Source organism: Styela clava, chromosome 13, assembly GCF_964204865.1.
Source record: "Styela clava chromosome 13, kaStyClav1.hap1.2, whole genome shotgun sequence".
NCBI classification, from domain to species: Eukaryota; Metazoa; Chordata; class Ascidiacea; order Stolidobranchia; family Styelidae; genus Styela; species Styela clava.
The window spans coordinates 10,488,215-10,776,572 of NC_135262.1; the positions used below are offsets into that span (position 1 = coordinate 10,488,215).

Consider the following 288,358-nt stretch of genomic DNA (forward strand, 5'->3'; position numbering starts at 1 on the left):
TTCGGACGAACGTCCTGTTTGTACAAATATTTTTGTTCTAGTTATAAAGTAGTTGTGTAGATTTGCCAATCCACACATTATCTTTCATTTACTTTTTTGACTTGCCTAGCTTCCAATTTGTTTGACAGGAATAAAGAAGATAATATTGTAATTACTCTATTAACATTCAAAGTTTTATCAGATATCAGAATAAACAATATCTTTATTAAAGTAAACTATCAATTTTATTTTTATATTTAGACTGGATCCTCAAGTAAATATACGTTTTAGTGGAGAATTCGTCTGAAATTGCACATAACCCTACACAATAGCGGTTCCATTAATACTTGCATATTACAAACTATATTTCTATTTTACAAATACGTCTCTCAACGCATCACGTCATAAATTCTCATGGGAACCTAATAAGATTTATGTTGCGGTTGGAAGCTAAATTGAATCAAGTGTCTACCAGTGGGTCGAAAAAAGGTTAGGTTGTGGCATGGGGTTACTTACTTGACTAATGCTCATGTATGCGTACATTTCTGCGACTGTAATTTTCACCCAGTGGGTACATTTATAGCGGAATGGACAATTACAAATAACCACGTTTAGGAAAATTCAACAATGATTTTAGGATTATTTATAAATATATCAAACAAAAATAAAATTAATCATTTTGTCAAAATTTTATAGAAAAAAATCTGACAGAAATAAATAATCATGTAACTACTTCATCATCGTCGTGGAAATCCTTTATCTTCTATGCTTTCGTAATGGTGGATCCGTATACATTTAAGCCAGGATGCTTTAACCATAGTGAATATTACTATTTTGAGTGATTAAAGCGTCGTGCTTCATATTTAAACAAACAGATTTCTGTAACGTTTCGTCTAACCAAGGTCAGACTTCCTCAGACATATACATAGTTTGACTACAGAAATACAACGTTACAGAAATATATTTGTGTTAGTGTGCAGCAAGACTCCTAAATCACTTAGAATATTATTATTATTACATTGATTTGGAAGTTGCTCTATTTTATGGCAAATTTACGCCAAATTAGACAAAAAATGATATGTTGACATTCCGATGAAGCCTACCGTACTTATGTTTTATCTCGTACGCGATATGAACCGAAAATATCGAGGAAAAGCCGTTACCCTTTGTATAGATTGATAAAAAGGTATGTGGCAAGTAGAAACAAGGTCAATCGCCCAATCGTCAACGAAAATACTTCTATCGCGACTGTTGGAATTCATGATAAAATTAGAAAAAATAGAGTGGTGAAACGGGTATGCCGTTTTATCTGAACAATTCACGTTAGCTTTAACCTCTTTCCAGAAATGATATTTCGGCATCCTTAAACGAGTACTTCCTCGACCGACTAATGATTAGTAACAAATTAAAATTGTTTATTATGGTGTTATAGTTCTTTTCGTATATATTCAAAACTATGAAAGTCATTTTATAATAGGATTTTCAAAAAGTAGGGCTAATGATCCAAAATAAATAGTTAGGTGCGGTCCAAATCCAATACTCGAAAGGTCCGGATTCGGACCGCCAGTTGAGTAGCTCTGCTTTAGCGTACAAAATATAGATAATTCACTTTGGAAGCAAAATATTCTATTTGATGATAGTTGACAAACTAGAATTTTACGGTTGATTTGAATGGTATGAAAACATTGATTTTGAAGCGTCTGTAGAAAATATGCAAAAAACAAAAAAGTGGACATGATATACAAATATTTACGCCTTCACAAAAGTATATAAAATATAAATACTAAAATATAGTATACAGGGTGTCTCAAAAGTAAGTATACACTTTTAATTTTGATTTTCTTTCCAGGTAGTCATCATAGAGTGTTCATTTCTTCAGAAAACATAGTATGTATAAGTAGTAAAATTTAGGTATTGTTTGCATTTCCATCAACCCACAGAATGACAAGGAGATTAATCCAAGAAATGAGGTGCAAAATTTCTATTTGGCAATAAGCATGTAAACCAGTAAGGCGAACTCAGCGCCTCTTTAACAGAGAATTTGGAATTAATTCGGCTCTGAATGTTTTCCTTTGAACATCCGCTTCTTGGTCTTCGTGATTTTTGTGCATCAACTACAGATCCAGTTTCCATAAATTTACGATGAATTGCATAAATTGTTCGTCGTGTAGGAGCCGAATTAATTCCAATATCTCTGTTAAAAATGCGCTGTGTTTGCCTTACTGGTTTTGCACCTCATTTCTTGGATTAATCTCCGTGTCATTCTGTCGGTTGATGAAAAATGCAAACAATACCTGAATTTTACTGCTTATACATGCCATGTTTTCTGAAGAAATGAACACTCTATGATGAGTACCTGAGAAGCAAATCAAAATTAAAAGTGTATACTTACTTTTTGAGACACCCTGTGTAAGAAAATACCTTCATCAGCTAAAAGGAATGTTTTGTGAATTGAGCCAATTACTAACAATCAATTAATATAATGGTGTTGTTGAAGTGAAATACTCTCATGCATCAATCTCAGTGGCATATTCGTATCAAATCCATTAAAATTAAAAAAAAAATCTCGTCATTTCACATTGAAATATTCTTGTTTTTTCAAACATTGAGGTGTTTGAGCTTTTGAATTTGTTGAAGTTATCACAATGGTGTTGAATTGTAATTAGATTGTTATGATCGATGAATTAGGTTTTGGAAATACCTTGTTTTAATTCACTTTCGCTTATGTATGTATTCATCACCGAATTAATATCTCGTTTGTAGTTCCATAAGGTTTGGAGGATTTGGAGTAATATTAAAATGAACAATAATAAAATAAAATAATAGCCGTCTAGCAAAAATTTTTAATCACTAAAAATTTCAAAGCAATTGGTGCAGTAGTGAACGAGAACAAGGATAAGAAAACAAAATGACAAAACGATGCATAGGCTCACTCCGTGTCCGAAAAATAAATTCATTTGAGAGGATCTAATTACCAAAATGTTTTTCATGTTTATCGGACATTGAAGTGTTGCTTCCCACAATGAAAGAGTGAACTTCCAGTGATATATGCACTTCAGCTATTATATCATAAGATCAAATCCCAAGAGAAACAATCACACATTAGTGGGAAAACGATAATTGAGTTAACTTGTGTTTTTGCTTCTAGTTGAACTTGCGCCAATTTCGTCTTTTGTGGGACATGATGACAGTTCCGCCAGTTCTATTCACGTCTTGGACAAATACAAATATACCTATTATATTCACACCTGCGTAATTTACAACGAACGACGGAACAGTGATTTTCAATGAATGCAAAACTATCAAATCCCTCTAATCAAATTAATGTTTTTATTTTATGAGGCATAATACATCGTGTTCGATATTATCGTCTGTTAGGTTATACTTATGCTATGTCAGCAAAAGTGTGTCGTGAAACATGGCCCTTTTCATTTCTAAGTTCAAGTGAGGTTGAGTGTATGAAAACACATACTCGTGGTATATTTATATCGATCTCCTTGCAAGATTCGAAGTATGGCATGTAGCGGTATAACACATATAGGCCCTGCTATGGATGTTTCCCAACGCGTCCATTTCCTCGATTATTTCCGTACCAATGACCAATAAGTCAACTACAATTGAAATTTGTGTAGCCGTTCAGACACAACTTACGCTCCGATATTCAAGCACAATTGTGAACATTATTTGTCAGTTTCAGTTGTATTTCCACAAATTAGTTTGAAATTAAATAACTTAATCGTCATTTTGTCTTCTGTGAAGCTTCAGTTTTGTTTCACTAATCGAAAATTAGTCCCGAAAAAGCTGCGGGTTATTCACGTATCCAAGGAATTAAAATGGACCTACATTTTCATTTCTCGACAGCTGTTCATGTGGGCGTCAATGTTTTACGGTCGATTAACGACTAAAGCAGATAACCGGATTTAAACATTTATAATACAACCAAGTGGCTTCTGTTTACTTTGCAGTCGACACCAGGATTCATGAAGAAAAAGATTTTCGTGATGTAAAATAAACTGTCGTGTCGATAGCACCTGTTCAAGACTTCGTTTATTTTACTTCATACCACAGTGCCCACAAAAGGCCAAAAATGACAAACCGTTGAAATTGTGTAAACAATACATGCTGAAGGTGAGAGTTAATGTCTCTAGATTAAACGTCTTTCTTATACTATGGGATAAACAACAAAAGAGCGATGCTCAAATATATGAAAACGAAGACCAAATGGAAGCAGTAGTCTACTTTACCTTTTACATCACCGGTACCGTCAAAAATCTTCCGACTTTCGCGTAGCAAGAGAGAGTAGCACGTGAGAGGTCGAAGAACCGCTACAAATAATTTGCATTAATTTTCAAGAGGTCATCCCCACAAAATTTCGATTTTAAAAAACGAATCTCAACGAAATTTTCAAGGCGATTGATCCAGTAGTTAATAAGAAAAGCGATTCGTTTCATGCGGTAACAACAAGAAAAAAATAACAACAAGAACAACAACATACTAACAAAACGATCAATAGGCCCATTTCGTGTCCAATAAACCAATCCAATAGCAAGTCGTGTAACACTGCACAGCATTTAAAATGAAAAAGAATGAACTGTACCTCACATTCAAGTATTACATTTATATATAACGAGGCACGCATTACACATTATTATTATTATACCCCGTCAAGTGTAGAACCGATGATTAATAAACCTTGGGAGGTTATCGATTATCGTTCCAGGATTGCGGGTAAACGTGCCTTTCCCATCGGCACCCTGGTAACACGGAGCTTCTTTTTTATTATTTATTTCCTAGTATTGTGTGCGGTCGGTAGTTTTTATTGATTTTCCGTCATTTTTTCAGACCGTCTTCAACGCGACCCGAACTCACTCTGCTTCAAGCCAGTTGATTCACTGTTTCTTTGATTCATGTACCACTCCTAAACTTCTTTTGTCTTTCCTGACCGCCTTTCGCACTTTCTTTCGATTTTTATCGACGTTGTGATATGTCCATATATTTCATCGCCCGTATAAATAAAAATAGATCATTAATCACTCGATTAGCTACTGAATTCTTTTGGTGATATATTTAAACGAGTGAATTGTGAGCAAATAGATCTTGTCGGGGCGATGAAATACGCTTTTGATGTTTGATAAGAACGACACACAAGTAAGTAAATTAAGCTCGCCAAAATTTGACATTTAGTTCATCAAATATTTGTCTTTGATATTGAATGTATTGCTTAGATTATTCTATAAAAATAGGTGGGACGAAATAAAGCAAGGTACCGTATTTAATTGCATAAATTATAAGTATAAGTTTTTAAAACATTAAAGTAGTAATGGTTTTATTTTCTACGCCATGTTTATTTATCCATATCATTTTTTGTCCATTAAATTGTACTTTTGGCAATTATCTAAAAATTATTTTACTTAGTTTTCTCTAATTAGTGAGTATCTCAAAATAAATATGGATCCCAATTTAGTACCATAAATGGTTTTACAAAATAAAGTAGTTATCGCCAATCAGTACTCCGTTTAGAATGTAAAGAAAATACTTGCTTGTCATGTCTATTTAGTTACATGCAAGATATTGACCAGTTTTTGTATGAATCCTAAACGTGGTCCGGTTTAAACCGGTTCTGGACGGGCCTTATTCCCGATGAGAATCTCCATGATATCAAAAACTGTTGCAATATCGTCGTATTTCTGAAATAGTTCCATCACCATCACACCTGTCGTCTATTCCTAGACTCTATTTGCATCGATCTCACCAAGAGATGCTAAATATTTTATTTTAAAATATTGAAAATAGGATTAAATACCTAAGTAAGCATACATTTAAATTGTAAGGCTTATCAACATATGTCTTGGATTACCAGCTACACAACCCATTTTATTTTAAATGGGCGATCGCCCGAAATGGACATCAGTACAGGAAACCAGTCCTCGTTAATTAAAAAATCGAAGACATAAGAATGTTCACAGTGTAAAATTCTAGAAGCATTGTTTAAATAAAATTATCTCACGGTCCGATAAAAACACGGTGACGCAATTATGTTTTTATTGCTGCCACCAGGCGAATCAAAGATAAAGAGATATCCAATGATGCGATTTATATACGAGACATACTTGCTAAATGATCTGGCTAAAAAGCAAGCGAGTTGATCTCTAAACAATAACTCAATATATTCATGTTTTTACGGATGAAAGAACTCAACTTGAGATTTGTAGCAGATTTAAAACCTTGAAATCTTCTAAAACAACAACGTACTTTGTCCAGTCGTAGTGACGAAGCATTTTCAGATTTGTTATTCAAATTTCGGTACTCCCAAAGTATGTGAACCAAGATGGCGGACACCGGAACGTAGTATGTGTACCAAGTTAGGGTTAGACCATAATTTCAGTTACAAATACTACGGAAGTCACTTGGCTAGTCCCCGAACACGTAATAGAACTAAAATAAGGAAAACTGGAATAAAAGTATGGCTTAATCCTAACCTGGTATACATACTACGTCCCGGTGTTCCGCCATCTTGATTCACATACTTTGAGAGTACCAAAATTTCTGCTTGTGTGAATAATTTTATTAAATGGTTGTTCATTCTAAATTTGATTCGTTACGACGTAAGAAACTACTCCATGAATACCACCTACGTCATCCGTACGATCCTTCCTGTCACAAAATTCAATTCCTAACGCTATGCAAATTCTATAAATTCTCTGGTTTTACTATCATGTTTACCGACCTTAAATAACATGACTATTAAAAGCTCATTAATGGTACTTTGGCTTTAAAATGGGGCATTTTATCCACGCAGGGTGACTATTAGTACATAAGTAGAACTTTAATACAATACAGAACCGCCGTAGTTTTATGAGTAATAAAAATAAATTTGACGGTAACGTGGTAAAAGCCAAGTTCTGGATTGTTAAGTCATAGCCCATATTTGGTTTTATTCGTTGTGCTTTGTCTAATTACAAAGTAGTGTTAACACATAAATTCAGGAGCTATCAAATTTTATACTATCATTCTAGTATAATGTCTTTCATTCTTGGTATGTCTTGGAACCGTGAAAAAGTTCATTGACTTTTCTAGTTTGTGTCAATTTCTGCCAAACCTAAATTATCATTTACTGGCATAATGCGCATTTATTTTCTAATTAATACAATATAATTGGTGTGTTTTGCGGTTAATGGGCAATGTCAAGAAGTTGGTATGTCATGACAATTTTCCGGTTTCGATTCCTGAATATAGATTTTTTTTTAACACTTCGGTATGCGATATCAGCGTCATAAAACTATTTTGGTAAGTTTTAACCTTATCATCGTTGTGTTAGGGTCATTTTAATACTAAAATCATAAAGATTTCACAACCGTTGAAATCGCATTTATTCTCATTTTCTCGCAATCTATTGAGGAAAGTATATTTGAAATCATTTAATCATTGCACCAACTTTACTATTTACAAATAATCTACGTACATACAGCGTTATCGTAAATTCTGTCAAATTGTTATTTGCCAATGTCGTTAACAAGGCACAGATTCTTCCGGCATAGTCAAATGGGCGCCCGTGGTAGGATATCCGCACCGGCACATAAATCGTTTTCATATAATGTATGTTGCTTATGGCACCATATCTGAGTAGGGGATAAACTTAGTAAACAAACTAATGTTCAAAACATAAGATTTAATACACGAGTTCGTTATAAAGTAAAGTCTATAATGCATGTATGTCTGTTATGTATAGGCACCATTTGTTTGGTCTTCAAATCAATATAAAATATCAAAAGGGTAAAGGTGTTTATTTTACAGTTTTCATCGTCGAAATATGCGATCAACAAGGGTATATTTATTTAGTAAATATACAGTATATATGAACTTTTTATTTTTGATATCTAAGAATTGTCAAGTATAATGTATATATTAAAAAACTTACCAAATATCTTAAATAAAAATGTATGTGTTATGGAGCAAAATTAATGTATTCTTTTTTTTCTCGTTGTGTGGTCGAGTTATACTTGGTCAAGTAATATTTTTCACACGCCACTTTTATGGTGTTTTTTTATTTTTTAGATCAATGGCAAAGTCATTGCTTTATATAGGATTTAATAAACCTACATTCCGACATTTATTGCCGCGTTTACACTTAGTACACTATTTAATAAAGTTGTTTCGTTCAGATGGCCGTGGAAGCACGATTCTGCCTAACTTGGAAATAATGCAGCATAAATAATTGCCCAATCTTCTTGCGAGTATTGATAAGTCAGATAAAGGTACAATCAGTGACCGCTTACAAAATTTATGCATTACGTGTGATTTCGAGTCGTCGGCGATATAATCTACACATGGCGTATTATAAAATATGCATTTGATAATTTAGATAAAGTGTGACGACGAATACAGAGTTACAGACCATTTGAAGAGGATGTTGGACCTAATTAACTATTCCGCCGTCGAAATAGACAAACCAAAAGGGCCACCGGGGACTGACTATCTTCAATAATGTTATCCGAACACAGTATTCAAACAATTTTAATCCATATAATTTTAACAATTCCGCTCTTTTCTGGCGTCAGTTTGTCTCATAATTATCGTATTTTGAATATGAACGTTTCATCGAAGACATTCCATACTTTATGTCACATTTCAGATGCTTTCTTATGCAGTATTTATAGTAAACAAAGTTTTTCATAGATCTTTTAGTCACCCATTCATAAAAAATTGATGGATTTCAACGCTTTAGTAACCGTTCCGAGATAATATGATGCCGTGGGCTGAGTTTCATTATGACGTAACAATTGACTTGTCGCTAATGTTATGATAACCGCAAACTTACTGAATTAAGTTGTATACATAGCCACTTAGTACAGTTACATCGAGAATCGAGGCAAATAAAATAAATGCTAAACAGAAAGAAAATTACCTCGAAATAGTGGGATATAGTGAATACTTCAATCATTTGAACTGAAACTGAATAAGAAATCGATTCATAGGTTTTGATATGAAATTGTTTTACTGTCGTCCGCATGTCTTATAAAAATTGCTTGAACGTTGTAGTATTTGGAAAAATAGGAATCGGATAAGCATTACACGTGCTAATGCTGACTGATTTGTTTTAGTGTTCCTTGCTATCGAATATTATAAATCGGCATGGTTTCCTTTTCGGCTATTCAAGCTCGCGGAACCCTAACGAGAGTTATTTTCATTATCTGAGTTATTTTCTTTGTGCCTCGTATTTATTAATCGTATGAAATACAATGAATATGGCCGGTCGAATTCATAAACACGATACATATTCATTTTTTCCGCTTAGGTTGGTTTAAATGACGCGGCTAGGCTTTCAAGATTGCCAAAAGTCCTTTGAGCGTAAATACCGTAACCTTCCACATTTGCAAAATATGTTTTCAACTAATGTTTTGAGGTTCCAGTGGTCCACGCCTTTTTAAATTCCATGTGTAGTTTTCTAGATTACGCCCCGCCATATACGACAACAGTAAATATACTTGTTTATTTGGAAATTAGGAAATCAAAACATCGCCTCGTGACATTTTTTAAATTCTTTGACGCGGAATAGCTTTCGTATTATGACTCGTAATTTTTTTTTTAAATATTTTGACTAAGCGTCAAAGGGTTTTCCTATTACTATCAAAAGACTACAACTTAGAGTCGCATCCTTGTAGCATATCAACAAACTAGTTGAACTAATATGATTGTGTTACAAGGGATTCAATTTAGCATTCTAAACAACTTTATTAAAACTCCATTTAGTCCGCGAAGCGTTGTATTGGTAGCCAAACGGCCACAGTTCACAACACGAAAAACCGGCGCTCCAGACGTATGTGTACCAATATGGAGGTAACTAATTTTGTTCGTCTACTTTACATCAAGTTGTGTAAAGAGACGGAAACCTATGGGCAGGGGGTATATTCACTTAGCTAACACAAACAGTCCCCGAACTCGTAGTAGAACTAGATTAAGAAAAATCGGAATAAAATTATGGCCTAACCCTAACCTGGTACACATACTACGGGAGTACCGAAAAACCGATATGCTTCATAATCACAACACGAAAACCCGATATTTTTCCTAATACTGGCAGAGGGTATTTGTTAAAATATCCAAGTTCTATAATATGAAGTCCATAATTTACGAGCTTAGTGGATGGTCAGACTTATTCGTTTAATCATTGAATACATAATGCCGCTAGCGAATTTCTTGGAATAGGGATGGATACGTGGTTCCAATCGCTTTTTAAACGTATACCTACTTATTAATTAATCCAGAATATAGAATACACACAAGCTATTACGCAATGAAGAATATCGGCGCAAGTCAGTGAAATCGAATGCCGGTCCTTAGAAATTGAAACCTCTTTGGGCGGTGTTTTAAGATTCAACAAAAGAGTATGTTCAATCATGTACTGCGCAGATGATAATCTGAGTTTGTATTTGTATGTGATCATATCTGATTGAGCATGGTTTGAAAAAAAGGCGGTATTTTGGAAATAACAAGTGACATCAACACCCGCCATTGTATAGTTATCAACCGATGAAAGGCTCCTGTACGAGTTAGATTTTTCTTTCGTCGCTCGTTATTCATTTCTTAAGAACTATGATTTCAAATGACGTCAAAAGTTCTAAGCAGAAGAAAATGGACGAGAATTTTATATTGGTAATTTAAATCAACAATAGATAAGAAGAAATAACATTTGCGTCATTTCCGGTTTTCAGCCAATGAAAATGTGGCAACTTGTTAATTATTGGTTTTCATCCAAAAGACAAGGGTAGCTTAAACATCTTTAAAATAACTTTTAGTAATACTGCCCTCTCAAATTTTACTTTGTCCGGGTCGAGTAATATGCTAAAACAAATATACGGTATTAGCATAGTTTTTCTTTGTTCTAGATAGATTTGAAAAAAATAATATAAAAAAAATGATGGCGATTGATGTATAACTTTTCTTGGCAGGGCTTATAATTCCATAACATTGCTTTGAAAAAAATATATTGGACCTCCTGAAGTATGCGCACCCAGATTGCGCACAGCCTGAACTCGGGTTGTGTATCAGGTTAGGGTTCAGGTTATGCGACATCTTGGTGCGCATACTTCAGGAGCACCAAAATATTGAAAATATTGTTCATCTCACATAATTCAAACTACATTCTGTATAGTAATCAGTAAGCAAATCAACCTGACCATTCAACACAAATATCTATAACTTACAGGATACTATTTTCCCAGAAAATCAACGTTATAATTTCCATCATTGTTGTTTGTGGCTACAAAACGGAGTGTCGTTATCTTAAATATCACCCGAAACCGGACAATAGTATAGGAAAGGTCATAGAGTACACAACCGTAATCTCGTACCGGCGGTTAGCGATACGCCTAGACTGGCGGGCCATGTAAGTGTGGCGTAAAAAGTTACATAATATGAACAATATTTACTGTGTTACAAAAGCAAATGTGGAAAACAATAAGCCCCTGGCCAAATATGAATTTATTCGCAATCCCAACAAATTCCTTGAGCTATTTTTAGCAAAACATCCAAATTTGATTTTAGTTTGTTTGCGCAGCATCAGGTGGGCCAGATTGAATTACCCAACTGGCCGGATTTGGCCCGCGGGCCGTAATTTGCTCATGTCAATGATACATCGTTTTATCTCGTTCATAAATTGGAATACATTTTCTACAAAAGAGTATTTCTGTAACATGAGATATAAATACTTTGGATTTGAAAGTGAGTATGAAACTACGTTAATAATCTACTTCTTGGATATTGAACAAATTTAAGCTTTATCACATGAGCATTATTCGTCGTCAATGATAATTTGTTTATCTATTTTTATTTACCTACTTTGATTGATTTGATATTTATACTTGCTAGTACATACATTGGTGATTCATTCCTTAAGTTTGCACGCAGGCATATAGTTATAAACACCCAAATGACTAAATTTACATTGAATTTCTCCCCACCTCAACAACGGTTTACGATCGGCTCTTCGTATTACACGATATCCAGCAGCTCTGCGCGTTTACAAGACGCCATTATAATTTACGCAAATCGTTTTGTTTGCGTTTCCATTGACGGTATTGTTTGCCTTCGAAGAACGACATCGCGTACTATATTTCCACAAAGGCGCCCGAGTTCTTCAGGCTCGCAATGTTGTTGTTGCGCAAATAAAATATCGCTCGTCAGTTCGTCGAAATAAGCCTCGATTGCGATAAACCTGCTTGTCCAAAAGTATTAGTTTTCCTGAGATAATATGCCTGTATACCCCAGACTTTTGTCAATGGACGTCACAAATTAGCTGGGATGAATAGGAGTATTCATAGCGTACCGTACCCATAAAAAGGTCAGATAGTATTGTTGCATGCAGATGTCCCTACAAACAAAATTGAAAGAGAAATTACAAAAATATTGTAAAATTTCAACACCATTACCCACACATTTGGGGATTAAAATTTCTAATTAATCTGAAAAATGCTTGATTGGCATGCAATCCCCTTCTGTGGTTAACCTCAAAGCAATCTCTTGTAACTAACTGACAGTTAGCAATGTCGCTAATTGACTGAGGAATGCAACCACAAATCCCAAGGGATGATAATTTCCCGCGCCGCACGCGAGTTTGTGTGACTTCCGTATATTAGATTAGATTTTTTTTTCGAGCTCGGTGTTGTCACATGGGTCATTTCGATGGTTTGACAAGGGTCAAATTGTGGCGCCAAGGAGGTAAGGTTAGTTATTCCTGATTGGTCTCGACTTGTGACCAAATTCCGACTTGATGACACGCGTACTCGTTTTGGATATATCATGGATATGGAATTGGATAAAGAAGATTGTATTATTAAAATACAGATGTATAGATTTAAATACAGAAGCCCCAAACAATTGAAAAATTACTGTATAATATAGCTTTTGGCACCCCAGAAAAAAAAACAAAAAACATCCATATCAGATTTGTGCCTATCGTGACGGGACTGTTTTGCACTTGCATTATAAATATTCATTGTCTACGCCGCCAATAGATAGCTCCCGACTATATTTCCAACCAAAAAAGGTTTTCCTATACTATACTATACTGATACTATTCCCAAATAACCATTTTGAGTTTTCGCAGTTGTGCTGCCAATTGTTATGCTACTGTTCACATCTTGCTGATTCGCTAATGTTACGGAAGAGATCAAGGAAGTAGATGTTCGAGGAGATATCCATTGAATACAACCCATACTCGTGTACCACCTAATCGTATTTGCAAGATATTTAATTTATTGATTCAAACGTGCAAAATTACAGTAACTGCACTGCGAAGAGCGCTTATAAAATATAGAATAAAAACAAGTGGTCATCTTAAAGAAATATGAAATAGAAAATTCGGAAATTCAAAATAACATTTGGCAAAAAGAACATGCCGTAATATTCAAGTTTGAGAAAAAATTATAAAAAAAATGGAAATTTACAGAAAATATGTATTTTTGCTATATTATGATTTCGATCCATCTTATAACGACGAATAGGGAATCAGAAATAAAAATCCATGCTTAAACGCAGGCATATTGTAAGGTACAGTGTACACAAGCATTGCATTTATCGGGATATTTCATCCAATATATAATGAAGAACCTTTTAGTTAAAATACTATGGTAAATCATTCGTTCATGCAATTACTGTCGGTAAATACAACGCATTCGAAATTTTAGGCCCAAGAGAACGTTAAAAATAAGAAATTCTGGCAAATGTATAAAATACATATTGCAGTTGACGGTAGACCAAAAATCCTACTAGGTTATATATATAAAAAGAACGTTTTACCGTTTTTAACCTGCTGAAGTACAAGCATAAAGACCTGGGCATAGCGCCAAATTGAATGGGGTAGCGGTACAGAAATGTCAGACAATATTTCAACGAGGAATCAGAATTGCTGTCAGATATTGACAGAAAGTTGATAAAAAGTTGATTAAAACTTTCACTTAGGCAATTTTTAGAAGCACTTCAGTATTATCATAGACATAAACTCGTCCATGCTTGGGACTAATTATAAATAAGAACGAATAGTTTTGTTTTATATACACCCCATGCATGATGAAGATGTTAAAATAATGAAGATTAATTATTTGACAGACAGTAAAATTTTGTTGAAGGCAACTTTTTGAAATATTAATAATAGAAAAGGTTCCTGAGAAAATAATCAAGATGCTGTTATATTGGCACAAATTTTAATTGACGAAAGTTATATGTAAGCTGAATAGTGTAAGAAAAAGAATGGCGTCTATATCCTCGCAAGATAGTGTTTGATTCAGAATCCTGTGTAAAGAGGCCCATATCTAGAATTCTGTGTCATTAATTAGGATTTCATACTATTACTAGCAAATTCATGGTAAATTTACCATATAAAATTGCAAAATGTGATAATTATTTTAAAAAAGATGGTACATTTAATCATTTGGATTATTAAAAACACCTTGAAATATTATTTAAATTTTTCTAAAATTAAATTTTCTCAACACCATTAAATATGACACCTATACCCGACAACAATAAAAAAGATTGCTCTTGAGAATAAATGAACTCCATACAGGCGAATGGTGAACATCAATAAAAAATGATGCTTTAGGAAAAAGCACATACATAAAGCACATACACATATATAACAATGTGAGCTTCAGATTATAAAATGATGGTGGCACATTAAACTATATGAAGAATTGAAGATACAACAAATCAAAAATATGCAATGAAAAATATACTTTAAACCTAGTTATAGATATAATGAAGGCTTTATCATTTGCAACCACAAATATATTTTAGCAATGGGGAGATGAGGTACTGACGGTATCTGCATAACTTTTTCATCACATATTAAACCAATAATATAAGAAGCACCAAATTGTAATTAATTAATGAAACATATTATAAAGATAACATATATGGCTTGTATTTATTTTAATATGACTGGGATCGACTAAAAATAGCTCAATGGTGTGTGTGAGACGATTGAGGTATTAGATGACCAGGCATGGTTTGGATAACAACAAGGACAAAAAAATGGAAATTAATTTTTGACTCGGTTGTGGTAGATAGTCAAACACTATCGTGAAAAAAAGCAAAAATATTACTGCAGTGAGACTTATAGTAACAACCCAAAAATTCAGGTAAAAAAATTTAATATAATTTACCAAGTGTGATGGATAGAGGCAGTTAATAAGATATACTTTACCAGAACCTTACAATTCTCTGAAAGAGAACTCAATAATAATCCTGATAATACGATTTCAGATTATTTCATCTAAAAAAAATTCCACAAACGTGTTTTTTAAGTGGCATTTTAACCTTACACAGATTAGCTTTTAAACTCCAAAGTTACATGACAAAATTAGCTAATCTTGCAGATTGTTATTGACTTGCTTAAGAAGTGGGAAACATAATCAAGGAACCCAATTATATCTTCCATTTACCTGTTGCATATCACCTTCATTAACAGGTATGGGGAATGCCAAACATGGGAGTCAATTACTGCTAACAATGGCCACACGTTTGGCATAGAAAAACTAACTAACATATATACCATTCTTTCTCCACACATGAAATAATGATACACCATATATAAAATGTATCAAAGAATAACGATAAAAGGTTTGAACGAATTAGACAGAACTTGAAAGGCAAATACAAGTTGACATACATCAAAATGAAATGAAGATATAATAGGTCACTTTGGAACAATTGCATAACATTGTTATTTTCAATTTACAGCTATAACGCTGCATTATTATACAAAGTATATTATATTAGAAAAACATAAATGAGGTTTTCGTTGTTTCTTATAAATGATGAAAAAATCTAGGTGTAATCGTTAGATCCTATCTTATAGCACTACTACCCATTATAATTAAAATTTAGGGCAAATTCCAATCTGTAAATTTACTATCAGATAAGTGTTGATCAACTATGAATTGCTCATATAATAAGCCAATCCTTGGCCCTGTTTAATTTTATGCACAATGAATCTGCAACTGGTCCCAGTAGGAAATAATGCATTCAATTCGTGGGTAAAATAATTAGCAGAAGCACATCGTTAATAAACTAACAGTATTTTTATTTGAAGATTCGGAAGAACATAATACACAATAAAACTTGGGCTGTGAAAAATTGGTTCAGAATTAACTTAACATGCAAGGATACTTCATACTTGGCCAGAATAGATAAGAATGAACAGAATGGAAATATGCCTAGATTATCTGTGGGCCATGCTTTCGTGAATATAAAAAAAATAAGCGTCATGTATATATGAAAGACTTTTCACCTGTTTTCTTTGTACAAAACTGGTTCATTTTTTTCCCAGTTAAAATTAATGCCAGTCATTTTATAAAGCTCTGTATTGGAAGGTCTATAAAAATCATATAACATTGATGATGCTTGTGTTGGTATAACAGGATGGGGTCGACCCTTCTTTATACCCAAGCAATGTGGTGTCCCGCTTGCCTCTCGCTTTTTCAAACAAGGAAACCCTTTTGATGAATTAAAATAAAAATGCTCTTCATTGATAACTTGCTTGATTTCAAGAAAGTCTTGTAATTTTTTCATTTCAACTGCAGGTTGAGTGACCTAAAATTGACGATTTTTATACAATAAATATATAAATACAAAACATCAAGAATACATGGCCAAAAAAGTACAGGATAAATATCAGAGTAATGAGGATTGAAAATTTAAGTAAAAGTATCACATTGTTTATCTGAAATTATTAAAAAGAGATTTGATAATTCGAGGGATTCAATCCAAAATCCACTCTGAATATGATTTTAACTTGATATAAAATAACTATATAATGGCAGTTGGGAATATAATGTTGGAAATTTATTTTCAACACATCTATTTTCTGGTGACCAGATCTAACATAAAACCTAAGAATAAAAACGAAATATCTTACTTACCATAGTTTCACCATTTATGAAGCAAAACTGCCGCAGAGGAAAATATTCCAGCCACATTTTTAAATGTTTGCTGTATAATCCTGTTTTAATATTTGGTTTTGAACTGTTTACGATCAGTGTATGATTGGCCTCCATAAAAACTGAATCTTCAAATGAGTGACGCCTTCGATGCTGTCAAAAAGTTGTAAAAGTAAAATACCTATTACAAACTTATAAAATAAGCATGTTTACACATCTGCAAAATTTTTGAATTGAAAGATTTAAATAATAAGATTGAAAATAGAGATATCCAATAAATTACTTTTGAAATTTGATAGTTATACAACACATACAATAGCTTTAGATTTTTATTTTTATTAATAGTTTGTTTATCTGAAGCATAGGCCTAATGAAAGTAGAAAAAATAAGTTGCATGATAAAAATTACGAAACCGGCTGAAACAATAATATACTTTGCATATCCATTTTTGTAGGGGGTTATAATTTTCAAATTTAAGACACAACTTCAAGCTTAGAGATTCAAGGTTATCGCATAGTTTCATCCAGACCACATTTCCTAAAATTGCCATATTTTTTAAATTGAGCTTCTTATTCAAATTATAAAAAATTTTCCGCACAACAATAATCCTCGACGTACATACCTTCATGAACGATTGTGTAAAATCTGATACGGCTCGATCGACAGGATCTTTCAATACTACTATCAATTTCATTGATGGATTCATATCGTAAACACGTTTAGGAGCCTCAGGAGTGACAAGATAACTTGGTGTTTTCTCTATGGTGATTTGACTCTTTATTGAGGTAGGCATCATATCTCTGTATGTTAAGGAAAAAATAATTGTAGACAATTTATCAAAATTTCATCATAAAGGCGGACTTTAAATATCAAACAAGAATAACAGCTTCTAAAAAAAAAACTTCAAATTTTTGTGCATGTTACATTAAGTTAGTGAGGCTAGCCTATAGATTCGTATTTATACTTTGTAAAAAGTTAATAATATGTCACCATTTGACAATAGCTGCCATTCGTCCTGGCTCCAACACCATCAGACCATAATCAACTAATTGCAATCACTTTTTTATTTCAAACATTGTACAAGTACAATACGACATTGCCTCAATCGTCATGGTCATTTAATTATGGAACAAATTGGACTTTTTATTTACAAAAACTACACAAATGCGACTCTCTTTATCATATCAAGTATGGAAAATAAAATCTATCTATATGTCTCACCTATACCAGTCCAATCCCTCTGAAAAATTCTTATCGAAGTAATGTATCTCGGACCCCGCGGCACGAACATTCGGGTGCACCCGTATAAACTCCAGTAAAGCCCGCGTACCAGCTTTTTTAGCGCCGATGATCAATGCAGTCGGCAACTTTTTTGTTCCCTTATATTTTACATCGTTCATTATACCAGGTGGATCATCACTTCCTGAGTTACTTGCATACCATGAAATTGAGCCGAAACGATCAAAAATCCTAAGGTGACCTTTTCCAGTGGTCGACGAAATTATGCTTCGACAAAAATGTGAGTGCGACGATAATGTTACAAAAATGAGAAATCCTGTCAAACTCAAGACAAATAAAATCAAACACCGACGCCGAAATTTCCTTCGAGATTTTGACAACATATTTTCCAAGTTGTGATCTTGTACGGCAACATTTAGTTGATATCGCGGTAACTTTGTCGTGTTTGATGCAAACATTCGGGTATTAAGGTATATAATATACTGATCCAAAAATTACCAATCATAAAAACAGTCGCCTGTGAAAATACAATAATCATTTAATATATCACGACAATCATGAATAATATTAGGATATGCAGCGGTGCCGATGAATAAAACAAGCTTAAACTAGTCGATTTTTATAAAACTGTATTTGGCGAGGATGGGCTCTCATTGCTTCATGAACAAAATCCCAACACAACACGAAGGTGTGGGTGGACACAAGAACTAACCTGCATAGTATCGTACCGAATCCCATCCAAAGTACCGTAACTAAGATAATTTGTTTCAAACTTCGAACCATGGCACAAAAAAATACAATACACAAATTAAGGAAAGTTTATAATAAAAACGTACGTAGTCTTTGGGGAAGACGACTAATATCCCAGGACGCATCGTAATAATCTGTAATAGTATTTGTTAGATACCCGCTAAAGGTACGACCTAAAATGTCGACCTCGAGCTAATATCCCACGAATTTAAAGTCGAACGAGTGCCGCCAACTGCTTTCACGCTCGAAAACCGACTATAATTGTCCGCCGATCGTACGAGAGTCGCGAGAAAAACAAAAACAGAATTTGCGCTTTCACCAAAATAACAATAAAATTCAATCGTGCTTACGTCTCTCGCTCAATCATTATGCACGTGCACAACCACAACAAACAATAACACGCAGTTGGTGTGGCTCCATACTCCCAGCTGGCGATCATTCTGTTGAGTGCTTGGGAGGGAGATCTAATTCTAACATTTGACGACAATTACATTTTCGATAGAACCACGAAAGTTGATTTTTGATAAACTTTTATATCAACTGTAAACGGCACATATGTATAGTAGGCTACGCGATGAACCCAAAAACAGAACTCATAAATTTTTTAATTACTCCTGCGAAAGGGGGAAATATATATTTAATTTTGTTTGCACTTATTACTCTTATTTCATAAAATTTCAGAAATTTGGGGACACTTTGAACAACAGTTATGTCTCTCTAGACTCTAAAGCTGGGGTCTCAAACTCGCGGCCCGCGGGCCAATTGCGGCCCGCGAGATGATATTTTGTGGCCCCTGCCTTGGTATTAAAGTTAGTGCGGCCCGCAAGTCACTTAGATCAGTTAGCATGATTAATGCTTTCATTATAACAGCGTTTCCCAAACTGTGTTCCGCGGAACACTAATGTTACGCGAGCATCTCCCGAGTGTTGCGTGGAAAAGGAATCAAAAAAACATCTAAATTGGTCGCCATGGCGATCTGAGAATCATGAAGTTGTTGCCCAACTGACCGCTTAAGATCGCGTCACCGTCGACCTAGAGTGGACTAACTAAGTTAGGGTGGTGGCATTTTTGTTAACTGTCGGTTTAGCTTTTTGGCTGTCAATTTCATTATCAAATTTACAGTACGTCTTTTGGTTTTGTCAAAGACAAACAAGTAAGTCTAAAGAATAAAGGCAGAAGGTCAACCGTTCTTCCTCCATCTCTACCTGGTTTTACTTTCAAATGCTGAAAGTTTGTCAATCAATTTCACCCTTTCATATTTTGGTGTTCCGCGAGGAGATATAAAAAGTGTAAGTGCTCCGTGGCCGAAAAGGGGGAAACTCTCACGTAGGGCAAAACAAAATATTTTATCATCTATCTACTGAAAGGAATATGGGGTGCGGTAACCTACCTGTACCATACCTGTAGGCCTGGTATTCGATTCGGGACCGTCTGAAATAATTTAAAAACAGTGTTCCATGATTTTTGACGTCACAATCACTACCTTGATACATTGTAACCATGTTTCTCATGTGGCGAAACATCACTGTCCATCGACTAAATGCTTGATTGAAACATCAGCGCAACAGTTATTACAAGATGGAATTTTATAATTTTGCACATCCTCAAACGTGTCGTTGGAAGTGAAGTTTCAGTAAACAGGATGAGCACAGACAATTTCAAATAACTGGGAAATGCAATATTTCTTTGTTGAGCATAGGAGCCTCCCGACATGTTTTATCTGCACAGGTAAAGTTGCAGTGCACAAGGAATACAATTTAAACGAGTTGCTTTTATTGTGAAAAACCTGATGCGGCCCGGACTCATCCAGTCTGCCCCAGCGGCCCCCAAGTAAACTGAGTTTGAGACCCCTTCTCTAGAGTCTAGACTAGAGAGTTTACTCTAGAATAGGTTCAAATTGGCCCTCTCGGGGTTGGAGACAGACTTGCATCCGTTCAGCAAAATTGTCAATCACTCGCACGTAGAGGCGTAGCCAGGATTTTTAAAAATGAGGAGGGGTTGGGGGCAGTGGTGAGCTGGAAAAATCGTAGCAACCGGAACGCACTTAATTCGCAGAAATATAATATATTTACAACACGACGCGGACGTTTACAGGATGTTTTGACTGTCCTAAGATAATGTCGAAGAACTACAATGAAATATGAAGAAATTATCTAAAATATGTCCATGTAGAATTACAAGAATATTCGTAGCAATTCAATGCAAATGTTGTTTTTAAAAAGGTATAGGATGAATTTCCATTGGGTCAAAGGTCGGGAAAATATCTATTACACGTTATTCTGTACTGTACTAAATATTTTCGTGATGTGATATAAAAAGAATTATGAATTATAATGTAACAAAACATAAATTAATCACTATTTTAACCAGAGAAACTGGCCTTTTTTTTATCATAATTATATTTTAACAACCGGAACGCAAAAGCAATAAAATATCCAACAACCGGAATGCTGTTCCGGTGCGTTCCGACTACAGCTCACCACTGGGTGGGGGTACAAGAATCGCAATCGAAAATTCTCGTGCAACGCCTCCGAAAACAGTCCCGCGATGCGAGCATTTAAAATGTCTTGCCATATAATTTAATTGTGTTCATCGTAACTCGCCTTTGTACCGACTAACGATAAAATAAAGCACTACTATTCTAAATTTTTAAAATACTGTATTTGCTGTCCAAGTTTGCAGATGTTATTGTAATCTTTGATTAGACTGAAAGTACGATAGCCTACTACCTTCTGTACTATTATTGTACGTGGATCTTACTGGATATACTATCTGCATACCTACCTAATTTCACCTTGCAATCAATCACACTACTGCACTAACGTTACTTCAAGATGAACAAGGAAGTCCAAACCCAGATTCTGGCAGCTATCTCATCTCTCCAGGCCAAGCAAGAGGAGCTAATGTCACATGCAACTCTATTATCTGCCTCTAAAGACCATGGCAACCAGTCCCAGGACATCATTAAGTTCCAGAATGACGTGGCTCAAATCTCCTCCAAGATCCAGGAGATTATTAGCAGGCTGGAGACTTGTGAAAAGCAACAGGACGATTTAGAACAATACAGCCGAAGAAACTGTGTGATTCTCCATGGCTGTAGTTCTGTGCCAGAAACTGAATACCATAAGTTCGAAGACTTTGTAGTGAAAACTCTCAACGACAGCCTTAAACCCAACCATCCTATTGTGAACACTGACATTGATATTACTCACAAATTAAAATCAAGATCTCCGAAGAACCCCATCATCATCAAATTCGTCAGAAGATCAACGAAGAATATGGTGTATGGTAGAAAAAAAGAACTCAAAGGCAGCGGATTGTCCATCACTGAGTCCTTGACCCGTAGCAGGCTCAAGCTACTCAGCGCTGCCAAGGAAGCCTTCGGAAAACAAAAAGTGAGCACAATGAATGGGATTATCTACGCTTACCTAGATAAAAGGCGAGTAATATCTTCCTCAAATGATATCACTACTCTCTCTCGTCCCCTCTACTCCAAGGCTGCTGCCCGTTCAGTGGGACCAACCTCAAGACGTAGCGGTAGCCTATGAGCGGAGGGGAACGATTAACTCATTCATAATCTCCATTTTTCTTATTTGAATAGGCTAGTGCTGTCTAATCAATGGTTCTCCATCTTTTAAACATCTGGAAACCTATATAGCCAGACTAGATATTTAACTTATTTTTTTTCATTTTTATTTTTTACTTTTATTTTGTTGTGCCACTGCCATGAAAACTAATTTAAAATACCCATGTAGAAATTGCCACAAATCAGTTCGAATCAATCAAAAAGCTCTTTATTGTGACATTTGTTCTTCTTGGATACATTTAAAATGTACCAATATTTCTGGACAAAAATATGAAAATCTTGAATCTGAAGCTGATGAAATACCTTGGTGCTGTTTCCTTTGTGAAATAGACTGTATGCCATTCTCTTGTCTCTCTGATTCTGAAATATCTGAGTTATTTGTTCCCCTTCATACAGAAAAAGCTGAAGCCCAGGCACTTGCCAAAATTCTTGATCCTGAATACCTTAACAAAATGTTTCTTGAATCAGCAAATACTGATACTGATGAATTCAACAACATTGATAGTGTTTTCTTGTACAATTGCTCAAATCAATATATCTGCTCCAGTGATGTCAATGCCCTTAAATTCAACGACAGCCTTAATCTAAGTGGTTTCATGACTCTCTCCATCAATATCAGATCTTTAGCCTCTTTCAAAAACTTCACAAAATTTGAAGCACTAGTTAATTCACTGAATTGTAAGCCTCATGTAATTGCTGTAAATGAAACATGGATTGTATCTGGTACAAATGGCCATTTCAATGCACTGGATGGCTATGTTTTTATCTCTAATAGTAGATCTCATCACCGAGGTGGTGGTGTTGGTCTCTACATTCGAAATGATTTGAAATACATTGTCCGCAAGGATATTACTATAATGTGTGAAAAGGTTTTTGAATCTATATTCATTGACATATCATTGGAAAATAAAACAATAACCTGCGGTACTATTTATAGATCACCACTAACTGATGAATTGAACAATGCTAACTTTCGGAATCTCTTGTCCCAAGTTCTCTCAAAGATGAACAGGTTGAATTATAATTATATAATGGGTGACTTCAACTATAATCTTATTGATGAGTCCAATATGAATACCAGCCTATTTGTTGATATTATGCACAACCTGGCCTATTATTCTTTGATAAACTGCCCCACCAGGATAACTTCAAGTTCTGCTACCTGTATAGACCATATCTGGACAAACGTATATGATAAAAAAATTAACAGTGCTGTTTTAGCAGAATGTGTTTCTGATCATCTGCCGATTGTACAATGCTCTCTTCTAGAAAAGCAAATTCAGACCAGAATTGAAACGCTTTATCGCCAGTTTACTTCGTCCAACTTGAATACGTTTAAGAATGAACTGAATTCTATTGATATTGATGACTTCAGCAGCATCCAGGATCCCAACACTTGCTTTGAAAATTTTTTTGAAAAATTCTCCACTGCTTACTCTCAATCTTTTCCTTACAAAAAACAGACAAACAGATCAAACAAACCTTGGTATGATACTGAGTTACGCAAACTCAACAAAGTCAAACAAAAACTTTATAAGAAATTAATAAACAATAAAAACATAAATGACAAGCACAAATTACAGTTCAATGAATGCAGGAACCTTTATACTCGATTGCTCCACAAAAAGAAATCGAATTATTACAAATCTAAATTTGCTTCTCACAAAGGCAACATCAAGGCGGTGTGGAAAACAATTAATGAGCTTATTGGTAAAAATAAAACAAATTCTTGTCCTTTGATTGGACTTGATTGCAGTAATACACAAACTGCAAATAAATTTAATGAACACTTTTCCCAAGTGGCACAAAGCCTGCTTGACTGTATGCCACAACCAGCTGGCTGTGACAAAAATTACATTTCATATCTTGGGAAGCAAGAATCCTCATCCATGTTCTTAAGGCCAGCTACATCATTAGAAATAAAAAATATTATACGCGATATGAAGCCCAAGTCAAGTTTTGGAATCGATGGTATTCCATTTAAAATATTGAAATATGTTCCAGAACATATTATTGATATCCTGACATATATATTTAATCTTTCACTATCTAGTGGATTATTCATTGAAAGCTTCAAGACATCCAAAGTTCTTCCTCTGTTTAAAAAAGGTAGTGTTTCAGATCTTGGAAACTATAGACCTATTAGTCTTTTACCATCATTTTCTAAGATTCTTGAAAAAATAATGTATAGTAGAATGTCAAACTACTTTGAAACTAACAATGTTTTCCACTCGCTTCAATTTGGTTTCCGCAAGCATCACTCCACTGCTATGGCTGCTAATGTTTTGGTACACAAACTGACCAATGCGTTTGAATGCAAACAACATGCAATTGGAATATTTCTTGATATCTCAAAAGCTTTTGACACCATTGACCATTCCATCCTCTTAAGTAAGCTCTATCACTATGGAATTAGAGGCGTTCCATTCAATTGGATCAAGAGCTACCTTCAAGACAGGAAGCAAATTGTGCAATATGACAACTCATTCTCTACAAATATTTGTGTCATGAAGCACGGAGTTCCACAAGGATCTTTACTTGGCCCATTATTTTTTCTAGCTTACATTAATGACATGTCCAGGTGTCTGAAATCCTCTGAGTCGATCATGTTTGCTGATGACACTAACTTGATTCTTCATGGGGAAAACCTTGAAGATCTATTCACAGTTGCAAACCAAGAACTAACGAACATTCATAGCTGGATGTTAGTTAATAAATTATCTCTGAATGCTAACAAAACTAAATTTGTATTATTCCATCCAAGCAAGCATAAAAGTGTGAGTTGTTCAAAAAAACTACTGCTCAATGGCAATGAAATTGAAAGAGTGGAAGAAATAAAATTTCTAGGAGTTATCTTTGATGAAAATCTGTCATGGAAATCACAAATAATGCATGTTATTGGTAAAACAAAAAGAAACCTAGCAGTTTCTGCCAAAGTATCCCAGTGTGTTGACCAATCAGCTCTACTAGCAATGTTTCAATCATTACTACTTAGCCATATTCGATATTGTTGTTCAGTCTGGCTTCATGGTAATAAAACACTTGTCTCAAAACTGCAGAGTATTTGTAATAATTTTTTAAGAATAGTTTTTGGTAAAAGAAAACGTGAAAGTGTAGACTCTTACTTCAAATCACTAAATATTCTTAAGGTTGAAGATATGATGAAATTTGAAATACTATCTCTAGCTCACGACTTCCATAATAATGCGCTGCCCAATTGCTTTAATGACATACTTGTCAAAAATACCTCCAACCGAAGAAGTAGTTCTGATTTATTCGTACCTTTCATGAGTAAATCCGTGAGTCAGCATTCCTTGTCTTTTACTGGACCCAAACTTTGGAATTCTCTTCCCTTAAATTTGAAGACGTTAAAGTCCAAAAAATCTTTTCAAAAACAAGTCAAGTCTCATTTAGTTTCCAAATATTAAATATTAAAAATTACTACTGGTGGTATTCGATGACAAAAACTTGGGACACTCCACACTTGCACATTATTGTTTTAATGAAAATGTTGAACAGCTATAATAATATTGTGCCACGACTATAATAATATCTTGCCACGACTTGGCCAGAACTAGTCCAGCACCAAAGAAACGGTATTGTGACATGCATGAGTATATATATATTTTTTTAAATATATAGGTAGCTAACGTACTCGGATGATATTTTCTTTACATAACTGCACACATTCTATCACTTCACGCTCGTGTTTTTATCTTTTTCTAGCTGTGATGTCCCTATCATACACGCTTGGTCTTATGTTTGAGTGGTGGTATAAGGGTTGTAGATAGTACAATATTGTTCCTGCAAGGTTACTAATTATTGCAACTAGGCGAGCAGTAGAGCTATGTTGGATTCTCCCCTTCAGATTTTAATTTGCTGTGGGTCATTGTAATTGGATGTGGTTTTTATATCATTTATGTATGCATGCGTTTTATGTTAAGGCATGGTGTTTGAGTTGACTTGTTGGCCAAGGTATAGATAGTAAAATTTTGTGTGTTTTTTGCATGGTGTGATAAATTTTTCTCTGTCCCAAGCAGAATGTCATCATAGATCATCTATCCATCGCTATATAATGACAATACATCCCATTTAATTAAACAATTATTTTTTGCCTGTAATAAATAGTTCAGAGCGTTCCCCTTCACCCAATCATTGAAACATCTACTCGCAGTTTTATTTTTTGTTTTTCAGGTTACTTCAAAGTGATTAAATGAAGTAAAACACATAAGGAAAAAACAAAAAAAGACTCCCGATATCCTGTGAAATAACAACCTCATTCCCATATCCTTGTCTGAAATCAATACCCAAGAATGAAAAACCTCACTTAGACCCTTTGTAACCAATTTATTTCCACATCCTACTTTACTTAATTATAGTAATTTTACTGTTACCGGTAACTTAATTACTTATTACAATCTGGACTATAATTTGGCAATAATAGGCTCTAATTTGGGGAATGAAATGGTCTCGCCCACCTCTTCATGCACCCAATTCTGGCAACTTTGGTTGGGCAACTTGGCATTTGACTCCAACTATAATCAGCTTGGCAATATGTTTTCAATAGAATCTTCCTTTTATATACATAATTAACGATTAGAAGATCGATCAATTTGGCAATGGCAACCATTACAAAAATATCAATATGGTGTGGCAGATAATTTTCTTTTCTAGTATTTATTTATTTATTTTTTTGTTTACTGTATAGTATACCCTAAATTTATCGCGTTTCATTCTTACTTAAATAACTTCTCAGTGGTTGTGTGTGTGTGTGGCTGGTGGGTGCATGTGAGCGTGTGTGAAATAACTTGATAATTTTAGGTGAGTAAACACGTACCACTTCCTCTTGACAAAACCTTTCATCTTATATTTTGTACGTTATAAACCTTATCTAAGGTTTTGTTTGCTCCCCTGATTTCATAATCAGATTTTATTTATTTGTTTTTATCTGTCAAATGTATTGTTATGCTGATTATGGAGTCGAAATAAACTTATACTTATATACTGCGTCTATCTGCGAACATAAAATACGCAATAGAGTGTTCGATTATAAATATATTGAATTCGGATTTTTACGACCTTGGGATTTGTCAACTCTGAGCTATTCTTTCGAAACTGACTTCCACTTCAGATTATTTTTCATTTATTCATTGCTGTTAGAAAAAATTCCAAGGTCTGCGTTTAAATTCCGAAGAGTACAATTTGCAATTGCGTCGACTAAAAATATAAAAGCATTACATCTCCGAAATGCCGCGGCCATAAAAATGTCTGGCAATGTGTACAATTATATCTTGTTTCGATTCGTATTTCCCGTGAATGGTAAAATTTTCAAAGTCAATATGGCTTCGATTAGGCAATGTTTGAAAAAGGTTACCCATACCGTGCACTTCACTGAGTGCAATGGGCACTGTACGACCATCTTCGGAGGTGCTGTGACCTAGTAAGCATCTTGTGCTATCTTGGCAGCAGAATGTGCGCTTCGGCAAACATCAAGTAGGCTACTGGAAACGTCGTAGATACCTGAAACTTTTGGGTGCAATCATCGGCACTCCAGAAGTGTGTGTACCAATGTGGGTTGGCTACCCGAACTCGTAACAGAACTAAAATGAGGAAAATCGTAATAAAATGATGGCCTAACCCTAACCTGGTACACACACTACGGGAGTACCCAATCATACACAAACAGAAGTTCAAGTATAAAAAATAAAAAAAATGACTCCATTTTCATAAAAGTAATAAAAATTAATGCGCTCTGTTTCATTTGGGTCACCCTGTATTATATCTTTGTTTGTTTTGTGCCCAATATGGTCGCCTGTAAATTCGCCAATTAGGGCAATGAGTGGCCTATATAAATATATATTCTCATTTCTGTTTTGTACCACCCAGTCACAAAAAAATTCCCTCTGAAGGCAGTTCTTTGTTGAAACGCATTTTTATATTAAGTTTATTGTGCACAAATTGTTTGTATTTTAAAATTGATACCGGGCTTTGTTTTCTTTTTATTTGTCACGCGGATCTTCAAAATAAACTATATCTATCGACTGGAAAATCATTTTGTAAATATACCTAAGACAATTCATATAGTATCCAGTAGATAGCGTGCAAGTGCGTATTATTTATAGATAAAACCGTATTTTGCAATCCTCGCGTTCTGTCATTTACAATTGTAATTATATACTATTTTACTATTTGTATTTTTAAACATTCATCGACGGTGGGAACACAGCAATAATCCGCTTATGAAATTTCAAGTTGCCCACAAATAACTGATAATCATTGCCACAATCCCAAACAAAATAATATCCAGAACCAGGTAAAATTTTGTGTGGCTTCCTATTGATTTTGTCATTCTTTTCTTTAGAGGAAATAGGATTCGATCATCTACTGTCATAATCGTCTTTCTTGCTTCCGACCATCTTCCAGGGCCTTCCAATCTGTACATCGAAGGTACGGCGGGTCCGAAATATACCTGCTTATGTAAAGTTTAAAATTATGAATTTTAAACGTGCCCTGTGGAAAAAAAAAAAACTTTTCAAATTGCATTTCCAATAAATCCTGATTGTTTGAATATGGAATTACAAGCAACGTCATTGAAAGGGGTCGGACACGGTTAATAAATCGTGTGTGAAAGTATGACAAAAGTTGAAAAGATTCCGATATTGTGTATGGTAACAAAGTTACATAAGTTTGGTTATACATAAGTTTGGTTATATATATGTTGTTGTATCGAAAATTTTAGCAAACAAAATTTATGTATATAAGTATAGCTACTCTTCACATATTACCTTGAATGCAAGGTAAGGATCCGTAATAAAGTATTTTAGATATTTTGGTTTACATGATATAATATCAGCGATTTCATCCATGTACGGTTGATAGTTGACCTGAAATACATATATAGTAAAATTATTACTAAATTAAGTCGAACGATATATTTACATCCACGAATACAAAGATTTCATTTGTTTTTATATTAGAAACATATATAAATACCAATGTTTCGTGTCGTTTGCTTTTGACATAATTGTTAGCTAATGCTTCCCTTATTTTTCGAATATCTTTTTTCATTTCTTCTTCACTTGGCAAGCCAAGCTCCCCTGCAAATAAGAAGTACCACAATATGTTAATAGATTACTCATTTAAATCTTTCCAAGGCCACGAACATTCAATGACACGATATATGAAGTTTTTGAATGCAATAAGTTCAAATTAATGATTAGATGATACATTTTCCATTGTACCTAATAAATCACGTTTAGACAGTTATAATGTCCAAAACCTAACCGTGCTACAACAAAACACACTTCAAACATAGGTCGTATGATTTGTATGATTGATCGAATGTGACGATATCAAGTTCGCATTCAGCGTCGAAGTTCATAGAGCAAGTTTGAGTTTATTTTTTGTATCCAAGTTCACGTACAATACATTCACCTTTAAAAACTTTTGTTGTCCACCGACATTGAATTTCAGAGATTGGATTAACGGCACCAAGCGGTTGAATGGCACCAATAATTGCTAACGTATGCTTCTTAAGGTGTGGTGGCCAAACGTATTTGAACAAATCGCATCGATTTTCTTCGACCTGAAATAATTGGAAAAGCATTTGCAATTGGAAGATACTTAATTAGCAACAAATTTCGACTTGCTAATTGACAACTTTTCTTTATTTATTGAAAAATAGCCGACTTCTGAAGTGTTAACGTACCATCAGTAATATTTCAGGCCACATATTATATATACTTGAAAGTCATCAAAATTCATGGGTATAAGTATTATCTATTAATCGGCAGTCTTTTTGCAAATGCCTTTATATATAGAAGGAAAGACAAATAGGTTTTCACAAATTAATTATATGTGTTGATTAAATTATGTAAAGATTTTTTTTTAAAATACTCAAATGCAATTTTACATAGATCATCACAACACCTATCCCGCACTCATCTTCTTTGTGCATTACCTGTAAAATTGATTTCAGAAATGGATACTCAACAGAGTAACCAGTAGCAAATATTGCAGCATCGATATTTTCTTCTGTTCCATCTTCGAAAATTACACTGACTTGTATGCTTCCCGTGCTCATACGGTCAGCAATATCGTCGTTGATGCAGCAACACTATAAACAAGAAGTTGACACCAGTTCAAAACGGTGTAAACAGAAAACTATAATTCATGAAATGCAGTATTTTTGACAGTATGAATATTATTATTAATATTATACGCCATATAAGTTGTACTACATATAGAAATTGAATAATATATATGATTTAACCTGTGCAAACACGGGATGATCGGGCAATAATCCGTATTTTTCATGATCAAAATGATTAGCGACAACTTTTTTGCCGATGTATTGAAACAATACTCTGGGAATTATTTTCCTCACATCGGTTACGAATCTGGAAAAAATGAATATTATAATATTAACAACAAAAACGATAATGGGATCTTTCGGATCCACCCCAATATTCAAGTTTTTGTCAAATATGTTGAAAACACTGAATATTCTTACTTTCTTGCAAATTGTAGCTCACTTGGCAAACCATGATTGTCAATTCTTCTAAATATCCACGCTCCGCGACGTGTGCTTAGATACACCTTTATTACAAATACGTATCATAAGGAAAAATAATATTGAAATGAAAAAAATGCATACTAGTTTATGATTCTGATTTAATAAGTAACTGTAAAATTAGCGTTGACAAAATGCAAGAGTATTTTGCATCTTTAACAGCCAACATAACAGTGGTGCAATTATATCAAAAACATACATATATATTATAAGCTACTCATTATTATCTACTCAGTAAATCAATCAATGTGATTCATCATACTCCAACGGAGCACAAATCACGGGCCTACCGTTACAGTAAAGCTTGCCAGTTTTATTTGTATACAATTCGTGTGAGACTACTTTAAATTTGATTAAACTTCCGTTACTTTAATATTTGAGAACCTGTTTAGATTGTCGACAGAGATCAACCGCGATATCCACCCCAGAATTTCCAATTCCCACGACGACAACGTTTAAATTTTCGTATCCAGTAGGGTCTCGATAATCTCGACTATGAATATATTTTCCTTCAAAGTTTTCCATTCCTGTCAGATATGAATGTAACTTAACCGTTTAACGGAGAATGAAAAACGCTAATTCGTTGATTGTTACCATTAATGAGGATTAGCGATGAGTTATTGTTCTATTTACATTGACCGCTTCTCACATATGCATTACTGCCGGTTGATATAACTCACCTTTAAAATCTTCAAGTGGAAAGTATGGAACAGCATGTCTTCCAACACATACTAAAACTCCGTCATATATTTCAATCGTTTTTTTACCAGTTTTAACATCTTCCTGGGTTACTTTCCTATGTTGAATGCAAGCAAAAATTTCTCAGTTGTCTGTAAACTAAGATTTCATTAGTTGGCCTGTTTTTTTTACAGGACAGTGTTAAAGATGTTGATAGAAATCTACACAAAGACTTTACCACAGCACTTGGCTGACAGAAATGAAAGTTACGCATATCCGATATTACGGACGGCATTCAAATTTATAATATGAGTTGTTTTGCAGGTGCAGAAACGTATTTTGAAAAAATTTACTCGACCACGATCGATATATTTTGAATTTGACAAAGTTACAGTAATTAAATTGAGAGAAAATCATCTTGTAATACATTAACCTTTTGTTACCATTGGCCATTGTTATCAAATCCACTTGAAGTTGTGCATGATACCACCCTTGTAAAAAATCTTATATGTTGACGCAGCTGGAACCTGCCGATTGACAATGGTAAACACATAAATGAAAAAGGGAGTTGTTATATTCGATATGCTCAGGACTTGTCAATAATAGGTCGTATGGAATCATTGGAACAAAGGAGAACGACAGCATTTAGGGTGTTCAAGAATAATGATATGAAATATTATTTCTATTATAATTACCTTTCCGCGTACAAATTAAAGTATTCCTGTATTTTGGAATGATGCATAAAATTTGGAAATTCTTTCGGCACGGGAAAATCAGAGAAGCCCATCATTTCCTTGCTTGAATTTGCCACGGTAGACTTGTATATAGATCCGGAGTTTTTGGTTGTATGGACGTAATTCCAGACACCTGTGTTCAAAGGAATGAGGCAATGTCTAATATCTTTCTGAATCGACTCACTCACTACTCTCCCTCACATTACCCGTGGCGTGCTCGTCAATAAAGGAAAATTTGTATATGTTAAATTGTATGTCAGTGTATCGAGGCATTTTCAAAATTTAGTCAGCTATTGTAACTGCTTTTCTGTGTAATATTTCTTATCAAACTGTTTGCGTCGTGTTTGTATTAAACAAATTCCATATATATATTATACGTATATATATGGGTATACGTGTAAGGGAAATACAAATACGATCCTGACGATATATCCGATGAAGAATACACCCACCTCCGATATTATCGTGTTCTTCAAAGCAAACTGGAGTTATGCCTTCGTCTAGACATGTTTTTATAGCAGTTAGTCCACTAGCCCCAGATCCAATGACGGCAACCTTCATTCTTATTTTCCGTTAGTTTTATATACAGTATTTTGTACAAATTAAAATTGCTCAAATATGCATCCAAATGACAAAACATGAGTAAAATCAAAAGCGGGAAGCCTGGGTATCTTCTGCTTTATATATATTTTTTGCTGTCAATAGCCTTGACACATGGAAACGCATCTGTTCGAGTAATTGACCATCAAATATTCTAAATGTCATAATTTTTAGAAGATTAATGTTTTATCGTTCCTTTGTAATTTGAAAATAGCTCATCAACGTCAGGCTCAAGAAATTTCAACTGAAATAAAATTTAAACTTTTGTCGCCGAGGTATGATCACAATTTACGTGCTTGTTTCAGTGCCAGTTTGAATGAATTCATATTTCATGGACGTTCAAAGTCCAAAGACGTTCATGAATATTCTGACTCTTTGTAACTGCGTATGAAAAGTACATCTGCGTTGCAATGCTTCATCAACGTGACAAAGGAATTGACTGACAATCCAGAGCCTCTTACTTGCTCCTGCTCGGCATCACACATTTTCTTTTGCGTACGTGTATGCGCAAGTGGTGGGATGGTTCTAATTACGGGATGTTTCAAAGATACATAAAACTTCGTTTGTATATATTTGAGCTCTCTTGGTATTTTTCTTTGATTTTACGTCCGTTCATGGGTATTGCATAGGGCGCAACCGTCATGGCTCATTTTTTGTTTTGCAGAATTGTACTAACAAAATTCACGACGTATACATGAAAGATTTTCGAGCGTTCTGCGTGGAATTGTCGAAAGCCATTTGTACATTACAGCAGGGCCGATGTGGATGATAACAACATAGTTCCTATCTCATAAGTTGTTTCGATAAAACAATTGAAGCGCAGCCAGCGCAGCACGGGCCCTGCGCTCTGGAAATAAACAGGGCTAAGGAATCTGAGAGTTGGCTGCAATATAATTCGAAATATTCAAGAATCGATTTTCGGTTCACTAAAATTTCAACTCACGATTTACGATATCGGACTTAAAAAATTCGACTCTGACAATACAAAATGTTCCAAAGGCAGTCGAGCAGTTATTAATAACCCTTTTGAACAAGATTCTTGCTTTCCACGTATGTTACATGTAGAAAAAAATTAGGGCATATTGGTCTCATAAACAGTACCGGTTGACATATAGGATAGGATTTACATATCTATCCCGGGGGAGAGGAAAGCCGATAAAACATCTTAACCATATGGCGAACCACGGCCTCTCGTCCGGTTACCATTCCTTGTCGGGTATGGGATTCGTTAGGTATTTGTTTTCGGAAGCATGGACTTGATGGTGGAGGAAGGCGTAACCGACCAGCGGTTATGTAAACCACCCTACGGCGAGTCCACCAGAGTGGTGAGCGTATTCTTAACGCTTAGCACGATGAGCCACACCGCCGCGCCTATATAAAATACCCGATTAGTCTAGAAATGCATATAGAACAATTTGAGGGTACTTATAATTCTTATTATAAGTATATTACTTATACAGAATATTACTTATTATTTCCTCATAATCATTAGATTAGAGGACATAAGATTTTGTATGGATAGATAAATTTCTAACATGATTTCATTACCAGTATGTGATGACGTAACACATATTTTTGATAAATGACCGGTGGGTGTACTACACGAGTGTCTTTCGAAAAATAACACTAGTGCTTACTTTCAGGGGATGTCTTATATTTTCATTTATCAAAAACAAAATTACAAAGTAGAGAATTACGAGAATTTCAAATCACAAATTTTGAAAACTGATATCCATTTACTTATAAATAACACGTTTTTATTCAAAATAGCTGCAAAACATAGATTATCAATCTTTCAAAACCATTAGTAGAGATTTCTTGCTATCGACTAGGTCATAAAAAATTTCACGCTATTGACTAGGTCTTATTTCAAGGGGAAGGCTTATATTGAAATCATTTTTAAAATTCAGGCTGGGTCCTATTTTATATACAACTTAATGTATATAACATCAAATTTTCAAATTATTTTGTACTAAATGGTAGCATGTACATTTTCATAAGGAGACAATTTTTTTTTTCTTCAAGAATGAAAAGAATTTATGGACTCTATAATGATAACCATATTTTCAATCCTTTTTAAAAGCTTCCAAATATCTATCTTGATAAAATATTCCATGACTGTATTTCTTTTCAAATGGATCTGGCCATCTCCATGGATAAGGTTTATGTAAACGTTTCTGACCCCTTCTGCCCCATTGCATTTGATTATGCCTGGGATGAGTCTCACATGTGACAATTAATCGTCCATTTGGTCTCGATATTCTACAGTCAGGACAGCGTCTGTGTACGGCAACATGGCGCTTTAATCCTCTTGTAATGATACAGTTATTTATTCCATTTGGTGCAGCTGTGAAAGCAGAAAGCAATGAATTTTTTCCAATTGGTTGTGTATGTTGAACTATATTGAAAAAGTTATTCTTCTTCACAAATATATTGTTCAGTAAGATTCGTAAAGAAAACATTGTTATTAAATTAAAGATATTTCATCATAATCTGTAAAAAAGAGAAGTATAATTTGAAATACTTCGAGTTTGAATACCAATGATTGTGCTGAAATACACTTTTTCTTACTTTTGGTTGTAGTTTAATATTCTTAATTCTCCATATTCATTTTCAACCCAGCACTATTTAGTGAGTTAAAAAGAAACCAAGAGAATACTTAACTTTTTGTCAAACATATTTAAACAAAATGTATCACCAGGACCAAGAGCTACATGATAATTTTGAAAAAATTTCTGCATGAAAATGTAGGAAATTGATTTGAGGCAGATGGGAGTCATAGTCATATTACATATAGCTGGTATAGAAGTCATATTATGAAAATCCACAAAAATAGAGCTAATTTTTTCAACTACCTTAGAGCAGGATTAGGCAAGGTTTTCAGACAAGGACAAGGCGCCAAAAATTTTCCCACCTAAACTGGAAGGCCAGGTAAAAGTGACGTAAACAGTTACATATCATGAACAATATTTACAGTGTTAAAAAGCAAAATTTAAAAATAGTGAGCCTCGTGCCAAAACTAAAGTTAATCGCAATCTCAACAAATTCCTTAGTTATTTTTTTGCTAAAACATCAAAATTTGGTTTTAGATTGGCTGTGGCGGCATCAGGCGGGCCAGATTGAAGTACCCAGTAGGCCGGATTTGGCCCACGGGCCGTAATTTTCCCATATCATAAATAGAGTCATCAAATTTCTGAACAAGTCAATTGAAAACATTGGGAGTAAGCATTTGCAATCTCAAAAGTTCATGTAGTCAAAATTTTGCTATCAACAAATTTGGGGGTTGAACTTTTAAATCTAATATTTGAGAAATAGAGACTGTAAAGTGTAAATTACTGTCACATCAAAGTCAGAAGTCTCAAGAAGGTTAAGTATCGAATTGCTAATCAGTTGTAATTTTCAAATGCACAGCCATTGGAATAATCAAAATATATCATAGTATTATTCGACAATTCAAATATTTCTGAATAATATTGTTTCATTTCTTAACTTAAATTAAACTGGGTTTTTGAATGGCAAAAAAAATATATAGCAAAGCAGTACGAAATCATCACTGTGAATTCATGATAATTTCATTTTCTTTTTCAACTCCAGTTCTTTCTGTAACTTTTCTTCTTGGTATTCTGCTTCTTTTTCATCTACAGTTTGTAAATAACGATCATAGACTTCAGGATCAAGTTTTTCAACAATATCAATATGACTCCTATAACAAGATTGAGCAATTTCTTCACACATTTGCTGCATAGTATAATCGCGAATAGTGTAGTATTCGTCTTGTATTTTCACTTTCGCAATCTCGTATATATGTTTATGAGTAATTTTTCCAATGAAGTCCTGACCTAAATTTAATGGCCTTTCTCCCTTTTTTGCACCAGCTGCTTGAAATATCATATACCCCTTGGTGGGTGATGAAATATTAATTTTGAAATTTTTCCCATCAAGGTATATCCGAGTATCAAGTGGAATTCCAGTTTTTATATGTTTTGTTTGTTGATTGAATTCTGACGCGAATTTCGCAATAGGAATTCCTCTTTGGCCGAGAACGGGACCCAATGGAGGACCCGTTGAAGCACGATTGGCTGCTATAACTGTGTCTATTATGTTTGGCAGCTTTTTTTCCACAACCTGGTTTTGCAGGGACTTTCCAACTCGGGATAGCTTTGACATATTTTTGTATTATCACTTAAACCTTTATACTTTAATCTGTCAGAATTAGCTGATCTCCAAACAGAAACAGCTGAAAACAGAAAATATGAAGATAGTATGACAAAGGAATGTCTGATACAGGCACAAAGTACATGGAAATGGTTTGGACAGAGCAACAACAAATGAAAAATGGCCACTAAACCAGCAGTTTTCGATACAAGTCTCTAAACTGCTATTCGCGAGTCACAGAGTCAGGTACGGTATTAATTATCGTAGGTCATCAGAGTCTCGACTCAAGTCCAAGTTTGAGTCCCTGCACTCCCTGACTCCTGAGTCTGTGAGTCATAAGTCTCAAAGTCTGTAAGCCAAGTGTAGTACGAGTAACCGCCTAGCGCTGGTGTATTTAATGAACCAGTGAACAGTGCTTGATTGGATAAATATGATTCACATTGCAGCACTGTCACCCACTACTGGCACTAGGCTCACAGACTTAACATACTCATCTTGCTATCTCGCATAAACCAAACTTAAGCATACAGATAAAACGAGTTCGGTCTTATTTGGTAGGTAGTGTGCCCCACTAGTGGCGGAGTTAATCATTCATTGAATGAAAAATGTGGCAGTTCCAGTTGTGTTTCCAAAATTTACGTGTGAATCGAATATCTCCATATTCATTTCGCTTTTTTTTGGAGCATAAATCCTTCTTTACGGAGTTGTAAAGATACAAATGACAACATCATTATTTAATAGAATTTTTAAAGTGGAAGGCCCAAACTCTCTAGGTCTAGATCACTTTGAAAAACAATGTATTAAGAGTCAGCAATTCTCTGATACCGACGCATGAAGCATCGAAACAGTGAGAATTGGCGGTCCAGAATTCTCCCAACGTCCATTCGTTTTGCAGACGGAAATAATCAAAACGATATGATCTAAACTGTAGACCTTAAATTCAATGTTCTATATCTTTACTTTAAAGAGTTGATGTTGTTTGTTGAACAAAATTACACCGTACTCTTTCTCTGTCTTTCAGGCATTTTATATACGGAAACAGCGCAAAGTGAAGTGAAAATGTGAGCAGTGAAGCTAAGTTCAATTGATTTTAAGGAGTCGAAATTATGTTAAGGTTTCCATACAAAAAATCCTCTGTATGCATTAGTCATTACCACCGTTCTGTTGCTGCTTTTGGAACCGATTTTGCCAGTGGCTAACTAGCAATGCAACGATTCGAAGTGAATTGAGTCATCTGAACTAAGTATGTCTAGAGAGAAAGAGATTTATTACAATCACCAATACAATAAAAATGTATTAGAAATAAAATTGTTATGGCACGGACAGCATGGTGCGATGCGGCTATCGAGGTCATCACCATATTTGCTGGTGTTATTAAGGTTCACATCGAAGATGACTGGTAGAGAACGTTATTAAATAATATGTTTACAATTTGTTTGAACAAAATCAATGTATTATCAAATAACTTCATATTGCTGGGTTACACAATTCATTTCTACCGGCGTTAGACAATGAATAATAATAATATATAAAACATTTAATGTATGCAAAAAACGACGACTCTAACTTGACACAAGTTACATCTAGATGGGACTGGGACTGCTAACTGATATTTAGCAATAAATTAAACGACAAAAAATCAGTCAGATACAATTTACCGTGTGGGATGGATAATTGTTGTAACGATATAGAAAAAAAAAGAGATTTGTTTGCATCTTTCAGTTCACTTGCAGCCATAACTCGAAATTTGCGGTATTAATGTCGAGGTAAATTGTCAATTGTAGTAGGGTACAGAAATAAATTAGTGAGTCCTTGTGTGATTATCGCACATATTTTCGTTGTACCATTTTCTTCTAGTAACACATAGCCGTTCTAAACTGTTGTTAAATTTGTGATAAATGTTCGTCCGTTAGTCCTTCCTCTCATTCATATATAATCTTTATTTGTTAGGCATATACTGTTACAATTTTTTCTTTATATTCGGTTGAAATCTGTACATATGTATGATATTTAAATATACCTCTAAATAGGAGAAGTTAGCAAACCCAAACGTATAAATCTATATATATGTTATATAACATCATTCAATAATGCAAGACGTCGGGGGTTTGGAAAAGATTTGATTGGAGGTGGTTTATAATTATTGTTTTTATGTATTTATATTATTTGTTTGTGTTTGTGATATGGACGTTATTGGTCTGGAGTAAAAAAACGAATTGAATTACAATATATTTATCATTTTATCATCGCTTTATCATTTGTTAGATAATCTGAACTAGCATTTGAGAATGCCAAACCAAAATATCTGAACAAATTCTTGGGATCATTCCTTCATGACGATTTTACAACTATTACATTGAATTAATTTTTCCAAATGTACCAATGACGACTCAATCTATATATTTTAAAAATGCAAAAACAAATTATAAAATGAAAAGCTGTTGTGTTTCGCCGCTCCAAGAGAAAATATGAAGGTGGACATTTCGTTGTAAATGATTGATCAAAGTCATGTTGAAAGTATTTTTATACATATACAGTAAATTTCTATACTACATATTTTATTGATTCCGCCAACAAATTTGTGTTTTTATATCTGTACAAAATTTTGTTTTATCCAATGACGCTAACTATTGAATATTGAAATGCATTGGCGTGGATGTCGGAGGTTACTTGACGACAGGAATCGGCCAGTTGATACATGAACCACCCAGCACCGAAAAGAAGCCAGCTATTATTTTCTCACATATTCACCGTTGATTCAACACGATGTTATCAATTTCAAAGTTGAAATGTAGGTCTGCCTAGTCACACCAATATTTTGTTTTTTTGTAAATCGACAGCTGTTTTGCTATACATACGTTGAAAGATGTCAATTTTTTTCTCTAGCACTTCCTATTTGTAGAATTTCCTTCTTTTAGTTTCCATTATTACGTTGATTTGGACTGCAATATATATTGAGATCTTGCACTCGGAAAAGTATGAATAAGTGGTTTTTGCACTTTAAGTTGGGGGTTCGAGACCTGTCTTCGAGAAAAGTATTTTATATATTTATACACAAAAGACAACCCTTTTGTAAGACTTACAGAAATATTTGTCAGTTTGAATCTAAGTTCACGAATAATGAGGACTTTCAAAGTAAAGAGTTTATTTTCTCACAATGCAACATTTAAAACATTAAATAGAACATAAAGAGAAAATGGTATGAAGCACAGGTTTAAATGAAAAATAACGTTCATCAGTAAATGATATATAAATATTTACACATAATCAGTATATGTTTGATAATAGTTGTTGAAAATCTCGACAACCCGGTTTTCGAATACATTTTAGTCAACTTCTTCAATTGTGGGTCCATCACCGTTCGACTGGTTGAATTTGTCTTGTTGTGGGACCCCGCCAGGCGCAGAGCTGCCATTTTGATGGAGTTTGGTCAAAACAGGATTCACAACACCCTCTAATTCCTTCTGCTGATACTCGAACTCGTCTTTTTCTGCGGTCTGATTGTTGTCAAGCCAGTCAATAACTTCTTTACATTTATCAAGAATTGTTTGCTTGTTTTCGCTGGAAAGCTTGTCTTTAATTTTCTCATCGTCGACAGAAGATTTAACATGATAAGTGTAGGATTCCAAGCTATTTTTAGCGTGGATTCGGTCTTTTTCTTTGTCGTCTTCTTCTCTGTACTTTTCGGCTTCGTTCACCATTTTCTCGATTTCTTCTTTGCTTAGACGACCTTTGTCATTCGTAATTGTAATTTTGTTCTCTCGTTTTGTACTTTTATCAACAGCGGATACATTCATTATGCCATTTACATCAACATCAAATGTAACGTCGATTTGTGGAATACCCCTCGGTGCGGGCGGAATGCCAGTGAGGTCAAATTTTCCTAAAAGATTGTTATCTTTTGTCAAAGCTCTCTCACCTTCGTAAACTTGAATTAAAACGCCTGGTTGATTGTCAGCGTAAGTTGTGAACGTTTGGGTCTGCTTCGACGGTATCGTAGTGTTGCGTTTAATCAGCGCTGTCATTACTCCACCAGCCGTTTCAATTCCGAGAGATAAAGGCGCAACATCCAGTAGAAGAAGATCTTTGACCTCATCAGATTTGTCACCAGACAGGATCGCTGCCTGTACTGCAGCTCCGTATGCAACGGCTTCGTCAGGATTTATGGATTTGTTGAGTTCTTTTCCATTGAAAAAATCTTGAAGAAGTTTTTGAATCTTTGGTATTCTGGTCGATCCTCCAACAAGAACAATTTCATCGATTTTGCTTTTATCTATTTTCGCATCTCGCAAGGCCTGTTCGACCGGATCCAATGTTCCTCGGAAAAGATCAGAACAAAGTTCTTCAAATCTTGCTCTGGTAACTGAACTGTAAAAATCAACACCTTCGAAGAGTGAATCGATTTCGATATTTGCCTGTGTTGAAGATGAGAGTGTACGCTTTGCTCGTTCACAAGCAGTGCGAAGTCGACGCAATGCTCGTTTGTTGGCAGAAAGGTCTTTTTTATATTTTCTTTTGAACTCTTGCATAAAATGATTAACCATGCGGTTGTCGAAATCTTCTCCACCCAAATGAGTATCACCTCTAGTGGATTTTACTTCAAAGATTCCATCGTCGATGGATAAAACGCTGACATCGAATGTACCACCACCCAAATCAAAGATTAAAACATTCCTTTCTGATCCAGATTTCTTGTCCAGTCCATAAGCAATGGCAGCAGCAGTCGGCTCGTTGATAATTCTCAACACATTCAATCCAGCAATTGTGCCGGCATCCTTTGTGGCTTGGCGTTGTGAATCGTTGAAATACGCTGGAACGGTGATAACAACGTCTTTTATTGGTGATCCAAGATATGCTTCAGCTGTTTCCTTCATCTTAGTTAAAACCATGGAGCTTATTTCTTCCGGAAAAAAATTCTTCTGTTCGCCTTTGTGTTCGACATTGATTTTCGGTTTTCCTCCTTCGTTGATAACTTTGAAAGGCCAGTGTTTCATATCACTTTGTACTGTTGAATCATTGAATTTTCGCCCGATCAATCTCTTTGCGTCGAAAACACTGTTTGTTGGATTTAAAGCCACTTGATTTTTTGCCGCATCTCCTATGAGTCGCTCCGTATCGTTGAAAGCAACATAGCTTGGTGTTGTTCGATTACCTTGGTCGTTTGCAATAATTTCTACTTTTCCGTGCTGAAAAACTCCAACACAAGAATATGTTGTCCCGAGATCAATTCCTATCGCAGGCATTTTTGAAAACGATAAATCAGCGTAGTTATATTGAAATACACGTTCGCTAGAGCTTCCGTTGAAGAACACTATGTTGGAAATATTGATATGCCGTTTCCGCCATCGCCCTCGGCTTTTATAAAGCGAGAGAAGTCACGAGACCATACGCGCTATTTCGAGAGAGTTTAGTCAGGCACGTGGGAATGTTCGAGAAAGTCGCCATCGCGGAGACACGTACAGTCCACAGACGGCCTCAGCTACAATTCTTTGTTATGGCAAGTTTCGACAAGACCAAATATTCGTTTTGAACATTACGTATTCCACTACCTAATATATTTACGAACGCATGATGTAAAGTCGAAGGTATGAAAGATGCCATTCATATTACGAAAGTGTTACTTGATTTTCAAATATTTTCCTAGAAGCTTCTAGAAAAGACTTCTTGTTTTGTTTTTGCAACCATGGTTTTGAAAATAATTATGCAATGATGTGTTTTTGCACAAAAATATCAGATTGCGTAATGCCAACCAAACGAATTTCAACTTGTAAAGTTTCTAGAAGACATCCGAAAAACTCAAGTCTAATACTCATTTGCAAATGACGTTTTTATTAAATAGAGCAGCAGATTGCAATAAAGCATATCATGCGTAGACGTAAAATTAGTACATGAATTTAGTTGGTGTCGACGTTTATGCATCTAAATTGCGAATAAATATTTATAAATTGTTGTGCTTTTATGACAATTTCAATAAAAGTAACGCATAGTATTAACTAGCAGAAGCATATTTATTTGCAAATAAGTATACATTGTTAAGAGGTTTTGTTCGAGACAAACGATTTTTAAAAAGTTTTTGGGTATACACTATACAGTGTTCATTCTTAGAAAATAAACTCCAATTAAGTCCAATATTCGCCTACACGTTACTGCGGGACCCATACGGTAGAAATTGCTTTCTCATTCTGGAATGCCTGAACCGAATTAATTGATTGTATGACTGTTCTTGAAGGTTTGTTCTAATTTCATTATAATCGCTGGCCTGCATTGATTTCTCTCGAATTCAAGTCGCCTACGTCGATCGATAACAAGAATGTTCTCGAAGGGTATTTAAAGGATTAGGCTTCTCTCGAATTACCGCGCGTGGTCTCGACAGTTCTATCGTGTTATAAAACAGCGGAGTGTTTGACTGGGGAAATCATAAGCTAATAAATACGAAGCTGTGACAGCGCGAGCTTGCTGAAGGCGACCAAAGCTATATCTGTAAATTGTATATACTGAATTATTATATATATTCTTCAAAATGCCTGCTGTTGGAATTGACCTCGGGACCACATATTCGTGTGTCGGAGTTTTTCAACATGGAAAAGTCGAAATTATTGCAAACGATCAAGGAAATCGAACTACGCCAAGTTATGTTGCTTTCAACGATACGGAAAGACTCATTGGGGATGCAGCGAAAAACCAAGTGGCGATGAATCCAGCGAACAGTGTTTTCGACGCCAAGAGACTCATTGGACGAAAATTCACCGATTCAACAGTACAAAGTGACATGAAACACTGGCCTTTCGAAGTCATCAATGAAGGAGGAAAACCGAAAATCAATGTGGAATACAAAGGCGAACAGAAGAAATTTTTCCCAGAAGAAATCAGTTCTATGGTACTGACCAAAATGAAAGAAACTGCTGAGGCATATTTGGGTACACCGATAAAGGACGTGGTAGTTACGGTGCCTGCCTATTTCAACGATTCTCAACGCCAAGCCACAAAAGACGCCGGTACTATTGCTGGTTTAAATGTCTTGAGAATTATCAACGAGCCAACAGCTGCAGCGATCGCTTACGGTCTAGACAAGAAATCGGGTTCTGAGAGAAGCGTATTGATATTCGATCTGGGAGGTGGCACGTTTGACGTCAGCGTTTTATCTATCGATGACGGAATCTTTGAAGTAAAATCAACTAGAGGCGATACTCATCTTGGCGGTGAAGATTTTGATAACCGAATGGTAAATCACTTCATTCAAGAATTCAAGCGAAAATATAAGAAAGACCCTTCTGGCAACAAACGAGCATTGCGTCGACTTCGCACTGCTTGTGAAAGAGCAAAGCGTACACTCTCATCTTCAACACAAGCAAATATCGAAATCGATTCACTCTTCGAAGGTGTTGATTTCTACAGTTCAATTACCAGAGCGAGATTTGAAGAACTTTGTTCTGATCTTTTCCGAGGAACATTGGATCCGGTCGAACAAGCCTTGCGAGATGCGAAAATAGATAAAAGCAAAATCGATGAAATTGTTCTTGTTGGAGGATCGACCAGAATACCGAAGATTCAAAAACTTCTTCAAGATTTCTTCAACGGAAAAGAACTCAACAAATCCATAAATCCGGACGAAGCTGTTGCATATGGAGCCGCAGTACAGGCAGCCATCCTGTCTGGTGACAAATCTGATGAGGTCAAAGATCTTCTTTTGTTGGATGTTGCGCCATTGTCACTTGGAATTGAAACGGCTGGTGGAGTAATGACAGCGTTAGTGAAACGCAACACAACTATCCCGTCGAAACAAACACAGGTCTTCACCACGTACGCAGATAACCAACCTGGCGTTCTCATCCAAGTTTATGAAGGTGAACGTGCGATGACGAAAGACAACAACCTGTTGGGAAAGTTTGATCTAACTGGCATTCCTCCGGCTCCGAGGGGAGTTCCACAAATTGAAGTGACCTTCGATATCGACGCAAACGGGATTATGAACGTATCTGCAGTTGACAAGAGCACCGGACGTGAAAACAAAATCACAATCACAAATGACAAAGGCCGTTTGAGCAAAGAAGAAATCGAGAAAATGGTGAACGATGCCGAAAAGTACAAGGAAGCAGACGACAAAGAGAAAGATCGTATTCAAGCGAAGAATGGTCTTGAATCGTACACTTATCATGTCAAAGCTTCAGTTGAAGACGAAAAAATCAAAGAGAAAATTTCCGAAGAGGACAAAAAGACAATTCTCGACAAATGTGGGGAAATTATTACGTGGCTCGACAATAATCAAACAGCTGAGAAAGACGAGTATGATTACCAACAAAAAGAACTCGAGAAAGTTACGAATCCTATTCTGACAAAACTGCACCAGGCCGGAGGGCCTGCGCCCGGAGGGGTTCCACCACAAGGGGCTTCGGATCAGCCTGGTGCTGGCGGTCCAACAATCGAAGAAGTTGATTAATCGTTATCTTTTGTTATATAAAAATATCTTTGATTGGCATAAATACTTTAACACTGCGTTTTCTTCTTATACTGCTTCAATTATATTTAGAGTTTGTCTTGTTTTTTTGCTGTTTTGTTAAATTTGTGCTCGATAAATATTGACATGTTGCCTTTTCATGTTTGCACGATTGAGTATTAAAAGTTATAATGAAAATTGTGAAATTGCTGGTCTATGTCAGAATATTTGTATAAAAAAAATGCAGCGACGGGTGATAATTTATTTGAATAGTATTTAGTTACAGCCAGTATAGTAAGTACTGAAACACTCACATTACAGGCCAGCTTTTGCGATTCCGTTCAAAAATGATACCTCGTAAGATTCCAATATATTTGTGCCGTTCTGAAATTATTACTTGAACCAGATTTTAATTCATTATTAACTCATTATGATTATGTTGAAAATTATTTAATGGGAAGCTGAGAATAAAAAATTTGGCGTACGTAATTTAGTTTGAGAAAAAGTACAAAGAAATATTTTTGATGGAAATTCTAACATCTCTAAAATTCAATGTAGGGTACATTTGGTATATCTGTTTAATCTTTGGTGTTAAAGGGGCTAGCTATGTTCATTTGGAGTAAAACGTCATTTGTTATTCTAGGTATTTATTTTCTTTGAACGCAATCGCCATTTGTGACAAGACATTACACAATTAGAACAATCTGCTCACTGAGGGAATCCAGCAATAAAATATTCGGAATGCATTTTAAAACTATTGCAAAACAAGCTTTCCGTCTGGAATTACATAAAAAGTCGAGCGCCTCAATTATTTCAACATGTCTTTCCCGCTAACCTGACTTGCTTCGGATTGAGAATGGAGTAAGTAGGTCGCTTTTTGACCGTGAAATAAATAAAATTGTGAGGGATTATTTAATTTTTAATATAAATTGATTCATTCCATTGATTTACCCTCAAACAGCGCTTTTCGTCTTGCAATTAAAATCACATTCAATGCCACATATATCGATAATATATATTTCGGGGTGTCAAATCAGATTTTTAAGCGAGTTTACGCCATTTAACCCACTGAGTTTACCTGCATGTATACTCGACTATTTAATACTTGAGACTCACTTAAGATATATAGGGATTTATTGAGGAATATTCGTTGATAAAGTAAAAAATATACTTTCTATATATATGAATATACTTATACACCAAATATCGATGCCACGCTGTTGAGTGTATTCAAAACGAAAAGGTAATGAGATGCACAATCGTGTCTTCACATATCACGTTCTCTCGATAGATTATACAATGAGAAAAGAACACTATTTATCCCCCACCAACATGGATAGTGTGGTACTAGAGCGGATGGGCAATATTCCGTGCGATTGTAATAGTATTGCATTTCGATTGGTAAGCCTTGATGAATGTCTTTGAAAATGCCAAGTGAGGTTTATTTCAGGTTTGACAAAATGATATAAGATTTAATATTTCAGCCAAAGGGGTTAACATACAACCTCTACCGCGGGCCAAAATTAGAATCGGGAGGATGTTCGCGGGCCGGAAGAGTGTAGTGCCCGAAAGTGCGCGTCGTATTAGCATGGGTTCAGTGGAACACATTTTCCATTTTTTGAAACATGTTTGTTTCACTCGTAATAGCGCTGTATGTCGCATTTCTTCAGAACTGAAACAGTTTAATGGCGAAGTGAACAAATTGCTGAGGTTTGATTCTTTTCAATACAGAAATACGAACGCTGACATTTATCCAAGAAACGTCTATTTTCAGAGCCTAGTTAATGTTTGTTATTTGACATCTATAAGGTTTCTAATACGGCTGATAACTAATTACTGCCCGATAACAATTGGCGGTATCTAGATTGCAAAACAGCAGAAACAAAATCTGTTGAACACTTTCACTCAAGTTTGGTGGGCCATTTTAAATCGTTACGCGGGCCGTATTCGGCCCGCGGGCCGCGGTTTGGGAACCCCTGCCTTAGTCTAATACCTTCCCCGCCTTCCATTGAAGATCAATTTCTAGTGATTTATAAGGAAGCGTTAAGTCGTAACGCTAAAGTAGCAAAAAGAGGTCAATGGCCGGGTACATACGGTGGGTTCTCCATTTGGAGCAGTTATTTCCCGCTATGGGGTTCTTCATGTTTTCGATAATGTTCAATCCTTAGTTTACACGTAGTATTTTAGGTGTAGAGCTGCGTATGAAACCCATCGGACCTCGGGGGAGGGATGCTTCACTATTGATTTATATGGTGAGAAATATAAAGTAACCTCCCATCTGTGGTGGTCGCAGACCAGTGTTTCATCGAACCCTGGGATCGACGGAGCTCTTCTGGAGGTTCGACTAAGGTCCCCTGGAAGAGTTGTTTATTACGAAACCCTCCTATAACATAGAAAAAAATAACCACAGTTCGTCGTAGATATACAAACTTACACGTTTAAACAACTCATAATACTGTGTGTGGATCCGCGCAGATTTTTAATGGATTTTATAGGACTGTTGCAACCTAAATTTTAGTGCACTTCATTTAAAACTCATATCGCCACAGATGTTGTACGCTTGGGTGTACTTGGGTCCATTATCGCGCTCTTAGGCGCTTTCTGCTTTGGGTCACGAAATATCAGGTTAATATGACTTGGGGTTTGAAGCTGAATATTTGCGTGACGGAAACATGAGGATTGTTTCGGCGTTTTACATTTTTCTTCTAGTTGTGAGAAAATCGCTTTCTTATTATTAACTATACTGAACCAATTGGGATTTTCAGTCTTTAAAGATTGTTGTTGTTGCTAGAAAGCTATTATTTTTATTCATTTTTAAATTTCCTTTGGGCTCTGTTCCATTCCTTTTTCCGTATGATGTTTTTCGTGTTGACGTCAACAAAATTAAAAATTAATTGTAACTGTTCTCGTGTTTTTGAGAAAGTTTTTTTAAAACTTAACAAAGAATACCTAATTTGAAAATGCAAGGTTAATTTTATTTCAGGTAAAGGGGTGGCAGCTGACTTAGTTTTCTGGTTAACATACAACATGTCTCTCTCTCCCTCTTTCCCACTTGCATACGCAATAAAGCAGGCATCTGGTCCAAGATGAAAAAATATCCAAAATAAAATTATTCGAATGAATTCGAGTTAAAAAGCTGAATGTTGTCATTTTTAGTTCTTTGAAATTGACGATGCCAAATTTAGTGTCAGTAGCATTTATGAATGTTAGCCACTTAAAGATTCTGAAAAAAAAATCATAATAATTTTTTGGTCGTTGTTGTCCCATGGTCGTTGCATATCCTATTATGTGATAAGTCTATATTTAACTTGAGAATGTGGATAAGATGATAAACTGGACATTATTGTTTAATGAATGAATGTTCTCAATTGGATATTTATGCTGAACTTGTTGTTAAAAGATGCTTTCCGTTTAAGATTATTCCTATTATTCAAAATAGACAAGGAAGCGTTGGGCCGTAACGTTTTAAAGAGTAAAAGGAGGTCAATGGTCGGGCACACACGGTGGGTTCTCCCTTATGGAGCAGTTACTTTCCCGCTATGGGGTTCTTTGTATTCGAACATGTTTATCTTTTATACGTAGTATTTTCGGTGTAGAGCTGCGTATGAAACCCATCGGACCTCCGCGGCAGACATGGACCAACATTGATTCATATGGTAAGCAATATGAGGTAACCTCCCGTTTGTGGTGGTCGTAGATAATAATCTGCGACTACGTCGAGTTTTGGATATTTCATGCCACGATTCATGTCATTACCATGCTTAGCATGGTGAAGGCGGGGAAACAATTACAAGTTACTGTTAGTGTCAATATTGAATTTTCTGATTTTTTGAACCGTAAAATGAATGACCGCAGCTGTCGCGTATCGTCTCGGAAACGTTTCGGTTGCAATAACATGAGCCTGAACGCAGTACGGCAGGATTTCCTTGTCAGGTCGACTAATATAGTTCAGTCAGTATCTGCTTCTGCCAAACCTGTACGTCACTTTACAAAACAAAATGTGTTTGCCGACGAATAAACAAAGGCAATCTTTGCTTCGAATTCAGTAATGTTATCCGTTTATTGTTTTATGAAATAATCGATAATACTCTCATAAATTAAAATATACAGTATCATATTACACACTGTCAATTAGTCAAATCATATTTTCGGATTAGTGCAACAATACGTAAATAATATTATAACATTAAAATAATATACGATACACTAAAATAAATAAACTATACCAAATAATCAACTGGTTCATAATGGAGAAATCGTTTAAAAGTTTCACATCCCAGATAACGATAAGCATGGACTGTATTACTCCACTGGGGTGCAGTCAATTTTTATTCCACTGACTGCAACAAATCGGGCGTCGGAGCAAATTCGCTGGTAAATTGTAGTAAAAGTGCCTCTACTTGTATACAGGTGTATTCATTGCGACGGTGCCATGAAAATAAAACAATTAAATAACAGTGTAATATTTTTTCGGTGAAAAAGCATCAATCAAATTTACCTGACTTATAAAAGGAAATAACCTCAGTCTCCAATCCTCAAACAGACCAATAATACAAAGTGTTGCTATCAACAGTATAAAATCCATAATAATGGAGTCGAAAATAGAAATCACCCACCCCGAAGTTAAAAAAGCTATAAATTAGCCCAAACCAAGAACAACAATTGTAGTAATTGCCGATGTCAACGTACGCTTGATGGATTTCTTCATAGTTCTAAAATTTGCATTTCTATTTTTGCATTTCAGCATAGGATGGATAAATGAACTTACCAAAATGACTTGATAAACAATGGTGAGAACAAAAAAAAGCGCCAGTGGTTTTTCAACCAAACTAGAACAGACCACCACGCAACCGACAGGGGAATTTTTAAAAACCCTACTGTTCATGAATAACAAAGAACCGACTATACTAAATGCAATTATAAACAAAACAAATATGTTTAGATATCGTGCAGTTTTTCCAAACAGATAAGATAAATGTGAAGTGTAAAGCTTTCGTTGCCGTAACCACAACACTAAGAAAAGAGGCAAGACGCACAATAAATACAAAACGTATTTTGCCATACTGACGCTGTTACATATGTCGTAACCATATAGAAGAAGTACAATTTTAAAGCTTCTGCGTTTGTCGAAATAACGGATATCATTACCATATATATACCCCTTTGCTTGCTCCAAATAAAACAATTGGTCGTTGTTGGCCTATAGGCATTGCATATCTTATTATGAGATAATTCCATATTTAACTTGAGAATGTAAATAAGATAATAAAGTTGGCGTGAGTTGTTCAATGGACGGACGAATGTCTGCCATTGGACATTCATGGACTCGTTATTGAAGGCCTTTTGTTTAATTAAGATCAATTTTTGTCGATTTAGAATAGATAAGGCAGAGTGAGCCGTGACGCTTTAAAGTAGCAAAGGGAAGTCAATGGTCGGGTACATACGGTGGGTTCTCCTGTTGGAGCAGTTAATTCCCGCTACGGGGTTTTTCGATTCCCGCTGTGGGGTTCTTTGTATTCAATCATGTTTATCTTTTACACGTAGTATTTACGGTGTAGAGCTGCGTATGAACCCATCGGACCTCCGCGACAGACACACTACATCATTGATATATATGATGAGCAATATAAAGTAACCTCCCGTTTGTGGTGGATTGTATATTTTATGACACGATTCATATCAGTGCCTTGCTTGACGTGGTGAAAATAGGTAAACAATACCAAGTTACTATTACTGTCAATATTCAATTTTCTGATATTTTTAACCGCCAAATAAATGACCGCAGCTGTCGCATATCGTTTCGCAAACGTTTCGGGCGCAATAATAACATAAGCTTGAATTCAGTACAGAAGGATTTTCTTGTCAGGTCGACTAACAGAGTTCGATATCCGCTGCTGCCAAACCTGTATGTCGCTTTACATAACGAAATGTGTTTGTCGATGAATAGACAAAGACAATCTTTGCTTCGAATTCAGTAATGTTATTCATTTATTGTTTTATAAAATAATCAAATATACCCTCATAAATCAAAATATACAGTATCATATTTCATACACACTGTCATATTTTCGGATTGGAGCAACAATATGGGAATATGATTATAACATTTACATAATATACGATATATACACTAAAATAAATCAACTATACAAAAGAATCAACTGGATCATATTCCATAATGAAGAAGAAATCGTTAAATAGTTTCATATCCCAGATAACGATAAGCATGGACTGTAAACATCACTGGGGTACAGTCAATTTTTATTCCACTGACAGCGAAAATTCGGGCAAGGAGCAAATTCGCTGGTAAATTGTAGTAAAATTGTTTCTACAGGTGTATTCATTGCTTGCAACGGTGCCATGAAAAAAAAAAAAAATTGAATAACGGCGTAATATTGTTTGGGTAATGAAAAGTCCATATCAGCGGGGTTAAATATAAATGCTTCATCAATATTGCGGAATTGTAGCATGGGATTCGCACTTATCCAGAATGGTAGCATTAATCAAATTTACCTGACTTATGAAAGGAAATAACCTAAGTCTCCAATCTTCAAACAGACCAATAATACAGAGTGTTGCTATCAACAGTATGAAATCCATAATAATGGAATCGAAAATAGAAATCACCCATCCCGAAGTTAAAAAAGCTATAAATGAGCCTAAACCAAGAACAGCAATTGTTGTAATTGCCGATGTCAACGTACGCTTGATGGATTTCTTCATAATTCTAAAATTTGCATTTCTATTTTTGAATTTCAGCAAAGGATGGATAAATAAACTTACCAAAATGACTTGATAAGCAATGGTGAGAACAAAAAAGAAAACACCGAGTGGTTTTTCAACCAAACTAGAACAGACCACCACGCAACCGACAGGGGAATTTTTAAAAACCCTACTGTTCATGAATAACAAGGAACCGACTATACTGAATGCAATTATAAACAAAACAAATATGTTCAGAGATCGTGCAGTTTTTCCAAACAGATAAGATAAATGTGAAGTGTAAAGCTTTCGTTGCCGCAGCCACAACACCAAGAAAAGAGGCAAGACGCACAATAAGTACAAAACGTATTTTGCCATACGGACGCTGTTGCATATGTCGTCACCATAGAAAAAGTACAATTCCAAAGCTTCTATGCCTTGCGAAACGACGGATAAGATGACTGATATCATTACCATATACCTCATTGCTTGCTCCAGGGGATTCCAACGTATTCTATCATAGGTTCCCTTTTGCATTGCTCTTTCTTCAATTTCTATATTCGCTTGTCTCACTTTCCACGCATGATATAATGTCACGATCAATAAGAATATTTTGATAAGTGCTAAAATGGCTGTTAAAATCACAGCGGTCAACCACTGCGAATAAATCCCATCTTCATCTATTTGGTAATATCTTGAATAATTCTTCGCTGTCGCGTTGCTACAATCGACCAGCGCCATTTTGATATTAGAAACTACGTAAAAAGCAACAGTGGGAAAACTTGATATAACTACAAAAATATATAAGATAATTTGTAGATAATCGTGAGATAGTATAGTAATAGATAGTTATAGATAATCACAAACAAACAACCTCGGGAACATCGTGTTCTCTTCTTCCGTTATTCTATGTTATTGCCAAATCAATGTATTCCAGCGAAATAACTCCGGTTTACGCAGACGATGGAGTGGCGAGTTCTATGATATCATGCGTGGATTGGATCCAGGAATTTTCTCCAATTCGAAACAAGAGAGCAATGCTCAAATATATACAGACACGGAGGCCAAAACGATGTAGTATTAAATCTTTCACAGTACCGGTAGTCTGGCAACCAGATCACCGAGATGTGATCACGGAACCACGGCACGGTGCCCAATTTTTAATTTTGAGGATGTCATCACGCTAAACTTCGAAGTGGGAAACGAATCCCATAGAGCCAACAGATATTTTTATAAATAAAAATAATGGCCTTCTCGCGACAACAACATGCTTTAACTACTGGAATATAAGGCAATTGGTCCAGTAGCGATTTTCACAAATCAGCAACATATTACCAAAACTATCCTTAGATCCAATTCGTGCGCAACAAGTATTTTTACGAGTTTTTTTTTAATATACGATTTTTGATTCGAGTTATTTTAGAAATGGTAACGAAATATGATTACTCGTGCAAGAATCGCTATGGCGTCGAGCCAGCAACGGCTTTTCATTCTTGCGTATGGCTGTACACCCACTTATGTTGGCTTTGTTCGCATTCGTAGGTAGGTGTGTGGTATGCTTTCCGTGTTTCAACATAAACGAAAGCCTAATTAACTGAATCACAACACTAGAACTCGAATGTCTAACGAAAAAAAAACTGAAAATGCCAGCCGATTAATTCAAATACTTCATTATGGAATATTTTGGCCGTTTTTCTTAAATTTAATTCTTTAATAATCTGTAATACAAAGTCGTCTAATAGTGTAAACCGACCACCGTAATGTAAAAAAATCGATGAATTCAATTCGCCCGAACATTGTGATCAAATAACATATATATACCCTATTGTTCAACTATATACTTCCAACTTATTCTAAACTTATATGAAGGCAGACTACATGCAGCAGTGCACAGCTAGCAATATTTGACTATTTAGCATTGGCACTCAATTCCTATATATGCATTTTTCTTAGTGTCACTTTTTTTGGATCTGTCTGCATCGGTAGCTAAATATAAAGTTTGACTAACGTTTAGTTTTGCATCAGTGTGTTCTAAATCTGGTTAGCATAAACACAAAAACTATATTTGGAGACTGCAACAAACGGGGAAATTGCATGACTCGTTCTTACATCCTGTTCCAGCACTTTCGTAAATAGCCAGTTTCATAATACGTTGTGCAATTTATGGAAAGATTCCTTTGTTACGTCACAGCGAGACATGAATTCAAAGTGAAATGACGATCTTATCAAACTGCTTACTTCGGAAAATAAGTAGTCAAAGCCAGTCAACTCATTTTGTGAGGTGTTTTCCCACTTTCACTCCGGACATATCTCTCTCTATACAAGCTATTTATTCGTGATTTGCAACAGTTACAGTTTTTAGAAGAAAAAAATTTCTGCTTCGGCATTGCTCACCAAATTTTATTGCGTGCCCGAATAGAGTGTTGGGGAGGCTCTAATTATTATCTCGAGTCGAGTGACCATTTAGCAAAAACTCGAAAAGATTAATCCCAATGTTTCAACCACTATTCCACCATAACACGACTTCCGTGCCTATATATTTTAGCATTGCTCTCTTTTTATTATTATTACCAAAGCCATCATCCGCGAAATCGAGAATATGCGGCAGCGAGTTGTTTCAATGACCAGTATCACTATCGAATGTATAAAATCTCAGGTTATACCCTCTCGTGTAGCTTTCTTCCGTGTAACAAGAAATAGTCATGCAGATATCCGTATATTTCAAGAGTATGGTGTGAAGCAAAGGCCGGTTACCAACCGATCGTTGGATTTACGAAATACATTATCATAAATCATTCATTCCACTGCGTTAATCATCGCCTCAAAATATGCGGGAGTTTATGAAGCACGTTAGCACATAACCTTCACCGTAATCTAACGTTACCAATGCAAGATGTGGAAAACAACATGTCCTTCTGGAAAAAAAATTCCCCTTCCTCAGTTTCGAAGAATAATGTAACAGTAAAAGTGCAATCATGCAAAGCAAAAGCATTCAAAGACATTTTGGTGTACATTTATGGTCAAATATGACTCACGTTTATTGAGAATGATGATAAGTATATTTGTTATTTTCTGTATCTACCATATTTTATTCGATTCATTTTGTATTATAACGAACAAGGAACAATAATATTAATTTGTTTTTGTTAGAGAAAGAGAGAGAAATTTATTTCCTCAACCAGAATACAAGCACGAAACAATAAAAATTATAAACAAAATACACAGTTATATGTTTTCGACCGGGGGGAGCGATACGACCATACGATAGGTTGTATGTTTGTGACATTATAAGCAACATATATAAAATAATTCAAACATAATACGTCATGACAAACATTATACTATGGACATTGATAATTAATCATCAAATTACTTTATACCAGAGAAAACACAATGTTCAGATCAGGATTGATTATGTTACGGATATACTACGAGGCATATCGTATTTAAATAGGTTATGTTATAGTAATCATTACCGAATAGATATCTATCTATATATTGCATTATATATTAAGATTTCAGTCTAATTCTTCAATGGTAGGCCCAGCAGATGACTCTGATTTTGAGCTCGGTCCCGCATCGCCGGCTCCGTGAAAATCGGCACCACCAGCTTCTTGGTGAAGTTTAGTCAGGATTGGTGACGAGATATTTTCAAGTTCCTTTTGTTGATCTTCATACTGTTCTTTTGAAGCTGCTTGATTGTTTTCAATCCATTCAATGGTTTCTTTGCATTTTTGCAAAACCGCTGATCTGTCGTTTTCTGTAAGTTTATTTTTCGAGCTGTCGTTTTCTACAGCGGCTTTTACGTTGTACACAAGTGATTCCAAGCTGTTTTTAGCTTGGATGCGACTTTTTTCTCTCTCGTCCTCCTCTTTATATTTATTTGCGTCATTGATCATTTGCTGGATTTCTTCTTTCCTGAGTCGGCCTCTGTCGTTTGTGATAGTAATTTTGTTTTCTCTGCCGGTACTTTCGTCTAGCGCTGAGACGTTGAGAATCCCGTTTGCATCAATGTCAAAGCATACATTGATTTGAGGTATTCCCCTCGGCGCCGGTGGAATACCTGAAAGTTCGAATTTTCCCAAAAGATGATTATCCTTTGTCATTGCCCGTTCTCCTTCGAAAACTTGTATAAGAACACCAGGCTGATTGTCGGCATACGTTGAAAATTTTTGGGTAATTTTTGAAGGAATCGTCGTGTTTCGTTTCACTAATGCAGTCATAACTCCACCCGCTGTCTCAATACCAAGAGACAAAGGTGCCACATCAAGAAGTAGCACATCTTGGATTTCTTCTGCCTTGTCGCCAGATAAAATAGCCGCCTGTACTGCGGCCCCATAAGCAACAGCCTCGTCTGGATTGATGGAGTTGTTTAATTCTTTTCCATTGAAAAAATCTTGCAGCAATTGCTTAATTTTAGGAATCCGGGTTGACCCACCGACCAAAACAACTTCATCAATGTTACTTTTATCTAGCTTGGCATCACGTAAAGCTTGCTCAACCGGCACTAAAGTGCTGCGAAAAAGATCAGAACAAGTGTCTTCAAATTTTGCTTTAGTAATGGTGGTGGAATAATCAACCCCTTCGAATAGAGAATCAAGCTCAATGCTCGCTTGCGACGAAGATGAAAGTGTTCGTTTTGCTCGTTCACAAGCTGTATGTAGTCTTCGTAGTGCTCTCTTGTTCTGAGATAAATCCTTTTTGTGTTTTCTTTGAATCTCAATCAAAATTTTGCTTACCATACGATTGTCGAAGTCTTCACCACCAAGATGAGTATCACCTCTTGTGGATTTAACTTCAAATATTCCATCGTCGATGGATAAAACGCTAACATCAAAAGTGCCACCACCCAAATCAAAGATTAGTACGTTGTGTTCTCCGCCACCTTTTTTATCGAGTCCGTATGCAATCGCGGCGGCGGTCGGCTCATTGATAATTCGTAAAACGTTCAGTCCAGCTATAGCTCCAGCATCTTTGGTCGCCTGTCTCTGCGAATCGTTAAAATAGGCTGGAACTGTCACAACCGCGTCTTTCACCTTTGAACCCAAATAAGATTCGGCGGTTTCTTTCATTTTTACCAAGACCATCGAGCTTATTTCTTCAGGATAAAATGATTTAGTTTCATTCTTATAATTAACTTCAATTTTTGGTCTACCGTCGACTTCTAAAACTTTGAAAGGCCAGTGTTTCATATCGCTACGCACAGTCTGGTCTTCGAATTTTCTACCAATCAATCGTTTTGCATCGAAAACGCTGTTTGTAGGATTCATTGCAACTTGATTTTTCGCCGCATCTCCTATGAGTCTCTCTGTATCGTTGAAAGCAACATAGCTCGGCGTTGTTCTATTGCCTTGATCATTCGCTATAATTTCAATTTTCCCGTGCTGAAAAACACCTACGCAAGAATAGGTAGTACCAAGATCAATTCCTATCGCAGGCATAATACTATTATGTACTGTTCAAAACGTTCGCGAAAAATCGAACTATTCTGGTGATCGGTTGTTCACGTTTGCGACAAATTCGACAGACGACGCTCTTTTTCATCGAGCCTTACCGGAACCAGATGATTTATATCGATCGTGAACGGACATCTGTCATCATTGATTAGCAGGCGAATCTGATTAATCACATTCAAGATTATACCAAGACCTCATAATACACTAACAACGCGTTTTTTTTACAGAGTGGTTCCAATTATCTTGCATCGCACTTTCGCAAATTTAGTTCTGTAACGTTACACCTGGCCAACGTCAGATTTCCCCAAACGAGTAGTTTACAACGATAGTTGTATAATGTTTAATGAATAAATATTGTAAAAGGGGGGAAGAAAGCGCCATTTGTAACACGCTACTCAACCATACAACACATTTATTTAGTAATTTTTCCATTTTAATAAACTTTCGTGTCAGATATTGGGGCCTTATCCTACAAGGGAAAAATATCCCGAAGACAGAAGGCACATATTCAAAGAAATCGATTAAAATGAATTGATTATGGCGTTCCAATATTGATGTGGAGATAACTCATCAAAAGACTGGCACTGTATAAACGATTTCAACAGACATTATCTCTACCTCTTAAGTCGCCGATTGCTTTGCTCTCACCGTTTTTTTTTCAACTTTAAAAAACCCTGGCATCGCAGCGTTCCCTCAAGCGAGTAACGAATTTTCAAGTTATACTTTCCAAGTATTCACTTTTATGTAAGAGTGTTTCGTCTTCTATCATACTTTAGAACTTACCGCGTAGTTGTATTGTCTTCAATGTTCACTATATTTTAATGAGAAAAAAGTGGAAGAATGCATTCTGTGCAGACTGTGCATTGTGTATTTCGGAATGTGGTAAATTGAAAAAGATAAATAAAATTTAGAGAAATAATGAACAAGCAATATTATATAATATTAAAATGAATTCATTGACGCATTAGATTCCAGTGTTTATCAACTTCAATTAGTAAATGGTCATCCTGCATTATTACTCTCAAAAGATTTATCTTCCGACAAACTTTCATCTTTTTGGTTTCCATCAATAGTTATGTTTGTTTTCACTTTTGGTATAACAGATAAGTCCAGTGATTTGGAAGGCCGAGATTCTGAATTGAAAATTGCAAACAATGATCCACATTTCATTATTGCGTCCTTTTTAAACTTAAAAAGTGCAGCATTTTTTGGCACTATCTATATAACATTATGTGGGGTGACCCGAAGAAAAAACAGGACTATGAATTTCTTCCTTACTTCTGATAAAATGAAGAAAATATATTGACACTTGAACTTCTGTTTGTGTATGGTTGTGAAAGTTTCAGTAATCTACAACGCAACAATGCTAGAAGCACAAATGATTTTACTTTTCCATTTACAAGAAAACTCCCCGTTCTTCTTAGTTTTCATTGCTTGATAAGGCTATTTTACATTTTTTTTTCACTTTGTTGAGCATGAATTGTTTGAACGTAATGGGATTTCGAATACACCAATCAAAATAACACTCATGAATACCACTGAAAAGATAAATAGGGGGCCCATGAGTGCTAAAAGCCTGGGGCCACGAGCCATAACAGTTTGGGAACCTGATTCATAACTTGATGATTAGCAGTTAATGAACTTAAATTTAAATGAAATACCTGTATTCTCGTTAGTCACGTTACTTTCTGTTGGTAATTCTACTTCTTGCTGTTGGATAACTAATAAATGGCCATCTTGCCTTCGAATCACAATTTCACCAGTATCCTAGAAATCAATATAATAATGGAAGTGTATACAAAATTTTTTTTAATAAGAATAGCCAAGTTTCTCTGAAACATGGAACCGTTTACCAAAATTCAAATAGTAATTACAGAAGTAGTTTACTAAAAGGAAATGTAAAATTACGGTACATCTTGTATTATGATATAACTGTAATTGTGTATTTTGATGACATATGCTGTGTATAGTATACAAATCAAATATCATAACAACGGTCACCGGTAGATTCATGTGTCATCTAACATTACCAGTCATTTGTTAATGTCACCAATGTAGAGTATTATTACAACAGGAAGTATTATTATGCATTTTTAGGTGACCAGTACAAAACTAGCCTTTGTATTTTAATTATAAATAAGATTTCTAATTAGTCTTTATACATAAATAAATCATACTTTTATGAGATCCCATTCTATTCTCAGTATGATTTTTAGATAAAAGTTACCTGAATAAAAACAGCATCCCCTGGTTGGTGGATTTGTTGCAATAAATCAGCTTCTAATCCACCAAGTTGTACCATAGCCACCTTGAAGTATAAAGAAATATTTTTGGTTAGTAAATTATTTGTAAATAACAAAACTATTACTATTCTACTTTATATCTTGCTTGTAATATAAAATCATAACAAGCTAACAATATTAAATTGTGAACTGTTATATGCATCTGCAACAAAAATAAATAATTGAATAAATATTCAATAACTCGAAATGGGCTGGTGAATGAATATAATTTCGTTCATCATAACATTAGGCCACCTTATTGTATTTTCTCTCGCCAGGGATAAATGTGAAAATCTCATCTTAATATCAAGGTTTTCATTTGGATAAATTAGTGACTATTAACATTTAATTACCGAACAGTATACTGTGATATTTGTTTTCCGAATAGACCATGATAAAAAAAACTAACGCATAAAGCAATTTGCCACATTGAAAAATCCACCAGGTTATCCAATACATATACCAAATATGAATATATGATATAGGAAAATATATTTTACAAAAAGGGTGGAAATAATATTTAAAACTTGTATATATAAAAAGAAATCCTGTAATTATTGTACCTCTTCTTTAGAATCTGATAAATTATCGGATGTGACAGACTTTTTATTATCTGGAAACACAAAACCAATTTTAAGATTAAAACCAACATATGAACAAGGCATACTAATCTCTACATATTTGGAATCCCAGAAATTAGTTTTAATATGTTACTTATTCAAGCTTTGCTTTGCTCCGAACAAGGCCACCGATATCTAACAATGTGTTACCTAGCGCATGATTGCCACCAGGTATATTCATGTCAAAGATAAATAAAGCACAACCGGTGTATAGCAAAACGATATAATTTGCCTACGTTTCGAATTTCTATTCAGAAAAACTTCATCAGGGCATGATATGAAGAGTACACACACTATCATATATATATAGAGTAGAAAAATAAAAAAGTTAGTAAAAATTAAACGGCGTGAAAAACTGAAAAAAAGGGACAATATGATAATATATCCGAGTGAATAAGCGCAAGTTCAAACAATTACGCGACTATCTACACAATGATTTATATACATGCGGGAACAATGTAGTTTCTTTATATCAACAAAGAGAAAAATTCAATGAACGATAAATGAATGAACGATTTTTACTATCTTTTTTATTTTTCTACTCTATATATATACGATAGTGTACTCTTCATATCATGACCTGATGAAGTTTTTCTGAATAGAAATTCGAAACGTCGGCAAATTATATCGTTTTGCTATACACCGGTTGTGCTTAAATGTGTTACCTAAATAGCTACTGTTATTTGGAAGGACTTTTCGCTTCAGCATTGCCTACGCAATTTATTACAGTCTAGGTGTGGTGGGGGGGGGGGGGGGATTCGACACACTCAACAACTCGTGAAATCTGCAACACTGCAACAAATTAAAATAGAAGAATCGGCTAACATCAAAAAAATTTCATCTGTTGAGTCAGATGTGATAAGACATTATATTATGTATCATTTGGAGAAGATGAAATCAATCCTACATAAATTACACGATATATGTGTAGTATGATATATACATATTAAATAATTTAAACAGAAAAACAAAATCAATTTCATTGCCTTTTAATATGATCAATAAAAAACATCAAAAACGTGTTTTTACTTTGTTTTATACTTCCTTGTTGTGAAACCTGGATTAAAACTGATTTGTTATCTTCGGATTCTTGCATTTCTTTATTTGAAGATTCTTCAATCTAAAATTAACAGAAAATAGATATTACAAAAAAAGAAGCTGAATAAAGGGTAAATTGACAAAATTTAAAATCAAATTAGGCCTTGAAAATACTTTTTTATGAATGATTTTCTCATGAAATTTTGCACATTTAAACAGATGGGCAAATAAAAAAATACTTGAATGAGAAGAATCTTTCTCGTTTAGCATATCCTACTACAGCGGTTTATCTTTATTGTTACATAACAACAGAGATAGACACAACTTGCCATAATTTCGCAAGCTACAGTTAATTTATCTGCTGAATCGAGTTTAGCAAACATGAGTGATTTTTTGGGCATTTCAAAGGGAAAATCAAGCATAGATGGTGGCGCTTCAGAAGTGTGTGTACCAATATGGAGGTAACTAATTTTGTTCGCCTACTTTACATCAAGTTGTTTGAAGGGACGAAAGCCTATGGGTGGGGGGGAATATTCACTTGGTTAACACAGATAGTCCCCGAACTCGTAATAGAACTAAAATAAAGAAAATCTGAATAAAATTATGGTCTAACGGCTAACCCCAACCTGGCCCAACCCCAATTGCCATTGACCGACACTTACCACAGTATCTTTACCAATCACAGTTGATTTCAATACCGCTCCAGAAGGTAGAGTTATATAGGTAGCAGCTGGTCTTTTAGGACTATCAGCAGAAATAGTATTTGTTAAACTTTCTGTTTTTTCTTTGTCATTTTCATCTTGAATTTCAATCTCATGCGTCAGTGTGCCGTCTGGATTTTGGTGTCGCTTAAAATGTTGATTGAGACCGTATCTATCGTGCGTAGCATAGTGACATAAACCACAAACGAACTGCTCTCCAGTGTGCTTTCTTCGCATGTGAGTATCGAGGCAATGCTTCTGAATGGACCTGAAAAAGGAAGAGAAAAACATTGTTTTGGATTTCATGAAAGTTCTAATTGAAGAGAAAAAAAAGAGGATTAAACAATTATTGATATAAAAATAAAGTGTATAAAATAGAGGAAAACTTATATTTAAAATTACTCATATTAAAAAAAAGAAGGTGTTTGATTATATTTTTGTGAAAAATCCAGATATTGGAATGTAAAATTTAACATTCGTTATGTTTTTCCGCGTAATTGGTTTTCAACTTATTGGAGAAGAAGAGTTCCAGAATTCCAATCAATACATTTTTAACCTTTCATTTGTGTTACCTGTAATTGCAATACTGACAACTGTATGGTTTATCATCAGTATGTGTACGTTTATGTCTTCTTAGTGATGATCTATCTGGAGTAGCATAGTCACATAGTTCATGGTCACATTTATACGGTTTTTCACCTGAAATTATATAAATAACAATAAATATTACTAAAAAATTTAGTAATTACCCTTCTGTACCTCATATTTGGTAACCAATCAATACTTCATATTTATAGTTTTTCACCTCACATGTATTTAAATAAAAGTAGATAAAAAATAGTACACAGGATTCAACCTTAGTAGAACAACAAGGAGGCAAAAACAAGTGCATTCCATCGTCTAGACTTGAATTGCTAGACGATGAATCTATATTCTTAGGAATAGAATTTTTAAAATATTCCTTATTATAGCTGTAACTACTGGCCATTCCTGACAGGAATATAATTGCTGGGGTGTAATTATGAATTAAACCAATCCAACACATACTGAATCAAAAATGTTTAAAATAATAGGTTGACCACGATGCTAACCTGTGTGTATTCTTTTGTGCATTATCAGAGATTCTTTTAATCGAGTTGAATGTCCACATTGATCACAAACAAATGGTTTCACATCGAGATGGATTTCCATATGTTTATCTAAATTCTTTTTCGTTGAAAGTTGTCTTTTGCATAACCTGAAAACAGAGATTGGGATTGGTAAACCATAAAATATTTATCAAGTAGCATTTGTCCTAAGACTGGTTTTACAGCATTTTCCATTCGTACCACTGGGGTTTTCCAGAAAGACACCCAGTCTTCAGTCCGCCCATGGGCACTTATTTTAGGTAGGCATTTATATCATGCTAAGATTCAACCCTTTTCGTGCCTTAATTATAAATTTATATCGGCCTCCAAAGTACACTGAAATTACCATTTGACAAGAAAAATGAGAGGCAACTCGAGACGCAATATATCTCATCTTTGTTTATATATGGAGCAGCTGGATGCAATATTTCCAGACACGTGATCGAACAGCTGTTCAGCGGAGTCAAAGGCCATATACAGATGTCATAAAACAGCTCGGGTGATTATGTGGACCATGTCTTATTTTACCAATTTGCCCGTTTTTCAATAAACAGTACTCGGCAGCTTTCCAGAAAACCCTGATATCATTTTACTGCACAACAAATACCCCCCAAAATAGACAAATTCATCGAACTATCAAATCAAACTGAAAGCTTACTCGCAAATATATTTTTCTTCAGATTCTATTCTCTGTGGTTTACCGGATTCATCGAGACCAGAACAAGTTCGCTGATGTGCTATCATATTTCTCCGATGCTTAAAAGTACGTTTGCACCTACCGATAAAAAAGAAAATTAAATTCTGACTGTCTAAATTTGTTCAAAAAAGGATTTTCAACATAATTAATTTATTAAATATTTTTAATTTAAAATTCGACAACTTGGTGAAAAGAGCAAGTTGCGTAAAGATAATTAATATAAAAAGTCAATTAATCAAGATTTGAAATTTCATGGTGAAGCCTCACATACAACAACTAAAGCAGGAAATGATAAATCGGGAAATTATTCATGTCTAACAAGAAAGATTCTGGGTACTTGAAAAGCTTCTTAATGTATGTGAGATATTTCTGGAGATTCTTGTTCATATAGTGTGAAATGCCATATAATACAAAACGTTTTTGAACAGTACCATAACAATGAGGGATAAATAAAATAATGACTAATAATGCTGTAGAAGCGTATTCAATATGTTCTTATATGTAACAGTAGTTTAGGTATTTAAAAAGTCATTTGGAATCGAAATGATAAGATAAACTGATGAATATTTTTCAAACTTACTTGACACAACTAAACGCTTTTAGATTGCTGTGCACTGCCATATGAGCATTGAGATCACTTTTATTAATACACGAAAATGCGCATTTGGTACATTTAAACGGCTTCTCAATTCCATGTTGAAAGAGGTGATTATACATCTGAAAACATAAATTAATGTTTAGCAAGATAAGAGCATGGTAATCAAGTGCAACAGAAGGTTTAAATTACATTGGATTAAAACAGAATCAATTTTGAATATTAACTGTCGAGCATTGACAGCATGAAATAACTAATTTTACAATAGGGTGTCAAAACAAAATATAGGGAGTAAATAGTTTAGTGAAATTATAAATTGATTGAATGAGATGGCAGTCATTAAAATTATCATTAATGGAAAAACATAGAATATATTTTCAAAATCATAGGATTCACATCGCAAGTCGCAGGTTTTTATTTTCTTCTTATGAAATATTTGTTACCAACATGGGTGTAATTCACATCTAGGGCTGCATTGTGGGTAAATTTTCAACATTTTTCTTCCCTTCTTATGGAACAGGGGTTCCCCAACATGGGGGTAATTTACTTCTTAGGGGTGCATCATGGGTAAATTTTGAGCGTAATGAAGTACATGGCCAAATGTGGCTGTTGACCACTTAATAGATCGCAATGTACTACTGTTTAATTGATCTATATCTTCCTTCTGCGGAGATAAAATCTAGCTTAGTGCCCCTTTATTATATTTCACAAAACAATAGAATAAATAATCTACAATAATGGTTGAGAACCCATTTTATGAAAAATTAAACTATTTCTCATTCTCCATACAGTTACTAGTTAGACATTTTTATTTCTTACCTTTAACCATTGTGAGTCTGTATATTCACAAAATAAGCATTTATAATTTCTTAATGAATGTTGATGACATCTGACATGCATATCTCTTAGTTCTTCAGTCACAAATTTAAGGCTGCAACTGAAAAAAATTTCGCTTATTGATCAACATTCAAAATCGTACCATCTGATTAAAATTTACATAAACAATAGGGCTTGGAAGTTAGGTCAAAAATACTATGGCTCCAGCCCATATGCAGTTTTGGAGTTGAATTTAAAAATACAACTTGAACTTAGAACTTTAGAATTAAAACTAATAATTAAATTTAAAAAAATTATCAGCTGAAGAAGAAAGATTTTATAATTTGTATCAAGTAATAAAAAATTATAAATGTGAAAAAATATTTAAATGGTCAAAAGCTGGCTCCACAGCCCCGATCAAAATGACAACAGTTTTCATGAAGGTAAATTACAACATAAAATATAATTATACTAACCTTGAGCATTTATATTTCTTCCAACTCTCTTTACCAGAAATTTCCACTCTTATTGTTGGAAAATTTTCATCATGGCTTCCCTGGATAATAAAGTATATCATTGAAATCATGATTCACATTTAATTATAAAAAAAATGCAAGGTATTGCACATTTAAAAACATTCGAATTACATTCACAGTGTATTTTCTAAAAATTCTGCAATATTATGCAAGATGTTTTCATTGGCACTTTTCAGTAAAATGGCATTTGTAAACTAGAAGTTGTATTTCAGACTCTAGGTTCCGCAAGTTTTCCATTCAAATTAGGAGTCAATATCAGTGGCGTGCAACTTTTAATACAGGAGGGCCAGATAGAAATAACTGGGTGAAATCGCGGGGCCGGACACTTATTTAACATAGGTTTTCTAGTAGTTGCAGCACAAAAATTTGGTTCATTGATCTTTTGACATGCGTTGTTCACTTCGCACATGCTAACTGTTAGGGCATTGCAACGTCAGATAATAGGCATAGATAATAAACTGGACTCAGATATAGGTTTTCAACGCAGATGGATTGGAATTAATAAATTAAAAACTCATTTCGCAGGCTACACATCATTCGAAATTGACACTTCTCGAGAGGGCCGCATTTGGCGCGTGGGCCACAGGTTGTACAGCATTACTTTATATTAATATATGTATTTTGTTTAAATATAATCAAATTCTATCGGGTTTGCCACTATTATTAATAAACTTGCTAAGTTTAAAGATCATTTTGTTTTGCCAGTATTATGTTTGCTGTCACAAATATTTAGGGTTTATACAATTCAGATAAAAAAAGATGATTATTAAACTACTGCAAAGGGGTCCTCGATCCTCTGCAATGTTTCATTGGGGTTCCGCACCACCATGAGGTTGAAAACCACAGCTCTGAAGGGAGGTAAGTGTTAAATATGTTTGAATATTCAATATATCATCTACTGAGCGAAACATACACTTTCTTACTATCAGCATTCAGCATAGTCATGTACGTGAGAAATCATCATAGACTAACCCTTAATAACCATCAGTTTTTACATTGTTTTACACTAATTTCAATGAAGAACATTAGTTTTTATCACCTTATGTTTTCGTTTCAATTTTTTCGGTTCTGAAGAAGTCTGAGTCATGACTTCTCTCTTGAGAATTTGGCCATCGAGACTTTGAACTTCCGCAACAAGTTCATATGATAAGTCCAAAGATGATCGATCTTGATGACAGATAAAATTTTCATTTTCTGAAGTCAATCTTGTTCTTTTAGAACAACTACCTGGAAGCATAGAAAAAACAGTTAAAGTGTTAGACAGATGGGCAGATTACACATCTCAGGTTAGGCCATAATTTTATTCCGATTTTCCTTAGTTTAGTTCAATTACGAGTTTGTCACTGTGTTAGTCAAGTGAATATACTCCCTGCCTTTAGTTTTAAGTCCATTTACACAGTAAAATAGGCGAACAAAATTAGTTACCCCCATATTGGTACACACAATTTTGGAGCACCACAAAATATATAAAAAAATAAAGTTAAGCTAAAAACAATCCCTCAAGCATTAATATTTCATGATACAACATTCTAATAAAATATAAACCCTATTTATTTGTGCCTACTTTAATTTCTCAAATAGTACCACATACCTTCAGTCTCGGACATTTCACTTGTATCGTCGATCAATGTGATTGTCATAGGTTGGTTGTCATTAGCTGATTTCATAGTAATATTATTGTCATCTATGTTGGTATTATCACCAGAAAATATCACCTGTAATTAATATATTTTTATAAATACATTTCAATAAAGTAAACTATAAGGAAATGGCCGTTTTATAAAAATTGAGCTTGCAGACCACAGTTTTGTTCCAGAGTCGATAAAAGTACAAAATAAGAAAAGGCAGGAAATGTCTAAGATGGTTAGTCAAATTAAATAACAAGATTTCATAAAAATTGTTGAAGAATTCATAGATGAGGAGAATATCTTTAATGCAAAATGTGTAAGGCCGAAGCTAAAAACAGAACCCAGGCGACATGGAATACATTCTGGAGGGTTCTCAAACGGCGAGGCGCTCCACTAGAGGGGGGGGAATGAGGGGGCATAGACAATTTTTGGACCTCCAGGTCCAGGAGTATGCGCACCAAGATGGCGCACAACCTGAACATGGTATGTGTGTACCAGTTAGGATCCAGGTTGTGCGACATCTTGGTGCGCATACTTCTGGAGCACCCAATTTTTTGAGGGGGCGTGAAGCTAATTAAAAATAGAAATATTTGTTGGATTTGATCTTGCCCGCCTTGCCTCATCTGTTTTTAAAACTTTTCATTTATTTCAATATTCATGTTCAATCCATGTATTTTGAATGTGCTTTTTCGCTAAAACATACTTTCGCCTTACTATCTGTTATTTATAGCTTATTGTTGGCTAGTTATTTTTAATACGGAGCGCAAGACTTGACGAATCCTAAAAAGGGAACGCAGATTGAAAAGTTTGAGAATCACTGTTCTAGAGAGAATGTTATTTTTGTGCCAAGTGTCCTGGATTTCTGAATCTTTGTATAGAATCAAACAAAAAACAAAAGTTCAAGTGTTGAATCAATTTTCTTCTTTCATAAAAGTGATTAAGAAATTTGTAGGTTTGTTCTTTTCAAGTCGCTCTGTATCAGGAATTTAAGAATCAAAGAAACACAAGGCAACATTTTAGAATACCACCTATTACCTAAGACTATCTATATTAAAAACAATTTCATAAAAATTCAATTCTAAGCCAAATGTTAGATACCTAAATTATTAACATAACATTTTAGTGATTAGTATACTTGATATTATAACCGAAACCCTTCTATTCGATTATTTGTATACAAAATACAAGAGAGCATTTTAATTTACGTGGGAGATTACATTATTCCTCTTTTCCGTATGTATACTGTTAATTACTCACAACTTGCTGTTTCTCAAGTTCAAAATCATGTTCGACCAATTTATCTTCAGATTCCATCTCCAAATTTTTATCGTCTTTTTCTGAAAATAATTCCACTGTTGGTGAATCTGATTGGTCAATGGGTCGAATCGATGGATGAATTCCTTCCGAGTTAATTACAAATCTTTTCAACATGTCCTGAAATACAAATTGTAGTGTTTTTAATCTGACTTTACATATTGACAGCTAAAGTCAATTTAATTTCTTAAGTTTGTTCGAAGCATTTAGCTAACTCAGCTACAAAGTAAGCAAACAAACTATAAAAACAGTGGGGAATTCCTTTGGTTGCAATGACTGCCCTATAATAAGAATTTTTGTGTTATAGGAAAGGTAGGAATTTCACAATAGAAAGTAATGGCTTAATCATATGACAAACCGTCATCCGTTTACCAGTCCATGTCGAGTATGAGAATAGTTAACCAGTTATTTGTTTCAGATGCATGGACTTGATGGTGGAGAAAGCTATAACCGATAAGCAGTTATGTGAATGTGAACCACCCTACACTCTTACAGCTGTTGGTCCCGAAATCCTTTCACACATAATTATCCCCACAGGATTCGAACCTGCAAACTCATGTGAGGTAATTAGATTCCTGATGCTTAGCAAGATGCACCAACCCCATATTACGAGAATATCGGTCAAAGAGCGAAGACTTATCGATTGAAAGTTAAGAGATCCCCCAAAACAGCGCTCTTACCCCATAGTGACACCTTGTGTCCCATCACTAATTAATTAATAACTCGCTATTTATATGACATAATTCATCCAAAATCAATAGGCTTCTGGTCCGACATATGATGAATGCACATGCAAAATCTGGCGCAGATTCAATCTCGCTTTCGCGGGATATCGCGTGCATCTAACAGACAGACAAACAGACAAATACCTATCAACATACTTACCGATTAAAATCGATAAGTAATAAAAAAAAACATCATACAATGTAGAGAAAAATTAATATTAATAAAATTAAATTTGAATGATTATTCTATCTACCTTGGAAACATTATCTTCAACTTGAAGTTCGTTTAAATCATTAGAAGAATCATGAATAATAGTTATAATATGAGGTCCAGAATCAGGAATAGATTCCATTAAATGTGACATGCCAGTTTCATCCATATCCTTGTCTTCTTGATTGCAATTTTCTTCCGCCTTAATCATACACAATATAAATACATTTTCTTCCGCCTTAATCATACACAATATAAATACATTTTGTAAATAAATTTTTGTAGCCTGCATTCATATAAAAATGAAATATATAGATGAAAACACTGATCAGTTTGATAGAACATCAAAGTATATGGATTTGGGAGGACTGATTGCAAATTATTCCCATTAACAACTGGACGAGTGAAATTCTTCGTGGTAGAAATGATTTAGTTTTCAACATCACAAAAAGATTTACAAATCATAACATTAAGTTAGTTAACATTTTTATTTTCGATACTTACTTGAGTGCAAACAATATCAACATCCTGATTGGATGCGTCAATTAAAGAATGAGTGGTGTCGTATATTAAATTGTCTTCTGCTTTCGATTCTGAAGATGAATTTGCAAACAGATGAAGAGGAACTTCCAATGACGGTCTTGCCGGATCCTCTAACAAAATAAAGAAGTAAAGAAGAATCTTAAATGAACTTGCTTTGTAATTACTAAAATGAGCTTAAAGATATTTAAGCACTTTTTGAAAATATTAGTTGAATTTAATGATGGCTGACATAGTTGAAACGGAGATGAAAAAACATTATTAATATCATTTTAACAATTCATAGTTTGGGTTGGATATTGTAAGTAAAGTTTCGAATTGGGTCAAAATATTCTAAATATTGAATGTAGTTTCATCACTATTTCCATGGATAGGGGGGAGGAACAAAAATATTCTCTGGTGAGTTGCATGTGGCCCACAGTTTATATTTCTGCCCATCCCAGGACTAGAAAATATTACATGAGGTGAAATGATTTATAACAGCTCATTAAACTTTGTTATTTAGCTAAGCCGAAATCATATAGTACCTTCCGGTAATAAAAAAATAGACTTTGCTCACCTTCAGATTGATAGAGAGTTAATTCTTCGATTCTGTCTCTTTCATCATTTTCACTGATTTCTTCAATCGTGAGACTACAAGCAGTATCATTTAATGAGTTCTCGTGACCAAGATTTGACTTATTATCCATTTTATAAATTGAAATTAATTAGGAATCTAAAATGAGACACATGGTTGGCATTTTAAATAGTTGAACATCAATAATCTTATATATTCTGACCATTTAAGTTTTCAATAGTTTAAAAAACAAGTATCGTAATTTAATGATGAACCATTAAAATGACGTTTCCAATTATTAACAACATTTTTCAGTAACTAAATATAATAGAGAAATTACACTTCAAGTTGAATTTGCATAAAAAAGAAATCGTTGAAAAATGAAGAATTATTTATTGCTAGACTCATTCAAATTATATTTTATCACTAAATTTTTTTCAGGCATTCTTGACAGTGTAAACTGTTTTCCAAGAATGCTATCATACACAGTGATAAATGATATAAAAAAGAATAAAAGTCTACACAATGGATTGTAATATTGTGTTGATAATGTTCGAGATACTTCACAGCAGTGAAATGAGTTATCTGACCTAAGAATATAATCATTGCGTAAAGTGTAATTGTGGAATGTGTAAAATATATAAACCACATAAATAAATGCACATCAAAGAGTTAGGGAATGTAACTGCAAAATGACTAAAAAATAAAACTCGTAAATTTTCTAATTGCTTTTACGAAAATGAAGAAAAATTATTCAATACTTGAACTTCTATTTAGGTATGGTTCACCATTCAAGTTTCAATAATCTGGGACGCTTTGAATAAAAATTATGTTCTCTGATAAATGTTCCAAATGATCTGGGTTTTTTTTTATTTTGGTGGTGGAGGGAGTAATATATGAAGATCAGAAATATTTAGCCAGTTTCACGAAGATGGCTCAGGATTGCTGATACATTGGGCCGATCGGCTGACGTCTTACTTCTGTGTATCATTGAAAGTTTCCATCCGGTGTTATCATGATTTGAAAAAATGAAATCTCCTCCCATCTGATGAGGATCGTCTTTAACATCCTTGTATGTAGCAATGAGTTCTGCACCTTTTGCCATTTCAATCCCATAATGAATAAGAGGAGCAATGCTCCATACTTTAAAAAACGATCTTTCTAGATGAAAAGCAGAATACAGTGAACGATTTTCATCAGTATATAAATCAAATATTGCACCAGTATCATTTTTCCATCTGGTAGCACCTATTTGAGAACCAAATGAAATTAAAACTACTTTGCACTTTAGATCGTGCAGCTCTTTCTGATGTTTCTGCAGTTCCGCAACGTGCTGACGTCACGGAAGTCAAGCAAAATGACGTAATAGGATTAATAAAAAACTTGTAAAATGTCCGTCCTCACAAAACTTGTCAACTGAACTCACAGAATGATCACCAAGAACTTGCTTTACATTGAAATTGCTGGTAATATTGTCACCAATGGTTAACAGCTTTGATGGAGTAGTTTTCTTCAAAATTTCTTTTTCCAGCAACAAAATGAACTCATCCCATGATTGTTCAAATTGAAGATATTCTTCCACACTTTCACGTAAATCACAATGATTATGATATTTTTCCAGGATTTCATCCATCTGTTTTCTTTCTGTAATATGCAACTCCTTCATCAAGTCTTTATACATATTCATAAGGCCACACAAAGATCCAAGTTTTGATTCAGTAAATGAATGTACACCAATTTCAGACAGAACATCTGTGGATTGTCTTAATAATTCATTTGCACGAGATAGAAAATCATTCAATGCTCCTGCAATTCTTTCCGACTGATCCATGCTATATTGCAGTATTGTTTGACTATTTCTACTATAGATTATGTCTACACCATTTTATTGTCAAAATATCTGATGATATATATAAGCATGAAGTAATATTAAAAAGTATAGTGAGGACGGCATGTCAATGTCTCGGAGATGATGTCGAAGTCATCTGCTGTCTGGGATAAGCAGGGAAAAAAAGCTTATGAAACAGTTGAAGTACCAAGAAACATTCCTCTGATTTCCGAAGACCGAGGTAAAGTAGAGGCTGTAATGAAGCCTCGACAACGTATCAACAATGGTGTTTGAATAATATTGATTACAGAAGTTTAGAAACCAGTCAACGAGTTGCTATTTGATATTGTCAAACCTAATATCAGTTTTAAAAATTGAAGAAATGATGGATGATGTTCAACGCGGTCTTACTACTTACTGAATAAAGCGCGAAACACCGCAAAGAGCGCAAAACAGCGCGAAACAGCGGAAAACAGAGGGAAACAGCGCTAAACAGTGGGGAAACAGCGCAAAACAGATGGAAACAGTGTGAAGCAGAAAAAAATTTTGCAATGAGTTCGAGGCACCTTGTTTTGAGTTGGAGTACCACGGCAGCAAATTAAAAACACAAACCAACGTATGTAGCCAGTAATGCTGTAATGGCAGGTCTGCCCCTGCTGGTGACACATTTTAGGTACCATAATTAGAACATTTTCCATATGGATATGGTTGACTTTGGGGTTAGGGTTAGGTAAAAAGGGTCCTCCAGAAGTATGTGCACCAAGATGGCGCACAACCTGAAAATAGTATGTGTGTGTGTGTGTAGCGGATTCAGGTTGTGCGACATATTGCTGCACATACTTCTGGAGCACCAAAAAGGTAGATAAAATTTCGCATGATGACCTATAATCCGGTACATAACCTTGTAAATATACCGGAAATAGCGCCATGAAACCATGGCGAGAGGCGCCGTGGTTCTTTCGTGGCAGGAGGTGGTAATGACTGCGTCTCCTGTTTTGCGCTGTTTCCCTCTGTTTTGCGCTGGTTTCCTTCTGTTTCGCGCTGTTTTCCTCTGTTTTGCGCTGTTTCGCGCTGTTTTGCGCTCTTTTGCTCTGTTTTGCGCTCTTTGCGGTGTTTCGCGCTGTATTCAGTAAGTAGTAAGACCCTGTTCAACGTATCACATAATCTGCTTCAGGATAGGATTTACATATTTATCCTGGGAGAGAGGAAAGCCGATAAGACAGCTTAATCATATGGCGAACCACAGCCTCTCATCCAATTACCAGTCTAGGTCGGGTATGGGATTAGTTAGCCAGTTATTTGTTTTCGGAAGCATGGACTTGATGGCGGAGGAAGCCGTAACCGACCAGCGGTTACGTGAACCACCCTACAGCCCTACGGCGGCGAGAAGTCCAGCAATCCTTTGCACATGATCATCCCCGTATGGGATTCAAACCTGCGATACCACGAAGGGTAATCAGAGATGCGGTGGCGTTCGTAATCTTAACGCTTAGCGCGGTGCGCCACACAGCCGAATCTCTGAATCTACAAAGACTCAAAGTTGTAAATTATAACTAAGTCAAGATCCGATTGCATAAGTTATACATACTACTCTTATGCCTGATATTGACAACTTTCCTGAATTTATATTCTCTGTGTACAGACAGACAGAGGTATAACTACGGTATGTCTTGTATTTTAATATATTTTTGTACCATGGCCAAGTTTATGATACTGAAATAAGTTAATTAATTTCATCTATACTTTCAAATGACCCCAATCCAGTACCGGTAATCATTTTAAACCCAGCCCAAACAGAAAAAAAATCATTGGTGGCATATCCAAGCAATTTTTAACATACTGCAGTACTGACATACGGTAAGCAAGCAACACAGCAAGGGTTACTGCAGTACCGATAAGGGTGATATCAAACCATGGTGATATATATAAGGAGGCACACGCGTTCGATCACCACTTATGCTAGGCACTTCGAGAAATAAAGAAAGTGGGAATTATCACCAATAAAAAAGACAGAAAATAAAATTATTAGTCACAATGATTAGCCTAGGTCTGTAGGTGAATATCGTATCCACCTGAGACTAGTAGTGATATTTGAGAATAATAAATTGTCACCTGTAGGTACTTCTTTAGGCACTTCGGAAAAAGGGTAAAATGGGGGTGATAACTTTTGAAGATAATGAATTAGTTGAAATAAATCAAATTAAATATTGAACATGCAAATTGCAAGAAGTAAACCCAATGGTAATATTCGAAACGTAGTATTAAAGGTAAATGGAAACGCACGCTCTCGATCACCACCGTTAGTCGTTGATCACCACATATGCTAGGCACTTATTTAGGCACTTCGAAAAATATCGAAATTATCACCCATAAAAAAAGACAGAAATTAAAAATATTGGTCAAAATGATTAGCCTAGGACTTAGGTGAATATCCAATGAATCAGAGCATAGATTTTAAATAACAATTATGTAACATGGTATGTAACATCTATGAATGAATGCACTTGAGTCTAGTAAGGGTATTTGAGAATAATCAATTGTTACCGGTAGGCACTTCGAAAAAAGAGTAAAATGGACCTAATAACTTTAAAAAAAATAATGAATAAATTTTAAATATGCAAGTTGTGACATGTAAACCCAATGATAATATTTAAAACGTAGTTTTATAAGGAGGCGCACGCGCTCGATCAAAAAGTCACCGCCCCTGTTGCGGACGAGAGGCCGTGGTTCGCCATATAATTGAGCCGTGTCATCGGCTTTCCTCTCCCCCCGTGATGAATATGTAAATCCTATCCTAACTACGAGAATTCAGTAAATCAATTCACAAGTCTATTTCGTGCCTAACCAGTGTCAACTCTTTAAACTTTGCATCGAGCATTTTAAAAAATGTTATGACCGGATGCATGGCGGGTATGATTTCTGAAAAATGGGTAGCTCTCAGTTAAGTGAAAATATTTCTTGGTTTTCCCCGAAGTGACTGTAAAGTGTTAACTTATAGTCACTTTGGTTTTCCCAAGAATTTGGTTTTCGTTTGTTGCGTGTATCTCGTTCTGCCCGTTAGTTGTTCGGAACAGCAAAACTGAAATGGAGCTCGAAATTAACTGTGATAAGAACAATAGAATATGGAGAGTTTTCCAGCGACTCGACAGATTAAGGAAAAATAAAGATCGTTGTGACGTTTTAATCAAGGTTGGATCTGATGAAATCCCGGCTCATAAGAATGTGTTGTCTGCTAACTCGGATTATTTTGATACGATGTTTGAGCATGACACGGAAGAAAAAAAATCAGGAATATGTGAATTGAAAGAAATTGATGCATTTTGTGCTAAAAAATGTGTTGACTACATGTACAGCTGTGAAATTGCTGCTCCATTCGAAAAACTCAGTGATTTATTGCATGCTGCCACATTAATGCAACTCGATGAAATTTGTGGCGGAATTGTGGAACTTCTTGTAACAAATCTGAGTATAGAATCAGTATTTGAAACCAGAAAAATTTCCAAAATGTTTAATCTGACAAATCTTAAAGAAATATGCAACCAATTCATTTTGGATAAATTTGAAGAAATCTCAAAGGGTGATGATTTTGGTTTTTTCGATAAAAAGGGAGTTATAAACATGATAAAATTTAAAAAATTGAAAGTTTCGGAAGACGTGAAACTTAGGGCTGTATTCAACTGGATTAAATTTGATTACAAACATCGTAAAAAGTTTGCAAGCGATCTAATTGCATTGGTTGATTTATCCAAATTATCTCTTGGGTATCGAAGATATGTCATTGCCAATGAAGATATTGTCAGAAAAAATGCTGATCGTCAGTTCAAATTCAGCATGTCTGTGATGGATTCCATGAATATTACGCCATCGAGTGTTGCTGAAAGTGCGAGTGAAAAGGGTATTGTCATTTTTAATAAAAGATCTGGCCACCTGCATTGTTATAATCCTGAAAACAACTCGTGGGTTCAAATGCAACAAATGAACGAAGACATGGAGGATGAAAATTTTTCTGCTGTTGCTGTTGACGACTTCATTTATGTTATGATGGAAAACAAGGCTTTTTACAGGCTTAAGTATAATGATGAAGATGCCTCCTGGGATAATATGGCTGATATGCTTGTAGAGCATGGCGAGTATCCTCCAGCTGTTGTTTCGAATAACAACATTTATGTCATCGGGACTTCTTCTCCATACAACGATACCAACGCTGTTGAGAAGTATGATCCCAGTTTAAACATATGGACAAGATTAAAAAATATCTCACAACCCTTGTATCGACCAGGATTATTAGTTTTTCAAAATAAGATTTATTGTTTTGGTGGCTACTCCTCTGGACAGTTACTAAATATAGTCGATCAGTTTGATGCCGAAGCTGATGTTTGGAAAATAGTCAGTCATATGCCTGATGCAAAATCAGATGCTGCTGTTGTTACAGTTGGTGAAAGCATTTATATTCTTGGTGGACTTGTCGATGACTCCGAATCCACTACAGCAGTTCAACGATTTGATCCAATAAGTAATCACTGGCAATCTTTAAATCCAATGCTTACCAGCCGATGTTCATTTAATGCTTTTGTAATTCAGGATTTCATTTATGCAGTTGGGGGATGTGGATATTGTAACAGCTTAGAGAAATACAACATTGCAGAGAACAAATGGGAGATGATCGAGAAACCAGAAAAAATGGAATTGGAAATTTCCGAGTCAGTAGTAATCCAAGGTTTTCACCATTATTCAAGGATTAATTAACTTTCAATACAATAATATTATCCAATTTGTTTAATTGTTCGAATAAATATTGGTTATTTTGTGACATTCAGATAATTTATTTTTGTCATGCATGAAACGTAAACACAAATAATAATAACTCAAGTCAAAAGAAAAAAACAGACACACAATGTTTCGACGGCAATTGACAGAAGCCTCGAAATACTATCAAATCAGCGACACCATAAATGCTAAGTTCAGCTGCAGATGACCTAAAAAAACATCAAATAATTTAACTACGGGTAGATTTAAGGTTCCTCCCGAAGTATGTGCACCAAGATGCCACACAACCTGAACCCTAACCTGGTACACATACTATGTTCAAGTTGTGCGTCATCTTGGTGCACATACCTCCGGAGGTCCGATTTCAGTACGTTCAGACATAACATGGAAACTCCCAAAATGTGTTCTTCAAACAATTTTAATTCCAATTTAATCTCAATGAGTTTCTTCTTCATATACATTCTTATTGAATAGAACTTGTATAAATTTCATTGGTAAACTGTGCAGTGCTCAAAATGATCGCAAAGTCTTGCTTATCCCGTTTTAGTTTCAGTATGATTGACTAAGACTGTTCCTGAAGAGTTCAATTCACCTATGAGGCATTTATCATAATTATTTGTTTTTTAAATGAATTTCTTCTGCAATTTTTTTATTTAACTCATCACTGTATTTTGATATAATATGCAGTATCTTATATAAATCAGCAGTCTTTTTTACTGTACTGTATTTTCGTTGATAATCTATCTGCTTATTGGACACGTAGTGGACATAACGATCGTTTCAATATTATGTTGTTGTTGTTGTTCTTTGACACGTTTTTAAAAAGTCGCTTTTCTCTTCGAATACTGGACCAATTGCTTTGAAATTTTCAGTGGTTAAGATAAAAAATTTCTCCAGAAGGCTATTACTTTTTTTTTCGCTATGACGTCATCAAAATTATGTGACTCTACGTGTCCATATATTTGAGCATAGCTCTCTTGTCTTCAATTGGATTCTCATGGTTCAGTATAGCAGTGAGCCCACGTGGCCCACCTGAGGATGTTTCTGTGGTGCAGCATGGCTCGCTGCTATACTGAACCATGAGAATCCAGTAAACTTTGATTGAAGAAGCAATGAATGATGAGGTTGTTTTTGCTAATGAGTGGTAATTCTCATTTTAAATATTGAAGTGGAAGTGTCTATGAAAGTGATCTAAGGTTGAGAAACACTGGTTTTGTAACATGGGATTTCACAGGGTTTTGACTCACCAAAAATGCTTTTTAATAATGAGCACAGTATCTAATATTTATGAGCCATTTTCCAACGAACAATTCCCGGCTTAGAAAGTCTTATCATAGTAGACTAGGCACAAATATAAATGTAATTTATCTTTGTGCGCAGTATTCCTAGTAAAGTTAATGCCGTAAGTCACGCTCCAGTGATAATTATTACTGTAAGTAATTTAACTTTAGCGCAATATTTCCAGTTAATTATGTTTTTGCTTGTGTTTTCATCATTCTAATGTCTTAGGTTTATGTATTTAATTCATTTGTTTAATTCACTATGCAATACTTTTTAGTCAGCAGTGTTTTTTTTTCTATTGAACGATTATATTCTCTTTGATAAGCTGACCTTGGTAACCTTAGTTCAGCACTGGTCTACTTGAGCTTTTTTCAAAACTATACACTATGTGGGATCGGAACCAGTGATGAGCTGGAAAAATCGTAACAACCGGAACGCACCTAATTCGCAAAAATGTAATATATTACAACACAACGCGGACAGAATGTTTTGACTGTCTTAAGATAGAGTCGAAGAACTGCAATGAAATATGGAGAAATTATCTGAAATATGTCTGTGTAGAATTAAAAGAATATTTATAGCAAATCAATACAAATGTTATTTTTAGAAAGGTATAAAATGAATTTCCATGGAATCAAAGGTCGGGGAAATATCTATTACACGTTACTTTTGTACTAATTATTTGCGCGATGTGATGTAAAAAGAATTACGAATTATATTTTAACAACAGGAACGCAAATGCAATAAAATGTCCAACAACCGGAACGCCGTTCCGGTGCGTTCCGGCTACAGCTCACCACTGATCGGAACCTGCGAAGTGCGAACTCATCCAGGGTAGTCAAAGGTGCGATGGCGAGCGTATCCCTAATGCCTAGCACAATGTGCCACACCGCAGAGCCCCATGCATTTGTTATAGCAGGGTTTCCCAAACTGGTGACTGCACAGAGGGTCCGCAGCGATGTGAAAATAGTCTGATCGATATTTAATGTTTGGATTTAACCAAAAAAGCATCTTTTTGGTTTTGCTGTCAGAAAAGACAATTAGAACTTCATTGCCTTTTGCAATAATGTACATAGGTAAGGCAGCATTTTCAGCTCCTACATGATATATTAACAAAATATAGGACCTCGGACCCTACGAGAAAGCTTGTCACAAATTGCTCTGAAGATTGATAAATTGTGCGGTAAAAAGCAACCTCATCCATCACAAATGAAACATCATCATCCTCGTTGCTCAGGCACAGAAGTTGATCCATCAAAAATAAAATTCACAAACAGGGGTCCGCGGCTCAAAAATTTGGAGAAACCCCGTATTACAGGATTCGATGTGTAACATTTGTGACCAAGAGCAGAACCAGTCCAACTTTTTTGTGGGGTTACAGGGGTTTACAACACATTATACGACACATTTCATCTAAAATCAATAGGATTCTGGTCCGAGATATGATGAATGCACATGCAAAATTTGGAGGAGATTCAACATCGCTTTCGTGAGATATCGCGTTCGTCTAACAGACAAATACCTATCAACATACTTACCGATATTAAGATCGACAAGTAATAACCTCTAAAACAGAGCTGATTAAAAAATACTGCATACTACGATAACCGATAATTAAACATATTTTTAAAACAGTGGTCAGCTTGTTAAAAGTGAATACAGTACGTGCGAAACATGAGGCCATTTATATATTTTTGGAGCAACTGTTGAAACAGCTCGTTGACGTTGGAGCTAGTGCTTCAAAGCCGGCCGGATTTTCATGATTTTTCCGCTACTGTTTTTAGCGAATTCGAACACCACTAGTTGGAGCAAGCACATCCTTCCCGAGAAAATTCGAGAATTTCATCAGCTCCTGGAAGGAACAGTGTAAAACGCATGGATTTAAACGTTCGGCATGGTGTTAACAAGCGTCATAATACCATTTCAAACAACATCTCCTTTGCTCCTTAGAGATCTGCAGTTTTTGCTTCTGCTGCTTTTCACATATTTTACAATCGAACGGTAACAACACTGTATATTTTAGTTAGACAAATTTTGAGGCTAGACGCAATTCGTATATTCGCTTGTATGTCGCTGGCCGATGTAAACGTATGACCTTAAGGAAATGACGTTACACACATGTGAGGAAAAGCGATAGAATATACATACTACGTTTGATTGTAGATATGCGACTTTGCCGAATATATCAAAAACAAACACGAACCGTTTTATTACAATTAGTCATTCGTATTTGCACTTAGGCGCTTCAACTACGTCGCATCAGTACGGAATCGAACAGGCGGGACACATCTGTAAATAGCGAGATGATACAAAATAGCACCTCCCGTATCATCGCCCATATGAGACTATCGGAAGATTTTAGGTTGAACGTTTTCCCTTTATTTTTCAATATGTATTTGTATGTAGTGGTGATATTTATGGGTCGTTGGGCCTTGCAGTACAATAAGTATCCACTCTTTACTACGTTATCACTTATCGATCTTAAATCGGCAAGTATGTTGATAGGTATTTGTCTGTCTGTTTGTCTATATATTACTATTGCAATTTATATCAAGTTCGGTTATCATCAAATTTTGTATATGAATCATTTGAAGGTCGCAATCTAGCAAACGCTATCGTCAAGACAAGTGGTACTTTTGCCTGCGTCAATTGTACATTTAATTTAACTGATGATTTGGTTTGCATTCGTTAATTCATTCAGGCTAGATGTATCTAAGTGATGAGCGTAAACTGATGACATCACTAGGTTCCACCCCTCGTCCGATTAAAGGGAAAGGAAATACGAGAGAGAATAAATGGGAGAGAAGCTCTCTCGTTTTGACCGTGGCACTAAAATGACTAAATGTTAAAATTGAAAACTTGAACTCGGCACGGATAGTGTTCACCCCTACAAATGTGTCGACAATCTATTAGGTTAAAACAAGAAAAAATCGAAGTTTTCATTTATATAATTTGGGAGCTTTTCAGAAATTTTGCATGCTTTTCAATTTTGCCGATTTTTGTACGATAATTGCAACTTTTTATCGTCATTTCAGAATTATAATTAGTCTTATTAATTGTCTTCCAAACGATGTAAATCTTGTCCAAATATAATATAAGGTTCGCGAGATATGAGGTTTCAATATGAGTTGCATACCTCATAAAGGATTCCGAATCTGAAAAACCGGCTTTCAGGATTCAAAGAGTTTTAATTAAAATTAGAATACCTCGTTGGTACTTATGTAACGTTGTCAGCGATATTAGCGGTTTTAGTACAAGTTTTGTGCTTCCTTAGGCTATTTTTAAATACCTGAATGTTTTTACAATATACACGATTTACGTATGTAATTAACGTTCATAAAAACGTCGTTGAATTTTCATGTATAAATATGTCTATCCGCCGATGATCCATGTATTGTGTAAAGATAAGTGTGCTGGAATAATGTGGGTTTCTACGATTGTTGCGTTTTCTTTGATTCAGTTAATTATTGGTCAGCATAGGTCTTCCAAACAATGCCTAACCAGACGAGCAAACTGTGTTTATCAAACTTTTCCGTCCTTGGATGGAACCTGTAACAACTTGAATAATCCTACATGGGGCGCTAGTAATACAGTATTAAATCGTTTGTTGCCACCAGAATATGCCGATGCAAGGGGACAACCGAGATCACAAGGTGTTTTTCGCAACCTTACATCTGCAAGAAGTATATCTAATGGACTGGTAGAATCTAAAAAGAAAATCTCAAACGGTGTATCTCACATGCACGTATTGTATGGACAGTTACTGGGTCATGATTTAGCACTTACGCCTATGGTAAAAGGTAATGACGGTACCAACTTAGAATGTGACTGCGACAAACCTGTCTCAGATTGTATGAACATAAAAATCTCCCCTAGCGATATTCAATCGCAAACGGCTAACATAAAATGTATGCCCCTGGCTCGATCAAGAGCTGCATCTGGTATCGATGGATGCGTATTTCGTCATCGCGAACAGCTAAATGAATTGTCAAGTTACATCGACGCGACTGTTATTTACGGGAGCTCAGACCGTATTGCCAAAGAACTAAGAGATCCGAGGTCGAATGCTGGTGAATTGGCAACTGATATGAATCCGGTGGGTGGGCCTCATCGTAATCTCCCGAATCAAGACCAATTAAAAAATAAAGAGATTTCTAAAGTTGTTCGATGCCCGATAAAAGTCCACACGCCCAAAAATATTCCATGCTTTGTAGCAGGAGACGTCAGAGCAAACGAGAATCCAGGACTTACTTCTTTGATTACGATAATGGTTCGATATCACAATTATGTTGCAAGAAATCTCAAGTCCATTAACGAAGCATGGCCGAGTGACAAAGTATTCAACGTCGCTCGACGTATTGTGTCTGCTATTCATCAATCAATCACATACCGAGAATTTATTCCTCTGTTACTGGGGCCATTGTGGTCAAAACGGTTTAATTTGAGGTTAACAGACGGATATGCGTATTGGAACGGATACGATCCGCGTTATAATTCAGGTAGAACGAACGAATTTACAACGGCAGCTTTTCGGTACGGCCACAGTCAACTTACTGACACTTTCACCAGGAGGAATTCTTTTTTCAATCCCGATATTATACCAAATGTTACATCCAAAGGCATATTTTTCACTAGTGACTCACTTCTAGAAAAGGAGGGAGGGGGATCTGGCGCTTTTATGCGCGGGTTTATGGTTGATAATGCGGAGAAAACTGACACTAGTGTAAATGATAACTTACGGAATCAACTGAACACAGAAATGGGAGAAAAATTTGGTGGAGATCTCTTTGCAATCAACTTGCAACGAGGACGAGATCATGGTTTACCAGGCTACAATAAATACAGGGAGTTGTGCGGTCTAACAAGAGCAAAAGTTTTCGTCGATTTCTCAAATGAAATACCCACGGATATTATTGATCGATTTAGACAAGTTTATGACTCAGTTGAGGATATTGACCTTTATGTAGGTGGATTGGCTGAAAATACAGTTGATGGAGGAGAAGTCGGACCAACATTTGCCTGCATCTTGGCTTTCGAATTCCGCGCGATGAGAAAGGGAGATCGCTTTTGGCACGAAAACGAACATTCTCCTTCTCCTTTCACAACTGAACAACTCTCTTCAATTCGAAAGACAACTTTTGCAAGTATTTTATGTAAAGTTAGCGAAGACATGAAGTTTGTGCTGAAGTCACCTATGAAAATAGGCAACGCAAATTACGATAGATTTGTCAGCTGCGGCAGCGTTAACGATCTAGATTTTTATGCGTGGAAGGATGGCGATCAAAGAAATACGTATAGCAGAAAATCTCACGTTAACTCAGAGTGGACAACTTGGTTTATCACAAAGTATACAAATAATAGGTTCGTTGATTGGCGACAAGTAGCGTCACAAATATCAAAATCAAGACCTGAAGACATATGCGAAAATAGACTTGGGTTCGAAACTCGAACTGTGCCTAAAAGCAATTTTATACAAATCCGGTTTACATGTCAAGCTGGTTCAATACAATCTTCAGACTTTCCTTTCCAATTATCACAAAATTATTATTGGTCACAATGGATTCACGCACGCGACAATTCGGTCGAAATATATGAATTTAAATGTAAAACAATTGTTGCAATTCAGGCAATGTCGGGCGACAAATTTGCTGGCGAAACTGGTGACGTTTTTGAAAAATTTGGAACTGAAGCGGGTTTTCTATGTCGAGACAACGATCAATACAATGGAAAATGCCACAAATATCAAGTTCGTGCTCTCTGTCTTAGAAATAATAAAATGGGAAAAGAACATTTTCAGGAACAATTTATATCCAAGCAATCAGTTACTTTGTATCCCGAGTCTATCATGTCGACTCAGCATCTCTATCCTAAGCCTACTACTACAGCTGTTCCGAAGAAGGCTTTGGATAGGGCAAATTCATACTGTGTGGCGTACAATGTGTGCTGTATCCCTCCTAGACGTCACAATCTAAAGTATTCGCCAAACCGCGTTCTGACTTACGCCGCGAATTTGTGCAAATATTATGGTATCTGTTGCAACCCTTAACGTTTGTGTGATAGTATTTAATTTTGTTCGGTTCTAATTAATTTACTCCAATTAAGTCTTTATACAAGCATATGCTTTACCTCCACCTAGAATGTATTATAAATATCAATTTCAATTATCGTTACTACCTGATTTTGTATGTATGTTTAATTGTCTCGTAAAAGCAATATAAAAGCGTAAGTAATTGTAGATACTGAAGACGGGATGTATACACAAGGTCATACTGGCATAAAACACAAATGTGGGACTTGCACCCCTATTGATAAGTATAAAATATATTAAATCCAATAGCATATTATGGTCCTTTTTACAGACAGCTGTGCGATGAGGGTGAGTGGGTCTGGTAACAAGCGTTAGGGTGTAGTTTACAGAACTGTATGTACAAAGGAGTTTGTAAGACAAAACAACATCTTCAAATAGAGACACAACACAACATGAAACACACTGCATGTAGACATAGTAATAAAATTAAAAATTTGGACGTAAATACAACACCTTTTAGTGAAGTGATGATACTATAAATGGGGGGAATAGTCAAGTTTAAAAGGTGTGTGCATATATGGTATGCACTACTCAAGGGTCTTCAGTAGTCTATGGCTATTTTAGCAAATATGTGACGCTACAATGTTATGTATCAAATTCTATCAATTTCTCGCTATTTCAAGGTATTTTCTAATTCTAAATACAGCCAAAAGCGACGAGGATTCGAGAAAAAAACCTACTATGGGGTCAAAAATATCGAACCCAGAAATCATCCAGCAAATAAAGAGGTTAAAAAGAAATTGAAAGGGGAGAAATATAATTCAAATGCCGAACCGCTAAAATAGAACACTTAGGAAAAAATGAGAAACCATCGAAGTATTTTTTTGATAAAATCACGGAGAGAAAGCGAAAAACTTCATTGAAAGCTTGTATAAAGAGATGGGTGAAATAGTAAATATGAAAGAAGATGTACTCGATGTGGCGTACGAATTCTACAAAAAAAACTGTAGAACCAAGAAACTAATTCCAATGAGCAGTTGATGGACGATTATTTACAACCATATATAGATAACTGATCAAGAAAACGAAAAAATGAGACAATTAGTAACAGATGAGAAAAATTAAGCAAACTATAAACAATATGGAGACAACGATAAAACACCAGGACCAGGCAAGCTCTCTAAGTAATTCTATCAAACCTTTTACACACTTCTTTAAAGGATTTGAATCAACTTATGAACGGGAATATCGGTCAGAGACCGAAGACTTATCGATCGAAAGTTCCAAAAACAGCGCTCTTACTCCATAGTGACACCTTGTGTCCTATCACTAATTAATTAATAACTCGCTAATTATACGAGATAATTCGCCCAAAATCAATAGGCTTCTGGTCATGCAAAGTCTGGAGCAGATTCAATCTCGCTTTTGTGAGATATCGCGTGCATCTAACAGACATACAGACAGACAGACAAATACCTATCAACATACTTACCGATGAAAATCGATAAGTAATAACGCTATAGCCTTCAGTCTCTTACTGGACAGTACAAAGAGCGCGAGTATAACGCTGATATTAAAAAAGGGCGACCCAAGGAAACTAGAAAATTTAAGACCTATATCGAACCTGAACGTTGACTATAAAATAAAAGCAAACAGAATTTAAATAATAGCAGGTAAATATATCCCTGAAACACAAAAATGTAGCCTACTATACCGGGCAGGTCAATTCAGGACTATTTGAGGAACATTCAAACCATTTGGAAAAAAAAATTCTAAAACTCAGGACATGCTACATTGTCAGTTTTGATCAAGAAAAAGCCTATTCCTATTCAAAATTATGAAGAAAATTGGATACAATAAAATATCAATCATTAATATAATCACGGGAACAACAACTTAGAAAACATACAACAGCATAGGAATAAGACAAGGATGCCCTTTAAACCCTTTCTTTTCCCACACGTTTTAGATTAATCATTTAAAACGTGTAGGAGGGATTTCTTGCTATCGACTAGGTCAGGGATGGCGAACCACTGACCCGCGGGTCACAAAGTGACCCACCGCGTTTTATTTGTGACCCGCCAAGCGAAGGCACGAATAAAATTAAAAAAAATGCTAACATATCAGTGATAAAAATTGATAAAACCGGCCTTAAATTAATCTAACAATAACTAAACTATTATAATGTACCGTCAGTTGGACAGTCAGGAAGGGCTGCGATGGCTCATGTTCAAAATGTTGATTTTTGGGCAGGTATGGTAATTTTCAAAACCCCTAATCTTGTACGCATGTATGCACCGCTGTGTACCGTTATTCAGTTATTGGGCCTGACATCGTTTATGACATAACAATGCAATTGATCTGTTCATTTCTCGCAACGCCTGTTTTTTTTTGGAAGTGCATTTGCAGACTGTTTTAGGGGTTATACGAGAACTAGATGCTACTTTGCATTTTATTAGTTTCTCGTCTACAATGCCGTTGTGAAAACAAAAACTTTCAGACTTGAAATAAAAATCTAGAAATCTGATACAACAATGGGGCAGTGCAAAAGTGGCTTAATGTGGTTGGAAGCTGATCGAAAATTATAACACTATTCAAGCGGAATTACCTTCAAACACTAGAACCTTAAAATAATTTAACGCATCATCCTTCAACGCATCAACGTTTTTGGTAATTCATGTGCGTGTTTTCGTACTCTAATATCATAAAACCGAGTGCCATGAAAAGTCCCTGATAGAAGTGCTGCATAAGTAGAGCCCAAAACTACACCAACACTAGCTTATACGATTTGTTTCGGAAGTTTCTTATAGATACTAACGTGAATTAAATATCTGTGACCCACTCTCTTCTGTTCCGCGAAAAAATTATAATTTTTGACCCATTCATTGAAAAAGGTTCGCCATCCCTGGACTAGGTCAAAAAAATATTTCGTGCTGTCGACTAGGTCTCATTTCAGGGGGATAGCTTATATTAAAATCATTTTCAAAATCCAGGCTATAGTTCTTATTTTCAGACAAGGTCTTATTTTCGGGGAAACACAGAAACTTTCTAGCAGAGTTTTTCATAGTGCCTCTGTATTTAATGAAATGTTTGGTCAGGTGATTAAGCTCTCAATATTGGCCCGGATGAAATAAATTTTGCTTGTTTATTTTTCTCAAGTATCATCTTAAACCTATATAAATGAGAACTATTTTCAACAAAATATGTAAATTAAATACTGAAACTTACTCATTCAGTTCCAGATAACATAGTTTAATTATTATTTTTACATTTAGGGCACCAGTCTTAAGTGCTCAGGGCCGGCCTCCAAAGGCCATGATCTGAAACTGGCAATGGGTGCAAATGTCCAGGGTGCAAATTCCGCGGGTGAAAATGTTTGCGGGTCAAACTCGTGGGTTGCACCCGCATTGCATTTTGGGAATTGTGCAAAGGGCCGCAAACAGTTTTTGATATATTTTAATTAATATTGCTTACTTGAAGCGTATTTTTAGATAGGTGTAGTTTGTGACATATATTGTGATGCAAGTAAACAGCCGAATAAAGTTTTGTTATTTTCCTAAATTTCAAATGCCATTTACATAATAATTTTTACACTTCGTTATTATTGCAATTTACTGTATTTATTACAAAAAATCATAAATTTTTATGTCAACTATCCGAAACATTTTTGAACAAAGTTTTGATAAGGAAAGAATAATACATACACTAAAAATGACTTAATCCAAATATATACCCCTAAAATTTGAAAAAATTATACAGAATAAACTGTATAAACTAAAAATGTTTTTTTTATTACATATGTCCTGGCGTTTGGCATCTCTTTTGTGCCACCAGCTTACTAATATCCGTCTGAAATGATTTTATTACAGTACAAACCTTAATTAACGAGGTCACATGATCATCAATTGAGAAGGTTTGATTAATGTCAGTAAAGCAAAAATGTTACATTATCATTTTATGTATAATTGAGATCAGTAAACAAACAAATGACTGACTTTTCGGACCAGACATTTCCCGCCACATTTCGCGACAAACGACATCGTCGTTTTCGTTGTGAATAATCAATTTCACCTCGAAAGGTTTGAAAAATGTATTCAATTTAGATAAAAAAAACTTACAAAATTTTACAAATATTCTTAAGCGTTCGAGGGCCGCATTAGAAGTACTCGGGGGCCGCATGCGGCCCGCGGGCTGCGAGTTTGACACCCCTGAGATAAAACATGTGAGTGTAAAAGTATGCCAGTGCAAATTTCATGGGTGCATATGTACGCGGGTATAAATGTACTTAGGTATTTTCGAATCCAAACTCACTTAGATGTGAAAGTACGCGGGCAGCCCCATACGCGGGTGATAAAATATGTTGGTGCAAATGCAAACGTTAGCGGGAACTGAAGTCTGTGGGTGCAAATGTTTGTCATTTGTCCAAGGTGCCGGTAATGGTTGAAATGTACGTGGGAACAAAGCTTCGAGTCCATCAAGACGCAACAAGTTTGATTTACATACATGCACTATTTGTAGCAGTGAAAGCAACATACATACATATATCTCTGCAACATACATATGCCTACTGCCACTGTGCATACCCCAAATCTCTGTACAAACATATTTATATTCTCTGAGGATGAGTCTAATCACATAATCGAGCCATTATAGGGATAATCTTGTTATTTTAGTGAGATTTACTGTTGTTTTTTAAATTAATAATGTTAAAGGGAATAAAACTAGTTCAGACAAAAGACTTGTCAGAATTATAAAACAAGTTTTTCACTGGACATAATTAGGTTAATTAGCCCCAAGCCATATCACAATTACGAATCAGTTTTAATATAATTCATCTTTGTTACACACTTGATTAGAACATTCCCATGCATGCCTATTTACTATAAAATATCACGATTTACTGTTTAATCCTATCCGGTTGGATCATTCTATTGTATCGTTGACAATAAAGACATTGCCTCGTTAACGTGTGTCAGACAGACTGGGGGATTGGTGCAGGCGTTAGAGTGGTATTCGTCGTCGCCTGACAACAGAGAAAACATCCTCAACCAACAACGAAAATTAGCAAGAATATACTATTCCTGTCTATACCATAACTCGAAGTGATGCAACACATGACTCTTATATTTTACGAGGTACGTGACTTTGCACAAATATTTAAGTGGAATCAAAAAACTTGAACAAGACTTTAGGAAGGGAAGGCAAAAGTTGGTTGGCGACGAGGAATATGGTTATGTTAAATATATGTAGTCAGTCTGAAAGTCGCCAAATGAAAGTATCTGTTATTGAGTTAGGTTATCTGTTATGTCGAGTGTAGCGAATGTGCATGTGTAACTATGGATTATAAGGTTATTTAACCCTTTCATATTGATAGCATGTTACATTGCACAAAATAGGCCACTTCATGATTCGCGACAGCAAGAAAGGCTACATTCTATAGTATATAGACTTCTTTGTAAAGCGACCAATTTGTTGACGTATCATTTCCGGCCATGTCGAGAAAACTGTAATATATTGTGCTTTCGATTATCTGATTTTTACTGCATTAAGACGTTAAGTGTTTTTCAATTTATCCGTATTCGGATTGGATTGTGCATCTTTCAATAATATAACAATAATTGGCATTCAATACATATGATTGCTTATTAACGTTTGAAGGGATCCAAATTGGAGTCACATTCCTTAACGCGTGTCAATTTAATAACGCGGGAATCGATCTTTACAGATATAGGGTGTTAATAGGAAGGGGGTGAATAACATTATAGTCCATAGTTACACAATGTACATTCGCTACGTCGAGCATAAATGTTGTATGGTGATCCACATGTTAGGTAATTTCCGGCTCAAAGTGTCACTATACTGTATTCTGATCCCAATCACAAGTGTATTAATACAGCATATAACGGAGTTATTTATATGATATATAGAAGTCGTACCGGTAGTTAAGTAGGCCTACTGGAACGTTACGCCTTATGCCCTAGTTGATATGATTTGATTTCAATACTCTTAAATACGCGGACACATTTACCTCGATATCTATGAAACAACGAATGACAAAGCATCAGCTGTGATTGGGAAGTGATACGTAGCGAGTTTAATATCTTTTAGTTAACTCATTTGACAATATTTGCACTGAAGTCTGTCTACAAGTTGCTTTGGACGCAACCAGTTTGTCGCAGTGTATCTCGGTGATACATAATCCAATGGCAAAGAGAGTTTGTGTTGTAGGAGCCGGTGTATCAGGAGTTTGCACTGTTAAATCATGTGTGGAAGAAGGATTGGATCCTACCTGTTACGAAACGAGAGAAGGTGTAGGTAGGTAACCTATCTGTAGAATTTAGTCACCTATTATTGGTCGAACGAATAATGCATTAGCATAAGATTATTTTATTTCCCAGGCGGCCTGTGGCTCTACAAAAAAGGAGAAAGTTTACAAAGATCGAGGGTTTATGAATCGCTCGTCTCAAACGTCAGCAAAGAGGCGTCTTGCTTCAGTGATTTTCCGTATCCGAAAGTATTTGTCTATTTGTCATAATCTTGCTTTCTTTTGCATGGGGCCTTTTATGGGCTGTGGCGTATGTAAATCACACGCCAGTATTGTATTTGACGAAAAAATTGGTCACCTGCCAATAAGGCTCAAATTTGAACCGCTCAGTAAGCTGAAATTTTCTCTTGGGCGCCAGTCAGAAATATGATTTCTAGAGTACTTGTGAGGAGGCATACATTGTTCTCTCATCATGATTTTCAGCCGATGTCAAACTTCAGTCTTATTGTCAAACATACAGTGCTGTCGCGTAACAAGCTCTCGTTTACTGAGGTCAGATTTGGCGTCAATGGCTCGATTATTTTTCGAAACAGCGAGTGTTTAAATGAGTTTAATCAGAAATACTCATTTCAAAAAGTATGAGCCGCGACATTAAATATGTCAATAAAAATAGATTGGGATCGTTTGTACAAAGACTTAAAAAAAAAAAAAAACTTCCGCCACCACTCAAAATAAAAATCAATGATTATTCAAATAGGGTGAGGGCTGGGAAAGAAGATTGCACTAGAAATTCAAATTTTCAAATCATCCTATAATTACTTAAGTTGTTATTTAAAAACGTGACGCTTTCTCAAATCATATTCCAATGATTGAGGGGATAAATCTTATGACTTGCATCTTTGTTATCCGGGAAACAGAATGTTCACTTGACCTTGTTTATTTTACATCTTCGAGAATTTAACCCTGTAAATAGTGTATCATGTTTTCAGAATCAAACACCTTACTGTTCTCATACCAAAATTGTGGAGTATTTGACTAGTTACGTAGAGCATTTCAATCTCGGAAACCGATTCATATTCAATACAATTGTCGAAAATATCGAACGTCAAGGATTACATAAATCTGGTAAGAATTAAGCAATAAATATGAACAATTTCCTATCTATACGAAGATGCATTTGACCACCCTAGAGACGAGCATAATAGCAAGAACTTGTATTGATATATTATTAAACAATGCGATTATTGCGACTGTATTTTCTAGTTTTGTTGAAAATGACATAGGATTGATAAACCGATTGATTTGATGTACTTAAGATATACAGAATGCAATAAGTATTTTTTTTTAATATTTTTTTTTTCATTTCGAATTTCCATCAAAATTTAACAATATTGACATTGACTAAGCTTTGAAGTGGAAATTTTCCGCCTGAAAAATACCGACTAAGTCGGTTATACCTGTCTTCTATTTATCTGTACGTTTTGGTTATTTAGCCACCATGTTGCTTCATTTTTTCGAACTATTTTAGTATAGCATCACAAAAAAAATCTTGTAAAACTCAAATAGGTGAGCCAAAATGGAGGGTAACAATTCGGAATTTGCATACTTCATCGAGGGAAACGTTGGAGTACGATGCAGTTATTATATGTGGTGGACGGGATGGCAAACCAAAAATGCCGGATATTGACGGCTTATCGGACGGAATGTTCGAAGGGGAAGTCATGCACTCTTGCCAGTTTGACTCCTCGGAAATTTTTCTAGGTATCAAGATAATTTTTCACATTTTGTCTTTCTGTTACTTTTTACATAATTTAACGAGTATTTGTTTTTATCTCAGATAAAACCGTAGTTGTTATTGGTCTGGGAAATTCTGGAGCTGATATTGCTGTCGAAGTAAGTAGGAAAGCAAAGAAAACAATAATGAGCAGATCAGCTGGGTCGTGGATGATTCCTAGAATTATGAAAGTATGTTGTTGAAAAGTTTTGCAGGTTCAATTTTGTAATCAAGTAGAATCACATTGTCAGATCATATGATTTTTTTTCAGTTTTATTATGAGGCACGTGTACCATTTCAACTGTCAAATAGTTATAAGTTGACTCAACGGCCTCAAAACCAAATATATTCAATTTTCAGGGAGGACTGCCTGAAGACATGCAAACTAGTTCACGATTCAATGCCTTTTTGAAGTCGTGGCTTCCGGAATTTGTAGGCGATTGGCTTGTTCGAAAAATTGTGAATTCTCGCTTTAATCATGATGCATTGGGGATATCTCCGAGGTAAAGTGTTCAAAATTGTGTTAATATGTTTGACATTGTTGAAAACAAAATACTTCATAACATGATCTACATAAATCAAGAATATTAATTCAAACTTCTTATTTTTTAGGTATAAACCTGGTGATCGTCCCAATTATCTGGTAAATGATGAATTTCCTTCAAGAATTGTTTCCGGTAAAGTTGTAGTAAAACCAGAAATCGAAAAACTTGATGCAAATTCTGTTTATTTTTCTGATGGAACAAAGGAAAAAGTTGATATTGTTATTTGTGCAACTGGATATGATTCGTATTTCCCATTCATTAGTGATGACATTTTACCAGGTTTGATCACTTATTTCCATATTATGATCAGATTTAGTCATTTTTGGAGATTTGCATATTTGTATCCGAAACTGTTTGTATAAGAGGGATTATCAATTAGTACTAACATCAACAAAGCAGGTAATTCATATTTCATGCACACCGTTGATGTCATCAAAATTGAAAATTGTGGCGGTTTCGCGTTAGTAGTCGTGAAGGCTGTGTTACCGGTAGTCTACTGTGACTGATTCCATACCCGTACTACTTCGTTTGACTTTCGTGTTCATATATTTGAGCATCACTCTCTTGTTTTATGTCTAATAGACGATCGCTCACAAATGAAATTGTTTGAGTGGATGTTTCCCTTTGAAATGGATTATCCGGAATCATTGGCAGTAGTTGGAGTGATCCCTTTTTCAGGTGGATCGCAAATCCTTCAAATAGAATGCCAGGTAAATAACAAGATTTATTAAAAGATTTAAAATAACTTGTTTTTAGTCTGGTTCAAGCTCTTATCTGTTGAAAAAATATACTTATCAAAATTATCTTGGCAATGCGCCTAGGTTTGGCTTTTTTTGTGCCTTGATGGCAATTACCAAAAGTATATTTATTTCTGCATGTTTGTGATATTTTCAATACATAATCGCAGTCTAGATACGTTGCACAAATAATGAGTGGCATAAAAAGACTTCCCTCAGTCGAGGAAATGAAAAAGGCATACGAAGATGATATAAGTGATTTTGTTGGGCAAGGAAGGACCTTCATTTTTCGGGTAAGTAACGAAATACAGAACATCTCTTTTTTTATACTTGCCCTCAGTGTTTTTCTATTGCCATTCTATGGATTTAATGAATGGTCTTTCCGGCGTTCCGGTTGTTGGACATTTTATTGAATTTGCGTTCCGGTTGGTAAAATAAAATTATGGTACAAAAAGTCTAGTTTCTCTGGTTAAACTAGTAATTAATTTATGTTTTGTTACAATATAATTCGTAATTCTTTTTACATAACATCACGCAAATAATTAGTACAGAAGTAACGCGTAATAGATATATCTTCGACCTTTGACCCCATGAAAATTCATACTATATGGTACCTTTCTAAAATAACATTAGTATTAAATTGCTATAAATATCCTTGTCATTCTACACAAACATATTCCAGAAAATTTCTTCATATTTCATTGCAGTTTATCCACTCTATCTAAAGACAGTCAAAACATTCTGTAAACGTCCGCGTTGTGCTGTAAATACCGTATTTCTCGGAGAATAAGTAGTCTACCCGGCAAATAAGACGAGGCCCGTTTTAAAGCCTGGAAAAATGGGTTTTTGCATATAACCTGCCAATAAGACGGGGTGGTAAAATCGCATCAATATCGAAATCTTAAATTACCATGCAAAAGCTTTTGAGTGGCAAATTTGTGACTTGAGGAGAAGAAATGCTGAAATGGAACATGTTTACGGCTCAAATAAGACATCTCACTGACATAAACAATTGGCGGTTTTCACAAATTGCAATCCCATGTGTATGGGTAATAGCCTTTCACTCGTGATGCACACACAAATGCGTAACTTCAAATTTGATAATCAAAGGATTAAATTCCTGATTCACAGCGCGAGAATGCCGATTTATTTAAACTAACCTGATGATGACGTGGAGGGTGCTATCGCCTAAGTTATTTTATGGTCCGAATTGAATAATAAGCGACACACAAAAAATTAAAAAATTATCATACTCGCCTATAATAAGGTGCCCCTGACCCCCCAAAAAAATCAGGCCAAAAATTTGGGTCTAGAAAAGCGACTTATTCGCCGAGAAATACGGTATATTACATTTTTGCGAATTAAGTGCATTCCGGTTGTTACGATTTTTCCAGCTCATCACTGTACACAACCATTTTTTTCCAGAGAAAAATAGGATTCGAATATCAAGATCGAGTTGCCAATTTAGGAGGATTTTATCCAATATTATGGAAGCTACTGTTACGTGACCCTAAACTTGCATTTGCAGTTTGCTTCGGTCCTTTCATGTCGTATCAATATCGTTTGTTTGGAAGACACCAGTGGAAACAAGCAAGAGAAAGAATATTAAACGCGATTCCTAATACGTTATATGCTATTAGTTCTAAAGAGCGGTTTCAATAGCAGTTTGCAGTCGTCAATTGAGATAATAAAAATATACACTTCGTAGACCGATGAAAGCAGTCCATGTTTCTGCCTTATAAAGAGTTGATAGGATAAGGTATAATTGCTAATGCGTATTTCAAAGCTGTATATAACAGCATGACATACACAAGTATATATATGATTGAAAAATATTCGTACAACATTAATTTTACATGACTAGCTGATCACACAAAGTTGAAAAAGATATACGCAACTGTGTTCGTAGCAATTTTCTAGTAATTGACATTACGATATAAGATATACTTGAGGCGGCTGCACTCCAACAATTCGTCTCCATCCAGTGAAAGTTGCACTGATAACAAGTGCACTAACCGTATTACCGAATCTGCCTGTTCTTTTGAGCTGTGTTCGTCTCATCTGTGTCGTTGTGTGAGTGGTGTACTGTGGCTAATAATTATCATGTTCACCAAAATTTACAAGGCTTTCCCAGTTTCTGAGATCAAATAAATGTTAATTACTATTAGGGAAATGAACCCTTGGAAAAATTTATTTCTGTGAACGGTATTTTGTGCGTGCATTTTTGCAACTATGCAGTTCTGCCGAATTCTGTCTATTTGTGTTTAGGCGATTTAGCTTTTTTTGCACAATAATTTTGTATAATCAATTATCTAATTATTTGTATTGAACTAACATGGCACTGTAATTTAATAACGACAGGAACATAGTGTGATAATGTTAAGTTAATTCATGCTTACATGCAAATCTATAAATAAAATTGCATCCTCTGTGAGGAGATGGTTATTGAGCTAAAATCTAACCAAGTCTACCGGCATGTCTATAAACTGCGATGGTGCTAGTACTCAAACATATCGTCACGCCAATAACCGAATTGCGTAAGTCATTTTTAGCAGTTTTGAGAAAAACGTAAAAAACTTCATAATGATATTGTTATGCCATTGAGAGTCAATAATTTGCCATGGTTCAATTTTTCGATCGTAGCCGGATTTAAGTTAATTTGTATGACGCAGTTAAGTGACGTCATAATGGCGCACTGTGACTTAGGCAGAAATGTGTCTATGACTTGTGACATACGCAATTTTGCAACTTTACTATATGCACCAGTCCTGAAAACTAAACATTCCAAAAACGAATGTAATTCTCAGTATCTGCAATGTCTAATCCCCAAAATAACTATTCAGTTTTAATTACATTATTTTTTATGTTTAAAAATATATAGTTCATCAATATAACACGTTCTGCACACCCACCGAAATAAGACTAAGATTAAATATAAAGAATAAAACAGCAATGTACCCAATATAAAAGCCAACCAAGGTGAACTGGACTCGGACAGTGAATATCACAAGTGCACGTCTCCCTATACTGTAGTATAAATTCAAATTAATACGCGCTAATCTAGAATCCGAGATGCAAAAACGCGAAAATACTTCGTAGAGGTTATTTTGCCCTGGTGACGTCACAATAGTCCTGCGGCAACAATGATAATTCATTATGACGAAACAATTGCAAAAATGTGCATGTCAAACTAAATCTCCATTTTTATGGGTTTCGGAATTCTTAAAATGGGATCTGAGTTAACAGACAGGTGCACAGCAGTACATAAATACCTATTTTATAAAAAACTCAAAATCGCCAAAAATGACTTACGCAATTCGGTTATTAGCGTGACGATATATAATACAAATTTGTGAATTTGTTGTAATTCGAATTTGTGTAGAATTTGTGAGAATTGTTTCCCGAGATTAGAAAAATATCTAAGATAAAAGTCTTGTCATGAAATAGATATCGAAATTGTATTATTTGTTATGTTGTATCGACTTTTCGCACTTGCGCTACTTTCTTCGTGTTCATTTTTACGCAAGAATACCTTGTTAATCGCAAATACATTTGGGAAATAAGATGTTTCGTTAAAATAACATTCGTTGTTGCCAATACGGAGCACTACAAAATTTTATTTATTTATAAATTTGACAAACGCGTAATAGGTCAGATCTCTCAGATTAAAAATGAATTGACGAACGTGGTGAACATATTTTAACAAGATTTTATCTACCGGTTCATCATGTCTTGCGTGTTCTGTTTGTATTGACTTGTCCTATACTTACGCCTGTTTATCGCTTCAGTATACAAAGATATATATAATTCAATCTGTTATTCACTATACAATTTCATGGCTCATATCCAAAACACGAATAAACTGATATATACAATCTTCAGCAGATATTATCAAGCGGGATATCTTATACAACACATAACGTGACATTTTTATTGTCTAAATTCTAGAACTGGCATTCACAACTGAGATTAGGATTTTATTACGTTTGGATTTGTGTGTACAAACCTTTTTAACTATTTATTGCTAACCATGAACTATTTTATCAAATTATTATTTGTCTATTATAGCCATTTTCGTTTGCTCAAGTGCATTTGTATCAATTAAATGATATATATATAATTCCGACATTTGATACCCAATTTTCAAATACGTATCTGGTAAACCAGACTATTTAAGTTTAACAAATGCTAAACAGTTGGGTTGATTGTAACGTAGAATAAAACGCCATTCACACAAACCAATGATATGTTAGCACCGCGGTTAATCTATTGGCCATGCAGCGACATATCAGTGTTTTTGAGGTTAAAATGTTATAGTTCTCACTAATTAGAATGGGAATATATGCAACAAAGAAAGCCGTCTATAATTTATCTGTTAAAAAAATGCAAACTTTGCTTTTTAAAATTGGAAACAGGTTAAAAATGAAGGATGGTTCAATATTGAATGTCGAAGTCACTATTTTCTAATGTGGGGGCTCCGAGGCTTCAGCCTGCCTTGCATGTTGGTAAATCCGGTCCTGCGACCACGACCAGCCCTTGCCCAATTTTTTCAGTCAGGATGCAACAAATCGATTGAGTTGTACACAAAACCAGGAAGTATCGATAATTGAACTTGATATTTATTTAAACCAGCTCCTCGGTAGGGTTAAGCGAATTATTGTATGAAAAGTTAATTAGAATAAATTAATTAAAACTTAACAAAATTAATTGTATCACACAAACGTTAAGGGTTGCAACAGATACCATAATATTTGCACAAATTCGCGGCGTACGTCAGAACGCGATTTGACGAATACTTTAAGTTGTGACGTCTAGGAGGGATACAGCACACATTGTACGCCACACAGTATGAATTTGTCCTATCCAAAGCCTTCTTCGGAACAGCTGTAGTAGTTGGTTTAGGGTAGAGATGCTTAGTCGGCATGATAGACTCGGGATACAAAGTAACTGATTGCTTGGTTGTAAATTGTTCCTGGAAATGTTCTTGTCTCATTTTAATATTTCTAAGACAGAGAGCACGAACTTGATATTTTTGGCATTTTCCATTATACTGATCGTTGTCTCGACATAGAAAACCCGCTTCAGTTCCAAATTTTTCAAAAACGTCACCAGTTTCGCCAGCAAATTTGTCGCCTGACTTAGCCTGAATTGCAACAATTGTTTTACATTTAAATTCATATATTTCGACCGAATTGTCGCGTGCGGGAATCCATTGTGACCAATAATAATTTTGGGATAATTGGAAGGGGAAGTCTGAAGATCGTATTGAACCAGCTGGACAGGTAAACCGAATTTGTATAAAACTGCTCTTAGGCACGGTTCGAGTTTCGAACCCAAGTCTATTTTCGCATATGCCTCCAGGTCTTGATTTTGATATTTGTGACGCTGCTTGTCGCCAATCAACAAATCTATTATTCGTATACTTTGTGATAAACCAAGTTGTCCACTCTGAGTTAGCGTGAGATTTTCTGCTATACTTATTTGTTTGATGATCATCTTTCCAAGCGTAGAAATCTAAATCGTAAACGCTACCGCAACTGACAAATCTATCATAATTTGCGTTGCTTACTTTCAAAGGTGACTTCAGCACAAACTTCATGTCTTCGCTAACTTTACATAAAATACTTGCTAAAGTTGTCTTTCGAATTGAAGAGAGTTGTTTAGTTGTGAAAGAAGAAGGAGAACGTTCGTTTTCGTGCCAAAATCGATCTCCCTTTCTCAATGCGCGAAATCCGTAGGCCAATATGCAGGCAAATGTTGGTCCGACTTCCCCTCCGTCCACTAGATTTTCAGCCAATCCTCCTACATAAAGGTCAATATCATTAACTGAGTCATAAACGAGTCTTAGTCGATTAATAATATCCGTGGGTATTTCATTCGAGAAATCGCCGAAAACTTTTGCTTTTGTTAGACCGCACAATTCCCTGTATTCATTGTAGCCTGGTAAACCATGATCTCGTCCTCGTTGCACGTTAATTGCAAAGAGATCTCCACCAAATTTTTCTCCAATCTTCCTGCTCAGATGATTCCGTAAGGAATCGTCCACACTAGTGTCAGTTTTTTCCGCATCATCAACCATAAACCCGCGCATAAATGCGCCAGATCCCCCTCCATCCTTTTCTAGAAGTGAGTCACTGGTAAAAAATGTGCCTTTGGATGGAACGTTTGCTATAATACCAGGATTGAAAAATGAATCCCTCCGAGTCAAAGTGTCAGTAACTTGACTGTGGCCGTACCGGAAAGCTGCCGTTGCAAATTCATTTGTTATACCTGAATTATAACGCGGATCGTATCCGTTCCAATACGCATATCCGTCTGCTAACTTCAAATCAAACCGTTTTGACCACAATGGCCCCAGTAACGGAGGAATAAATTCTCGGTATGTGATCGATTGATAAATAGCAGATACAATACGTCGAGCGACATTGAATACTTTGTCACTAGGCCATGCTTTATTAATGGACTTGAGATTTCTTGCAACATAGTTGTGATATCGAACCATTATCGTTATCAATGAAGTAAGTCCTGGATTCTCGTTTGCTCTGACGTCCCCGGCTACAAAGCATGGAGTATTTTTGGGCGTGTGGACTTTTATCGGGCATTGAACAACTTTGGAAATCTCTTTATTTTTTAATTGGTCTTGATTCGGGAGATTACGATGAGGCCCACCTATTGGATTCAATTCAGTAGCCAATTCACCTGCATTCGACCTCGGATCTCTTAGTTCTTTGGCAATCCGGTCTGAGCTCCCGTAAATAAAAGTACCGTCGATGTAACTTGACAATTCATTTATCTGTTCGCGACGAGGAAATACACATCCATTGATGCCAGATGCAGCTCTTGATCGAGCCAGGGGCATACATTTTCTGTTAGCCTTTTGCGATTGAATATCGCTAGGGGGAATTTTTATGTTTATGCAATCTGAGACAGGTTTATCGCAGTCACATTCTAAAGCTGTGTCATCATTACTTTTTACCAGGGGCGTAAGTACGAAATCATGAGCCAGCAACTGTCCATACAATACGTGCATATGAGATACACTCTTAGAAGTTAACTTTTTAGATTCTACCAGTCCATTAGATATACTTCTTGTAGATGTAAGATTGCGAAAAACACCTTGTGACTTCGGTTGTCCTCTAGAATCGGCATATTGTGGCGGCAACAAACGATTTAATACTGTATTACTAGCACCCCATGCAGGATTATTCAAGTTGTTACAGGTTCCATCCAAGGACGGAAAAGCAGTTTGATAAAAACAGTTTGCTTGTCTGGCTAGGCACTGATCGGAAGATCTATGCTGACCAAAAATTAACTGAATTGACGAAAACGCAACAATCGTATAAATCCACATAATTTCGGCACATTTATGTCTAAAAATGCACGGATCATCGGCAGATATATATATTTATACATGAGAATCTAACGAAAAAATGTTCATAAACGTCACACACGTAATTCACCCAAATATATCATTCTAACATTTGCGTTTTTACCAAATAGCCTAAGGAACACACAATAAGGACTTCGTACAAAAACCGCTAATATCGCCGACAACAATATATAAGGACCAACGTCGTGATTCAATACAGATAACGACACGTAAGATGTTGGGCCAATCAAAAGAAGACATCGTTATAGGCTTGCACGTAATTTACGGATTTACGGAATTACGTAATTATTTGGAGTTACGGAAGGGAAGTTACGAATTACGTAAAGTCGTAATTATTGCATTGAAACGAGCTTTCTTCAAAGCAGTCAATTTCGTCGATTGCGAAAAATGAAAGCTCAACAAGTAGAAGAAGTTAGAGTTCCGGTATTCGCAGCCGTTTTTCTCTCTCTTGTTACGTAGGTGAAGGAAGGCATGACGCGTTGCCATTTACTAACCTATTATCAATTTATCTGGCATGGCCAATGTAAATTATTAACGTAGTTAAGGGGGAAGAACTGAGTAGGGCCGTTTGACGCCAGCACACCTGGTTTTAACTTCTCCTGCAACTTAACCGTAGATAAGGGATAGAATTGCGTTGAGACCGATTGACGCCAACACACGTGGTTTCAACTTCTCACGCATCTTATCTAGCATGGCCATGGCCAATGTACATAACAACCGTAGATAGGGGGAAGAATTGTGTTAAGACCGATGGACGATAACACGCCCGGTTTCAACTTCTTCGGGTGAAATAACTAATGAACGCAGGAGATCAATCTATCAAACATTTGTATCCATTTTACTTTTATTTATTATTTACTTGTTCCAGTTTTCCGTTACTTATGGTATATATGTTCTGTTTCTATTTTATAGTCACGCGTTTAAATAGTGGGAATTCCCCACCAAGTGTGGATTAGCAATGCTTAACCATTCTTTATTGTTAATAGCAACACTTGATATATGAACATGGAATATCATACTGTTTTTGGCTGTTTTATTTCAGACTTGGGGTATAAACAGGAAAATATCCATAACCTTTCAACAGGACGATCTTGTGAAATTTAACGAAGAGCTTTCGCGACGAATTGGAACCAAATAAGCGAAAAGAGCGATTGATCCTCGCGCCAATACCTCGCCGTGATAATAAATGTCGCGCTTATCAAATAGCAATATAACGACAAAAGAGAGATTGCGTAATGAACCAACGCAACTTCGTCTTCTCGGCATCGGTAAAGCGATTGAGACGGCAGAGAAACAACAAAACGACGGATTCCTCGCGGACCGCTAAAAATTTAACTGCTATCAAATATGAGCCAGTGTGTTTATTCTGTGCGAGATCCATTTTCTATTACAAAATCTTGATGTTCTGTTAACGGTTTTATCGTTATATATCAGTCTGGACTTGGCCTTGCTCATGATGTTTTTCACAATTCCTCTCAATATTTCGGCCATATATGATTAACTGTCTTACCAAATGCGGCAACTTATTTTGATTTATCGCCGACTCGAATACCGACCAAATTTGTGTCTATCTTGGCCGATAGGATCGCCGACTTGAGTTAGCAAATAAATGTCGTGAGTGTAAAATAAATGTCACAAAATGCATTGTTTTGCGATATAACTTTGTATTTTCGGAGAAGGCATATCATATAAGTTCGGTATTTAATTTATACGCAAATAATAATATTTGATCTAAATTTATCGCAAATAATGTTATAAACATTCAGTCCGCGAAATGATTAAATGTAAAATGAAGCATAGTAATCGGAATATCGTCAATAAGTCGACATCAATAATTATTATTATAAAATGCTAACAAGGCAGTAATGTCGGATAATGCAGAAGACGCTGCAAAAACAAGTCGAGGAAATCGCAAGTATAATCAAACGAGAGAATACGCTCGTCGTTGGTTAATAAATTAGAAACCCGTAATTTTTATTCAGTACTAAGGTGGTTTTAAAAAACTATCGTTTTCATAAATATCCGTATACCAGTGTCGGTAATGATAAAATAAAATTGATCGCATAAAAATGGGACGGTTAATTTGCGAAGGTGATAAAGGAAAACCAAAGCTAACACAAAAGATAAAAATCAGAATAAAATTAATTTGAATTCACTCCTTGATATTTGTCTTTAACATCTGACGACGGCGTGTAGTACTGCCAAGAATATGAAAACCCAACTTCAATGTCCCATTCGGAAAAGAAGTGGATTCAATTGGTTGTTATGATAGGTTTAAATGCGTGGAAAAATATCGCAATTACGGGGTCATTACGTAATTGATTTTGCCGTAATTACGGAATTGATTTTTGTCAATTACGTGCAAGCCTACATCGTTACTATAATAATTTAGTGAAAATCCGCGCAAAAAGTGTAACAATATAACAGATAAATTTAGGTATTTAACATCAGCAATAAAAATTGTTTTCGATGCCATAGTTATTGAGAATTCGAAATGGATCGAATCGTGACTTCCGCCATCAGATGTAAACAAATCAAATAATTCGCATGTTATTATTAGCAATATACATGATTTAGGCCTATCTTGTTTTACGTGGATTTTTATCATGTGAATTGTTTCGCAATAATGAAACCGAGGCAAAACCCTGCTCCGCAAAGACGAATGGTTTTTAATATAAAAAGAGAGAGTTTACTTTAACGAGTAATATGAAATGTATACGATCATTTTTAGGGTAATTCTCAAAAACAAATGTATTATTAGTTAACTTTATTCAGTTGGCAACAAAAATAAGTTAGATACATCTGTTTTGTTTATGTGACTCAGTTGTATTGTATGTAATATTGATATCGGAGATAATAAATCTTATAGAGGCATTCTTATGGTCCTTACTGTTATATCAAATCAACAGAAATTCCAGTTCGAGCACGTAACCTATATTATTTTTTTATATTTCTGAGTCGCATTAGTATCTTTTTCTATAACTAGTTAGTTGATACTTGACAGTAGTTGTTATTGTAACATCAGATGTTTAGTGGTAATCCGCGCAAAAAGTTATCTCGTTATAATTCGTTCAACAGATTTTGCCTCGCGGTATGACACCTCCGGTATGTGTATGTTGAAATGTACTTTACCAGACATAAATATTGGCAACAAGATTTGATATACTGGTTAGTCTGCGGTAGGATAAGGCGGAATAGCTGCCTGAATAGAAGCAAAAATATTTGGATCAAAACAATTCCGGGTATAGCCTATATAAACAATCGCGCTTCTGTCAATTCTTCGAATCATCACGAAAATTATGAATCAGAATAAACCAGCAATTCATCCACATAAATTGAGTACATTGAACAGTTTATTAGAAAAAAGTTCGATTCCCATGCCTAAATGCTAAACCAGCAAATAATTATGGCCTAGCCCTAGGACAATCAAATATAGTAGTGAAAAACAGGTGACGCAGATGCACAACACACCTTTCCTCCAGCAAGAAATGAACACCGCCATTAAATAACACGTTGGTTTACAATGAGCCATCAGCTCAATATATCCATTATTGATCCTATTTTATGGAGATTACACCAAGGTAGTGTTCCGGTTAATATATGTCTGTGTTCATCACTTTTGTTTTATATTGCTTCTCTATATATTATGACAAGCTCAAAGTCGGTAGATCCGCACTTTACAATTGGGCGAATAGTACATCCAGGCTGAACCAAAATGTTGCAGCCTATCTGCACCGATAGGGTGCACCGTATGAAATAGGGATATTACATTAACTTTATTATACAGAGGTGTGCAAACTGCGGCCCGCGGAGAAGTGTCAATTTTGAATGATGTGCCCGCGAAACGAGTTCTTAGTTTAGTTAATCTGGTACGTGCGAGCAATTCCAGCCGTTTTGCATCGCAAAACCTATACCAGTGCCTGAGTGCCACTGTCACATTAGCAAAACTAGCTAGCAAAATACACAATGGTATAAAAACGTGTTTCTCACTGAGTTCCTTTAATGTCGGTCTAACAATAAATTTCAAAAACAGTTTTCTTTAGAAATTTTTGCGTTTTCGTCAACATTTCTGCGAGGACCCCTAACAATGCCGTCAGATTAATATCAAAAATAAACAATTTTTTGTGCTTGCAACTACAGTAGAAACTCCACCTACGAAATTAATTCGTTCGGGAAGCCCCTCCGTAGGTAGAAAGGTAGTTGAGAGAGGATGTAATGTGTAAAAATGAGCACACACACACACATGAAATTAAAAATTTTCATTTTTTTTCATTTTCTTTTGTTTTAACTGTTATTGTCTTCTCACTGAATTTCGCTAGTAACACATAGTATATACGTACCGGCGGGAAACAAACGGGCCAATGAGATGGAAGATAATTTCTTACCGCGCCGCACACGGCTGCATTTGATTACGATAAGAAATGAAATACTTGTAAAATGTTTTAAAATCAAAACGTGGACGACGTTGCTAGGATATGTGCGCCATATTCGGTATTCTTATGAACACGAAAAACGATATTTGAAAGTCGCTATATTCGAATATTAAATTCTAATTAGACATCCCTTCTTCAAGCACTGCGTTAAATTAACCTAAAATAAACAAATATCACTACACGCGTTTTCAAGTTTTCGGCCTTTCGTATGAAGAAAATCTTACGTTAGCCAAAAGAATATTTTTACGAGAACAGTTTTCGCAAGTTGGATTTTTCGTATCCAAGGCCTTCTGTAGGTAACGTTCCTAGGTGTGGTCCGGGGCTTCACCCAGTTACTTGTATTTGGCCCTGCTGTAATAAAGATTGTACACCCCTGTTATAATATATCACATAACGTATATGCAAAAATGAATGTCTAGTATCATTCTATTTCTTTGTTCTAGACTAGGGTTACCGAATATTTGGTTGTAAGCTTGTCAAAATAGACCCCAGTCGTTTCAAACCTATCCCATGCCAAAAAAGGTGGTTAACGAACATTTTAATGTTAGGTCTCAAAAGCAATTTGGTTGCGGTAGATAGGATTCTCATAGGGAACTTTTGTGTTGTAGCAAAAGTGAATTCAGGCCGTCCGTCAGAATTCGAGACGTACCACCCGGCATTCTCTCGACTATCGGATAATTGCAGTAGCGATGAACGATAACTAGGTAGTTGACACCTTTGTAGTGGAAAAATCGGCACAAATGCATTGGAACGGTTAAGATGATGTATATGGAGATGTAGATGGAGCGCATGGCTGTGATGGAGCCATGCGATTGCATTCTCGGCACTTGTTGCGTGTTGTCAAGATCGCTGCTGTAATTCTTGGCCAGAACACGAATGTTTCTGCCCTTGAGGTCATTAATGAAACTCCCCAGTGTTCGGCGTGTAGGAGGCGCAGTTCGTACCACTTCATGGCAGCTCCTGCCACGAACGAACCGCGGGATCTACCTGTAATGAAACGTCATGACACCAGAGAAGAGACGGCATAATACTAGTCGCTGGGCCTGGCTTAAATACTGGTAAATACAACATTACTGATAAATAAAGTTATAATTTCATTTCTCAAATAAGAAATTCGTTGTTGTGGATATAAATCAATACAGTTATTATCATTTTCATGGTACCGTTAATGTTTTTAAAGTCAAAATGACATAGTTCTTTCTAATTAGAATAGGAATATTTGTAACAAAGAAATCCGTATATAATTTATCTGGTCAAAAATATAAACTTTGCTTTTAAAATTAGAAAACCGGTTGAAAATGAATGAAGGTTCAAAATTGAATGTCGAAGCCATTATTTTCTAATTTACAGGTTCAGAGGCTTCAGCCCGCTTTGTATGTTAGTAAATCCGGTCCTGCGACCAGCCCTTGCCCATAATTTCAGTCAGGATGCAACAAATCGATTGAGTTGTGCACAATACCAGACAGTTACGATAATGGAACTTTATATTTATGTAAACTCCTCGATAGGGTTAAGCGAATTATTGTATGAAGATTCAATTGGAATAAATTAATTGTAACCTAACAAAAATAAATAGTATCACACAAACGTTATGGGTTACAACAGATACTATAATACACAGTATGAATTTGCTCTATACAAGGCCTTTTTCGGAACAGCTATAGTAGTGGGCTCAGAGTAGAGATGCTTAGTCGGCATATCAGACTCAGGATACAAAGTATCTGATTGCTAGGTTTGATAACATATATCAAACATATATTTCATTCGGACAAAATTGAGCCAGTTATAAGCACCATTATAAAGATAATAGGCCAATTTTGTTGACGTCCAACTTATATGTAACGTAATGTAACCACTAATTGCAAACCGCCTCAAATGGTATCTTGAAAAGATTAGTTTGATAACGACGAAACATATATCACCATTCAGACCAATTTCGTTGACGTCTGACTTATGTGAGGTGATGGAACCGCGTATTGCAAATCACCTCAAATGGTATTTTGAAAAGTTCAGTTTCGTGACTGCACATTTGAACTCACGTACATTTGACCCGTAATTTGCACCCATGGACATTTGCACCCGCGGACATTTGCACCCATGTACATTTGCTTTGCACCCACGAACATTTGAACACATGGGCATTTGCACCCACGTACATTTGTACCCATGCAAGAACATTTGCACCTTCCATATTGCCGAAACTGGAGGTAACCCAATCGCAATGTTTACGCATTTGCTAGGGTGCATTGAAAAGTACTCCTATTGTAGCTCTACAACCCCAGTGTAACGAAATGTCTTTACATATTATACATTATAGAAAATGTCAACATTTCAAATGCAGAATGATTCCTCATGACAGCGAAATTACAGCACAATTATTCAAACAGTCTTGGAAGGAATATTTTCCTGACAAACCATCTATTGCAACGTTCAATATGAAAACAACTAACCGCTTTCACCAACAATACTTCAATCGTCATTTTTTGACCATTTGCACGAAAATTAAGACTATGTAAAAGTATTCACTGATGGTGGAGGTGACGCATAATATGTGATTCAAGCAAAATTAGAGAAAAAACTGAAGTTACATCGTTTCGTCTCTTCAGTCTTCACATACATCGGAGCTATACGCAATACTGAGTTGTCTAAGATGGATCGCAACAACAAGACCGGAAGCTTATTGATAACAAGAGAGCTATGCTCACTTATATGGGCACGCAGCGCCACATAATTTTGATGACGTCATAGCAAAAATCAAAAGTATTGAGCCTCTAGCAAAAAAGATAATCTTTACTCAATGAAAATTTCAAAGCAATGGGTCCAGTAATCAAAAAGAAAAGCGACATTTTAAAAACCATTCTCCTTGATTGGCGGTATGGCTCATCGTGCTAAGCGTTAGGAATACGCGCAGGTTCAAATCCCACGCAGAGATAATTATGTGCGAGAGGATTGCTGGGCTTCTCGCCGCCGTAGGGTAGTTCACGTAACCGCTGATCGGTTACGGCTTCCTCCACCATCAAGTCCATGCTTCCGGAAAACAAATACCGGTGACTAACTAATCCCATACCCGACATGGAATTGTAACCGGGCGAGAGGCCGTGGTACGCCATATGGATAAGCCGTATTATCGGCTTTCCTCTCCCCTGGGATAAATATGTAAATTCTATCCTATCCTAACATCAATTGAAATATCACATGATCTGAGTCACTCCTGTATTACCGGATCAGGTACTGCAGTCAAACCTTTTTCCGTAAAAACGTCCCAAAACCATATGCCTCAACTTAGCAGCACCTGAATCGGGGTACAAATAACGGTACACGGACTGTAGTCCTTCCATGTCCTGTGGTAATGATCTTTTCGTCTCCATTCAATTTCAACGTGAATTGAGATACCAAGTGATCCAAGTCACTTCTCCATCACGGTACCAGGGCAAAATAAAAAGAAAATATCGATTCCCCAATAATTATATGCGGTACGGTAGCTTACCAGTGACTGATATTCGTTCGCGGAACGGTTCTCCCTTGTCATATAAGAACTCAATTCATTTCCTCTTATCAAATGAAAAAAATATTGTAGGCTACAAAATTTATGTTGTTAATTTCAGAACTGTAACGAAAAGATGAGAGCGTAATTCAGTGCCGTACCGTACCTTACCAGTACCTGTTGCTGTATGTGGGCTTGCTATTCAATCGTGAAACGGTTCTTCTCTGGCATATAAAAACTCACTTCAATTTGCTTTTATCAAAATGAACAAATACGGTAAGCTAGATTTGCTAGAAAACCTTCAGGCTTGATCACGCAACCGCTTGATATAAGTTTCAAAACAGTGTTCCCATGAGTAAATTCTAGAACAAAGAAATTTTGAATGAAATATTAGATTTCATAGAAAATTTAGGAATAAATAAAAGTAATAGCCTCCTAGAAAAAAAATCAAACTTTAACCACTGAAAATTTGAAAGCAATTGGTCCAGTATTCGAAGAGAAAAGCAATTTTATAATGATGGTGACGAAGAATAACAATAACAACAACATAATATTGAAACGATCGTTATGTCCACTACCGTTTGATGACTTTTTGATGGCATTAGGTAGGGAATTACAAGCTTTTGGTCCACATACTGCAATTGATTCTTGTGAAATACTTTTACTGACATATGGAATAAAAAAAATTATCTTTGTTTCTGCTGTTTGAATTTGGGTTTGCTCGGAACAGGCTGGACGGAAGTTCTCCAATGTAGCAAGAGAACATCATAGTACATATTTCGAATTTAGCTAAATCCACAACTCGTAGTAGCCTATGCTCTTCAAATAAGCTATCAATTTTTTCGCGATTACCTCTATGAGAAACTCTTTTAATAAAACGATTGCAAACACTTTTGAATTTTTCTGAGAATGGATGATTGGCGATGAACATACGTTGAGGCTCAATATCAAATATGGCTTTCTATCAGAGAGTGGTATAGATGTATTCTTAGTGGTGAGTGGTATAGATGTATACATCTTAAACAAGATGTATTCAAATTGTTGGCTATTTTCGTAATGGCACTAAAAGACGATCTCGTTTTCGATAGAACCATATTGGTGTGTTGTTACCAAGACAATTTATCATCGATTATTACACCCAGAAAGCGAGTCTGGTTAACCCTTTCTATATTTATTCCATTTAATTCCAAATTTTATTGCGGTGTTGAACACTTTTGCTTTGGCGCGCTAAATACCATGTTTTTAGTTTTATTCACAATAATAGTGAGTTTGTTTTCAAACAATCAAGCTTGAATATTTTCTAAGTCAATATTTGCTTTGGTCAAAAGTTCAGGCAAGTCTTTGCCTCGAAGATATGACGTTGAGTCATCAGCAAAAAGTATGATATGACGTTGAGTCATCAGCAAAAAGTATGATATCAAAGTGAAAAAAGCATTCGGATAGTCGTTAATAAAGATTGAAAAACATGAAGCCAAAATAGATCCTTGTAAAGTGTCTACAGTCAAATGACAGTATGTGTTAGATTCTACATCATAGTATATTACTACTTGTTTCCTTCATAATAAGTAGCTTTTAAACCAATTATAACTCTGACCTCTAACGCCAATATGATGCAATTTGGCTAGTAAGATGTCATGGTCAATTTCAAATGCCTTGGAAAGGTTCAAGAACATAACAAGAGTATACTCATTCTTATCAAATCCTTCTAAAATTTTACTGACAAGTAAAGATGTTGCATGACATGTTGAGTTATTTTGGCGAAAGCCAAATTGCTGGGAATAAGAGAAATTTTTTTGGTCTAGGAAATGGTTGAGTCTCTTGTACATAATTTTTTCTAGAATTTTGGAAAATGCGGACAGTAAGCTGATCGGTCGGTAGTTTTTTACATCCTTTGCATTTCCTTTTTTTAAACAATGGCATAACTTTGGGTAATTCGAACTGGGGTATGTATTTACCAGATTGTAAGGAGCGGTTAAAGATATGTGTGAAGGCACAAATACAATTCCAGGGCATCATTTGTATAACTTTAAAGGAAATTCCATCTATTCCACAACTGGTTTTGGGTCGAAATGATTTCATAATATTTTGGACTTCGAAAGCTGATGTCATTCAAGGAACATGGAAGTTTTACTGGGATGACCCATATATTGCTTAAAGTCATCCCTTCCAGTATGAGTAAACTGTTCGATCATTTTATTTCCAATTGTAGAAAAGTACGAGTAAAAATGATCTGCTATTTGACTGGATCCGTGGTTGCCTGGCCATTAATAGAAATACTTTTGTTAGATTCGGTTTAGAACGCCCAAGCAGATCGTTTATAGTACGCCAAGTTGTCTTAAGATCATCACGGTGTCTGCCTAGTAATGACTTGTAATAATTTTGTTTTTAGCAGTTATCAATTTCTCATATTCTTTCTTGCATTCTGAATGTTTGAATTTGGTCCGCTCTGATTTTTCAGTTAGATAGTTTTTGTATATATAGTTTATACTTTTTTTCTGCCTTTTTAAGAGTTCCTTATCAAATCATTTATTGATATTTTTGATATTTCTTTTCTTCAGAGGGAAACCTCGTTAATATTATTCGCAGTTGTCAACAATAGGTTTTTTTTTTTATAAATTTGATAAACACAGAATATGTCAGATCTTTAGATCAGATCAAATTAACGAACATGACGAACATATTTTAACAAGATTTTATCTATATAACGTCTTATACGTGCGTGTTCTGTTTGTATTGACTTGCCCTATACTTACGCTTGTTTATCGCATCAGTATACAAAGAAATATACAATTCAATCCATTATTTACTACATAACTTTATGGCTCATATCCAAACACGAATAAATTGATATATACCATCTTCAGCAGATATTAGCAAGCGGGTTATCTTATACAACACCTAACGTGATATTTTCATTGTCTAGCACTAGCATTCACAACTGAGATAATTTGTTTTACTGTCAGTTCGATATCGCTTCACCGGCGGCCTAAAGTGGACTAACTAGTGTGGGATAATGGCATTTTCGTTAACTGTTTACTTGTTGACTGTTGCGTTCATTATCAAGTTTGGAGCAATCCATTTGGTTTTGGTATAGGCAAACAAGTAGATCTAAAGAATAAAGGCAAAAATTCAACTCTTCTTTCTTCATCTCCGCCTGGTTTAATTTTGAAAGGCTGGAAAAACTTCTTATTTTCACTAAACTCTGTTCAGCAGATAAATAAACTACAGGTCTGCAGCTCGAAATTGCGTCAAGTATTTCTATCTTCATTAGAGGCTAACACTACGTAATGGAAAGCAAACGACATAAAATGGTAAAATGAATTAGCTGATTCATATACTCAGCATTTAAATTAAGAAACAATAAAACATTTATAGTAAACGCAATAAGTAAAATATTAAATCATATTTTAAGTATATTTAACACAATTCTGTCAGTTTTCACGGCTCATTTGGTAACTCGCCACGAGAACCTACTGGGAACGGTATCATATCAGCACCGTTTTTTTTTTTTATCAATTGCACACTTTCATTTTTTGGTGTTCCGTGAGGCGAGATAAAAGTGTAAGTGTTCCGTGGCCGAAAAAGTTTGGGAAACGCTAGTTTAGTGTGGTCAACGACTGACATACCATGGGTGTGGTATACTGTATTATGGATCGCATTATTTCATGCATGAGTGACCTTGGTTTTCTCGCTCAAGTCTATGACTGTGTGTTTCTGTAATACATTTTGAATTCCTACAAATATCGCCTTTTCTTCGAGTTCACGACACAAGGTTTGGATTTGCGTGTACAAACCTTTTTATTGCTTAACCACGAACCATTTTACCTATATTGTCGGGAATATTTGCAACGAAGAATCCATATACAATTTATCTGGTAAAAAATGCAAACTTTGCTTTTAAAATTATATAACCGGTTAAAACTGAACGATAGTTCAAAGTTGAATGTCGAAGCCATTATTTCCCAACCTAGAGAATCCGAGGCCTTAGACTGCTTTGCATGTTGGTGGATCCGGTCCTGCGACCAGCCCTTGCCCATAATTTCAGTCAAAATGCAACAAAGCGATTAAGTACACAAAACCAGAAAGTAACGATAATTGAACTTGGTATTTAAAATAGCTTCTCGGTGGAGTTAAAGCATATGCTTGTATAAATATTTAATCGGAATAAATTAATTAGAACCTAGCAAAATTAAATAGTATCACACACACGTTAAGGGTTGCAACAGATACCATAATATTTGCACAAATTCGCGGCGTATGTCAAAACACGGTTTGACGAGTTCTTTAGATGGTGACGTCTAGGAGGGATACAGCACACATTCTACGCCACACAGTACGAATTTGCCCTATCCAAAGCCTTTTTCGGAACATCTTTAAAAGTAGGCTCGGGGTAGAGATGCTTAGTCGGCATGGTAGACTGGGGATACAAAGTAACTGATTGTTTGGTTGTGAAATGTTTCTGGAGATGTTCTTCCCCCATTTTATTATTTCTGAGACAGAGAGCACGAACTTGGTATTTTTGGCATTTTCCATTGTATTGATCGTTATCTCGACATAGGAAACCCGCTTCAGTTCCAAATTTCTCAAACACATCACCAGTTTCGCCAGCAAATTTGCCGCCCGACTTTGCCTGAATTGCAACAATCGTTTTACATTCAAATTCATATATTTCGACCGAATTGTCGCGAGGGTGAATCCATTCTGACCAATAATAATTTTGTGATAATTGGAAAGGAAAATCTGAAGATCGTATTGAACCAGCTGGGCAGGTAAACCGGATTTGTATAAAACTGCTCCTAGGCACAGTTCGAGTTTCGAACCCAAGTCTTTTTTCGCATATGTCTTCAGGCCTTGATCTTGATACTTGTGACGCTGCTTGTCGCCAATCAACAAATCTATTATTTGTAAACTCTGTGATAAACCAAGTTGTCCACTCTGAGTTAGCGTGAGATTTTCTGCTGTACGTATTTTTTTGATGATCATCTTTCCACGCATTAAAATCTAGATCGTAAACGCTGCTGCAACTGACAAATCTATTGTAATTTGCGTTGATTATTTTCATAGGTGACTTCAGCACAAACTTCATGTCTTCGCTAACTTCACATAAAATACTTGCTAAAGTTGTCTTTCGAATTGAAGAGAGTTGTTCGGTTGTAAAAGGAGAAGGAGAACGTTCGTTTTCGTGCCAAAAGCGATCTCCTTTTCTCAACGCGCGAAATCCGTAGGCCAATATGCAGGCAAATGTTGGTCCGACTTCTCCTCCGTCCACTAGATTTTCAGCCAATCCTCCTACATAAAGATCAATATCATTAACTGAGTCATAAACTAGTCTTAGTCGATTAATAATATCCGTGGGTATTTCATTTGAGAAATCGCTGAAAACCTTTGCTTTGGTGAGACCGCACAATTCCCTGTATTTATTGTAGCCTGGTAAACCATGATCTCGTCCTCGTTGCAAGTTAATGGCAAAGAGATCTCCACCAAATTTTTCTCCAATTTTTGTGTTCAGTTGATTGCGTAAGGCATCGTCTACACTAGTGTCAGTTTTCTCCGCATGATCAACCATAAATCCGCGTAAATATGCGCCAGATCCCCCTCCTTCCCTTTCCAGGAGTGAGTCACTTGTAAAAAATGTGCCTCTAGATGGAACGTTTGGTATATTACCAGGATTGTAAAAAGAATCCCTGCGGGTTAATATGTCAGTAACTTGACTGTGGCCGTACCGAAAAGCTGCCGTTGCAAATTCATTTGTTATACCTGAATTATACCGCGGATCGTATCCGTTCCAAAACGCATAATCGTCTGTTAACTTCAAATTAAACCGCTTTGACCACAATGGCCCCACCAGCAGAGAAATATATTCTCGGTATGTGATTGATTGATAAATAGCAGATACAATACGTCGAGCGACGTTGAACACTTTGTCACTAGGCCATGCTTTGTTAATGGATTTGAGATTTCTTGCAACATAGTTGTGATATCGAACCATTATTGTGAGTAGAGAAGTAAGTCCTGGATTCTCGTTTGCTCTAACATCCCCGGCTACGAAGCATGGAATATTTTTAGGCGTATGAACTTTTATCGGGCAATGAACAATTTTGGAAATCTCCTTATTTTTTAATTGGTCTTGATTCGGTAGATTACGATGAGGCACACTAACTGGATTCAATACAGTTGCTAATTCACCTGCATTTGACCTAGGATCTCTTAGTTCTTTTGCAATCCGGTCTGAGCTCCCGTAAATAAAAGTACCGTCGATGTAACTTGACAATTCATTTATCTGTTCGCGATGAGGAAATACGCATCCATCGATGCCAGATGCAGCTTTTGATCGAGCCAGGGGCATACATTTTCTGTTGGCCCTTTGCGATTGAATATCACTAGGGGGAATTTTTATGTTTATACAATCTGAGACAGGTTTATCGCAGTCGCATTCTAAGTCGGTACCGTCATTACCTTTTACCATAGGCGTAAGTACTAAATCATGAGCCAGCAACTGTCCATACAATACGTGCATATGAGATACACTCCTAGAAATTAACTTTTTATATTCAACCAGTCCATTGGATATACTTCTTGTAGATGTAAGATTGCGAAAAACACCTTGTGACTTCGGTTGTCCTCTAGAATCGGCATATTTCGGTGGCAACAAACGATTTAATACTATATTACTAGCACCCCATGTAGGATTATTCAAGTTGTTACAGGTTCCATCCAAGGACGGAAAAACAGTTTGATAAAAACAGTTTGCTCGTCTGGCTAGGCACTGATCGAAAAGTCTATGCTGACCAAAAACTAACTGAATTGACAAAAACGCAACAATAGTACAAACCCACATAATTTCGGCACACTTATCCTTAAAAATGCACGGATCATCGGAACATATATATATTTATACATGGAAAACCAACGAAAAAATGTTCATAAACGCATAAATATATTATTATAACATTCGCGTTTTTACCAAATAGCCTAAGGAACACACAATAAAGACTTCGTACTCAAACCGCTAATATCGCCGGCAACAATATATAAGGACCAATGAGGTGATCGAATTCAATACAGATGACGACACGTAAGATGTTGGCCCAATCTAAAGAAGACTTCATTACTATATTAATTTAGTGAAAATCCGTGCAAAAGGTGTAACAAATTAACAGATGAATTTAGGTATTTAACATCAGCAATAAAAATTGTTTTTGACGCCATAGATATTGATCGAATCGTGGCTTTCGCCATCAGATGTAACAAAATTAAACAATTCACATGTTATATGATTAGCAGTATACATGATTTAGGCCTATCTTGTTTTACATGGATTTTTATCATGCGGATTGTTCTGCAATAATGAAGCCGAGACAGAACCCTGCTCCGCGAAGACGAATGGTTTTTGATATGAAAAGAGAGAAGTTATTTTAACGAGTAATATGAAGTGTTTGTGCGTTCATTTTTAAGGTAATTCTCAAAAACAAATCTATTATTAGTTAACAATATTCATTTGGCAACAAAAATAAGTTAGACACATGTGTTTTGTTTATGTGACTCGATTGTATTGTAAAATTAATATCGGAGATAATAAAATTAATAGAGGCAATATTATGGTCCTTACTGTTATATTACGTTAACAGCAAAACCTATAGTATTTTTTATATTTCTGAGTCGCATTAGAATCTTGTTCTGTAACTAGTTAGTTAATAGTAGTTGTAACCAGTGGTGGGGTTCAATTTTTATGTCAACCGGTTTCATCACAAAAGTCATATTTTTCAAACGGTTCTGTTACAAAAAATTATTGACAGTAACCAATAATGCTAACCGGTTCGCTGATCTCATAAAATTCTGTGAGACGGTTCTATAGAACCGGTGCGAATCGGCTGAATCCCACAACTGGTGGCCATATCAGAATGACTTGAAAATGTAACGAAGCAGACTAAAAGTTACAAATGTTTGCCCAAAAATACCGTATGGCTTGTTGCAGAATTGTATCACTGGAGCGATATTATGGTATTTCGACATGCTTCTGTTTTGTTGGGTTTATTGCAGTTTAATTCGTAAATTATCGTCCAACAAACGAAAATTATAAAATGAATATTGACGTGCAATACGAGACCTATTTGAATAACCATCATGATTCTTCAAAAGTTTATTACTTTTGGCACGAGGTTAAGTCGTGAAAATCGGCTTCCAAAGTTATTAAGCTAATAAATATGATTTGTTCAGCAGATTTTGCCTCGCTTTATGAAACCTCTGGTATGTTGAAATGCACTTTATAACCATTAATGAAAATAAGATTTAATAAACGGATTAGTCTGCGGTTGGATAAGACGGAATAGCTGCCTGAATAAAACTTGAGAGAAGCAGACATATTTGAATCAAAACAATTCCGAGTAGGGCCTGTATAAACAATCGCGTTTGTCAATTCTTCGAATCATCACGAAAATTATGCTCGTGAAGAATGTGGTCTCTGGAGATGGAGTGACGGTATTGGATTTTGCTTACCCATACCGCGGCGGTATGAGTAATGCGGGAACAACTGATAGTTGTTTGAGAGCTTTACACACGTCTTCCATGTGATTTCATATGAATATATTTAATCGTCCATATTTTATGTATAGACCATATATATATATATATTTATGTATAGATCAGTATTGTACTAGATCACAGACTATATATATATATTAGAGAAGTTAAATGATATTAATTAGCTTATACCATTAATAATTGTCTTACCTTAATATTAGTGTAATCTATTGTTGGTATTCTTTTCATGCTGGTTGAATCTGTATACTAGAACTAGATCACAGTGCTGCATGCAGTGTAGAAATATATAATTTTACACATGCCCTCTGAACTCTACAATGAACCAGATATGAAGTGTCGACTAGTAGAAAACAAATTATCTGCCTGTCATTTTATTTTATATTGTCACAATCAGTGTTCCCTCTAAGGCAGTGGTTCTTAAAGTATGGGTCGCGACCCAAACATGGGTCGCGCAAGGTTTAAAAATGGGTCGCGACAAGGTCGTCAATGCAAGGGCAATCTAAGAGGAGAAGGAAGAATTTTCAGCTTTCCCAATGTTTCAATTTAGCTTCTAAACTCTGGTATTTAAAAATAATGAAATATAAAATTTCATTCACGGAAAGAACTGTCTTGAGCTCATTGTTACATCACAATTCTGATATGCCATTCACATGTATTATTTTTATGGTATCGGTAACCATGCACGTCGCTTGTCGTTGTGTTGACCGCGTGGAATGTCGTCTTAGTGGATTAGAATAACCAAAAAAGGGTGTCTTTTTGGTAATGTAAATTGTAATAGACGACGCAATGAAAAAGCTCGCTTCTCGACATTAGATCATTCAATATCTAGAGAAAATGTGACTTCATCTCGAGAGATACCAAAGGCCAGCTAGGATGTCGTGTTTGCGATGGACAGCGGACGCCTTTTCTGCTACAATTCGCGACAAGGCACTTGTGCGAGCGAGGATATTTGGCACTGACGGTTATCAAAACTAAGCTCGCAATCGCCTCGATACCCATGACAACTTGCGTATTGCGTTAAGTAAAATAGAGCTGTGTATTGAAGATATAATGAAAAGGAAATTTTAGTTTCATCAATCTCACTGAGTCAATGGACTGTTTCTAATAAATAGTTGTCTGTATTTGAGTCAAACTGTACTAACATTAAAAACACATTTTGCGTTATTTAGGATTGGGTCGCGAGTATTCATAAAACTCAGATTTGGGTCGCGCTCGGAAAAGTTTAAGAACCACTGCTCTAAGGTGTGCGCGTGTGCTCGCGCAGTAAAACGATCGAAAAAGAGGATTTTAGGTTGATAAACTTTGCAAGTCTAGAAATAAATGTTATACTCATAACAGTATTAAAAAAAAATTTTTAATTTGATTGGATGAAGATATCAATAAATTTGATAGTAAGTGCACAGAACAAGCATTGGAATGGCAATTTAGCAGCACTTCAAGCACGACATTATAAAATTGATTGATTACACAGTACTACATGAAAATATATGTGAATAGCTTATGGAGTTCCATCATGTGTGGACAGAACAAGTATATTCTGCCATGGCGGAGTTTAGAGTGCCGATATTAATGCTTCTTTCGATATTCAGTTACATGCTATTGGTTCATCTTTTTTCAATTTTTTTTGCAAATTTCTGGTGACGCCGAGGGCCGGACCATTTAAGAACTTATTAGGCTTTAAGTTGAGCTAACAAGTGCTCATTTGTAAGCTGTTTGCTGCATTTTGTCTTCCACGGCGTCATGATAACATTCTCACAGTAATAGGCTACGTGTTGCTGGGAGAAAAAACCATTTCTTGTGTATAATTTTTTTTCAAATTTGTGTAATGTCCATATACATAGCTCCTGTAACAATATGCTCATACTTTCGATTGCTCGTAATTTTGTTCTAATTTGATATTTTCCGGGAGATATTCGACAGGGTGCTGCTTTACTAAATATTTCTTCTCGAAAGACACTTTTCGATGAATATTTTCGAACCGTCATTGATCCACATTGATTTCGTAATTGATGGGAGTGTTTCTCAATATTGTTGCCTGTTTTGACACATTACGATAACTACATCCTGATTGTGTTTATAATGTATTTCAGACACCACTCAATGTCGAGCTATTCATAATCAACCTTGCTTTTTACTGGTAGAAATTTCAACTTTTTTAATCACAACAAGGCACCAATAAAAAATATCACATTATTAAAATCTTGTCAGAAGCATAGTCATTCCAGTGTGACGTAAACATGGTAATTCAAACTTCAAAAACACCGATAGGTTCGTTACAATGAGAAAAAGCATTATAAAATAATGGGATAGATCACTTACGTAGGCTTGCCATATGTCTGAAGCAAAAAACAGGGACAGTGTGGATTAGACAAGACTTAGTTATAGTTTAAACGTTTTACATACCATTGTGGATAGATTACGGGCACAAAAGTAAGCTATATTTGTGACCCATAGTGCATAACCGGGAGATTTAGGTCTACCAACTAAACCAACTTGCTGAAATCGGGACTCTCCCAACTAAACCGAGACCTATGGTAAGTCTACTCTTATGGAGCACGTAAATTGGCTCCGCGGACCGGACAGTGACCCACAAGCCGTATGTTATACCCCTCTGGTGATGTAGATCAGGGGTCGGCAACCTACGGCCCGCGGAGTAAAATAATCCGGCCCACGACGCTTCACTGAATTATAGTAACGAACCGACTGTTTTACCGCATATATTCTTTACGTAACATCATTTATTGGGATACACGTATAGACTAACTTATAATATAGCCCAACAAGTATATAATTCACAATTAGCTTATAATTTAATGGACCTTTCCCCGACTTTTGACCCCCGGGAAATTCTTCCATATTTCACTATTGTAAAATTTTCGGTGCTTATTTCAATAATGGATTGGCGAGTTGGAAATTACCGGTGAAGAACTTTAGCCTAGTCTATCACAGCTAGATTTGACAAACCATTCGAAAAAATTACACGAATGAACATTACAAAGAACAAGCTGAGAACTCGAATTGGTGATTCCCATTTTAGAAAATGTTTAAATCTTGGCTCCATCCAGTGTCCCGTGCCGCCTGATATCGAAATCATATCAAGCGTGCTGCAACAAAAAGTGTCGCATCAAATGTCATTTGTAATTTTTTTTTTCTTGTTCATGTAAGACGACTAAGTTGAGTTCACAAATTGTCGCAGTCTTCGCGTGCTGCTTAATAAACATCTTATATGTGTGAAAAATTGTTGATTCATCGGCCATCCGTTCGGTTTTTAACTTTCATAAAATATGTGCGGCCCGCCAAGTCCTGCAACTCATAATTTTGACCCGCGAGCGACAAAAGGTTGTGTGATGTAGATTGTTATCCCTCTTCACCACTTTTTGACATTTCCATTAGAGACCGACCAAGTGCAAAATACGAAAATAGCGCTGCCTGTAGCGTGCTATTCACAGAGGTGACTTCGAGCGTTGGCGCCTACAAACTGGTTTAATTTATCAAACCTTCATTTTTTATCTCTTGTATTGCCATGGCGCATTTATTCAGGCAATGTTTAGACTGTGAAGCAAATATTTTATTGTTCAGTAAATACGTAAAACTTCAGCGATTGGGTCAGGTGAGGGCGATTTGTCAGGGTTCGTAATGCAGTAATGTCTGAATGTCATGTGACAATTAAATTTATTTGTTTTGATCTATGAATTTGAACTCAATGCAGACTACGACTACGTTGTATTATTTTACGAAGCACGTCCGATTACCAGTCCATTTTGGATATGGTATTTTATATTTAATTTTGTCCTACTTCTGGACTTGACTTGAGTGATTGTGCATTATATTTCATATTGAAATGTGTACCAATGGCAGAATATCTATCTAAAAATATTTTACACTAAATTTACTTATAGGTATTTGTTTCTTATGTCAGTATGCTGGGCAGTGCTATAGTGATAAGGTAATATGTAATATAACATTTATAAGGGTCTTTTGTAGTTTCGTACCTAACATAGTCTACTTCTAGTGGGCGTAGCATGACGGGCGTAGCATGACATATTTTTCACGTATCAATTCTAACCCCCACCTGACTACACCATCCAAAAATTACGGCTTTACGACGCCACAGTGACGTAATAGAGCTCTTCAAACTATACAAACTGCCATCCAAGACGCGCAAACGAGCACCCGAAATCGAACAGATATTTTCTCGTCGCAACGATTCCAATAGGAGAGAGATTGATAATGTGAGTCAGTTCTTTATCGACGGCGCCAATCCCATTTCGGGTGATCCTACGTGTATTTAGCAAGCTTTATGACTTGATTGTGATGTCATAGTGATGTAATTTTTGGATGCCGTAGTCAGATGGGGCTTAGGATTGACATATTGAAAATTAATAATGCTAAGCCCACTAAGAGTACGTTTGGTACGAAACTACACAAGACCCCATTTATAGTTGGCACTTTGGTATGCCGTCTCACTCAACATTATCTCAATTGCATGAAGAGATTCTCGTAGTATTCGGTTTCTAATCCTAAGTAACATCACATAGATCTCACAACCATTGCTGCCTTAAGATCGCATACCAAATTAGCACACCAACACTCTTTCTTTTCTGCCTTTCATAAATTTTAAAATATTTTTTTCTACAGGTATCTGATAACAGTTATGTTATTAAACATTGTATTCTTGGTACTAATTAATGGAATACATTGTGTTATCAGCAAAAACATTACAAGTCAAACTGTTCTGAAATTTGGGCCGTTAGCGCTTTCTGAATACTCTGACGTTGGTAGTCAAGAAGTAATATATGCACCTATTCCTGCTTCGTACCTTCCTAATTTTTCATTTGAATGGACGGGCGGAATTGAGAACACTGGTTCTGGTTCACCTGAATCATGCCCCCATGTAAAAATCATGGTTTTGGTGCGAAAGTGGGGTTTACCGGTCCCCAACCCCACGGGTGCTACATACCCAGATAACACATGGCTGAATTTGAACGAAACAGCTATTGGGGGGTTTCGTATAACCCAATCCCTTCCAAACCGACACGACGAATACATCATGATTTTCTCTGATGAAGGGAATACAACAGGAGAATTTTACATTTCTGTTTTTATCGAAAAACCTGTTCAAAGCAGAATTGAAATACCGAATGAATGCGAATACATAGTTCAACTCATCATCAAAGCATATAGCGATCTTCCATTGGATATAGCCGTCATGACAAGTGAGAATTATTTTGATACACTGGATACAAATCAATATGAAAATAATATATTCTTAGATCGGTACAGAAACGGCCTACTGAGTACAGATTACATTACGTCAAAAGAAGGGTACAATATAAGTACAAATAAATCGTTAAAATTCAGCTGGATCGTACAACCTTATTCTGATGTTGGTGGTACTTTAAGAATAAAACTTAGTTTTAACTCATCTTTATTATCAAAAAACGATACAATTTTGTTACGTGGATGTGCGACATGGAACAGCGATACACCATTCACTTACGATACATGTGAAAACGGGCACAGTTTAATTGTAAATTCATCACAAGATGCTTATGATATATGGTACTGGCCGTTTCCAAAAGGTGGTCTGTGGGCTCTAGATGTTGGAATTGAATGCATCGAAGGAGATTGTGATAATACTGATATCAATATAAATCTCGATACAAATATCGTTCAGTGCATTGATTCATGTCATTCTGGTACATCTCAAGGTGAATGCAAAATTTACCGCACTGATATCTTATTTTTCTCGGCTTGTGATTGTAGAGGAGGTTGGCAAGGCATTGCTTGCACTGATGGTACAAATGCAGTACCTCGAAGCAAACAACTACTTGTTGTACTCCTGCTAACTCTAAGTAATATAATATTTTTTCCTTGTGGCGTACTGGCAATTATGAAAGGATTTTACTCAGAGTCGATAGTTTACTTTTTTGTTATGTTTTTTTCAACATTCTATCATGCTTGTGACAATGATTTTGCAGCTTCTGTATGTATCATGCCCTATAATACTTTACAGTTTTCCGATTTTTTGGGATCTATTTCAGCGATGTGGGTAACTTTGATTGCGATGTGCCGCCTTCCTTTTATCCTTGAATCATGTTTTCATATTGCGGGGTTGATGGCAATTAGCGTTGGTGTTACAGATAACAGATTCAGTGTTTTTACTACGTTAGTTCCAGTGCTGTGTGGACTGTTTATCCTTGCAATTAGGTGGGGAAGGCAATGTAAGGCTTCACATACTTGCTATCCAGCAAAACGTGTCTGGTTGTTTTCATTCATACCAGGAGCATTATGTGCCATTTTAGGTTTTGTATTATTTGTATTTGTTGAGGATCCAGATAATTATTTTTATGTACACAGCATGTGGCATGTTTTAATGGGATCAGCAGTTTTATTTTTGATCCCAAAAGAAAAGAAATTTTCTTCCCAAGTTGACGTTGAATCGGAGGATGGCAGCATATCTGGTACTCATTATAATAATGTAAATGCCACAGATTCAACCACTTTTCATCTAGAATTATCTGATGATTCTTCATAGTGGGAAACATTGTTTTATATGCACATTAGGCAGATAGATTAAGTACAGACCTCAAGATTCTTAATTTTGTTATAAACATGTCACAAGCAGGGATATTCATACAGAATGTTCCAAAACTCTGCACTGAACTTCATTTTTATAATACCAGCATGATGGTGTTGCAGCTGAAGTATTAGACTTATGTGTTGGCATTGTAGATTACACATCTTGTGTTCAAACCCTGTGTACCCCACTTCACCCAATGTGGTAAATTGGATAAGTCATTCAAAATAATAGTAGCTCGTTAAGTCGTTAGATATTGAGGGCTTGCTTGTATAAGATAGTATAATTCTGCATATTTGACAAAATCATCTCTGTAAATGATCATCAATTTATATTCTAATTTTTCACTATGGTATTTTAAATAGCCTAAACATTGGTCCTTATAAACTTTTACTGCTAGTATTTTTCTTCATCAAATTTTTTTTTAAATAACAGTTATAGAATGTAAAAAACATTTCAATGAGTGGTTTTAAATAAGCTTTGTATAGTGAACCTCAATAATATGTTTCACTTGATATAGTGATTAAATTCTCAGGGATAATTTTGTTACTGTTATATTAATAATAGACATTTGTTTGTCTCAGATTTAGAATTCCAGCTATTTTTCATTCTTATTTATTCTCAATTTATCTGGTCTATCTTTTGTAATAGTTGAAATATTGAATTGGCAACAATACATTGGTTCAGCATTTATATAGGATAAAAAAACGTATCCCGCCTCAAGTTATTTACCTTCTTGAAAGTTTTCTTCAATTTGAGTTTTTTTTTCATATAATTATTTTTTTCATAATTTTTCACGTTTTCTGACTGAAACGGCATTTTTTTCATGTCTTTCTCTCTCTCTCTGCTGATGAGACCCAAATCTTGCATATTTTGCATAGAAATTTTTTTCAATTCTCCATTTGTTAGCAATGAATATTTTTCTAAAACCCATTTTCAGATTATCATGCTTCATTTACTATAAAAATTTATACATGGTACGCTACTCCTTTCAAAAACCCTGTTAAAAAAGATGTTTTTATGCCAATTATGCGGTATTTTAATCGGTATATGTGACCTTAGGTTAATTTTTTTTTTCATTGCTCCATTATTCAGTAATCAGTGCTTTCATTTTTATGGTACAATTCCAGTCATATTGTAAATAAACGATTATGGGAAGCTACAGAAAGTTCCTGTCCTGTGCCCAGTATTATCTAACTTATATGGAAGCTTTATACCAATTTATATTAAAGTTTCATGAATGTTCTTTATTGCATATTTTTGTGTTTTGTAAATATTTTTCAGTTTGAAGCATTTTTAGATCAGATTGAATTACTGCATATCCTCGCATATAAGCCGACCCCCTGAAAACGACCTTAAAACAACGAATTCTTAAAAATTCCCATAAAAGCTAAACCTACAAATCGTGAGAACTTAGCATGGTTCGAGTTGTAGCTGTTGGAATTAAGTTAGCACAATTTCACTCGTTTGAATGCAATCAGAGTTATGCACGTTTAAGTCGACCCCTTGCTTTGGCAACTCTTCCTTGAGTTTTACACTCTGCTAATATGCGATGATATACTGTAAGAGATGTGCTGTATTTTTTATGATTCAATAGTGTGCCGTGTTCATAAAATCTAGCTTAGTTTGATTTAGAAAGTTATTCTATGTGTTAGTTGTTTTAAGTCTATATTAAGTTTGGTATTATAAAAACTCTGATGATTAAAACTCTGACTGTTTCTCTGCCTTTGTGTTAGGAGTAATAGGAATTATGCAAGGATGTTATTGAAAAATTCAAAACTGCTTTTTTGTATCGTTCAAACGGTATTGTCACAGTTTCACAAATTTTATTTTGTAACTTTTGTGAAAAAGAAATTTACTTGAATTTCATATGAAATTGGTCTTATATAATGAAAATGTTCCATTTTCTTAAAGGTAAATATGAATAATAAATATCTTCCATATATATACTCCAATTTCTAATGTATTATTAACAAAACATTAGCATTTTATTTCTGTATGGTACAGGTTGGCCTTTCAAAAAAGCAGAACTTGGGTCATTTGAAAATATTCTAGAGACAAAATAACTTCACATGTGCAAAGCGTCCTAGATTTCATTAAACATTTTGGATACATTCCATACACAAACAACAAGTGTTGATCGAATTTTTTCATTTTCATTGGAGTAATTAAGAAACATATGGCTTCTGTTTTTTGGGTTTGCTGTACGTTATTTAATAGACACATTCAAGATTTTTCCAGTTTTCTAATTTCTGTACAATATTCTAGTCTACTGGGCAACAAATATGTTCTGAATGTTTCAGTTCAGTTAAATAAAATTTTCCAGTTTGGTACTGTTTACTTTTCGATTTCTCATATCTGCCGTTATGTTATGTTTGATTTCGTTCTTATTGTGTTTACTCTATCTGTATTTGTACAACTTTAATTGTAAAATTCAATTGTGGTTTCCTGGTTGTTCTGTTTATTTTGCACTGTTTAACTCTTCTAATTATTTCTTCTTTTTGTTAATCATGATATCACCTTTTTTCAGATTTTGCGATTTTAGAATTAGTCAATTTTTTTTGGTAAAAGAGTGAAATCTGAAATGGCTTTCAGTTTTGGTAATACGGGTGCTTCGAAACCTGGATTTTCATTTGGGTAAGTTGATGCCTGAAACTAAATCGCAAAAATTTTTTTTCCGCTCTGTAAGTTGGGTACAGAATGAATACGCTAAATATTCCATTGTTCTGACAATATCAAGTTGAAACAGGATGGAAATTTCATATTTCTCCCCGGGGAGAGGAAATTCGATAATATGGCTTCATAATAATATGGAAATACAAGCTCCCCCGTCTAGTAACCAGTTTATGTCGGTAATGGGAATAGTTGATATTTAAAAGAAATCTTAATTTCACATATATCAACATTTGCCATGGCGAGCTTCTTACTTTGAATCAGATATAATTTATCTTATATTTTTAATCAGATCGTCAACGGCAACAACGAAAGCAACTGGTACAGTTCAGCCTTTTGGTTTTGGGAATGCTACAACTTCATCTGCTCCGAGTGCGAGCACCGGTTTCAGTTTTGGAAATACATCGTCACAACCTGCCAAAGCAACATCAAGCTCGCTCTTTGGTGCCTCCGCTAACACAACTACTTCAACTGGGCTGGGTGGGTCAGGATTCGGCGGAGGTATATTACCTATCATTTGCTTGTTCCATGAAAGTTAAAAAAAAACGTCTTCAGTAATTGAATAGTTTGTTGGTAAATACAATAAACTTGGAAAGTATTATTTTTCAATGTGCTTATCCAGTCATGATGACTGAAAGAATCATTTGAATAATATTAAGTTCATTAATAAAATGATTTTAGCATGGTTAACATCATCTTCATTTTTTTGATGTGTGTGTTGATGGACCAAAACTATGATTTGATAACAACCTTTGTATGTACCACAGTTATCAATATTCTATTGCCCGAAATGATAAATTTGTGCAAAATGTTGATCCATTCGAAAAATAGTTTAAATTTTTTTGAGGATACTAACAATTGAAATTCATCACGATTTTGGTTCAAGTTGTATCTATTTATATAAAGTTATAGTTGAATTGGAAAACTGAATTAAAGACAATGACATTCAATTTGGGACATTTTATACAAACTAGCCACAAAGCACAATCTGTTCGAAGTTTGAAAACAAGAATCCTAATTTACATTTCAGGATTTAAGCTTGGTGGATCTACAGCAACAACAGCATCAGGTACTTAACATAGTAAAATTATAATTCCTATTTAAAGCATGTTGTTTATGTTGATTGCCATTCATTAGAACAAATTTATACACTTTTTATACTGTATCTCTTGTATCATATTTTGACAAAATTTTGAAATATATGATAAATTTGCCATAAAAGAATTTTTTATCAGAATTGTTTGGATAAGGGATCAATAGTTAAAATTTTTATCTGAGTTTCATTCTTTATTTGGTAATGATTATAACAGCAAGAGGGTGTTCATAGAGTTCAGTTTACAATTTCAATTCTGTTATGGAGTCGTTTTTCAATATATCTTAACCAGGTTGTTTATTTCAATCATTATTTATTTATTTGAGTTTTAACTTCAATACACTCGTTGGGGCCAACAAACTATATATGGTATCGATAAATTCTCTTCGGAATTCGAAAATTAATTAAAACTTTATAAACACTTTATATATCTTGTTCTTTCGATCTTGCGTATTTCTTAAATTTAACGTTATCCTTTTATGGCATTATCACTATATATAGTTATTAATAAAATCAGGTTTCTTATTTGGCGGCAACACCGGATTATCTCTTGGGAATACCGGTGGCAGTTTAACGGCCACATCAACCACAGGATCGGCTTTTGGCACAAGCGCAGCAACTACATCGGCACCTGCTTTCAGAGGACTCGGAGGTGTCTCGTCGACCGCCAGCACAAGTAATCAAAGCGACGGTAATGGCAACAAAAATAACGGCGTAGGACAAGCGTTGAAGGAACAGCAAGTCCCAGATGAATTGTGCAAGGATGTTAAAGATTTTGAGTTAGTATGACCGTTTAGAATAACCGTTTTTAATTAAAATGTGTTCAAACAGACTTGAAATTAATTAGCCTAATAAAGAAAGCTAAATAAAAGAGTATTTAAGTAATGCTGACAATTTTAATTACAATATAGTATACATGCGGATGTGGTTTAGGTCAACTTTCTAAGGCAAATGTTGCTTGGAAACAATCTTAAAATTGAGTATTTTTAAACTGGGCCTTGGGCCCCTATTCAGAAGGCTGTTCAAACAGTACTGTAGGTGCCACAAGCAAAAGCTTCCACTGGCTGTCACTCATAATGAATTAGTTAATTTAAAGTAATTTGACTGTAATACATTTACCTATACTTCATCTTCTTATCTATTTGCTTTTTTATTAAACGTGGCGCATCAATTATCAATTACCGGTACCTCTGCTTCAAATAATTGACGTAATATTCCCACTTGTTACTGGGATAATTTTCTCAAAATTGGTTTGGTTTTCATACGTTCATTATTTTTATCTTACTCATTCAGGAATTTTGTGAAGAAGCAAAAAGAAGGAAGTAACACCATCGGTAAATTTTCAATTCGATCACTTCGTAAAATACAAGAAGAAGTTTCGTCACTTTCTTATGCTCTCGGCAGTGTTTCATCAGCCTTACATAGGTAGGTTCACCATTCGTTTTTAAATATGCACCGTAGAACTGAGTAATAATAATTTATTTATATATATATAGATATTCAAATTCTGTTTGACATTTTTTAAATTTTGTACTTGAGTTAATTGATATTTCGTTCGCTGAGGTAGGAATGAAATAGCCTACGATTGATCATATAGCCTAGGCTCTATTGAAAAAAAGGTTGTATCTTGGGTCTGTCTGATGTAAAATAGGAAAAAAGTATTGTTGCCTTCAGTTCAGCGGTTTCCAACCGGGGACACCCCAAGGGGACCACACAACAGTTGGAGGGGGGGGGGCGACAATGCTACGCGCAAAAATCGACAATTACTCGTTTTTGTAGTTTCATTGCTTGCTAAGGTTATTTCACAGGGTGTTTTCACTTCAATGAGCATAAATTGTTTGAACATAGTGGAATTTGGATTCTACCTCTGGAATGATAAATGGGGGACATAAGCGGTGAAAGCCCTTGTAAGGGGGCCACAAGCCATTGAAGGTTGGGAACCGCTGCTTTAGTCCATTCATAACCATGAATAACATGGTTGTTCTTAGTTTTACTTAGTCCTTCGCACCTCATTTAACTGGTATAATAGGTTAATTGTTCATCTCTAAGATTGTTGTCTGAAGTGAGGATTTAAACATTCTACCAAAATATTGTGAGTTAGTCACTGTGTATTGCTTTATTACTAGGAACAACGCTGCAGTTCAAAAGTTACGTTCTGATTTTACTGAAGAATTACGATACATTGAAATAGCGAAACATACTCAAGATATTCCACCTTCATTACAACACGATAATATTGCTCCTATCAAGTGAGTAAATGAAATATTTTGATATCAAAAATATGGAAAAATCACAATTTATACACAGAGTTAGGCAACCTATTAAGTGGGCGAATAGGGCCGCTTTAATAGAGGAATATAACAACACAATCATATTTTTGATTTTCTTTCATTGCTGTATCAGTTCAATATATGGGAATATTTCCGAAATTTTGCAATATCAATATTTGGATTGTAGCTGTTTTCCTGGTGAACTGCTTTAAGTTCTTGCACCAACCGATAATTACTGTTACGTAATTCGCGCTATATTGATTTATAGTCTCAGTAGCACTCTCACTTCGCGCAGAGATTGATCACCTATATTTTCGAGTAAGTGTGCCTGACTTTCGAGCGAATTTCCCAGTGAAAAATTGTTGATTTTATTACAATTGTAAAAAGTTGTGAAATAATGAATCCGTTTTAGACAACAGCAGACAACATACAAAGTAACAACAAAGTTTATTGGCATTTTGCTTATAATTTATACATCCGAAAATATTCGTACCAAGATGACGCACAACCTGAACAACCCTAAACTGGTACACATACCATACTATTTATTTCAGGTTTTTTATGAACATGTTATCAGAATTTGAATCAAGTATACAAATATATAGAAAACAAATTGAAGAATTAGAAAATCATCTTAGCTTAACCGATCAGTCTATCAATTTAACACCACAAGGTATGTTTCACCTTCATATTGGTTACTTTGCTGATGTATTATTTATATTATAAAAATCAGGACATCGTATAGTTTTGGTTGTTAATAAACTCGTATTACTTTTCATCAAAATACTTCAAGTTGTGATCAGATACTATCTTAAAGAGCTATTTCTTATTTATTTATTTTTCAAATTGAAGTATTTGCCCTTTTGTCGAGCCTGAGTATTACTCACTTTTCATGTAATGCATTTTTAAAATAATCTGATTGATTTTTGTGATCATGCCATGTCTCTTAAATTGCAGGATGGAAGTGTCAGATTCTTTATAGCCAGTTAATCAATTTAATAAGCCTATTAAGGATCTCTCCAATCGTATAGCTGTGTCAATTTATCACATTTTGGTCATTTCAAACCTTCGTAGTTGTGTGTGTACAAAATGTATTTGTTTTCACTGTATCACATTGCTTGTTCTGAAATGTGACGTCCCTGACGTGACTAGTAGTGTCGGCTTCCAAATATCAACTTGGTTTGCAATGCGCTCATGACACATGATGCGAATGTCGTATTCAATTCAATATACTTAGTTGACGTCTCGAAAGATTAGTTGCGGGTCATTGTTTTCTGTTGGTCAAGAATGGAATGTCCTACATAGCTACTTCTGCATTTTGTACAAATAATTCTTACCTTTATTACGATGATAATATTTTATAGCACTTTCAATATGATTTTGGTTTCAATTTATCTTTTTTATGTTTTTAGATATTTATGTGGCTTTATGCAAGATGCAGGAATCTTTTATCGCACTTGCGGCTAATCTACATTCTATACATGATCAAGTCAAGGTATGAATTGCTATTTATATTACTAATGCATTACAGTCGGAATTTGATTTAAAATTTTTTATTACTTACTTCCATCATTTGATCATTTAAACAAGAAAGCAATGCTAAAAAATCAGGGTATTTGGGTTATGATACAATGAATCTAGCTGGCATGAGTCTTTTTGTACATGAAGTTGACCTTTGGAGCGTTTTGTTATTACATTGTCATTGATCTTGTTAGGATTTCTTCTTCATGTTCATTTTGGTTGGTTGAAGATTGTTCGCTAGAAGGCTTTAACTTTTAGTTGCCCTATTGGATTCGTTATTTGTGTGTGATAATTAAAAATTGCGCATCTTGTGGTCAGCTGGAGACGTGAAGACTGCGCAGTGTCAGATCACATAACCATACGTCCATACTACTTCGTTGAATTGATCTAGCTAAAATGTGTCAAAACAAATTGCACAATGTTGCTATGTAGTTGCAAATGTGCCAGTAATAAATCCGTTAATATCAATATTTTTAAGATTCTTAAAGAACAATATCTGGTTTATCGAAGAATTGTACATAATGATACTTTCGACATTTTTGCTGCAAATAAACAGAAGCTTACGCAAGGTAAATCTTGATGATGTTTCTTCATTTGTCTGACATGGTAATAAAATAGGCCAAATTATAAAAAATCGAACTCTCATGCACCTGCCCATTTATTTGGGTAAACCAGTGCTTTAGTTTAAGATACATTGCCATGTTATATACCTGAAATGATATACTTTTCCGATTTGGTGGTATCCTAATTAATAAGCTATGTGATCAGAGGCTTCGAAAGACGGGAAAATAAGGGATTATGAGTCTATCCTAGGTTCATTTAACATTTTAATATAGTGAAGTTCTCGCTGCAATTCTTAATGTACTATATTAATTCTGTACATCATGTTGTAAAATTTTGTATAAAGTGTCAAACAAAATTGAATGAAAACTCTATGAGAATACATTCAACAATGACATATTTGAGAGAAAAATATCTAGTTGATGCATTTTCTACACAGAAAAATCTCAAAAGACTTCCGGCTTATCTCCGTTCAACCAACTCAGTAATGTTGCTGCTTTAGCTATGGCATCAATGGTTAATCAGCAAAGTCAACAGCAACAGGGACCACCTCAACAAGGTCTTTTGTCCACACAACCAGCTGGTAGGTGATGATAGGGAATGGCAGTATCATTGCAAAAGGGCATGTGTAACACTTGTTTTAAATTATGTCATCCCTATTTCGTATCAGGTGGTACAGGACTATTTGGCGGAGCAAACAAACCTATTGGCACTGCAAGTTTATTTGGTGGTGGATCTACAACCACTGGATCAAAGTTCGGAGGTTTTAGTGGGTTTGGTTCAACTACTAAACCCCTCAGTGCAGGTACAAATTTCTCACAAGAATACCTTTGAAGGTTTCTCTGGATTGTTTTGCTAAATTGTAGGGTTGACGGTTTCTGTTATTTGGATAAATGGCATTTTTGCGCGAGGTGGTACTTTTAGTTTCCTCAGGATCCAATAATTGAAGCGGAAGGAACACTTGTATATTAATTCCGCTGATCATTTTGGCAACTGTTTTTAGGGTTTGGCACATCTGCTACACAATCCACTGGCTTGTTCGGCAACACTTCATCACTCAACACGAGTGCTGGACTCACTTTTGGTGGTTCTGCTGCCACTGGTAGTACATTTGAATTGAAACGTCCTCCTCTGGGCAATAAACGTGGGAAGAAATGACTAGGACGCACCGCTTCTAGTTGATGATGTAGACAAGACACGCCCTCATCGACTGGAGCGGTAGATGATAGCAACTTACATTTATTTGAAGCACTGAGAAGAATGTCATCGGACTAATGGTTGACAGTGAAGCTGTTTCGAAAGCAGATTTAATGTGTCTATAGATGATAGATAGATCTTGGTGCTACTGTTTTTCTCGTATTTGTAATGTCTTTTCATGGTTACTAGGCAATCAATGCATTTTGCAGATTCGCGTGTAAACAAAGAACAACAACATTCATGGGCTAATGACTGAACCCTGTGGTATGAAAAAAAACTTTGTTTGCAGAAGTATATTGTTGGTGTGAGAAAAAAATCGGCTTTATTGCAAAATAATATACACGCTACAGTAAAGACTATAAATAAGATTATATAGAAGAGCAGAATAGGAGTTTGTAAGTAAATTATCTGGACTGGTTCCATATTTGGGATTTATTACAGTGGTACAGGGGGCTTGCATGCAAGCAAGATATAAGTTAATCCGAGCCAATAATGAAAATCAGTACCGGTACTAGATTATTTAAATTGGAGTATCTTGACGCTTGTATCCAGTGAGACAAAGAATGAATTTGTGTCTAACAAAATTATAAAAATCTATGCATATACTATTTCGATGAAAACAGAATGTTGCTACACACTAGAAACTAAAATCACGCTGTTATATTATTCCATCTGTAAGCGCTTGACAGGTGAACTAACATCTCCAACCTGATTTGAGAAACCTTAATATTATTCTAATGTATTATATTTGAACATCACAGTTATAATATAAATTGATGGAAATGTATATATATAATCAAACAAGAATACGATGACCCCCAATATGTAGAAACTAATGGGCTTCACAAAATATTTTTGCAAAATAATTCGCAGCGCCATCAACCACATTGTACAGAAATGATATGTAGTAGTAGTATGCAAAAGGATTGCCGGGCTTGACCAGCCAATATGTACAAGATTTTGATGACAAGGGTACTCACTGAAACATTGGGTAATTTGAATATTGTGCCACTGACTTTGGTTCACAAATCAGTTCTCAAGAAAACTAATTATCGATCTACTAAATCCAATACCCAACCAATTAATAATATCAGTTGTCACTCAATTGAAGACATTTTTGATCAGAAAATGCATTTAAAGAGAAAAGAAAACACAGACAAAAAAAAAATATATATACAGTAAATTTTAACTTATGGCCACTATTGTAAGAAAAAGTTGATTTTTTTAATAGTCACTGCATTTTGTTGGAAACTAGTCTCGCTGTATAATACTCCTTGAGCAAAGACCGCTCACCGCACAATACAAACAATGAATGGAAAGATATACTGTTTCAGGGATGTCCAACAATTTTTCAAACTCACATTTTTATCATGACGATTGTTATCAATATCAGCATCTTACTTTGCGAAGTATAAAGGTGCCTTTTTTCAGCTAAGCACAAAACTTTATATCATCATCACCTTATCTTAGATGGAAAATGGTATAGATAACCTATGTCAAACCAGAAAGTGTTTCTACTCAGTTATTTAGCTGCAATTACACAAAATCGTTGCCCAGTAAATTGGAATGAAATTTTACAGAAACTGGATAATTTGGACATACCATAAGTCAGCTGACAGACTTCAACAGTTCACTATAATAAGACACAAACATATATATATATAAGTAATGAAAATAAGGAAAGGAAAATGAATTCAAGAAGGAAGGGCACCACGTATAATAAAGCAGATACACAACTTTAAACTATGGAGTTTCTATGTTTGCCAATCTCATAACTTATAGCAGAGAGGAGATATAAAGCTGTTTTCTCCAGCTTTTATATTCATTTTGTACAGTATGAATTTTTATTTTAGAATTCCGGTCGGTGAAGCATGGGCATACAAAATATGAAAGTCTTGTAGGTCTTTGGCCCGTGTTTGATCATGTTAGTCTCTTTTTACAGATTTTGCATGAAAGAGAATGTCAGTCAAAAATTAATTAATCTTGCTCATTGAATTGTACAACAATTAGTGCATCTGCCTTCGTTTGACTTTTCCCGATTTCGTTCCCCTATGAATTTAAAAGAAGTATTATACAATGTTAGAATCTAACCATTCAAGCAAATATTAATTGGCGATGCATACAATTGAGGGGGTGATAGTCCCGTCACCAGTAAATAACATTTCGTTTCTTCATATAATTATAGTACTGTACAAGGTAGCCATTTAATAATTTCTAAATTTTGTTATGAAGTCAGTTTTCAATATAATCTTAACCAGGTTTGTTTTATTTTAAACAGTGTTAATATGAGTTTTATATCTCATTTAATACTAATAATTGGTATGTCCGCCATTAGTTGAAATCTTTTACATTAAAACAGGACATGAACAACCTGTATACTAATTAGCAAGAATGGAAATATTTTCATTTTAGCAAATAATACCGGTGAGAAAAATATCCAATGTAGAATTTACCAAAGTGAGCTACAAAGTCAAATAAAATATTACCTTGTGAAGGCATTTCAGGAAGATTTTCTCTTGGTACTAAGTGCATAACGACTAATTTTCCTGTTGGAAGTTTCAGAGCTGAAATTCAAGTCAAGAAATAATATTTAATGCACCTGATAAAAATCTTAACAACAAAACAGTCAGTGAACTTCACCTATCAGCCTAAATAAAACCATCCATGAAGTTATGGTAGCACTAGAACCAAATGTGAAGCAAAAATCCCAGGTTGGGAAACCTTACATAAAATATATGGCCTAAGAAGGCATATCTGATATAGATTATTAATACATCGATCGATCGATGCATGAACTAATATTTACTCTTTCAACTTAAACTCATACAACCCCCATTCATGTATTATTCTAACACAATTCCACATTACTGATATATTCCAATTATAACCATATTTCAATAATTAATTACTAAGAGACGACAGTCAATATTGAATCTAGAAAATAGGATTAAGACGATTTAGTGCAATTGATCCATTGATTTATAATTCCTTGTGGGCTGTGAGACAATTAGTAGAATACAGCAGGTTTTGTTTCTTGGTAATATATATATTGCGGTGAAATGAAATATTTATGCAATATATATGAAAATTCAACTGTTTGAAATGTAATAAGTGATAATGGCATTTTGGTGTTGTATCTATAAATAGTATTTGTCTTGTTATATAATTTTCAATGTAGCTGGCAATCAGAGCTGCAGAGTCGATGAAACAATTTTTGACTTAAGATTTATGGAAATTTCGAATCTAGCTCGATGACCACATAACACAGTTTGACTCAAAACGTAAAACAGATGTTTCTGATGTTAGTGCATCAAAGAAAGGAAAAGGCCATCAGCATGGAAGTGAAATTAGACATTATTAAGCGATTTAAAACGGTGAAACACCAACGAACATTGGTAGGTCGAGTATAGAGTCATTTATCTATAATGTTCCGACTTACACCAAAATTTGGGTTAAACCGCGTCTCAAAAACGGAACAACGTCGTAGGTCGAGGACTCCCTGTATAAAGCAGCGATACTTAAGTTTCTAATATTTAATTAAAAAGATAGGAAATTTTAATTTCAAAAGTACCGGTATTGGCGGCAAGTAGTACCATATATCTTGGCATATAAGCAAAGTTTAAAACTGAAAAAAAGGTTGCCAAACTAGGTTTATACTCGCATAACTCTAATAGCACTCAAAATGAAATGACAGTTGGGTGACCTTATTCCAACAGCTACAACTTGTACGACATGTTACGATTTGTAGGGGCGGCTCATATTCAAATTATTATAAATTCACCGTTTCAATGGATTGACTTATATGCGAAGATATGTGTTAAATTACTGTATTTCCCCGGGTATTAGGTCGATTTTATTTTTTCTGGGATTTGGTTATTTTTCGCAAAGCTTCTCAAACATGATTTACTTCATATATGAATTGATATATTTTATAATGTATCGCCAAAGTGTCTGCCAATCAAGACCATTTAATTGATTTTGTACTGCCAGCTGTTATTTGTATTATTCCTTTTAACAGCTACTTCAAGATGATTTATGACCCTTCCGTTTTGCTTATTCAGGGAAAAACAACACAAGACTGGAAAACAAAGCTGTTAACTAACCCATGAATGTACAGCGCAGTACTTATCACACTATATTCATAAATTATTTCAATATTTCAGGGTTGTTCAAAATGATTGAAATTACCGCTTTTATTGTTAAGAAATAATGCTGTGTGTATTATTCTACCTGAAACGAACATGACCTGGTTCTAACCATATAAAAGTCCAAGCGCATATTAATGTTCAACTGACCAACAAAGAAGCAATTTTCCAGCTCGTCTTATTGGAGGGCTATATGGAAAACCCCTTTTTTTTCAGAGCTAAAAATAGGCTTAAAAATAGACTTATTCGCCGGAAATACGGTATATTCAAAACAAATCTCAATTGATATATAATAATTTATGCAAATTTTTCTAATATGAGATCCGAGATCCTAATCAGAATAAAATATACAGATATTATTTATAAATACCTCCCAATGATACATTTCCATGTAAAAATCTGCCTTGGTATATTAATCTTAATATTCGATGATTGTCAACTCGGTCTTCCCAATCTGAAAAAAAATAAAATAATGTCAAGTTAGAACCAGTTGGAACGACTAAAGAAAACCTTGGTTGTTTTTTGAAAATTTGATGACCTATAAAAACCAAAACCCAAGTCATTTGGGACAATCCTATTATAAACGAAAAACATAATTTTTGTGCAAAGCGTCCTAGATTAATAAAACTTTTGGCAGCAATCATAAACAAACAGAAATCCATGTGTTAATGAATAAATTTCCGTAGAACTAATCAAAAAATTTATGGATTCTGTTTTTTTGATCACACACCTGCCCCAAACATGGACCAAACTCTATATTACCAAATATTATTAATAACAAAACAATCCCATAGGTACACTTTGTGCCCAATAATCTCACAGTCAAACTATTACAAAAATTTTTTTGTTAAAAAGTCTCGTTTTTTTATAAATCAACATCATAACTACCCAAGGATAAACTCTGATTAGAAGAATTTAGAGATATCGGAGAGACTTTTGGTCAGAACAGCTTTCCCCTATACACCAGTTAACTCAGTATAGAATGACATATTACAACTTTTCCAAGAAAATATCAAGTCTCAAATGCTCCCTTTTATGAGAAGAATAGGGATAAGCATGACCAGTATTGGATTGCATGAATATTCATTTAGAGTTTCATGTTACTATATTACCACATGGAATTCCAATAATGAAACTTTGAGAATATAATCAATAAAATTTTTTGTATACCGAATATCAAGTAATCAATAACTACTGAGACGAAATCCAATATCAATACAGAAATGAGGGTTTTACTAGACCTTCTATTACACAACAGAATTAATGATATGTAAAAGATAAAATTTGTATTACCAAATATTTTAATACTGAATTTTTTAGGGATTTGCACACTTACTAAAAAGGTTGGCTAATACCTGAATCTACTGAAATTCTGAGATTGTGGTTAGTTGTAATGTAAGTTTACAAAAGAGAATGACATTAACATCCCCATATAGCATTGATAGAAGAAAATTCATAACAAGCTCAGCTAGCTCGGATTAACCACAATAAATAAAACAGACAAAAACCATGTAAATCACTATAACATCTTTTCAAATTCAACATTCTATAACAAGAGTTATATTCATGATAACATCAGTGAGATATAATTTAACATGGCTGAGTTTGAGGCCTATCCATACAATAGAATTGAAGTAATGGAAGTTTAGTCAGCTTTTCAATTGTTGAAGGAAAATAGAACCATAATAGAAAAATTCATGCCTCATTATGGTGCTGTATGAGTTATGTGCAGGAAGTTTTTCTATTGACAAACAGAATACATAACCTATATTTTAAAACAGGATTCACAATTTCCCTTTAAACATGAACAGTTTCCATTGTGTAGCGAATTTAAACAAGACGGGAACCTTTCTGTGTTATTCAGATGGTGCGAGTGGCTGACAGTTAACACGTACCAAAATGTATAACTGAATACAGCTGCTGATTTTCAGTTATCCTATTGTATGTGATAATTCTGGATACAGTTCAATAGCGTAAAGTCATCTTCCCCTATTGGGTGGTAATTGCTGCAGGCTGCTCAATTAGCATCAGTGGGAGACAGAAGGCGAAATAAAAAACATTTTACCGCTGATTGTTGATGTTATCCCTACCTATTTCCACAAATTTTCTATTATACTAACTAACACATAATATTCAGTTTAATTCCAATGTAATTTATAGAAATCTACTAGAATTGGACAAAAAATATTTCCATATGCTGTGAAAAGAATGTACGGTAATTCTCAAGCCACATGTGAAGCGCACAAAACATTCAAATCATCTAACTGGTTAAGTAAGGATTTATCCAATGATATGTCATATTGGTACTTACTGATTGTATTACCTTACATTGTAAAATTGAAAAGAGCTAGGCTATATGAGATATAAAATTAAAAACCGAACAGCAAAAAATTGTGAACGTCCAGACAATTATGATATAATCCATTTAATTCATGTATTGTCGTCTTTAATATAATTACATACGCTGATCAATAATATTAAATATTATATGTACTTCAATGTTTGTATTATAATATTACAAATAAAAGCATATCGATACTTAACATTAGAAATTCTTAAGAACCTATGACAAAAATAAAAATTGACATTCAATTTATAATAATATAATAAGGGATGATCAATTGCAATGACCTGGCATTATAGTAAATTAGAAGCTAATAAGATGTCATTTATTAAATGGGTCGCTTGATTATAACCTATGGCAAGCAGTCATATAATATATGGGCTGCTTTATATTGATAAATTGAGAGTATATTGTAACTGTGTGGAATTTATAGACAAGGTGCGATATTTTGTATTTTTCATCATAAAAGGCACTTATTTGGCTCTGAACAAAGCATTATACAAGCAGCCAGTGATATCTATTGAAATCATTCTGGTTCGGCATTATCTTTCCAATAGATTTCACCCTGAGTAACATGGGAGGCTTGGGATTGGAACCTGATATATGTGATCTGCAATGCCAGTATAACAAGTTAAGACTATCTTGAGGCTCAAAATTGTAGCGATGGCTCGTTTATAACTCATTGCGATTCGACAAATTTTCGAAATTTGCTCGATATTTTCAACACTTTCACATTCGGAAAATATACTTTATTATAGTGGCCTATCATTACACAGTTGGAGCTATTCCGATCTTATACGAATATATACCTAATTGAGCATATAAATACAAAGGTTATTATTTTATTCCAAACATTATTGGTATACATATATAAATGATTGTGAACTATTTCATTATGTAAAGCAATAGCAATTTGCAAATATTAGGGCTTTTAGGTGGATATTTTCAACCATCACAAATCCGAATGAATACATGCACAAAGATCCATCATATTTAACACTTGTATTGAATTCTAGGCGCTCCAGAGGTGTGTGTACCAATATGGAGGTAACTAAGTTTGCTCGCCTACTTTATGTCAAGTTGTGTAAAGGGACTGAAGCCTATGGGCTCGAACTCGTAATAGAACTAAAAATGGAAAATCGAATAAAATTACGGCCTAACCCTAACCCGGTACACACACTACAGGAGTACCGAAATCTATGTATTGTAAATTTATAGGTTCTTTGTTGTCATATTAAAGGGTATATTGACCTCGTATAAAGCATTTGTTGTCGGTAACATACAGTAATAATATGCTTTGTAAATATGCATAACACAAAGAACAACATGATGTAATGTATTGCAGTTATTTTCTACAAACAAATTGCATAACTGATAAAATAGTAGGCATTCGTAATTTAAATATGTTTTTTGTGCAGAAGATCTGCAAGAAGGTATTACATGTATCTTTTAAATCAACATTGTTCATAAAATATATTTATTATCAATTCAGATTGTTTTCATACAAAATTCGCCAATAGTAGCATCATATTCAATTTGGATTAGATTATAGAACTCAGCCAAAAAAAATATAGAACATAATTTTTGTCTAGAGCATCTTAGATCAGTTGTCGGCAACCACCGGGCCGCGGCCCATCATCGGTCCGCGGAAAAGTTCCTACCTCGACAATCCAACCACAAATCCTTCGACTAAAAACAGCAAACCAGACAAACACAAGGCATTAGCTATTGCTAACGAACATTAAGCAATACCCAGATATATTTCCAGAAGCTGTTACCTTTCACAACATCGTATTTATTTGAGGTCTGGTTTTCAATATTGACAACTACAAAAACGAAATATCGAAGTAGCCTGGATGTAAGAAACACGTTACGTGTTTCACTGTCCAGTGTCGATCATGTATCCAAATTGGAAACTGTTAATGGTCAGCAAACAAATAGAGATCTCGCATTAAATAACATCACCTTTGTTTTTACTTATCGAGCTTAAGATCGGTAAGTATGTTGATAGGTATTTGTCCGTTTGTTTGTCTGTTAGATGAACGCGATATCTCAAGAAGGCTTGGTTGAATCTGCTCCAAATTTTGCATGTGCATTCATCATATCTCGGACCAGAGGCCTATTCATTTTGGATGAATCATGTCCGATAATTAGCGAGTTATTATTTGATTAGTAATGGGACACGCGGTGGATCGATAAGTCTTCGGTCCCCGACCGATATTCTCATTTAATATATTGTCAACGTAAATTTCCAAACGCGTTTACTTTATTACATAGGCTTAGTCCATTTGTATAAAGATGGTCCGCCGAAAATTTGATCAGGCTATACCGGTCCGTCACTTACAAAAAGGTTGCCGACCACTGCCCTAGATCACTGAAACTGTTGGGTAAAATCATACGTGAACAGTCAAGTTCAAGAGTTACATAAATTTCATTCATTTTCATGAAACAAATTAAGAAATTAATGGGTTCTGTTTTTTGGAACCCTGTATATAATAATGAATTTAGTAATTTATAAAAGCGATTCGATTTTTACTGAAAACTATTGAGATCTGGACTTCTCGGTAGGCTACTGGGATTCATAACACGAAGAACCACAGTGTGGATAAACATTAGTACAACGATTTATTTATTCCAATATTGACTGATCAAATGTAAAACCATCTCTGGAACTAGACAAATAAATCAGCCTGTTTTATATATTAATACACAAGGTGAAGGGACTCGAACCAGGCCTACCAACTACACTTAATAAAGCAAACAAAATAGGAAAATATGTAATATCTCTTCAATATGAGAATAACATAGCAGGCCTACTTAGAAAATGTATTGAATTTCGTATTTTAGATAGTAATTATACCTTACAGTACACCCTTGTTTCACATGGAATTTTGCTTTGTATTTGCTGTGCTACTCAAACTCTTAAAATAGAAGGAGTGCAATTTGTGCATAAGACTTGCTAACAATCTATTAGTTAAAGATTGGATAAATAAAGTACCGTACTTTTATGGGCGCTCCAGAAGTGTGTGTATGAATATGAAGGTACCGTAACTAATTTTGTTCACCTACTTTGCATCAAGTTGTGTAAAAGGAGTGAAACCTATGGGTAGGGGGTAAATTTACTTGGCTTGGCACAGACAGTACCCAAACTGGTAATAGAATTAAAATAAGGAAAATCGGAATAAAATTATGGCTTAACCCTAACCTGGTACGCACACACTATGGGAGTACCTTTTCACGCATAGTGAGTGAGAAATAAAGAGTCTTAAAATAGGTAAAGCATTGGGAACCACTGCCTTACATCTATATTTGGAAAATGTATTTCTTATCTTGTAATTCACATGAAAATTTTTTGACTTGTCATTGAATGAATAAATTGAACCTATTTGATTCATACATTATAATGAATGAACATGTGATTTCCTTATGAAAAATAGTACTGCACTTCCCTATATGTGTCACTTGACAGCAAGGATATTGTTTGGAATGCCATCATATCTGTACATTTTAATCCAATCCTGTATAAATATGAATCATTTTTGTGTGTTCAATGGCCATTTTTGTCCAAAATCACATGGTCAAAATGGTTATTTTGATTACCTAATCATTAGACCAATACTTTTGTAGTCCGTTATCTTATCAGATTTACTTGCAACTGTTGTAAGGTGATTTGAGAGTATTGAGACATTGAAATAATCCTCAGGTATGCTTCAAGAACACTATTACATGGGTACTCAACAGAACCAAAGTCGTTTAGAAGTCGTTTAGAATAATCTCAAACAGTAGGATAAAGACAATTTTTTGAGGGGGCGTGAAGTTAATTAAAAGTAAAAATATTTGTTAGATTTGATCTTGCCTGCCTTATTTTGGATATTTACATTTAAAACTTTTCCTTTATTTACGTTGTATCCACGTATTTTCAACTTTTTTGAATAAAACATACTTTCGCCTCACTATGTGTAGCTTACTGTTAGCGAGGTGGGGCGCGAGACTTGCCAAATTCTAAAAAGGGCAAATCTTAAAAAGTTTGAAAACCACTGATCTAGAGAGATCAAAATTATTGTGCAAAGTATCCGAGATTACCAAAACTTTTAGGTACAATCACACACATACAGCAGTTTAAATGTTAATCGAATAAGTTTTCTTCATTTTCGCAGAAGCGATCAAGAAATTCATGGCTTTTGTTTTTGGGTCTCCATGTATATTTAATGAGCAATTGAGCAGTCTTAATAGTGTCAATATTGTAATCATAAAATAGGGCAAAAATACACCTTGAATTCCATATATTATGAAGCAAGTGCAAACACTAAACTTCATTAGTAATTTAAACAGTTCGAAGACTAGCTGACCCAAACACTACACAAAATTGACTTTTTAAACAACTGTGATAACAAATATAATACAAGGATAACTCCCGTGAACACAAGCCCAACAGAATGATCATAAGTTGTTATTTTAACATAGGCCAGAGAAAGTACCAGATACTTGGTATGCCCAACAAACTCATTAAACGTGAGTGTCTCAAATTATTATGTCTCGAGCGAGTGAAGAGGACATATCTGCTAAACTCGATGAATAATTGATTTCAGGTGCTATGGGAATGCAGACAAAGCTTGAAAGCCACAGTATCCAATATTGAGCATTGAGGCTATTCAACAGTCTGTTACACCACACTAGAGCTATTGAGTGCACAATTGTTGGTTTCGCTTTCTTTCTCTTAGTAACCTTTCAGTACCCAAGTGTGTATGTTATTAATAACTATCGTATATTGAAAAACTGTAGGTACTTATAGTGAAGAATTTCATTATAATTATATTCGCATCAATAGTTTATATTTTGTTTGGCTTAAAATATACATAAAGTCAATTAAATACAGCATATTGAAAAATGACCCATTCAGGAATGGCCAAAATGCATTCCGATTTCTGAGAAAATATTTTTATAAATGAAATTTTGAATACATTCTAAATTGGGGGCAAATTCATCTGGAAAATTACATAAATCACTATATCTTCATGTTGATCATTTCTAAAACAACATAAAAATAAAGGTCATTGGTTTCTTAGTGGTGTTTGTTACCAGTTGAGATATTGCATGTTTTGATCTGCTTGTCTGACGGCTTAAATTTCTCAATTTGAATATTTGATCTCTGGCCCTATTAACACCTATTATTTACATGATAGAGTCATCTTTATTCTTGCTACACAATCTTGCATTATATGCATACAGGTCCACTGGCACAAAGGCACATATATGAGGAACAGGGAGAATTGTAAGTCTCGCAAAACCCCAACTGAAAATTATACCATGAGACAAATTTTACTTTATAAATTGGAAAGATTTTCAAATGAACATATCAATTTTGGATAAGAATTATTTACCGGTAAATAGGATTTATTGAAAATAATTCAAATTACTTAGACAACATTAATACAAATGGATTCAGATCTCCAAAGTCTGGTAAAATCAAATTTTCTGTCGCACATCAAATAAAATAGCCTAACTATTATAAAGTTGGAAGCAAAGAAATTTTTAATATTTCACAAGTGACAAAACAATTTATTTATTGAATATATAAGTCCCATTAGTACGAGATGAATAACTGAGCATTATTGTTCATTACTTAACAATAACAAAGACTCCGTTAATCCTTTTATTGGCACTTGGATGTGACTTCCAATATTTAATTTGGATTATTGACTTTAGCATAGAAAGAGTGCACTGTTTACTATTTTCTATTTGATCCAGAAGCTGTGGCCTGTGGGTGATTAATAACAGAAAATGTAAATATCAAAAAAGGCAGTGTGCATATATGTGATGCTGAAATACCACAGCAGAGTATGTGAATCTTCAAATATACTTAAGAACAAAATAAGAAACAGATATACTATTTCAAATAGCCTGTAGCTCTGTGACAGGAATCCTTCAACCGGATGATTTAATTTTGGATGCAATAACTGAATATATAAACCAAATTTCATGCCTGAATATCATACACAGAGCACGGATATTGATTATTCAAGGACATTTAGTACTAACTACCCTAAGTATTGATCAAGTAATCTGGTCATACAAATAGAATACTCTTTCAGTTGAGTATAAAATACACCAAGATGGAAACTACAGCTGCTTAGTACAGCTGAGGACTGTTTCATGAATAAAAAAATTTTCGGAACCACAATGAAATAATAAATATTACAAAAGTACAAAGGATTGTATTTGTTAGCAAATTTTCCATTTCTTAGCTCTACTCACTATTGTTGCATTGTACAATGAATCAATGTAAAATAAGTCTTATGCAAATTAATGTAAACTTATATAAATTTGTGAAAGCCTTTGAAGATAATTAACATGATATAGCAGTAAATAGTAGTAAAGGTATACGCTTAATGTTGAAAAATAAATAAAATTAGCATATTTATATTCCCCTTTTGCTAAATCTAGTAAATAGAGCATTCCAACAAGAATTGGTAAATATTGTAGCCTACAATAGAGTATTACAGTCATTACATGTAAATGAGTTACACATCCTCACAAGTGAAGTAGCGTGTTACAATTCACATTGTTACATAATAAAAGAGACCTCCTTGGAACAAATGAAATCTAACATTATAGTTCTTATTTACCATTATGTAACCAAATTTTTCCGTGATTTACTAGAACCATTAATTAATATTTACACCAGAAAACAGTGGAAGGCATAATCAATAATAGATGCTATATATTTAAAAAAGATCAATACGTCACAGCACAGATGCATGATTACTCTTGAGTTCAATATTTTATAATGTGATTTGTAACCAAAGCAGAAGTCCAAATCTTAAACGAATTTCCAAGTAATGATTTGTTTATTTTCAAGAAGAGATTTTTTATGATTTTGGGGATTTTTAGAATAGTTCTATATTAATAAGATTAATAGTTTGGAGTAAATGCAATTCCACATTTTACAAAAAAAATCTCCATTAAATTGCATGGAACAGTGAGAAATATAGAACTCATCAACAAACTTTTCTGCATTTCCAAATTTAAACTTGTTTAAACTTATAAATACATTGTTTTCTAAGCCTTTTTGTTGAACATGACCGAATTTAGAATAGGCTATTATATTCCATTTTTCAATATTCCTGTTTGGAGGGGAAAATCATTTTTTTATTCTAATTTTTCCAACCATTTTATTAACAAGATCACTACCGCAAATATCATTTATTCACAGTACGATATATTCAGTTGGTAAACTGAGAAAGTAGCTATCTAAAATCACAGAAGTCTATTAATGGATTCATAGTCAAGTGTTTTATTTGAAAGTATAAGGATAAGATACCATTCTATATGTATCGGAGCGTGATGACAAATTCAGATTCCTTAAAGTCATAGTACTCCAGTTTCACTTTTTCTGTTAGGTTAGGTACCTTAGATACAGACCTCTTTATTTAAACAGGCCAATAATAAATACTTACGTTCGGGCCAGTGTTGAAATACATATTTTCCAATGTCAGATGCAGTGTCATTTGGTGTGAAGTAAAATTCATGAGTCTTTCCACTGACTAGTATCAATTTAAGTCGAATCTGGTTAGGTGAAACAAATATACATTACTTTAATCATCGATGTGATATTGCAGATCAATATTTGAAATTAAAATCCATTTTAAACAACCTGTATTTATTATATACAGGGTGACCCAAAAAAACGGAACCCATACAAGATGTTCCAAATGGACCGGGTTCCGTATTTTTGGGTTCACCCTATATTATTAAATTCAATCTAAATTTTCAATATAAAAATCGATGATGATCGATATTAACAAAATTTTTTTATGAATAACTCAAAAGAAATATGACATATTTTAGGTCTAAAACAACCTAATCCCCCTACATATCAGTGACAGCTCGTACCAGGTCTTGTTCCAAGTGAATAGCAATAATAATTGTTGTTTCAGATACAATACAGTATGCAAAGTTGAAAAGATCACATAAAACAACTTTCAACTCACTTTATCTTTGTTCGTTTCATTCTTTTTTGGACTCGATGATGGAGCTTCTGTACTATTATCATCCGCCATTATTCAACAATCTTGATTTATAAATCCAATTGGAAATTCTGACAATACCTCACGATCAATTTGTGAGAAATTATTACAGAAGAAGTCTACATAGAACCATGTAGTTTGGATTATTTACGTTACCGAATTTTATACTTTAAACCATGCTGATAGTTATTTTTTAAACCTAAAACGCAAGTATCGAGTTAGTTAAAGATTAAACAGTCTACCACTAAAACCAGTACAGCAGTAAGGCACAGTTCTCAGACTCCCGGCGTCTATATTCAATGTCCCGACGTTAATTCAATAAAACAGACACTCTCTGGCATGATGGCAGATCGCAACATGCTTGTCTCGATAATAATTTAAATCAATTGTGACATTGACCACAGATTCAAACAAGACTTTCTTTAGTAATCACAGAATTATTACATGGAAAAAAAGACAATGATTCTCTTGGTACTGAATGTAACTAGAGCAAAGTCAGAAAGTATAGTATCCTAATAACAACATAGGATAGGATTTACATATTTATCCCGAGGGAGAGGAAAGCCGATAAGACGGCTTATCCATATGGCGAGCCACGGCCTCTCGTCCGGTTGCCATTCCAAGTCGGGTATGGGATTAGTTATATTGTTTGTTTTCGGAGGCATGGACTTGGTGGTGGAGGAAGCCGTAACCAACCAGCGGTTACGTGAACCACCCAACTACGGCGAGGAGTCCAGCAATCCTCTCGCACATAACCATCCCTGCATGGGATTTCAACCTGCGAACCCACGTAGAGTAATTAGAGGTGCGGTGGCGAGCGTATTCCTAACGCTTAGCCCGTTGAGCCACACCGCCGAGCCATATTTTTGTCTGAAATAAATTCCAATGTCAAACAGAATTTTCATATTGAGATTTTAGGATAGAACCATTTAACGTTATTTTGAATTCAAATGTTTTGTTTACATGTTTTGGTTTTTCATTTAAAACCCATTCCCCCAATACAGCAATATACCGGTATATGAATAGTATAATTAAAATCAAAATAATCCATGTCATTAATTTAATTATTCGATTATCTGAATATAGGCCAATGTCCACATGAGTTGAGTTTATCCACTTGTAACCCATTCAGCTTTGTATATAAGTTATACTTACACATAATTTGCAGTTAATCGTTTTATTTTATTTAGCATGAAAACGCCGAACCGTCAGACCGTATGTATGGTACCGGTACCGGTATGTGGTTCTGTGGTTTGTTAACTAAACTGTAAACATACCGGTACCCTAATCTATTTCGCCACGTCCCCCTTCCGATGATCAGGCGATGTATACATATGGTAAATATCGTGACTAAACGCCGGTACAATCAGACAATACCAATCTACTACTGTATGCCTGGCATCTACAGAACTGTGAAGTCTAGGTCTTCCAGCCAGAAACCACAGTCTTTTGTCTATCGACTCGTACTGTCCTCATTACGTCATCGCACGTCTGGATACAGGGATATGAATAAGGGGTTGGTTACCGCTACCACCACTACTTTTACACGGGTTCGCTCAAATCGAAGACTGAATTTGAAAAAAATTATAAAAAATATATATATAGACTAGAAAAATTATTTTAAACTTATCAAAAATACAATACACAAAACAAACAAACCGGGCGAAACTCAAGAAAGCCTAATCTTCAAATGAGGTTTAAAACACACGACTACTTGCCATTCGGAAGAAACTCATTTTATAAAATTGATATATTTGTTACAGAATTCGGTTTAGTTTTGTCCAGTTTGAGGCCATTATATAAAACAATCTGTGATCCAATTCAAATAGTTTTAGCCAAATCAGGTCAGAATAAATACTGTATTACACTTGCATTGTATTCTCACTGATTTCCCTCTGTCAATCAGTCATGTATCTTCTAACTATGGCGTGTTGTTTTTTCATCTCGATTTTAGAGTATATTGGATATTTTCTTTATATTTTCACCAAAGTTACATATTTCATTTTGTACTTTGTTCAGAGGCGTAGCCAGAATATTTTGTGCCCGGGGCAAACTATAAAATTGGCGCCCCAACCTCCACGTTTAATCATATTTTCTATTACATTTAATTGTATATGTAAAAACAATTCAAATTTTAATGGAACATTTTATTTAAAGAAGAAGCAAAGCTATACAAAATATAGCATATGTTCATAATGCCCCACTCAGTTACTGTCAAAGACGATTTACATAGTCACAATAAATTTATTTTTCTTGATTTCACTGTCGCAAACTGGTTAATCACGTCATCAAAATCTGTTTTTTCCAATGTTTCTCTTTCAACACTTAGAAGTGCAAGATCCCTGAGACGATCCTGTCCCATAGATGCATGCGAATACGACAAAATAAGTTTCAATTTGCTGAAAGACCGTTCACAGCTTGCAATGGAAACTGGTATTGTTAACAAAATTTGTAGAGAAATTCGCAGATTAGGTAAAACGTCGTCTCCAAAAGACACAATAAAACCAAGAAGAGCCACAGGAATTTCTGGTTGACCTTCAGTTCTGTTACTGAGCAGCATTCTGCAATCTCCAATTTCGGTGAAAAGTTAGTGGCCATTGATGTCCGCGTCGTAGAAATTTTCAAAATCTGTGCAATCTCGACGAATTGTCGAAAACGGCATTGGGGTCTTTTATCACAGTATAATATGTTTTATGTAACTCCGCCGCAAATTACGGTACTCTGACAACCACGAAATACAAAACCACGCATTACTCAAACCATCTAATAACATCATTCAACTAAATTCCGTTTCCATTTGTCTCTAGCACAAAACCAATATCAACTTACATCGGAGTGCGCAGGCAAGAACTTAACGATACAGATCCACGTAATTAACCCGGTGCATTTTGTTATCTAACGTTACCAAATCAAATTTTGATTTGTTTCCCGGCCAAATTTTTTGGCCATGTAATTACGATGGAAATTTAACCGTGCGCGAGCTATGCGCGTGATGACGTCGGCAGTCGACGTAAGTGCTCTGACCAAGCGTGCAGTTTGCCATGTACTAAGACTAGATGTCTGCCGCCGGTGCGATCTTGCTTGTGACCGTTTTTTACCCTTGTTGTGAAATTTTTGCAAGCCCCATTTTGGCGCCCCTGTACCTTGGCGTCCGGGGGCATATGTACCCCATCTCTCTCTCTTGAACGCGATGGTCATTGCTGACCAGCCGTGGCACTCTTGACAAATCCACGCCACTGATCCCGGTTCTGCGACAGTTTGAACAACTGAGACATGAGGTCCACTATGTCCTTATGTCTGACATCTATGGTGGCTCATCGTTGTCACGCGTAAAATTGAAAATAAAATTAAAAATAAAATTAAAAACTGAAAATAAAAGTAAAATAAAAAAAATAGTGGTGAAAAAACATAAAAAAAAATGGAAATGTAAAAAAAAAATTAAAAATAAAAACGAAAAAAAAAGAAAATCGAAATGAAAAAAAAAGTAAAAAAAAAAAAATAATTTGAATTGAAAGAAAACAAGAGAGCTACGCACAAATATATGGACACGTTAGACCAGAGCGAATCAGTCCTTACCGGTACCTTTGACGCTACCGGTACCCTCAAAAAAGTTCTGAACTTCCAGTAGCAAGAATTTTGCAGAATCAAAACGTACAGCCAGTCATGACACTGACTAAAATCCGTGTTCCCATGGATAAAAAATAATACAGCAAAATTTTAGACGAAATATCAAATTTCATAGAATTCACGCAAAATTTTGAAATAAATAAAAGTAATAGCCTTCTAGCGAAAAAATTAATCTTTAACCACTGAAAATTTCAAAGCAATTGGTCCAGTATTCGAAGAGAAAAGCGAATTTTTAAAAACGTGTCAAAGAACAAGAACAACAACATAATATTGAAACGATCGTTATGTCCACTACGTGTCCAATAAAAAGGTTGACAACGATGGTCCGCCTCGTGGCCCATCGTTGTCACGCGTTTTTATTTTGAGAAAATTTGCTGCTGCTTGGGACCAACGTTGTCAGGGAAAATCCTACGCGCACAAACGGTGTTCTAACTCACTTCGAATTTCTTTGAGCAATATATATTCAATATGAAAATCTTTTATGAATTCTCCATGCTACAAGTTGAACTACAAGTAATATAATTACAATAATGATAAGAGAATATACAATTGGATACAATTGGATTGGATGGATCATTGGTCAGACGTAAAGCGACTATGACCCCTTTGGTCAGACGGCATCGCACGAGTGTCCGGACAACTGAGCAGTTAAGCAGCATTCTCTAATTCAATTACCTTCTACACGTAAAAACAAATTTTCCGAATTTTCGTATTCAATTCTATATTCTTTTAACATTATTATAAATATATTACCTCTGGTTGAACTTGTAGCATGGAAAATTTATAAAACATTTTCATATTTAATTTATTGGATATTGCTCAAGAAAATCAGTAGTGAGTTAGAAACCCAGGGATAACATTTGTGCGCGTAGGATTATTCCTGACAACGTTGGTCCCAAGCAGCAGCAAATTTTCCACGAGGTGGACCATCGTTGTCAACCTTTTTATTCGAGTTTTTTTTTTTTTTCAATTTTTTTTTTGCATTGTTTTATTTCGTTTTTATTTTTCATTTTTTCTTTTTAATTTTTTTTCGTGTTTTTTCACCCCTATTTTTTATTTTGCTTTTATTTTCAGTGTTTTTTATTTTTCATTTTTTTTTTCAATTTTACGCGTGACAACGATGGGCCACCATTAGGGATGGGACGAGTCCGGCATTACAGAGATTCGACGAATCCGAGTAATAGGTCAAGGACTCGAATCGAATCCTCCGAGTCCGTGACGTCACAATGTAAAAGTAGAAAAACACGTTTTTGACCATACTACGGCATCGCGCGCTCACAAACATACGTCGTAGCTCTTATTTTATTCCTGATGGTTCCACAGATAGCTGTTAAATCAATTTAAAATTTTTAAATTTATTATGTCACGTGCGCAAATGGCAGATAGATACCAGTCTCTGTATTTACAATGCTTGCAATTTAGTAGTTCATGTAAACGTTCTAAAACGCTCCATGCTTTCCATTGCTCTCTTTTATAGTAAAAAGACTGCACGTAATAAACTCTATTTAAAAGAGATATTGATGAAATTCTCCCTTAGGTTGATTCTGCACATGTTTCATATTCATTTACGCGAATCGAAAATTCAAAAATATTGCGTTAACACATATTTTATTGTGTACCACATGTATACCGAAAGGGATAGATAGTTTGAAGGCGAGTGCCGCATCATTGTTATAAGCTATCAATAATTTTTAACTTGCGTTATATTATCTGAATATCTGTCGTCGTTTTTATCAGTGTTTATAATACACACGAGTGATATTGTCACATAATATCTAACCTTGAGTTTAAACTAGTTAAGATATGTAGTGAGATTTATAGGGGTAAAAGTACAAACATAGGCGTAAATTAGTAAAAACAGAATTGATTATAGACTCGGTAAAAACGACGTGGACTCGAAATTGAATCCGAATCCCGGCCCATCCCTAGCCACCATAGACATCCGTGTTTTGGGTCGTCCATGTTTTCGTGTGTCAGGCATGGTGCCAAAGAACAGGTCTTTTGTCAGACCTTCCGTTCTTGCAATGTGTCCCAGAAAACGCATTTTCCTGTAGCTTATCGCTTCCTGGAGTCTCTGTAGAGGTTTAATTTTTCTCATTCGTTTGTTCGCTTATCCACCCAGCGTATGGTATGCATACACCTGCTTCGAAGCAACGCAGGATGTACCATGTAACTTTTGGATCAATTAGGCTCGTCGTGTGCTGCCAGGCGTGACGTTGTTAATTAAGTAATATTCTGATTCGCCTGGCCCCAGTCAGTAGCGGTGGCGCTGGAAAAGCGTAGAGACATGGTCAAACAGAAGGCCAGGTATGAATAAAGATGGGTTCGAACCCCACAAGGTAGACATAGTTGTAGGGAAGGGTCAGCAAACAAGTCAGGTAGAGCAGCAGACAGGTGAGGTGGTCGAGGAAAGAAAGGGAAGCCGGCGGGCAAGAGAGCAGCGGAGTGGAAATACTGAAATATAAACCAGACAGGTCGGCAGCAGGCATAGACCAAAGAAAAGGTGGAAGGTAACCAGCGAGGTTGGATGAGAAAAGAGCAGCAGCAGCAAAAAAATCAGGTGATCAGACAGGTCAGGTGTGGTCGATGAAAGAAAGGGAAGCCAGAGGGGCCAGCAGCAGGCGATGAACCGACATGAATGAAGAAGCCGGAGTAACCAGTGAGGGGTTTGATGACAAGCGGCGGGGATACTACTGAATGGGCCAAATGGGCAGTAGGCGCAACCCAGTGCGAGCGCAGAAAAGAAAGTCAGGTGAAATGGGGTCCAACGCAAGCTATATCATTAAAGTGAACGAAAGTTGCAGAAACTGGTGAGGAGGCCTGAGGGCGACACTGAAAAAACTGATGAGAGAGAGAGCCAAGAAGAAAGAAATAAAGATGACAAAGGAGATTTGAAATAAAAACAAAATGCATGATAGGCCTAACAGGAAAAATGCAAAAATATAAAAAAAATAGTAACGCGGAGGGAAAAAATGGCCCCTCAAAAAAGATTAATAATATAGAAAATACGTAACGTTGGTTACCACCATTGCGGATTGAGAAAAAATATAGAAAAATGGAATGAAAAAAAAAACACCAAGGCCCCCCAAAGCAGTCGAGAAAAAATAAAACCGGTAAATACTGAATCAGAAACCAGAATGTTCAGCAGCAGATTAGGATAAAAAAAAATATGAAACAGCGGTGTAAAAAAATGAGTCAGGGCCAGTTATATATAAAACATATAATGACAAAAATAGGGCCAAGTTAAGAAAAAGATGATGTGATGAAAACCAGCGATATATATATGTACAAGAGTGGAGTGAAAAGCCTACCAAGGTACCAGTTAAAAAAAATTGAGAAAAAAAGTGAAATAATAAAAAAAACCACAACCGGTCAAGTGAAAAAATAATGAATGAATAAACCTTCAAATCAAATATATATGTTCTGTTCGTTTGTAAGTAGTACAAGAACTGTTTCCGAAATAATAATATGCGAATTTAATCATAACTTGGCCCTTAATTAGTAATGAATACTGAAATTAACTTATTTAATCTCAGATAACATAGAACACCAGTTTCTTTATTATTATTTTTTACTTTATATATATGGCACTAAAATTCTGAATGCTTAGGGCTTAAAGGCATGATCCTACCCTGAGTAGACAGAATGTGTTATGCAAATCAAGTTTTATGTTAAAATAGGATTTACATATTTACCCCGGGGAAAAGGAAAGCCGATACGACGGCTTATTCGTATGACGAACACACGCAGAGTAATCAGAGGTGCGACGGCGAGCGTATTTTTAACGCTCAGGATGATCCACACCGTCGCGCCGGTGTTCTTCAAGTTTAAACGACTTTAATAATAGCTGTGTAAGGTTTGTTATAAAATGTCAGAAAACTAAAAGCGAGCGTGGTGATGGTTTTAGAATCTAAAGATCATAAGTTCAACCAACCAAATGTGGTATGATGAATAGGCAGAAACGGATGAGGTGGAAAGATCTATATGGAACGGAAGTAACTGTGGGTCAGCTCAGCTGCTATTAAAGTCAGAAGCAGTAACACGGCATCCCATGCCACTTACTAATCTGAAAACGTGAGATGCATATGACACATTACTATACTGTCTGCAGATGTAAATTTCGCTCTATTTTACATCACATCTTTATCGTAACGAAAAAACTCTCTAAAAGTTAAAACTATACCTAAGTAAACACGTGTGGGTAGAATCTTAAACTCTGGTGTTCAAACAGCCACTATACTCTAGCGTTTAAACAGCGTTCCTTTCAAAATTTGAAAGTCATAAAGACTCGTATTGTGTGGTGGTTTCCCATGCATTTCTTCAGAGACCACATAATCAGACTAACTGCTAGTGGAATGAACCAGTAATTTACGGCAATGAAACAAATCAATACAAATACAGACAATCAATTTTGCTGACAAGACGACTTCATTTCAACTTCCCACCTGCCCGGAGTGAATGCGAAGAAAAGCACCAGATGCAATGAAACTATATAAATAATAAAACAAAAAGCACAATACAACTATTAGAACTTCTTGGGCAACTTACTAAACTATGAACAAATACAGTAGTAGAAATAAATGTTGAAACTGCAACTCACATTTTTGTTACACATACGACTGTGAACACACTTTAATTAAATAATATAACCTAAAAAAATCATGATATGTTTTATTCTATTAATTACTATACAGTATTAGTAACTAAATGTTGTTAATAAATTTTTTTTCCACTTTATAAGATTAAATTATTTCAAAATATTTTTATAGAATTATCATCAAAAGGTAAAATGTACACCAAAAAGTATAAAAATGGTGTGTCATCTGCAATTTTACATGATTTGTATAATTGACAAGATCCAGCATTTGAAGCTTGAAAAGCAAAAAGTGAATCTATTCTGAAATAGCAAAAGAGATTTTAAATTCCTGTTCTTCATACCAAATTTTGCGGGATAGAACCCAAAATAATATAGCAACTGATAAGACTAGACAAGGAATACCAAATAAAAGGAGACAGTACAAATAAAATTTAAAAGTATAGCGAAGCCTGTGTCACGAACTTTCGTTTTGAAAATCAGGCATTTGAGTTATTGTGGTTACTGCGCTGTCGTATTGACCAGGCAAATCTACATCAGAATTATTCACACTTGCTTGTTGGTGTGTGTTTGAAGCAGATATATCATTGTTTTTATTTTTTTCAAAAGACATTAGTTCAATTTCTGCTGCGTTTATTAATGGTTCCATTGTTGACATGGCACGAGATGGACTGGCAGAAGTCATACTAGATGTGCCAGGTTCTGAATCACTATGTTTTCGAATAATTTTGCAACCTAACAATGATTCAAGTTGCTCTGCATCAATATTGACATTTCCTCCAGTGCAGAAGCCCCTCGCGTGATCCATAAACAAATCCTTTAGAACGCTAAGCTCCTTGGTCAAAATTGAGATTTTAGATTCTAGTTGTTCATTTTCTTCCTGAAATGGTAATTCATGTGTATTTAAACAATGAATTCAGTTCCATAAAAAAGAAACCTAGGCTGATGCAAAGCCACAAAATGCTTGAGAGGTGATGTCACTACTTCACTAACAGTTTATCAATTAAAGTATAATGCATTATACAAGGTGACACAAATAACAGATTCCAGGTCATTTGGAACATTTCTAGAAAGAACAACTGAGACTTATATGTACAAAAATGCACAAACAGAAGTTTTAAAGTTGAATGAATTTATTTTTGTAGGAGCATTTAAGAAATTTATGGGTTCTGATTTTTTGGGTCGCCATGTGGCCTGTACAGAGGTACTAATAAAAATAACCAAAAGCACCTCAATAACTTTTTTCAAGACAAAAATAAGCTTGAGAACGTATTAATGTAAACAAATTTGATCTGAATAAAACAGTATTTGGTGGATTCTAATGGAAAAAATTTATTATATTGGACTGTGTGTGACATCGCTTAGCTATTTATAAATTTCAGATAGTGATTAGTGTAAATAATGAATTTTACCACCAAGTGTCCAAAATATTAATTATAAAGTATTCATAGCATCTTCAGCAAAAATCGTACCTTCAATTGCTCGACTTTTTGTAGAGTGTAAACAGATTTTTCACGAGTCTTCTCTCGACTCTTCTTAACAGCGACGTTATTCCTTTGTCTCCTGCGAATGTATTCTTCTGAATTCTTTTCCAAAGTCAAATCTTTTGTTCTTATTTTCCCAGGAGGTTTCACTTTTCCTGTGAATGCTCTTGAACTTGAGGGAACATTGGTAGTCGGAGGAGGAAGCATTTGTTGCGACAAAGGAACATGATTACTTGAACTTCCTTCTTGATGATTATGCAATTCAATTTTCGATGAAACTGTTGTTACATCTCCAGTTAATAAATTAATGTTGAAAGTAGAAGTTGGTTCCTCTTTACCTTCCATCTTCCAACACAACTACAAATATACCATAATACTGCTGTACTGTGATATGAAATTCATCAGATCATAATGTTATTTTCAATAACCTCTTCTAGATTAGCAGAATTTTACCAAATTCCCCATTAAATTTTTATATTATGATATTTTCTAATGTATAAATAGAATACAGGAATATTTTAGTTCTGTAGTTGGAAATAGGATAGGATTTACATATTTATCCCGGGGAGAGGAAAACCGATAACACGGCTTAATCATATGGCGAACCACGGCCTCTCGTCCGGTTAACAGTCCAGGTCGGGTATGGGATTAGTTAGCCAGGTATTTTGTTTTCGGAAGCATGGACTTGATGGTGGAGGAAGCCCAAACCGACCAGCGGTTACGTGAACCACTCTACGGCGGCGAAGAGTCCAGCAATCCTCTCGCACATGATCATCCCCGCATGGGATTCGAAATTGCGATCCCACGAAGGGTAATCAGAGATGCGGTGGCGTGCGTATCCCTAACGCTTAGCACGATGCGCCACACCGCCGAGCCATACCATCAATTTAATACTGTAATGATTTACTGTTTAATAGGCTACACGAAATACCATCAATTTAATACTGTAATAAGCAACATGGTTGACTATTCCAATGTTGAAATTTAAACGTGTGGTTAGTTTGAACAAGAAAATAGAACAGGAGCTCAGAGTGGATGCCTTTTCGGCTTTTGTAACCCACATGTTTCAGAATATTGAAAGGCCCAATTCCTGTAATACAATCCATCAGTCACTTCCATGGTTTAAGTATATTTCATAGCCTATCCTATCCTCCTTCAGACTGGATATGAAATCCCATGCCATTCTACCACGTGCTGATGTGATACCGTATAAACGCTAATCAACACTATAATACAGTAATAAGAGCCAAGACTGCCAGTTCGGTGTGGCTAAAATCAGAAATTCGAAAATAAACCTGTGCATAGCATCCACAATTTCTCGCACGGAAGATTATATTAGGGAAGGGAAAGGTTTATTGCATGATTATTTATAGACACTGTGCCATTTCTGAACATCGTATCACAGGCCTAATCAAAAAAGGAGAACTCATGGATAAAAATAAGGAAGCCCGCCATTACCACGATTGCGCAATCGATTACGCAATCAGTCCGGTTCGGTTCGGAACGCACATCATCAAAATACAATTCCAGATTGTTGCACCACCATGTGGTATTTAACAATGGTAATGAATTTTTGTCTAGTTAAGTCAAGTTTATTTTTCCAATCAGTAAAAATCAATCATATACAAATATCGACGATTTTACTCGCGAAGGGGAGCTGTAGTAACCGAAGCAAGTCGAGCAGAGACACCCACGGTTCTAATATCTAATTGAAAACTTCGGGAGTTTTAGTTACGGACCTAATGTTATTGTCGGCGTGTACCGTATAGTTTTGTCGGATTATATAACTAACATCTTTTATTAGAGAGAGATAATTGTTAGAGATTGTACTAAATAGCCATTAGACCACCAGGCGGACGGGGTATTCCCCTCTTCAGTTGGATTACTCGAAATGTGCTTCTGTTGTGGAGAATATTTTGGGGAACTTCGAAGGTGACCTGGCCAAGTAGCCATTAACGTGTTGACAATGGAAAGTTTTGGACGACGCGCACTGATAGAAAAAATTATGTACAGTAAATCAAACAGAATAATGACGCGGCACGAAATAATGGCATAGTAACTAGGGCTATAGTTTTGAGAATAATTGAAAAATTTAGAAAGTGGATCACACACATAGTTCAAAATATGCACATTTTGTTTCTTCTCGACAGGTAACGACATCGAAGTCAGCACGAAGCCGGCACACCTAGAAGCAATCTGCCATATCGAAAATAACATCCAAGAACCGAGTTTTATGACGTCACAATTGGTTACTGTAGCTCTATTGTGCTAGCCTAGTACAGTAGTATCGGCAGTAATTAGTTCAGCTTGCTGCTCAGTGCTCTCGATTGCAGTCATGTTTAATAAAATTTCAGCTTTTAAAAACTTAGGCTCGCTATATTTTGGGGGAAATTGGCAGCTATATCTGCAATAAACGAACTTGGTTGTGCTGGAATTTATAGTGAACCAAATTGTATAGTATGTCTCAAAGTTCTCAGCAGAATCAATGAAGAAAAACAATGTGGAGAGTCTTTCAAAAACAAATCATTCAAAGTTAAAATCAGTTATAAGCCTGAAATGTTATGAAAGTATTTTCAGCAGCGAATATAATAGCTGTATACTCGTATTTTGCTCAATGAGATATTGCAAAGCAGGAGAGGAGTTTCAGGAAAAGATATAGGAATTGAGGTTGTTTATTTCATAGGATCAGTTTGAAATTATCATCAAGGTTCAAGGTTATCAAGGTTATATTTTTGTTATGTAGACACCATATGTGCTTAACAAACTGGCTATGGAATTCATTTAACCATTGCGAGGAAACCGAAAAATCTACCAGTAGAGCTTTGGTTGAGTGATTGCACATTAGGGAACACTCCGAATTATGTTTCTCGAGAGGAAGGAATTGCTCAATTGATTTGAGACGGTATCAATCATTAAATTTCGTTGGTTGAAAGACGGTTGAGAAAATCCTGTTTAGAATACAGAATAAGGTTCAGTGGAGCGCTTGGCTGCAATTTAAGATGCGGTTAGGAATGTAATTGAATGTTAGCGCGTAGTGATTAGTGTTCCAGTGCACATCTCCCATTTCACTGTAACAGCTCATTCTATGCAAAGTCAGTGGGAGATTACGGAATAAGTCGCGAGTGTATCCGATGCTGCTTGGTGACGCCGACCGCGACGGAATACAATGATTATTCCAACCGGTGAACAGGCGGATTGAAAATGTTTAGTAGCCATAGGAATACTTATGCAACTTTCTGTCCCCGGTTAAATCATGAAGTCAGTACTTTCAAAAGCCCGCTTCGTTTTAAATTTGAAAAAGGCCGAATTAAGAAAAGCAGCGCTAAAATATATAAAGGTCGAAAGACTATATCTCTGTAAATTATATTTTAGAATGCGACCCGATTTGAAAACGTATGATCCATTCGCCAGGGAGAATCGTATTTTTTTGTTCCACAACAACTATTTATCTGTCCGTGTATTCGTTAGTTTCATCTTTCGGCAAAAAGTTTTAGATAAACTTGTCTTGTCTCTGTAATGTATTACTTGGAGTCAAAAGGACATTCTAGAGTTCCTATGTTTAGCTAGCGTCGTGTGTGCTTATGTATCCATTATAATCTATGTGTAATGTTTTGATCAACAGATACAAGTTCCGGCAATACAACATACTGAATCGTAAATCAGTCTTTCAGTGCTACTAGGAGTAGCCAGATATAATATAAGTACATAACGTAGCAGAACATAAGAGTCTCAAAAAACTTCATCCTAAGACAAAACGATTTGGTGCTGTTCCTAATGTTAGTTGTTATTTCGATGACGATTCTCAACGTAGAAGGAAGTAAGTTCAAATAAATGTGAGAACAATAATATATATGGACCCAAAGTTGATTATCTCGCAGCAACAGCTGCCATTCATAGAGCACTAACTCACAAAAATCGACTGTCGAAATAGGATTTTTCATGACCAACATACGCCAATTTCGTAGTTAAAAATTGAAGTACGTTGCGTTTCGTCAAAATACGAGAGCGTTCAGTTGGCGGAAAACGTTCTGAACCCGGGTTCGGATAGTTGAATAGATCAGAATCTGCCTTCCAATATTACCGACTCCATAGCCCCACTACCTTGATAAATTTTTGTGTAAACTTGCTCGATACTAGCTTCCATTTGATGCAGATAAGTTACTACCCGAGTGTAAAATGTGACCTCTTGATTGATTCCTGAAACGCAATGTCAGTAGAAGCCTGTTGAAATGAGACTTCAAGCTAATGCTGTGAAAATATGGTGAAACAAATATTATTTGACTTAAATTATGATGTTTCAATATTTCATATATTGTAAAACAGACATTTGTGATTTATCTGATTTTCATTTTGCATTTATTTACGCTGCATTCAGTTTTCGCGTCCCCCGAGATGTGGTTTCGCGGACGTTGTCGAGTAAGTGTAGTCTATTTCATTTTGCTCTCATCTTTTTCATGGGTCTTCCACATTTAGCATTGAAAGAGCCATTTGGCATCTATATAACGTCAAACTCAAACCTACTCGAAGCCGCAAGATCTACCAATTATGATGCAATATTCTAGTTCTTACTAAAAAGGAAATAAAATAAATTACGAATGATGAAATAATTCAATTTACGAAAGGAAAAGAACTTGGAAAATAAAGTTTGCTTTGACAGATTTGAATCACATTAGTACAATCTATTTTTACCGCTCTCGACTTATGCCCGCTGTGATGTGTAATTAGTGAGTAGTATTCGACTTTATGCCCCCGACTTTCATTGAATCGCCACTGACTCTAACAGAAAACTGCTGTAGCCACTTTGCTTCACAGGAGCCAGCGCTCCGAAAACAAAAAGCCGCATGCGGCTCCGGAGCCGAGCCTCAGGTTGCCGATCGATGGCATATAGGGAACTGTGGTAAACTATACAGATTGTAGTCAGAATCATCATTACCGTCAGTATCAATAAACCATTGTGGTAGTAATGGAAATTTTATTATTTCTAATAACGCAAACGTTGATACTTGCGCGACTACGTATTTAGTATGGATGTAATTATGGATCTTCAAAAGTGCAATGAAAAGCAATAGAGAAAATTATGCTACAGCACCGATTACGACGTTTTTTGTAACGAACTCATAAGAACACGGATGAATCATTACACCAAATAGAAATTTACATTTCCCCATTTATAATGTTTTATTAATTTATTTTATATTATACTTATTTCAGGCTAAAATCTCGATTTATATTTAGTTTTTTGAATAATTCGAAATATATATGTAACATTAGCTGGCAGATAGATTTGCATTTTATCGATACAAAATTTATAACAAATAAATTTGAAGTATTAATTTTGAATAAAAGATCAACTGAAAAAAAGAGAGCGGTGCAAGATATATATATGAAAACGAAATCCAAAACGGAGTGGTAGGCTACGGGTTCGCAATCTGTCACATCAGGACTTGGCCTGACCATCAGATCGCAAACGCGAAACCGTAACAAGATGCTTGATTTTTATATTTTGATGACGACATTGCACATTAAAAAAACGAATCTCAAAGAGCTCACCAGTTCTTTTTTAAATGAACAAAAGTAATACCCTTTTAGCAAAAAATACGATCTTTAACCACTGAGAAGCAATTGATCCTGTGTATAATGAGAAAAGAATAACAAACAACAAGAATAAAGATATAAAATGACAAAACGATCCATAAGTTCACTTCTTGTTCCAAATCAATCCCCAATGGATTCGTATGGACTCTCGCCGCCATCATGAAACATAAAAAAAATCTTGCATGCCAGATTTGACCCTATAGCTTCACATCGTTTGTTTATTTTAGATTTATTTTGTTAGCTTTTATATTGGTGCTCAATTCACCACGGTGTGTATACATCAAATTGTGTAAGTTTACTGTATAGTTCCTAATTTTAAAAACTCGTAACATTTCAATATCCATGCTATAGCTTGAACTCATCGGCCTTTATTACTACCCAAACAAAAGCTTAGCAATAAAGATATAAGCGAGAGGCAGTTGCAACCTGGGAGTGACAAAATCGATGCGGGCATTCAGTGAACAGCTAATAAAATTTACCTAATAGAGATTACCTAGCTTCACTCAGAATTTAATTACCGAAAAAAGCTTTTCAATATTCTCATTCCCGTTCCCAATCGATGCCCTCGAGTTCAGTTCAACTTCTGTTCCAAATTATTTGTCACCTTGATATGAATTTTAATCCTTTTTAAAAAAAAGTAGTATCGAAACTGTTGTGTTCAGTTTTTTTTTCATATAAACTTTCAAAATAACGCGCTTTCTAATGTTGACTAGATCTGCATATATTGTAATGCCTAACTTTTTTGGATTATGTAAATATTTTTCTCAATTTCAATACTACTTTTGACTGAAGAAACAAATGCATGTTTTCGAAAGGTTAGCAAAAGATTTCGCTTTAATTCTCTGAATAATAAAAATTGCGCATTCACTATAAAAAAGATGAACGATTAACATAACGTTTAACGCCCAATTATTTAGTTTTGGGAAATTTTGTACATTTCTGTGGTTTTAATATGTACCGTATGGAAGCATGGAAATCAATTTTTGACATCAGAAATTGATGAAAAAATTATATCGCAACGCGTGACTAATGGCCATCTGTTGTGAACTTGACTCTTCAAGTACTTCTTTTAATGTTCTGTTAAACTTTATCGATCCTGGCTAAGCTTCGGATGAATTAAACATACCGTAGGTATTCCTCAGCACCGTAGATTTATATATAGCGGAATAACAACAACACAAAGATTTGTAAATTGCACTTTTATTCGCGTCATACACACGGAATAGATACTAATTGAAATATGTTTGAATAACAGAATAAGAAAAATAATCAAAAAGTAAGATAAAGAATATGAACAATTCAAGTTTATTATTACAGTATGGCGAAGATGGCTTGAAAAATGAAGAAATTCGCACTAGTACCCTAATGATATTACACCAAAAACAACTACATAATAAATGTTAGTTGTCTGGGACTCTGGGAGATATACTAGAGCGACAAAAATAGACAGGTAAAACTACAGAAAGAACAATGATGGAGGAATAAAACGAACAGGTTTTCAATCTAATCATAGCGTAATACAAACGATTTCACTCGCTTGGAATAGCTGACAAAAAGAGATTGACAATTTGTACGTAATTAACAAAAAATTGATAATTAGCCCCTTGTTATAATTGCAACCCTGAATGCAATCGCCATATTCTACCATCAAATGAATAAATTTTAAAACGACGCGAAACATTTTTCATATAATTTCAACAACATTAGAGTAGTGGTGGTTACATGGTTCCAATCACAATTTCAATGGCCTACTTAGTAAATGGCATATTTGGCTGTGTTTCAATTATTTTGAAGCAAATTAGGCTTGTCGACAGTTAGCTAATTTGAAACGAATGAACTGACAAACTTTTTTGACCTAAGTATTTTTATAATATGAAAAAAGTCATCTTCAGTTTGTTGTTAACATCAATTATAAGTTCGAACGACGCAAGCTATAACGAATGAGCAAAGGCGAATCAAATTCAAACTTCACAAATAAAAATTTATTAGCTAAATGTGTTTTGATTTGGAACAATAAATTGTGCGTCAACTAATGAATTTCGTTACATGGATTTAAAGCTTAATTTAATTTTGTTACATGGTCAAGTCAACTGGAAAAAATTGATAATTATTTTCGAATAAATACCGAATGAAAAATGCCCGAAAAACGATAAAAAAAATTGTCAATAGCTGAAATTAAAAAAGCCATTTTCACTCCGTATACACTCCATCGATTTTCTCACTCTGAAAATCAATAATAATGCAATACAAAGTTCAAAGCCCAATAAAAACGCGATTACATCGTATGGAAACAAGTGAAATATTAAAAACAAGATAGACGAACGTCAATAATATAAGAATAAGGGCATTCCAAAATATGGTGAACAAGGAGATACATTATAAGCAACAGTGTGTTACTATTTGTTGCTGCATCACACAACACAGCAATCGATTTTTGAATTAAGTTAACCTTTTTCATATTTATTAACTTGGAGGTTATTTCAATGTTTATTGATTGTGGTGCAGTCAAGTAGAAGATATGGATTGAATAGAGTTTGGTGATCTGTAGAGTGAAAGTATATCAATACGACTTTGACTAGACTGACTTGTATTCAATCGTCTAGAAATAAACAAACAAATACTGAAAATCGATACCATGCCGTAAGGTTGTTTTTAAAGCGGGATGCCAGAAAGCTTTTCGTTGGCGGTTTCTAAGTAATTGAATTTTGTCAAACATAAAAGACTTTGTTGTACTCGTTTCCACCTTAAGGACCTAATCACTTGGTCATAAAAAAATGAAATATGCCAATAATATGGCCACCAAGCAACACAGGATTCACATAGTTCTAACTTCAGTAATTAAAGAAAGGAAAACAAGCACTAGTATAAAGAAATCACAGACGACGGTTCTTCGTTTGTCCATAGCTTATTTAGAAGATTAATTCATGCGTCAGGGCTTTTCTGTTTACTAGAACATCACCCTGGAATAGCAAAAGCATATTCAAAACTATTACTCATAATAATAATATGAAATTTGAGCTTATATTGGAAGAGTATACAGCAGCTTAACGTAATATATTGTATTCTAATAGGACGATCGGGTAGTTCAAATAACAAACAATCTTCGTGAAAACAAAATAACGATAGAGCGTTTGATAAATTTATTATTCATTCTGAAGAAAAAGAGAAATTTAACTCAATGTAAAATATTATTTGAATCCGGAAAAAAATATTTATTTATACATGATGATATTACAGTAGATTTTTCAATTGGGTTTGGTTGTTTTATATAGGGCAAATATTTTCTTCGTGACCAAAATAGCTAAACGCTGATTTTTGCACGTAGGCTTGACCGAATAGCACCGGATACGTTTGGTATACGGTAATTAAGCTAATGCCCCCAAACATCGTGACGGTAAACAACGATCAATGAAATCGTTCGTTATTTTGTTAAATTCATGAACGTGAACGGAAACTTAATTCCACTGAGAAAAGTCGAACGTGCCGGTGAATCACATTATTACGTCTACTGTCGCTTTATTGAGAGCTGATGTCGATTAAAAGACAATCTGCTTTATATTTTTAACAGTCAGTATCAAGCACATGAGCCCGTTTTGTTTGTCTGATATGAGTTAGGTGATCTAAAATATATCTCTCGAATTGAAGTTCCATGAGAAATGTCAACTAGCATTTACTTTGTAAGTAAAATTTAAACGTTTCTACTTGTCTGTCAAGCTTCATCTCTTTCCATATTCACCCATCCATACTTGGCATGAATTTTACAAATTCGACGAAACTCCACTTCAGCGCGTCTTTGCGACAACTGATTCAATCGACGTTTCTGACGACGACTGACAACAGCTCCACCTTGTGTCAAACCAGACGCAACTTGCACCAGTAAAGATTCGATCGTGTAAGCACTAGACCAGCCTTGGGACGTAAGTACTTCCATACAAATCGCTCCTCCGTCCATTATGAACCCATTGTCCAAATAAGGACCAACTAATCGCAGAAAAGGAGGTTGAAAAGGAAATAGTTCGGGAAAACTGAGACGAAATTTGATACTTTCAGTGCCGGTATCTTGCATCGATTTCCATAAATCAGAGGTTTCGTCAACTTTTAGTAGTCGTACATCCCATTCAAATATATTACTATCATCAACAAGATTGACTTCAAATGCTGAGTTTGGAAGGGACGTTGCTCTGGTCATGTATTGAAGCTCACGCATGACACGGCGATTTCTGACCTGTAAAAACCGACAATATCTTGTTTAGTTACTAGCCTATGTATTTGTCATGTATGACAGCAGACATGTATGGACTAAGCTTAGGAGGATAATACATTTCCTTAAAATTGCTTCCTATTCAACATTATTTCATACAGGATGAGAATTATCTTGAATGCAGTTTGGTGAACTATAAAACCAATGTTGAGATTGAGAATAAATAAAGCACAATGTAGGATAGCAAAACAATGTAATCTGCCCACTTTTCAAATTTCTACATTAAAAACTCCATCAGGACATGATATGGAAAGGGCACTAACGCATACATAGCAAAGCCAAAATTATCAATTGTTATCAGTCAAAATTATCTTCCCCTGATGAAGTTTTTCTCTATAAAAAATATATACCGGTATATATATAATAATTTGATAAATTGAATACGGAAAAATTACTTGCCCCTTTTCAAGTCCCCTGAAAACAATATTCCAGACTAATTATCCACAAAATGTCACATTAGCCCTTGATACGAGTCAAAAGAATATATATTTATATAGATGGTAATCAGCGCCTTGACTTTCGAAATTTTCTATTTTGGGATTGTTCGTATGAGTATAAATAAATTTGGTATTTTGAAGAAGAACAAAATCTAGTGAGATTTATTGATCTGCTTTATACATATATATATATCATTATCGCGTCTATATTAAATATAGACAATGCATACCTAACGAAAAGCATACGCCCTTGTATCGGCTTAACTGTACATGTTTTCACACAACGTCTGTAAATTGGGTCGATAGATGTTGATATTCGCCGTCTTTATAGAAAAACTATTTTGAGTACCAGATCCAGTGATTCAATTTATGATAAAATTTGCACATAAAATAACAGATAAAGATATAAATAATAAATTTTACAGCCAGGAAACGTCTGTATTAATTGATTGTTAGAACCAAATTCAGAACTATAAGAACATAAAAAGTTATGGATGATATACTTGAGCTCACTCACCGTGGCAGATTGTGAAATATCGGAAGTTATTTTGAATGTCACAGTGTTCTTCTGTTGCTTATTAGTTTTCGCCTCTTCTTCAGGTCGTGATGAACTATCAGAAACCGTTGGATTCTTTTTCAGCTCTTTGATTTGCTTTTCGTTAGCATCGACAGAATCTTCCTTTTCTGCCTCTGATTTTTCCTTCTTCAATTTGTTCTTATTTGGTTGTTTTTCCCGTTGAATGGAATGGGGTGAGGGATGACAATCAATACGAGGTGAACTTGTAATGTTCTGAATCGTTGAAGACGCAGAAGAGCTTTGATGCGACGCAGAACGCTTTCTACTACGCGTAATATAACGCGCGATACGTGCTATTACGTTAGGCATTTTTTTTATTATATATTATTGGAAGTATTTTTATTGCTGAAAAAAATAACATTCTTATATTACTCACAATATTTTAGCATACTGTAGTAATATCATTTCCATCACAAATTTATATAATCCCTTTTGGTTGTGATGGGTCTTCAAGTAGGCAAGTGCATCGTCATACATGACGGTGAAAATGGAAGTGAACCGAAGCTTTTAAAAAAAAAAAACTATCCACAAGGATAAATGTTTCGAATCCAAGATGCCCAAACACTTCAGCTAGTCAGATATGACTTCAACTATCTAACTTTAGTTAACAAAATGTTTGCTGTATCGTACCTCACTATGTATTTTAGTTGAACATATTGTTTCATACTGAAATCCAAATTTTGCTAGCGAGGAATCTACACAGTTCGTCACAGGATTAAATGCGTCCGTTGTTTGCTACGGGACAGCTAACTGCATATAGAGATACATAACTGGATGTATTCTGCATATTTACAAGTTACAGCTCTTAACTAACTGCATGTAAATAAACAAACACATTCCCACCGGTCAATAACTCGCAGCGCAAGAAACGCTCGCTTGTCGAAACGTTGACTGCGTAAACCCGAGCTCCATATCTGAGGCCTCATTTTATTGATTTTCCGATTCAGAGAAGACTTTTTCTCATAATACGATTATCTGAGCGAAAGAATGCCATTCGAAACAATATATATTGCTGTATTACGTATATATATATATATGCGCATAAATCCAGAAGAACCTAACAAATCTCAATATATTACATAATATAGATTGATATACTATTAATAATAGACAGCGATATAACTTTGTTTATCTCTGCCGGTACTCGATTATGCAACATAACTTACGGTCAGGCGTGCATGTACACAATCACGAGAGCCTGAATGCGCGCGTACTTTTATCTCCCTACCGGCATAGAGGCGAATCCCACTAAATATCCGTTCTGGCAAAATCCCTTTACGTATTCTGGAACATACATATTTAATTTCTGTAAAACAAGCAAACACGGCCATCACCGAAGAAATCGTTAAACATGCAGACGTGCCACAAGATTTCGTTTCGTGCTTCCATTCAATTTACCCCAATTACGCAACTCATGACATTTACTTAAGTTAAACAGACGACACAAATCGCTCGGACCGATTTCTGATTCCGTCGTCTTCGAAATGCACTTCAATCAAATTAATTTCACCCTTTTGCTTTCCTTTGCGTATAATAGGCATCCAATTTGCCAAAATCTATTTACTGATGAATGATGTTTACCACACGTAACGTGATGCTAGCTGACTTTGACAGCCATATGGTCAGCAATGAGATTCAAAATTTTTGTCAGCCGGTTCCTTCACAAAAGTTATATTTTTCAGCCGGTTCTATTACAAACAGAACATTGACAGTAACCGGCAATGCTAACCGGTTCGCTGATCTCATAAAATTCCGTGAGACGGTATTATTAAACCTGTGCGAACCGGCTGGATCCCACCACTGCATATGACCCTATTGCTCCAATCACAAAATATTATCCCCAGAAAGCGGAAACAAAACAAAATTTTTGTTTTTGCTGTAACATACAACAACAGAATTTATCAAGCTGTGCGCGCGTTTTCCCATTTCTTTCCCCCCCTAACATGAAATTGTAAATTAAAGTTAAGACTAATATTTTATTTTTAACGGCTATCTGAAAAACATGTAACCAAGAACTAAATCGTAACTAACGACATAAAACATTGGGAAGGAAACGATAAGCTAATTTTCTTACGCAATTACAAGGTAACCCTGAATAGCCTGGTACGAAATAAGTAATAACAACTTTTTTACAGCCGATATACCAGACTAGACTAATGATAGAAACATGTTGCAATAACCAATAGTCATTCATTCCCCTATCACTCCAAAATGTGAATGTCGGCGCCTAATGAAATATTGATGACACTTTTACAATACACATCCAACCGTAATAATATATCTTGAAGAGATTGAAAATCTGTCCTTTATGCGATGGAGATACTAATTAGCCCGACATCGTTAGGTAGCCGACTGAGCTTTGCCTCATCGACAAGATAATTCAAGCATTAAAATTTAAATTATGTCGTGTGAGTGCTCAGTATCATTGGGGAGTAGAGATTAGAAGGAAATTGGAATGCATCGCGAACCCTAAATAATGCAGACAGTTCTGTCCAAGAAATTATTACACTTTCGAAAAATGAAAACCAAGCAAGATATTATGTTTGGCGTTTATGAACAAAAAATAAAACGAATAATGACTTGTTTTTCATTTGAGCCAAAATTGTCAGAAATCAATTCGCACGGGAATATGATGGAATCAACAGCAGTAATTTCTTTAATCACATTTACCGGATTTAAAACGACACTGTGGCATATAAAAATGCAATCTCGAACACGCGAGTGACTATTTATTTTTTTCATGGTGTATCCATGACAAACCAGAAAACTAGTTTCAATAGCAGGAATATCTACCTCCTCGAAGACAACACTAGTACACTTATCATGTAAACAAGATATCATTGTGATTGATGGTGAAATACCCAAATACACACATAGTAAAAACTGACAATGTCCTTTAATGTCTAAAAATCTGTCTCCTTAATGTCTAAAAATCCTAATTTTTTCCTGAAGTGATCGAAACAACTCAACTCGCACTGATATCAAACACGTCCACTCTTGAAACAAAAAGCAATCGCCCATGTCGGCTGGTATTGACATTTATATATATTTGAAAAAGCATAGCGATTTAATTCAATTTTGTACTCATTGAAGAAAACAGCTGTTTAGCGGTTAAAATCGCACCATGCTACGAAAATCGATTGAATATGGCCAAACGTGACGAATAGAATAACTACATATTGTCCTTGGTTAGTCGATTTTCCCAACGCGATATCACACAATAGTTTAAAGGGAGACGCCTTCGACTTAAAGAACCCCGTAAACAATAAGCTTTACCGAGATTAATGTAATTAAATCGCGCTATTAGACGAACAAAATATGTTCGCTGGCTTTTAAAGAGATTGGTTATAAATTACATCGTTTATACGGAATTAGCAGTTTTGAGTTAGCGAACAGATTGCACCTTTTGTTATATACGAGAGAGAAAATGAAACCTGGGAATCCACACATTTGATCATGGACATTTGTAAATGAATACTTTTATTTTCGCTGCAGGTCAAAGCAGCTGAAACTTCGAAGCCTATTTACTACACCGAAATATGTTTACGTTCTAGCGGCCGAAAGTATGATTAAGTTTGCGTAATGTGACTCTTCCGATTACAGGTTAATATTAAACTTTTTAATTATAGGCAAAATTCAGACGTCTTCAATAGTGTCATAACGCAAACAAAAAAATATTAACGCTCTTTTGTGGATTAAAGGATGCGATATAGTGGTTAATTTCAAACAGCCAATTTTTTTTCATATTGACTATGTAAAGCATGCCGTTCAAATTCCATTCTATCCATATCCAAATACTGTTTAAAAAATTTAAATCTTCAAATATTCTGAATTTCCTTGTTATTACGCTTTCGAATAAAAAAGTATTATCAACGTTTATCTTATTTAATTCTTATTAATTAGCAATAAACAATGATTATATTTTGCCGAACTGGAATTTCTGCCAGCAAAATCGTCTGTAATAACTTCTTCAATGCACACATGAATAATATCTACATGGACGAGGTCGGTATTTGTCAAAACCAGAACGTAATAAGCAATCGAGCTCTTCTCCATACCTCTCCTATTAAAGCTGATTTATTTTCCGGAATAAAAATAGCTCAATCACATTGTAATTATTGATTTATTCAGCCTGGAATATAAGTTTGTATATATAAATATGTATGTATGACGTTGAGGTACGAATGAGGGTCAGTCGGGTTGGCAGATTTTTGCGAATCTGTCAGTTGATTGCGCTGTTCCCATTTAACCAACTATTCTCTCGAACCATTATGATCCTTCGCTACCTTTCAATACATATTCCAGGATTACTTCATTTCTACCTATTTTTGTCAAACATACTCCTGACCCGTTTTATCGATCCAATAATATGACTGGAAGATCGAAGTCGCTTAGCTTAGTCAATAATCTTGTTCGAATAACACGGCATTAATTAACCGTCAGGCTAAGAGACAATTATAGATTGTAAGCTGCTATTTTAATTCATGTTTTTTTCGTGTTTTGTATTTCATTAAGGTACAAACACATGGCATTTAAATAGCGCCTTCTGAAATTGCCAGTTACGGCGTTTTATATAAGCATACTACTTCTTTTTCGTAAATAACTTTACCATTGCGAGACTGTTTTTACCAAGTGTGTCACTATTTCATCGAAAATGCACTCAAAGAAAACCGCAGAAAGCCGCTAAGTCGCTATTGTCGAATAGAATAATTAAGATGCACTCTGTAATTAGCCTTTTGAATTGTACATGCATATTCAGCATTCTCTCGTCGACGCCGCCATGCAAACTTAGCATTAGATTAAAATTTTAAACGATGCAATTAAAGTTGGTTAAGAGGAAGAATTGCTCTTGACGTTTGGCCATGCTTGACCATATTGCCAACACTGCTCAGGTTGAAGAGGACGAAATAGGCTTCGTGCTCATTTGAACATTGTTATTTTAGAAACGATCTTGTTGTGAAGTATAGCAGTGTATTATTACACTTATATTGTAATTACAGCGCAAAACGCGGCGATTGTGAAGTGGTATTGAAAATTTCAAACCAAGCGCACTGGTGAATAAGGTCAAAAATTGAGTAGTACATCAAAAACTGATGTATACTTTGGCCCATAATTATTAAAGTTTGAACTAAGAACAACATGAGAATACTGTATAGGAAAAGGCATAGTCGGCCGTGAAATGCGAGAGTACCGGTACTTGGTATCCGCTGCGAGCTATAATACAAACGATTTCACTCGCTTGGAATAGCTGACAAAAAGAGATTGACAATTTGTACGTAATTAACAAAAAATTGATAATTAGCCCCTTGTTATAATTGCAACCCTGAATGCAATCGCCATATTCTACCATCAAATGAATAAATTTTAAAACGACGCGAAACATTTTTCATATAATTTCAACAACATTAGAGTAGTGGTGGTTACATGGTTCCAATCACAATTTCAATGGCCTACTTAGTAAATGGCATATTTGGCTGTGTTTCAATTATTTTGAAGCAAATTAGGCTTGTCGACAGTTAGCTAATTTGAAACGAATGAACTGACAAACTTTTTTGACCTAAGTATTTTTATAATATGAAAAAAGTCATCTTCAGTTTGTTGTTAACATCAATTATAAGTTCGAACGACGCAAGCTATAACGAATGAGCAAAGGCGAATCAAATTCAAACTTCACAAATAAAAATTTATTAGCTAAATGTGTTTTGATTTGGAACAATAAATTGTGCGTCAACTAATGAATTTCGTTACATGGATTTAAAGCTTAATTTAATTTTGTTACATGGTCAAGTCAACTGGAAAAAATTGATAATTATTTTCGAATAAATACCGAATGAAAAATGCCCGAAAAACGATAAAAAAAATTGTCAATAGCTGAAATTAAAAAAGCCATTTTCACTCCGTATACACTCCATCGATTTTCTCACTCTGAAAATCAATAATAATGCAATACAAAGTTCAAAGCCCAATAAAAACGCGATTACATCGTATGGAAACAAGTGAAATATTAAAAACAAGATAGACGAACGTCAATAATATAAGAATAAGGGCATTCCAAAATATGGTGAACAAGGAGATACATTATAAGCAACAGTGTGTTACTATTTGTTGCTGCATCACACAACACAGCAATCGATTTTTGAATTAAGTTAACCTTTTTCATATTTATTAACTTGGAGGTTATTTCAATGTTTATTGATTGTGGTGCAGTCAAGTAGAAGATATGGATTGAATAGAGTTTGGTGATCTGTAGAGTGAAAGTATATCAATACGACTTTGACTAGACTGACTTGTATTCAATCGTCTAGAAATAAACAAACAAATACTGAAAATCGATACCATGCCGTAAGGTTGTTTTTAAAGCGGGATGCCAGAAAGCTTTTCGTTGGCGGTTTCTAAGTAATTGAATTTTGTCAAACATAAAAGACTTTGTTGTACTCGTTTCCACCTTAAGGACCTAATCACTTGGTCATAAAAAAATGAAATATGCCAATAATATGGCCACCAAGCAACACAGGATTCACATAGTTCTAACTTCAGTAATTAAAGAAAGGAAAACAAGCACTAGTATAAAGAAATCACAGACGACGGTTCTTCGTTTGTCCATAGCTTATTTAGAAGATTAATTCATGCGTCAGGGCTTTTCTGTTTACTAGAACATCACCCTGGAATAGCAAAAGCATATTCAAAACTATTACTCATAATAATAATATGAAATTTGAGCTTATATTGGAAGAGTATACAGCAGCTTAACGTAATATATTGTATTCTAATAGGACGATCGGGTAGTTCAAATAACAAACAATCTTCGTGAAAACAAAATAACGATAGAGCGTTTGATAAATTTATTATTCATTCTGAAGAAAAAGAGAAATTTAACTCAATGTAAAATATTATTTGAATCCGGAAAAAAATATTTATTTATACATGATGATATTACAGTAGATTTTTCAATTGGGTTTGGTTGTTTTATATAGGGCAAATATTTTCTTCGTGACCAAAATAGCTAAACGCTGATTTTTGCACGTAGGCTTGACCGAATAGCACCGGATACGTTTGGTATACGGTAATTAAGCTAATGCCCCCAAACATCGTGACGGTAAACAACGATCAATGAAATCGTTCGTTATTTTGTTAAATTCATGAACGTGAACGGAAACTTAATTCCACTGAGAAAAGTCGAACGTGCCGGTGAATCACATTATTACGTCTACTGTCGCTTTATTGAGAGCTGATGTCGATTAAAAGACAATCTGCTTTATATTTTTAACAGTCAGTATCAAGCACATGAGCCCGTTTTGTTTGTCTGATATGAGTTAGGTGATCTAAAATATATCTCTCGAATTGAAGTTCCATGAGAAATGTCAACTAGCATTTACTTTGTAAGTAAAATTTAAACGTTTCTACTTGTCTGTCAAGCTTCATCTCTTTCCATATTCACCCATCCATACTTGGCATGAATTTTACAAATTCGACGAAACTCCACTTCAGCGCGTCTTTGCGACAACTGATTCAATCGACGTTTCTGACGACGACTGACAACAGCTCCACCTTGTGTCAAACCAGACGCAACTTGCACCAGTAAAGATTCGATCGTGTAAGCACTAGACCAGCCTTGGGACGTAAGTACTTCCATACAAATCGCTCCTCCGTCCATTATGAACCCATTGTCCAAATAAGGACCAACTAATCGCAGAAAAGGAGGTTGAAAAGGAAATAGTTCGGGAAAACTGAGACGAAATTTGATACTTTCAGTGCCGGTATCTTGCATCGATTTCCATAAATCAGAGGTTTCGTCAACTTTTAGTAGTCGTACATCCCATTCAAATATATTACTATCATCAACAAGATTGACTTCAAATGCTGAGTTTGGAAGGGACGTTGCTCTGGTCATGTATTGAAGCTCACGCATGACACGGCGATTTCTGACCTGTAAAAACCGACAATATCTTGTTTAGTTACTAGCCTATGTATTTGTCATGTATGACAGCAGACATGTATGGACTAAGCTTAGGAGGATAATACATTTCCTTAAAATTGCTTCCTATTCAACATTATTTCATACAGGATGAGAATTATCTTGAATGCAGTTTGGTGAACTATAAAACCAATGTTGAGATTGAGAATAAATAAAGCACAATGTAGGATAGCAAAACAATGTAATCTGCCCACTTTTCAAATTTCTACATTAAAAACTCCATCAGGACATGATATGGAAAGGGCACTAACGCATACATAGCAAAGCCAAAATTATCAATTGTTATCAGTCAAAATTATCTTCCCCTGATGAAGTTTTTCTCTATAAAAAATATATACCGGTATATATATAATAATTTGATAAATTGAATACGGAAAAATTACTTGCCCCTTTTCAAGTCCCCTGAAAACAATATTCCAGACTAATTATCCACAAAATGTCACATTAGCCCTTGATACGAGTCAAAAGAATATATATTTATATAGATGGTAATCAGCGCCTTGACTTTCGAAATTTTCTATTTTGGGATTGTTCGTATGAGTATAAATAAATTTGGTATTTTGAAGAAGAACAAAATCTAGTGAGATTTATTGATCTGCTTTATACATATATATATATCATTATCGCGTCTATATTAAATATAGACAATGCATACCTAACGAAAAGCATACGCCCTTGTATCGGCTTAACTGTACATGTTTTCACACAACGTCTGTAAATTGGGTCGATAGATGTTGATATTCGCCGTCTTTATAGAAAAACTATTTTGAGTACCAGATCCAGTGATTCAATTTATGATAAAATTTGCACATAAAATAACAGATAAAGATATAAATAATAAATTTTACAGCCAGGAAACGTCTGTATTAATTGATTGTTAGAACCAAATTCAGAACTATAAGAACATAAAAAGTTATGGATGATATACTTGAGCTCACTCACCGTGGCAGATTGTGAAATATCGGAAGTTATTTTGAATGTCACAGTGTTCTTCTGTTGCTTATTAGTTTTCGCCTCTTCTTCAGGTCGTGATGAACTATCAGAAACCGTTGGATTCTTTTTCAGCTCTTTGATTTGCTTTTCGTTAGCATCGACAGAATCTTCCTTTTCTGCCTCTGATTTTTCCTTCTTCAATTTGTTCTTATTTGGTTGTTTTTCCCGTTGAATGGAATGGGGTGAGGGATGACAATCAATACGAGGTGAACTTGTAATGTTCTGAATCGTTGAAGACGCAGAAGAGCTTTGATGCGACGCAGAACGCTTTCTACTACGCGTAATATAACGCGCGATACGTGCTATTACGTTAGGCATTTTTTTTATTATATATTATTGGAAGTATTTTTATTGCTGAAAAAAATAACATTCTTATATTACTCACAATATTTTAGCATACTGTAGTAATATCATTTCCATCACAAATTTATATAATCCCTTTTGGTTGTGATGGGTCTTCAAGTAGGCAAGTGCATCGTCATACATGACGGTGAAAATGGAAGTGAACCGAAGCTTTTAAAAAAAAAAAACTATCCACAAGGATAAATGTTTCGAATCCAAGATGCCCAAACACTTCAGCTAGTCAGATATGACTTCAACTATCTAACTTTAGTTAACAAAATGTTTGCTGTATCGTACCTCACTATGTATTTTAGTTGAACATATTGTTTCATACTGAAATCCAAATTTTGCTAGCGAGGAATCTACACAGTTCGTCACAGGATTAAATGCGTCCGTTGTTTGCTACGGGACAGCTAACTGCATATAGAGATACATAACTGGATGTATTCTGCATATTTACAAGTTACAGCTCTTAACTAACTGCATGTAAATAAACAAACACATTCCCACCGGTCAATAACTCGCAGCGCAAGAAACGCTCGCTTGTCGAAACGTTGACTGCGTAAACCCGAGCTCCATATCTGAGGCCTCATTTTATTGATTTTCCGATTCAGAGAAGACTTTTTCTCATAATACGATTATCTGAGCGAAAGAATGCCATTCGAAACAATATATATTGCTGTATTACGTATATATATATATATGCGCATAAATCCAGAAGAACCTAACAAATCTCAATATATTACATAATATAGATTGATATACTATTAATAATAGACAGCGATATAACTTTGTTTATCTCTGCCGGTACTCGATTATGCAACATAACTTACGGTCAGGCGTGCATGTACACAATCACGAGAGCCTGAATGCGCGCGTACTTTTATCTCCCTACCGGCATAGAGGCGAATCCCACTAAATATCCGTTCTGGCAAAATCCCTTTACGTATTCTGGAACATACATATTTAATTTCTGTAAAACAAGCAAACACGGCCATCACCGAAGAAATCGTTAAACATGCAGACGTGCCACAAGATTTCGTTTCGTGCTTCCATTCAATTTACCCCAATTACGCAACTCATGACATTTACTTAAGTTAAACAGACGACACAAATCGCTCGGACCGATTTCTGATTCCGTCGTCTTCGAAATGCACTTCAATCAAATTAATTTCACCCTTTTGCTTTCCTTTGCGTATAATAGGCATCCAATTTGCCAAAATCTATTTACTGATGAATGATGTTTACCACACGTAACGTGATGCTAGCTGACTTTGACAGCCATATGGTCAGCAATGAGATTCAAAATTTTTGTCAGCCGGTTCCTTCACAAAAGTTATATTTTTCAGCCGGTTCTATTACAAACAGAACATTGACAGTAACCGGCAATGCTAACCGGTTCGCTGATCTCATAAAATTCCGTGAGACGGTATTATTAAACCTGTGCGAACCGGCTGGATCCCACCACTGCATATGACCCTATTGCTCCAATCACAAAATATTATCCCCAGAAAGCGGAAACAAAACAAAATTTTTGTTTTTGCTGTAACATACAACAACAGAATTTATCAAGCTGTGCGCGCGTTTTCCCATTTCTTTCCCCCCCTAACATGAAATTGTAAATTAAAGTTAAGACTAATATTTTATTTTTAACGGCTATCTGAAAAACATGTAACCAAGAACTAAATCGTAACTAACGACATAAAACATTGGGAAGGAAACGATAAGCTAATTTTCTTACGCAATTACAAGGTAACCCTGAATAGCCTGGTACGAAATAAGTAATAACAACTTTTTTACAGCCGATATACCAGACTAGACTAATGATAGAAACATGTTGCAATAACCAATAGTCATTCATTCCCCTATCACTCCAAAATGTGAATGTCGGCGCCTAATGAAATATTGATGACACTTTTACAATACACATCCAACCGTAATAATATATCTTGAAGAGATTGAAAATCTGTCCTTTATGCGATGGAGATACTAATTAGCCCGACATCGTTAGGTAGCCGACTGAGCTTTGCCTCATCGACAAGATAATTCAAGCATTAAAATTTAAATTATGTCGTGTGAGTGCTCAGTATCATTGGGGAGTAGAGATTAGAAGGAAATTGGAATGCATCGCGAACCCTAAATAATGCAGACAGTTCTGTCCAAGAAATTATTACACTTTCGAAAAATGAAAACCAAGCAAGATATTATGTTTGGCGTTTATGAACAAAAAATAAAACGAATAATGACTTGTTTTTCATTTGAGCCAAAATTGTCAGAAATCAATTCGCACGGGAATATGATGGAATCAACAGCAGTAATTTCTTTAATCACATTTACCGGATTTAAAACGACACTGTGGCATATAAAAATGCAATCTCGAACACGCGAGTGACTATTTATTTTTTTCATGGTGTATCCATGACAAACCAGAAAACTAGTTTCAATAGCAGGAATATCTACCTCCTCGAAGACAACACTAGTACACTTATCATGTAAACAAGATATCATTGTGATTGATGGTGAAATACCCAAATACACACATAGTAAAAACTGACAATGTCCTTTAATGTCTAAAAATCTGTCTCCTTAATGTCTAAAAATCCTAATTTTTTCCTGAAGTGATCGAAACAACTCAACTCGCACTGATATCAAACACGTCCACTCTTGAAACAAAAAGCAATCGCCCATGTCGGCTGGTATTGACATTTATATATATTTGAAAAAGCATAGCGATTTAATTCAATTTTGTACTCATTGAAGAAAACAGCTGTTTAGCGGTTAAAATCGCACCATGCTACGAAAATCGATTGAATATGGCCAAACGTGACGAATAGAATAACTACATATTGTCCTTGGTTAGTCGATTTTCCCAACGCGATATCACACAATAGTTTAAAGGGAGACGCCTTCGACTTAAAGAACCCCGTAAACAATAAGCTTTACCGAGATTAATGTAATTAAATCGCGCTATTAGACGAACAAAATATGTTCGCTGGCTTTTAAAGAGATTGGTTATAAATTACATCGTTTATACGGAATTAGCAGTTTTGAGTTAGCGAACAGATTGCACCTTTTGTTATATACGAGAGAGAAAATGAAACCTGGGAATCCACACATTTGATCATGGACATTTGTAAATGAATACTTTTATTTTCGCTGCAGGTCAAAGCAGCTGAAACTTCGAAGCCTATTTACTACACCGAAATATGTTTACGTTCTAGCGGCCGAAAGTATGATTAAGTTTGCGTAATGTGACTCTTCCGATTACAGGTTAATATTAAACTTTTTAATTATAGGCAAAATTCAGACGTCTTCAATAGTGTCATAACGCAAACAAAAAAATATTAACGCTCTTTTGTGGATTAAAGGATGCGATATAGTGGTTAATTTCAAACAGCCAATTTTTTTTCATATTGACTATGTAAAGCATGCCGTTCAAATTCCATTCTATCCATATCCAAATACTGTTTAAAAAATTTAAATCTTCAAATATTCTGAATTTCCTTGTTATTACGCTTTCGAATAAAAAAGTATTATCAACGTTTATCTTATTTAATTCTTATTAATTAGCAATAAACAATGATTATATTTTGCCGAACTGGAATTTCTGCCAGCAAAATCGTCTGTAATAACTTCTTCAATGCACACATGAATAATATCTACATGGACGAGGTCGGTATTTGTCAAAACCAGAACGTAATAAGCAATCGAGCTCTTCTCCATACCTCTCCTATTAAAGCTGATTTATTTTCCGGAATAAAAATAGCTCAATCACATTGTAATTATTGATTTATTCAGCCTGGAATATAAGTTTGTATATATAAATATGTATGTATGACGTTGAGGTACGAATGAGGGTCAGTCGGGTTGGCAGATTTTTGCGAATCTGTCAGTTGATTGCGCTGTTCCCATTTAACCAACTATTCTCTCGAACCATTATGATCCTTCGCTACCTTTCAATACATATTCCAGGATTACTTCATTTCTACCTATTTTTGTCAAACATACTCCTGACCCGTTTTATCGATCCAATAATATGACTGGAAGATCGAAGTCGCTTAGCTTAGTCAATAATCTTGTTCGAATAACACGGCATTAATTAACCGTCAGGCTAAGAGACAATTATAGATTGTAAGCTGCTATTTTAATTCATGTTTTTTTCGTGTTTTGTATTTCATTAAGGTACAAACACATGGCATTTAAATAGCGCCTTCTGAAATTGCCAGTTACGGCGTTTTATATAAGCATACTACTTCTTTTTCGTAAATAACTTTACCATTGCGAGACTGTTTTTACCAAGTGTGTCACTATTTCATCGAAAATGCACTCAAAGAAAACCGCAGAAAGCCGCTAAGTCGCTATTGTCGAATAGAATAATTAAGATGCACTCTGTAATTAGCCTTTTGAATTGTACATGCATATTCAGCATTCTCTCGTCGACGCCGCCATGCAAACTTAGCATTAGATTAAAATTTTAAACGATGCAATTAAAGTTGGTTAAGAGGAAGAATTGCTCTTGACGTTTGGCCATGCTTGACCATATTGCCAACACTGCTCAGGTTGAAGAGGACGAAATAGGCTTCGTGCTCATTTGAACATTGTTATTTTAGAAACGATCTTGTTGTGAAGTATAGCAGTGTATTATTACACTTATATTGTAATTACAGCGCAAAACGCGGCGATTGTGAAGTGGTATTGAAAATTTCAAACCAAGCGCACTGGTGAATAAGGTCAAAAATTGAGTAGTACATCAAAAACTGATGTATACTTTGGCCCATAATTATTAAAGTTTGAACTAAGAACAACATGAGAATACTGTATAGGAAAAGGCATAGTCGGCCGTGAAATGCGAGAGTACCGGTACTTGGTATCCGCTGCGAGCTATATGCACTCCGGTGGTGGAAAACTGATAAGTGGTTTTTTCAGTGTCCTCATCACACCACACACATCTAATATGAATACAACAATTTTATCGCTATTATGAATATACTCTACCATCTCCTCATCTTATCACTCTAATTCTGTAATACTATAACTAAGACTCAAAATTTAGTGAGTGCTATTTACTGAATGTCATTTTCATTTCCAAAAAAACAAACATAACAAGGCATTTTAATTTATCTTTTAACGTATATTTGTGATTCGTGATTTCACTATACCGCCAAGCTTTCCCATAGGTATATATATTGTACATGAACATTATTCTTTACGTTCTAATATACATACAACTGAACTAATTCGCACGCACTACCAATACTAACTGATAATCATTTTGAGTAAGCATCTTGGTATCGTATTCTCCGCTAAGCTAACAACTGAGATTTTAATCTCTAAAACCGTGTTTTATGGCCATTACGGAATCGCATTTCCGAACTCGACAGTGGTGGCATTTCATGCCATTATTCTAACTATGCCAATTATGGATCATATTTCATTGGTGCGCACAATTCATTCATCATGTATGACAAAGACTTGCGGAAAGCTGACCTAATTTTGTCCAAACGAAAAGATACCTTTACGGCATTCTCGGAATAACATGGACTACCTGGTTTTTACAATGCACCTATTACTGTAGTTCCGTGAATTCATTCAATCTGTTCATTTTGGCTCTAATGATCTGGTCGAATTACTGAACAGCAGGACGCATGGACGCATTCATATACTTACTGTTTATCGTTGTTTTGTTTTAATGTCTCACAACTGTAACTGGTAGGTTTTGAGCGACGTATGTTTGTTAGCCCGCCATTTGAAAATAAAATTCATTAATGCATCGCAAAATGCCACGAGAATATTATGCATATCTAGTGATCGACACTATTGTTTCGCGCCATATTGCAATATATATTTTCGTTGAGTAGGCTAATATTGACGGGACAATAAACCTACACAGTACGCACGGATTTCTTTTCAGCTAGAAGGTGTTATTTGACAGATATCGGCTATTGCAACTGTTCGTCATGACAACATATATTTGTCAACGGCATAAATATCAAAACCATCATCTTTTTAGATGATCAGATAAGAATACAAGGTCTTACTTCACTCACCAACTGAATCTTATATCGACGTATTTAAAGTTTTGTAAATGTTTTGCATGCGATAACACCTCGACCCAATATCTATATATGATAATTTTTCACTCCAGAACCTTAAAATATTGGCCATATTCCGAATTAAAATTTCAATATCTCCAGGATGTCTGCGTTTCTTCGAACAGCCATGGGCAGTTTACTCAGTGCCTAAGGTACGTCGCAATCGCAATCTCTCTCGCTACTCAAATAATTTAATTACGGAATTTACGACTCTATTACCTTTTTGTATTTATTGGAACGAAATATATTTATTCCGGTGTCTTCATTAGATTAAATCACCTCAAAATTGTTAGAACTTTTCTTCATAATAATAAAATTTTCAACCAGTTTGCTGAAAATCCTTTTGTAAAAAGACATAACATACGTCAACATTTTATTTTAGAGAGCGTGATATTTCACCCTTAAACTAAGCAGAATCAGCAGTGCCAATATACGATCAATAAATAGGTTATTTAGTTTTAATATTCATAAGATACATTCTTCTGGGTCAGCTTTTGTATTAAGTAGGCTACTCATTAATTTCATACTGCGAAATGATACCAACTGTATCGCAGGCCAGATTATTGTCAAAGTGACGAATGATTACGGGTTCTTGGAGGCCACTGAACATCCACATTACCGTCTCATACTAATATATATTCAATTTGGCGTTCCTGTAATACCGCTAAATATAGCTCACTCTATATTTGTTCCGTCGCACAGCAGCCCTTCAACTAAATTCAATTTACCATTGATGGGTGCATTTTTGTAAATAGAAATTCAACGTACTTCGGTACTAAGATTATTTAAACTTACACGTCCAAAAAAAGTTCACAGCCGGTTTGCTTTCGTTAACAGTTGTTACACAATCCACATTTACAAATATTATTTGAGATACAACTCATATATATGATCTCACCGAACAAAATTGTCACTGTCGCCAGTTGCCCCACGTTTACCTGATCATAACAGCGAGTAATGTTAGAAAGATGAACAGTGGAATATGTGGGATAATAACCGTCTGTGCTGCATTGCTATAAAATAGTTAAATTTCAACTGCAGCTTGTACTACAATAATTTATCAGCATAGCCTGTTATTAAATTCAAACCTCGATAAGTGAACACTGCGACAATCAAGGGTCAGAGCGCGGTTGCCAGACGAGATTCTTCTTTGTTTTACGCATATCCAAAACCGGAAACTTCGCCTGGATTTTGCTCCATTGTTTTGGTTTCAATAGCGTCTTACTAACGACAAGGAAAACGTTGCTTTTCCATTCACAAAATGGATAACCAAAATTACGAATGGGAAGACGCATGTTATTACTCGAGAACGTGACTGGCGTTACACACGTCTGATTCTTAAGAATGAAAAACTATTTTTAAAAAGCACGATACTTGTACTGTATATCGAAAACAGCTGTTACACTGAAGTTCCAGAAGAGATTTATATCGTTAGATCAGCGGTTTATAGTTTCTGATCGTGTTTCCTTCCAAAAGAAATTGATAATTACTGAATATGACCGTAGACTGACAACGTCCTGCACTCATTATCATTGTCAACTCCCAAACAAGAGGTTCATTCTTTTTATGTCGAAACCACATCAAACTTATAGCTCTATGTCTATCATACTATAGTCTATTTATAACAATACAAGAACGCAACATAAAATTACTTGATAACAAAAACTAATGTATATATTTCACTACGCAAACTACATTAATATGACGCGCTTCACATAAACCCAGAACATAACTTTCCAAACATAGCATCAGCTGCGGTCGTCCAACGTCTGAAACAAGAACAGATTTGCCGATAAACACAGCATTCCAGGGAAGGGTTCGCACGATTTCTGTTTTTACTTATCCTAACGAGATATTTTGGTGCCCACGGTGTTAATTCGGATTGGGTAATCGATTCCTGCGTTCAAATAATTTTAGCACGACGTGTGGGACCAGATCAGCATGTAAAAATTCTACATCCCAGATTAGAAAGGACTTTAACGCATTATGGAGTCTATATGCGGATAAGTTTTACATATTTATTTCAGGTAGGGGAAGGCTGATAAGACGACATAATCATGTGGCGAAACACGGCCTTTCGTTCGGTTACAGGTCCGTGTCGGGTATGGGATTAGATAACCAATTGTTTTGTTTTCAGGTGAATGAAACTGATTATGGAGAAAGCGGAAACCGATCAGCGGAACAACATAAATGAAGAACATCTGTTACATACTCCCTTTGTCGTGTTACTAAACTTTTAACAGGTGTCTGGATTGGATCGCAAATGCATATTTGTTAATCGTGTTTTGATTTTTAATAAAATAATTGAAAAATATGATTGACAATTAAAAAGAATAAATGATGATTCGGTACATAACACAATATGTCTTTTTATCGGAGCACTTCATATTCGTTATATGGATAGATCACAATAGGAGTCAAAGGAAAGCACCAAATAACTAATTAAAAAGGATTGCATCAAACCGTATCCCATATTGCAATATAAAATAACAAGTTAAAAACACCATAATCCCAATACCAAATGAAGCAATCACATCGTTACAGTGGCACTCATCACTCATGGCCCGTACTTGATACTTTTTAAAAGTCCTATCTAAAGTTAGGTTTGAATCATTTTTTTACCCAAATCAAAAATATATCTCTTGAATTTTAAATGTAGTAAAACGGTCTCGTTTGTTACAGTTGTTGGCTGTTTCCCTTCTTCTTTTGCACTCTGATTCTTTTTATTTCTTTCTTTTTTACTTCCTTTCCCTCCTAATGCATTCTTGCATTTTTCACCAATTCCATCTGCATGGGGATTAATATACATGATAATGATACCAGAGACAGTATTATTGCCTTTTTTTCCATATATATATATTGGGATCCACATAGGAGAATTGATCAAGATTTTAAACAATCGCGACATATGGCGCAAAGAAAGACAATCATGATTTTGAATATATTTTTTCACTAGGAGTTCGCTAAACACGGCTTTAGACATGCATTAGGCTGTATACATCACATGTTCGCCTACTTTACATCAAGTTGTGTAAGGGGACTGAAACGGTATATTCACTTGGCTAAAACAGACAGTTCCCGAACTCGTTAAAAAAAGGAAAATAGGACCTACCCTAATCTGGTACACACACAACGGGAGTACCAAGTTTAATAATGGGTCAGTGTCCATACCCCAAATCTCTAATTAATTTGAAAAAAATATACATATTTTTTATTTGGAAAAAATTGTTCAATAAATTTACTCTCCACCATTATCTCTAAAAAGAATTTAAAATTATAGAAACAAGTAAAACCTGGTATTCTTATTTTAATTTTTCCACTTTGTCCGAAATTTCCTTCAATTTTCCCTTGTTCTCCTGTTGATAATTCTACTTTGAGATTTTGGAATAATTCAATATTTGATTCTTTCTTTAATAAACCACGACAAATAACAGTATAATCATCTTGTATCTGAAGAATAATATAATTTACAAACGAACAAAAAATATACTATATTGACAGAATTCATAACTCAAAATGATTCTAAAAGTTGTGGTACCTTAATAACTTCTTTAAATGTATTTCCATTTTTAATATTCATAAAATTTACTTAAAATTAAAATAGCATTTTGACATTAAAATTTTACTGAATGTCAAATATTTCGCAATTGAACTTTTTGTAACATTTTCTTTCCAAATTTTTTTTAAACCAAGTCTATCAAGCAGCCATAGTAGGCAAATGAGACATTAACGATGCCAACACACTTTCTTATTACTGGACCCCGAAATTTGATATATGACTCGCAACATGGACTCGAAAAGAGGTTCAACTCAGCTCTTACTCCGAATATAGCGACCCCAAAAAACTAAACTCAGGTCATTTGGAACATATACTCGTAAGAACATAAATATTGTGCAAAGCATTCTTGGAGACTGAAACTTTTGGGTACAATCATACACAACCAGAAGTTCAAGTGCTAAATAAATTTCTTCATTTTTTGTAGAAGTAATTAAGAAATTTATATGTTCCGTTTTTACATGTTACCCTATATTTGACCCTGGGGCTGATCGAGATTTTGACTTCATCTCACAACCCCTAGTAATGACATCTGAGCATCAAATTAAGTGGGGTTTGGTTTAGCTGAAAATTTTAGTCTTCAACAAAAAACAATTCAATACAAATTAAAATACAATTTCAAACACATCAAAACATATGTGGCCATACCCTGTCAACAATTCCTTCCTTCATTTTATTTTTGTAAATTTTAATATCAGGTAGAATGTTTTTCTCATAATCTTTATCAATAATAGATTCAACAATCCTTGCTTGAAAAGCCAACCTAAAATATATGTACATTATATTGCAGATTCACATTAGTGAAAAATTGAATATAATGAACATCTTTGCAACGCAATATCAAGGGAAGTTTTATGAAAAGTTTGTTACAACAACCATAATAATTTGACAAAATATAGAGAACAATTTTCAGAATTCAAGTCTTCATTCCAAACAGGGATCTGGACAAGCAAACAATGATATTTGAGCCTCATTTTTGGAGTGTAGGAATTATTTAAATAATCTTGAACGATTTTACAAGAAAGATTGCTTGAAGCAGGGTAATGCACACTCAAATTTAACTATAGGGGGTAGATAATCTTTGAGCAATGTGGAGACAACTACTTAGCGCTACTGACATTATGATGAATTAATTAAAGGAGAAACACTTGGCCATCTATCAGATACCTTACATTGTCAAGTAAATGATGCCCCATTGCTTACAAAAACATAAAAAACAAATTACCTGCATTTGTTTGCATTGATATCAGAATCAAGTCTTGATCCAATAGCAAGACTGTTCCTTCTGCATGTAACAGGTTTCTCAAATTCAAGTAGAACAAATTGATTTTTAGCCCTGAAAAGAAGATATAATCAAGATTGTAAAAAGTGTTATGCATATGTTCGCCATCGAATCACTGATTACCTGCGCAGGTTCTCACATTTGAATCCTGTGAAGGATAATTATGTGCTAGAGGATCGCTGAACTCAGTCGGTTACAGCTCCTTTTTACCATCCTGAAACAAATAACTGATTAACTACTATTCCTATACCCGACATGGACTGGTCACATGACAAACCATTTCTCTCATCCGATTAGCTGTCTATGTAATTGCCAAACAATTTTATTTGTTTCAGATACATGGACTTGATGATGGGCGGATGTTGTAACTAATCCCATATATGACATGAACTGGTAACTGGACTAGAGGCTGTGGTTTTTCATTTGATTCGGTTGTTTTATCGGCTTTCGTCTCCCTCAAGATGAATATGTGAATCCTATACTAAATTGAAATTGACAACAGGCTATATTTATATGAATGGAAGTTTTTGACAAAGTGAGAATTATAATATATAGCTACATTACTTGGAAAAGATGAATAATACTATTTAAGTAATTTTGAATTGGGAAACACTATTTTTTTTTCTATTGTGACTTTAATAACTATGTTAATAACCAGGTAATAATCAATAACAATCATTGTAATCTGTTTAAAGGAGGACATTATAGTTATTGAAGAAAATTTGTGGGAGGATAAATATAAATTTTGCAAGATTCTGACAAGCTTAAAAATAAGCTGGATTACCAAAATTAGTAAATCAATGAACAATTTCTTTAAAAATGCATTTTTAATAAAAAAAGGCTTAAATTTAACCTGAAGCTAATTATACTATTAAATATTAATTGAGACTACTTAACATCTCATTATTATAAATATTTTATAAAAAAATATTTAAAAATTTATCAAGAAAAGTCTTACTTAAATCGTAATATGTTTTAAAAACATATTATTTGTTGCATGGTTAGTTAATCATGCCAAGCCTTACCATCACACTTTTAATAACCTTGCGCGAATGCTCGAAACCAGTGGGAGATAACTACGAATGCTCAATTACGGCGTCCTCCACCACTAAGTCCATAATTTGACATAAATAACTGATTAACTAATCCCATACTTGACATGAACTGGTAACCGAACGAGAGCCTGTGGTTCGCCAGATGATTAGGCTGTTTGATTGGCTTTCCTCTCCCCGAGATAAAAATGGAAATCTTATCATAGATATGACTATATCAAGTGGGAAATGTAACGGCAGTGAAACGGCATAAGATTTTAGTCCAATGCATCCATAATTCATCAGTCAATAATAGTATACATACCTTTCTTCTAATTTTTCCATGTATATATATTCTTTTGTAAAATCGAAACAATCTGTATCAGATCTTTTCAAAACCCAAGAAGACATTTTCTCATCTGCACCAGCTTTTTCCGACGAATCAGCAAAAAGTAATAAACGTGCCATGACCGTCGAATGACCAATCGTTATATGGAATTTTGAGCGAGTAGCAACGTCTCCAGAAAAGTAGGGTATTTTAGAAATTTTCGCTACCGCTGCATAAAGAGTGGGTAGTGATCCTGGATCACACACAAGTCCTCTTTCCAAAAGCTTCGGCTCAAACTGTGTCACACATATTCCAGCCCTGTCTCCTTGTTGTATGGAATTAATCGGTTTTCTAAACATTTGAATCGACTTGACTTTCTTCACCTCCTGTTTGGAAAAATTAGAATCCCAGTAGATTTAGTAAATTTTATAATTTTGCTGGATTTTATATGAATTTATCACAAATCTCTCAATTGACTGCCTGAGCATTAGAACTGTATTCATTGCTAAATTTTCTCTCCTACAATCAAATACTAATTCATGGGACAGTACGAGGGTATAGGCAAGAATGGCCAATTGCTAAAGAGTGTATGCAATTAGATATGGCAAAAGTGATGGCAAAGTTTGGAATTTCAGATAATGTGTGGTGGCCTAGCGGTTGAAGCATTAGACTTAACTATTACAGCTCCGCATGTTACATATCTTGGGTTCATATCCCACCTCCTCACCCATAGTGTGATAAATTGGGTATGACGAAACAGAATGACCCCAGTCCTTACAAAATACTGAAAATACTTATATACAGTGGCGAAGCCAGCAATTTCCAAAGGGGGTTTGAAATTTCTAATTGCCAAGTTAGACCGTAACAGCTATCAGGTCTGAAAAACATGGGTCTTGAGGGTATAATAAGCGTTTCAAGCTTCAAAAAATTGTTAGTATGATACAGTACAGAAAAGAGTTTTTTTCTTTCACATTTCAAAAGGAAGGGTTCTGAGCCGCAAACCAGTGAGTATGCCCCTGGTAACATATCAAATATATGTTATATAGAAAATAATCTAGTGATTCAATTATTCATTTTACCAATATTTTTTGTCATGCAATTAAAGCTGAAGTATATCTACAGTTCACTTTACTAACACACATATCATAAGAAAACACCAATCAATGGTACTCCCGTAGTATGTAAACCAAGATGGCGGATAACAGAGCGTAGTATGTGTACCAGGTTAGGGTTGGGCCATAATTTCAGCTACAAATATTACGGAAGTAACTTGGCTAGTCCCCAAACTCGTATTAGAACTAAAATAAGGAAAATTGGAATAAAATTATTGCCTAACCCTAACCTGGTACACATACCACGTTCCAGCGTCCGCCATCTTGGTTCACATTCTACGAGAGCGCCCAATCAATTTACCTTTAATGAAGGAACTTCAACATTTTCATTTACAGATATTTTTCCACTCAATGCTGTTCCTGTCATCACAGTACCCTGACCTCGGATTGAAAAACAGTGATCGACACTGAATATGAACGGACCTGATGGTGATCTTTCTGGAATATATGTATGCCTTTTGATCGTCTAAAAAAGATAAGTAGGGCATAGTACAAGATGTAAAATTTTTCTAAATATTGAACATGTGCAACAGCATTATTTGGTACTACTTTGGTATGCGATCTCAGTGATTTTAGTTACGGTTAAGAAATGAATTCTATGAGAATGTCTCAATGAGATACCCAACCCAAGATATTGTTCTGTTTCAACCTCAGTTATATGACGGAGTAGGATTCTTTTTTATTCGCTGCCTATTCAAAACTCATTCCACCCAAGTATTCATCCAGTTGTATGAATGTTACTGAAACTTGGTTTTTATCAAATTTCAATAATAACATTCTCTGACAAATAAAAAGTGGACATGATGGTCTCATGCTTTTTGAAATAATGCTTGGCCTAACTATTTCACATCGCAGGTTAAAGATTTCAGGTTCGACCCCCATGCCCACCATATCGCCATAGTCGCCATTAAATTACTCATGCAAGTTGTACTGGAAAAATCCCATTTCTTCCAATCAGATACTGAGATCATTCTGTAAAGCTCAAGCCTACTAACTGATTAAAAAAACAATGCAGCAAGATCTAAACCAAAATAAGATTTCAATATTACGTTTACCTCTATTAATGTTTCAATGTTTAATCCTTGTTCATTTACTTTTTCATTTTCAGAGCCTCCAGGATTAGCAGCTACGGGAACAATATCACATCCAACAAATTTTGTCCTTTCCAATGTTTTGTGCATTTTCTTTGACATTTTCTCAATATGTGCCTGAATAAATTTTCAAGATTATATCACTGACTTGTTATAGTTTCAGTATCAGAGGTCATTTTCATTCACCATTATAGTTAGAAAAGGCAAGAGCCATTGACTATTATCAAACAAAGTTGAACAAAACCAGGTTTAAAGAATTAAACAATGTTCCAATGCTCTCACTTTAATACCTACAAAACATGTTTATACTGGGAGCAGAGTCATCAGCAGATAACAGATAATACTAGGCTTAAAATGATCCTTTTAAAGACACACTTCTATGGAGGATAACTATATAAAGCAGTTAGAAAAGTGTGCAGGTGTAGTTGGAATTTGTTTTTTATGAGAGGCTGAGCATGTATATCATTCAGTACCTATTCAACAATACAGAAACATTATCCCAATAGGGAATCAGATTAAAATATTTATTTTTAGCTATGCAAAACTAATATGCAATAGCAGGAAACAAATAAAAATATATTGAACAAATTACAAAAACAGACATCGCTAATAGAAATTGATGATGGGCTTGAAAGACTTCATGTACCATATAGTCAGCAGCACCTTGAAATCATGGATCATATGAAGAACCCCATTTGCCCATTAGGATCTCCAAATGAGCGTGACTGGGAGGTTTTTTTAGGTTGGAAACTTTGGAGGATCTTCATACAATCGGAAATCATTAATCAAAATTAAATTTAGAACTTATTGTTATACCTGTCTTCTATCTTCAGGTATCAAATCAATTTTATTTAAAACGACAAGAAGTTTTTCGCAAATAATTTCACCAATAACAAGACATTCAGCTGTTTGAGTTTGCATTCCTTTCACAACATCAACAACAAGAATCATTAGATCAATTATCTGAGCACCTGGATTAAATGTTATTAAAACTTAATCATGAATAAAAATAACTAATACTGTACAAAATATGATGTCAAATAAAAGTACAATGTAGGTACATTCTCGCCATAACCAATCAATGCTATCAAAAAGGTTAGTCATATGTACCTCAGTTATAAAGTTTTGGATATTTGAATTCACAAAAATTGTGTTGCGTGCGCTGAAATACAGAAACCTTGGTTATTATATCTAACTCACCAAATTTATGATGCAAAATTTAATACGCAAAATGTATCATATCATCACTTTTCATGTTTGTGAAATCAATGAAAAATAAAATCTTAAATTTAAAAAAAAACTAGCTGTATGAATATGGAATATTGGAGTCTGTGTAATCAATGCAGTTTTTTATACCTCCTATGATAGTTCTAATCAGTGATGCATGGCCAGGACAATCAACGAGAGTATATTGAACATGGGTTATTGATTCATTCACAATATGATCAGGTGCAGGAACAGTAAATGATGAAAATCCAAGATCAAGAGTAATTCCACGCTGTCTAAAAAGCAACAATGCTGTTTTGAATGATAATTTAAGTGATTAATACAAATTGGTAAATGCCAAATAGCAATGAAAAACTGTTTATTGCTCATATTACTGTATTATATTGTAAAAGGAGTATCTAGTCTTGAAATTAAACAGTGTCTAAAATTCTAAGTTCTGCTATTACAGTATTAGCAAGTTTTGCTTACTTGCTCTGGGGATTCTTGTCAAATGCAGCAGTGGACGCGACGCTACTCATCGATTTTGATAAAGATGTTTTTCCGCTATCTACATGTCCAAGCATTCCGATGTTGAAGTTCAAATTCGTAGCCATAATACAGTTCTACAGTTCGGAGTACAAGCAAGGCCAAGGGAAAACCGAATTTCGTCAAGAAAACTTTATCTGGGGATTACCCCGTTTAGCCACGTGATCTGACAGCACGGTCATCGTTGCATAATAAAGCATTAAATTAAAGTATATTCTAAATGATGCATTTTAAATCGAGAATATCAAGAAAAAAATATTTTATGTTTGACTACGAAACTTGATAAATAATATAGTAATTCATTCGGAATTACATAGGTCACGACCCCTAGGCGGTCGCGTTGCTATGGTTATTTACCATGAGCAACGCGGCGATCGCTTTTGCTGTTGAATTGAATAACTTCCATTGTTTTACTCTTGTTTCTGTAGCTGGACAGGTGACTTTTTATTTCCTAAACACGGAGAACAGGCTGCTTGTTGTTTTTCTTGGTATAAATTAGTTAATATTTTATTACGTGGTGTGTAGAAACTTTAAATTGCGGGTTTCATTGGTCCTTTTCGTTTGTTGTACAGGCCAACTACGCCTGGCAAGTGCGTGTTGGATCAGTAGATTGAGAGTGAGACATAGTCTAATAGTATTTAGATGAAGTGGCAATTATTAATATTGGAACATGATATATACACAAGAATATACTACCCTAAAACACAAATTGGTAGCAATCACCCTTTGACAGTTTGAATAAATATTGTATCAGTGAATGGAATAAATGTGAAAAATGTATATTTATTAGTTTTATTAGTCTATATATCATAATGTATTATGATAAATTTAGTGAAAAATTAGATAGGGAAACAAATTTAAAAACAAAGTGTTAAATACTCTCCATTTGATGAAAAATAGGAAGAATATTGGTCAAGCAAATATTATGTGTTCTCTTTTTGGTATTCTCATACGCATTCACACAGACATAACAGGTTTTAAAAGAAAGAAAAAAACTATTTCAAAATAATTACTGAATTAGAAAAATAATTAATATTAATAAGAGTCGCTCCAGTAGTATGCATATGTGCATAAACATTTCATTAAGAAACATGGAGCCATGATTTAAAAGTGTGCGAGAGAAATGCAATAGCAGAAGAATCATTGAATTTATTGCATTTTTTTTTCTGTAATAGTTTTTTTATTATTATTGCTGGAGCGTCCAAGCACAGGGTGTTCCAAAATGAATGAAACCCGTTAATTTGATTACCAATTTTGTGAATACCAATATTTTGGAACACCCTATGTTTGACTTTTATACATTTGTGGGTGTTACTATTGTTAATAAGGGTTCAGTGATGAGCGCAATGTGCCAATAGCATATCATGGGTTTTACAAGAATGAAAAAGTAATAAAGCTCTGAGCCATAGAATCACCATTTTTATGGCATACAACCTATTTTCTTATCATAAATCTAGATTAGGATCTCATATTTACTTCTTATTTTTGCTTTTACATATTTAAAATTACAGTTAAATTGACAATCAATAAACAGTCGCTACTCTCCATACTGCCATAACAACAACAATGACAGAAGTCCTTCTGAAAGCCGAACAAGCCCCAACTGGGGTCCCAGCTCAGTCTCTTGGCAAGAAGGAACATTTTATTCCAATCAACACCGGTGCTTACACATCTGTGGGCCAAGCAACAAGCGGATACCGAACGGCGAAATACACTCCAGAAGAATGGTTTCAAAATAATTATTCAAAGTATTACCAGTCTTTTACAGACAGAGATCATGCAGAACGTATTCAACATGAGTCCAAGAAATTGGCTAATGAGACTGAAGCACAGACGAACAGGTAGCACACGTAAATATATGGTTGGGCAAAGTTACTTGCAAGGGCCACATCATAATTATATTTTTAAAAGACCATATCAGAGTTACCTTCAGTTGAAATTTAATAAGTAAAATATCCCAAACTGAAAATTTTGGAGGAAATTTGTTGGATGACAAAGTAAAAACATCAACTGAAACAAATTCATTCAGCAAAGCAAAGTTACTCCTTACAAGAGCAGTAGGGCATACTATGTTTTGGTTCGACATGTGTGGCCCGATGGCCATAGTTTGTTCATCCGTGTGTGAATATAATGCATAGAATTTTTGAGCATTTTTTGATTATGTGTTGTTATATGTGGCATTTTAGGAATTTTACACAGTCAATGAGGATTTTTTTGACCTATTTAGTATTTTTAACCTACCTAAGTGGGATTTCAATTTTTTAGTTTTTCAATTGTGTTTTAATATATTACAAAATTATATTAGATTAATTATATTAGTATGTAACTCAGTAAGTGAAAGGTTTGAATGCAGCTCTAAGACCTGGCTCTCTTTATTTTTTCTCAAATTCCGATGTTTATTATTATATATGAGAGACTAATATCTTCATATTCTAATATCTTTTTAGCTATGCTCATCATGTTTAGTAATGAATCTAAATTTGACATGTATTTTTATAGTCTTTACATTAATGATTCTTCAAAATCATTCTATATAACAGAACTCAAGCTGATGTTACGAAAAAACTTGGTGAAAGAATTCATGACATCAATTTCTGGAAATTCGAACTCCAGAGAGAAATCGATGACTTGATTGCAGAAACGGAATTACTTTTTCAGCAAAAGGTGAGCCCTGTTGGAAAAATAATTGAGAAACTGATCTTTGTGTTAAAAATCTGTGTGACTTTGCAGCTAATTATTCCTGTTTACCTACTTATTACATTGTGACTTAAAAAACCGAACGCACATCATTTGGAACATATTGTAAATAGAACATAAGTTTCCTGCAAAGCATTCTCAATTACTGAAATTTTTAGGTATAATCATACACAAACAGAAATTCACGTGTCAAATAATTTTTTCTATTTTCCTATAAATAATTGAGAAATGTAAGGGTCCTGTTTTTTGGGATCACCTGGTACTATTGATAAAGCAGTGCTCTGTGATGGTAGTTTTTTAAAAACATATCCTTGATTTTTGCATTGGTTCATTTCAACAATATCTCATTATACGAAGATTTCTGCATTTCTCTAATGTTATTAAAAGTTCGATAAAAGATTGATTTATCCAATTGAGTTATTAACAGATGGATATTTTGCTCAAGCATGGTTACCCCCTTTTTTTTAAAAAACTTTTTGGTGTAAAATACCAATTCTATACCAGTTTATCTTTAATATTGATAACATTATTAGGTGAGATTGGACAAGGCGTTGGATGCAACTGAAATTCCAATGATGATTGCAACTGACGATCTTGAATGTAGAAGCAGAAGGCAAGGACCTGATCTAGTCAAAGATAATGTGGAAATTCAGCTGCTAAAGGTCGAGATATTTTACTAGTATAAAAATCATTTAATATATACCGTGTATACTTGCATATAAGCCAACCTCGAAAAAACGGCCCTTAGAAGGTGAATCTATAAAAACCCGCATATAAGCAGACCCTACAAATTATGACACGCCTCACGAGTTGTAGCTGTTGGAATTAAGTTAACAAAATAGTTTTGAACTCGGCTTTGAATAAAAAAGTATGCTTGCAAATCAAGTATTAAAGTTTAGAACATGAAGTATTAAATCATTTGATAACCTTGTATTTTCATTTTTCTAAACAGCGATCACTTTAAGGCAAAATATGTGCAATGTTGTATTTTTTCGTCTTACAAATCTCTGTGGACGTAGTATTGCTGGTTTGAAAAACAAATTTATTTTCGCTCGTTCCACATTTTTCATGTTGTTGCGTCTTATATTGCAAATCTCATATCTCAAGGGTAATTGAGAAAGATGAAGTCAACATTTTATATGTATTAGAATTGTTTGTTATAAATTATTATAGTCATTAAATTTTATTGTAATTTAGGAAGTGGATTTGATCAAATCTGTTCAAGATCTGTTGAAAAGAACAATTGAACAAACTGAAAACCAAATCAGGTATGATTGAGAATGTTGTTTGGGAAATTCTTTCTTACTATTCAACATCGCAGATTACAATGGGAAGTGGTAACTAATCAGTTCTATATACATAAACATGTAAAATGCCTCTTTTATTATTGAGATTTCTCTGTTTGATCCATATCCGGGGTGAGCAATTACTTTTCCTGATTGGGCCAGTCACAGGTAATAGTGTCTGGGCTGGAAAAACTCAATATGGAAAACTATGAATAAAAAACAGTTTATTTACAACAGCTAGGCTAACGTTTATATGATATTAAAAAGCACAGTGTAACAATTGGGGTCATTATGACGTTATTTTCATAGATATTTTCAACAAAAATTTATATTCATAAAAACTATAGTTGTAATTTCAGCAGACACAAGCGGGCCGGATGAAATACTTCGGAGGGCGATCGGGCCCACGGTCCGTCATTTGCCCACCCCCGATATATATTCTCTCTATTTAAAAATTCATACTGTATTCAACTAAGAAATATTTGTTATTGTTCAGTTTTGCCAAACCATTTTTTTTTTCAGAATGAATCGAGATGCCAAGCATAACTTGGAATTAGATTGGAGTGACAAATTGGATGCTCACAATATTGATGATAAATGTGGAAGACTCAACAACCAATCTACTGATATACAATACCATCCTAACTCTGCTAAATTTGAAGACAAGTTAGTATTTTTAATGTTTAGCTTTCTCATGATTTTGATTCAATTTGATTATAAATTCCTTGTAAAATTTCAATCTCCTTTTTACCACATTTTACATCACCGATGAAACATGGCCAATTCAAAACTTGAAAAAGCTATTTTAAGAAAATGTGAAAAACACAATTTTAACTTTTCATTGAATATTCTGATAAATATCAAACTATGATAAGATACCATTTTAAAGGCAGAAGTATTTAAAATATTCCAACATTTGCTTTTTTATTCTTGGAACCCTTGAATTGTTATCATTAGTTCAGTTTTTTGTTACTCATGTTTGATTCTGAGTTTGATATCACAAGTTTAAGCAATGATTGGATGATTGGATCAAATCTGATCTATCATCTCAACCAGGTTAAAACTAATTTGGTAGGCTATGACAACCATATCGAATATTAGCATCTCTTTAAATACAAGTATCTGCTGTGTAGAGCCTCGTTCAGAGCAATAGTTTTGAGGACTGCATTTTATATTCACAGGAAATAAACATTTCAAAAGTATTTTTCAGTGAAAAAATGGATCAAATTTTACACGTTTTGTTTTACAGCTCATCTACCCCAGAAACCTGGGCACAATTCACCCACGATAACATTGTAAGAGCAGAGCGCGAAAGGATGGCTTCCATCAACTTGAGATCGTTGATAGACAATGTTTTGCACGATACATCGGATGATATGAGAGAACAATGCAACTCAGTGAATGAAGCTTTTGCCAAGAGAGTGGAAGAGATGAACGACGCAAAGACCAAGTTGGAAAACCATTTGCAGAAGGTTTGATTTTGATTATATTGATTATACTATTGCTCAGTGTTTGGTACGAAGTAATAAAATTTAAAATTTTAGGAAAGGGTTTTCTGTTGTATCGAACCCACTAACAACGGGTTCTTTCATTTTAGAAAATGTATGTATAACATATAAGCTGCATAAATCTACTGAATAACAGATTTTGAAACATCAAATTTAAAGCTAGTTGCCAGCTACAGTGTATGTTACTCATTTGCTGTGCAAATGGACTGGACAAAAAACATGTTGAAAATGCGTTGATCGGACGTAAATAATGAAATAAATGAAAAGTTTTGACATGTAAATATCTAAAATAAGGCGAGCAAGCGCAAATCTAACAAATATTTTTAATTAGCTCCACAGCCCCTCAAAAAATTGTCTACACCCCCCTCGTGTGGCGCGCCTATGATCAGGTTACCGTATCCCCTATTTTTTACCTCTTCAGTTTTTTTGAGAAATATGTCCACTTATGAGTACACTTTTGTTAAAAATTCGGCAACCTGAAATCACTAATTTACATTTTATTTCATCACAGGTACTCATCGAAATTGGTAATCAAGAGAAGAACATTGCTATGTTGAAAGTTGCCGTCAATGACAAGGAACCACCAATGCAAGTGTCTCAAACTCGCTTGCATCACAGAACTTATAGACCAGCTGTTGAATTGTGCAGAGATCCTGTCCAGTACAGGTATGGCAACTGAAATTACTTTTTAGGGTAAAAAATAGAATCTTTTTGTTAAAAATTGACCAAGCTAAGGGAATTTAAACAGACCAATGCAATGAAATACTTATCGGATAACACGAATATGACAACGAAAAAAAAAATCATTTATGCAATTTTGCCCCAGAGTAACTTCGCATAATACCTAACCTAGGATGAAATTTCAACACAGTATTTCTGTAAAACGAGAGATTCTGGGATAACAACATTGAAATATGGCACTCATCCTTTGGACTGGTAAATTTTTTTTTGACTTTCGATTCGGTGCCTCGAAAATGTCGTGTCCCACTTGTCCCAATGGGAATGACAAGTGGGAAAAGTGGGGAACGTTGGACAAGTGAGACACACGGGACAAGTGGAACAAGTCACTCATGTGGGACAAGTGGAACATGAGGGACAAATTGAACACACCATTTTTGAGACACCCTTTTTCGAGTCCTTCTATTATTTCTTGTTTAATATTTGATTTTCACTAAAAATAAATAAGTAAGTGTTTTTGCTTTTTAATCCATCTCTTTAATTTCCTAGGCTTGTTTCTGAAGTTGGTGAAATCACTCATAGCATTGAGTCTCTAAAGCAGCGTCTTGCCGAAGCTGAGCGTTCTCTGCAAGATCTGATGGATACTAGAATGGCTCTCGAGAAGGAAATTGCAGTCAAAGCAAACAGTCTTTTCATCGACCGTCAGAAATGTATGACCGTACGCAACCGATATCCCACAGTTATCAAACTGGCTGGCTATCAGTAAAAGAACTTTTCAACTTTTAGACATTTTTTGAGAGGGAAATTTTGGGGGTTCCTTGGGGGGTGGGGGGTTAATGCGGTCACTTCTTTATATACAGTCTATAATTTGTTATAACTTTGGCCTGGCTTTAAAAGTGTATGAAGTTTTGACGTTTTGTGCTAATAAAGCGATATATTGTAATAAATCTATGTAGTATAATACCTTTTCTATCATCCTAGATTGGATATTTTACTGTTTATATAGTTAAATCAAGCATTTTTGCCTTATTTTGGCAATTTTTGGTGCCACATTGCACTTATATTCAGTTGCATACACATTCCGTGTTTTTATGAAGCCATTTTGAAATTATTTTAAATTGTATATATTATAACCATCTGTGAAATGTAGCTTATTGATTGTTTAATTTTAAACAAATAAATACACCTGAATGCTTCCTTTGTTGATTTCTTAAAAATGTGTCTGGTTTAGGAGTTGTATTATTCATTACACAGTTCAGAATACAAATCCTGAGGAATTTCTATAGTTACCTATGTGAGCATAGTCATTATTTTCATATTTATTACAAGAGGAAGAGTGGACAGTGAAATCGCAGCACCTTGCCTAGTTTCTGTGCATAACACCAGTAAATTTTTCCAATGCGCAGGAGAGATTGGTGGAAAAGTTGCATAATTTATGAAGAATTTCATGAGATAGCTATCGGAGACCGCCGACTTATCGATCTAGCGGCATGTATCATTCGCTCTGACTCAATAGCGACACCACGTGCCATATCACTAATTATTCGATACAACATAATTTCTCCAAAATCAACAGGCCTTTGGTCCGATATATGATGAATGCACATGCATAATTTGGAACAGATTCAACCTCGCTTTCGTGAGATTTCGCGTAACATACGAAAGTGTGCAACAGACAAATACCTATCAACATACTTACCGATCGAGATTGATAAGTAATTAATTGCCAATCGCCACGTTAACACCTCTGCATGAGGTCCTTCTGTATTTTAACAGCAATTCGAATCGAAGCAATTTCAGAAAAAACGACCCGATTCTGTTTTAAAAAAAATTGCAACGGCGTTGTCTCGACGTCGAACAAAAGCGTTTATTTTTCGCGTTAACAGCTTCGCTTCTTAAAATGTAAAGAAATTTTTACAAATATGTCATTATATTCTTCAAGTTACCTATATTATATCATTCTATTATCATTCTCACGATTTGATTCGTGTCTAACATAAAGTATAATTAATTGTAATTAGCCCTACGCCCTTCTTATTCTTTCTCTTTTTTTTCGCATTTTCAATTACTAATAAAAACATGATCTGCGTAATCATGTGATGTTCTTGTTCCTTGTAATTTTTATTCCTATTCCAATACTTTCGGGGAATTGATTCCTGGGGCCTTTTAACCGGGCTTAAAACTCAAAATTTATATTTCTTCTAGTGTCCTGTCTTGGTAAAATCTCACCTTAGGGGTCGGTCGACCTTGTTGACCTTGGAAGTCTTGCCCGTCCCTTTCCGTATACATTTTTATGCTTATTGTATTATGTACTTGTATCGGAAATAAATCATTATCTATCTATCTATCTAATAATAAAAAAAGCGATGCTTAAATATGAGGACACAATTTATACTATAGTTCTTCCAAATTTGAAAAATGTTGACGAGAACATGATGTTATACCAAATAGAATCAGATTCGGAAATATTCGAATTGGAACATTCTGATTCGCAACTCACATCCCTAGTAACGATGTGTGCCCCGTCTCAAACCTTTAGTCAATCAGCTATTTAAGAACACAGATGCTCATATACAACCACACAATAATCGTTACTGTATTTTCTCGGATACCCCCTTTTAAAAATTTGGTTTTCAAGCAGATTGCAAACGACTACTTCCTCAAATGTACGTTGTCGTTACTTCGACTTTCTAGCAACAATGCCGAATGGGATTCTTATGCTTATTCTGGTCTAGAGTAGGCCAATAAAATGCTTAACGCATACGCCATGCCATTCAGTCCAGGTTGGTGTACAATATCTGTAACAGGTGTATAAACCTTGATGAAAGCACCAATAGCTTAGAGTTCAGTGACCCTCTTGTATATTGGCTCAGTAGTGTGGCGCATCGTACTAAGCATCAGGAATACGCTTGCCACCGCACATCTGATTACCCTGCATGGGTTCGCAGTTTCGAATCGCGTGTATGTTATTTATGTGCGAAAGGATTGCTGGACTCTTCCCATCGTAGGGTGGTTCACGTAATTTCAGTTGAGTTACGGCCTCCGGCAGCATCAAGTCCCCGCATCTGAAACAAATACCTAACCCCATATTCGACATTGACTTGCAACTGAACGAGAGGCCGGGGTTCGCCATATGATTCAGCCGTCTCATCGTTTTTCTCTACCCGGGATAAGTATGTAAATCCTATCCTATTTATCCACAGAAGTATTTTTGAATGAGTCGAACGCACACACGAAAGGTGCAGTATGAAGAGTACAAAGAATTCTTAGTTCGATGTGCCAGCTCAACTTATACCCCGTTTAGTTACCACATAAAGATCACACACATTGAAGCCAACTTTAATTTTATTCACTGTTTCAATGGTTTATCGTTAATTCCTAGTAAATTAACCACAAGCACACACAAAAAAAAATCAGTATGTTTATTAAATTTAATAACAAACTGCGCACGATCCACCACAGTTCAGCAACAATTAATGTCACACATCCTTTGTTCACGCAAATAACTTTCCCCAAATGACATTGATGATCATCGAACTCAAGCACAAACAAAAGTAGATAAGATGACTCCGCTTATAAACTACAAAAAGAGTCAAACGAAACACAAAGTATGTTCATAATCAGAGCTCAAAAAAGGAATCAGAAAAGCATATAAGCAGCAAAAAAATAAGCAATTTATGGCAGCAAAATTAATTAAATATTTGCAACCAAAAAATAGTCCAAAATAATTTTTGTCCAAAAAATTAAGATTCAATAGGAAACAAAAAAAGAGAAAAAAAACTAAATCAATTATTATTAGTATTACAATTTTAATGAGCTCAACCTGCAAAAATGGCAGATCAAAAATGAAAATCTTCCACTCATTTCAAGTAATTGAGTGCTGACAATATTTCGTAAGTACTTAAATTAATTATATTCATGGGACAGCAAACTCTGGGTAAATGGGTGGCTGTGGAAGTACAAAAGTATACCCAGCAAGACATTTTTTTTTAATTTGGTTGAATTTTAGACTATTGAACCAAAATAAAGTTTGTTGGATGGATAACATGCTAATACCTACATTATTTTTAGACCTAAGATTTAATTCAGTATGGAAAAGCGAAGGACCACATTACTAACTTTATGGTGTTTTCTGAAATTTGTCGGCAAGTGTGAAAAAGTAGAAACATATGGCCTTGGAAGCACTCATCAATATATGTTGCAATTCATTAATATTTAGATTTTGAACTATTCTAAAATTATTCATTAAGTTGCAAAATTATAATGTACTTCACAAAACCTAAATTCGCAACAAAAATATCTGATTTAACTAAGGAGAAAGCAATTTTTACAACAAAACTTCTTTGAAGTCAATATCTGAATTTCTTTCAACAAACTTTTCTTGAATATTCCTAAAATTGTGATACTAATACAGCTTGTGATAAATATTATATGATATTTCTATTGAAATCTATAGAGCTGAAGTTATAGATGAAAAGGTGGTACAAACTTTTTTCTCTATTTATTTTTTCATTTTGAATAGTAACACAATATGTATTGTGAATTCAAATACCATTCAGAAATGTAGGCAACATAACATTGAACTTCGCTGTCTTCCATCAAAATTCAATCGGAAAATTTTCTACAGCATAAGATATAAATTGAGTAGGTGAAAATATTTTGAAAAAAATTTCTTGTACATACGACCTAATGAGTTGACATGTGACACATATCCAACATGTGAAAAAAAAAATAACACACTCAAATGGAAATGAGAAAACACAGTCAAAATTTTTTTTTAATTTAGCGAAATCACATGAAGACATTTTTAGTTATTTACAGATGAGAATTCCAATACTGGATTCAATTATTTTTACATATTATTTGTCATAACTCTACTCATCATTTCAATTTTGTTAATTAATCCAATAATGTGACTTTCGATAATCATTGTCAGTATTACAGTATCTTTAGAGACACATTGATGATTACGACTATTTCAAATTTTCCAATTTTGTCATATATCCATTCTCTGTGTGATATTCAATTTATATGAAACTGTGATGAAGTTTCATGAAAATATGAATTGAAAACCTGAATCTTCAGAGCAATTGTATTAAAATATTAATATTAAATCATTAATTTTACAGACCTATCTTTATTTTGCCTATATTTGAAAATTAATTGACGTTCTAATCAGGATTGCTAAAACTGAATAGTTAAGTATTCCAAATTCATTCTAAAATAATCTTTTCGAATATGAAATATCGGGTATGCTCTGCAAGAGAAATTTTTCAAGATAATTGTAAATTCGAAGAAATCAAATTTGGTTGTGCAGAATGATTGAGATAAACATTGTTTCATTTTTTGTCTATTGTAAGATGATCTAATCGATTTCAAATGTGTTCGAATATTCGATTCGTTTTGGACATCCCTGGTTCAAATCTAATTATCAGTGTTTCAAAATCATCATATGGGTTAAAAAATTTCATCAGGAAAAATATAAGCCATGAAACAGTAAATGAAGATAATAACGATGAGAAAAGCTCGGTGAAATATCGTGCCAAAGAACAAAATATGATAAAGGATTTGATACAATACTAGTTTTCTTATGACCTTATATCTTTACCACCATGCTATAATTTAAAACCACTGTTGTAAGTTCAGATGCCAAATGCTGAGAGTGAATTTTAATCAGAAAAATCTTGACTGATTGTCCTATAAATGGATGAAATAAATGTATATGAAGTTACGATTAATAAGAAGAATCGAATTACGGTAATTCGACAATCATGGACTGAAACACACAGGAATGTCCAAAACGAAGCGAATACATTCAAAATTCATTTTATTCGATATAGTAAATTTTTGTATTTAAAAATATTTTTCCAGAATGTATTCGAAATAGTGAAATATTCCGTTTTGGCCGGTTTCGAGGTAATATATAAATATTTACTAAGATGATTTGCAACCGGTTGTGAGCGTGTATATCTGAAAACATTTCATAGTCGGTCTCACAGATATTTTTTTGCTCCAATTATAACAGTGTGGACAATTTTTAAAATGAATTTTGACAAATAAGCTTTTGTATTTATGAGATTTGCATTAAATGACTTAGATTGGCCATGTAAATACAAGCAATAACTCCTTTGAATTGGACTAATATTAAATTGTACATACATCGTGATGTGCTAATGCAAAAATTTGCATAAATACATGTGAAAGATATTATATACAATGAGAGGAGTGAAATCTTATTAGGCCCTACTTTGTTTTTTTAAATGAAGAAAACGAAACCCACTTTGGGTAAATCAAGAAAATGGGGTATCACTTCAATTTATCTTGAAAAATAAGATATGATTCAGGTTGGTTACTTAAAAAGTAAAATAATAATTTTGGACTTGAACCAAAAACATATTTAATATTGTTACATCATGCGAGAAATTTGTTAAACATGAAACACAATACTATTATGCTCGTTTAAGCATGCCCTAACAATATATATTCATATAAGCATTGAGTAGACACATATACTTATTTATCAGTGGGCCAACTGTGGGCCGTAACAAAAAGTGTGCCAATATGGCCAAAGTGAATATTATCTCTGGATCATGCTCAATAAATATCAATTCTATAAGAGTACAATAAGGTGTTGCTCATGTGCGAATGTCTGGTGCATAGTATAACTTGCATGTTGGTTTTATACTACCATTAAGTCAGTTCGCTTGTAATATAGAAGATATGCAGTACGTTGAGGAGTGTGCTTTACTACCTGAAAAGGAAGCAAGACATTTTTCATCACAATGAAATCGACTTTATTATTATTAAACTAATTTTTTTAGTAGCTTAGGAGCTAACACAGATTTTGAAAGGATTTCAAAAACGCATACCATCGTCACTTAGGTATATCTACCGGATGATTGGAAAAATCAGAACTCAGGTTATTTGGTCTATATACCAGAGAAAGTGTAACTTTTGTGCAGAGCGTCCTATATTACTGAATATTGTGTACAATCATACACTAACAGAAGTTCAAATGTTGAATAAATCATCTTCATTTTTGTAAAATTGAATGGCAAACAAAGTCAATAATGATGTATGTAGTGATAAAATGATTTGATAAAACATATATAAAGCAGCTAATCCAAGAGAAATGTGCGATAAAAAGATAGTGTTACCTCATGTACGTTAGTAGTTTTAATATGTTGATCATCAATCCTTAACCAACAATTTAAACCATCGTGATAAACATCAGTTGAATAATGTCCTCCTGATGACTTTTTGCCATGGTGATAGACAACTTGAGAAGAAGAAAAATCGTAACATAAAAAAACTTGATAATGAAATTTCTAACACATGATAAAGTCTTCATTTCTACTGGAAGGAGGAACTTTTTTGATTCGGACAACGAGTCCAAGTTGAGGAAATTTTTTGACTCAGATTCGAGTTGAATATTGAAAAAAAAAAAATTCTAATTAAAAACCTTTGGAGCATGGAGCTATCAAGGTGGTCAGGTTAGCAAACTGCGACCAGTAAAAAATTTTTTTGTGGCCCCTAGCCCCCTAAACGAATCTTACTCTTAAAAAACAAAAATTTCCCATAATTTTGCTGTTATCTGTGCATGGATGTACCGGTATGTCCTAAAAATGGCTGCTGTGTGCCGTGTATTTTGTAGTAATTAGCACGAGTTATTAAAGCACATTTCAGTTATACGCAGTTTACTTGCGTGGAACATAAATTGTAGTTCCAGACAGAATTTTCCACTTTAATTATCACCAATAAAATTCTAAATTTGCGACCCTGACTCTATAGAATTCAGACTTGAAGATTTAAAAAAACGACTCCAATATAAAAGAAAATACTCCTGCTCTCCAGAAAATTAAGCAAAACTAACCTGCGAATAATTTGTAAGATCGCTTTTCCAGTGCTATTTTCTTGCTTGTTTTTGAAAGGAGTTCTAAAAAGCAATATTTTGATTATCTTCAACACACATAACATATTTTTTGTACCAGATTAGCAATTTTCCTGTAATCAAAGTAGCCTATTCTAAATAATCACATAAATACCTTTTCCTATAATGAGATCGGTGTGGTATTGCACTTCTTTATCTATTTTCAGTGATCCTCCTTCCTTGTCATAAACAAATCTTTTTAAATGTAAGATGAGAACTGGGGGTAGTGTTTCTAATGTCACTTTTCTATTTGCTTCTACCTGGAAACAAAAATTAAGTTCATTATTGAAAAGTAACTTACATTTACACAGGGTGACCAAAATAACTAGACCCTGGTCATTTGTAATATAACTTCTGCGCAAAACGTCTTAGATTACTGATCTTTTGGGTACAATAATACACAAACAGAAAAAGTTCACTTTTTGTGAATGTGAACCAGAGATGTCCAATTTGAATTTAATATTCGAATATCGCAACCTTCGGATATTGATTCTATGTTTATAGGAATACTGAATATAGCGCACACATTCTAGCGCCATTGTCCACGTTTTGATTGAAACATTTTACAATTTATTTGTTTCATTTTTATCGTAATCGAAGGCAGACCTGTGCGCCGCGGAAATAAATAACAGCCAACATGAATAGATTTCACTTAGCGCCACTTGACGTGCTTATATCGCTTAGAGGATATTTTTGATTGAAAATATTTTACAATTATCATCAAATATTCCAACTTAATCAAGATAGTTTGTGTGGCCTCTGCAATAAATCTAAAAGCAAATTGTGTTTCAATAGAACACACACAAAATAGAAGGCCATTCATAAGATAATTTTCTTTCTATTCTATCACAGACGACCAAAACCAAATATTCCGATTACATGTGGAAGATGTTGTATATTTAATAAGTTTGATTTTGAATTGTTGGAAAGGTAAAACACTGATTGGTTTTTGAATTTTTTGTAAACGTAGAAGCTCACCTTCACTTTGGTTTTTGTATTTGTAAAATCCTGCACTGGTTCCAGTCTTGTGAAATGTTCTAGAGCTTCACCGACAGACCATGTCTTCTGGTCGTTTATATCCAATGGTAAAGTAAAAAAGGGCTCGAGTGTTGCTGTGCCACGTTGTCCTTCTTGGAAAAGGTCTGATCGTAATTCACCTCGGAACACATCAGACACTGGTGTTCTAAATATACCAACAAATTTGAATGGTATTGGAAGTATTATTAAAAAACAGGAAGATAAAAAATGTACATATACAACACCCGTACAAAATTTTTTTTATTTAAATTTTTTGTAGTCGGCCGTATGGCGCATCGTGCTAAGCAATAGAAATACGTTCACCACCGCACCTCTGATTATTCTACATGAGCCGCAGGTTCAAATCCTGTGTGAGAAGAGTGCAGGACTCATTGCCACTGTAGGGATGGTTCACGTAACCACTGGTCCCATACCCAACATCAACATGGAAGGCGACCGGACGAAAAGACGTATTTCGCCCTAAGATTAAGCTGTCTTATTGGCTTTCCTCTCCCACAGGATAAATATTTAATTCCTATCCGAATATTGGCAATCAAAATATATTATATTTTGGATTTGCAATTTCTCCTTATTTTTTATTTTAGAGAACATAGACAATCATAAAAGAATTGTATACCCACTTCACCTCTATTTTATTTAAATTGTGTAACAAGTATAATAAACCAACCAAACAACCAGTTTAACAAAAATGCTGACTTAGAATACCAGACATGTTGCAATTCATATAGGGGACAGAATTACAGACTTTTGTTTGCATACAGATATCATGACACATCAGCAAATAAACTATAACTTACTACCGGTACATACAAAGTTTCAATAAAGTGTGTTCAAAATGTTTGCGTAAGTAAACACTATACTATAGTCTATGTCACATTGTGTTTCTACTCTGATGCGCAAGAATTAGGAGTTTGACACTATTATATATATATATATATTATGCATGCCCCATACATGTGCAATTTGGGGCTTAGCGGTGGTCAAGCGTTTCTTCGATACATTCAGATGTGTACCAATATGGAGGTAATTTGCAATTGAACGAAATCGGAACAAAATTATGGCCTAACCCTAACTCGGTACACATACTACGGGAGTACCATATTGACATTGCAATTGCACACTCAGGTACAAATCTCATGCCTTTCACCTCACCCAGGGGATAATAAATTGGGTAGGAAATGACGAACCATGAATACTTTAGTCATTCCAGAAAAAGTAACACCTTGAATATAGTTAGATATAATTGAATGCTTATATAGATGAGGTTATCATATCATTTGTTCAGATTTTCAGACTAATTTTTGATATAGCCTATTCAAACTTTTGATTGTTACCGTATTTTCACAAACCGTATTTTACGAACCAGGAGGTGCGTCATTGAAAAACTGCTTGGATTGGAAGTTTGTCTACACATAAAGCGCATCGGACAATAAGACGTTTTTTAATGAGTATCGCATGCTAAGCTCATTAAACACAAAAACCCAATATTCTCACTCACTGCCAATCAACTTACTTTGATATATCTGCACGTCTCATAACATAACTTTTATTTTTTCTTGTTGCCGTCACTTCTTCCCACTGTTCCTCACTTTCTTCTGAATCATCATTTTGTTGATCTTCATGAAGAGGCACCTTGAATAATACATAAAATTGCAGTATAACTTACTGTTTTTATACAAGCTTGCTCACAGCAAAGTTCTGAAGTCTCAACTAGAAGTAGAAGATATTTGATAGAAGAGTTTCAAGAAAGGCTAGTCGGCATGATTTTATTTTAGAGTCGTACTTTCAACTGCGCAGAGTTGGAAGATGGCAAGTGCAAAGAATAAAATATTAAGTTATTTTTTTTATTTTTTAATTAAGACAATTTTCTAACGAACTCATCACTGAAATTAAGTTTTTGTACAAAAAAAAATCAATTAAAAATGAAAAGCTATTTTTTTTTTATCAAGTTTTGGACTAATTACCAAGTTGTGCTTGATGTAGGTTACTTATACAATGACCTGGTGTATAAAGCAGGGGTGTGCAACATTTTTTGTCGGTGGGCCATATAACCAATTTCAGAAATCTAAGTAGGCCACACAAAAAATTTAGCGGGAAAGGCAAGAGAAGAGAATGCGGCTATTGCTTAGCCTGACAGTAATAAATGTGTTGGGCAAAACAGCGAAAGATTTAACGCAGCAACATGAACAAAAAAACATTATGTATGGTATTTTTATCAATGTAAGCGTCTTTTCAAACAAAAACTGTCAGATTTTAATTTTTATGCTTGATGGGGAAAAACCTGAGTGATGAAAATGGCTTGATGGGCCAGGTTGTGGCTCGCAGGCGCCTGTCGGAAACCCCTTGTTTAAAGCATTAGACCTAATAACCATGATGGCATGGCAGGCTAATACACTGCTTCAAATTTCACACTCACCCCTTTACCCAAGGAACGGCTGTTTGTAAGAAGCCTTGTTCGCCGTTAGAAGCATCATATGGAAGGATGGGAAAAACGACAAACAGTACATTCAACTACTGGTATATACTGATCCAGAGTGACGGGCAATTTCTCGAATCACAGACTCATTGCGCAATATCAAAAAGATACTCTTACCTCATAACCTAACTCAACTTGAGAATTTTTCGCAATTGTATCATCAGTGTGGTTTAATGTTGGAACGCTCTTTCCGAAATAAAATTCTGTAACTTTGAGCATTTCTTCATGAAGTCCATTCAATACACAAGAAAGAAATTCTTCCGCATCCTCTTGTCGTCCCTGTAATGAGGGGTTGAGAATTAAATAACATTTTAGTACCCAGATCCCGGGATGTCCCAAAAAAATAAAAAATTCAAATTGATTTGTGAGTAAATTTATTCAATATTTTTTAAATTCACGATTTTAGGAATAAATCCGGAATAGTTCAATTTATTGAAATTAATCACTTTGAGCAATTTAATTCTCATTCGTGAGTGGGCCAAAAGGCCTTTATTTATTAATTTCTGAAAACATTGGAAAATAGAGCCAACCACATTACTGTTCATCTAGACTTACCTGCATTTCTAAATTCAATGTTGTTATAGATATTTCAAATTCTACATATTAAAATTTGAATGTGAAAGACTATATTCGATACTCTATAATCAAAAATATTATTTTAAAAATGTATTCGAATGAGTAAATCTCTCGATTTCGGTTATCCAGGCGGCCAGGCCTAAACTTTACCAGTTTCAAGGGTCTTTTTTCATCTTTAATTTGAAACAAGACCAATATTCAAATATATGGACACCACAGGAAAAGCGAAGTAGTCACAGTAGACTACCGGTACAATAGTCTTAGCTTTCGCTACTTCGCAGACCACCAGAACTAACACGAAAATACCACAAGGTGCTCAATTTTCAATTTTGTAGCGTCATGGCACATAAAAAACGAATCCCATAGAGCCCACAGGAATTTTTGAAATGATTAAAAGTAATAGCGTAATGATTGAAAGTCTAGCCAACAATACATCTTTAACCACTAAAAATGTCAAAGCAGCAATTAACAAGGAAAGAATTTTTTTTACAAGAAGAAGAAAAGAAATACTAAAAACAACAACTCAAAAAAAACAATGCATATGTATACTTTGTGTCCAATAATTCACATTATCCAATATTGAACATTGTATATTTGAGATCAAATTTCAGTGTTTACGCAATTCGCTAATTCAGAAACCAATTTCTTACCCGTTCTGATAGTTTAGATTTGATTGTTGACAACATTTTATAAATATATTCTGGTTCGTGTGATGGTCCATGCCATTGCTCTTTTGATGGACGAGGTGGATTTTTTTTCGGCAGTGGTTTCAACTCTTTAACGAGTCTTACACTATAAATAATTACAACAAAAAATGAAGATCGCCAACCAACATAGTGAATATAGCTGGAGAGCCTCACATGAGGGATATTATACTAAATCAGTATAGTGGAAGAGTGGAATCATATTAAAATCCTAAATGTATGCAGTAAATATTATTGAAAAAATCATATCTTTGGAAATTTATCCCATCAAATTCTCTATTCCAGAAATAATTTAGTGTTTTTTTTTTAAAAAATTATCAGTTTGAGTATTGACATATCGGAGTATTTTTATTTTTGATGACGACATCACACAAAACTTTGAGGTGAAAAACAAATCCAATAAAGCACACAGGCTTATAGCGACAACAAGCTTTAACCACTGAAAATTTCAAAGAAATTATTCCTGTATTTAAAGAGAAACGCAACAACATCATAACAGAACATAGGTTCATTTTGTGTCCAATTATAGAAAGATTGCATAAGTCAAATCATTGTTATCAAAATTTGGTTTTGTAGACGTCCAATCGAATCCGATATTTTCTCAAACCTGGGGCAGGAAGCAAAAGTAAAGGTTGTGAGTCGGAGGCGCTCCAAGCCATTTTTAAAAGGGATCAGAATCAGATTTAAATTTTCTATGTTGAACGCGTCCATATTAACGCTTATCATAATATACTTACAAGCTGTCTAAAATAGGTGTTGAAGTATATATAACATTGTTATTATCAGGTGATGGTTGTCGAGATGGAAATGATCTCATTAGATGACAGAATGGTGATGATGTTAGAAGCGCTTGAAGAGTCTTTGAATTTGTGGTTGAGGAAAATAGAATGGTTAATAAAGAAAGGAGATAAGCTCTGTTGTTCTATTACTATATCAGTATATCGATATCAATCAATACCACTGGTTTCTATATTAGTGGTTTTCAACCGGGGATCCGGGGCACCTAGGGTCTCACCAGAATAGTCCGGGGCCGTGGTGGGCAAGGTTTTTGAACCAGGGGCCAAAAATCTAGCCCACATAGACTAGCGGGCCATGTAAGTGTGGTTTAAAAAGTTACATTTTATGAACAATATATACAGTGTTACGAAAGCAAAAGTGGAAAACAATAAGCCTTGTGTCGAAACTAAATTCAATCACAATCTTAATAACAAATTCCTTAAAAAAAACAAAAAAACATCAAAATTTGGTTTTAGTTTGGTTGTGCAGCATCAAGCGTGCCAATTTGAATTACCATACGAGCCAGATTTGGCCCGCGGGTGTAGCTTGCCCATGCCAGTTATGCTTAATTTTACGCACTGCAAAATTTTCTACACTAATAGAGATTGTAATTCTGTAATTCAAAAACACATTCTTATATATCATGAATTTCAATCTTTAGGTAAATTTATTTTTTTGAAAATCCTCAGTCAATACCAAGTATTACAACATTACCATTTAGCTGGTGAATTGGAATTCCCAAAATAGAATATAAACATTGATAGCATAAAATATTTTGCATCAGTTATGCTTCTGAAACCGAAGATTTGGCGATTTATTACATTTTCCATGTTTTCATGTTTTATTTCTGTAAATTATAAGTGACGCCTAACCAAATACATAAAACTAAAAACACAAATAAAACTAATAACATATATTTTAAAGGATACAGCATTAATGTAGCACCAGTTGCTTGAGTTTATAAATCCTCTGGGCATTAGACCTGGTGATCTGTAGACAATCTCATTTCTTGATATTTGATCTGTTGAAGAAAACAAACACTTGGTAATAATACTGTGGTGAAACATTGCTAAGTATTCCAGTCCTTGTGTACTTAATAACAACGTTAATATGTTAGATATACCACGAGGGCTATATATGGGTACATTTACTTATCTTGGTGAAAAGATCTTACGGTAAGTTGTTGTCCTATGTAGAAAGGGAACATAACAATGATCGGAAGAATAAAAACAGTAATGTGAATAAAATTGTAAAATGTGATTCTGGGATGGCCAAGACAGAATATTTCACTGTTTCGAATATATTCTAGGACAATAGTTTCGAATATGGAATATTGAATACATTTTAAATTGGGGGCAAGTTCATGTGAAAATTACATAAATCCCTATGTCTTCATGTTGATCACATATAAAACAACATAAATATAAAGGTCATTGGTTTCTCTGTGTTGTTTGTTATCAGTTGAGATATCGTATGTTTTGATTTGCTTGTCTCCGACGGCTCAAAATCCCTAATTTTTGAATATAAATATTCCAACATATATCCAAATTCAATATTTTTCCATATCAAATATAATGAGTTTCGAATCTATTCGAATCATTTTAAACATTTCTGTGAGTAGGTTGTGAAATTTTCTGCACAATCACAGAGCTTTTCTCTAGAACCGTAAAAATATGAATTACCATAACAAGAAAAAATTATGTGGCCTTTTGGAGATTGAAACCACACTTAAAATAGAAATAAACTGATAAAATCTTTATCCTAGAACAAAACAGATAAGATAAAAGTTACGAAATAATTACTAATAAAAAACGGCAATAGCATTACCATTAAAAGATTATTCAACAGGACAATTAATTGCAGAATTGTTGGTATTCAACAAAATGTAATTAGTGAGAATTTTGATCATTAAATCGTCATACAAATCAAGGTACATGTGAAATGTTACAAAATATACATAACCATATATCCTCTCATATAAAACGGTCCTAAAACGGTGAATTTATAAAAATTTGCAGCCGACCCTACAAATTGTAAAATATGCCGACCCCTTAGTTCGACAACTTTTTTCGAGTTTAAACTCTGAATATATGCGAGGATATACGCCATACGGTAATTCCTCTTTTATAGAGTACTGGAAACCGTGGAAAAACTCATTTTACTGGAATCTACTCGACACAAGGTTTCAAATAAGCAGACAAATGATAATTATAAAAGTAATACTACATCAAAACTGCAAAAGTAACAAGGGAACACTAAAACGCCAAAAAGCCATTTACTACTGTATAAATGAAACTAATGTTATATTTCATATAACATAGGCATTCTGCACAATAAACCAATTTCCGATTTTTAGTATTGAAAAAATAGTGATAAGAATGTGTAATAATATCAATCAATTCGCATAGGAACATTTAGACCAGTGTTTTCCAACCCATGGGGTCGCGACCTAAAACTGGGTCACCTAAAAATCTTCTTCGGTGGTGGTTTGTTGTTTCGACAAGCGCTTAAAATTTATTGATTGTTTTCTAGTCATATTTTGGAAGTATAACAGCTTAAAATCTCGGCAGCATCTATTTTGCTTATGAGAACCCACCCACGTTTTCAAAAACTTAAATGGCAAACACGCAGCTTTCTTACTAGTGCAACTTTGAATTAACTTTTGTTGGAAAAATGATATGGAAAATATAACTATTTTATATTACTCATTTAATTTTGCAGCCATAAAAACATGAGATGCCATTCAGTATGTGAATATATCCTTGGGTAGCGATTTTTACAAAATTTATTTTATGAAAAATTCGGGTCGCTTGATAAAAAGGCTGGAAATCACTGCATTAGACTATTTAATGCATGCACATATATAATACAAGTTACTTAGAAATGTTGAAATTTAATAATAATAACAATATATTTTAATGATCCACCATAATGTTTCAATTTCAAGTCCAAAATTTGAATTTCATAAACGGTTTATTAATAAAATACCAGTACCCTATGCAAAAAAATATAGAGTGTGAAATATGTATTGTTACTTTGTCAGTGGCACAACTTTAATCAATCATAAGGTCAGGAAAGGCACTATTTCCCTATTAACAGACTTACTTCCTGCATATGAGAGATACAATGCCCAAATAAAAAATGAAGAATTGATTGCATTTAGAATGTTTTTTCAGAAACTGAAGGAACAATGTAAGAAATATATATCGAATGTTGAACTTATTATTAATAAAAAAAAATGTTTGGTAAATATTTACTTAAATTAGTTTATTATGCCTTAACAAAATTCGGTACTACCGTGGTGTGTACCAGGTTAGGTTTAGGCCATAATTTTAATCCAATTTCCTTATTTTAGTTCTATTACGAGTTCGGGGACTGTCTGTGTTAGCCAAGTGAATATACCCCCTGCCCATAGGTTTCAGTCCTCTTACACAACTTGATGTAAAGTAGGCGAACAAAATTAGTTACTTCCATATTGGTAGGTACACACACTTCTGGAGCGCCATTACATCAGCTTCAAAATTGAAGAATTTAAATGTTTATAGTGAGGCCATAAATAAAATAGAAAATTCAAATAGTTTGGAAAAGTGTCTATATTTAATATTTTGAATTCTCCATTTCAGTAATAATATAGAATAGTTTTAATAATAAATTATAATTTTGAGCCATTGAAGACTTACAGTATGACCAAAAAGTTTCATTTAATTAATAAAATCTTAACCGTCCTAAATTTCAAAATTCAAATTCACTGGATAAACATTTTGTGTTTATGTATTTGATGTTGACCATGATCCAATTTATAATTCATTGGAATTCACCATATTTGAAATAAAATTCTATAATGTATTCAGGATAGTAGATTCATCCTTGGGCCATCCTTGTACTTTTCTATATGAACAAGTCACTAAAAGTTGGGTCTGGTTCAACTTACTTTACCGGCTTTGGTAAGACAGGCAATGGTAGGAATGCGTCGAGGGAATTAACATTGGACTAGTGACATCAACTTTATGTTAGTATACCGGTAGTCGACATATAATAAAATGAATTAAATAACTAACTAGGCTGTTAATAAACTACAAAAGTACATAGGATTCATTACAGCATGATACATGTAAATGCTCTGATAAAGTCTTCGAATGAGACCCACGGTAAAATTATTCGAAAATCATATACAAATCATTTCAAAGATTTTTCAAAAAAACGTAACTTTTGTGTAGAGCGTCCCATATTATTGAAACTCCGGGGTACAATTATACACAAACAGAATTTCAAGTGGTAAAAAAATTTCCTTCATTTTCGTAGAAGAATTTTATCTATTTTTTCATCGGATCCACCTTGTATTTGGTCATAAATACTGAACAAAATATAGGCTAATCTTCTTTTCGTCAATATATTGATTTATAACACCATTCCATCTTGTAGATGACAGAGTAAGGAATTAGATTGTATCAGACAAAAGGAAAACAGAAACCTAATCAATAAATGATCAATACAGTGATAAAACAACACCCGTCTTATGAAGAATACCACTCTCACAAGATGAGGTATAACCTTACCAGCATGTTTAACATTTAGCAGTCGCAATGCATATATCATAGAAACATAGCATTTTACACAAATTTTAAAAATGCTTCAAATTATGGTGAAAATAATCCAAGCTGATGGAAAACTTGATAATTGATGCTGTGGTAATTCCGTAGCTTATGTCACCTTTTCCAAAAAAAAATTTCTTTTGTCTTCTATCAATATGGAGCAGGGACCATTTTTTGGTGTGAGTTTCAAAGTTGTGCCTGTTTTGGTTTTTCTTTTAGGTAGTGCCTCATGCTCACTTTTAGATTAGGCTGTACGTGTACAGATTTAATATCTACTCAAGTATAATTTTCTCAAACCCCGTTAATAAAGATGTGACATAAGCTAATTTGGTTCCAATGAGGTGATATAAAACAACGTTGCGCCCAGCTCTTACCACCGTCACAAAATACCTACCAGTATATCAAAATTTGCTATATTATAATAATAATATATGAAATTTGCCGAGTCAGCTGATGGAGTAAATTATAAAATTAAATCGCATTCAGAAATGAATATCCATGGTATTAAAACCTAGAAAAAAATGACAAAGCCCTTTTAACATTGTTCACACCCCTATAACCATGAATTCCAGTACTAGAACTAAATATAACCACAAAATCAATCATTGAATAATCAATAATTCAAATGTTACTCACAATTTATATTGTTCCATTTTGGTTGGTAAAGAATTAAGAATACTGTTATGCCAAAACAAGATTGGCAAGATATTTTCTAATTTTGCAACTGAGGGGTGATAAATATACAAAGAGGCATGAGAGGCTAATTCATTAAAACGAAAAGTGACTCTTTCATTAATATAAACTAATAAACACATTCTTTGAACATGATTGATTTCAGTTTTTGATATAAGTTTGCAATGTATAACAGAAGCTATCATTTAGACATAATGTCATTGCAAGAGCGAGAATTTCAAGTCGAGCTCCATTTACTTTCAACTTACAAACCGTACACAGAGTGAACAAACACATATGAAATGCATAGAAACTAACAGTTGATTGGGGGAAAGGAAATTGCAAAAAATCAAACATGATTTTCTACTGCAGCAGCAAATTTTGGATCAGCATTTTTCTGATTTGGCATTGCCTACCCAATTTATTACATCCTGGAGGAGGTGACGGACGTGGAATTTGAACCAGAGTTTTTTACTCCCCTGTGCCATCATAGTTAAGTGTAACACTTTAACAATCAGGCCACTGCACTCATGAAAATCTTTATTCATAGGAAATATTCCATCAGTGACAAGCAAACAATATAATTTTTGAATGCTCATCTACACAGTCTTACTTGCTGTGATATACGAGTAATTCATTCATTAGTTAATTGCCTTTTACCTGTTGCTTATCAACTTGTCCCTATATTGCCATAGAGTTTGAATTAAGAGAACAAGAAATATTCAGGTTTATTAATATTGCAGCACTAAAAACTAGGTACATTATTAAAGTATTCATAATTTTTTACCTGCGATCTGCTTTGAAAATGGATCTTTATCGACGCTTGTAACTTCCGTCGTAATTTCTGGTTTCGTTAAAATACCGTTTTGTTCTGAAGCGATTTTCTTTTTCTGCTGGGAAGTTTCTTTGGGTGAGGGATGATGATTCGATTTACTTCCCGCCACAGCCCCGGATGAGAAAGATACAGTTTTGACTGGTTTTATGTTTGTGGATGCACTACTACTCCCGGAAAATAATGCAGCCCATGTTGCAGGCTTTTGTTTTTGATCTTTAATATCAGAGTGACTAGCGGCGCTTTGATTTGATTCTGATGAAGAATTTGCATTAGTATCGTCAAGTTCGATTTCTTTTGCATCGTTCTCATGCGTGATTAAATTTTTTGCAGAATTAACTTGACCGTTTATACTTAATGATTCTGTGTTGTGACTAAGATTATCTATATCCAAATGTCCGTTAGTAGATTCTATATTATTCGGAAGATGATTTGACAAGTCTACTTGAGCATTTTCAGAAAAAGCGTCTGAATTTTGTTCTGTCAAGTTATTAAAACTACTATTATCTTGAAGTTCTGTTTGTTGATCATTGCCGTTGATTGTAACTTCATTGTGATGCATTGTTAAATCATTTTTTCTTAAATGATCGACGTCTGATGATGTTTTATGTTCATTTGGCATATGGTTCTGATTTTCATCTCTCAGTATATCAATTTTATTGTTGCATGCATCGTACGGTACATCTCTCGTTATGTCCCCATTTTGATATACTCCGAATATGTCCGCTAAAAAGGAACGAAAAGCATTACCAAAAGTAGAAATAGTCTTGGAATAAGAGCCCTAACTGAAAAATCAAAAAAAAAATATTATCAAGCAAATTGGTCCAAGTCTATACCAAAAGAGGCATCCAATTAGAGATGTACCGATGTATCGGGTATCAGCAATATCGGCGATGTATCGGTATCGATGAGATTAAGGCCGATATTTCCGATATATTCACCTTTTTGATATGGTCCAGAATGTTTTGAAAGATACGTTGGAATACTACTTTTTAATTTATTTTTTGTCTGGAGAGATCGTGAGCTACCCCCGCGAGAGAATAGGATTCACGTGTTTTTAGCTATTTATCAGCCAAACTAGCTCAACTAATTAATTTGGCTATTTCCGCTGTCAAATTTTTATATTGACATTTTTAATATTACATAGTAATTATGAAAAAATATATCAACACAGCACATAACAAAAAGCAACTAGGTGCCCAGTTTTGAATCATACAGTGGAATGAATTGGGGTCCTTATTAACGGCACATGGACTTTTGGCACGGGTATAAATTCTGACTGTTTGTCGTCAAGGACGAGTGTCATTTAGTCCGTCGACATCGATAAACTAAATTCCGACACAATTATCCATCTACGCAGGTATTAATTTTAATTTTGTTTAACTACACAATTACTTTATAGATATATTGACATGACCGCCTAGCCCCAGACTGTCTCAAAATATATGATAGCAATTGTAAAATATTATAAAATAGTAAAGTAAAAAAACATCCTCGACGGTTATAGGTAGGCCTTCTTCTTGTCGGTGCTGATTGATATTCTTCCATGTTGGCTTTGACTTATTGCGTCGACGATTACGATTAGCCACGAAATAAAATATTTGTGAAATGCTTTTAATTTGAACGTAGGCGCTAGAATGTGTGGGTGATATTCGATATTCTTTTAAACACGAATAACGATATTCGAAGGCCGCGATATTATTAACATTAAATTCAAATTGGACATTCCGGGTTATGAGTTTTCTAATTGAACACCGAGATTACTAGCGTTACTGTACAATGTATCTTAATCAGTTAAAGCAAACACCAAACATTAACTTCATATTATGTGATATATCTTTTTTTCGATCTGAAATAATGTGTACTATGACCAACGCTCGAAGACCGTTGTTTTAACCCGTCTGCCCTATACAGCACACCTAATTAAGTAATAATTACATAGTATCGGTATCGGAATATCGGCCTTTTTGTAGTATCGGCGTATCGGTATCGGCGTTTTTTGCTGGTATCGGATCGGTATCGGTGACAAAAGTGGTATCGGTACTTCTCTACATCCAATTACATTGTAATATCAATAAAATAGATCACACAACAAAATCAAATTACAAAACTTTGGAAAACATCTCTTCAAATTTTGTCTTACATTACTCTAATATTTTTTATTTTAAATAAGCTCTATTTTAAATAACTCTCAAGTAATGTAGCCAAAATGTAGACCAAAACATGAGTATAATACTATTAATGAAATATCTAATAAAAATACTTTATTTCCATAATGAAATTATGAATTTTCGCACGAATTGAACCCCCTCAAATATGGTTTTTTGCTTCATTCAAATATTCAATTTATTGCGAAATCTCTGGGTCTACATTATTTTATTTCAATTAAAAAAAAAATAAGATCAAGAAAACGTTCACTTACGTGTTACATAATTGCATGAATTCGGAAACTGAAAAAATATTTCAATTTTGATTAGATTGATGTATGCCAATATATATATGCCACCCAATGAGCAAGAAATAAGCCTTAAATGTGAATACCACACTTTATACATTCTTCATACCATACAACTGAATTAGGGTATTTTGTTTCAATACCAAGATTCTTATCAACAGTGAGACCTAATATGAATAAGTTATTGTGATCCACTTGTGTAGAATAGATTTATAAGAAGATACACAATGTACAAGATTCTTTTTCAGATTCTCAAATATAATACGAAGCTTCAATCAATATTACTGCCGGTATATCATAATGTAAAATATGTTGTCTGTTGAAATAGAAAACGAGAATAAAAAAATACCTCCACGCATCCAGGTTGTATTAAATAACAATTATGTTCTTCCTCTGTGAAATCCCCAAAACTGAACTAAAAATACAATTTGCACAATTCAAAACTTCGATGATACTATAATCAAAGAAACACCCATGTCAATATTAATAGATAGGTGAAATAAGTTTGGATTGTTAAATTGCGACTTACTTTATTAACTTGCAACAAACTGAATGCAGTCGAAACCATAGAATAGGATAGAGTTATAGAGATACCGTAATTTAAGGGCCATACAACACACTTTAAATCTTTTTTTTTCTTAAAAATTGATCATGAATTTTATCAGCCAATGCGCCTAATGTATGGATCATGGATATTAAAACCTGTAGTGCCTCATAGTCTGATGTGCCTTATGTATGAAAAAGTACCCAATCTAAGCAATTTATAGACAGTGCGCTTTATGATCTGTAAGATACGGACACAAACTCGATAATTATTTTCATACAAGAGCAAAAGTTTAAGCGACATACTTCTATCAAATGTTTTGCATTTGTGAATACTGTTTATACGACTGTCGCGTGGGATAAAAAAATTTCCCAAAAGAATTTTGTTTCAGATATTAAAAAAATTTTTGTCAATGACTTGTAAAACATTCAGACATCGAATCCAGCTTAGACTCTGATAACAAATACTGATGACAAAAATTATGGAGTCAACAAACCAGCTTTATTTAATAGACTGTTTTGAATGCTTAGTAGAGTCAATACATTTTGAGTTAAAAGACTTCACTCATTTTATCACCATTGAAAGTCTGAAATTGTAACTCAGACTCACTCCAAATACCAGGGAATTCATAATTTTGATGAGTTAGAGAATGCGACTCTGGCTCAGACTTCAGAGAGAACATGTTAACCTTCGACCTCTTGACTCCAAAGGCCTGACTGTTGCAGTCACAGTCAATAGAGTACATCACAAATTCATGAACAATAAAACTATTATACAATTGCGGGTTACGTTCATGAAGGACAATTTATGGTAATTTTCAAATTAAAATATATAAATTCAACTTACTCGAGGTGCTGATGCCATGATCGGCAAGCTTGTGACAAATATTCTTTGAAACAATTTCCGTACACCAAATATCTATCTATTCCCTTTACTCATTGTATCACAAAAATAATATCTACAGAAGCTATTATTTCTAAGAGAGAGACAAGATTAACAAGATATAACACGTTCCATAATTCAGATCTCATGTAGAACATTGAATGATAGTCAGAAAGATAGAATACCAATTTCTATAATCCTCAAAAGAGTTTGATAGTATAGAAAACGAAGACCTTTCTCCTGGGTACAAAGCATGTCCATATTGGTCGTATTTATGATATTTGAAACAATACAGTAATTTTACGTATAATTGTATGACAATGCAATAATACACAAAAGACAATATCTCAGGATTGATAATCTCAAAAAAAAAATGGCCGAGGTAAAGATGTGTGCACTGTGAGAGCAAAAATGTTCTTGAAATTCAGGTAACAGAATACGATATATATTTTATCAACACTTTATCAGTAAAACTTAATTTGTGCAAAAACAGTTTGAGGCATATTATGAAACAAAGATTCTGAATTAAAATGAATGGCAAATATATAAATATATATCCAATATGCACCATTCTAAAATTTTTTTTTTTAGGAATACACATCTCAGGTTTAAATCCCATCCCTCTATAGGTGGTGAAATAAATTGTGTAGGCTATGTCGAACTGGGAGGATACCAGTACGATATAAAAATAACTCCTTACAAATCTTCAGATATCAGGGGCCTTATTTAGAGAAAAGGGAATGAAGACGCATCGTTTAAAAGATACCTCATTTTTTTGTTAGTCACAACTAAAATTGAATCCATCTCTCCACTTTAATAAATACTTGCATGGTACAATTATTTTCAGTCAAAAATTCTCTATTGTAAACGGTGAATACATTCATTACCACAGTAAGTAGTACAAATTTCACAAAAATATTTTTGCACATGCAGCATGCATAGTTATGAACTTATGATTTTGTCTGAGCAGAAAAAAGAACAATCTTTACAGCTTACAATGCAATAAATATAGTATGAACAATGAATGCGAACGGGCAGTGATGACTATCAGTCAGTCAGAAAGAAACCGGTAGACAATTTGAATTGCTTGGTCTAATGCTCATCCATGGTAGACGTTTGTCAACACTTGTGATACTGAGGTCTTTTTATAGCGCTCCAGAAGTTTGTGTACCAATATGGGGTAACTAGTTTTGTTTGCCTACTTTACATCATGTTGTGTAAATGGACTTAAACCTATGGGCAGGGAGTATATTCACTTGGCCAACACAGACAGTCCCCAAACTCGTAATAGAACTAAAATAAGGTAAATAGGAATAAAATTACAGCCTAACCCTAACCAGGCGCACACTAACGGCAGTACCCTTTTTATTACAAGCAAATATTAATAAATTGGGTACTCCGGAAGTATGCGTTTCAAGATGGCGGACACCGGAATGTAGTATGTGTACCAGGTTAGGAATAGGCCATAATTCCAGATAAAATTTTTCTTTATTTAAGTTCTATTAGGAGTTCGAGGACTAGAAATCATGGCCTAACCCCAACCTGCTACATATACTACGTTCCGGTGTCCTCCATCTTGATTCACATACTTCAGGAGTACCATATTGTAGGCGTAGCAAATGCTGGATATGGCAAACATGTGAGATTATACGCTTATAATGGCACCAGGAGCAATAATTTAAAATTGGGTTCAGCCCCAGAGAAAACACGAATCTAATGAATACTAAATACTAATAAATTACATAAATATATGTTGTATGACATTGCAATGTTGGATTTTACTAAACATACTCAGTATGAAAATCACACAACAACAGCATCGGGTTTCCAACCTTTAATACAGGAGGGCCAGATGGAAATAACTGGGCCGCACCTTTATTCAATATAGGTTTTCTAGTAGTTGGAGGCTTTTGGTTATTGATCTTGTGACATGCGTTGATCGTCCCCCCCCCCCAGGGTAGAGAATTCCACCTAAATAAGTTCGCCATCAAAATTAAATATGACATCTTTTATCGATTGCGCAAAAGGTGAAGTATAGGATATTTATTTCATCGCAATTTACGGGAGATTTTTTTGGCTACTCAGAATAGAAGCTCTTTTTTATAGATTTATGACTGGCACAGTGATACAGGGTTAGAACAACATAGATTCTTTCTACAATCATTTACCAATATTCAACATATGATTGCACAATATTCTCATATTATACATAAATAATCCAAGCAGACACAGATAAAGAAGCTAAAGCATTAGTAGAAGTGGTAAATAGCTATCAGCAGCTGACAATTTATTTCATCCTTTCTATTTTACGACAGACGGACATCAGCAGGTGCAAAATTTGCGAAAAATGTTCAGAATTTATATGTTAAATATAGCAAATTATTAGGAATTGAGCTTTCCAATATGATAAATCAGTTGCAAATATTACAAATTAAACTATTTAATTGAAATAGCTATGATTTATATTATGGCTTTATGCCTAATATATTGCAGTAAATTAAAATGATACAAATCAAATAATATGATTTGAAGGACGAATAACCGGTTGAAAAATGTTAAAAAACGATCTTGAATATCTGAATACTTGAACAAGGATAATTTTGGAAAAGGACGGAGAAAAGTTTTCGAACAACATCAGTAGCATGATTGCTTTTTTTTGTGTAAAAAAGATGGGAAATTAAATTAGCTGATTCAATCTCAGAACTAGTTGTAACTTGGACATGCTTTTTCATGTGTTAGCCAGTTATGTTGTGGTTAGGTTATGATGATTGACTTCAATTTATCTGCATGGAGCAAAAATCCTGCTGACACAACTAACACTTTTACAGCATTAAAAATACAATGGCATGATGTAATTGCAAGTAAACTAAACAACACAGATTTAGTCGAATAGAATTATGACTGTCACTACCAACAACATCAAATATTTTATTCTTTACAACAGGGGTGTGCAACATACGTGCGGACTCAGAGTAGTGCCAATTTTAAATCGTGTACGACCTGCGAAACAAGTTTTTGATTCAGTTTAACAGTTTTTTTTTAGAAATTTATGCATCTCAATTAACTCATCATTTCTGCAATGCATAAGATCCATAACAGAAATAAAAAAATATTTGTGCCTGCAACTATCAGAACGCCTCTGTTAAAAAGGTGCGGCTCGTGGTTTCACCCAGTTATTTGTATCTGGCCTTTCTGTATTAAAAAAGATTGCACACTCCTGCGTCCTGCTTTACAAGACCATATTCCACAAATATATACCCCATAGCACCCTCTGATAATATATGATATAGTCACCTTCTACAATACCCAGAACCTATTTCAAAACACACAAATATATATATTACCACTATTGCATCTATTTGCTATACAGAACAGTAGAAAATAAAACGACTGCTGTACCTATAGTAAAAAATGGACCTGGATGAAATTCATTGAACATAAAATACGAAACTGCACTTGATATAACGATAGAAAGTGAAGCAGCAAAACTTTTAACAATATTGTCTGCATATTTGATAACATTAGAGACAAGGAGACCGCCAACAGCATGTAATATTACAACGAACCATGTTAAATGATCGTATCCTTGAAAAATTCCATCTTTTCTAATCTCTTCATAATTAGTAAAATACGCTGTAAGTCCACCAAAAATGGTGCCAAATAACGCCATTTGCACGTTTCTTATCCATAGACTTTGATTCGAACGCTTTAAAAGTTTTTCGAAGTAAACACCAGCGAAACCGCTACTGATACACGAACAAAAAATAGCAAATAAACCATACCAACGATAGGCAGGATCTTTTTCTTCAGAATTTTCAGGTGGGATTTGAACTAAAGCCACTCCCCCCATCAACAAAACCAAAGAAATCCATTTCAATCTGTTTAAACTTCGACCAAGCAAAAGAACAGAAAATATTGCACTGCTTAAAATCTTCAGTTGATATGTCACTTGATATGTGGGAGCGTCCAGATACGATAATGCTATAAATAATAAGTTATTCTGTATAGCATACATACCAGAAGGTATGGCAATTTTAAAAGTTTCAATTGGTCGACCGATGACTTCTCTTAATATTTCATCCACGGTAAATCGTAACGAATATCCTTTTGATTTCAAAATCATTAAAATACAGCATAATAGTTTCACCACCTCTGCTATAACCACAACAGTACTGTTAAGAAATCGTGGCCCTTCGACAGGTCTGGTTCTGGAGTAACGTAACGTCAAAACGAGAGTTGTTGTCTGTATGACGAGTAATACAAGTGCAATCAGCTTTTTTGAATTCATTTTTTTTTACTATGATTAACTAGAATAGTGATTCAAATATAAAATAATATTACCAATACTTTATGCATCTGTGCAGTCTGTGTGTTATGGACAGATAAACAAAACGCCAACTGTTCAGTGAAATGAAATCAGGATTACATTTAATTTGATACAACATTCATTATTACAAAAGGAGGGAAATATTTCAATTTGTTAAGCAAACAGCTACAAGGTAGTGAACTCAACATAACTGAAGTTCTTGAAAGAAAAACTTTTGGCATACATAGAATTTATTGTCTGGTAGGTACACAGACTGTTACCGAATTCAAGTTTACAGTCAACCAAGTTTGATGGCTGAAAACTTTCATGCTCGCAACACATTTTGACAGAAAATTTTCGTTGTCACATTGCAAAAATAAAAACCTAATGATTGTGATGTTTATCTATAATTAGGACTGGGAATTTTAAGGAAAAAACTCCAACTGTTAACTGGGTAAAATTAATTACGTCACTATAATATACGGTAATAGGGCCCTTCAAACTATACGAACTGTCATCCAAGACATGCAGACAATAACCCAAAATCGACAAGCTACTTCTCTAGTTTTCTCGTCGAAATGATCCCGATATGAGAGAGATCGCTGCCATGAGCTGCTCTTTATCGTTGGCGCATACCAGGCGATCGTATGTATAGACTACTTTGGCAAGCTCTATGACGTGATTGTGACGTTTTAATTATGTAATTTTTGGATGGCGTGGTCAGGTGAGGGATAGGATTGACATGTGCAAAATCGTTTTTGTAACGACTTTTCGACCCACAGACTTTCCCAACTACAAGACGGTTGAAGTTATGAGTTTGTTCTACATTCGTTTCAAGAGTTTCTTTAAATTATAATATATGACATGTCTGCATGTGGACAGGATAGGACACTTATGCAAGGTCATCGAGACATGTCGATACTGTGGTAAATTACTGTGCAAAAATAAATTTAAGAATATTTGCATATTTGTGTTTATATATTTTTAATTTTAATAAACTCAAAAGGAGACTGAAAGCAGTCGGCCATGTTCTCTGATTACAAGATGTGCCGACATTTGGTTTAATAAATCAACACTCAACCGTATTTGTCTCTAAAACGAAGGCGTCTAGCATGACGGCACATGATAGTTTGAATCAATATCCACGGAAAACTTTTTTTTCTTTCAGTTTTTTTTGAGAAACCCAGTGGTGATTTTTTAGATTGCACTCCTAGTTTATTGCAATATTGCGCAGTGCCTTCCCTATACATTTGCAAAAAATGTGCGACCTATTGCTGCATTGTAATGCAGTAATGCGATTACCAAAATCCAACTTTTAACGGGAAATTCACTCTTCGTTCATATCTTAATATTTTAATTAAGTCTAGCGGCGCTGGTATTTCCACATCTAACGGTACCGGTACGGTACCGGTACCGGTACCGGCGATAAGAGGGAGGCACGCACCTGGCAGATCTGACGACCACCTACCGGCACTATGAATGGCGGGTACGTAAATTAGAAACTGTGGAACCGGTAACCTCATTCCCCGACCCTTGACCCCATAAAATCTTTGACACCTATTTTGAGTGTTTTGAAGAGTTGGCACATATAAACTAGTTTATTTGACACGTCAGTGGACATAACAATCGTTTTGCATTTTATGCTGGCACTCACATCATTTTTTTTCTTTGACACGTTTCTAAAAAGTCACTTTGTCACGTTTTTTTGTCTGCGCTATGACGCCATACGAATTTGCCACTAGTTGGCGCTACGTGTCCATATATTTGAGTGTGGCTTTCTTGTATGTTCGTTCAGAAGCATTATTTTTGTATAAAACAATTAGCCACGTGCCGCTTCGGGTATTGATATCCAATTTTAGCCTAGTCTATTGCAGCTTTTTCGAGAATAATTTTTGAATATTGTAACTAAATTAAAGCTCCCTGGACGTCATGCTGACACTTCTGTTATTTGATTTACAACTAACACAATCACACAACCGAAAACTGATAAATAACACGTAAAACCACGAAAACGAGGCAATGTTTACACCCACGCTTGAATATCTATCTGAGAGAATAAAGTGTCCATGTTCTGAGCGGTCGCTTAATTTTAATTGTTACGTCATTTTTGACTTATTGCTTATTTGTTATTGTTACGGAAATAAACAGGGAAATCGATGCTCTGGGAAACATCCGTACCATAACGTCTGTATTTATCAAATAAACAACTTCGAGAGTAGTTATCAGAGAGGGGGGTGCACCTGCGACCCGCGGGCCAAATGGGCTCACAAGAAAAAATTGTGCGGCCCTCGAAGAAGTGCTAGTTTTGAATGGTGCGAGGCCCGCGAAACGAGTTTATAATTGTGTTTAATCTGGTACATACTAGTAATTTCAATCCATTTGTGTTGGAAAGCATATACCTGGGTCCAATTTATTATCTATGCCTAGGACGTTACAATGCCACAATAGCTAGCATATCATAATGATAATACTCAAAATTTTTGTCCTTGCTACTACTAGGAAGCCTTTGTTAAATAAAGGTGCGGCCAGTGGTTTCGCCCAGTTATTTGCATCTGATAAAAGTTGTACCGCGGTGTATGCTGACCCCTTGTGGTTGCACACTCCTGGTCTAGATCAAAAGTTCTCAATCGGAAAAGCATTGTAGCACACGCTTTTACATCTCCCAGGTTGTACTGAATAGATTTTGTAAAAGCCGTTGAGTCTTGAAGTTTTTGTGGAAATTTTCATGGACGAGCGCAAATCCTGGAAAATCAAAAAATGAGCTTCTAGTTTAGTTGCTGTGATCAAAAGATATTCAATTCCAGCAGACCATAGTGCCTGTCTTTATAATGTGGTAATATATTTTTGTATTTCTCTGTAAGCTATTTATCAGATCTTTGATTAAGACAGTCTCGACCGGGTCTTGGACTCCGACCATCCATTACACATGCGAGAGAAAATATCTTTCTCGTTTTCTTTCTTCGGCCACTGGGTCGGAGGTCGGCTGCGTTTCGCTGTGTTCTATATATATATTGTGGCTGTTTTAGGTGCAATAAACAACCAATCCGGAATCATCGCTATTGACAACCACAGTAGCAAAACCAAACTATGACAATATGCACTTATTCAACAATACACAATTTTTTTTTGTATGAGTTGTATTTTACCGACTGCAAATGGAACATTTAGAAAACGTCAAGATAAACAAAAAATATATTATACTGTACAGAAAATTAATTAACAGAATCACATTTAAAAAAAAACTTTCCTAACGCCGCTGATGGACCTAACAACTTGTAAATAATTGATTTATTGATCATATCCTAATAAGTATACTTTAGGGTAGATCGTAAATAAATTGGCTGCAAAACGATTGGTCAATAAATAGAAATATAATCAAACTAGACTCAAAATATAGGAAAAAAAAGTTGGTCATGGGTGTCACAAAAATGGACCATGAAAAATTGCATTTTGGGTAAAAAATTCGTTACCGACGCGTTCCTAGTATAGAAAATAAAGTTGCGACAAAATCTGCATTTTAAATCCCGAATATATGTTAACTAGTTATTAAATATTAAACAATATTAATAGGTATCCAAAATTTCCCAGCTGTTGTTAGATGACAATGGCTAAATTCTAAAGCTAAATATTTAACCTATCATATATTTCATTCATGTCATTATTCGTAATGATCTTTTTTGGTATTTCACCAAAAAAATTGCCAAATTATATGACTGAAATGTACCACACGCCGTACACACACGATGAATTCCAACTGCATTTACGATTGGAGGAGCACTTTAAAATTGAAATTTTTTTTCAAATTCCAAGTCATCTTTTCTGCGGTGAATGATTCTTCTTTGTTCCTATTTCGTTATTTTCTTTTCTTAGCGAACAATTAACTTGGTGCATAGCATCACGCGCAATTTTCATTCTTCTTCGAGTTTCAAGATCCAATTGACGACCACGTTCAGTGAGTCTAAGTGCATCTCTACGTGCTTCTGATGAATACCAATCAAATGCTCGCATTCTCATGTAAGACTGAAAAATTATATTAGGTTAAGATGTTTTAAAACATTGTTACATGCAGGGAACTATCAAAACATCTAACCCATAAATTTTTTAATTACTTTTACCAAAATGAAGAAAACTTTTCAACTCTTGAACTTCTGTTTGTGTATGATTGTACCCAAAAGTTTCAGTAATCTATGAAATTCTGCACAGATGATATATTTCTAATAAAATATGTTTTTAATAACGTGGTTTTTGTTTTTTGTGTCATCCTATAATTGATTACGTGGTCGGTGTAAATTACTGATTTTTACGAATCAAAAAGTAGGAAAATATCCATAATCGAATTCAAAATATACAAATATCATTCATTTCTCCCTCATACCAGGGATTTATCACACCAACACACATTTTTAAACACGCTCGACGCTATCGCGAGTTGGTTAGTTTTACACACTGTGACAAATTACCTTGATAAGTAGAATTACCACATATAGTAATGTTAGTATATTGTGCGAATCAAGCTCACTAGGCCAAAAATAAATATGAGTGCTGCAATGTTCAAGCATGTTAATGTAATTGGAACTAGACTAAGATGATATACGTGTATCTAAAGTATTGGCTGCGATTAATATGATTATCCCATTAAAGCAAACGGTTTAGGTTGTTTTGTGATTGTATACCAAATATTACCCTTCGCGTTATGGTAGCCATGGCTCAAAATCTTCAAATTCTGCAAACGCGGATTTTTAGTACCAGGCTGTCGATCCATATGTGCTTTTTTACATATAGTGTCACTCACGCAATTTACACCCATAAACAAACACACATTCAATTGTTTATCCATAAATATTTTAATTTTTAAATCTTTTATAATACATTTGCAATGGTATTACATATAACGTTCATTCAACCATATGAATAAAAACATACCAGAAAACAGAATGCGAAAAAGATAAAAGAAGGCAAAGTGAGAGAATAAGAAAAAACGAGAGAAGAGAAAATTGTGAGGTGAAAAAAGATTGGAAACAGCTTTAGCGATATTACCGTATCTTCTGCTTGTACAGACTTCTCTTCAGTCGAAGTTTCGCTTGACTTTGACTCCTTTTTGCGTCGAATTTCGTCACACTGTTTAAAATAATGGCAAGAAGTTTAGTTACATCTCAAATAGACGGGGCATTACTGAGTGATAATTACTGAATGAATGCTGCCCAAAGTATATTTAGTACGTACTTCATTTCGTAATCTCTCATTTTCTTCTTCTAATTCTCTTGCACGATCTTTCTCTCGCTTTACTTGTCTCGAATTTGTGTCGTCTGCTGACTTTCTTTCCCCTTCCGAGAGCAGTCTAGATATCTAAAGAAAATAGAAGTGAAGAAAATATTATATACATATATATATATATATATAGATACACAGAAATGTATAGCAACATTTATGCGGAGTATAAAAGGCAGAAAAATAAATCCCTAATCATGCATCCTGTTATTTGATACGAGTGCACCAAAATTAAAGCGGTAAAATCGCTGGAGAATAGTAAACGAATGAACAAAAATGTAGATTACTTCTTTGTCATATTGATCTGCTTGTGCTTCCTTCATTTCTTTATTTACTTTTAGCTCGTGATTTAAATATTCAACCTGAATTATAAAAATGAAAGAAAAATAAGGTCGATTTTCATATAATTCATATATAGAATACAAGAAGTTTTTTTCATTACAATACACGATTAATTTGCTTTTGTGATCTAGACTTTCAATTTTATCACACGTCACAAATACAAACAAATATATTATTGTTATTAGTCACCACACAATTATTACAATATATACAGAATCATGTTAGTTTATAATTACATTGCACAAATCACTGAAAGCCGGGTGGTGGCATAAATGAAGAGAGAATAGAAAACACGAAAAGATATCAATTTGTTATAATTGCAACTGATTGTTATTGAAACATAATTGCTATTAACCACATATTAATTAGAACAACAAACAAATTAAAGTGCATTCGATTGGGTCAAATTTATTAACCCTCTAAACCAGTGCTTTTCAACCGGGGTTCCACGGAACCAAGGGTATTGGGGTTTTAGGAGTTCTGCGTGTTTCTGTTGGAGTTGACTTTGTCCATTGTGTGTAAATTTCCCAATATTATTTATGCGAAAGAGTATTTTTTTGCTTCAACAACTATTAGGAACAAGTGAGCAATGCTCAAATATATGGACACGAAAACCAAAACAAACGCGGAACCGTCACAAGAGGCGCAATTTTCCACTTTGATAACGTCATCGCACACAAAAACGAATCCGGGGAAGGGCACAAAAATTTCGAAATGAATGAAAGTAATAGCCTTCTAGCGACAAATGCAATCTTTAAACATTCAAATTTTGAAACAATTATATGTGCATAAATATTTCATTGAGCAACACGGAGACACGTCTTAAGTTTGTGAGAGTAATACAAGAGCAGAAGACTCATTTATGAAAGTTTCTGAATGATTGGCAATAGGGAACCATTGGGTTCCAGGTAGATATAAAGGCTGAAAAGCATAGCATAGGCCTAACATAACAGCAGAACGAAAGAATGTGTTAGTACGACATGCAAGCTATGCAGTGAGACAACATAAATCTTGACCTACCTGATCGATATAACATTTAGCCAAATCTTTGGACATCATCTGCTCGTGCGACAGAGCTTCTACTAATTCTCGCTTCTGATTGGTTGACGGACCAATAAAAACGAGCATGCAAGAAAAGAGAAAGAAGAAAATTTTAAGAGAAGAAAATAGGTTTTTAGGCATGCGCACATAAAAAAGATTGCAAGATCTTTTATATTTGGCTTAATCAAAAATTTAAGCCTCGCTACGACACAAAATTTTGATACAAGTTTGAGAATATCACATAAAATTAATAATACACCTTGGTTAGTTTTTTCAGATGCCATAACGTCTGAAAAACAGCAACAATTCGAAAAGAATTAATGAACAATCATTAATTTTGCCAAACTAAAATTTATGCAGATATCGGCAAAATTTTAATTGAAATTCACATATATAGTAAGATTGAATGTTTAAGTTCACGTTTACAACACACAGAAAACAATCATTTATCTTGCAAATAATGATTTTCTCAACACAAAAGTCAAATTAAATCATATAACAGGGCCGGCCATCCCTCAGAGCTTTGAGACGGGGGCTTTGAAAGACAAAAAAAATTTTGTTTTATCTTTGCTATTTTTGACTTCAGTAAACGACAATGATTTCGTTAGTTCTTCACCATTGCAAAATAAAGCTGCATTGTTACTCATTCAAAGAAGCAAATCAAGCTAAAGAGTCAATAATACGAAGATATGTGAGAAAACTTATCGCTTATATTGGGTAATAAGGTTGCAAATATTCATTGAAAGTCTCACATCCCGGAACAATATGTTCAAACTTGAAGGTTGTTAATAGACCTTGGTTCAGTTTTGAACCCCAAGACTAGCAGTCGTGATTTTTGCTGTATTATTCTTGCATTTTAGAATATGGAACACACTAACACACAAAGGTAGTGGGAATAGAAAAAGTATCAATTTCTGCGCTGCTCTAACAATTACATTCAATCTATTTCCATTGCGTACATGAATCCCATTTGCCGGAGTGAAATTTCTTGTCATTGCAATGCTTTCGCGGCAAAAATTAGCGGAGAAAAGGCGACTGACTATAGGTTCGGAGAACAATGAAATACTACTGCAGAAAAACGAGAGAAAATAAGTAAATCGCGACAACAAACCTGGTCGTTAAGTTTTTGATTCTCTTCTTCTAGTTTTTCGATTTTGTTTTCCGCTTGTTCCAGTTCGGTTTCTAATTCGGCAGACTTTTCTTCTGCCGCAAATTTATCGTGAGAAGCCTTTTTCTCAAGATTTCTCTGTTGAGCTAATTTTCCTTCGAGTTCGTCGTTCTGGGAGTAAATATATTAAATAATAAATATTCAAAAATGTAACAATATATATAAAAAAAATGAAAGAAAAGGTCTTTAGGTATGTAATTTGGATAAAGCAGTTAATTGCAATACGCCAGGAATATAACTATGAGATAGTGAATTACATATAACTGAAGTTCTTGGAGAGAAAACTTTGGGCATAAATTATTTTTGTCCGGTAGGTGCACTGACAGTGAACGGGTGAGAGCTTACAGACAAACAACCAAGTTTGACAAATGAAAAGTTTTTTTGGGCGAACAAAGTCCGGTAGTTCAGAAAAACACATCCTATTATAATATCTGTGAAAAGATCACAGCAACGCAACTGACAAAGAAATTTAAATTAAAAGTATTGTGAGTGTGTAGTTACCAAAGTTTGCAATTCTTGTTTTGATCTTTGACCTTCTTCCGCGTTTTCTTCTAATTTGTGATTTGCTGAATTCAATTCGTCTTCTAGTCTTGTATTTTCTTCTTGCAATCTCTTGTTGTGCTGTCTTTCGTGCATAAGTGCTAATGTTAAGTCGTGAATCTGAGCAAGGAAAACGTTTTGATAAACACAAATATATTACAATTACAACAATTAAAACGCGTTGCAAAAATTATCAGCAGATAATGTTTATTTTTTTATGAGAAAGGCAGCCAAAATAGCAATAGTATTTTCTTGTAACTCTCATTTTAAATCTTTCCGACAAACTACGTGGCATATGCATACATTAACCATTTGGTTTATAGAAAAAACTCACTCTTTGTTCCAGTTCTGCTTTCCCATCTGCAATCGCTTCATATTTTTGTTGCGAGGCAATCAATTGTCTTTGTAAATCTTCCACCTGTAATTGAGTGATGAACAAATAGGTTTTAATGAACAACAATTTTATCAAAATGTCTCTTACGCAATTCATCATAAAAGATTATATGAAACTCACTGTCCCGCTCATTCTCTCGTATCGCTCTCTCTCCTTTTCTAATTTTTTTTCCAATTCTTCCAGGCGTTTTTTCAGAATAGCTATTTCTTCATCCGACTCTCTAAAAACCAAGAGAGTCAAATCATAAGAATTGCAGATAACAATACATGATACATGTACATTTTAATATTGGTGAAGCTGCAGTATTCCGAGAGTATTCGTCAGATATTATAACAATGTTAATAATACAGTAACTGGTAAATTGAAACATTACGGGTATAGAAAAACAGAGATACTCCCGTAGTGCATGTACCAGGTTAGGGTTAGGCTGTAATTTTATTCTGATTTTCCTCATTTCAATTCTATTACGAATTTACGAGTTCGGAAACTGTCTGTGTTAGCCAAGTGAATATACCCCCTGTCCATAGGCTTCATTCCCTTTACACAATTTGATGTAAAGTAGGCGAACAAAATTAGTCACCTCCATAGTGGTACATACACACTTCTGAAGCCGAAACGGATAACAAAATGGCACCACAAAAACACCTAACCGACACTACATCCATCTAAGTCTTTAAGACGTTTACACTCACCACAACCAAGTACACAGTATTACGATTAACGGATCGATAAAATTCAATTTATACTTTCAGTCAAGGCATAAATCCATATATAATCTACTTGTTAGGTCACGGGTTCCTAATGAGGTGACAATTAACATCGATCGTTCATTAATGCCAAGAAACCCAAATGAACCGCATTGCATAAAAGTTTTATCGACTTTTAGGTGCTACTTTGGGTGTGCGATGTGTGGGTCTCAGCGATTTTAGTTGGTATTAGGAACTGAATTCTTTGTGAGAATGTCTTTCCAAAGTGGCATCGATTTTTTAAATCCCAACACGAAAAATCAAAACGCGAAAGCTAAGCAATAAAATAACATCGACAGATTGTGAATATAAAATACTAATATAAATATAAATTGATAATTTGGAGGAAATGCATCTGTAACAAAGTTACTCAACAATATTGAATTTTATTGTTTGACTAGATTCCTCAAAGTAAAAACCTGACAAAACGCAAAGCTATTACAATTATGGTAACGCCAAATCAATAATTTGAACTTTTTTAAGCAATGAGTTTGAACAAGCGGTAGAGCTAGATAGGCCTCTATCCAGTACGATTTTCTTGGTATAAATATTGGATGAACGATGAATTTGGATATTGAATAATATACAAAACAGGCAGTTGAATTTAATTCAAGTGAAAACTCGAAAAACAGAATGACCGAGACAAAGAAGAAACGCCCCATTCCCAACCCAGTCATTCAAAAAGACCCCATACTTCAAAAGAAATTTTTTTAAATATTTGTTGGAATTCAATTTTTCAGTCCGAAATTCCGCGAAATAATCCGAAGAGTTTAAAATTATCAACTCCGACAAACGAAAGTTGAAACTATTATAAAATTACTATATATCGTCCACTCACTCAGATTTTTCTTTGAGTAATTTTTTCAAGCGATCCATTTCTTCTTCCACCGCCCCTTTCTCGCTTTCTCCAGTCACCAAATTTTTCTTCATACGATCAAGTCGAGCTTGTAAAACTGAAATTTTTCGATCTTTCTCGTCACGTTCTTGACGGGCTTCATCGAGTCCCGTTTTGAGAAGATCAGCTTTTCTCTGCGAAAAATATATTTAAAAAGCTTTTGAATCAATTATCAAAATAGAGTTGATAGATAAATGATGAGAATAAAAACAAAACTAATGATACTAGGAAAGCCAAAAAAGGCCAAAGGGCGGTTCCTGAAGTCCCATGAGTCTACGGATAGTTTTAAGTGGTCCCTCCATGAGCTTTGCTTGCATGGGGTTAAAATTAAATATTTGAAAGGGAATGCTGCCCATTCGCCATTGTGGATTAACTTGCAAAAGACGTCAAAGAAGTGGCAACTCCATGAACAAGGTTACAGCATATGAAATTGTATTAATATTAAAGATTTTTTCAGGCTTTTTCCTTCAACAAATTATTCATGTTGTAATTTATTCAAATTCAAAGCGACGATCTTCAGGCAAACTATCAAAAAAGTCCACAGCACTGAAAATATCTGTAACCACTGATTTATAGCATTGCAATTTGCATGGATGGTAGGTAGTTGGTAGTTTTTTAAATGATCTTTGCAAGGCCGTTGCTTGAATTAGCAAACTAATCAAAATCCTTTTAAATGAGCAAAATATAAAGCATATTTAAGTTGCTATATAACATAATTTAATTGCTAACATACCTTCATTTGTTTCAGCTTATCCTCGGCGTTTTTTTCTCTTTGCCTTGCGCCTGAGTCGAAATCACATTGTGTGCCTGCTGATGACGTCACCAGTCGCTGATGACGTGTTCTCAACCCTCTTGGCGTATCCATATCGGAACAACTGGAACTTTCGGAATGCGTACTCGAATTATGACGAAAAGGCTGATTACTGCGCTGTCTTGGCTTAGGCTGGGTAACAACTTGTCGTACTTTTGGTCGAGCCCCGGTGTTAGGCTTTTGAACTGTGGCGATTATTTTTCTTTCGCTTTCATCGTTGCTTGGTTGTGAAAATTTATTTTGTCGAGCTTCCACTGAACGCGCTCTTCTTGCTGATGACGTATTTGTGTTTCGGCCACGCCCCTGCGTTGACCCAACGTTAATTCGTAGTTGAGACACGTGTCGTGCTCCATTCAAATCAGACACATTTGAAATACTTTTTGATCGACGTCTGGCGTCGGTATCCAGGCGACAGTATGCCGAAACAACTGCTTTGCTTGGAGACGTCCTCGACGACGCAGGCAACGACCTGGAATCTCTCGCGTGCTGATTATGATTAAATCCAGGATGCGATATCTCCTCTTCTTGTGAAGGATACCGATGCAAATTTTCCACAGAATTACCACTAAGAAACCGTTCCCCGTCTATGCTATTAGGGCTTAAAATATTTCTACCATCCTGGACATACGCTGCTTGTCCAATATGATTTAAAATTGTATTGGCAGAAGTGTCTCTTAAATCTAATACTGGTAACCGTCTAACATTTGCATCCCCGGCATTAGTATTATTATTATTGTTGTTGTTGTTATTGTTAGAATTAAAATTCGGTCTCAGATTCCCAGTGTCAAAACCTGCTGAGCCTATCGAAGCTCCGCTGCTTGTGTGGGATGGATGGCTCACGCTTGGATCAGTGCTAAATTCAGATAAAGCGTCTATATATTGTTGGGCGTCCTGTTGGTCATCGTTTTCATTGATAGCAACTTCGAGTCTGCCTTCTTTTTCTTTTTGCAAGAGCGACAAGTATTTGTCCAAAGTTCCGGCCAAGTTCATAAGCTGCCTTTGCCACTAAAGAAAATGATTATAAAATATCACGTGACGTCAATAGAGTAGCAATACGGGTTAGAGACCTCGTATATGTTCATCATTTTTGTGTGACTAGATATTTTGAAGCATAGTGCGCGTAGTTAAGTATGATAGTTGAGTATGACCCACAATTTTTTTAACATACGATTACATCATAGCTTAAACTTAAAGTAAACCACTATCTCTAAACACCCATTATATCGCATATTACCAAATGTAAGTCTATTGTCCCAATCATCTACATACCCTTTGCATATCGTACGGGTTATGAGGCTTGTTAGCGGCCATTTGTTTCATTCTTTGAATAGTTGTGTTACCGTCTCCAATGATTTCATCGTCATCTAAGCCAGAAGTACGAAGAGCAAGTGAAGATCTGTGGACTCGATAAGCCGATCGATCTTTTAGAAAAGATATCAAGTCCAGAGCAACGTCAAGAATCGTCGCTTTTTCGCGGATATTTGCTTCGTGGTCTTCAGGTTTCTACGTATATAAAAATATTGGTTGGTTTCGTGAAAAAGTCAGATAATTCAACTTGAAAGAAATGTTACCTCTTCTTCCTCCTCTTCTGCTTTCATTAAATAATGAAGCCTGTGATCAAGTTCTCCAATAAAAACTAATAACCATTCTTCGTCGTCTACTTCATCAATAATACGAGCAACATCTGCTATGTCTTTCAGCTAAACAGTAAACGAAAAAATATCATAAATGACTTAGGAAATGGGTTTGTATTAGTTTATCTCATAAAGCTAACGATGCTCAGTGTTGTTAAGTCCATTCGATATCATGTCTTGCAGTACAAATTCGTAGATCTATGATTTGATGGAAACTTTTCATTCAAAAGCCTCGAATGCTGTCAAACAAATTTATGGCTTAAGACGAGCGGTCTAAGACGCTGCGTTCAGGTCGCAGTCTTCGATGGATGCGTGGGTTCGAATCCCAATTCTGTCATACTGATGGCACGCAAATCATTCTAAATTCTGTGGAATCTACAGTTGGTGTTTAGCATTCACTAGATCCGGAGCCGGAGTCATATTTTTAAACAATCCGGAGTCGGGAATCGCGATCCGAATCAAAATTCTAAATTCCCATGTTTCTGGCTTTTAATTATTGTCAAAAATTGAATTAATTTGAAGTTTGGAGCTGGAGCTTGAGTCGGAGTCGAAATTCTCAACATCTTGGAGTAACAATTTTTCTCAGACTGGAGTCATAGCTAACTTTTCTCATAGAGTAGATTGTATAGTGTCGATCGAACTCGTCATGAGTTGTAAATTTGTAATGGTGACATATCTTTACGCAAATAATAAAAAATAAGATACGCGTTTTAAGACAAAGTTTTGTAAAATTGTAGGAAAAATATCACCGCTGTTCAATATATATTTTAACATGTAACTTTGTTATATGTTTCTTAAGTACACAATAACGAACTGCGGTGTCCAATTTTTCATTATAAACATACAAAGCGTTTGCGGTGGGCGTTAACAATTTTAATGTTACTTGTATAAGTCAACTTACTGCATTAACGTATGATTAATAGGAGAAAAATAATAATAAACTGCAATATATGGCATTTTCTCATCATCAAATCTTTCAAAATATAGCCTCGGGGCGGCCTTAGCGGTTACCATGTAAACGTAAATGTTGTTTATAACCTCAACAGACGTTAGACGAAAGTCACAATTCCATTATAATGACATCTTTCAAGTTTTGTAGATCGCTATTCGCCAAATGTGGTCAGAAATGCGCATTATGTAAAAGAGTTTATCCATTCCCCTTACATTGCCAATCATAAACCGATTAAACCGATGGTACCAAATTCAAATCGAGAAAACTGATGTCTCTGTCGTAATTAAGGCAGACGGATGCTTATCACCACAGAAATGTGTTTTAGCTCAGTCTGATTACCTCCGGATATATTCGCTTTGATGTACGCGCGAATTGCAAGTGACAATTAAGATAAGAGCTACAGGAACAACTTCTTATCAATATACACAGTCTTGTGTTAGAATATTTTTAGGTTCCTCGTATTTTGCTATGTGACAAGCGAGGTTTCGATGCTTCCAAATTTTGTTTATTGTACCATTGTACCTTTATGAAACGAAACTTAATTTACTCCGAGGTAGTTAAAAACAGCAACTATCTACAAACTGAACATTTGATTTCACGCGATCGAAAAACTTTGATATACCGGTTAAACCTCTCACTAAATTACCACCCTTACTTAAAAACTAATGTAATGTTGAAAGATGGCGCAAGTTTTCCGATTCTTCAACAAGCATTCATTCTTCCCACATATGCGTGCGAACTGAGCAAAACGTTTTGTATTGTTGTGATAAATTATACCTTTAAATATCAAATCACTATTGGAATATTTAGCAAATGGCCTCCATCGATCGTATATGTTGTGTTAGAAATTAGAGTCGCGACGATGTACGAATAGCCACGTATGGCTACACATTTTTCGATTTGCTGTAATAACAAATTATATTCAAACGCAACAGGTATGGTATTAGGCGTAACCTGGAATTCCGTTTCAATTATCGTTTCCGATATTCGTATAAAATGGTTGGGGATTAGAATATTAAGGTGTGGGGTTCTTTTTTGCCCCAATTTGTGTATTCGTACCCTGTAATTTTTATATCAATATTTTCATAACTAACAGACCTGAAAAACTACAAATTCCGCTGAGATCGGTTAAGTCAATACCATTCATAATAATGCAGAAAATTGTCACACAAATATTTACAGTGAAGTGAAATTTTGGTTGAATTGTTGATTTCTGGTCAATTTTCAACGAAAACACGAAGGATTTATCAGCCTTTTCTATAAAAGTTCAACTTTAGGATACGGTAATCGTTGTTATGTATCCTCGAGGCTAATATCATTACATCTCTATGGAATGATAGGAATGCAAGCCATAAATGAATATTTTTATTTTCTGATGAATATTGTTATTAATATTGTTAATCGTTAAAATATGACGTAATGTTAGGAACGTGGTACGTTCTAAGCTAAGCTTGATAATACTTGTTTTCAAATTGGCACCAAACAAGCCAAAATTGGCATTTTCTATCGTATGCCCTTATTATAACAATGAATATGTGAACACCGGTAACGACGTCGAAGGCATGTTGTTTATGACATTTTCTATTTGACAATCGTCAAGCCCAAATTCATAATTGTCATCGAGCGCAGGTATTTTAAACCACGCCTGTAATAAATCTCTCAGAAGATTACATAAAAACAGTTTTAATCCCATGTTAGAAGAATTTCTATAAATCTTTTTAGCTATTATTTACAAGATTCCCAATATTTAATTTTGAGACAACATGTAATTGTGAAGAATATGGCAATAAATAATAAAGCGACAGGTTGTCTCAATGTCTGTCTTACAGGTTAGAAAACTAAACGAGTCTTTAACTCGAAGTTGATTCATAATAAACAAATACAGGGTATCCCAAAAAACAGAACCCAAAGGTTTCTTATGTACTTCTATACGCCAATAACTGTCTCTAGAATATGTTCCAAATAGATTCTGTTTTTTTTGGATCGCACTGTAGAAGCCTGCCTTTAATTAAAAAGTTTCCGAAATTTACTATGCTTTTTACTTTCATTCAATAATTTGCGTCGGATAAAGACAGGAGGGTGGTGTTCAATTTCTCCGTGTATTTGTACTGTGTAATTTAGAAACGACGAGAACGCTCGACGTATAGCCCATTATTTTATCAGATTGTGGGCAGAACTGATAGTACAATAAAGCGTTTTTCGCAAAAATACAAGCCTGAAAATTACATGTCATTCCAAATTTACATTCGTATTTCACTGTACCAAATCATTTAAAGATGAAACAAATGGTCGAAATATTTAATAAACTTTATTTACCTTATACTAGAAATGAAGACGATTTCTACGTTCGAAAGCGCACGTACCGTGAGAATATATCACAATTGCCTCAACAAACAAACATAATAGTAGCTGCAGGGTATGCATAACTGTTACGAGAATGGGATCACAAATTACAACAATACAATACGAGAAGGACAACGATCAAAAAAACAATATTTGAAAACCTTACTGGAAAATCGACGCGCACAACACCTCTCGTACTGTCCTAATCGCAACAATAAAATGAAGTGAATTTGCCAGAATAATATAGTCGGAGGGAGGATAAACATATCCTTTTTGATTTTATGACGCAGTACTGCGATTAGCTGTACTAAGCATTAACCGCCAGTCTGTAGTACAGAAAAGAAAAACCACCAAAACAGCGACCAGGTCACGCGAAACATAGGCTATTGAGAATAAATTTATTTTGCAAAGCGTCTTAGATTACTAAAACTCGTGGGCACAATCATACACAAACAGAAGTTCAAGTGTTATGGATTCATTTTTGGGGGTCATCCAGTACTTATATTCTAACTAACTCATCTATCTCAAAGCGGACAACGCCAAACGAACTTTCACAACACAACTCTTCATATATTGCGTGATCGGTATGTACACAACCTCAATGGTTCGCCGTGTTTACGCAAAATAATTCCACATCTTCCGTACATCAGAAACAGAAATATCAAGCACCCAACGATAACATATTTTTACCTAATGATTACTTATGCTTCTCTTAGAATACTGTTGCTATTATTTAACGCCTCTGGGCCGAAAGTTGTAAATATTGATATCATTTACATGCATTACATCGAATATTATCTACGGTAGCTCAAGTTACTTCTCATCTAACAATATATACTATTACCACAGTGATATGAAATTAAAATTCCTCAAAGTTGCTATCAGGCCTATTGGTATAAATATCCCTGTAACTCTACCTCAACTTGTCATTTATAATACTTTTACACGAAAAATACCGAATACTATAGTCATAAATATATATATTATACCTCTCTCATTGCTGATATCAATTTCATTGTGAATTCGTCCTCCCGAATTTTTGCCAATCTCATGATGGAGTCGTGATCTGTCGTGAGCAAAACATAAAGTGAGTCCACATCGCTCAAACGGTAGCTTAGATACCATTCTTCAGAATTTTAAGAATGTAGTAAAGTAATTAAAACCGTTTTATAAGCCGTATTTGGTAACCTATGGTCGTTACTGTCACATAATTAAAGTTTTTTCGACAAGGCTTCGTTACAAACAGCATGTAGACTAGATACAATTAGAAAATTGGTAATTTATGGGATATACAGAAGAATGCTGTTTCCCGTCATTGCGATGGTAATTAGAAATGCAAACCTCTTATTATTTAGCACTAGCTCCAATCGGTAATGAGTGATAGCCGGAAAGGGTCATCAATATTTTCTTTATAATAAGATAAGTTTAGTAATGCCAATAAACGTCAATGTCATAATAATCGTTTCTACATGTTATTCTACAATCATAAATAGTTGCGGAAATAATAAAGCAATCATTTATAGTTCAAACAATTACCTTCATGAAGGGCGATATCCAGAGCCGATTGTCTTCCAGAAGATTCATGTTGACTTGTCTGCATCGTAGCTTCGTTCGACTGCGTATTTTGAACGAGATCTGGCGTATGCGGTCTGGGCGCTACATCTGAATTCTCGACATCCGAGGGTACCAGACGCTCGTTATTTGATGACCCAACGGAGCATGTAGTGACGTCACGTTCTCGAAGCCAATCGGGCGGAAGAGAAGGTGGCGGATTGTTGTTATTCCGGTGGTCTTTCGTTTGACGAACACGACCGTTTTTGTCTAAGTAAAATCCTGTAGGTTCGGACCACTCTTTAGGTTTGTCCCGGGCTGGTTCTACGCCATGTAAAGAACTAGTGCTCCATTGATCAGAATCTTGCGATATATTCCCTATAACACTTCTAGAACGCAGTGGGAGAGAAGAAAAACTGCTTCCCCTCTCCGATAACTGTCCAACGCTTTGTATGGTATCATTGAATTTATCACTTGCCCTTTTTCGCACACGACGTCGATCTATCGTATCCGCGGTCATCCTGTCTAAGCTACCCCTACTGTCACTCGGGCTAAGGAGTCCGTTAGGGGTAGGGCTGAAACAAAACGCACGCCCCCGCTGTGACGTAATATCCGGGGTCATAGAACGATGTGTGGGGTGAGAACGCAACATATTGGTACTGGATGAATTCAAAAACACAGGTGCCGATTTTCGATTTTTGCTAGGTTTATCTAAAGTTTGGCAAGAGTTTGACTTTTGACGGTAGAGTTCGTTGTTGAATCGTTTTGGTAATGCCGAATGAATTATTACTGAACTGCTGACTTCAAGAAGATCAGATGACGTCACGGCTGAATCTGATGTAAGAATATTATTTAGTTCTTCATCATTATTTGAAGTTTCTACACTAGATGTGCTCAACGCTCGTATTCTGGATATTCCGAGATTAGAATTCGAACTTTCTTCTAAATTTGTTGAGCTCGATTCAGGAGTAGAAGTTTGTCTTTTATATCCAACAGATTTAGAAGTTGGTACATTTAGATAGTCGGTACTGTAAAAACGGGAACACTGAATTTAGCAGGGTGGAATGAAAAAATGTATTGAATAGATGAAATACATACCTGCCAATGTTATTTTTCTGCTTTAATCTGGCAACAGTGTGTTGCGAACTATATATTCGTCTTCTTGTTGGATGGAAAGAAGAACTGCGAGTTGGGATTTGCTTGATACGAGATCTTCCTCTGTTTGTATTGGTAGATAGCGTATCGTTTTTATCCCGTTTATCAAAATGAGAAACTAGTTGGTCAAATAGATCATTTTTTTGTTCAATAATAGAAGAGAATGCAGATAAATCACAAGTTAAATCTGATTCTTCCTGTGTGGTTGGTGTCGCGTCTAATGATAGAGAAACTGAATTGTCTTCTGATTTTAGCGAATGATTGTTTCCAATCCCAATTGCAGAATCTTGTTCAGCATCTTTAACTGATTCTTCCTTTTCTAATTGAGCTGATATATTGGATAAAAATAAAAACAAGAATTATTTACTACGAACCGTCTAAACCAGTGGTTCTCAAACGGTGGCGCGCGCCTCACATAATGGACGAGACATTTTTTTGAGGGGGTGTGAAACTAATTAAAAATAGAAATATTTTAATTAGATTTGATCTTTCCCGCCTTATTTTGGGTATTTACATTTTAAAACTGTTCATTTATTTCATTATTTATAGGTTCCATCCACGTATTTTTGAATGAAACATACTTTTGCTTCACGATCTGTTATTTGTAGCTTATTGTTAGCTAGATATTTTTGAGGTGGGGCGCGAGACAAATTCTAAAATGGGGGCACGGCTTGAAACGTGTAGGTACCCCTGTCCTAAACTAAAGATAACTGAAATGCATAAAGAACGAACCACAGACTGCAACTGAAAATTAAGTAGACAGCATAGAATGTTAAAATACATAAAAAATAGTAATTATATACTTGGCTATTTTCAATGTCCTTTCAACGGAAGAAAACAATATATTGTCATAATAACTAATGAGCGAGCGACAACAAGCAAAGTTAAAATGAGTCACTGAAACCTTGGAAGTGAAGAATATAAGAAATATATAAAACGTAAACTTGAAAGTTGTTTTGGTATATTTCCTGGTTTATTGCCATGTGGTTTGTTGGCTGTTTAGAAACATAAGTTTCCCGTATATCTCTAGAGAAACTCTGACTCAATATAGGGTTCCTATATCAGCTAAATACCTCTTTCTCTTGCCTTTTGTAGCCTGCAACCTTATATTTGATTAATTTTTCAAACGGCACGCTTTTTTACGTGTATATATTAATGAGAAACCAATATATACAAGCGACATTATTTCAAGATTAGCTAGAAAAAATTTCAAGAATTATTTATATCGTATTTTAATCGGCTTTTGTGAGCTCGGAATTCTAATCCAATCATGAATATCACTTGAGCGGTACAATTTTATTTCACACAAAACGGGTATCCATTCTTTTATCATTCTTTTTTCCGTCATTAGTAACTATTTCTTGCCATTTCTATAATAACTCGAAATTCTATTTTAGGCCAATACTGGCCATTAATTAAGTTATCTGGTAGGTTGCCTGACGTATAAGTGAAATCTTAAATATTTAAAATAATTCTTATTTCCCCAAAAGTCTCAAGTAATGCTTATTTCGAAGGTGATGAATATCAGTTAAATCAAGTAGTTCGAAATTTCGCAAAATCAATTTTCAACTTGAATTTGATTTAAAACTGCAAAAAAAAAAAATCTTTTACAGTGATCGGAGTGGACACAAAACTTTTTTGGACAGGAATTGGTCCTATGGATCGTACCGGTACTTCGTTTTGATTTTCTTTTCGATATAGTCGAGCATTGCAGCTTTTGTTTATTCGGGATGTGTCTATCACCTGTAGCCTCTGCGCTATTCTGCGTTTGGCAACCGATTGAGGTCTGTCGCTGGAAATTAGTTATGGGCGTTCGAATAACCAATAGCAATAGAATATAATATGTTCTCTTTTGCTTTGACAGTTGAGCCTTATCACAGAAACAATTTATATAATCACACTCATACGTAATTGCACTCCATACATATTATACATCTATAGAGCTCGTTTACATTTTAAAAATGAAAATGCCATGAGAATATAGCGTTCGTAACACTGTAACTTCTATGCACAGACTTATAAGAATTCGTTTTTAAAATATGCATGGGTAATGAGCAACTAGAAACCCGAGAATTTAGAAAACATCTTCAAGCTCAAGTGAAGTCCGCAATTAGTTTGGCGAATATTTTATAAGGATAATCTTGCAATATTATATTATAGAACACTTAACATATATATTACATACAATTCATCACGCAAAACTTGACTCTCCTATACTGACTTGATTCTTTCCTGCTACCAATCCGACGTAATTCTGACTCTGTGCGAGCGATGTGTTGCTCTAATGTACCGTTAAATTGAGATTTTACCGCGCCCCAGGGTGTAAACTACAGGTTGCTAACTAAGCGAAAAATCTTTTGTAAATTTTTATGATTTGTTGTTCAATATAAATAAAACAAACAAGTCTGCCCATCGAAAGTTATCAATGGCCAAGTCTTACTCATAAAAAAACATACAAATAGCGTGTTACGTAAGAATAATACTTGGCCGCAAAGATTTGATAGGCTTTGTTCCAGTTTTATTCATACTCGAACAGCAATTACTAATCCCAACTAATGATACCGACTACTTTTCATCCTCTGTTCACTTGTCATAAGCTAGTATTAATATTATTTCTACACTAATTAATCTGGAATTCCATTTGAGGTCATGCAGGTTCATTTAACTCAGATACTGCGGTCAACTGAGATTCGAACTGTTTCAATATGGCGAAGGTTTTATGACAAAAAATGTTTTATTACCTGCTGATATTGTTTGTTGGAGCTAAATTAAATTCTCTTCCCAGCAAATGTATATTACCCTTTTCGCTATCTGATCTATAACATATCAGTACTATTTTCGACCGTCGAATTCAACGTTTTATGTACCTCGCTCTGATCTGAAACTCTACTCTGAATCTTGTGAAAATAAAAACGACTCGGGACAATACGACGACTCCTTCACAGACGCTAAAACTCCCGGTATTGACAGACGCGATCACCTGCTGGTGACCTACAATAACAAGATCCCGCCCACTTTTGACGGTTATTGTTATTGAATTTCATTGAGACAAAATTTTATTTGACAAATTAAATCGCGGAGATTCCATTGACGTGAAGCCAAGACGACTAACCTATGTGACAATATTCGTTGAGAAATAATCAGCGTAAATATAAAATTTGCCCGTTTTTAAATTATATAAGAGTCGTAGGCTCGTAGCTCGTAGGGTTGATTTGAAGTCCAAATTTCGGTACTCACGAAGTATGTGAACCAAGAGGGCGACCACGGGGACGTAGTATGTATACCAGGTTAGGGTTACGCCATAATTTCAGTAAAAAATCCAACGAAAGTCACCGAGTCGTGGCTAGTCCCCGAACTCGCAATAGAACTAAAATAAGGAAAATTGGAATAAAATTATGACCTAACCCTAACCTGGTACACATACTACGTTCCGGTGTCCGCCATCTTGGTTCACACTTCACATACTTCGGGAGTACCCAAATTTCGAGTACAACTCTGACAACAAATAGGAAAACTAGAACACAATTTTGAAGCTACCAAGTGGTATTGCACTAAAAATAATAGTATTTTGTTTGTAGTAATTTTGAATTGTTGAATTTCTCCACCAATCCAACTATATTCATATACAAATGAAAGTTTTATCCTACACAGAAGAATTGGACTGAACTTGTTATGGAAGATATATACAATTACGATGATAAGAATTAAGAAGCCGACAAGCGATTAACGTACAACATATGCAGATCTGTTTACATAATTCCGGGTCGAATAAGAGGCAGATGACGCATCCGTTCTAGTTATTTCTCGTTTCTTGCTGGATAAACGAAATGATAAGAATTCGTCTAAATAATTAACAACTGACACTATCCCTGCGTTTCTTGAATTATAAGACTCGAATGGCTACGTTACTTTGTTGAATTAACTAAAATAATGAACTTGAATGAAGCTAGATTTGTGAGTCATAAAATTGTCGAACGACATTATATATTACACCAGGCTACGCGGAATTATGTCCTCTATTTGCCTCAGTTACAAGTAAAAGTAAATAGTTACTCCGTGAAATATTTGGCGTGCGTGATTTGTTCGTCGAACGCCGTTTAAGCCAACAAGGTGGCTGAATACTCGATGACAACTCAAATATGCTGGTTCAGCGCTCGTTAATTGCGTGATATAACTACGCCCGATAAGATTTTTGAAGAATTTATGGCTCGTATTGCACCGATATAGCACAATCAACATGCGTATTTGAATGTCATGGATATACTGTGTTGATCCAGAAATAAAGATATTCTCGAATGACATTTGACCGGAATGCGATATTGACGAGAAGCAAATAAACCTTGCTTGTTTAATAGTTGATTGCTAAATAAAATGCTTACATTCTTCTTGAAGGTAATACCAGATAAATATAGAATCTTTTATATGCTTATTTTTATGTTAGTAATATTCTTTTAAACACCAAAGAGATGATACAAAAATGTTTTCAAAAGGTATAGGTACGTTACAAAACGATTAATATGATTTATTTGCACAACAATTCCCACCCTTTACTTTCTATGCAATTTGTTTACTAAGTAGTTGGTTGGTTCATAAGGTGTTCTTTCAGAATGCACCAGATGACGATAGATTATTGCGTAGTATAGTATATTGCACATTCACGCTCACAAACATCGATATCGTACGGCTTACGCTATTCACAGATAAACAGCCTTGCAACAAACGGGGGTAGGCAAAATCGATATTTATTGAATTCATCAGTGTATCATTTTACTATGCTACTCGGGAAAGCTTATCGCTTGATATCTCTTATAGTTTTACAATTAGTGAAACATTGGTTTCTATAGTAAAATAAATTGAAGTACAGTACAACGAAAATTGTTCTTAAAACTTTATTTAATATTGCAGTATTGTGGCCAACGCAGGCGAGAAACGGATCAATTAATCATAAGCACCCCTGACTGTGTGGCAATTCGTGGCTACCTTTGCTTTCGACAATTTTCTGAATATTCCTTCGTACTAAATCTAAAATTGTACTTTTTCTTCTCATAAAGTATAACGGTATTAATTTTCAACCAAAATTTATTGCATGGCTTCCAAAAATGTTAAAAAATAGTAAATACTAAATAACTTACGTTCTTCCATAATAGTTTCCTCGATAGTTCGTCTTAATCTGGAAGGCTGTGAACAGCTTCTTCGTACTGGTCTTATTTTCACACAAATACCGTAAGTCCTGCTAAAATCTTCTTCACAGTCGATGTTACGACAGCTGGTAGTCGTTCCGCACTTTTCTATTCGCGCGCTTTCCGCAACTCCGCCGGTTGCATGTACTTCTATCTCCATGTTACTGAAAAACGAGAATATGACGTCATAAAAAACAAACGGCCGTGAGATTTGTAGTGTACATTGGCGCTGTGATGTGCATTAATATTTAAACGCTTACCGACAGGCTTATAAGGTGCCGTAAGCTCAATTGTTTGAATACTTAATTCTTTACTCGATATGCATACAATGCTAAATTTAAATTTGGTCATCTGAGGATCCATACATGACTGATGAAATGGGTGTCTCAATCGTGATGATATTCCGGAGCCTTAAGATCCGTTAATCGATAGACTAAGTGGAATCTTGATTCTTGACCGGCCATCAGGGAAATACATGGGAAAATAAGAAACCTCGGCGGCATCGAGATCAATAACCTAGTGCGTTGAGACTCTCTGAACTGCCCGACGTCATGAATTTTGCAAAGGAAGCCTGCGTAATGTCACACGTACACGACTTACTTTGGAATTACTTTACAACTGATACCAAGCGTGACAAATCGTTGAAGTGGTACAAAAGAAGGGGTGTGGTATGTTCAAGTACGTTTATTCGAAAACTGGTTCAGTTAAATGTAGTTAAGACCTTCTCACCGTGATTGAACAGCATCTCAAATGATTTTTGTCCAACCAATGTTTTTGTCAAACCACAAACTAGCGCTTATAGCGAAGCCAACGAAAAAAAGTTTTTTTATGCGAAGATGCAGAAAAGTGCGTTAAGTGGACAAAAAATACACCAAAATTTCTATTCTACGTACTAACTCCCATGTAGGCTGTGACAAAAATATGCAGTAGAATATATCACGATAACTTTGGAATAAATTTAATGACACATCCACTAGATCTGGACGAATCAACACATTTTTCCTTTTTATATACTCAACATTGCCTGACTTCTCTTTTTTAATATATAATATATATTTTCACATTACACATGAAATCATTAGGGTACAGATTTTCTGGAAGTGATCTTATGATTAACATGTCAAGATAGTTATTTTCGAATCGATCAAAACCGAGAAGTTTTTATACTGTTGTAGGCTACTTAGAGATACTGGAGAAGCGCGAACTCATTGCTGTAATCCGATTAAACAAGCAAAGTACGGATATGTTACCTGAAATCCAAATGGTCTCTTCCCTTGCTTTTTCTAATTCTTCTCATCTTCGCATAACACGTGAAAATAGTATACAAATATATATATATTAGGTTTAAAGTTATAAAGCTGATATATTATATGCTTTGCAAGTGCAACATTATGAAAAAGAAAAACAGAATACTTAATGACAGGCCATCTATTATAACCAACACTAAATAATGTCAAAAAGATGATATACAGCGCGAGAAATATATGTATTTTTCATAATGCCCTCTGGTTGGTGAGCTCACTCACTTGATGATTAATATTTCCTCCCCTGTCTTATTATTTTTTTTTTTTTTTTTTTTTTTTTGCCAAATTCAATTCCAGAGTCAATATGGAATTATTTAATTATGTTTTTGAAGCCAATTAAATTTTCAGTTTTTGTTTTATATAATTTTATTTTTTTTTGTTTTTGGAAACCAATTGCATGTATTGCGTTCCAATCACGGTAATTGAGGAAAATTAAAACAGTTGGATAAACAATTATTAATACATATCAAACCCAGTGATGATAATCCATTTTTCGTCATATATCCGTTTGTATTGAAGATTGTCCATATTTCGTCATGAATATAGCATTTTTATGTACATATATAATTAATTATTTTATATTAGCATGGAAAAAGAGAAGGTTTCAAAAAATTAGACAGAAAATTCAAAAACCTATCATGCTACTAGATTTTCATTTAATCTGTCTATGTTATCCTGTCTTATTATCAAACGGACAATGGCACCATTTCTGTTTACATAACCGCTCTCCCCAACCTCGCCTTTTACTTTGAAGCCGCAATTGCTAAACATCTCCATTGATTGATTATAAGCTAATTAATTAAGTAATGATAAGGCTATTTAATCACGAAGTGCGCCGAGTGCAATGCTGGCTAATCTCTGTAAAGTTTCGTTTGCGATGTTATACATCAGAATTTCGAAAATTGCCAGATTGGATAGATAGAGAATTATTGTAAATCTTGAAATACTTTGCAGTTGCTGAAGATTGTTTTCTACTTGTCAAATTAATACCATTGTTAACTTTTATTGGCATCGCTTCATTCGGAGAATTAGTAATTACAGATAAATGGTTTTCAAATCGTCTAACCAACCATATATATACGTAACTAATATGGGGATTATTAGATTTGATGTGTGACCAACGTCCATGACATAATATCACTCCCGCCATAGCAGTGTTTCAATACGTAGGCTATATCCCCCCTAGTGGCAGAAAGAAGAGCTTGCGAAACTTAAAGCAACATCAATTAGACTTTTGTTACGACATTGCTAGAGATATCGGATTTAGAGGGTTTCGAGTGAAAGTAACGTTTTTTATCAATTCCTACTACGAGAGATTTTCATTCTAAATTGGGCACAGACAAACATCTACATAGTACATACCCGTAAATCCATATTATTCTTGAAGGTATCGGTATTGCTCCCGCTCGGGGCGCCGCGTTATACACAATGGTGACCGTACATTTAAACCCATGTGTATATCCGCGGATTCAGTCTATATGCGGGTGCTGAAACCCATGGGTTAGGGTTAGTATATATGGGTTCAAATATCCGCAAAACAAAAAAAAAATCCAAAGGTGCAATTGTATGCAGGTGCAATTGTCGTGGGTTCAAATGTACGGGAACCATACACAATACCCATATGTGATTGTTGAAATCAGTAAAAATACCTAAATGCCTGCAGATTCTGCAATGAGGAGTTTGGTAATGATTAGTATATTTGAGTGGCCTATACCACCTTTCATAAGAAGATTTTTATTACCTAATCTAAATTAATAACAAATTCTCCTGCTACGCGAATGTAGGAAGTTTTTTGGCGGTACCGATACTGTAAAAGGTAAGGTAGACAACTGCTTCGCTTTGGTCTTTGTGTCCATATATTTAAGCATTGCTCTCTTGTTCTCAAAATACAGCAAAATAACTACTTACATAGTTTGTACGAAGCCTTATTCAAGGTAAAATTCATCTAGAAAGCAAGATATGAAAAGTAGTTATCTGAATTTGTACCTACTTAAACTCTTGGTCTGATTCGAATAGTCGCAGTGTTGTCAAGCGATCGAAGTACGCAATTTGGTTTCTGTCGGAAGATTGAGGCTAATGATGAGTGCCGTATAAGAATTCAGTGTCAGTGCCGCATAACCAAATTTGGCTCCCCGCGCGCGGCCTTCCTTCACTAGTAAAACTAGTATTTTTTTCTTGTCTCTGTCTGTGAGTAACGAACTTGTCTTAACCAAGAAAATGAATTGGTATCTGAAGCGCCTTGACTATAAGGTCAGATCAAAATATACTTGGGAAGTTTGCTGTTGCCGTCAAGTCATGGAATGTCGACAAGGTCTATGTTGCCACAAATACATATTATGCGAAAGAAGCCTAGTATAAGCAGTTTACGTCATTCAATTATTTATTTTATTAAGTATAGCAGTAACAATAATTACATATTTTGTGATTAATATTATAGGATTGCACTCAAACTAGTTAGCACATCAATCACTTTTTTCAAAATGCACATTTAGAAAATCTCAGAGTGAAGTGTCTTCTCCAGATCCAACAGTGGAAAGAACCTCTTTTGTCCACCAATCAGCATTTAGGTCTGGTCCGCTCCCACCAAGAAAAAATGGTAGATGAACAGGGTCAACTTTGTCATGCAGTGTTTTGACGTTCGATCCATGAACTGTCAACTAAACAAACATTGGAAAATTCATTTTACGTGTGTATTCTATGAATATATATTGCTACAAAAACACATACCCTGTTCTTTAGTTTCTCTCCCATGAAGGTGCTTATGACAGTCCACAGAATGTCAAACACCAGTGCCTCGTTAATGAAGTTAAAACTTTTTATTCGTACAGGCATAGCCTCCTGTAAAAAAAGAAGTGTTTAACGTTGATTGCCATAGCTAGTATACAATCTGAAACCAACTAAACAAACTCATTTCTTTGCATGTTTCATACTTATTGGACACGAAAAGTACATATGGATCATTTTTGGACACGAATGTACATATTGATCGTTTTGTTATTATGTTGTTGTTCCTCATCTTTTTCTCCTTGTGGCGGTTCCGCTTTCGCGTTAGTGGTCGGGCGAAGTCGTGAAACTGCGGTACCGGTTACCGCAGTGGTGGGATTCAAAATTTTTGTCAGCCGGTTCCATCATACAAATGTCATATTTTCAGGCGGTTCTGTTACAAAAAGTCATGTAATGCTAACCGGTTCGCTGATCTCATAAAATTCCGTGAGACGGTTCTATAGAACCGGTGCCAACCGGCTGAATCCCACTACTGGGTTACCGGTAGTGCGCTGTGACAGATTGCATACCCGTACTACTTTGTTTTGGTTTTCTTGTCATCATAGTTGAGCATCGCTCTTTTGATATTATTATATATATACGTAATTGATTGTTTTCATAGCTATCACTACATAAATTATGGCTACGCCTCATCATTGTTATCGACGGTTACCTATAAACAGTTTCATGGCTTCATTCTTGGCTTGAAATTATACGTTGTTTTCATAGATTGTCTATTTCTAATGCGATGAAAAATATTCTATTAATTACTTTATGCCTTCATGTTGTAAGTACTGAACACGGACCTTCAGAAGTATGTGCATCGAGATGGCGCACAACCTGAAGATAGCATGTGTACCAGATTAGGGTTCAGGTTGTGCGCCATCTTGGTGCACACACTTCAGGAGCGCCCTAAACACAGTCCATGGTATTGCAATTTGAATCAAAATTGAGCTTCAACGCAAAATTTAGAAGTAAAATTTAAAACGAATCATCATAGTTGTACTTATAATATTTTAGATATAACTATGGAATCATTATTATCATGCGTCCTCAGAAAATATTGTTTAAAAATAGGCGTATTCACTTGAACATCTTCAAGTTTCAGTGCCCTCCGCAACCTTTTTTCAAGGTTAGTCTTCTTTAATTTGAGTGAGAGGTTTGCTTTAGAGAGAATTCTTTGCAGCAATTAGTGTATAATAGAATAATGAACATGTTTACCCACACGCATTATGCTGGAAAAGCGTTTTGCATACGACGCCAGCTGCATTGCTGTTTGTAAACCCATATTTGACATGTCGTCGATGATAGTCACGCCATATATCTGAAAATTATACTTGTATTTTTATTTGTTTCTTTTCCTCTTAAAATAAGAATGATTGAACAGAAAATTAATGAATGGAAGCACTGATAAACTCATTTGGGATGATCCAGATTACCAACTTACTATTTCAGTATTTTGTGATTTTTTTCTAGATGTATTATTTGTGCCAAAATATGACATAATGTTTGGACAATATATCTTACAATTTTCGTTCATTGCAATTATTTTGTTTCTTGTCTATGAAGGCACTTTTATTTATGTTACCGGTATAGAAAGAACGTATTTGGGGATAAATTGTCTAATTGTATTCCATATCAATTTTACCATATCCATCCAGTCTATTAAATTCGAATGACAATGGAAAACGGAAATTTTTTTTTGACTCACTTGAAATTCTTCTTTTTCCAATTGCTTCTCAACCGATAATAGTATAATTGCAAGAAATTTGAACATGTCGTCACCCTCAACGAATCCAAGGCCTGAAGCGTATATATATAAAGTGTGATAAGGTAAACGTGTTGAGTCTGAGTAAATTGCACAAATAAACTCTCACAAGAACGATATCGTTTACTTTAAATATTTAATTTAAGGAACTGTGAGTGATTCAAATGGTTGTGCTATGTTCTGTTACGTTGTGGTACTACATCTGGCTACTCCTAATAGCACCAGTGGAGTCTAACAGTCTAATTCATTTGCATTAAATCATATTTTTTTTCAAAAATACCTGGTCGTCCGACAAAAACAAAAGTTCCATCCTTTGCTCTGGCATCATTTAAAGGCAGGAGTGGACCAGCAGACATAAGACGTTCACAGTCTTTTGGATTGTCGACCTGAGAATATAATAAAAATTACATTTGAAACATTTTCTGACTTGTTATTTGCACTATGATATATCATAGCCTACCAGATCGTATAACTCCTTCCATTCTGTTCTATGCTTGTGGTAATTCACGAGTGTCGTCAATGCTCTGTCTTCGTTAAATTTTCTAACTCGAAGAAATCTGAAATAAAGATTGTATTAAAATCGCGAATTCAGTTAATTTTTATTATTTAAAAACTACATAGTTACCTCAAGAGAAAAGCATCGTCAGAACGAATCAATTCAGATCCATCATTTTCTTTTTGAAATCTTGCTCTCAATTTATCGATTGCAGCCAATCTTTCTGTATTATCTTCAGGTTCATTCAATTCATCAATTGCCTTTTTCAGCGTTTCTGGAGATAACTTACATTCATATCTTTTCATGATTTATTTCTTCTATTTTTTGAACTATATAACCGTATAAAATATTCTGAAAGATTAAGAAAATTAGACATGGAAAAAATCCAGTTCGCTGTGTAGAACTACAACCCTTGCTGATGCGATGGAATTGCCATGGCAGATTAGGATGCCTGCTTTCTCAGGCAAGTGTACCAAACAAATTGGATAAAGTTTTCAGGTTTATGATGTCTCCGAACCATATGACTAGGGCCGGGCATTTCGAATCAAATATTCGCATCGAATTGTAAAATATTCGAATCGGTTCAAAGCAAAATTTCGAATCGCCGCCATCTTGTTTTTTTTCTTCCCGCCAATGGTCGAGGTGAATTTTTTTTATTGAAGCAATTTTTTTGTCAACGACATTCTGACCCTACCCATGACTTGTTCCTTGAGTGGTTGAATATACAAATCTCTGATAGGAGCAAAGATGACAAATTTAACTGCGTCCGTATTGAATTATAGTGTCGCGTGACGATCACCGACACGACTTCAGGAAAGATACATGCTCACAGAACTACCTGCCAAGACTCTAAAATTAACGTGACAGTTCCACTAGAATTTGCTTCATTGCTCGTTTTCACATTCTCAGCGTCTCATGCATTGACGGTGTGCTTACGACTTTATCAGCCTCGAATTATTATTATCTCTTAATCTTCGATTGCACAAATTAACCAATGCATCTTTGATAAAAAGCTAACTATTATCTCTTAATCTTCGATTGCACAAATTAACCAATGCATCTTTGATAGAAAGCTAACTATTATCTCTTAATCTTCGATTGCACAAATTAACCAATGCATCTTTGATAGAAAGCTAGCTAGCTTGATAAATTAACATGTCGGTACTTGAACACCTCGATCAAAAAGTCTTATTGTATAGCCAACGACTTCACGAAGTGCAAGCTTTTTTATTCAGATAAATGATGCAATTCTAGGCCTAAAGCAAGCTGAAACAATCAGGTCTTCTGCAAATAGACTTGTTTGCATCTTCAAGAAGTTCAAACAGTGGAGCAAAAATAAATTTGTAATAATTGTATATGCTAGATTTGAAAAAAAAATACTAATAGATTTCGAAAAGGAAGCATAATTATCGCAGGATCCCAGATTTCATGACAATTACGGTGAAAAATAGTATTAAACAATCATAGTTTATCTTAAACTAAATCAAAAATTCAAATAATGATTATTTCAAAACGAATTGAACGGAACATTAAAAAAGGAAAATGCTTAAATTATTAAATTTTATCAATATTTCATGCTTGCCAACCACACTATTTCATTATAATAGATAAAGCCTGAACATTGAAAATAAGAAAAAATCAATTTTGGCATTTCTAAAATTTTAACAACTATAGAAAAAATACATAAGGTACCGGTAGATTTTAGTTGATGAAGCTGTCATCAATGTTGCAATGTACCATACAGAAAACAGTCTAATAATATTAAATGGAGCTGTAGAGATTTTCACGGTAGTCAGGGTTGCATTTCCAAACTATTTGGAGTTAGAATATTCACAATTCCCTGGAGTCCGGAGTTTTAGACTTCCAGTGGAAATATAAGAAGACAACAGTGTTTAAGAAGACAAGACAAAAGGTTTTATTTCATTGGCCTTGGAAAATTTTTACCACTCATATTTAGGAGACGGGTTGAAATTTTTCTTAACCAGATTCAGGAGACAAAATTTTTTTCAACTTATATTAAGGATAGGATTTACATATTTATCCCGGTAGTGGAGAAAGCCGAAAATACGACTTAATCATAGGGCACACTATGGCCTCTCGTCCGGTTATCACAGCCCTGGTTCTGGAAGACATTTCCATCACAGGGAAAGTGAAACAAAAAAAATAAGGTTATACAGGTAGTTACATAGGTAAATAAAAAAATGTGCTATATTGGTACATAATATTAATATAATAAACTCTACTAAGTACTCAGTCTACTGGGAATATTATTTTATCTACCGGTAATTGTGCTACAATATACGAATAAATACGTGTGAATGCTTTGATGCAGTGGTTTACAACCTTTCTGATGGTTCCCAATTAAACATTCCAGAGAATCGAGGAACCCCTGCACAATAGTTTAATTGTCTGAATAGAATAATTCAAACTTGATACTGGCAAGTTGAAATGATATTTCGCAAGTTTAATGATAGTGGCAAACATAATAGATATTTGACTATATTAAAACAATATACATATACTAATCTATACTCTCGCATCCTAATGGGTACTTGTGGGACCCCTGGACTGTTCTGATGGAACCGATGTTGAAAACCACTGCTCAGAGTTTACAAAAGAATTAGATAATGGGAGAAAATAAAAATAAAATCTGTTACAGTAACTCTATGCCTTTTCCAAGTTTACTTTTTTTTTTTTCATTTGTTGCATATGAATTCGACATCACAGTTATTATAAAGCCCTATAGCGAACACATATATGTATTATTATATTGAAATGGCTCAATAAATTTAAATCTTTGGTGAACTTGACCATAAAAATTAATTAAAAAATTAAGCCTGGAACACATTTGGATGAAAAACATGATTTGCATTATTCTTTCAAAATAAAAATAAATTTACAAATGTTTTATGCCAGGAACTCAATCGCTAAATTTGGCAAATAAATCTAAGAGGTGCAAAAGAAAATGAGGTTTATATAAAGAAAAGTGATACACAGTAATTCATACTTCAGAACATAAAAGGTTCAATCAAACTGATATTAGCGAACTTATAATAGGATGTACCATATTTGAAGCCTATTTCAACAGATTTAAGTTGCTGATAGGATAGCAATTTCATATTTATCCATGTAGACAGGTAAGCTGATACAATGACTTAATTATATGACCTAACCAGAGCATCTTATCTGGCTACCATGTCAGGTATGAGAATTAGTTGAACAAGATATTCGTTTCAGATGCATGAACCGGATTGCTAATATTATGAAAAACTATAGATCAGTGGTATTCAAACGGTGGGGCACGGCCCACATAGGGGGCGAAGACAATTTTATAACGGGGTGTGAAGACGCGGCTTAAAAAGTTTGAGAACCACTGCTCCAGATTATATTATCAGATTCAATTTTAAAATAATTGGATAGAATGATAAATGAACAAAAAAACTTATGGCTTTAATTTGAAGAAATTAGAAAATATAACAGTGAAACACAATTTGTTTAATTATTTCATAAGGAATTTGGTCAGGACAGGGATCAGTAAAGGAAGTATGGTCACAGCAGAAACAAAATCGATTTTTCCATCGAAGTTCGACAGTTGCATATTCAAATAGGAAACAGCAGGTGAATATTTATTGTGCAAGACTACTATAGATTCAATTCTAAACAGAAAACGGAACGGAAACATTGTGCAAAATTCCAATTGCTTATAAAAATAACCAAACAATAAGTAAATTTTAAATCTTGAGATATATCCTAGCATGAATACAGACCTATTTTAAAAAAGCACAACTTCCAAACCACTCATTTCCTGGACCTCCAGAAGTATGCGCACCAAGATGGCGCACCACCTGAACATAGTATGTATGTACCGGTTAGGATTCAGGCTGTGCGACATCTTGGTGCGCATACTTCTGGAGCACCCATTTCCTAATCCAAACCCACAATCTTAGCAAAAGAAAAAAATTCAATAAAAAATTCCAAAAAAGTCCATAATGAACTGTCAAGATTCTGATTTTGAAGTAACTAGCTTCACTTACCCGAATAGCTGCGTGAAATTACGATAAGTACCGGTAAACATATTACGGAGATAATATCGCACAAATACCAATTATTTATACAATTGATGGATCTACACCAGGGATGTGCAACATTTTTATGTCGGTGGGCCATGTAATCAACTTCAGACATATCCCTGGGCCACACAAAAAATTACCGTAGTTTTTCCATTTATACAACGCCGTGAGAAAGGCTAAAAAAGAGCTATCACTCAGCTTTACAGTAAAAAAGACGCCGGGCAAAGCGGCGAAAGATATAATTCAGAAAAATCTGAGCGTTGACTAGGGCCACACTCAATGGCTCGGTGGGTCTGGTTTTGGCCCACGGGCCGGCATGTTGCACACGCCTGATCTACAGCAATTGATCAAATTACAAAGCTGTGTCCTCTCCAGTTCCACAAGATGACAGAATTTCATTTGTCCACCAGTCTGTATTCAGATCTGGTCCTGTTCCACCAAGAAAGAATGGTAGATATGCCGGATCGATTTTATCGTGGAGAGTTTTGAAGTTTGATCCATGAAGCATCAGCTAAGTAAAAGGAATAGGATTTACATATTTATCCCAGGAGAGAAGAAAGCCGATATGAAGACTTGATCATATTAACTATTAACTAACTATTAATATTAACTGCTTTAACTAATATATGAATGAAATTTGCAGTGTTGGGGTCTCTATTCATTGACTCGACTCTAGTTAGAACGGATTCACCAATTGTCAAAGACCCTTAGTGACATGACCCATCTAAATTGAAAGTGAGTGTTAACTCAGAGATCGCCTTGACTCTCGATTTCAAGGAGTTTTATCCAACACTGGTAATTAATAATAATTAAGAGGAAAATCCAAAATTATATTAAATTTTATTTGGTGTATTAAAAATGGGGTAACAGTAAGCAATGCTAGACTTGAAAAAATTTCGATCGCTTATTAAAACTGAAGTTTTAACCCCTTGATCTCATTTGATGTGTAACAAAGGAAAAATCAATGTGAAACTCGAAAATTTCTGACCACTGATTAAAATCTGAAGTTTTAACCCCTTGTCCTCCCATTTCATTCAGTGTGTAAAAATGGGAGAAATGAATGCGTAACTCAAAAAATTCCGATGGCTGGTTAACATCTAAAATTTTAACCCCTTGTCCCTCACCTCATTCAGTGTGTAAAAAGGGGAAAACAATGCTAAACTCAAAAAAGATTCACATCGCTGGTTAAAATCTGAAGTTTTAACCCCTTGTCCCACATCTTACCCGTGTGTAAAAAGAGGGTAAACAATGCTAAACTCAAAATTCAGATCGCTGGTTAAAATCTGAAGCTTTAACCCCTTGTCCCACATCTTATCAGTGTGTTAAGGGGTAAGCAATTTTAACTGATCATTATGTTGCAGTGGTGACTCATCTAGAAGAGCCTACACCAGAGAAAAAGGTGAAAAATAAAAAGGTAAGAAATTACGTTATAGTCAATAATATTTTATTAATAACGAAGATCATTAGTATAGTTTGGTCTCCATGACTATTTCAAACCTTACTTTAAAGAAAAATATAAGAAAAAAAGCATTAAAAAGATACAACAAATTGTTTATCAATCTTTCTATCACCTACCCTTTCCTTCATTTTTTCTTTCATGAAAGCACTGATGACTGCATATATAGTATCGAACACAAGACCTTCATTGACCATATTTAAGCTTTTAACTCGGATGGGCATAGCCTCCTGTATCGTAGAAAATATAGTTGAAAAGGTTTCATAGTAGCCTATACCTTAAATAATACATGGTTACAAAAAACAAAATTCACAAATTAATCGTTGATGAAATAGGATTTAAAATTGTCATTTATATATATAACTTCAAGTTTAAGAGCGAATGAGGGAATTCAAATACGAAAGAATAAGTAATGGCATCAGATAAACATGTTTTGGGTAATAAATCCCTTGATTTTTGCAACTTTGTTCAATTATGAAATCTGAAAATAAGCATCTTCAATATGATTTCATTACAGTGAATTATAAAAAAAATGTGACTTTCCTCTTAAATTTTGCAAAAAACACACAAAAATCAATTTACTACAAAGTACCACTTTCAAATGCATTTCGAACCTGAACAATATGAAGCATCCTTTTGCCCACAGATGCCATTTGCAATGCCATTGTCAGTCCGAAGTGTGTCATGTCTTCTATTACAGTCATACCATGAATCTGAAAATATAGCAAAGATTAAAAAAAGACGCAGGCCCAATTTTGCTTTTTATTCAATGTCATAGTGTCAAAATTGCTCATTAATCAACCCATAGCAAAATATACATGGTGTTCATAAGGTTTTGTGTTAAATTGGGTAAAATAGTGGGCACATAAAGGTGTACTCTAAAAAAAAGTAGAAAAAACTTGAACAAACAATGAATAAAATGAAACAACCTGTTCAAAATATATTAACAACTGAATTCCTCCTATCACGAAAGAAGCATGAAACATTAGCACTTAACTAGGTTGGTGATATCGGTTGAAGATTTTAGGTACAAACCCCTTCAGTAGAAATGAGATAAAATAAGTAAGCAATGCCGAACTAAAAGTCTTTTAATTTTTTAAGTGTCTTATATTTCAGTAGCTACTTGCTTGGGATTATTACTTATCGATCTTGATCGGTCAGTATGTTGATAGGTATTTGTTTGTTTGTCTGTCTGTTTGTCTGTTAGATACATGCGATATCTCACGAAAGCGAGGTTGAATCTGCTCCAAATTTTGCATGTGCATTCATCATACCTCGGACCAGAAGCCTATTGATTTTGGATGAATTATGTCGTATAATTAGTGAGTTATCAATTAATTAGTGATGAAGAGATCTAGATTTTTGCAAAGCGAGAGAACGCACATGAGCTAGATTTTTTAGGCGAGAGCGCGCATGTGCTGAGTGTGTGTGTGCAATGCGCAAGTTTCCGTCGAGAAAAATTCCACGCTATTGAGTCAGATCGAAGGATACATGCCGCTAGATCGATAAGTCAGCGATCTGATCACTATTTCGTTTTATTGTTGTGAGATTCCTGAGAGCGAGATTGTAAGATAAATAGTACCTGGAATTCTTCTTGCTCTAGTAATTTATCGAGTGATAAAATCAGTATAGCAATGAACTTCAGCATATCTTCCTTGCTCTGAAAACCATATCCTTAAAATAAAAGAGGATTTTATTAAGAGATGATCTGGTCTTCTGCATAAGTATAGCATTTAATAATGTTCTGCATTCACCTAACATTTAACATATTTCTTATTGCAATATTGAGGTTATTTTTTTCCAATATCAATTTGAGGGCTTCCTTATAACAAACAATCTTGCTCATAGGGTAGTTCAAACAGAGTTTTGAAAGTGATGAGAAAGTCACCTGGTCTCACAATCATGACAAAAGTACCATCTTTTGCTCTGCCGTTTCTCAAAGGAAGCAATGGTCCAGCCGATATCAAGTCTTTGAAAGGTGTAGGGTCATCAACCTAATTTGAATAGAAGTAATAATATTTGATACTATAAATATAAAAATAGTCATAACATAACCCTGGAAACGCAAGCTACTTGCACACTTCAGTACCAGAAAAAACGGTAAGTAACAGTTTGATTAAATCCTGGTATGGCTTTTAAAATTTTCACTAGAGTTGTAGCAACCAGTATGCCCCAGATTTTTTCTGTTTGTCCAAAGTCAGAATAAAGAAGCAACATGTGAACCATAGTTAATATTTAACTATCTTGGAAACTGATTGCCCATTGAGCTACACTTTCCTATCTGGTGGAATTTGACAGTCCCAGTAATAATATGTTGTGCCAAACTTGTTGAAAAAATATGATATTTATTGGAAAAAGTTTCAATTATATAGTATATTTCAATGATAAAATCCTTTTTTTATTACGGTAGGTATAATTTCTTACATAATCAAAAAGTTCTTTCCATTCATTTCTCTGTTTATGATAGTTCACAAGAGTTTCCATGGCTCGATCCTCGTCAAACTTTTTCACTCTAAGAAACCTGAACAAAATTTTTTTTTATAAATAAATTTAGTTCCTATGACTGGTATTTCTTCAAATGAATAATGATTTAAGTACGGTACATGAAAGGGGGTAAGAAAGGAGAAGTAGTCTTCACAAAAAACTTAGTGATTCTAAAATATCTTTGTTAGAAAATCAAATGAATCATACAGAGTAAACCAGACTTATTTTAAGACATAATATATTGAAGAAGACCCAAGCGCCTTGAACATGTCCTATATACAATGCAACAGTAATGATCAGTAAATTACCCCCCCTAAAAAAAACAGAACCCAAACTTTCCCACTCCTGTATACCTGAGTAAAAAATCATCATCAGACCGAATTAATTCCAATCCATTATCTTCTTCTTCAAATCTTGTTCTCAGCTTATCAATTGCAGCCAATCTCTTATCATTATCTTCAGGTTCGTTTAATTCCGCAACAGCTTTTTTCATCAATTCTGGTGATAATTTACATTCATATCTTCCAGACATTTTTATTGTTTTATTTTTGAGACTAATACCTGATACAGTGTATAGGATAATATTGTTATAAACGAATAGAACATACTTTTCTAATACATCACAATATGCTGTTATCTTATGTCATTGTTTAAAAGGATAGAATGAAATTGAACACAGCTAGGTCAAAGAGTAGTTCACCATTTACACCACATGCACTATAAAGTACTGATTGGTACACAACGGTAAATTGACAAAGATAGTCTTGCAGATTTCACAATCTCATGTCATCCCTTATTTCAACAATTGTACCACATTTACCAAATGCACTATAAAGTATAGATTGGTGCACATGAATAAATATGAAAAAGTTGTCTCACACATTTCACAATCTCATGAGTCCCTTATTTCACCACTTGTACCATGTGTACCAGATGCACTTCATATTGCAAATTAGTTCACATGAGTGAATCTGTAAAGATTGTCCCATGCAATTCATCTCATGTCAAAATTGTAAGGCATCAGCCACAAAGATATTTTTCAGGAATAAGTTAACAATTTTTAACAAAATAATTTCAAAAGTATTAGGTACGCTTAATTACAACCAGTTTTATAATTGTTGTTTTCCATTCATTGATTGTTATTATAAATAAATTTCTCAGTAATAAATAATAACAGGAAAAAACAATAACACCGGATATATACATGTTAGAAAGTGTAATATTGACAACACACCACATCAACAACAAAAAACACATTTTCCTTTCCCAAAAATGTGTGAAATTTGAAATTTTTCTCTGAAATAACATAAACAATATAGACCAAAAAGCAGTCCTAAAAATTGTGTTTTCAGCAGTGTATTCAACGATTTATAAGTAGCCGGGAACAAATAACGGAAAGGCAATAACTGGCACATTGAGGTAGTTTTATCTAATAAAACTATGATTAAGTACACTTTAAATCAAGTTGGGGCTAAACTGATCAAGTTTTCACAACACAAATGATTGAATTCTATACATTATGTTGAAAAATTTACCTCGAAAAAGGAGGTAGGGTTATATAGACAGCAAAAGTGGTGCAAACAAACAACTGAGCAATGCTCAAATATATTGAGATCATACATTAGTAGGTCATGGATCATAGGTCATCAATATACATTGAGGTCATGCATTGGTACATGTACATTAAGGCCTGAGAGAGAGAATTTTTTTCAGTGAAATATAGGATTCAGGCAAAATTTGAAAACAATGGAAGCAATAGCCTTGTAGTGACCATCTATATCTAAATACTGGAAATTTGAAATTGATTGGTCCATCAGTAGTCATATAAAAAGATTTTTCTTGACAACAGCAATAAGTTAAAATACAACAAACAACAACCAAAACTCTGCAAAACGATTCATGTGTATACTTTATGTCCATATATATATATATATATATATATACATCACAAGATATTTCAGAGTATTATATCCTAGTTTGAGAAGAATTGAAACTAATGTTAGTGGCAAATGAATATTCAATTTTAGTTAGTAATGATTTTGAAACTTATTTTTTAAGAGGCAAGAAAATGCATATATACCTATGGAACTAGAAGAGTAGCAGCATAAATGACTTTTGAAACATGTAAAACAGAGAACAATCAATTGAAAAATTTAATTGAGACAAAGAATAGGATATCAGTAGATCAGCAGTATATCATTGTAAAATCGTTTTTTGTATTTCGAATTGCAAGCTGAAGACAGTGACAATTTTTTTAATATTGCTATGTTGAACGTTATCGAGAAATTTATTAAGTGTTAAATTGCACAAATAGTCATAAAAATATATTATCAACCTAAGAAAATTTTCCTACGACAGTGAACACAAAAAATATTTAATGAGTAATACACAATACTAAAACAAGTAGTATATACAAAACAACATTAAAAAGTATGCAGGCTAAAATGGTTGAAAATGACAGATATATACATATTCAATTGGTGAATAAAAGGATTTTAGAAAATACGTTTAAAAGATATCTGATAGATTTCAGTTAAATTAAAATTAACTTTAACAGGAAAATTCCAACGACTATTTATACTGATTGATCTAACTTCATTATTATAGATATTATACTAAAGTGCATTCATCTTGGTTATTCAAAATAGAAATGAATCGCACGGTACAGGATTTCGGCTCACAAAAAAAATTTAAGAGGGGAAATACATACACTTACAAGCTTATGCTACGAAATTCCTCAATTAATCTGATCTAGAGAACATATCTAATATGAAGTAGGTGACATGAATATAAATATCAATAAAGTGTGTGCTGTCTGCTGTGTATGATTTCAGTCAGTTAAAAAACAATTTAAAAAAATCCAAAACAGACACAAAAACATTGAATAAAATCAACGTTTCTCTTTCACACACCGAAATATAGATATTATGAATTTAAATATTTAAAAAAGACAATTGAAGTAACAGTCACATCTTCGGTTGCGATTTTAATCAATTACAGTCAAGTACACCAACTAATAATTTGTCTATCTCTACAATCCTGGATTGAAAGACTTCTTTTTCAAAAGTGAATTTCATGTATTCTATATTCAAACACTTTCATCAGATGGTATTATTTCACTAGACCACCATTCAGCATCCAAATCAGGCCCACTTCCACCAAAGATTGAAGGAAGAAATGAAGGCTCAATTACCTCATGAAGTTTTTCAAAATTGCTACCATGGAGCTGCAACTGAAAATGAAAAAAAGGATACATTCTACTGTGGAGACATTTATGATATTTTCTATATTATATGAAGGGCTTAATTCTGAAAATTTGTTCGATCTAAACGACTGAAGTCAAGTCGAGTTCACTTCGAGTCTGAGTCATAGTAGATTTCATTAATCAGGAAATTTTTCCCAAGTATAATGATACCTCGGTAGTCGAATGATTGATACCCTAAAATTCCACTCAAAAAGAAATTTGGTGCTCAATCACCTGAATGCGCCGCCGAGTGAGATGACGTCATCCATACCGCACATCTCGGCTGCCTCTTGAACATACAACAAGAGGGCGATGCTCAAATATGTGGACACAAAGGCCAAAACAAAGTAGTGTGGGTATGGGTATGCAATCTGTCACAGTAGATCACTGGTACCGCAATCCTCTCGACTAGTGGGAAAGCGAAACCGCAATTTTGATAATATCATTACACAAAAAAAAAATCCCATAGAGCCCACAGAAATTTTCTCAAACGTACAGAAACTGTTTTTTCATAATTTTAACTTTATTAGGTATACATTTAATTGATTATTGGACACGAAGTGGACATAACGATCGTTTCAATATTATGTTGTTGTTGTTCTTGTTCTTTGACACGTTTTTAAAAAGTCGCTTTTCTCTTCGAATACTGGACCAATTGCTTTTGAAATTTTCAGTGGTTGAAGATAAAATTTTTCTCCAGAAGGCTATTACTTTTTTTTTCGCTATGACGTCATCAAAATTATTGCCATTGGGTGGCGCTACGTGTCCATATATTTGAGCATAGCTCTCTTGTTGTTGTTTAGGTACAAGTTTTGTTAATATTTTGGGTATTTTGAAATGCGCACGAAAAAAATTAAAATAATTACCATTTTTTATTATGGCAAAAAAAAGTTTCAGTACTCGAACAAATCGGTAGTCGAACAGATAACACTAATCATGAACAAATTATGTTCGACTACCGAGGTATCACAGTATAACAACATATACAATAAAAAACTGTCTTCATAGCAAAGTTATCATATGGCCAAGAACTTTCTGACATTCATGAAAAAAACAGTAAATTTAACTAGAATAAAACTATTATACAAACCCTTCTCTTCATTTTCTCTTTCAAAAATTTATTGATGATCATATAAATCATGTCAAAAACGACAGGTTCGTTAACAATGTTCAAACTTTTCACTCGAACAGGCATAGCGTCCTAGAAATATAAAATTATTTGATTCTTATTAATTTATATCAGAGAAATATTTTAGTCGAATAACAAATAGGTAAGTTAATTAAATGATTAGACATGATGAAACATAACTGACTACATCATAATATACCGTAGTTACTTCATCAGTGTCAGTGTTGTGGAAAATTTACAGCGGACTCAAAATCTTAACTTTGGAAATATTAAATAACAACTCTCTCGCCGACTCCTGGTTAACAATAATTCTCCTGCTGGCTACAACTAATCCCATGCCATACACATCATGAACCGTTAACCGGGTGCGAGGCCTCGGTTTGGCCGTATTATCAGCTTTCCTATCCACAGGATATATATGTAAATCCTATCTTAAAATAAAAGGAAATGAGCGAAAATTTCATTTCATTTAAATAAAACAAATTTCCATGAAATATTACCTGTAATAACCCAAGCATTCTTCTGCCAATACCAGGCATTTGGGTCGCAATTGAAAATCCAACATCATATAGATTTTGAATGACACATAACCCACAAATCTAAATACAAGCAGACTCCTTATTAATAAATAATCATAATATTATATCTGGCAGATAAAAGCATGTCTATGCATTGGATACAGCTAGTTCAAGAGTAGGCAAGAGGCCAAAAATGTTGCCCACCTAGATTTGCGGGCCATGTAATCTGACTATCAATCTTCACAAATTAGGGTGCAGAAAAGGAATCAGCGACAGATTATTAGAAACCATCGAAAAACGATAGATTAAATTACAAGGCAAGAATGCGTAAGCTGTGAACAAAAATGAGCGATATGGGGATTTTAACAAAACTTTGTGGGCAGTACTGGGCACTAAATTAAAACTCTAGGCTGTGCGTGACGGCACACCGCAATGGCACAAGGCGAAGGTAAGAGGGTGTGCAATGTACGCCGTCAAATCGAGTGAGCGAGAAAACGTAAATTTAGGGCAGGCTTGGCAGCATCCGGTGATCCAGATTGTGCACCCCAACGGAGGTAGTTTACCTATGCCAGAGTTAGTTGAATAAATAACAGAGTTCATCATTAAAAAATACGTAGCGAACACTTCTGCATTCATGGCTGAGGGGTCAGCAAAATTTACAATCGACCAACTCAAAAATTTTGATTAAAACTCCGAGAGAAATGTTCACTCCGAATCGAGGTTTGAACTTTATTAACAAAATCAAATCTTGATATGAGAAACCCTGGCATAAGCATGCATGCATATGATATTAATATAGAATTATCATGGTGATAGGAACAACAACCCAAAATAATGTACCTGAAGTTCTTCTTGTTCTAGTAATTTTTCGAGTGTTACAATAAGCAGTGCCACAAATCTCAACATATCGTCAGATTTTTTGAAACCATAACCTGAAATTTAATTCATATTTATCTTTATAGAGTTCATAACCATAAATACAATATTAAGTTGAGGTTGTACCAAGCTTTCATATACCATGATTGGGCATCATCAACTTATACACTGATATTTATGAAACAATATTACATTTGAATGGTACAAGATCAGCGTAATGATTTCGAGGTTGTCAAATGTTACATTGAAGGAGGAAAAATTTAAGCATATAAAGAGACATAAATTGTGAATTATAGATTTAGTCATCTTCAATGATTTTTTTCTATCACTTACCAGGTCGACCAATTATAATAAATTCCCCATTTTTACTTTTCTTATCTTGCAAAGGAACAACGGCACCTGCAGTTGCGAGATGCTCTAATTTCTTGGGATTACTAACCTAAATAAAAAAGATATCAATCATTTTTTTGAATATTAAAAAAAATGTGTCAATTGAAACACAATTCGAAAAGACCTTGATTTGAAGGATAGGATTTTCATATATAATCCCGAGGAGAAGAAAGCTGATAAAACGGCTTAAATATAAGTCATACCATGGCCTCTCATCCAGCTATTGCCGGATTAGGGATCTATGGCATTAGTTTGCCAGTATTGCACGAATTGGTGATGGAGCTGTAACCAATCGGCGGTTATGTCAACCACCCTATGACAGCGAAGAGGTCAGCAACCCTCTTGCATATAATTATCAACCCATAGGATTTGAACCATCGAACCCACGCAGGGTAATCAGAGGTCCAGTGGCAAGTGTATTCCTAACACTCAGCACAATGTGCCATAACGCCAATGCTATAAGTTTCTGCACATTTTAATGTTTTCCATGCCCTCCTATCCCCATATATATTGACTATTATAATATAAATTAACAGTAACAATGTTATAAACTTGGAAGCTGGAAATATATATAAATATGTACTATGTAGGGACGATGCTCTATTGCAGTGAGTCTCAACTGTTTTTTTTTAACAAAGATCAGATCATAAAACTTCAAAATTACCATGGTCTCGTCAGTTATTTCAAATGCAACCTCAAATAAATTATATACCAATATGCATGAAGTGGTTTTATGATTCTTTTTTAATGGAAATTATTACATATTCTCTTTCTTGTCAATTGTCTTAACTAGTTTCAAGGAAGGGAGATATTCTCTAAAAATGATTTTTATGATAGGAAATATTTCAATGTCAAAAAATTATACCACATAACAAGTGAAAAAAAAAACTCACAAAATTGAACAATTCTTTCCATTCTATTCTTTGTTTGTGATAATTTAACAGAGTCAAAAATGCACGATCTTCATCAAATTTTCGTCTCTCAAAAATCTGCAGCAAAAAGAATTATCATTCTTTTATAAATATGGGAACAGGAAGGACATAAATATACGGTTAAGTCAAATTGAATTTCAATATTTATAATCCTCGTAGAACCTATAATAGTATAGTTAGCCTCTTTTAGAACACATTCTAGAATTGGGCGTTTCATATATTCAAATAATTTTTATTCTAATACATGCAATATTTGAATCTGCATTTGTAATGAACAGGCTTATAAGTTCAAGCACAAGTATAAATGAACATTATATGACAAGGAAAAGATGGATCGACTACAAGGCCACGAATATTTATTAAAAAAAAGTTAATAAAAAACAAAATACGACATAGAAATCATCGCACATTCAAACAATATCTATTTCAGTAGACACAAAAATCATTGTGTTAAAAATACCCATCAAAATTGATATTACATACATGGTAATCCCTCCCAATAAAAAAAAAAAAATTCTAAATGACTTCTCTGAAAATGAAAATTCATTAAACACTTCAACTTCTGTTTGTGTATGATTGTACCTAAAAATTTTAGTAATCTGAGACGCGCTTTGCACAAAAGTTATCTCTCTAGAAAACATTCCAAATCACATGGGTTCCAGATTTTTTGGGGTAATCCTGTGTGACAATAAAGATTGGGATATTCAAGATGGCTCTCTGACAAATTAGCAACACAACACACAACATTTATGTGTAATAAACATAAAATTTCATCTTACCTCAACAAAAAAGCATCATCAGATCGAATTAATTCTAATCCATTACTTTCTTCATGAAATCTAGTTTTCAATTTATCAATCGCAGCCAATCTCTTATCATTATCTTCAGGTTCGTTTAATTCCGCCACAGTTTTGTTCAATAGTTCCGAAGACAATGTACATTCATATCTTTCACACATTATTTCAATTAGAAAGTAATGGATAACTAAAGCAAAAATTGTTAATAAGCATAATATTAGATTATTAAACTAATAACACGATATGGAATAATATCCATTTTACTATTTTAGCATAGAAATGTTCAAGACCAAAAAATTCAGTTCAAATAAATTCATCGAAAAAAGTATTCTTGAAAATTCAGGAAATCATCATAATCAACCATTTTTTTGTAAAACTCATATTTGTAGCTAAATCTTGATGCAAGTCAGATTACATATCATTTGGCATATTTGGCGCTTTCTACCCCAAGCAAAACAAAAAAATTCTGAATAATAACAAATAAACACTTACGGTAGTAATTTCATCATTATATATAATAATAGAAATACATTATGCTATAGATCCAAGTGATAATATAGAAAAAAAAATATGGCTTCGCAAATGAACAATTATCTGTTTTTATTAGCTAAGTATTAGGCAATGCATTGTGGTGAGTACCGGTAATTTATTGTGATATTATATATGAATATAGAGCAGGGTGGTCTAAATCCAGGCCCGCGGGCAACATGTGGCCCGCCACATCATTATCTGTGGCCCGCATCGCATTCGGAGAAGAATCAAAAAATGGCATTTCGTGTTGTTTTGTCATAAAATTAACCAAAAAATCTTTTGATATATTGTTGCATCACTATTGTCACTGAATTGACTAGTGTTATGGCTTGCCGAGGCAACTAGCGAAGTTAAACGAGCAGAGTTCTTGGCACTATTGTGGCCCGCAAACAATGCAAAAGTAATTTTGTGGCCCGCGGAGCTGCCAATCTTGGACCCCCTGATATAGAGTATAATATATTTATGGGAATATAACAACCACAGTAAATACAAACATGTTTAAGGATATATGGATTGATTATAAAATCGCAAACTCAACAGGGGCAAGTATTGATAGTTGATTTTATAAAATACTTATTAGATTTGTTTAAAGTAAGATCCAAAGCCTGCAACTGAAATTGGAAAAAACAGGTAAAAAATCAGGAAGATAGTCGAGGCACGGCAAGAATATGAAATGATTAATGATAAGAAGCTTCCAATAACATATGAAATGATTATTACAAACAAATTTATCAAGAAAATGAATAGAATGGAAAAAAGGTATCTGGTTTTAGTGAAGATGTTCATAAATGTCGATAATATGTAATATGATCACCAAAATGATTATAACATTTTTCAGAAAGAGAAATATAAATTTAGTTGTAGTAATATATCACCCACCAAATATTGTATTAAAAAGTCCTGGAATAACTAAAAATGAAATGTTGGAAGACATAAAATGATGAATTTCCAGCATAGGCACTTTAAAAACAAGGTCATAATAGACATAAATGTCTTAGAAAAAGCATGTTTAACAAACATTTCTGGGGAGTACACTATTAATTTAAATATAATTATCAGTCATTTGATTGTTAAAATAGTGGAAAATTATTTTAATATTATTACCAATTTCTCAAAGATTTGATTTAATATGATTCTTTAAAATGGTATGAGTTGTCAGATTATAGTAATTGAGCTGTCAAAAGATAAGTTGGGGAAAAGTTTTCAATCTGGAATATATAAAAATCTGTATAAATACATTAAATGTGAAAAAAAAATTCTCAAATTTGAAATGCTAAAATTGAATTTTGTTATTACTTTTTATTCAATGGCCTCCGATGATAAATCTTTATATTTTATAATTTTGTTTAAAATCAAAAAATACTGAGAGAAGAGTTGCGAGTTACTAATGATGCGCTAAGACTTAAGAGCTTTATATGGTTTCATCTTTGCGACAAACGTGTAAGTAGAAAGTGAATGACAGATTATTCATATCTTATCAAGCATATGTAATGAAGCAATGTAGGTACATATGAAAATGGGAAATTTTGTAAGCATCATGGGCTATTAGTAAAACATTCTCTGTGATTATGCACGATATATTTACCATTTAATGGTAGCAAAGGAAAAAAACTTTACTCAGACACTTGATGATTTAATACTAGCAAAGACACATATAAATAAGACACATTTGCACAGATATAATTGCTTCCCGGATGACTTTGAAATTAAGATAATATTAAAATTGGATGGTCAATTAGTACATCACAGCTTTTAAGTATAAACAGAATCTATAACGTATGCATAAAGGGAAGTACATTGCATAAAGTAGTTGATTGTCAAATGGCTTAATGTGATCAAGTAGAATTAAGGACATACCTAATCCAGTAACTGATATACAGTTCAAATACAAACTTAATATCCACAATAGATAGAGTCTATCAGGAAAAACAAAACACTATATCAATTAATGTTGATATCTGATCAGTTACCAGAAAAAGAAATTAAAAAAAAACTTTGATTGTTGTTCTATAACATTTCGAAAATTTAAATTCAGGAGTTACTGGATTATGTGGAAATGGAATTGAAGGCAAAATAAGTGTATAGAGAGTGCATGCCTACGAGCTACTTCAATACAGCAAATCCAGGTGGCTAAGTAACTGAGAAAATCTAATAAAAACCACACTTTGCAAACTTCACCATGTTGTAAACTAGATAGCTATTATTGTTAGCAACACCATAATATAGTGAACCAAAAACCACCAGAAAAAAAAACTTCAAATGTAGGTCGAATTTGATGATAAATACAGATGGTACAGAACCCTTGCTCTTTGCTAAAACATATTTTTATGATATTATCAGTACTATACTATAATGATTGTTCATATTTCTCTGGTTTACTATCACACTGTAGTCCATATTTTAAAAAACTTGTTCTTATCTTAGCTCATAGTAATAATAATAAAATTTTAAAAGTACTGGACCCAAACTGGAACCTTGCGGTACGCTTCACCATCATTACACATTGTAATAAAAATTAACTAAAAAAACAAACGGATGGTTAAACAAACTGAAAGCAAAAAGCATACAACACCAAAACCATTAAGGGATGCATCAAACTGGAACAATTTGGTTAGAAATAGCTCAAATAAAGTTTTGAAAATCATTCAAACCATAAAGAGCGAGAACACAGGCATAGGTAACGAAAAACGCAGAATTGAAAAAAAAGGTAAAATACACATAATTTTATTGTACTACAGAAATGGCCAATGATATCTTTGTCTGACCTTGTCAGATAATACTCAAGCATTGGGTACTATTATAATAATGATTAACTCAGCAACAAGAGCAAGGTACAATCACCTTTGGCATAATTTGGATTTGAAAAAAGAATAAGTGCAATTTCTTAATCTCAGCAAGCATGTGTACATACATAATCATTGTTTATCAGTAAAAAACAATTTGTGTTGAAAAATCACGAAATTACATCCAATTCTACTACATAAGAAAAAATTCAAAACCTCCAAAAAAAACATATTTGAGAGCACAAAGTACTATGTATATAGCTAGAATTTATACACAGCCACGTGTGAATAGAAAACAGCCCTTTTACAATATCACATTTATACATATGTCAGGTTGATCCGGTCCTATCTTTACAATGCAGTGTCTTCACCCTGTCCTACATCAGCTAAAATCTGTCTTGTCCACCAATCAGGATTCAAGTCTGGGCCAGAACCGCCCAAAGAAAAAGGCAGATTTGCAGGATCGATTTTTTCATGAAGCTTATCGAACTTGTCCCCATGAAGAGTAAGCTGTATAACAATATGCAAACAAACTTCAGAATGTTATTGACACAATCATTATAAAGGTGACTCAGACAACAAAAAGCGTACAAAGATGTGTTGCAATTGCTGATGAATAAACAGATATATGCCTATAAGTGTAAAATAATGGTATAATACTCTAAAATGCTTCCCCAAAATCACTTTCAGAGACTTTCAACTAAAAGCATAGTTGAAAATTAGATATTGAAGTTAAACTGCAGAGTTTGCGTCTTTTATGAATTATTTGAGTTCTGGATTATTTTAAAATCAATTCTAGGCATGTTCTTGAACATGGTCTGAACCTGAATTTGTTAAGAACCCCATAAAAAATAGATAACTTCAGAAGAAATTTAACACATTGATATAGATATTGGATAGTATCCGAATTGGGAACAGTGTTGTGTTGGTTCTCAAAATGTTTCCCAGGGCTCCGTGAGATAAACCTAGGGCCCAGCGAGCTATTCGTTTACTTATCAAAATACTGACTTGGCTAATTTGGTAACTGTCCAAAGAAGCAAAAAATACATCCGAGTCATTAAATAAAGTAGTTTTGATGAACTTAGGGACAGTAATCAGCAAGTAACAATGTTTCAATTATAAAAATTCAGAATTTCCCAGCTTACATAACTAAACTGAGGAGAAATCTTGGTGCTTTTAATTTAAACCAATCTCCAAGAGATCTATGCGTCATACAAGATAAGAAAAACTTGGCATACCCGATTTTTCATCTTCTCTTTCATGAAACTACTGATGATAGAGTAGATAACATCAAATACTAATGCTTCATGAATCATGTTAACACTTTTCACTCTGACAGGCATAGCATCCTGCAATGAAAATAAATTTTGAAATGTCTCTGCACTTCGAATAATTACAGTAACGTATAAATTGCACTTATCATTTGCACGTCAATTAGAACTGTTTTTAAAACGGAAACATTGCATAAGTCTTGAATCTACTGTTATCAATAACCTGAAAGTTTATTACATCATATTTTGTAGAAGAGTATTGAGTATCACTGACAACTTTCTTGTGAAATAATTTTCAGTATCCCAAAAAAAGCCTGTGTAAGAGCAATTTTGCCATCAAACAATTTGCATCAAAATCACAACCTTAAAATCAAATTTAAAGAATTTTCATCACCCGCAGACATCCAAGAATATTCATGCTCACATTCTGGCTTCTTAGAATTGCGACTTTTTAAAAAAAAGAAAAGAAGAAAAAGAATGTTGATTTTTTTAATAATACATACCGGTACTTCTAAAAATTTATAATATACCTGTATAATATGTAAAAATTTACTTCCAAGCGATGGCATCTGCATAGCTAAATAGAGTCCAAAATCCGCCATATCTTCGATAATCGTGAGGCCATATATCTGAATAAAAGTCAAGACTTGAAGTTGGAATACACTGATGCAGGTTTACCTCAAAGTAGACTCAATTCCGTTACCCACACGAAGGTGAAAAAACATCAGATTGATAATGTCTGTCTATAAGAAGTTATTTTAAAAATTATATCGAGAGGGAGCCCAACTAACTTATTTGAGACATGATGAATGAGATATGAACAATGATGGGAACACCAGTTAAATTTCAGATTCAAATTTCAAGCCCAAAATTTGTAGGCAATTCCGAACCGGGAAAATTCTGGTTCCTTACAAAATAAAGTACGGTAGGTCCTGCACATCAGTGGCTGATAGTGTAGGTAGAGCCTTGTTTGAAGTAGAAGGTGTATAAAACATCATTGAAAAATTTAGAGATGAAAGTTTGCTCAAAGCGGGATCGCAAACTCTCACATAAAGCAAACAGAAAAAGCATCCACTGGCAATGAGTGATGAATCATAACCACACGCCATAAATAACGTCTTTAATTTATTCACTACTAGATTGACTGTTCAAAAAACAGATGCAAAAAGCTTAGCTACTGTGCTAAGCAAAGTTAAACCTTTTCTTCAGCTTCTTCATCTGATGCAATATTTCAATAACAAATTCTACCTGAAATTCTTCATTTTCCAACAATTTTTCCAAAGTTAAAACAAGGACAGCAATAAAATGAACCATTGTTGTGTTATCATCAAATCCAAGGCCTAAAATTGTATCAACAAACTTATAAAGCCTTCATCAACAAAAAGGAAAAGAGCATTGTTTGAAGCAAGAGGCATATAAGTATTTTGTATAAAGTTTGGAAGTTTCGATTTTAAACACATCCAAATCATAGAAACAGCAGAGAGAAAATATGTTCCACAGAGCCAATATTCGAGGAAATTTTTGTAGCATAGTAATTTAAATGACACAACAAAATGATACATCATGCTAAATGCTAGGAATACGCTTGACACAGTACTGATTACCCTGCACGAGTTCACTGGTCCTATAGGGGGATATTTATATGCAAAAGGATTGCTGGACTCCTCGTCATTGTAGGGTGGTTCACAGAATTTCTAGTTGGTTATGGCTTCCTCCACCATCTAGTTCATGCATCTGAAACTAATACCTCACAAACTAATCCCATACTCGACATGGTCCCCTAACCGGTGAGAGGCTGTGGTATGCCAAAAACTCTTTTTAACGACTTTCCTCGCCCCAGAATAAAAATGAAAATCCAACCCTATCTAAATGAAATTACAAAAGATACTATGAAAAATATCTCCCAGTAAATACTCATAAACAACAAACCTGGCCTGCCAATAGTGATAAATGTACCATCCTTAGCTCTACGATCATACAAAGGAACTACAGCCCCACATCTAAGAAGATGATCAACTTTAGATGGATCATCCACCTGACAAAAAGAGAATCAAGAAAATTGACAAATTGAACAGCTTGTGGAAAAATTTATCAAAACGTGGCAGGCTCTCAGTCTAAACCCAAAAAACACAATCTATTGACAACTTATACCAGGGCTTCCCAAACTTAGAGCTGCGACCACCCAGGGGGGCGCGACACGAAAGCACTACAACCACTGTTTTAGACTGTTGATGCAAAATACAATTATCCAAACTAGTGAAAAACAAAAATCTCACAATTTTGAGAAAATAAATAGGATCAGAAAAGTGGCACGTGTCGACTTTGATTGACTTAACATGGGTCACAGGAAATTTTAATATACTGGAAAGGGTTGCGAGATTAAGTTTGGGAAGTCCCGACTCATATCATTCAAGCCTATCACCAGTGAAGTAAAATTGGTTTACAATTGCTATCATGAGGATTAAATTGAATCAAGATCATTTGATAAGTAATAATAGTACTCGTCAATGCAATCATAAAAGTCAGTTAGAGACAGAATTTAATCAACTTTAAATATTTGAGAGTGTTTGGCTCACCAAATCAAAAAGTTCCCTCCATTCCTTTCTTTGTTTATGGTAATTGAAGAGCATTGTGTAAGCACGATCCTGATCAAACTTTCGAACGCGAAGAAATCTGGAGAATGATAATCGGACTTTATTAAATTCTGAGTTTACGGACAATGATAAGATGTCAATGTTCGATAGGTGTAGCGAAAATTGTAATCGCTCAATGTCAGAGTGTTGCTCAATCCATCAATATACTGATATATCAATTCCGCAATCAGTCTACCTAAAGACCTCACATTGACAAACAAGTGCAGTTTTAAGTATTCTATGACGTCTGCAGCTGCCGTTAAACCATGACGGTATTTCCATACCATGGCCGCTACGGCCAAACCTATGGCGACTGACTTTTTAGCTGCCACAAACCAATGTCGAGCTGCCGTTACCGTGGCAGCAAATTGAAAACCAATGGCAGGTAAAATTTTGCTGCCGTAACCGCGGCAGGTGGGTCGTAAGGACAGGGCTGTCCCTTATGGTGATAAATATTGGGTAAGTTGGAACGTTTTTCTTATGGATACAGTCTTGATGGATTTGGGGTTAGGGTTTAAGTAGATATAATTCCGAATGATCAATTAGAATTTGGTACATTAGTTTGTGAATATACCGTTAATACTGATTACTGAATACAGAATAGCGCTATAAAACCATGGCAAGAGCTGCCGCGGTTCGTTCGTGGCAGGAGCTGCCATGAAGTGGTAAGAACTGCGCCTCTTGACAAAAGGCATCGACTGCAGACCAAGACCTAATAATGAAGCCATATCCAATTTGCAGACTTTATTCGAATATGCAAACAAATGCATGGCTGCATGGTGATTAGTAATTCAAGAATTCAGTTGAACTAGTTTCAAACATGTATCCAACTTCTGAACTTCGCAGCAAATGCGAGCATTTCAGATTTAGCATGTCAGATTTATATATTTCCAATATTTTATTTTTATAACTCAGGAATATGCAGAAATGTGGTATAACTCATACTGTCATATGATATTATACTATAGCCATTTCAGCATTTATTTGTTTCAGATGCATGGACTTGATGGTGGAGGGATGCATGCACAGATGGCACATGGCAGGATGAACTTGCAGGTGAACTCTTCGCCGCCGTAGGGTGGTTCACGTAACCGACCCGCGGTAAACCACTCTATGATGGCGGCAGTTCAGCAATCCTCTCGTACAATCAAAACTGCAAACCCACGCAGGGTGTAATCAGAGGTGCGGTGAGGAGCATATTCCTGTATTCCCTACCTTACAGCTTTAGCAGATGCACAACAATGCACACATTTTTGGGTCATAATAACATATGCAAAATTCGTTATGCTACGCCCACTGGAAGTACTTGTGGTACTAAACTATACTAGAGCCAAATATTTTTCATCTAATTATTATACCTTACCTCAATAAAAAAGCCTCATCAGATCGAATTAATTCCAATTCATTATCTTCTTCTTCAAATCTTGTTCTCAGCTTATCAATTGCAGCCAATCTCTTATCATTATCTTCCGGTTCATTTAATTCCTCAATTGCCTTTTTTAACAACTCAGGAGATAATGTGCATTTGTACCTTTCGCCCATTTTTGCTGATTCTGATTTACCGATGCAATGAAAATCTATACCGATGTCACTAAAAGACCGAATGCCAAGCTGGAAAAGGGAATTTCAGTTTACAGGCTTTGACTCGGGACAGTGGCTGTCAGGAGCTGTCCACATTGATATTCGCTAGGGAGCGCTACATGTAACCCTAATGCCCTCATTTTTTCATTCACGATAAAATTATTAAAAAGGCTGACTATTTTACCATTATTTCTTTAGCTGGCATTGACTTTTTATTCCGGAAAATATACAATCCACGTTTAGCTGCCCTTCTGATCTGAGACATTGTTCAGATTCATGGACCTTTTTTTGGTTCCATTATCTTTGCATCCACATTGGCTAACTAAATACACCCTGGGAGATTTTTACTCGTGGACACTTGCATTGATAATTGCACTCACGGTCATTTTCAACCGGCTAGCAATTATACCGCATAAAAACTGGCCACAAATGTAAGCATCCCGTCAGTAATCAGTAGTTAATTTTTTTCACAATGAAGCCTAGTTTTCTTTGCAGTGCAAAAGGTGATAGTACCACCAAATTAACCCGGGTGATCCAAAATTGAAATGAAAGTTTGTTTTGAGACACAAATATTCGTGGGTGTAAATGACCTTGGATTCAACTGTCTGTGGGTGCAAATGTGCGCGAGTACAAATGGCCATGAGTGCAATTGACCGCGGGCGCAAATATACATGGGTTTACATATCCGTGGGTGTAGATCAGCGCCGGATTAACCATTAAACAAAAAGCACGTGCTTAGGGCACCAAGCAAACAGGGGCACCACAGAAATTTTTAGAGCAGAATTTTATATAGTTCATCGGTGTTTATTAAAATATTACGAGTTCGCCAGACGACTAAAACTTCAAAATGTTCGCTTATTTTTCGTCTTCAAGTTTATTGGATTGGATCAAGTTTGATATTTATTGGACACGAAAAGGGCATATGAGTCGCTTTCTTAAATTGTCGATGCTTTTCTTCTTAGTATTCTCCTTGTTGCTGCTTTTTTGTTTTAAAAAAATTTCTTCTTCTTTCTAGAAATGAGACGAGGTCGGCTTTACAGAGATTCGACGAATCCGAGTAATAGGTCAAGGACTCGAATCGAATCCTCCGAGTCCGTGACGTCGCAATGTAAAAGTAGAAAACACGTTTTTGACTATACTACAGCATCGCGTGCTCACAAGCATACGTCGTAGCTCATATTTTTTCTCAAATGGTTCCGTAAATAGCTTTGAATAAATTTGATTATAGTGCTTTCCCATAATTCCAGATATTCCTAGCCTCAAATTTGCTATGTCGCGTGCGCAAATGGTAGAGAGATGCCACTCGTCGTCAATACAATGCTTGCAATTTAGTAGTTCATGTAAACGTTCTAAAACGCTCCATGCTTTCCATTGCTCCCTGTTTAGAGGATTGAACGTAATAAACTTGATTTAAAAGAGGTATTGATGAGATTTCCACTTGGGTTGATCCTGCGCATGTTTCATATTTATTTACTCGAATCGAAAACCCAAAAATATTGCGCTAACACATATTTTATTGTGTACCACATGTATACCAAAAAGGATAGATAGTTTAAACGCGTTTGGCGCATCATTGTTATAATCTATCAATAGTTTTTAACTTGCGTTATATTATTTGGATATATATCTGTCGTCGTTTTTATTAGGAGTGTTTATAATACACACGAGTGATATTGTTACATAACCTTGAATTTCAACTGGTTAAGTATTTAATTTACTGCGTAAATTAGTAAAAACAGAATTGATAGACTCGGTAAAAGCTACGTGGACTCGAAATCGAATCTGAGTCCAAAAAATGCCTGGCCCATCCCCACTATTTCAACGATCTAGTGGTCAGCGAAGTCGGGAGGTTTTTGATAAGGTAGAACAGGGTGGTCTAAACCCTGTCATGCGGATACATTTCGTGAGCACATAGAACAATCTTAGCGTATATCTGTATCTAATAGCAGATTTTGAGTTTTTTAGCTATTCCAAATGTGGTTGAGATCCCGAGATTCGAAGCCTTTTTTCTAACGTTTTGTGCACTTATTTTAGTAAAAACACTCCTCTGTTTTCAAGCGTGGGCCATGTGACAGTAGTGACGAAACGCAAAGCCGACATAACGCCGCGCAATCCGTTTTTTTTTTAGCTAGGTCCCAAAATACCAACTTAGACGGACTTGCGGCCCGCGAGACCTCCTCAAAAGTTTTTGCGGTCCTTCAACCTAGCAACCTTGGATCCGAGGTAGACTACTAGGTACCGGTGAAATTTCAAACTACAGTTATGACTTGTATCCTTTGATATTTCGATTCACGTTGAGACTGGACGAATGAATCTTCGTCACACTCCCTCAGGATTAGAGCTCAACTGATATTTCGCGTTTGCCGATATATATCGATTATATATAACAGTTGAAAAACCTAAAAATTTTTGTAAAAATTGTTCAATTTACTGTTGGTTGTGATTAATTTTAATGGATAATACACTTATGTGGTTTATTGTTTTTATAATTTAAATTACACAAAGGGGCACCAAAGTCTTCAGTGCTTAGGGCATAATCTGCCCCTCGTATAGATGTTCATGGGTGGAATCTGTATGTGGTTTACAGGTGCAATTGTATTAACAAAGACATGCTAGAGGAAAAACAACGGTTAGCAGAAAAATAGTGTCACGTCCGTCATCAAACCTTCGAAAAACGTGTCAAAGTTTATTGTCAAGTCAAAGTGCACAAGCGTTGGAATAATTATTATATCACACTGAAAAAAGCTCAACAATTTTTATTATTTTTTCCTCATTATTTCACCACATTCGACCTTATTTGCAAATTTTCTCAAAGATATGTAATAATCTTGTTTAGACTAACAAAGAGGCCACTGCCGTTGGAAATTTCATTTGCAATAAATGGACTCACTTCAGAGTCTTCAGGCATTCGGCGAGAAATTCTGTAGCCCTGGTGCATCTAATGTATAAGCCGCCTAAAAATAATAATAAAGTTATGAATCAGGCCTATATGTAATAAAATAATATACATGAACATCATTATGTTATGAATCAGGCCTATATGTAATAAAACAATATACATCAACATATGTTGTGAAATTTTTAACCAAGAGGTTAAAAACTAGGAAAGAAGACAATGAAAAGGTGTTTGAAAGTTTAAACAAAATTTTCAATATGACCACGAAAAGAGGATCTTAATGAATATCTCTGTTAATAATTTTCTCGCAGAAGTTAGGCAAGATTGTAGACATCTTTTCGTGAACCTGTTCAATGCCAAATAGCAAACTTTATCGTGATTAACATTAACTGTGCTATCAGTAACAAACAAGCAATCTTATCACTCGACGGCCATCTATGTCAATATTTGAGTAACAACACATGCACCGGTTTGATTATTTAGGCCGACGAATCACCAACAAGTTATTGTGAAACATTCAGCATGTAGCTATCGGTTGCGTCAGAAGGTATTTTTCAAGAAGTGTATGTCAGGATCAGGAGTTCCCAGTCACATATTTCTATTGTGCTGCAAAAAGTATGAAGTGTATCAAATCATATGTATGAAAATTACGTTTGATAGTCAAATGATCAAATCGCACTGGCGTATAAAATTTATTGTCATGTGGTGAAGTGCTCAACTGAAATAGTCAACCGCTAAATTTATACAGTGCAACAGCAATTCAGGTTAAGGATATGTACTATATATATATATATATATATGTAAATTTGTACAGTATGTACAAGAGATCGAATGGGAGTCACCAGACTACGTTTATCGTAATTGCGCCGGTGATGGTTGATGTCAGCAGTGTAGTCATGTAGTGAGAAGATTTTGTTCAGTGAAGTTCTGTAAAAAATCACAATATTCTTTATGTTGCCTACTTCCAATATCCAAAGACATTAATGAAGTGAGGACGTATAATATATGTATATTTTGAAATTTAACTATATATACCGGTATGTATTATTGGCAATTCGAATGAATGCGGCTGGTATCGTATAAGAATTTTTCAGTGCAAATCTATAATCGATTGTATTCTCAGACAATTGTCATATACCAAATATTGAACGAGAATATCGATCGGAGACCGAAAACTTATCGATCGAAACTGCGGTTTCGATTCATGACTCTATCTATAGTGACATCGCGTGTCCCATCACTAATTAATTATTAACTCGCTAATTATACGACAGAATTCATCCAAAATCAATAGGCTTCTGGTTCGAAATATGATGAATGCACATGCAAAATTTGGAGCAGATTCAACCACGCTTTCGTGGTTATCGTGAGATATCGCGTGCATCTAACAGACAGACAGACAAATACCTATCAACATACTTACCGATCTAAAGATCGATAAGTAAAAACTTAATCTGATTACTAGGGACGGTAAAACAATTTAATCGTTAACCGGGTAAAATCAACCGGTTAACCACAGCGTGGCGTTCGACGTAAAAAGTTATAATTCCAGCTTGAAAAGCTCTATTGGTTTTAAAGCAATTTCGCGTGATCCTATTCCGGTAGCGCTCAAAATTATTCACAGGTTGAGATAGTTCCATGT

The 288,358-nt window shown here is 34.8% G+C and overlaps 25 protein-coding genes across 30 annotated transcripts; 6 read left to right on the forward strand and 19 right to left on the reverse strand.

Annotated features, from left to right (window-relative positions):
- Nucleotides 1-13,215: 13,215 nt before the first annotated feature.
- LOC120333432 (heparan sulfate glucosamine 3-O-sulfotransferase 6-like) lies at nucleotides 13,216-18,691 on the reverse strand. The gene is made up of 4 exons (XM_039400855.2): nucleotides 18,138-18,691; nucleotides 17,539-17,716; nucleotides 16,899-17,069; nucleotides 13,216-16,569 (listed from the first exon to the last, which is right to left on the reverse strand). Exons 1-4 carry the CDS (start codon nucleotides 18,611-18,613, stop codon nucleotides 16,264-16,266), a joined length of 1,131 nt encoding a protein of 376 aa, XP_039256789.2. The 5' UTR covers nucleotides 18,614-18,691; the 3' UTR covers nucleotides 13,216-16,263.
- Nucleotides 18,692-28,419: 9,728 nt separating this feature from the next.
- On the reverse strand, nucleotides 28,420-33,560 carry LOC120333061 (flavin-containing monooxygenase 5-like). The gene is made up of 13 exons (XM_039400412.2): nucleotides 33,520-33,560; nucleotides 32,928-33,037; nucleotides 32,437-32,608; nucleotides 32,185-32,268; nucleotides 31,744-31,859; nucleotides 31,448-31,590; nucleotides 31,004-31,089; nucleotides 30,764-30,890; nucleotides 30,452-30,607; nucleotides 29,926-30,076; nucleotides 29,485-29,588; nucleotides 29,277-29,375; nucleotides 28,420-28,960 (listed from the first exon to the last, which is right to left on the reverse strand). Exons 1-13 carry the CDS (start codon nucleotides 33,558-33,560, stop codon nucleotides 28,739-28,741), a joined length of 1,611 nt encoding a protein of 536 aa, XP_039256346.2. The 3' UTR covers nucleotides 28,420-28,738.
- A 1,148-nt stretch (nucleotides 33,561-34,708) lies between these two features.
- On the reverse strand, nucleotides 34,709-37,744 carry LOC120333452 (large ribosomal subunit protein uL11m-like). The gene has a single exon (XM_039400884.2). The coding sequence runs from the start codon at nucleotides 37,240-37,242 to the stop codon at nucleotides 36,637-36,639; it is 606 nt and encodes a 201-aa protein (XP_039256818.2). The 5' UTR covers nucleotides 37,243-37,744; the 3' UTR covers nucleotides 34,709-36,636.
- Nucleotides 37,745-40,355: 2,611 nt separating this feature from the next.
- On the reverse strand, nucleotides 40,356-42,553 carry LOC120333406 (heat shock cognate 71 kDa protein-like). The gene has a single exon (XM_039400825.2). It carries the CDS (start codon nucleotides 42,471-42,473, stop codon nucleotides 40,557-40,559), a length of 1,917 nt encoding a protein of 638 aa, XP_039256759.2. The 5' UTR covers nucleotides 42,474-42,553; the 3' UTR covers nucleotides 40,356-40,556.
- A 1,091-nt stretch (nucleotides 42,554-43,644) lies between these two features.
- On the forward strand, nucleotides 43,645-45,870 carry LOC120333407 (heat shock cognate 71 kDa protein-like). Its single transcript, XM_039400826.2, has one exon. It carries the CDS (start codon nucleotides 43,751-43,753, stop codon nucleotides 45,665-45,667), a length of 1,917 nt encoding a protein of 638 aa, XP_039256760.2. The 5' UTR covers nucleotides 43,645-43,750; the 3' UTR covers nucleotides 45,668-45,870.
- Nucleotides 45,871-55,066: 9,196 nt separating this feature from the next.
- On the reverse strand, nucleotides 55,067-57,881 carry LOC120333404 (heat shock 70 kDa protein-like). Its single transcript, XM_039400824.2, has one exon. The coding sequence runs from the start codon at nucleotides 57,805-57,807 to the stop codon at nucleotides 55,885-55,887; it is 1,923 nt and encodes a 640-aa protein (XP_039256758.2). The 5' UTR covers nucleotides 57,808-57,881; the 3' UTR covers nucleotides 55,067-55,884.
- A 785-nt stretch (nucleotides 57,882-58,666) lies between these two features.
- Nucleotides 58,667-71,401, reverse strand: LOC120333397 (uncharacterized). Its single transcript, XM_039400813.2, has 18 exons — nucleotides 71,212-71,401; nucleotides 70,617-70,765; nucleotides 70,156-70,314; nucleotides 69,120-69,296; nucleotides 67,826-67,949; nucleotides 67,274-67,461; nucleotides 66,175-66,254; nucleotides 65,702-65,819; nucleotides 64,868-65,004; nucleotides 64,249-64,365; nucleotides 63,555-63,700; nucleotides 63,036-63,162; nucleotides 62,425-62,731; nucleotides 61,754-61,844; nucleotides 60,668-60,717; nucleotides 60,050-60,130; nucleotides 59,484-59,589; nucleotides 58,667-58,955 (listed from the first exon to the last, which is right to left on the reverse strand). Exons 1-18 carry the CDS (start codon nucleotides 71,339-71,341, stop codon nucleotides 58,825-58,827), a joined length of 2,418 nt encoding a protein of 805 aa, XP_039256747.2. The 5' UTR covers nucleotides 71,342-71,401; the 3' UTR covers nucleotides 58,667-58,824.
- On the reverse strand, nucleotides 71,367-73,343 carry LOC120333437 (uncharacterized). Its single transcript, XM_039400861.2, has one exon. It carries the CDS (start codon nucleotides 73,037-73,039, stop codon nucleotides 72,122-72,124), a length of 918 nt encoding a protein of 305 aa, XP_039256795.2. The 5' UTR covers nucleotides 73,040-73,343; the 3' UTR covers nucleotides 71,367-72,121.
- A 2,456-nt stretch (nucleotides 73,344-75,799) lies between these two features.
- LOC120333413 (kelch-like protein 25) lies at nucleotides 75,800-77,905 on the forward strand. The gene has a single exon (XM_039400833.2). It carries the CDS (start codon nucleotides 76,121-76,123, stop codon nucleotides 77,780-77,782), a length of 1,662 nt encoding a protein of 553 aa, XP_039256767.2. The 5' UTR covers nucleotides 75,800-76,120; the 3' UTR covers nucleotides 77,783-77,905.
- Nucleotides 77,906-90,063: 12,158 nt separating this feature from the next.
- Nucleotides 90,064-96,804, forward strand: LOC120333420 (flavin-containing monooxygenase 1-like). 3 transcript variants are annotated; one of them, XM_078119197.1, is made up of 11 exons: nucleotides 90,065-90,247; nucleotides 91,221-91,427; nucleotides 91,511-91,626; nucleotides 92,367-92,502; nucleotides 92,944-93,138; nucleotides 93,215-93,342; nucleotides 93,512-93,654; nucleotides 93,764-93,975; nucleotides 94,279-94,406; nucleotides 94,604-94,726; nucleotides 95,859-96,804. In XM_078119197.1, the coding sequence occupies exons 2-11, from the start codon at nucleotides 91,316-91,318 to the stop codon at nucleotides 96,093-96,095; spliced, it is 1,530 nt and encodes a 509-aa protein (XP_077975323.1). In that variant the 5' UTR covers nucleotides 90,065-90,247; nucleotides 91,221-91,315; the 3' UTR covers nucleotides 96,096-96,804. The 3 variants fall into 3 exon arrangements, with proteins under 3 accessions (XP_039256776.2, XP_077975323.1, XP_039256775.2); XM_039400841.2 differs by having other exon boundaries at nucleotides 91,251-91,427; XM_039400842.2 differs by lacking the exons at nucleotides 91,221-91,427; nucleotides 91,511-91,626 and having other exon boundaries at nucleotides 90,064-90,247.
- A 1,504-nt stretch (nucleotides 96,805-98,308) lies between these two features.
- On the reverse strand, nucleotides 98,309-101,809 carry LOC120333059 (myeloperoxidase-like). Its single transcript, XM_078119196.1, has one exon. The coding sequence runs from the start codon at nucleotides 101,782-101,784 to the stop codon at nucleotides 99,157-99,159; it is 2,628 nt and encodes an 875-aa protein (XP_077975322.1). The 5' UTR covers nucleotides 101,785-101,809; the 3' UTR covers nucleotides 98,309-99,156.
- Nucleotides 101,810-122,923: 21,114 nt separating this feature from the next.
- LOC120333409 (transmembrane protein 8B-like) lies at nucleotides 122,924-127,392 on the forward strand. The gene has a single exon (XM_039400829.2). The coding sequence runs from the start codon at nucleotides 122,936-122,938 to the stop codon at nucleotides 124,817-124,819; it is 1,884 nt and encodes a 627-aa protein (XP_039256763.2). The 5' UTR covers nucleotides 122,924-122,935; the 3' UTR covers nucleotides 124,820-127,392.
- Nucleotides 127,381-134,405, forward strand: LOC120333419 (nucleoporin p58/p45-like). Its single transcript, XM_078119598.1, has 12 exons — nucleotides 127,381-127,498; nucleotides 127,827-128,035; nucleotides 128,565-128,603; nucleotides 129,145-129,406; nucleotides 129,921-130,052; nucleotides 130,754-130,876; nucleotides 131,452-131,570; nucleotides 132,310-132,392; nucleotides 132,897-132,987; nucleotides 133,419-133,562; nucleotides 133,650-133,784; nucleotides 133,983-134,405. The coding sequence occupies exons 1-12, from the start codon at nucleotides 127,446-127,448 to the stop codon at nucleotides 134,135-134,137; spliced, it is 1,545 nt and encodes a 514-aa protein (XP_077975724.1). The 5' UTR covers nucleotides 127,381-127,445; the 3' UTR covers nucleotides 134,138-134,405.
- Nucleotides 134,406-134,903: 498 nt separating this feature from the next.
- On the reverse strand, nucleotides 134,904-148,905 carry LOC120333459 (ubiquitin-like protein 3). Its single transcript, XM_039400891.2, has 5 exons — nucleotides 148,657-148,905; nucleotides 148,123-148,231; nucleotides 138,692-138,775; nucleotides 136,663-136,740; nucleotides 134,904-136,225 (listed from the first exon to the last, which is right to left on the reverse strand). Exons 1-5 carry the CDS (start codon nucleotides 148,723-148,725, stop codon nucleotides 136,164-136,166), a joined length of 402 nt encoding a protein of 133 aa, XP_039256825.2. The 5' UTR covers nucleotides 148,726-148,905; the 3' UTR covers nucleotides 134,904-136,163.
- A 7,892-nt stretch (nucleotides 148,906-156,797) lies between these two features.
- On the reverse strand, nucleotides 156,798-158,910 carry LOC120333447 (uncharacterized). Its single transcript, XM_039400875.2, has 2 exons — nucleotides 158,386-158,910; nucleotides 156,798-157,793 (listed from the first exon to the last, which is right to left on the reverse strand). The coding sequence occupies exons 1-2, from the start codon at nucleotides 158,740-158,742 to the stop codon at nucleotides 157,371-157,373; spliced, it is 780 nt and encodes a 259-aa protein (XP_039256809.2). The 5' UTR covers nucleotides 158,743-158,910; the 3' UTR covers nucleotides 156,798-157,370.
- Nucleotides 158,911-165,176: 6,266 nt separating this feature from the next.
- On the reverse strand, nucleotides 165,177-169,634 carry LOC144431298 (ubiquitin-conjugating enzyme E2Q-like protein 1). Of its 2 annotated transcripts, XM_078119257.1 has the most exons (3): nucleotides 169,208-169,634; nucleotides 167,695-168,217; nucleotides 165,177-166,952 (listed from the first exon to the last, which is right to left on the reverse strand). In XM_078119257.1, the coding sequence occupies exons 1-2, from the start codon at nucleotides 169,574-169,576 to the stop codon at nucleotides 167,702-167,704; spliced, it is 885 nt and encodes a 294-aa protein (XP_077975383.1). In that variant the 5' UTR covers nucleotides 169,577-169,634; the 3' UTR covers nucleotides 165,177-166,952; nucleotides 167,695-167,701. The 2 variants fall into 2 exon arrangements, with proteins under 2 accessions (XP_077975383.1, XP_077975382.1); XM_078119256.1 differs by having other exon boundaries at nucleotides 165,177-168,217.
- Nucleotides 169,635-174,929: 5,295 nt separating this feature from the next.
- LOC120333460 (ubiquitin-conjugating enzyme E2Q-like protein 1) lies at nucleotides 174,930-178,611 on the reverse strand. Of its 2 annotated transcripts, XM_078119287.1 has the most exons (3): nucleotides 178,185-178,611; nucleotides 176,672-177,194; nucleotides 174,930-175,929 (listed from the first exon to the last, which is right to left on the reverse strand). In XM_078119287.1, the coding sequence occupies exons 1-2, from the start codon at nucleotides 178,551-178,553 to the stop codon at nucleotides 176,679-176,681; spliced, it is 885 nt and encodes a 294-aa protein (XP_077975413.1). In that variant the 5' UTR covers nucleotides 178,554-178,611; the 3' UTR covers nucleotides 174,930-175,929; nucleotides 176,672-176,678. The 2 variants fall into 2 exon arrangements, with proteins under 2 accessions (XP_077975413.1, XP_039256827.2); XM_039400893.2 differs by having other exon boundaries at nucleotides 174,930-177,194.
- Nucleotides 178,612-186,939: 8,328 nt separating this feature from the next.
- LOC120333412 (selenocysteine-specific elongation factor-like) lies at nucleotides 186,940-194,972 on the reverse strand. Its single transcript, XM_039400832.2, has 10 exons — nucleotides 194,765-194,972; nucleotides 194,426-194,571; nucleotides 193,886-194,040; nucleotides 193,034-193,186; nucleotides 192,280-192,444; nucleotides 190,864-191,252; nucleotides 189,451-189,561; nucleotides 188,874-188,988; nucleotides 187,963-188,119; nucleotides 186,940-187,456 (listed from the first exon to the last, which is right to left on the reverse strand). Exons 1-10 carry the CDS (start codon nucleotides 194,887-194,889, stop codon nucleotides 187,269-187,271), a joined length of 1,704 nt encoding a protein of 567 aa, XP_039256766.2. The 5' UTR covers nucleotides 194,890-194,972; the 3' UTR covers nucleotides 186,940-187,268.
- Nucleotides 194,973-196,314: 1,342 nt separating this feature from the next.
- LOC120333427 (tektin-4-like) lies at nucleotides 196,315-202,187 on the forward strand. The gene is made up of 8 exons (XM_039400850.2): nucleotides 196,315-196,662; nucleotides 197,362-197,485; nucleotides 198,052-198,180; nucleotides 198,716-198,786; nucleotides 199,327-199,470; nucleotides 200,054-200,276; nucleotides 200,824-200,978; nucleotides 201,540-202,187. Exons 1-8 carry the CDS (start codon nucleotides 196,388-196,390, stop codon nucleotides 201,754-201,756), a joined length of 1,338 nt encoding a protein of 445 aa, XP_039256784.2. The 5' UTR covers nucleotides 196,315-196,387; the 3' UTR covers nucleotides 201,757-202,187.
- A 2,130-nt stretch (nucleotides 202,188-204,317) lies between these two features.
- On the reverse strand, nucleotides 204,318-224,564 carry LOC120333430 (ubiquitin carboxyl-terminal hydrolase 10-like). The gene is made up of 14 exons (XM_039400853.2): nucleotides 224,433-224,564; nucleotides 223,392-223,457; nucleotides 223,010-223,037; nucleotides 220,543-221,313; nucleotides 215,421-215,512; nucleotides 214,452-214,573; nucleotides 213,661-213,802; nucleotides 212,552-212,713; nucleotides 211,472-211,590; nucleotides 209,899-210,103; nucleotides 209,036-209,180; nucleotides 208,864-208,926; nucleotides 208,148-208,269; nucleotides 204,318-207,741 (listed from the first exon to the last, which is right to left on the reverse strand). Exons 1-14 carry the CDS (start codon nucleotides 224,448-224,450, stop codon nucleotides 207,670-207,672), a joined length of 2,127 nt encoding a protein of 708 aa, XP_039256787.2. The 5' UTR covers nucleotides 224,451-224,564; the 3' UTR covers nucleotides 204,318-207,669.
- On the reverse strand, nucleotides 224,557-229,892 carry LOC120333436 (UDP-N-acetylglucosamine transporter-like). The gene has a single exon (XM_039400860.2). It carries the CDS (start codon nucleotides 228,754-228,756, stop codon nucleotides 227,824-227,826), a length of 933 nt encoding a protein of 310 aa, XP_039256794.1. The 5' UTR covers nucleotides 228,757-229,892; the 3' UTR covers nucleotides 224,557-227,823.
- A 2,691-nt stretch (nucleotides 229,893-232,583) lies between these two features.
- LOC120333398 (uncharacterized) lies at nucleotides 232,584-254,170 on the reverse strand. 2 transcript variants are annotated; one of them, XM_078119101.1, is made up of 18 exons: nucleotides 254,045-254,170; nucleotides 252,747-252,958; nucleotides 247,558-247,942; nucleotides 246,445-247,487; nucleotides 245,898-245,974; nucleotides 241,551-241,679; nucleotides 241,249-241,482; nucleotides 239,902-240,984; nucleotides 239,112-239,302; nucleotides 237,648-237,747; nucleotides 237,468-237,551; nucleotides 237,095-237,253; nucleotides 236,537-236,704; nucleotides 235,405-235,479; nucleotides 234,330-234,404; nucleotides 233,998-234,120; nucleotides 233,812-233,892; nucleotides 232,584-232,794 (listed from the first exon to the last, which is right to left on the reverse strand). In XM_078119101.1, exons 1-18 carry the CDS (start codon nucleotides 254,089-254,091, stop codon nucleotides 232,585-232,587), a joined length of 4,476 nt encoding a protein of 1,491 aa, XP_077975227.1. In that variant the 5' UTR covers nucleotides 254,092-254,170; the 3' UTR covers nucleotide 232,584. The 2 variants fall into 2 exon arrangements, with proteins under 2 accessions (XP_077975227.1, XP_039256756.2); XM_039400822.2 differs by lacking the exon at nucleotides 235,405-235,479.
- Nucleotides 254,171-256,466: 2,296 nt separating this feature from the next.
- LOC120333442 (alpha-tocopherol transfer protein-like) lies at nucleotides 256,467-259,497 on the reverse strand. Its single transcript, XM_039400871.2, has 7 exons — nucleotides 259,255-259,497; nucleotides 259,090-259,186; nucleotides 258,910-259,015; nucleotides 258,573-258,664; nucleotides 258,087-258,185; nucleotides 256,826-256,936; nucleotides 256,467-256,755 (listed from the first exon to the last, which is right to left on the reverse strand). The coding sequence occupies exons 1-7, from the start codon at nucleotides 259,428-259,430 to the stop codon at nucleotides 256,597-256,599; spliced, it is 840 nt and encodes a 279-aa protein (XP_039256805.2). The 5' UTR covers nucleotides 259,431-259,497; the 3' UTR covers nucleotides 256,467-256,596.
- An 839-nt stretch (nucleotides 259,498-260,336) lies between these two features.
- LOC120333441 (alpha-tocopherol transfer protein-like) lies at nucleotides 260,337-267,667 on the reverse strand. The gene is made up of 7 exons (XM_039400870.2): nucleotides 267,489-267,667; nucleotides 267,076-267,172; nucleotides 266,540-266,645; nucleotides 266,234-266,325; nucleotides 265,266-265,364; nucleotides 264,771-264,881; nucleotides 260,337-263,706 (listed from the first exon to the last, which is right to left on the reverse strand). The coding sequence occupies exons 1-7, from the start codon at nucleotides 267,665-267,667 to the stop codon at nucleotides 263,548-263,550; spliced, it is 843 nt and encodes a 280-aa protein (XP_039256804.2). The 3' UTR covers nucleotides 260,337-263,547.
- A 29-nt stretch (nucleotides 267,668-267,696) lies between these two features.
- LOC120333445 (uncharacterized) lies at nucleotides 267,697-283,920 on the reverse strand. The gene is made up of 15 exons (XM_078119434.1): nucleotides 283,603-283,920; nucleotides 282,183-282,279; nucleotides 281,536-281,641; nucleotides 280,855-280,946; nucleotides 280,137-280,235; nucleotides 279,574-279,684; nucleotides 278,691-278,845; nucleotides 275,004-275,171; nucleotides 274,750-274,753; nucleotides 274,186-274,281; nucleotides 273,236-273,341; nucleotides 272,867-272,958; nucleotides 272,009-272,107; nucleotides 271,470-271,580; nucleotides 267,697-270,367 (listed from the first exon to the last, which is right to left on the reverse strand). Exons 1-15 carry the CDS (start codon nucleotides 283,779-283,781, stop codon nucleotides 270,224-270,226), a joined length of 1,659 nt encoding a protein of 552 aa, XP_077975560.1. The 5' UTR covers nucleotides 283,782-283,920; the 3' UTR covers nucleotides 267,697-270,223.
- Between the last annotated feature and the right edge of the window lie 4,438 nt (nucleotides 283,921-288,358).

Bases quoted from the DNA above. Each gene is read 5' to 3' on its own strand.
- LOC120333427 (XM_039400850.2), top strand. From the start codon at position 196,388: ATGACAGAAGTCCTTCTGAAAGCCGAACAAGCCCCAACTGGGGTCCCA. The intron at 196,663-197,361 runs GTAGCACACGTA...TCTATATAACAG, and splicing joins ACTGAAGCACAGACGAACAG to AACTCAAGCTGATGTTACGA. The intron at 198,787-199,326 runs GTATGATTGAGA...TTTTTTTTTCAG, and splicing joins CAAACTGAAAACCAAATCAG to AATGAATCGAGATGCCAAGC.
- LOC120333442 (XM_039400871.2), bottom strand. From the start codon at position 259,430: ATGAAAAGATATGAATGTAAGTTATCTCCAGAAACGCTGAAAAAGGCA. The intron at 258,186-258,572 runs GTGAGTCAAAAA...TATAATTTTCAG, and splicing joins TGGAAAAAGAAGAATTTCAA to ATATATGGCGTGACTATCAT. The intron at 256,937-258,086 runs GTGGGTAAACAT...CTTTTTTTACAG, and splicing joins GCTTTTCCAGCATAATGCGT to GAGGCTATGCCTGTACGAAT.
- LOC120333459 (XM_039400891.2), bottom strand. From the start codon at position 148,725: ATGGCGGATGATAATAGTACAGAAGCTCCATCATCGAGTCCAAAAAAG. The intron at 148,232-148,656 runs GTGAGTTGAAAG...TCACCTAACCAG, and splicing joins ATGAAACGAACAAAGATAAA to ATTCGACTTAAATTGATACT. The intron at 136,741-138,691 runs GTATTTATAAAT...CTTGAATTTCAG, and splicing joins TGGAAATGTATCATTGGGAG to CTCTGAAACTTCCAACAGGA.
- LOC120333445 (XM_078119434.1), bottom strand. From the start codon at position 283,781: ATGGGCGAAAGGTACAAATGCACATTATCTCCTGAGTTGTTAAAAAAG. The intron at 275,172-278,690 runs GTAAAGATAGGA...AATGTGTGAAAG, and splicing joins CAGGGTGAAGACACTGCATT to ATATGAATGTACATTGTCTT. The intron at 273,342-274,185 runs GTGAGTTTTTTT...TTTTTTATTTAG, and splicing joins GGAAAGAATTGTTCAATTTT to GTTAGTAATCCCAAGAAATT.
- LOC120333409 (XM_039400829.2), top strand. From the start codon at position 122,936: ATGTTATTAAACATTGTATTCTTGGTACTAATTAATGGAATACATTGT.
- LOC120333413 (XM_039400833.2), top strand. From the start codon at position 76,121: ATGGAGCTCGAAATTAACTGTGATAAGAACAATAGAATATGGAGAGTT.
- LOC120333447 (XM_039400875.2), bottom strand. From the start codon at position 158,742: ATGGAAGGTAAAGAGGAACCAACTTCTACTTTCAACATTAATTTATTA. The intron at 157,794-158,385 runs GTACGATTTTTG...TTACCATTTCAG, and splicing joins AAAAAGTCGAGCAATTGAAG to GAAGAAAATGAACAACTAGA.
- LOC120333061 (XM_039400412.2), bottom strand. From the start codon at position 33,560: ATGTGTGATGCCGAGCAGGAGCAAGTAAGAGGCTCTGGATT. The intron at 33,038-33,519 runs GTCAGTCAATTC...ACGGAAAATAAG, and splicing joins CAAGTAAGAGGCTCTGGATT to AATGAAGGTTGCCGTCATTG. The intron at 31,090-31,447 runs GTTCTCAAATAT...TTTGTAATAAAG, and splicing joins TCTGTCGACAATCTAAACAG to GTGTATCTAAGCACACGTCG.
- LOC120333404 (XM_039400824.2), bottom strand. From the start codon at position 57,807: ATGCCTGCGATAGGAATTGATCTTGGTACTACCTATTCTTGCGTAGGT.
- LOC120333436 (XM_039400860.2), bottom strand. From the start codon at position 228,756: ATGAATTCAAAAAAGCTGATTGCACTTGTATTACTCGTCATACAGACA.
- LOC120333406 (XM_039400825.2), bottom strand. From the start codon at position 42,473: ATGCCTGCGATAGGAATTGATCTCGGGACAACATATTCTTGTGTTGGA.
- LOC120333397 (XM_039400813.2), bottom strand. From the start codon at position 71,341: ATGGATAATAAGTCAAATCTTGGTCACGAGAACTCATTAAATGATACT. The intron at 64,366-64,867 runs GTAAGTTTGAAA...TTTTATCGGTAG, and splicing joins AAAGCGTTTAGTTGTGTCAA to GTGCAAACGTACTTTTAAGC. The intron at 62,732-63,035 runs GTAACACAAATG...TTCCTTTTTCAG, and splicing joins TGTCAGTATTGCAATTACAG to GTCCATTCAGAAGCATTGCC.
- LOC120333460 (XM_078119287.1), bottom strand. From the start codon at position 178,553: ATGCCTAACGTAATAGCACGTATCGCGCGTTATATTACGCGTAGTAGA. The intron at 177,195-178,184 runs GTGAGTGAGCTC...CGGTTTTTACAG, and splicing joins ATATTTCACAATCTGCCACG to GTCAGAAATCGCCGTGTCAT.
- LOC120333419 (XM_078119598.1), top strand. From the start codon at position 127,446: ATGGCTTTCAGTTTTGGTAATACGGGTGCTTCGAAACCTGGATTTTCA. The intron at 130,877-131,451 runs GTGAGTAAATGA...TATTTATTTCAG, and splicing joins GATAATATTGCTCCTATCAA to GTTTTTTATGAACATGTTAT. The intron at 133,785-133,982 runs GTACAAATTTCT...AACTGTTTTTAG, and splicing joins TACTAAACCCCTCAGTGCAG to GGTTTGGCACATCTGCTACA.
- LOC120333441 (XM_039400870.2), bottom strand. From the start codon at position 267,667: ATGTCTGGAAGATATGAATGTAAATTATCACCAGAATTGATGAAAAAA. The intron at 265,365-266,233 runs GTACTATTTATC...CTATATTTTCAG, and splicing joins TAGAGCAAGAAGAATTCCAG to ATTCATGGTATGACTGTAAT. The intron at 263,707-264,770 runs GTAGGTGATAGA...CCTTTTACTTAG, and splicing joins AAGAAAAAATGAAGGAAAGG to CTGATGCTTCATGGATCAAA.
- LOC120333432 (XM_039400855.2), bottom strand. From the start codon at position 18,613: ATGTTTGCATCAAACACGACAAAGTTACCGCGATATCAACTAAATGTT. The intron at 17,070-17,538 runs GTATGTACGTCG...ACTTTTTGACAG, and splicing joins TTACACAATCGTTCATGAAG to CATCGAAGGCGTCACTCATT. The intron at 16,570-16,898 runs GTAAGTAAGATA...CGTCAATTTTAG, and splicing joins TCATAAATGGTGAAACTATG to GTCACTCAACCTGCAGTTGA.
- LOC120333059 (XM_078119196.1), bottom strand. From the start codon at position 101,784: ATGTGGATTTATACGATTGTTGCGTTTTCGTCAATTCAGTTAATTTTT.
- LOC144431298 (XM_078119257.1), bottom strand. From the start codon at position 169,576: ATGCCTAACGTAATAGCACGTATCGCGCGTTATATTACGCGTAGTAGA. The intron at 168,218-169,207 runs GTGAGTGAGCTC...CGGTTTTTACAG, and splicing joins ATATTTCACAATCTGCCACG to GTCAGAAATCGCCGTGTCAT.
- LOC120333412 (XM_039400832.2), bottom strand. From the start codon at position 194,889: ATGGCTACGAATTTGAACTTCAACATCGGAATGCTTGGACATGTAGAT. The intron at 191,253-192,279 runs GTAAATTGATTG...TTTTCCAAACAG, and splicing joins TTGAAGTTCCTTCATTAAAG to GAGGTGAAGAAAGTCAAGTC. The intron at 187,457-187,962 runs GTTTTACTTGTT...ATCCCCATGCAG, and splicing joins AATTAAAATAAGAATACCAG to ATGGAATTGGTGAAAAATGC.
- LOC120333398 (XM_078119101.1), bottom strand. From the start codon at position 254,091: ATGAGAAGAATTAGAAAAAGCAAGGGAAGAGACCATTTGGATTTCAG. The intron at 237,748-239,111 runs GTGAGTGGACGA...CTTGGTTTTTAG, and splicing joins TTACTCAAAGAAAAATCTGA to AGAGTCGGATGAAGAAATAG. The intron at 233,893-233,997 runs GTACGTACTAAA...TATTTTAAACAG, and splicing joins ATGAGAGATTACGAAATGAA to TGTGACGAAATTCGACGCAA.
- LOC120333430 (XM_039400853.2), bottom strand. The intron at 213,803-214,451 runs GTAAGTATATTA...AATTATTTATAG, and splicing joins ACACCTATTTTAGACAGCTT to TGTAAGACTCGTTAAAGAGT. The intron at 208,927-209,035 runs GTATTTATGTGA...ATTGCTTTTTAG, and splicing joins CGATCTCATTATAGGAAAAG to AACTCCTTTCAAAAACAAGC.
- LOC120333420 (XM_078119197.1), top strand. From the start codon at position 91,316: ATGGCAAAGAGAGTTTGTGTTGTAGGAGCCGGTGTATCAGGAGTTTGC. The intron at 91,428-91,510 runs GTAGGTAACCTA...TTTATTTCCCAG, and splicing joins CGAAACGAGAGAAGGTGTAG to GCGGCCTGTGGCTCTACAAA. The intron at 93,343-93,511 runs GTATGTTGTTGA...TTCAATTTTCAG, and splicing joins TGATTCCTAGAATTATGAAA to GGAGGACTGCCTGAAGACAT.
- LOC120333407 (XM_039400826.2), top strand. From the start codon at position 43,751: ATGCCTGCTGTTGGAATTGACCTCGGGACCACATATTCGTGTGTCGGA.
- LOC120333452 (XM_039400884.2), bottom strand. From the start codon at position 37,242: ATGTCAAAGCTATCCCGAGTTGGAAAGTCCCTGCAAAACCAGGTTGTG.